Source organism: Telmatherina bonti, assembly GCF_933228915.1.
Source record: "Telmatherina bonti genome assembly, chromosome: 17".
Taxonomy (NCBI): domain Eukaryota; kingdom Metazoa; phylum Chordata; class Actinopteri; order Atheriniformes; family Telmatherinidae; genus Telmatherina; species Telmatherina bonti.
Genome location: NC_136615.1, coordinates 500,721 through 786,535, shown reverse-complemented (window position 1 = coordinate 786,535; position 285,815 = coordinate 500,721). Strand labels below are relative to the sequence as shown.

The window sequence follows — 285,815 nt, the reverse complement described above, 5'->3', positions numbered from 1 at the left end:
TCTGTGTCCTCTCCAGGAGATTCAATGTCCTCTCCAGGAGATTCCATGTCCTCTCCAGGAGATTCCGTGTCCTCTCCAGGAGATTCCATGTCCTCTCCAGGAGATTCCGTGTTCTCTCCAGGAGATTCCAAGAGATTCCATGTCCTCTCCAGGAGATTCCGTGTCCTCTCCAGGAAATTCCAGGAGATTCCATGTCCTCTCCAGGAGATTCCGTGTCCTCTCTAGGAGATTCCGTGTCCTCTTCAGGAGATTCCAGGAGATTCCATGTCCTCTCCAAGAGATTCCGTGTCCTCTCCAGGAGATTCCAGGAGATTCCATGTCCTCTCCAGGAGATTCTGTGTCCTCTCCAGGAGATTCCAGGAGATACCGTGTCCTCTCCAGGAGATTCCAGGAGATTCCATGTCCTCTCCAGGAGATTCCGTGTCCTCTCCAGGAAATTCCAGGAGATTCCATGTCCTCTCCAGGAGATTCCGTGTCCTCTCTAGGACATTCCGTGTCCTCTCCTGGAGATTCCATGTCCTCTCCAGGAGATTCCGTGTCCTCCCCAAGAGATTCCGTGTCCTCTCCAGGCGATTCCAGGAGATTCCATGTCCTCTCCAGGACATTCCGTGTCCTCTCCAGGAGATTCCAGGAGATTCCGTGTCCTCTCCAGGAGATTCCATGTCCTCTCCAGGAGATTCCGTGTCCTCTCCAGGAGATTCCAGGAGATTCTGTGTCCTCTCCAGGAGATTCAATGTCCTCTCCAGGAGATTCCGTGTCCTCTCGAGGAGATTCCAGGAGATTCCGTGTCCTCTCCAGGAGATTCCATGTCCTCTCCAGGAGATTCCGTGTCCTCTCCAAGAGATTCCAGGAGATTCTGTGTCCTCTCCAGGAGATTCCATGTCCTCTCCAGGAGATTCCATGTCCTCTCCAGGAGATTCCGTGTCCTCTCCAGGAGATTCCATGTCCTCTCCAGGAGATTCCGTGTTCTCTCCAGGAGATTCCAAGAGATTCCATGTCCTCTCCAGGAGATTCCGTGTCCTCTCCAGGAAATTCCAGGAGATTCCATGTCCTCTCCAGGAGATTCCGTGTCCTCTCTAGGACATTCCGTGTCCTCTCCTGGAGATTCCATGTCCTCTCCAGGAGATTCCATGTCCTCTCCAGGAGATTCCGTGTCCTCTCCAGGAGATTCCAGGAGATTCCGTGTCCTCTCCAGGAGATTCCGTGTCCTCTCCAGGAGATTCCAGGAGATTCCCTGTCCTCTCCAGGAGATTCCATGTCCTCTCCAAGAGATTCCGTGTCCTCTCCAGGAGATTCCAGGAGATTCCATGTCCTCTCCAGGAGATTCTGTGTCCTCTCCAGGAGATTCCAGGAGATACCGTGTCCTCTCCAGGAGATTCCAGGAGATTCCATGTCCTCTCCAGGAGATTCTGTGTCCTCTCCAGGAGATTCCAGGAGATACCGTGTCCTCTCCAGGAGATTCCAGGAGATTCCATGTCCTCTCCAGGAGATTCCGTGTCCTCTCCAGGAAATTCCAGGAGATTCCATGTCCTCTCCAGGAGATTCCGTGTCCTCTCTAGGACATTCCGTGTCCTCTCCTGGAGAGTCCATGTCCTCTCCAGGAGATTCCGTGTCCTCCCCAAGAGATTCCGTGTCCTCTCCAGGAGATTCCAGGAGATTCCATGTCCTCTCCAGGACATTCCGTGTCCTCTCCAGGAGATTACCTGTCCTCTCCAGGAGATTCCAGGAGATTCCATGTCCTCTCCAGGTGATTCCGTGTCCTCTCCAGGAGATTCCAGGAGATTCCATGTCCTCTCCAGGAGATTCCGTGTCCTCTCCAGGAGATTCGAGGAGATTCCATGTCCTCTCCAGGAGATTCCATGTCCCTGTCCAGGAGATTCCATGTCCTCTCTAGGAGATTCCAGGAGATTCCATGTCCTCTCCAGGAGATACTAGGAGATTCCATGTCCTCTCCAGGAGATTCCATGTCCTCTCCAGGAGATTCCGTGTCCTCTCCAGGAGATTCCAGGAGATTCCGTGTCCTCTCCAGGAGATTCCGTGTCCTCTCCAGGAGATTCAATGTCCTCTCCAGGAGAGTCCATGTCCTCTCCAGGAGATTCCGTGTCCTCTCCAGGAGATTCCGTGTCCTCTTCAGGAGATTCCAGGAGATTCCATGTCCTCTCCAGGACATTCCGTGTCCTCTCCAGGAGATTACCTGTCCTCTCCAGGAGATTCAATGTCCTCTCCAGGAGATTCCATGTCCTCTCCAGGAGATTCCGTGTCCTCCCCAGGAGATTCCGTGTCCTCTTCAGGAGATTCCAGGAGATTCCATGTCCTCTCCAGGACATTCCGTGTCCTCTCCAGGAGATTCCAGGAGATTCCATGTCCTCTCCAGGAGATTCCGTGTCCTCTCTAGGACATTCCGTGTCCTCTCCTGGAGAGTCCATGTCCTCTCCAGGAGATTCCGTGTCCTCCCCAAGAGATTCCGTGTCCTCTCCAGGAGATTCCAGGAGATTCCATGTCCTCTCCAGGACATTCCGTGTCCTCTCCAGGAGATTACCTGTCCTCTCCAGGAGATTCCAGGAGATTCCATGTCCTCTCCAGGTGATTCCGTGTCCTCTCCAGGAGATTCCAGGAGATTCCATGTCCTCTCCAGGAGATTCCGTGTCCTCTCCAGGAGATTCGAGGAGATTCCATGTCCTCTCCAGGAGATTCCATGTCCCTGTCCAGGAGATTCCATGTCCTCTCTAGGAGATTCCAGGAGATTCCATGTCCTCTCCAGGAGATACTAGGAGATTCCATGTCCTCTCCAGGAGATTCCATGTCCTCTCCAGGAGATTCCGTGTCCTCTCCAGGAGATTCCAGGAGATTCCGTGTCCTCTCCAGGAGATTCCGTGTCCTCTCCAGGAGATTCAATGTCCTCTCCAGGAGAGTCCATGTCCTCTCCAGGAGATTCCGTGTCCTCTCCAGGAGATTCCGTGTCCTCTTCAGGAGATTCCAGGAGATTCCATGTCCTCTCCAGGACATTCCGTGTCCTCTCCAGGAGATTACCTGTCCTCTCCAGGAGATTCAATGTCCTCTCCAGGAGATTCCATGTCCTCTCCAGGAGATTCCGTGTCCTCCCCAGGAGATTCCGTGTCCTCTTCAGGAGATTCCAGGAGATTCCATGTCCTCTCCAGGACATTCCGTGTCCTCTCCAGGAGATTACCTGTCCTCTCCAGGAGATTCCAGGAGATTCCATGTCCTCTCCAGGAGATTCCGTGTCCTCTCCAGGAGATTCGAGGAGATTCCATGTCCTCTCCAGGAGATTCCATGTCCTCTCCAGGAGATTCCATGTCCTCTCTAGGAGATTCCAGGAGATTCCATGTCCTCCCCAGGAGATACTAGGAGATTCCATGTCCTCTCCAGGAGATTCCATGTCCTCTCCAGAAGATTCCGTGTCCTCTCTAGAACATTCCGTGTCCTCTCCTGGAGATTCCGTGTCCTCTCCAGGAGATTCAATGTCCTCTCCGGGAGATTCTATGTCCTCTCCAGGAGATTCCGTGTCCTCTCCAGGAGATTCCAGGAGATTCCGTGTCCTCTCCAGGAGATTCCATGTCCTCTCCACGAGATTCTCTGTCCTCTCCAGGAGATTCCAGGAGATTCCATGTCCTCTCCAGGAGATTCCAGGAGATTCCATGTCCTCTCCAGGAGATTCCGTGTCCTCTCCAGGAGATTCCGTGTCCTCTCCAGGATATTCAATGTCCTCTCCAGGAAATTCCGTGTCCTCTCCAGGAGATTCCAGGAGATTCCATGTCCTCTCCAGGAGATTCCGTGTCCTCACCAGGAGATTCCAGGAGATTCCATGTCCTCTCCAGGAGATTCCATGTCCTCTCTAGGACATTCCGTGTCCTCTCCTGGAGATTCCATGTCCTCTCCAGGAGATTCCATGTCGTCTCCAGGAGATTCCGTGTCCTCTCCAGGAGATTCCAGGAAATTCTATATACTCTCCAGGAGATTCCGTGTCCTCTCCAGGAGATTTCAGGACATTCCATGTCCTCTCCAGGAGACTCCGTGTCTTCTCCAGGAGATTCCAGGAGATTCCGTGTCCTCTCCAGGAGATTCCAGGAAATTCTAAATACTCTCCAAGAGATTCCATGTCTTCTCCAGGAGATTCCAGGACATTCCATGTCCTCTCCAGGAGATTCTGTGTCCTCTCTTGGAGATTCCAGGACATTCCATGTCCTCTCCAGGAGATTCCGTGTCCTCTTCAGGAGATTCTGTGTCCTCTCCAGGAGATTCCAGGAGATTCCGTGTCCTCTCCAGGAGATTCCGTGTCCTCTCCAGGAGATTCCATGTCCTCTCCTGGAGATTCCATGTCCTCTCCAGGAGATTCCGTGTCCTCTCCAGGAGTTTCCAGGACGTTCCATGTCCTCTCCAGGAGATTCCGTGTACTCTCCAGGAGATTCCGTGTCCTCTCCAGGAGATTCCAGGACATTCCATGTCCTCTCCAGGAGATTCCGTGTCCTCTCCAGGAGATTCCAGGACATTCCCTGTCCTCTCCAGGAGATTCCGTGTCCTCTCCAGGAGATTCCGTGTCCTCTCCTGGAGATTCCATGTCCTCTCCAGGAGATTCCGTGTCCTCTCCAGGAGATTCCAGGACGTTCCATGTCCTCTCCAGGAGATTCCGTGTACTCTCCCGGAGATTCTGTGTCCTCTCCAGGAGATTCCGTGTACTCTCCAGGAGATTCTGTCCTCTCCAGGAGATTCCAGGAGATTCCATATCCTCTCCAGGAGATTCCGTGTCCTCTCCAGGAGATTCCAGGAGATTCCATGTCCTCTCCAGGAGATTCCAGGAGATTCCATGTCCTCTCCAGGAGATTCTGTGTCCTCTCCAGGAGATTCCAGGAGATTCCATGTCCTCTCCAGGAGATTCCGTGTCCTCTCCAGGAGATTCCATGTCCTCTCCAGGAGATTCCAGGAGATTCCATGTCCTCTCCAGGAGATTCCGTGTCCTCTCCAGGAGATTCCAGGAGATTCCGTGTCCTCTCCAGGAGATTCAATGTCCTCTCCAGGAGATTCCATGTCCTCTCCAGGAGATTCCGTGTCCTCTCCAGGATATTCCAGGAGATTCCGTGTCCTCTCCAGGAGATTCCATGTCCTCTCCAGGAGATTCCGTGTCCTCTCTAGAACATTCCGTGTCCTCTCCTGGAGATTCCGTGTCCTCTCCAGGAGATTCAATGTCCTCTCCAGGAGATTCCATGTCCTCTCCAGGAGATTACGTGTCCTCTCCAGGAGATTCCAGGAGATTCCGTGTCCTCTCCAGGAGATTCCATGTCCTCTCCAGGAGATTCTGTGTCCTCTCCAGGAGATTCCAGGAGATTCCATGTCCTCTCCAGGAGATTCCAGGAGATTCCATGTCCTCTCCAGGAGATTCCGTGTCCTCTCCAGGAGATTCCGTGTCCTCTCCAGGATATTCAATGTCCTCTCCAGGAAATTCCGTGTCCTCTCCAGGAGATTCCAGGAGATTCCATGTCCTCTCCAGGAGATTCCGTGTCCTCACCAGGAGATTCCAGGAGATTCCATGTCCTCTCCAGGAGATTCCATGTCCTCTCTAGGACATTCCGTGTCCTCTCCTGGAGATTCCATGTCCTCTCCAGGAGATTCCATGTCCTCTCCAGGAGATTCCGTGTCCTCTCCAGGAGATTCCAGGAAATTCTATATACTCTCCAGGAGATTCCGTGTCCTCTCCAGGAGATTCCAGGACATTCCATGTCCTCTCCAGGAGACTCCGTGTCCTCTCCAGGAGATTCCAGGAGATTCCGTGTCCTCTCCAGGAGATTCCAGGAAATTCTAAATACTCTCCAAGAGATTCCGTGTCTTCTCCAGGAGATTCCAGGACATTCCATGTCCTCTCCAGGAGATTCCGTGTCCTCTCTTGGAGATTCCAGGACATTCCATGTCCTCTCCAGGAGATTCCGTGTCCTCTCCAGGAGATTCTGTGTCCTCTCCAGGAGATTCCAGGAGATTCCGTGTCCTCTCCAGGAGATTCCGTGTCCTCTCCAGGAGATTCCATGTCCTCTCCTGGAGATTCCAGGAGATTCCGTGTCCTCTCCAGGAGATTCCGTGTCCTCTCCAGGAGATTCCATGTCCTCTCCTGGAGATTCCATGTCCTCTCCAGGAGATTCCGTGTCCTCTCCAGGAGATTCCAGGACGTTCCATGTCCTCTCCAGGAGATTCCGTGTACTCTCCAGGAGATTCCGTGTCCTCTCCAGGAGATTCCAGGACATTCCATGTCCTCTCCAGGAGATTCCGTGTCCTCTCCAGGAGATTCCAGGACATTCCCTGTCCTCTCCAGGAGATTCCATGTCCTCTCCTGGAGATTCCATGTCCTCTCCAGGAGATTCCGTGTACTCTCCCGGAGATTCTGTGTCCTCTCCAGGAGATTCCGTGTACTCTCCAGGAGATTCTGTGTCCTCTCCAGGAGATTCCATGTCCTCTCCAGGAGATTCCGTGTCCTCTCCAGGAGATTCCAGGAGATTCCATGTCCTCTCCAGGAGATTCCAGGAGATTCCATGTCCTCTCCAGGAGATTCTGTTTCCTCTCCAGGAGATTCCAGGAGATTCCATGTCCTCTCCAGGAGATTCCAGGAGATTCCATGTCCTCTCCAGAAGATTCCGTGTCCTCTCCAGGAGATTCCAGGAGATTCCGTGTCCTCTCCAGGAGATTCAATGTCCTCTCCAGGAGATTCCATGTCCTCTCCAGGAGATTCCGTGTCCTCTCCAGGAGATTCCAGGAGATTCCGTGTCCTCTCCAGGAGATTCCATGTCCTCTCCAGGAGATTCCGTGTTCTCTCCAGGAGATTCCAGCAGATTCCATGTCCTCTCCAGGAGATTCCGTGTCCTCTCCAGGAAATTCCAGGAGATTCCATGTCCTCTCCAGGAGATTCCGTGTCCTCTCTAGAACATTCCGTGTCCTCTCCTGGAGATTCCATGTCCTCTCCAGGAGATTCCGTGTCCTCCCCAGGAGATTCCATGTCCTCTCCAGGAGATTCCAGGAGATTCCATGTCCTCTTCAGGTGATTCCGTGTCCTCTCCAGGAGATTCCGTGTCTTCTCAGGGAGATTCCATGTCCTCTCCAGGAGATTCCGTGTCATCTCCAGGAGATTCGAGGAGATTCCATGTCCTCTCCAGGAGATTCCATGTCCTCTCTAGGAGATTCCAGGAGATTCCATGTCCTCTCCAGAAGATTCTGTGTCCTCTCCAGGAGATTCCAGGAGATTCCATGTCCTCTCCAGGAGATACTAGGAGATTCCATGTCCTCTCCAGGAGATTCCGTGTCCTCTCCAGGAGATTCCAGGAGATTCCGTGTCCTCTCCAGGAAATTCCGTGTCCTCTCCAGGAGATTCCATGTCCTCTCCTGGAGATTCCATGTCCTCTCCAGGAGATTCCGTGTCCTCTCCAGGAGATTCCAGGACGTTCCATGTCCTCTCCAGGAGATTCCGTGTACTCTCCAGGAGATTCCGTGTCCTGTCCAGGAGATTCCAGGACATTCCATGTCCTCTCCAGGAGATTCCGTGTCCTCTCCAGGAGATTCCAGGAGATTCCATGTCCTCTCCAGGAGATTCCGTGTCCTCTCCAGGAGATTCCGTGTCCTCTCCTGGAGATTCCATGTCCTCTCCAGGAGATTCCGTGTCCTCTCCAGGAGATTCCAGGACGTTCCATGTCCTCTCCAGGAGATTCCGTGTACTCTCCCGGAGATTCTGTGTCCTCTCCAGGAGATTCCGTGTACTCTCCAGGAGATTCTGTGTCCTCTCCAGGAGATTCCAGGAGATTCCATATCCTCTCCAGGAGATTCCGTGTCCTCTCCAGGAGATTCCAGGAGATTCCATGTCCTCTCCAGGAGATTCCAGGAGATTCCATGTCCTCTCCAGGAGATTCTGTGTCCTCTCCAGGAGATTCCAGGAGATTCCATGTCCTCTCCAGGAGATTCCAGGAGATTCCATGTCCTCTCCAGGAGATTCCGTGTCCTCTCCAGGAGATTCCAGGAGATTCCGTGTCCTCTCCAGGAGATTCAATGTCCTCTCCAGGAGATTCCATGTCCTCTCCAGGAGATTCCGTGTCCTCTCCAGGAGATTCCAGGAGATTCCGTGTCCTCTCCAGGAGATTCCATGTCCTCTCCAGGAGATTCCGTGTTCTCTCCAGGAGATTCCAGCAGATTCCATGTCCTCTCCAGGAGATTCCGTGTCCTCTCCAGGAAATTCCAGGAGATTCCATGTCCTCTCCAGGAGATTCCGTGTCCTCTCTAGAACATTCCGTGTCCTCTCCTGGAGATTCCATGTCCTCTCCAGGAGATTCCGTGTCCTCCCCAGGAGATTCCATGTCCTCTCCAGGAGATTCCAGGAGATTCCATGTCCTCTCCAGGTCATTCCGTGTCCTCTCCGGGAGATTACCTGTCCTCTCCAGGAGATTCCAGGAGATTCCATGTCCTCTTCAGGTGATTCCGTGTCCTCTCCAGGAGATTCCGTGTCTTCTCCAGGAGATTCCATGTCCTCTCCGGGAGATTCCGTGTCCTCTCCAGGAGATTCGAGGAGATTCCATGTCCTCTCCAGGAGATTCCATGTCCTCTCCAGGAGATTCCATGTCCTCTCTAGGAGATTCCAGGAGATTCCATGTCCTCTCCAGAAGATTCTGTGTCCTCTCCAGGAGATTCCAGGAGATTCCATGTCCTCTCCAGGAGATACTAGGAGATTCCATATCCTCTCCAGGAGATTCCATGTCCTCTCCAGGAGATTCCATGTCCTCTCCAGGAGATTCTAGGAGATTCCATGTCCTCTCCAGGAGATTCCAGGACATTCCATGTCCTCTCCAGGAGATTCTGTGTGCTCTCCAGGAGATTCACGGAGATTCCATGTCCTCTCCAGGAGATTCCAGGAGATTCCATGTCCTCTCCAGGAGATTCCATGTCCTCTCTAGGAGATTCCATGTCCTCTCCAGGAGATTCCAGGAGATTCCATGTCCTCTCCAGGAGATTCCAGGAGATTCCATGTCCTCTCCAGGAGATTCTGTGTCCTCTCCAGGAGATTCCAGGAGATTCCATGTCCTCTCCAGGAGATTCCATGTCCTCTCTAGGAGATTCCGTGTCCTCTCCAGGAGATTCCAGGAGATTCCATGTCCTCTCCAGGAGATTCCAGGAGATTCCATGTCCTCTCCAGGAGATTCCATGTCCTCTCTAGGAGATTCCATGTCCTCTCCAGGAGATTCCAGGAGATTCCATGTCCTCTCCAGGAGATTCCAGGAGATTCCATGTCCTCTCCAGGAGATTCTGTGTCCTCTCCAGGAGATTCCAGGAGATTCCATGTCCTCTCCAGGAGATTCCATGTCCTCTCTAGGAGATTCCATGTCCTCTCCAGGAGATTCCAGGAGATTCCATGTCCTCTCCAGGAGATTCCCTGTCCTCTCTAGGAGATTCCATGTCATCTCCAGGAGATTCCAGGAGATTCCATGTCCTCTCCAGGAGATTCCGTGTCCTCTCCAGGAGATTCCAGGAGATTCCATGTCCTCTCCAGGAGATTCCGTGTCCTCTCCAGGATATAACCTGTCCTCTCCAGGAGATTCCAGGAGATTCCATGTCCTCTCCAGGTGATTCCGTGTCTTCTCCAGGAGATTCCATGTCCTCTCCAGGAGATTCCGTGTCCTCTCCAGGAGATTCCATGTCCTCTCCAGGAGATTCCCGGAGATTCCATGTCCTCTCCAGGAGATTCCAGGAGATTCCATGTCCTCTCCAGGTGATTCCGTGTCCTCTCCAGGAGATTCCAGGAGATTCCATGTCCTCTCCAGGAGATTCCAGGAGATTCCATGTCCTCTCCAGGCGATTCCATGTCCTCTCCAGGAAATTTTGTGTCCTCTCCGGGAGATTCCATGTCCTCTCTGGGAGATTCCAGGAGATTCCGTGTCCTCTCCAGGAGATTCCGTGTCCTCTCCAGGAGATTCCCGGAGATTCCATGTCCTCTCAAGGAGATTCCAGGAGATTCCATGTCCTCTCCAGGAGATTCCGTGTCCTCTCCAGGAGATTCCAGGAGATTCCGTGTCCTCTCCAGGAGATTCCGTGTCCTCTCCAGGAGATTCCTTGTCCTCTCCAGGAGATTCCGTGTCCTCTCCAGGAGATTCCATGTCCTCTCCAGGAGATTCCAGGAGACTCCATGTCCTCTCCAGGAGATTCCGTGTCCTCTCCAGGAGATTCCAGGAGATTCCATGTCCTCTCCAGGAGATTCCGTGTCCTCTCCAGGAGATTCCAGGAGATTCCATGTCCTCTCCAGGACATTCCGTGTCCTCTCCAGGAGATTCCGTGTCCTCTCCAGGAGATTCCAGGAGATTCCATGTCCTCTCCAGGAGATTCCGTGTCCTCTCCAGGAAATTCCAGGAGATTCCATGTCCTCTCCAGGACATTCCGTGTCCTCTCCTGTAGATTCCATGTCCTCTCCAGGAGATTCCGTGTCCTCCCCAGGAGATTCCATGTCCTCTCCAGGAGATTCCGTGTCCTCTCCAGGAGATTCCAGGAGATTCAATGTCCTCTCCAGGAGATTCCATGTCCTCTCCAGGAGATTCCGTGTCCTCTCCAGGAGATTCCAGGAGATTCCGTGTCCTCTCCAGGAGATTCCATGTCCTCTCCAGGAGATTCCGTGTCCTCTCCAGGAGATTCCAGGAGATTCCATGTCCTCTCCAGGAGATTCCGTGTCCTCTCCAGGAAATTCCAGGAGATTCCATGTCCTCTCCAGGAGATTCCGTGTCCTCTCTAGGACATTCCGTGTCCTCTCCTGGAGATTCCATGTCCTCTCAAGGAGATTCCGTGTCCTCCCCAGGAGATTCCGTGTCCTCTCCAGGAGATTCCAGGAGATTCCATGTCCTCTCCAGGACATTCCGTGTCCTCTCCAGGAGATTACCTGTCCTCTCCAGGAGATTCCATGTCCTCTCCAGGTGATTCCGTGTCCTCTCCAGGAGATTCCAGGAGATTCCATGTCCTCTCCAGGAGATTCCATGTCCTCTCTAGGTGATTCCAGGAGATTCCATGTCCTCTCCAGGAGATACTAGGAGATTCCATGTCCTCTCCAGGAGATTCCATGTCCTCTCCAGGAGATTCCGTTTCCTCTCCAGGAGATTCAATGTCCTCTCCAGGAGATTCCATGTCCTCTCCAAGAGATTCCGTGTCCTCTCCAGGAGATTCCAGGAGATTCCATGTCCTCTCCAGGAGATTCTGTGTCCTCTCCAGGAGATTCCAGGAGATACCATGTCCTCTCCAGGAGATTCCAGGAGATTCCATGTCCTCTCCAGGAGATTCCGTGTCCTCTCCAGGAGATTCTAGGAGATTCCGTGTCCTCTCCAGGAGATTCAATGTCCTCTCCAGGAGATTCCATGTCCTCTCCAGGAGATTCCATGTCCTCTCCAGGAGATTCCGTGTCCTCTCCAGGAGATTCTAGGAGATTCCATGTCCTCTCCAGGAGATTCCATGTCCTCTCCAGGAGATACTAGGAGATTCCATTCCTCTCCAGGAGATTCCATGTCCTCTCCAGGAGATTCCGTGTCCTCTCCAGGAGATTCCAGGAGATTCCATATCCTCTCCAGGAGATTCCGTGTCCTCTCCAGGAGATTCCAGGAGATTCCATGTCCTCTCCAGGAGATTCCAGGAGATTCCATGTCCTCTCCAGGAGATTCTGTGTCCTCTCCAGGAGATTCCAGGAGATTCCATGTCCTCTCCAGGAGATTCCGTGTCCTCTCCAGGAGATTCCAGGAGATTCCATGTCCTCTCCAGGAGATTCCATGTCCTCTCTAGGTGATTCCAGGAGATTCCATGTCCTCTCCAGGAGATACTAGGAGATTCCATGTCCTCTCCAGGAGATTCCATGTCCTCTCCAGGAGATTCCGTTTCCTCTCCAGGAGATTCAATGTCCTCTCCAGGAGATTCCATGTCCTCTCCAAGAGATTCCGTGTCCTCTCCAGGAGATTCCAGGAGATTCCATGTCCTCTCCAGGAGATTCTGTGTCCTCTCCAGGAGATTCCAGGAGATACCATGTCCTCTCCAGGAGATTCCAGGAGATTCCATGTCCTCTCCAGGAGATTCCGTGTCCTCTCCAGGAGATTCTAGGAGATTCCGTGTCCTCTCCAGGAGATTCAATGTCCTCTCCAGGAGATTCCATGTCCTCTCCAGGAGATTCCATGTCCTCTCCAGGAGATTCCGTGTCCTCTCCAGGAGATTCTAGGAGATTCCATGTCCTCTCCAGGAGATTCCATGTCCTCTCCAGGAGATACTAGGAGATTCCATTCCTCTCCAGGAGATTCCATGTCCTCTCCAGGAGATTCCGTGTCCTCTCCAGGAGATTCCAGGAGATTCCATATCCTCTCCAGGAGATTCCGTGTCCTCTCCAGGAGATTCCAGGAGATTCCATGTCCTCTCCAGGAGATTCCAGGAGATTCCATGTCCTCTCCAGGAGATTCTGTGTCCTCTCCAGGAGATTCCAGGAGATTCCATGTCCTCTCCAGGAGATTCCGTGTCCTCTCCAGGAGATTCCATGTCCTCTCCAGGAGATTCCAGGAGATTCCATGTCCTCTCCAGGAGATTCCGTGTCCTCTCCAGGAGATTCCAGGAGATTCCGTGTCCTCTCCAGGAGATTCAATGTCCTCTCCAGGAGATTCCATGTCCTCTCCAGGAGATTCCGTGTCCTCTCCAGGATATTCCAGGAGATTCCGTGTCCTCTCCAGGAGATTCCATGTCCTCTCCAGGAGATTCCGTGTCCTCTCTAGAACATTCCGTGTCCTCTCCTGGAGATTCCGTGTCCTCTCCAGGAGATTCAATGTCCTCTCCAGGAGATTCCATGTCCTCTCCAGGAGATTCCGTGTCCTCTCCAGGAGATTCCAGGAGATTCCGTGTCCTCTCCAGGAGATTCCATGTCCTCTCCAGGAGATTCTGTGTCCTCTCCAGGAGATTCCAGGAGATTCCATGTCCTCTCCAGGAGATTCCAGGAGATTCCATGTCCTCTCCAGGAGATTCCGTGTCCTCTCCAGGAGATTCCGTGTCCTCTCCAGGATATTCAATGTCCTCTCCAGGAAATTCCGTGTCCTCTCCAGGAGATTCCAGGAGATTCCATGTCCTCTCCAGGAGATTCCGTGTCCTCACCAGGAGATTCCAGGAGATTCCATGTCCTCTCCAGGAGATTCCATGTCCTCTCTAGGACATTCCGTGTCCTCTCCTGGAGATTCCATGTCCTCTCCAGGAGATTCCATGTCCTCTCCAGGAGATTCCGTGTCCTCTCCAGGAGATTCCAGGAAATTCTATATACTCTCCAGGAGATTCCGTGTCCTCTCCAGGAGATTCCAGGACATTCCATGTCCTCTCCAGGAGACTCCGTGTCCTCTCCAGGAGATTCCAGGAGATTCCGTGTCCTCTCCAGGAGATTCCAGGAAATTCTAAATACTCTCCAAGAGATTCCGTGTCTTCTCCAGGAGATTCCAGGACATTCCATGTCCTCTCCAGGAGATTCCGTGTCCTCTCTTGGAGATTCCAGGACATTCCATGTCCTCTCCAGGAGATTCCGTGTCCTCTCCAGGAGATTCTGTGTCCTCTCCAGGAGATTCCAGGAGATTCCGTGTCCTCTCCAGGAGATTCCGTGTCCTCTCCAGGAGATTCCATGTCCTCTCCTGGAGATTCCATGTCCTCTCCAGGAGATTCCGTGTCCTCTCCAGGAGATTCCAGGACGTTCCATGTCCTCTCCAGGAGATTCCGTGTACTCTCCAGGAGATTCCGTGTCCTCTCCAGGAGATTCCAGGACATTCCATGTCCTCTCCAGGAGATTCCGTGTCCTCTCCAGGAGATTCCAGGACATTCCCTGTCCTCTCCAGGAGATTCCGTGTCCTCTCCAGGAGATTCCGTGTCCTCTCCTGGAGATTCCATGTCCTCTCCAGGAGATTCCGTGTCCTCTCCAGGAGATTCCAGGACGTTCCATGTCCTCTCCAGGAGATTCCGTGTACTCTCCCGGAGATTCTGTGTCCTCTCCAGGAGATTCCGTGTACTCTCCAGGAGATTCTGTGTCCTCTCCAGGAGATTCCAGGAGATTCCATATCCTCTCCAGGAGATTCCGTGTCCTCTCCAGGAGATTCCAGGTGATTCCATGTCCTCTCCAGGAGATTCCAGGAGATTCCATGTCCTCTCCAGGAGATTCTGTGTCCTCTCCAGGAGATTCCAGGAGATTCCATGTCCTCTCCAGGAGATTCCAGGAGATTCCATGTCCTCTCCAGGAGAATACAGGAGATTCCATGTCCTCTCCAGGAGATTCCGTGTCCTCTCCAGGAGATTCCAGGAGATTCCGTGTCCTCTCCAGGAGATTCAATGTCCTCTCCAGGAGATTCCATGTCCTCTCCAGGAGATTCCGTGTCCTCTCCAGGATATTCCAGGAGATTCCGTGTCCTCTCCAGGAGATTCCATGTCCTCTCCAGGAGATTCCGTGTCCTCTCTAGAACATTCCGTGTCCTCTCCTGGAGATTCCGTGTCCTCTCCAGGAGATTCAATGTCCTCTCCAGGAGATTCCATGTCCTCTCCAGGAGATTCCGTGTCCTCTCCAGGAGATTCCAGGAGATTCCGTGTCCTCTCCAGGAGATTCCATGTCCTCTCCAGGAGATTCTGTGTCCTCTCCAGGAGATTCCAGGAGATTCCATGTCCTCTCCAGGAGATTCCAGGAGATTCCATGTCCTCTCCAGGAGATTCCGTGTCCTCTCCAGGAGATTCCGTGTCCTCTCCAGGATATTCAATGTCCTCTCCAGGAAATTCCGTGTCCTCTCCAGGAGATTCCAGGAGATTCCATGTCCTCTCCAGGAGATTCCGTGTCCTCACCAGGAGATTCCAGGAGATTCCATGTCCTCTCCAGGAGATTCCATGTCCTCTCTAGGACATTCCGTGTCCTCTCCTGGAGATTCCATGTCCTCTCCAGGAGATTCCATGTCCTCTCCAGGAGATTCCGTGTCCTCTCCAGGAGATTCCAGGAAATTCTATATACTCTCCAGGAGATTCCGTGTCCTCTCCAGGAGATTCCAGGACATTCCATGTCCTCTCCAGGAGACTCCGTGTCCTCTCCAAGAGATTCCAGGAGATTCCGTGTCCTCTCCAGGAGATTCCAGGAAATTCTAAATACTCTCCAAGAGATTCCGTGTCTTCTCCAGGAGATTCCAGGACATTCCATGTCCTCTCCAGGAGATTCCGTGTCCTCTCTTGGAGATTCCAGGACATTCCATGTCCTCTCCAGGAGATTCCGTGTCCTCTCCAGGAGATTCTGTGTCCTCTCCAGGAGATTCCAGGAGATTCCGTGTCCTCTCCAGGAGATTCCGTGTCCTCTCCAGGAGATTCCATGTCCTCTCCTGGAGATTCCAGGAGATTCCGTGTCCTCTCCAGGAGATTCCGTGTCCTCTCCAGGAGATTCCATGTCCTCTCCTGGAGATTCCATGTCCTCTCCAGGAGATTCCGTGTCCTCTCCAGGAGATTCCAGGACGTTCCATGTCCTCTCCAGGAGATTCCGTGTACTCTCCAGGAGATTCCGTGTCCTCTCCAGGAGATTCCAGGACATTCCATGTCCTCTCCAGGAGATTCCGTGTCCTCTCCAGGAGATTCCAGGACATTCCATGTCCTCTCCAGGAGATTCCGTGTCCTCTCCAGGAGATTCCAGGACATTCCCTGTCCTCTCCAGGAGATTCCGTGTCCTCTCCAGGAGATTCCGTGTCCTCTCCTGGAGATTCCGTGTCCTCTCCAGGAGATTCCGTGTCCTCTCCTGGAGATTCCATGTCCTCTCCAGGAGATTCCGTGTACTCTCCCGGAGATTCTGTGTCCTCTCCAGGAGATTCCGTGTACTCTCCAGGAGATTCTGTGTCCTCTCCAGGAGATTCCATGTCCTCTCCAGGAGATTCCGTGTCCTCTCCAGGAGATTCCAGGAGATTCCATGTCCTCTCCAGGAGATTCCAGGAGATTCCATGTCCTCTCCAGGAGATTCTGTTTCCTCTCCAGGAGATTCCAGGAGATTCCATGTCCTCTCCAGGAGATTCCAGGAGATTCCATGTCCTCTCCAGAAGATTCCGTGTCCTCTCCAGGAGATTCCAGGAGATTCCGTGTCCTCTCCAGGAGATTCAATGTCCTCTCCAGGAGATTCCATGTCCTCTCCAGGAGATTCCGTGTCCTCTCCAGGAGATTCCAGGAGATTCCGTGTCCTCTCCAGGAGATTCCATGTCCTCTCCAGGAGATTCCGTGTTCTCTCCAGGAGATTCCAGCAGATTCCATGTCCTCTCCAGGAGATTCCGTGTCCTCTCCAGGAAATTCCAGGAGATTCCATGTCCTCTCCAGGAGATTCCGTGTCCTCTCTAGAACATTCCGTGTCCTCTCCTGGAGATTCCATGTCCTCTCCAGGAGATTCCGTGTCCTCCCCAGGAGATTCCATGTCCTCTCCAGGAGATTCCAGGAGATTCCATGTCCTCTTCAGGTGATTCCGTGTCCTCTCCAGGAGATTCCGTGTCTTCTCAGGGAGATTCCATGTCCTCTCCAGGAGATTCCGTGTCCTCTCCAGGAGATTCGAGGAGATTCCATGTCCTCTCCAGGAGATTCCATGTCCTCTCTAGGAGATTCCAGGAGATTCCATGTCCTCTCCAGAAGATTCTGTGTCCTCTCCAGGAGATTCCAGGAGATTCCATGTCCTCTCCAGGAGATACTAGGAGATTCCATGTCCTCTCCAGGAGATTCCGTGTCCTCTCCAGGAGATTCCAGGAGATTCCGTGTCCTCTCCAGGAAATTCCGTGTCCTCTCCAGGAGATTCCATGTCCTCTCCTGGAGATTCCATGTCCTCTCCAGGAGATTCCGTGTCCTCTCCAGGAGATTCCAGGACGTTCCATGTCCTCTCCAGGAGATTCCGTGTACTCTCCAGGAGATTCCGTGTCCTGTCCAGGAGATTCCAGGACATTCCATGTCCTCTCCAGGAGATTCCGTGTCCTCTCCAGGAGATTCCAGGAGATTCCATGTCCTCTCCAGGAGATTCCGTGTCCTCTCCAGGAGATTCCGTGTCCTCTCCTGGAGATTCCATGTCCTCTCCAGGAGATTCCGTGTCCTCTCCAGGAGATTCCAGGACGTTCCATGTCCTCTCCAGGAGATTCCGTGTACTCTCCCGGAGATTCTGTGTCCTCTCCAGGAGATTCCGTGTACTCTCCAGGAGATTCTGTGTCCTCTCCAGGAGATTCCAGGAGATTCCATGTCCTCTCCAGGAGATTCCGTGTCCTCTCCAGGAGATTCCAGGAGATTCCATGTCCTCTCCAGTAGATTCCAGGAGATTCCATGTCCTCTCCAGGAGATTCTGTGTCCTCTCCAGGAGATTCCAGGAGATTCCATGTCCTCTCCAGGAGATTCCAGGAGAGTCCATGTCCTCTCCAGGAGATTCCGTGTCCTCTCCAGGAGATTCCAGGAGATTCCGTGTCCTCTCCAGGAGATTCAATGTCCTCTCCAGGAGATTCCATGTCCTCTCCAGGAGATTCCGTGTCCTCTCCAGGAGATTCCAGGAGATTCCGTGTCCTCTCCAGGAGATTCCATGTCCTCTCCAGGAGATTCCGTGTTCTCTCCAGGAGATTCCAGCAGATTCCATGTCCTCTCCAGGAGATTCCGTGTCCTCTCCAGGAAATTCCAGGAGATTCCATGTCCTCTCCAGGAGATTCCGTGTCCTCTCTAGAACATTCCGTGTCCTCTCCTGGAGATTCCATGTCCTCTCCAGGAGATTCCGTGTCCTCCCCAGGAGATTCCATGTCCTCTCCAGGAGATTCCAGGAGATTCCATGTCCTCTCCAGGTCATTCCGTGTCCTCTCCGGGAGATTACCTGTCCTCTCCAGGAGATTCCAGGAGATTCCATGTCCTCTTCCGGTGATTCCGTGTCCTCTCCAGGAGATTCCGTGTCTTCTCCAGGAGATTCCATGTCCTCTCCGGGAGATTCCGTGTCCTCTCCAGGAGATTCGAGGAGATTCCATGTCCTCTCCAGGAGATTCCATGTCCTCTCCAGGAGATTCCATGTCCTCTCTAGGAGATTCCAGGAGATTCCATGTCCTCTCCAGAAGATTCTGTGTCCTCTCCAGGAGATTCCAGGAGATTCCATGTCCTCTCCAGGAGATACTAGGAGATTCCATATCCTCTCCAGGAGATTCCATGTCCTCTCCAGGAGATTCCATGTCCTCTCCAGGAGATTCTAGGAGATTCCATGTCCTCTCCAGGAGATTCCAGGACATTCCATGTCCTCTCCAGGAGATTCTGTGTGCTCTCCAGGAGATTCACGGAGATTCCATGTCCTCTCCAGGAGATTCCAGGAGATTCCATGTCCTCTCCAGGAGATTCCATGTCCTCTCTAGGAGATTCCATGTCCTCTCCAGGAGATTCCAGGAGATTCCATGTCCTCTCCAGGAGATTCCAGGAGATTCCATGTCCTCTCCAGGAGATTCTGTGTCCTCTCCAGGAGATTCCAGGAGATTCCATGTCCTCTCCAGGAGATTCCATGTCCTCTCTAGGAGATTCCATGTCCTCTCCAGGAGATTCCAGGAGATTCCATGTCCTCTCCAGGAGATTCCAGGAGATTCCATGTCCTCTCCAGGAGATTCCATGTCCTCTCTAGGAGATTCCATGTCATCTCCAGGAGATTCCAGGAGATTCCATGTCCTCTCCAGGAGATTCCGTGTCCTCTCCAGGAGATTCCAGGAGATTCCATGTCCTCTCCAGGAGATTCCGTGTCCTCTCCAGGATATAACCTGTCCTCTCCAGGAGATTCCAGGAGATTCCATGTCCTCTCCAGGTGATTCCGTGTCTTCTCCAGGAGATTCCATGTCCTCTCCAGGAGATTCCGTGTCCTCTCCAGGAGATTCCATGTCCTCTCCAGGAGATTCCCGGAGATTCCATGTCCTCTCCAGGAGATTCCAGGAGATTCCATGTCCTCTCCAGGTGATTCCGTGTCCTCTCCAGGAGATTCCAGGAGATTCCATGTCCTCTCCAGGAGATTCCAGGAGATTCCATGTCCTCTCCAGGCGATTCCATGTCCTCTCCAGGAAATTTTGTGTCCTCTCCGGGAGATTCCATGTCCTCTCTGGGAGATTCCAGGAGATTCCGTGTCCTCTCCAGGAGATTCCGTGTCCTCTCCAGGAGATTCCCGGAGATTCCATGTCCTCTCAAGGAGATTCCAGGAGATTCCATGTCCTCTCCAGGAGATTCCGTGTCCTCTCCAGGAGATTCCAGGAGATTCCATGTCCTCTCCAGGAGATTCCGTGTCCTCTCCAGGATATAACCTGTCCTCTCCAGGAGATTCCAGGAGATTCCATGTCCTCTCCAGGAGATTCCATGTCCTCTCTAGGAGATTCCATGTCATCTCCAGGAGATTCCAGGAGATTCCATGTCCTCTCCAGGAGATTCCGTGTCCTCTCCAGGAGATTCCAGGAGATTCCATGTCCTCTCCAGGAGATTCCGTGTCCTCTCCAGGATATAACCTGTCCTCTCCAGGAGATTCCAGGAGATTCCATGTCCTCTCCAGGTGATTCCGTGTCTTCTCCAGGAGATTCCATGTCCTCTCCAGGAGATTCCGTGTCCTCTCCAGGAGATTCCATGTCCTCTCCAGGAGATTCCCGGAGATTCCATGTCCTCTCCAGGAGATTCCAGGAGATTCCATGTCCTCTCCAGGTGATTCCGTGTCCTCTCCAGGAGATTCCAGGAGATTCCATGTCCTCTCCAGGAGATTCCAGGAGATTCCATGTCCTCTCCAGGCGATTCCATGTCCTCTCCAGGAAATTTTGTGTCCTCTCCGGGAGATTCCATGTCCTCTCTGGGAGATTCCAGGAGATTCCGTGTCCTCTCCAGGAGATTCCGTGTCCTCTCCAGGAGATTCCCGGAGATTCCATGTCCTCTCAAGGAGATTCCAGGAGATTCCATGTCCTCTCCAGGAGATTCCGTGTCCTCTCCAGGAGATTCCAGGAGATTCCGTGTCCTCTCCAGGAGATTCCGTGTCCTCTCCAGGAGATTCCTTGTCCTCTCCAGGAGATTCCGTGTCCTCTCCAGGAGATTCCATGTCCTCTCCAGGAGATTCCAGGAGACTCCATGTCCTCTCCAGGAGATTCCGTGTCCTCTCCAGGAGATTCCAGGAGATTCCATGTCCTCTCCAGGAGATTCCGTGTCCTCTCCAGGACATTCCAGGAGATTCCATGTCCTCTCCAGGACATTCCGTGTCCTCTCCTGTAGATTCCATGTCCTCTCCAGGAGATTCCGTGTCCTCCCCAGGAGATTCCATGTCCTCTCCAGGAGATTCCAGGAGATTCAATGTCCTCTCCAGGAGATTCCATGTCCTCTCCAGGAGATTCCGTGTCCTCTCCAGGAGATTCCAGGAGATTCCGTGTCCTCTCCAGGAGATTCCATGTCCTCTCCAGGAGATTCCGTGTCCTCTCCAGGAGATTCCAGGAGATTCCATGTCCTCTCCAGGAGATTCCGTGTCCTCTCCAGGAAATTCCAGGAGATTCCATGTCCTCTCCAGGACATTCCGTGTCCTCTCCTGTAGATTCCATGTCCTCTCCAGGAGATTCCGTGTCCTCCCCAGGAGATTCCATGTCCTCTCCAGGAGATTCCAGGAGATTCAATGTCCTCTCCAGGAGATTCCATGTCCTCTCCAGGAGATTCCGTGTCCTCTCCAGGAGATTCCAGGAGATTCCGTGTCCTCTCCAGGAGATTCCATGTCCTCTCCAGGAGATTCCGTGTCCTCTCCAGGAGATTCCAGGAGATTCCATGTCCTCTCCAGGAGATTCCGTGTCCTCTCCAGGAAATTCCAGGAGATTCCATGTCCTCTCCAGGAGATTCCGTGTCCTCTCTAGGACATTCCGTGTCCTCTCCTGGAGATTCCATGTCCTCTCAAGGAGATTCCGTGTCCTCCCCAGGAGATTCCGTGTCCTCTCCAGGAGATTCCAGGAGATTCCATGTCCTCTCCAGGACATTCCGTGTCCTCTCCAGGAGATTACCTGTCCTCTCCAGGAGATTCCATGTCCTCTCCAGGTGATTCCGTGTCCTCTCCAGGAGATTCCAGGAGATTCCATGTCCTCTCCAGGAGATTCGAGGAGATTCCATGTCCTCTCCAGGAGATTCCATGTCCTCTCTAGGTGATTCCAGGAGATTCCATGTCCTCTCCAGGAGATACTAGGAGATTCCATGTCCTCTCCAGGAGATTCCATGTCCTCTCCAGGAGATTCCGTTTCCTCTCCAGGAGATTCAATGTCCTCTCCAGGAGATTCCATGTCCTCTCCAAGAGATTCCGTGTCCTCTCCAGGAGATTCCAGGAGATTCCATGTCCTCTCCAGGAGATTCTGTGTCCTCTCCAGGAGATTCCAGGAGATACCATGTCCTCTCCAGGAGATTCCAGGAGATTCCATGTCCTCTCCAGGAGATTCCGTGTCCTCTCCAGGAGATTCCGTGTCCTCCCCAGGAGATTCCATGTCCTCTCCAGGAGATTCCAGGAGATTCAATGTCCTCTCCAGGAGATTCCATGTCCTCTCCAGGAGATTCCGTGTCCTCTCCAGGAGATTCCAGGAGATTCCGTGTCCTCTCCAGGAGATTCCATGTCCTCTCCAGGAGATTCCGTGTCCTCTCCAGGAGATTCCAGGAGAATCCATGTCCTCTCCAGGAGATTCCGTGTCCTCTCCAGGAAATTCCAGGAGATTCCATGTCCTCTCCAGGACATTCCGTGTCCTCTCCTGTAGATTCCATGTCCTCTCCAGGAGATTCCGTGTCCTCCCCAGGAGATTCCATGTCCTCTCCAGGAGATTCCAGGAGATTCAATGTCCTCTCCAGGAGATTCCATGTCCTCTCCAGGAGATTCCGTGTCCTCTCCAGGAGATTCCAGGAGATTCCATGTCCTCTCCAGGAGATTCCGTGTCCTCTCCAGGAAATTCCAGGAGATTCCATGTCCTCTCCAGGACATTCCGTGTCCTCTCCTGTAGATTCCATGTCCTCTCCAGGAGATTCCGTGTCCTCCCCAGGAGATTCCATGTCCTCTCCAGGAGATTCCAGGAGATTCAATGTCCTCTCCAGGAGATTCCATGTCCTCTCCAGGAGATTCCGTGTCCTCTCCAGGAGATTCCAGGAGATTCCGTGTCCTCTCCAGGAGATTCCATGTCCTCTCCAGGAGATTCCGTGTCCTCTCCAGGAGATTCCAGGAGATTCCGTGTCCTCTCCAGGAGATTCCATGTCCTCTCCAGGAGATTCCGTGTCCTCTCCAGGAGATTCCAGGAGATTCCATGTCCTCTCCAGGAGATTCCGTGTCCTCTCCAGGAAATTCCAGGAGATTCCATGTCCTCTCCAGGAGATTCCGTGTCCTCTCTAGGACATTCCGTGTCCTCTCCTGGAGATTCCATGTCCTCTCAAGGAGATTCCGTGTCCTCCCCAGGAGATTCCGTGTCCTCTCCAGGAGATTCCAGGAGATTCCATGTCCTCTCCAGGACATTCCGTGTCCTCTCCAGGAGATTACCTGTCCTCTCCAGGAGATTCCATGTCCTCTCCAGGTGATTCCGTGTCCTCTCCAGGAGATTCCAGGAGATTCCATGTCCTCTCCAGGAGATTCCGTGTCCTCTCCAGGAGATTCGAGGAGATTCCATGTCCTCTCCAGGAGATTCCATGTCCTCTCTAGGTGATTCCAGGAGATTCCATGTCCTCTCCAGGAGATACTAGGAGATTCCATGTCCTCTCCAGGAGATTCCATGTCCTCTCCAGGAGATTCCGTTTCCTCTCCAGGAGATTCAATGTCCTCTCCAGGAGATTCCATGTCCTCTCCAAGAGATTCCGTGTCCTCTCCAGGAGATTCCAGGAGATTCCATGTCCTCTCCAGGAGATTCTGTGTCCTCTCCAGGAGATTCCAGGAGATACCATGTCCTCTCCAGGAGATTCCAGGAGATTCCATGTCCTCTCCAGGAGATTCCGTGTCCTCTCCAGGAGATTCCAGGAGATTCCGTGTCCTCTCCAGGAGATTCAATGTCCTCTCCAGGAGATTCCATGTCCTCTCCAGGAGATTCCATGTCCTCTCCAGGAGATTCCGTGTCCTCTCCAGGAGATTCTAGGAGATTCCATGTCCTCTCCAGGAGATTCCATGTCCTCTCCAGGAGATACTAGGAGATTCCATGTCCTCTCCAGGAGATTCCATGTCCTCTCCAGGAGATTCCGTGTCCTCTCCAGGAGATTCCAGGAGATTCCGTGTCCTCTCCAGGAGATTCCGTGTCCTCTCCAGGAGATTCAATGTCCTCTCCAGGAGATTCCATGTCCTCTCCAAGAGATTCCGTGTCCTCTCCAGGAGATTCCAGGAGATTCCATGTCCTCTCCAGGAGATTCTGTGTCCTCTCCAGGAGATTCCAGGAGATTCCATGTCCTCTCCAGGAGATTCCAGGAGATTCCATGTACTCTCCAGGAGATTCCGTGTCCTCTCCAGGAGATTCCAGGAGATTCCGTGTCCTCTCCAGGAGTTTAATGTCCTCTCCAGGAGATTCCATGTCCTCTCCAGGAGAATCCGTGTCCTCTCCAGGAGATTCCAGGAGATTCCGTGTCCTCTCCAGGAGATTCCATGTCCTCTCCAGGAGATTCCGTGTTCTCTCCAGGAGATTCCAGCAGATTCCATGTCCTCTCCAGGAGATTCCGTGTCCTCTCCAGGAAATTCCAGGAGATTCCATGTCCTCTCCAGGAGATTCCGTGTCCTCTCTAGAACATTCCGTGTCCTCTCCTGGAGATTCCATGTCCTCTCCAGGAGATTCCGTGTCCTCCCCAGGAGATTCCAGGAGATTCCATGTCCTCTCCAGGACATTCCGTGTCCTCTCCAGGAGATTCCGTGTCCTCTCTAGAACATTCCGTGTCCTCTCCTGGAGATTCCATGTCCTCTCCAGGAGATTCCGTGTCCTCCCCAGGAGATTCCATGTCCTCTCCAGGAGATTCCAGGAGATTCCATGTCCTCTCCAGGACATTCCGTGTCCTCTCCAGGAGATTACCTGTCCTCTCCAGGAGATTCCAGGAGATTCCATGTCCTCTTCAGGTGATTCCGTGTCCTCTCCAGGAGATTCCGTGTCTTCTCCAGGAGATTCCATGTCCTCTCCAGGAGATTCCATGTCCTCTCTAGTAGATTCCAGGAGATTCCATGTCCTCTCCAGAAGATTCTGTGTCCTCTCCAGGAGATTCCAGGAGATTCCATGTCCTCTCCAGGAGATACTAGGAGATTCCATGTCCTCTCCAGGAGATTCCATGTCCTCTCTAGGAGATTCCAGGAGATTCCATGTCCTCTCCAGAAGATTCTGTGTCCTCTCCAGGAGATTCCAGGAGATTCCATGTCCTCTCCAGGAGATACTAGGAGATTCCATGTCCTCTCCAGGAGATTCCATGTCCTCTCCAGGAGATACCGTGTCCTCTCCAGGAGATTCTAGGAGATTCCATGTCCTCTCCAGGAGATTCCATGTCCTCTCCAGGAGATTCCAGGACATTCCATGTCCTCTCCAGGAGATTCTGTGTGCTCTCCAGGAGATTCCATGTCCTCTCTAGGAGATTCCAGGAGATTCCATGTCCTCTCCAGAAGATTCTGTGTCCTCTCCAGGAGATTCCAGGAGATTCCATGTCCTCTCCAGGAGATTCCATGTCCTCTCTAGGAGATTCCATGTCCTCTCAAGGAGACTCCAGGAGATTCCATGTCCTCTCCAGGAGATTCTGTGTCCTCTCCAGGAGATTCCAGGAGATTCCATGTCCTCTCCAGGAGATTCCATGTCCTCTCTAGGAGATTCCATGTCCTCTCCAGGAGATTCCAGGAGATTCCATGTCCTCTCCAGGAGATTCCAGGAGATTCCATGTCCTCTCCAGGAGATTCCATGTCCTCTCCAGGAGATTCCATGTCCTCTCCAGGAGATTCCAGGAGATTCCATGTCCTCTCCAGGAGATTCCGTGTCCTCTCCAGGAGATTCCAGGAGATTCCATGTCCTCTCCAGGAGATTCCGTGTCCTCTCCAGGAGATAACCTGTCCTCTCCAGGAGATTCCAGGAGATTCCATGTCCTCTCCAGGTGATTCCGTGTCTTCTCCAGGAGATTCCATGTCCTCTCCAGGAGATTCCGTGTCCTCTCCAGGAGATTCCATGTCCTCTCCAGGAGATTCCCGGAGATTCCATGTCCTCTCCAGGTGATTCCGTGTCTTCTCCAGGAGATTCCATGTCCTCTCCAGGAGATTCCGTGTCCTCTCCAGGAGATTCCATGTCCTCTCCAGGTGATTCCGTGTCCTCTCCAGGAGATTCCAGGAGATTCCATGTCCTCTCCAGGAGATTCCAGGAGATTCCATGTCCTCTGCAGGCGATTCCATGTCCTCTCCAGGAAATTTTGTGTCCTCTCCAGGAGATTCCATGTCCTCTCTGGGAGATTCCAGGAGATTCCGTGTCCTCTCCAGGAGATTCCGTGTCCTCTCCAGGAGATTCCCGGAGATTCCATGTCCTCTCCAGGAGATTCCAGGAGATTCCGTGTCCTCTCCAGGAGATTCCGTGTCCTCTCTAGGAGATTCCAGGAGATTCCATGTCCTCTCCAGAAGATTCTGTGTCCTCTCCAGGAGATTCCAGGAGATTCCATGTCCTCTCCAGGAGATACTAGGAGATTCCATGTCCTCTCCAGGAGATTCCATGTCCTCTCCAGGAGATACCGTGTCCTCTCCAGGAGATTCTAGGAGATTCCATGTCCTCTCCAGGAGATTCCATGTCCTCTCCAGGAGATTCCAGGACATTCCATGTCCTCTCCAGGAGATTCTGTGTGCTCTCCAGGAGATTCCATGTCCTCTCTAGGAGATTCCAGGAGATTCCATGTCCTCTCCAGAAGATTCTGTGTCCTCTCCAGGAGATTCCAGGAGATTCCATGTCCTCTCCAGGAGATTCCATGTCCTCTCTAGGAGATTCCATGTCCTCTCAAGGAGACTCCAGGAGATTCCATGTCCTCTCCAGGAGATTCTGTGTCCTCTCCAGGAGATTCCAGGAGATTCCATGTCCTCTCCAGGAGATTCCATGTCCTCTCTAGGAGATTCCATGTCCTCTCCAGGAGATTCCAGGAGATTCCATGTCCTCTCCAGGAGATTCCAGGAGATTCCATGTCCTCTCCAGGAGATTCCATGTCCTCTCCAGGAGATTCCATGTCCTCTCCAGGAGATTCCAGGAGATTCCATGTCCTCTCCAGGAGATTCCGTGTCCTCTCCAGGAGATTCCAGGAGATTCCATGTCCTCTCCAGGAGATTCCGTGTCCTCTCCAGGAGATAACCTGTCCTCTCCAGGAGATTCCAGGAGATTCCATGTCCTCTCCAGGTGATTCCGTGTCTTCTCCAGGAGATTCCATGTCCTCTCCAGGAGATTCCGTGTCCTCTCCAGGAGATTCCATGTCCTCTCCAGGAGATTCCCGGAGATTCCATGTCCTCTCCAGGTGATTCCGTGTCTTCTCCAGGAGATTCCATGTCCTCTCCAGGAGATTCCGTGTCCTCTCCAGGAGATTCCATGTCCTCTCCAGGTGATTCCGTGTCCTCTCCAGGAGATTCCAGGAGATTCCATGTCCTCTCCAGGAGATTCCAGGAGATTCCATGTCCTCTGCAGGCGATTCCATGTCCTCTCCAGGAAATTTTGTGTCCTCTCCAGGAGATTCCATGTCCTCTCTGGGAGATTCCAGGAGATTCCGTGTCCTCTCCAGGAGATTCCGTGTCCTCTCCAGGAGATTCCCGGAGATTCCATGTCCTCTCCAGGAGATTCCAGGAGATTCCGTGTCCTCTCCAGGAGATTCCGTGTCCTCTCCAGGAGATTCCATGTCCTCTCCAGGAGATTCCATGTCCTCTCCAGGAGATTCCGTGTCCTCTCCAGGAGATTCCATGTCCTCTCCAGGAGATTCCAGGAGACTCCATGTCCTCTCCAGGAGATTCCGTGTCCTCTCCAGGAGATTCCAGGAGATTCCATGTCCTCTCCAGGAGATTCCATGTCCTCTCCAGGAGATTCCAGGAGATTCCATGTCCTCTCCAGGCGATTCCATGTCCTCTCCAGGAAATTTTGTGTCCTCTCCAGGAGATTCCATGTCATCTCTGGGAGATTCCAGGAGATTCCGTGTCCTCTCCAGGAGATTCCGTGTCCTCTCCAGGAGATTCCCGGAGATTCCATGTCCTCTCAAGGAGATTCCAGGAGATTCCGTGTCCTCTCCAGGAGATTCCAGGAGAGTCCGTGTCCTCTCCAGGAGATTCCGTGTCCTCTCCAGGAGATTCCATGTCCTCTCCAGGAGATTCCATGTCCTCTCCAGGAGATTCCGTGTCCTCTCCAGGAGATTCCATGTCCTCTCCAGGAGATTCCAGGAGACTCCATGTCCTCTCCAGGAGATTCCGTGTCCTCTCCAGGAGATTCCAGGAGATTCCATGTCCTCTCCAGGAGATTCCGTGTGCTCTCCAGGAGATTCCAGGAGATTCCATGTCCTCTCCAGGACATTCCGTGTCCTCTCCTGGAGATTCCATGTCCTCTCCAGGAGATTCCGTGTCCTCCCCAGGAGATTCCATGTCCTCTCCAGGAGATTCCGTGTCCTCTCCAGGAGATTCCGTGTCCTCTCCAGGAGATTCCAGGAGATTCCGTGTCCTCTCCAGGAGATTCCATGTCCTCTCCAGGAGATTCCGTGTCCTCTCCAGGAGATTCCAGGAGATTCCATGTCCTCTCCAGGAGATTCCGTGTCCTCTCCAGGAAATTCCAGGAGATTCCATGTCCTCTCCAGGAGATTCCGTGTCCTCTCTAGGACATTCCGTGTCCTCTCCTGGAGATTCCATGTCCTCTCCAGGAGATTCCGTGTCCTCCCCAGGAGATTCCGTGTCCTCTCCAGGAGATTCCAGGAGATTCCATGTCCTCTCCAGGACATTCTGTGTCCTCTCCAGGAGATTACCTGTCCTCTCCAGGAGATTCCATGTCCTCTCCAGGTGATTCCGTGTCCTCTCCAGGAGATTCCAGGAGATTCCATGTCCTCTCCAGGTGATTCCGTGTCCTCTCCAGGAGATTCCAGGAGATTCCATGTCCTCTCCAGGAGATTCCGTGTCCTCTCCAGGAGATTCGAGGAGATTCCATGTCCTCTCCAGGAGATTCCATGTCCTCTCTAGGAGATTCCAGGAGATTCCATGTCCTCTCCAGGAGATACTAGGAGATTCCATGTCCTCTCCAGGAGATTCCATGTCCTCTCCAGGAGATTCCGTGTCCTCTCCAGGAGATTCCAGGAGATTCTGTGTCCTCTCCAGGAGATTCCGTGTCCTCTCCAGGAGATTCAGTGTCCTCTCCAGGAGATTCCATGTCCTCTCCAAGAGATTCCGTGTCCTCTCCAGGAGATTCCAGGAGATTCCATGTCCTCTCCAGGAGATTCTGTGTCCTCTCCAGGAGATTCCAGGAGATACCATGTCCTCTCCACGAGATTCCAGGAGATTCCATGTCCTCTCCAGGAGATTCCGTGTCCTCTCCAGGAGATTCCAGGAGATTCCGTGTCCTCTCCAGGAGATTCAATGTCCTCTCCAGGAGATTCCATGTCCTCTCCAGGAGATTCCATGTCCTCTCCAGGAGATTCCGTGTCCTCTCCAGGAGATTCTAGGAGATTCCATGTCCTCTCCAGGAGATTCCAGGAGATTCCATGTCCTCTCCAGGAGATTCCGTGTCCTCTCCAGGAGATTCCAGGAGATTCCATGTCCTCTCCAGGAGATTCCGTGTCCTCTCCAGGAGATAACCTGTCCTCTCCAGGAGATTCCAGGAGATTCCATGTCCTCTCCAGGTGATTCCGTGTCTTCTCCAGGAGATTCCATGTCCTCTCCAGGAGATTCCGTGTCCTCTCCAGGAGATTCCATGTCCTCTCCAGGAGATTCCCGGAGATTCCATGTCCTCTCCAGGTGATTCCGTGTCTTCTCCAGGAGATTCCATGTCCTCTCCAGGAGATTCCGTGTCCTCTCCAGGAGATTCCATGTCCTCTCCAGGTGATTCCGTGTCCTCTCCAGGAGATTCCAGGAGATTCCATGTCCTCTCCAGGAGATTCCCGGAGATTCCATGTCCTCTCAAGGAGATTCCAGGAGATTCCATGTCCTCTCCAGGAGATTCCGTGTCCTCTCCAGGAGATTCCAGGAGATTCCGTGTCCTCTCCAGGAGATTCCGTGTCCTCTCCAGGAGATTCCATGTCCTCTCCAGGAGATTCCGTGTCCTCTCCAGGAGATTCCATGTCCTCTCCAGGAGGTTCAAGGAGATTCCATGTCCTCTCCAGGAGATTCCGTGTCCTCTCCAGGAGATTCCAGGAGATTCCATGTCCTCTCCAGGAGATTCCGTGTCCTCTCCAGGAGATTCCATGTCCTCTCCAGGACATTCCGTGTCCTCTCCTGTAGATTCCATGTCCTCTCCAGGAGATTCCGTGTCCTCCCCAGGAGATTCCATGTCCTCTCCAGGAGATTCCAGGAGATTCAATGTCCTCTCCAGGAGATTCCATGTCCTCTCCAGGAGATTCCGTGTCCTCTCCAGGAGATTCCAGGAGATTCCATGTCCTCTCCAGGAGATTCCGTGTCCTCTCTAGGACATTCCGTGTCCTCTCCAGGAGATTCAATGTCCTCTCCAGGAGATTCCATGTCCTCTCCAAGAGATTCCGTGTCCTCTCCAGGAGATTCCAGGAGATTCCATGTCCTCTCCAGGAGATTCTGTGTCCTCTCCAGGAGATTCCAGGATATACCATGTCCTCTCCAGGAGATTCCAGGAGATTCCATGTCCTCTCCAGGAGATTCCGTGTCCTCTCCAGGAGATTCCAGGAGATTCCGTGTCCTCTCCAGGAGATTCAATGTCCTCTCCAGGAGATTCCATGTCCTCTCCAGGAGATTCCGTGTCCTCTCCAGGAGATTCTAGGAGATTCCATGTCCTCTCCAGGAGATTCCATGTCCTCTCCAGGAGATACTAGGAGATTCCATGTCCTCTCCAGGAGATTCCATGTCCTCTCCAGGAGATTCCGTGTCCTCTCCAGGAGATTCCAGGAGATTCCGTGTCCTCTCCAGGAGATTCCGTGTCCTCTCCAGGAGATTCAATGTCCTCTCCAGGAGATTCCATGTCCTCTCCAAGAGATTCCGTGTCCTCTCCAGGAGATTCCAGGAGATTCCATGTCCTCTCCAGGAGATTCTGTGTCCTCTCCAGGAGATTCCAGGAGATTCCATGTCCTTTCCAGGAGATTCCAGGAGATTCCATGTCCTCTCCAGGAGATTCCGTGTCCTCTCCAGGAGATTCCAGGAGATTCCGTGTCCTCTCCAGGAGATTCAATGTCCTCTCCAGGAGATTCCATGTCCTCTCCAGGAGATTCCGTGTCCTCTCCAGGAGATTCCAGGAGATTCCGTGTCCTCTCCAGGAGATTCCATGTCCTCTCCAGGAGATTCCGTGTTCTCTCCAGGAGATTCCAGCAGATTCCATGTCCTCTCCAGGAGATTCCGTGTCCTCTCCAGGAAATTCCAGGAGATTCCATGTCATCTCCAGGAGATTCCGTGTCCTCCCCAGGAGATTCCATGTCCTTTCCAGGAGATTCCAGGAGATTCCATGTCCTCTCCAGGAGATTCCATGTCCTCTCCAGGAGATTCCGTGTCCTCTCCAGGAGATTCCAGGAGATTCCATGTCCTCTCCAGGAGATTCCGTGTCCTCTCTAGGACATTCCGTGTCCTCTCCAGGAGATTCAATGTCCTCTCCAGGAGATTCCATGTCCTCTCCAAGAGATTCCGTGTCCTCTCCAGGAGATTCCAGGAGATTCCATGTCCTCTCCAGGAGATTCTGTGTCCTCTCCAGGAGATTCCAGGAGATACCATGTCCTCTCCAGGAGATTCCAGGAGATTCCATGTCCTCTCCAGGAGATTCCGTGTCCTCTCCAGGAGATTCCAGGAGATTCCGTGTCCTCTCCAGGAGATTCAATGTCCTCTCCAGGAGATTCCATGTCCTCTCCAGGAGATTCCATGTCCTCTCCAGGAGATTCCGTGTCCTCTCCAGGAGATTTTAGGAGATTCCATGTCCTCTCCAGGAGATTCCATGTCCTCTCCAGGAGATACTAGGAGATTCCATGTCCTCTCCAGCAGATTCCATGTCCTCTCCAGGAGATTCCGTGTCCTCTCCAAGAGATTCCGTGTCCTCTCCAGGAGATTCCGGGAGATTCCATGTCCTCTCCAGGAGATTCTGTGTCCTCTCCAGGAGATTCCAGGAGATTCCATGTCCTCTCCAGGAGATTCCAGGAGATTCCATGTCCTCTCCAGGAGATTCCGTGTCCTCTCCAGGAGATTCCAGGAGATTCCGTGTCCTCTCCAGGAGATTCAATGTCCTCTCCAGGAGATTCCATGTCCTCTCCAGGAGATTCCGTGTCCTCTCCAGGAGATTCCAGGAGATTCCGTGTCCTCTCCAGGAGATTCCATGTCCTCTCCAGGAGATTCCGTGTTCTCTCCAGGAGATTCCAGCAGATTCCATGTCCTCTCCAGGAGATTCCGTGTCCTCTCCAGGAAATTCCAGGAGATTCCATGTCCTCTCCAGGAGATTCCGTGTCCTCTCTAGAACATTCCGTGTCCTCTCCTGGAGATTCCATGTCCTCTCCAGGAGATTCCGTGTCCTCCCCAGGAGATTCCATGTCCTCTCCAGGAGATTCCAGGAGATTCCATGTCCTCTCCAGGAGATTCCGTGTCCTCTCTAGAACATTCCGTGTCCTCTCCTGGAGATTCCATGTCCTCTCCAGGAGATTCCGTGTCCTCCCCAGGAGATTCCGTGTCCTCTCCAGGAGATACCGTGTCCTCTCCAGGAGATTCAATGTCCTCTCCAGGAGATTCCATGTCCTCTCCAAGAGATTCCGTGTCCTCTCCAGGAGATTCCGGGAGATTCCATGTCCTCTCCAGGAGATTCTGTGTCCTCTCCAGGAGATTCCAGGAGATTCCATGTCCTCTCCAGGAGATTCCAGGAGATTCCATGTCCTCTCCAGGAGATTCCGTGTCCTCTCCAGGAGATTCCAGGAGATTCCGTGTCCTCTCCAGGAGATTCAATGTCCTCTCCAGGAGATTCCATGTCCTCTCCAGGAGATTCCGTGTCCTCTCCAGGAGATTCCAGGAGATTCCGTGTCCTCTCCAGGAGATTCCATGTCCTCTCCAGGAGATTCCGTGTTCTCTCCAGGAGATTCCAGCAGATTCCATGTCCTCTCCAGGAGATTCCGTGTCCTCTCCAGGAAATTCCAGGAGATTCCATGTCCTCTCCAGGAGATTCCGTGTCCTCTCTAGAACATTCCGTGTCCTCTCCTGGAGATTCCATGTCCTCTCCAGGAGATTCCGTGTCCTCCCCAGGAGATTCCATGTCCTCTCCAGGAGATTCCAGGAGATTCCATGTCCTCTCCAGGAGATTCCATGTCCTCTCCAGGAGATTCCAGGAGATTCCGTGTCCTCTCCAGGAGATTCCATGTCCTCTCCAGGAGATTCCGTGTTCTCTCCAGGAGATTCCAGCAGATTCCATGTCCTCTCCAGGAGATTCCGTGTCCTCTCCAGGAAATTCCAGGAGATTCCATGTCCTCTCCAGGAGATTCCGTGTCCTCTCTAGAACATTCCGTGTCCTCTCCTGGAGATTCCATGTCCTCTCCAGGAGATTCCGTGTCCTCCCCAGGAGATTCCATGTCCTCTCCAGGAGATTCCAGGAGATTCCATGTCCTCTCCAGGACATTCCGTGTCCTCTCCAGGAGATTACCTGTCCTCTCCAGGAGATTCCAGGAGATTCCATGTCCTCTTCAGGTGATTCCGTGTCCTCTCCAGGAGATTCCGTGTCTTCTCCAGGAGATTCCATGTCCTCTCCAGGAGATTCCGTGTCCTCTCCAGGATATTCGAGGAGATTCCATGTCCTCTCCAGGAGATTCCATGTCCTCTCCAGGAGATTCCGTGTCTTCTCCAGGAGATTCTAGGAGATTCCATGTCCTCTCCAGGAGATTCCATGTCCTCTCCAGGAGATTCCAGGACATTCCATGTCCTCTCCAGGAGATTCTGTGTGCTCTCCAGGAGATTCCAGGAGATTCCATGTCCTCTCCAGGAGATTCCAGGAGATTCCATGTCCTCTCCAGGAGATTCCATTTCCTCTCTAGGAGATTCCATGTCCTCTCCAGAAGATTCCAGGAGATTCCATGTCCTCTCCAGGAGATTCCAGGAGATTCCATGTCCTCTCCAGGAGATTCTGTGTCCTCTCCAGGAGATTCCAGGAGATTCCATGTCCTCTCCAGGAGATTCCATGTCCTCTCTAGGAGATTCCATGTCCTCTCCAGGAGATTCCAGGAGATTCCATGTCCTCTCCAGGAGATTCCAGGAGATTCCATGTCCTCTCCAGGAGATTCCATGTCCTCTCTAGGAGATTCCATGTCCTCTCCAGGAGATTCCAGGAGATTCCATGTCCTCTCCAGGAGATTCCGTGTCCTCTCCAGGAGATTCCAGGAGATTCCATGTCCTCTCCAGGAGATTCCGTGTCCTCTCCAGGAGATAACCTGTCCTCTCCAGGAGATTCCAGGAGATTCCATGTCCTCTCCAGGTGATTCCGTGTCATCTCCAGGAGATTCCATGTCCTCTCCAGGAGATTCCGTGTCCTCTCCACGAGATTCCATGTCCTCTCCAGGAGATTCCCGGAGATTCCATGTCCTCTCCAGGAGATTCCAGGAGATTCCATGTCCTCTCCAGGCGATTCCATGTCCTCTACAGGAAATTTTGTGTCATCTCCAGGAGATTCCATGTCCTCTCTGGGAGATTCCAGGAGATTCCGTGTCCTCTCCAGGAGATTCCGTGTCCTCTCCAGGAGATTCCCGGAGATTCCATGTCCTCTCAAGGAGATTCCAGGAGATTCCATGTCCTCTCCAGGAGATTCCGTGTCCTCTCCAGGAGATTCCAGGAGATTCCGTGTCCTCTCCAGGACATTCCGTGTCCTCTCCAGGAGATTCCATGTCCTCTCCAGGAGATTCCATGTCCTCTCCAGGAGATTCCGTGTCCTCTCCAGGTGATTCCATGTCCTCTCCAGGAGATTCCAGGAGATTCCATGTCCTCTCCAGGAGAGTCCGTGTCCTCTCCAGGAGATTCCAGGAGATTCCATGTCCTCTCCAGGAGATTCCGTGTCCTCTCCAGGAGATTCCAGGAGATTCCATGTCCTCTCCAGGACATTCCGTGTCCTCTCCTGTAGATTCCATGTCCTCTCCAGGAGATTCCGTGTCCTCCCCAGGAGATTCCATGTCCTCTCCAAGAGATTCCAGGAGATTCAATGTCCTCTCCAGGAGATTCCGTGTCCTCTCCAGGAGATTCCAGGAGATTTCGTGTCCTCTCCAGGAGATTCCATGTCCTCTCCAGGAGATTCCGTGTCCTCTCCAGGAGATTCCAGGAGATTCCATGTCCTCTCCAGGAGATTCCGTGTCCTCTCCAGGAAATTCCAGGAGATTCCATGTCCTCTCCAGGAGATTCCGTGTCCTCTCTAGGACATTCCGTGTCCTCTCCTGGAGATTCCATGTCCTCTCCAGGAGATTCCGTGTCCTCCCCAGGAGATTCCGTGTCCTCTCCAGGAGATTCCAGGAGATTCCATGTCCTCTCCAGGACATTCCGTGTCCTCTCCAGGAGATTACCTGTCCTCTCCAAGAGATTCCATGTCCTCTCCAGGTGATTCCGTGTCCTCTCCAGGAGATTCCAGGAGATTCCATGTCCTCTCCAGGAGATTCCGTGTCCTCTCCAGGAGATTCGAGGAGATTCCATGTCCTCTCCAGGAGATTCCATGTCCTCTCCAGGAGATTCCATGTCCTCTCTAGGAGATTCCAGGAGATTCCATGTCCTCTCCAGGAGATACTAGGAGATTCCATGTCCTCTCCAGGAGATTCCATGTCCTCTCCAGGAGATTCCGTGTCCTCTCCAGGAGATTCCAGGAGATTCCGTGTCCTCTCCAGGAGATTCCGTGTCTTCTCCAGGAGATTCAATGTCCTCTCCAGGAGATTCCATGTCCTCTCCAAGAGATTCCGTGTCCTCTCCAGGAGATTCCAGGAGATTCCATGTCCTCTCCAGGAGATTCTGTGTCCTCTCCAGGAGATTCCAGGAGATACCATGTCCTCTCCAGGAGATTCTAGGAGATTCCATGTCCTCTCCAGGAGATTCCGTGTCCTCTCCAGGAGATTCCAGGAGATTCCGTGTCATCTCCAGGAGAGTCAATGTCCTCTCCAGGAGATTCCATGTCCTCTCCAGGAGATTCCATGTCCTCTCCAGGAGATACTAGGAGATTCCATGTCCTCTCCAGGAGATTCCATGTCCTCTCCAGGAGATTCCAGGAGATTCCATGTCCTCTCCAGGAGATTCCAGGAGATTCCATGTCCTCTCCAGGACATTCCGTGTCCTCTCCAGGACATTACCTGTCCTCTCCAGGAGATTCCATGTCCTCTCCAGGTGATTCCGTGTGCTCTCCAGGAGATTCCAGGAGATTCCATGTCCTCTCCAGGAGATTCCGTGTCCTCTCCAGGAGATTCCAGGAGATTCCATGTCCTCTCCAGGACATTCCGTGTCCTCTCCAGGACATTACCTGTCCTCTCCAGGAGATTCCATGTCCTCTCCAGGTGATTCCGTGTCCTCTCCAGGAGATTCCAGGAGATTCCATGTCCTCTCCAGGAGATTCCGTGTCCTCTCCAGGAGATTCCAGGAGATTCCATGTCCTCTCCAGGAGACTCCGTGTCCTCTCCAGGAAATTCCAGGAGATTCCATGTCCTCTCCAGGAGATTCCGTGTCCTCTCTAGGACATTCCGTGTCCTCTCCTGGAGATTCCATGTCCTCTCCAGGAGATTCCGTGTCCTCCCCAGGAGATTCCGTGTCCTCTCCAGGAGATTCCAGGAGATTCCATGTCCTCTCCAGGACATTCCGTGTCCTCTCCAGGAGATTACCTGTCCTCTCCAGGAGATTCCAGGAGATTCCATGTCCTCTTCAGGTGATTCCGTGTCCTCTCCAGGAGATTCCGTGTCTTCTCCAGGAGATTCCATGTCCTCTCCAGGAGATTCCGTGTCCTCTCCAGGATATTCGAGGAGATTCCATGTCCTCTCCAGGAGATTCCATGTCCTCTCCAGGAGATTCCGTGTCCTCTCCAGGAGATTCTAGGAGATTCCATGTCCTCTCCAGGAGATTCCATGTCCTCTCCAGGAGATTCCAGGACATTCCATGTCCTCTCCAGGAGATTCTGTGTGCTCTCCAGGAGATTCCAGGAGATTCCATGTCCTCTCCAGGAGATTCCAGGAGATTCCATGTCCTCTCCAGGAGATTCCATGTCCTCTCTAGGAGATTCCATGTCCTCTCCAGGAGATTCCTGGAGATTCCATGTCCTCTCCAGGAGATTCCAGGAGATTCCATGTCCTCTCCAGGAGATTCTGTGTCCTCTCCAGGAGATTCCAGGAGATTCCATGTCCTCTCCAGGAGATTCCATGTCCTCTCTAGGAGATTCCATGTCCTCTCCAGGAGATTCCATGTCCTCTCCAGGAGATTCCAGGAGATTCCATGTCCTCTCCAGGAGATTCCATGTCCTCTCTAGGAGATTCCATGTCCTCTCCAGGAGATTCCAGGAGATTCCATGTCCTCTCCAGGAGATTCCGTGTCCTCTCCAGGAGATTCCAGGAGATTCCATGTCCTCTCCAGGAGATTCCGTGTCCTCTCCAGGAGATAACCTGTCCTCTCCAGGAGATTCCAGGAGATTCCATGTCCTCTCCAGGTGATTCCGTGTCATCTCCAGGAGATTCCATGTCCTCTCCAGGAGATTCCGTGTCCTCTCCACGAGATTCCATGTCCTCTCCAGGAGATTCCCGGAGATTCCATGTCCTCTCCAGGAGATTCCAGGAGATTCCATGTCCTCTCCAGGCGATTCCATGTCCTCTACAGGAAATTTTGTGTCATCTCCAGGAGATTCCATGTCCTCTCTGGGAGATTCCAGGAGATTCCGTGTCCTCTCCAGGAGATTCCGTGTCCTCTCCAGGAGATTCCCGGAGATTCCATGTCCTCTCAAGGAGATTCCAGGAGATTCCATGTCCTCTCCAGGAGATTCCGTGTCCTCTCCAGGAGATTCCAGGAGATTCCGTGTCCTCTCCAGGACATTCCGTGTCCTCTCCAGGAGATTCCATGTCCTCTCCAGGAGATTCCATGTCCTCTCCAGGAGATTCCGTGTCCTCTCCAGGTGATTCCATGTCCTCTCCAGGAGATTCCAGGAGATTCCATGTCCTCTCCAGGAGAGTCCGTGTCCTCTCCAGGAGATTCCAGGAGATTCCATGTCCTCTCCAGGAGATTCCGTGTCCTCTCCAGGAGATTCCAGGAGATTCCATGTCCTCTCCAGGACATTCCGTGTCCTCTCCTGTAGATTCCATGTCCTCTCCAGGAGATTCCGTGTCCTCCCCAGGAGATTCCATGTCCTCTCCAAGAGATTCCAGGAGATTCAATGTCCTCTCCAGGAGATTCCATGTCCTCTCCAGGAGATTCCGTGTCCTCTCCAGGAGATTCCAGGAGATTTCGTGTCCTCTCCAGGAGATTCCATGTCCTCTCCAGGAGATTCCGTGTCCTCTCCAGGAGATTCCAGGAGATTCCATGTCCTCTCCAGGAGATTCCGTGTCCTCTCCAGGAAATTCCAGGAGATTCCATGTCCTCTCCAGGAGATTCCGTGTCCTCTCTAGGACATTCCGTGTCCTCTCCTGGAGATTCCATGTCCTCTCCAGGAGATTCCTTGTCCTCCCCAGGAGATTCCGTGTCCTCTCCAGGAGATTCCAGGAGATTCCATGTCCTCTCCAGGACATTCCGTGTCCTCTCCAGGAGATTACCTGTCCTCTCCAGGAGATTCCATGTCCTCTCCAGGTGATTCCGTGTCCTCTCCAGGAGATTCCAGGAGATTCCATGTCCTCTCCAGGAGATTCCGTGTCCTCTCCAGGAGATTCGAGGAGATTCCATGTCCTCTCCAGGAGATTCCATGTCCTCTCCAGGAGATTCCATGTCCTCTCTAGGAGATTCCAGGAGATTCCATGTCCTCTCCAGGAGATACTAGGAGATTCCATGTCCTCTCCAGGAGATTCCATGTCCTCTCCAGGAGATTCCGTGTCCTCTCCAGGAGATTCCAGGAGATTCCGTGTCCTCTCCAGGAGATTCCGTGTCTTCTCCAGGAGATTCAATGTCCTCTCCAGGAGATTCCATGTCCTCTCCAAGAGAATCCGTGTCCTCTCCAGGAGATTCCAGGAGATTCCATCTCCTCTCCAGGAGATTCTGTGTCCTCTCCAGGAGATTCCAGGAGATACCATGTCCTCTCCAGGAGATTCTAGGAGATTCCATGTCCTCTCCAGGAGATTCCGTGTCCTCTCCAGGAGATTCCAGGAGATTTCGTGTCCTCTCCAGGAGATTCAATGTCCTCTCCAGGAGATTCCATGTCCTCTCCAGGAGATTCCATGTCCTCTCCAGGAGATACTAGGAGATTCCATGTCCTCTCCAGGAGATTCCATGTCCTCTCCAGGAGATTCCATGTCCTCTCCAGGAGATTCCAGGAGATTCCATGTCCTCTCCAGGAGATTCCAGGAGATTCCATGTCCTCTCCAGGACATTCCGTGTCCTCTCCAGGACATTACCTGTCCTCTCCAGGAGATTCCATGTCCTCTCCAGGTGATTCCGTGTGCTCTCCAGGAGATTCCAGGAGATTCCATGTCCTCTCCAGGAGATTCCGTGTCCTCTCCAGGAGATTCCAGGAGATTCCATGTCCTCTCCAGGAGACTCCGTGTCCTCTCCAGGAAATTCCAGGAGATTCCATGTCCTCTCCAGGACATTCCGTGTCCTCTCCAGGACATTACCTGTCCTCTCCAGGAGATTCCATGTCCTCTCCAGGTGATTCCGTGTCCTCTCCAGGAGATTCCAGGAGATTCCATGTCCTCTCCAGGAGATTCCGTGTCCTCTCCAGGAGATTCCAGGAGATTCCATGTCCTCTCCAGGAGACTCCATGTCCTCTCCAGGAAATTCCAGGAGATTCCATGTCCTCTCCAGGAGATTCCGTGTCCTCTCTAGGACATTCCGTGTCCTCTCCTGGAGATTCCATGTCCTCTCCAGGAGATTCCGTGTCCTCCCCAGGAGATTCCGTGTCCTCTCCAGGAGATTCCAGGAGATTCCATGTCCTCTCCAGGACATTCCGTGTCCTCTCCAGGAGATTACCTGTCCTCTCCAGGAGATTCCATGTCCTCTCCAGGTGATTCCGTGTCCTCTCCAGGAGATTCCAGGAGATTCCATGTCCTCTCCAGGAGATTCCGTGTCCTCTCCAGGAGATTCCAGGAGATTCCATGTCCTCTCCAGGACATTCCATGTTCTCTCCAGGAGATTCCATGTCCTCTCTAGGAGATTCCAGGAGATTCCATGTCCTCTCCAGGAGATACTAGGAGATTCCATGTCCTCTCCAGGAGATTCCATGTCCTCTCCAGGAGATTCCGTGTCCTCTCCAGGAGATTCCAGGAGATTCCGTGTCCTCTCCAGGAGATTCCGTGTCCTCTCCAGGAGATTCAATGTCCTCTCCGGGAGATTCCATGTCCTCTCCAAGAGATTCCGTGTCCTCTCCAGGAGATTCCAGGAGATTCCATGTCCTCTCCAGGAGATTCTGTGTCCTCTCCAGGAGATTCCAGGAGATACCATGTCCTCTCCAGGAGATACTAGGAGATTCCATGTCCTCTCCAGGAGATTCCATGTCCTCTCCAGGAGATTCCGTGTCCTCTCCAGGAGATTCCAGCAGATTCCGTGTCCTCTCCAGGAGATTCCGTGTCCTCTCCAGGAGATTCAATGTCCTCTCCAGGAGATTCCATGTCCTCTCCAAGAGATTCCGTGTCCTCTCCAGGAGATTCCAGGAGATTCCATGTCCTCTCCAGGAGATTCTGTGTCCTCTCCAGGAGATTCCAGGAGATTCCATGTCCTCTCCAGGAGATTCCGTGTCCTCTCCAGGAGATTCCAGGAGATTCCGTGTCCTCTCCAGGAGATTCAATGTCCTCTCCAGGAGATTCCATGTCCTCTCCAGGAGATTCCGTGTCCTCTCCAGGAGATTCCAGGAGATTCCGTGTCCTCTCCAGGAGATTCCATGTCCTCTCCAGGAGATTCCGTGTTCTCTCCAGGAGATTCCAGCAGATTCCATGTCCTCTCCAGGAGATTCCGTGTCCTCTCCAGGAAATTCCAGGAGATTCCATGTCCTCTCCAGGAGATTCCGTGTCCTCTCTGGAACATTCCGTGTCCTCTCCTGGAGATTCCATGTCCTCTCCAGGAGATTCCGTGTCCTCCCCAGGAGATTCCATGTCCTCTCCAGGAGATTCCAGGAGATTCCATGTCCTCTCCAGGACATTCCGTGTCCTCTCCAGGAGATTACCTGTCCTCTCCAGGAGATTCCAGGAGATTCCATGTCCTCTTCAGGTGATTCCGTGTCCTCTCCAGGAGATTCCGTGTCTTCTCCAGTAGATTCCATGTCCTCTCCAAGAGATTCCGTGTCCTCTCCAGGAGATTCGAGGAGATTCCATGTCCTCTCCAGGAGATTCCATGTCCTCTCCAGGAGATTCCAGGAGATTCCATGTCCACTCCAGAAGATTCTGTGTCCTCTCCAGGAGATTCCAGGAGATTCCATGTCCTCTCCAGGAGATACTAGGAGATTCCATGTCCTCTCCAGGAGATTCCATGTCATCTCTAGGAGATTCCAGGAGATTCCATGTCCTCTCCAGAAGAGTCTGTGTCCTCTCCAGGAGATTCCAGGAGATTCCATGTCCTCTCCAGGAGATACTAGGAGATACCGTGTCCTCTCCAGGAGATTCTAGGAGATTCCATGTCCTCTCCAGGAGATTCCATGTCCTCTCCATGAGATTCCAGGACATTCCATGTCCTCTCCTGGAGATTCTGTGTGCTCTCCAGGAGATTCCAGGAGATTCCATGTCCTCTCCAGGAGATTCCAGGAGATTCCATGTCCTCTCCAGGAGATTCCATGTCCTCTCTAGGAGATTCCATGTCCTCTCCAGGAGATTCCAGGAGATTCTGTGTCCTCTCCAGGAGATTCCAGGAGATTCCATGTCCTCTCCAGGAGATTCTGTGTCCTCTCCAGGAGATTCCAGGAGATTCCATGTCCTCTCCAGGAGATTCCATGTCCTCTCTAGGAGATTCCATGTCCTCTCCTGGAGATTCCAGGAGATTCCGTGTCCTCTCCAGGAGATTCCAGGAGATTCCATGTCCTCTCCAGGAGATTCCGTGTCCTCTCCAGGAGATAACCTGTCCTCTCCAGGAGATTCCAGGAGATTCCATGTCCTCTCCAGGTGATTCCGTGTCTTCTCCAGGAGATTCCATGTCCTCTCCAGGAGATTCCGTGTCCTCTCCAGGAGATTTCATGTCCTCTCCAGCAGATTCCCGGAGATTCCATGTCCTCTCCAGGAGATTCCAGGAGATTCCATGTCCTCTCCAGGTGATTTCGTGTCCTCTCCAGGAGATTCCAGGAGATTCCATGTCCTCTCCAGGAGATTCCAGGAGATTCCATGTCCTCTCCAGGCGATTCCGTGTCCTCTCCAGGAAATTTTGTGTCCTCTCCAGGAGATTCCATTTCCTCTCTGGGAGATTCCAGGAGATTCCGTGTCCTCTCCAGGAGATTCCGTGTCCTCTCCAGGAGATTCCCGGAGATTCCATGTCCTCTCAAGGAGATTCCAGGAGATTCCATGTCCTCTCCAGGAGATTCCGTGTCCTCTCCAGGAGATTCCATGTCCTCTCCAAGAGATTCCGTGTCCTCTCCAGGAGATTCCATGTCCTCTCCAGGAGGTTCAAGGAGATTCCATGTCCTCTCCAGGAGATTCCGTGTCCTCTCCAGGAGATTCCAGGAGATTCCATGTCCTCTCCAGGAGATTCCGTGTCCTCTCCAGGAGATTCCATGTCCTCTCCAGGACATTCCGTGTCCTCTCCTGTAGATTCCATGTCCTCTCCAGGAGATTCCGTGTCCTCCCCAGGAGATTCCATGTCCTCTCCAGGAGATTCCAGGAGATTCAATGTCCTCTCCAGGAGATTCCATGTCCTCTCCAGGAGATTCCGTGTCCTCTCCAGGAGATTCCAGGAGATTCCATGTCCTCTCCAGGAGATTCCGTGTCCTCTCTAGGACATTCCGTGTCCTCTCCAGGAGATTCAATGTCCTCTCCAGGAGATTCCATGTCCTCTCCAAGAGATTCCGTGTCCTCTCCAGGAGATTCCAGGAGATTCCATGTCCTCTCCAGGAGATTCTGTGTCCTCTCCAGGAGATTCCAGGAGATACCATGTCCTCTCCAGGAGATTCCAGGAGATTCCATGTCCTCTCCAGGAGATTCCGTGTCCTCTCCAGGAGATTCCAGGAGATTCCGTGTCCTCTCCAGGAGATTCAATGTCCTCTCCAGGAGATTCCATGTCCTCTCCAGGAGATTCCATGTCCTCTCCAGGAGATTCCGTGTCCTCTCCAGGAGATTCTAGGAGATTCCATGTCCTCTCCAGGAGATTCCATGTCCTCTCCAGGAGATACTAGGAGATTCCATGTCCTCTCCAGGAGATTCCATGTCCTCTCCAGGAGATTCCGTGTCCTCTCCAGGAGATTCCAGGAGATTCCGTGTCCTCTCCAGGAGATTCCGTGTCCTCTCCAGGAGATTCAATGTCCTCTCCAGGAGATTCCATGTCCTCTCCAAGAGATTCCGTGTCCTCTCCAGGAGATTCCAGGAGATTCCATGTCCTCTCCAGGAGATTCTGTGTCCTCTCCAGGAGATTCCAGGAGATTCCATGTCCTTTCCAGGAGATTCCAGGAGATTCCATGTCCTCTCCAGGAGATTCCGTGTCCTCTCCAGGAGATTCCAGGAGATTCCGTGTCCTCTCCAGGAGATTCAATGTCCTCTCCAGGAGATTCCATGTCCTCTCCAGGAGATTCCGTGTCCTCTCCAGGAGATTCCAGGAGATTCCGTGTCCTCTCCAGGAGATTCCATGTCCTCTCCAGGAGATTCCGTGTTCTCTCCAGGAGATTCCAGCAGATTCCATGTCCTCTCCAGGAGATTCCGTGTCCTCTCCAGGAAATTCCAGGAGATTCCATGTCATCTCCAGGAGATTCCGTGTCCTCCCCAGGAGATTCCATGTCCTCTCCAGGAGATTCCAGGAGATTCCATGTCCTCTCCAGGAGATTCTGTGTCCTCTCCAGGAGATTCCAGGAGATTCCATGTCCTCTCCAGGAGATTCCGTGTCCTCTCTAGGACATTCCGTGTCCTCTCCAGGAGATTCAATGTCCTCTCCAGGAGATTCCATGTCCTCTCCAAGAGATTCCGTGTCCTCTCCAGGAGATTCCAGGAGATTCCATGTCCTCTCCAGGAGATTCCATGTCCTCTCCAGGAGATTCCGTGTCCTCTCCAGGAGATTCCAGGAGATTCCGTGTCCTCTCCAGGAGATTCCATGTCCTCTCCAGGAGATTCCGTGTCCTCTCCAGGAGATTCCAGGAGATTCCGTGTCCTCTCCAGGAGATTCCGTGTCCTCTCCAGGAGATTCCATGTCCTCTCCAGGAGATTCCGTGTCCTCTCCAGGAGATTCCAGGAGATTCCGTGTCCTCTCCAGGAGATTCAATGTCCTCTCCAGGAGATTCCATGTCCTCTCCAGGAGATTCCAGGAGATTCCGTGTCCTCTCCAGGAGATTCCATGGCCTCTCCAGGAGATTCCGTGTTCTCTCCAGGAGATTCCAGCAGATTCCATGTCCTCTCCAGGAGATTCCGTGTCCTCTCCAGGAAATTCCAGGAGATTCCATGTCCTCTCCAGGAGATTCCGTGTCCTCTCTAGAACATTCCGTGTCCTCTCCTGGAGATTCCATGTCCTCTCCAGGAGATTCCGTGTCCTCCCCAGGAGATTCCATGTCCTCTCCAGGAGATTCCAGGAGATTCCATGTCCTCTCCAGGAGATTCCATGTCCTCTCCAGGAGATTCCAGGAGATTCCGTGTCCTCTCCAGGAGATTCCATGTCCTCTCCAGGAGATTCCGTGTTCTCTCCAGGAGATTCCAGCAGATTCCATGTCCTCTCCAGGAGATTCCGTGTCCTCTCCAGGAAATTCCAGGAGATTCCATGTCCTCTCCAGGAGATTCCGTGTCCTCTCTAGAACATTCCGTGTCCTCTCCTGGAGATTCCATGTCCTCTCCAGGAGATTCCGTGTCATCCCCAGGAGATTCCATGTCCTCTCCAGGAGATTCCAGGAGATTCCATGTCCTCTCCAGGACATTCCGTGTCCTCTCCAGGAGATTACCTGTCCTCTCCAGGAGATTCCAGGAGATTCCATGTCCTCTTCAGGTGATTCCGTGTCCTCTCCAGGAGATTCCGTGTCTTCTCCAGGAGATTCCATGTCCTCTCCAGGAGATTCCGTGTCCTCTCCAGGATATTCGAGGAGATTCCATGTCCTCTCCAGGAGATTCCATGTCCTCTCCAGGAGATTCCGTGTCCTCTCCAGGAGATTCTAGGAGATTCCATGTCCTCTCCAGGAGATTCCATGTCCTCTCCAGGAGATTCCAGGACATTCCATGTCCTCTCCAGGAGATTCTGTGTGCTCTCCAGGAGATTCCAGGAGATTCCATGTCCTCTCCAGGAGATTCCAGGAGATTCCATGTCCTCTCCAGGAGATTCCATGTCCTCTCTAGGAGATTCCATGTCCTCTCCAGGAGATTCCAGGAGATTCTGTGTCCTCTCCAGGAGATTCCAGGAGATTCCATGTCCTCTCCAGGAGATTCTGTGTCCTCTCCAGGAGATTCCAGGAGATTCCATGTCCTCTCCAGGAGATTCCATGTCCTCTCTAGGAGATTCCATGTCCTCTCCTGGAGATTCCAGGAGATTCCGTGTCCTCTCCAGGAGATTCCAGGAGATTCCATGTCCTCTCCAGGAGATTCCGTGTCCTCTCCAGGAGATAACCTGTCCTCTCCAGGAGATTCCAGGAGATTCCATGTCCTCTCCAGGTAATTCCGTGTCTTCTCCAGGAGATTCCATGTCCTCTCCAGGAGATTCCGTGTCCTCTCCAGGAGATTCCATGTCCTCTCCAGCAGATTCCCGGAGATTCCATGTCCTCTCCAGGAGATTCCAGGAGATTCCATGTCCTCTCCAGGTGATTTCGTGTCCTCTCCAGGAGATTCCAGGAGATTCCATGTCCTCTCCAGGAGATTCCAGGAGATTCCATGTCCTCTCCAGGCGATTCCATGTCCTCTCCAGGAAATTTTGTGTCCTCTCCAGGAGATTCCATTTCCTCTCTGGGAGATTCCAGGAGATTCCGTGTCCTCTCCAGGAGATTCCGTGTCCTCTCCAGGAGATTCCCGGAGATTCCATGTCCTCTCAAGGAGATTCCAGGAGATTCCATGTCCTCTCCAGGAGATTCCGTGTCCTCTCCAGGAGATTCCATGTCCTCTCCAGGAGATTCCGTGTCCTCTCCAGGAGATTCCATGTCCTCTCCAGGAGGTTCAAGGAGATTCCATGTCCTCTCCAGGAGATTCCGTGTCCTCTCCAGGAGATTCCAGGAGATTCCATGTCCTCTCCAGGAGATTCCGTGTCCTCTCCAGGAGATTCCATGTCCTCTCCAGGACATTCCGTGTCCTCTCCTGTAGATTCCATGTCCTCTCCAGGAGATTCCGTGTCCTCCCCAGGAGATTCCATGTCCTCTCCAGGAGATTCCAGGAGATTCAATGTCCTCTCCAGGAGATTCCATGTCCTCTCCAGGAGATTCCGTGTCCTCTCCAGGAGATTCCAGGAGATTCCATGTCCTCTCCAGGAGATTCCGTGTCCTCTCTAGGACATTCCGTGTCCTCTCCAGGAGATTCAATGTCCTCTCCAGGAGATTCCATGTCCTCTCCAAGAGATTCCGTGTCCTCTCCAGGAGATTCCAGGAGATTCCATGTCCTCTCCAGGAGATTCTGTGTCCTCTCCAGGAGATTCCAGGAGATACCATGTCCTCTCCAGGAGATTCCAGGAGATTCCATGTCCTCTCCAGGAGATTCCGTGTCCTCTCCAGGAGATTCCAGGAGATTCCGTGTCCTCTCCAGGAGATTCAATGTCCTCTCCAGGAGATTCCATGTCCTCTCCAGGAGATTCCGTGTCCTCTCCAGGAGATTCCAGGAGATTCCATGTCCTCTCCAGGAGATTCCATGTCCTCTCCAGGAGATACTAGGAGATTCCATGTCCTCTCCAGGAGATTCCATGTCCTCTCCAGGAGATTCCGTGTCCTCTCCAGGAGATTCCAGGAGATTCCGTGTCCTCTCCAGGAGATTCCGTGTCCTCTCCAGGAGATTCAATGTCCTCTCCAGGAGATTCCATGTCCTCTCCAAGAGATTCCGTGTCCTCTCCAGGAGATTCCAGGAGATTCCATGTCCTCTCCAGGAGATTCCGTGTCCTCTCCAGGAGATTCCAGGAGATTCCGTGTCCTCTCCAGGAGATTCCATGTCCTCTCCAGGAGATTCCGTGTTCTCTCCAGGAGATTCCAGCAGATTCCATGTCCTCTCCAGGAGATTCCGTGTCCTCTCCAGGAAATTCCAGGAGATTCCATGTCATCTCCAGGAGATTCCGTGTCCTCCCCAGGAGATTCCATGTCCTCTCCAGGAGATTCCAGGAGATTCCATGTCCTCTCCAGGAGATTCCATGTCCTCTCCAGGAGATTCCGTGTCCTCTCCAGGAGATTCCAGGAGATTCCATGTCCTCTCCAGGAGATTCCGTGTCCTCTCTAGGACATTCCGTGTCCTCTCCAGGAGATTCAATGTCCTCTCCAGGAGATTCCATGTCCTCTCCAAGAGATTCCGGGTCCTCTCCAGGAGATTCCAGGAGATTCCATGTCCTCTCCAGGAGATTCCATGTCCTCTCCAGGAGATTCCGTGTCCTCTCCAGGAGATTCCAGGAGATTCCGTGTCCTCTCCAGGAGATTCCATGTCCTCTCCAGGAGATTCCGTGTCCTCTCCAGGAGATTCCAGGAGATTCCGTGTCCTCTCCAGGAGATTCCGTGTCCTCTCCAGGAGATTCCATGTCCTCTCCAGGAGATTCCGTGTCCTCTCCAGGAGATTCCAGGAGATTCCGTGTCCTCTCCAGGAGATTCAATGTCCTCTCCAGGAGATTCCATGTCCTCTCCAGGAGATTCCGTGTCCTCTCCAGGAGATTCCAGGAGATTCCGTGTCCTCTCCAGGAGATTCCATGTCCTCTCCAGGAGATTCCGTGTTCTCTCCAGGAGATTCCAGCAGATTCCATGTCCTCTCCAGGAGATTCCGTGTCCTCTCCAGGAAATTCCAGGAGATTCCATGTCCTCTCCAGGAGATTCCGTGTCCTCTCTAGAACATTCCGTGTCCTCTCCTGGAGATTCCATGTCCTCTCCAGGAGATTCCGTGTCCTCCCCAGGAGATTCCATGTCCTCTCCAGGAGATTCCAGGAGATTCCATGTCCTCTCCAGGAGATTCCATGTCCTCTCCAGGAGATTCCAGGAGATTCCGTGTCCTCTCCAGGAGATTCCATGTCCTCTCCAGGAGATTCCGTGTTCTCTCCAGGAGATTCCAGCAGATTCCATGTCCTCTCCAGGAGATTCCGTGTCCTCTCCAGGAAATTCCAGGAGATTCCATGTCCTCTCCAGGAGATTCCGTGTCCTCTCTAGAACATTCCGTGTCCTCTCCTGGAGATTCCATGTCCTCTCCAGGAGATTCCGTGTCCTCCCCAGGAGATTCCATGTCCTCTCCAGGAGATTCCAGGAGATTCCATGTCCTCTCCAGGACATTCCGTGTCCTCTCCAGGAGATTACCTGTCCTCTCCAGGAGATTCCAGGAGATTCCATGTCCTCTTCAGGTGATTCCGTGTCCTCTCCAGGAGATTCCGTGTCTTCTCCAGGAGATTCCATGTCCTCTCCAGGAGATTCCGTGTCCTCTCCAGGATATTCGAGGAGATTCCATGTCCTCTCCAGGAGATTCCATGTCCTCTCCAGGAGATTCCGTGTCCTCTCCAGGAGATTCTAGGAGATTCCATGTCCTCTCCAGGAGATTCCATGTCCTCTCCAGGAGATTCCAGGACATTCCATGTCCTCTCCAGGAGATTCTGTGTGCTCTCCAGGAGATTCCAGGAGATTCCATGTCCTCTCCAGGAGATTCCAGGAGATTCCATGTCCTCTCCAGGAGATTCCATGTCCTCTCTAGGAGATTCCATGTCCTCTCCAGGAGATTCCAGGAGATTCCATGTCCTCTCCAGGAGATTCCAGGAGATTCCATGTCCTCTCCAGGAGATTCTGTGTCCTCTCCAGGAGATTCCAGGAGATTCCATGTCCTCTCCAGGAGATTCCATGTCCTCTCTAGGAGATTCCATGTCCTCTCCAGGAGATTCCAGGAGATTCCATGTCCTCTCCAGGAGATTCCAGGAGATTCCATGTCCTCTCCAGGAGATTCCATGTCCTCTCTAGGAGATTCCATGTCCTCTCCAGGAGATTCCAGGAGATTCCATTTCCTCTCCAGGAGATTCCGTGTCCTCTCCAGGAGATTCCAGGAGATTCCATGTCCTCTCCAGGAGATTCCGTGTCCTCTCCAGGAGATAACCTGTCCTCTCCAGGAGATTCCAGGAGATTCCATGTCCTCTCCAGGTGATTCCGTGTCATCTCCAGGAGATTCCATGTCCTCTCCAGGAGATTCCGTGTCCTCTCCACGAGATTCCATGTCCTCTCCAGGAGTTTCCCGGAGATTCCATGTCCTCTCCAGGAGATTCCAGGAGATTCCATGTCCTCTCCAGGCGATTCCATGTCCTCTACAGGAAATTTTGTGTCATCTCCAGGAGATTCCATGTCCTCTCCAGGCGATTCCATGTCCTCTACAGGAAATTTTGTGTCATCTCCAGGAGATTCCGTGTCCTCTCCAGGAGATTCCGTGTCCTCTCCAGGAGATTCCCGGATATTCCATGTCCTCTATAGGAGATTCCAGGAGATTCCATGTCCTCTCCAGGAGATTCCGTGTCCTCTCCAGGAGATTCCAGGAGATTCCGTGTCCTCTCCAGGACATTCCGTGTCCTCTCCAGGAGATTCCATGTCCTCTCCAGGAGATTCCATGTCCTCTCCAGGAGATTCCGTGTCCTCTCCAGGTGATTCCATGTCCTCTCCAGGAGATTCCAGGAGATTCCATGTCCTCTCCAGGAGATTCCGTGTCCTCTCCAGGAGATTCCAGGAGATTCCATGTCCTCTCCAGGAGATTCCGTGTCCTCTCCAGGAGATTCCAGGAGATTCCATGTCCTCTCCAGGACATTCCGTGTCCTCTCCTGTAGATTCCATGTCCTCTCCAGGAGATTCCGTGTCCTCCCCAGGAGATTCCATGTCCTCTCCAAGAGATTCCAGGAGATTCAATGTCCTCTCCAGGAGATTCCATGTCCTCTCCAGGAGATTCCGTGTCCTCTCCAGGAGATTCCAGGAGATTCCGTGTCCTCTCCAGGAGATTCCATGTCCTCTCCAGGAGATTCCGTGTCCTCTCCAGGAGATTCCAGGAGATTCCATGTCCTCTCCAGGAGATTCCGTGTCCTCTCCAGGAAATTCCAGGAGATTCCATGTCCTCTCCAGGAGATTCCGTGTCCTCTCCAGGAGATTCGAGGAGATTCCATGTCCTCTCCAGGAGATTCCATGTCCTCTCCAGGAGATTCCATGTCCTCTCTAGGAGATTCCAGGAGATTCCATGTTCTCTCCAGGAGATACTAGGAGATTCCATGTCCTCTCCAGGAGATTCCGTGTCCTCTCCAGGAGATTCCGTGTCCTCTCCAGGAGATTCCAGGAGATTCCGTGTCCTCTCCAGGAGATTCCGTGTCCTCTCCAGGAGATTCAATGTCCTCTCCAGGAGATTCCATGTCCTCTCCAAGAGATTCCGTGTCCTCTCCAGGAGATTCCAGGAGATTCCATGTCCTCTCCAGGAGATTCTGTGTCCTCTCCAGGAGATTCCAGGAGATACCATGTCCTCTCCAGGAGATTCCGTGTCCTCTCCAGGAGATTCCAGGAGATTCCGTGTCCTCTCCAGGAGATTCAATGTCCTCTCCAGGAGATTCCATGTCCTCTCCAGGAGATTCCATGTCCTCTCCAGGAGATTCCGTGTCCTCGCCAGGAGATTCTAGGAGATTCCATGTCCTCTCCAGGAGATTCCATGTCCTCTCCAGGAGATACTAGGAGATTCCATGTCCTCTCCAGGAGATTCCATGTCCTCTCCAGGAGATTCCGTGTCCTCTCCAGGAGATTCCAGGAGATTCCGTGTCCTCTCCAGGAGATTCCGTGTCCTCTCCAGGAGATTCAATGTCCTCTCCAGGAGATTCCATGTCCTCTCCAAGAGATTCCGTGTCCTCTCCAGGAGATTCCGGGAGATTCCATGTCCTCTCCAGGAGATTCTGTGTCCTCTCCAGGAGATTCCAGGAGATTCCATGTCCTCTCCAGGAGATTCCAGGAGATTCCATGTCCTCTCCAGGAGATTCCGTGTCCTCTCCAGGAGATTCCAGGAGATTCCGTGTCCTCTCCAGGAGATTCAATGTCCTCTCCAGGAGATTCCATGTCCTCTCCAGGAGATTCCGTGTCCTCTCCAGGAGATTCCAGGAGATTCCGTGTCCTCTCCAGGAGATTCCATGTCCTCTCCAGGAGATTCCGTGTTCTCTCCAGGAGATTCCAGCAGATTCCATGTCCTCTCCAGGAGATTCCGTGTCCTCTCCAGGAAATTCCAGGAGATTCCATGTCCTCTCCAGGAGATTCCGTGTCCTCTCTAGAACATTCCGTGTCCTCTCCTGGAGATTCCATGTCCTCTCCAGGAGAATCCGTGTCCTCCCCAGGAGATTCCATGTCCTCTCCAGGAGATTCCAGGAGATTCCATGTCCTCTCCAGGAGATTCCAGGAGATTCCGTGTCCTCTCCAGGAGATTCCATGTCCTCTCCAGGAGATTCCGTGTTCTCTCCAGGAGATTCCAGCAGATTCCATGTCCTCTCCAGGAGATTCCGTGTCCTCTCCAGGAAATTCCAGGAGATTCCATGTCCTCTCCAGGAGATTCCGTGTCCTCTCTAGAACATTCCGTGTCCTCTCCTGGAGATTCCATGTCCTCTCCAGGAGATTCCGTGTCCTCCCCAGGAGATTCCATGTCCTCTCCAGGAGATTCCAGGAGATTCCATGTCCTCTCCAGGACATTCCGTGTCCTCTCCAGGAGATTACCTGTCCTCTCCAGGAGATTCCAGGAGATTCCATGTCCTCTTCAGGTGATTCCGTGTCCTCTCCAGGAGATTCCGTGTCTTCTCCAGGAGATTCCATGTCCTCTCCAGGAGATTCCGTGTCCTCTCCAGGATATTCGAGGAGATTCCATGTCCTCTCCAGGAGATTCCATGTCCTCTCCAGGAGATTCCGTGTCCTCTCCAGGAGATTCTGGGAGATTCCATGTCCTCTCCAGGAGATTCCATGTCCTCTCCAGGAGATTCCAGGACATTCCATGTCCTCTCCAGGAGATTCTGTGTGCTCTCCAGGAGATTCCAGGAGATTCCATGTCCTCTCCAGGAGATTCCAGGAGATTCCATGTCCTCTCCAGGAGATTCCATGTCCTCTCTAGGAGATTCCATGTCCTCTCCAGGAGATTCCAGGAGATTCCATGTCCTCTCCAGGAGATTCCAGGAGATTCCATGTCCTCTCCAGGAGATTCTGTGTCCTCTCCAGGAGATTCCAGGAGATTCCATGTCCTCTCCAGGAGATTCCATGTCCTCTCTAGGAGATTCCATGTCCTCTCCAGGAGATTCCAGGAGATTCCATGTCCTCTCCAGGAGATTCCAGGAGATTCCATGTCCTCTCCAGGAGATTCCATGTCCTCTCTAGGAGATTCCATGTCCTCTCCAGGAGATTCCAGGAGATTCCATGTCCTCTCCAGGAGATTCCGTGTCCTCTCCAGGAGATTCCAGGAGATTCCATGTCCTCTCCAGGAGATTCCGTGTCCTCTCCAGGAGATAACCTGTCCTCTCCAGGAGATTCCAGGAGATTCCATGTCCTCTCCAGGTGATTCCGTGTCATCTCCAGGAGATTCCATGTCCTCTCCAGGAGATTCCGTGTCCTCTCCACGAGATTCCATGTCCTCTCCGGGAGATTCCCGGAGATTCCATGTCCTCTCCAGGAGATTCCAGGAGATTCCATGTCCTCTCCAGGCGATTCCATGTCCTCTACAGGAAATTTTGTGTCATCTCCAGGAGATTCCATGTCCTCTCTGGGAGATTCCAGGAGATTCCGTGTCCTCTCCAGGAGATTCCGTGTCCTCTCCAGGAGATTCCCGGAGATTCCATGTCCTCTCAAGGAGATTCCAGGAGATTCCATGTCCTCTCCAGGAGATTCCGTGTCCTCTCCAGGAGATTCCAGGAGATTCCGTGTCCTCTCCAGGACATTCCGTGTCCTCTCCAGGAGATTCCATGTCCTCTCCAGGAGATTCCATGTCCTCTCCAGGAGATTCCGTGTCCTCTCCAAGTGATTCCATGTCCTCTCCAGGAGATTCCAGGAGATTCCATGTCCTCTCCAGGAGATTCCGTGTCCTCTCCAGGAGATTCCAGGAGATTCCATGTCCTCTCCAGGAGATTCCGTGTCCTCTCCAGGAGATTCCAGGAGATTCAATGTCCTCTCCAGGACATTCCGTGTCCTCTCCTGTAGATTCCATGTCCTCTCCAGGAGATTCCGTGTCCTCCCCAGGAGATTCCATGTCCTCTCCAAGAGATTCCAGGAGATTCAATGTCCTCTCCAGGAGATTCCATGTCCTCTCCAGGAGATTCCGTGTCCTCTCCAGGAGATTCCAGGAGATTCCGTGTCCTCTCCAGGAGATTCCGTGTCCTCTCCAGGAGATTCCAGGAGATTCCATGTCCTCTCCAGGAGATTCCGTGTCCTCTCCAGGAAATTCCAGGAGATTCCATGTCCTCTCCAGGACATTCCGTGTCCTCTCTAGGACATTCCGTGTCCTCTCCTGGAGATTCCATGTCCTCTCCAGGAGATTCCGTGTCCTCCCCAGGAGATTCCGTGTCCTCTCCAGGAGATTCCATGTCCTCTCCAGGAGATTCCGTGTTCTCTCCAGGAGATTCCAGCAGATTCCATGTCCTCTCCAGGAGATTCCGTGTCCTCTCCAGGAAATTCCAGGAGATTCCATGTCCTCTCCAGGAGATTCCGTGTCCTCTCTAGAACATTCCGTGTCCTCTCCTGGAGATTCCATGTCCTCTCCAGGAGATTCCGTGTCCTCCCCAGGAGATTCCATGTCCTCTCCAGGAGATTCCAGGAGATTCCATGTCCTCTCCAGGACATTCCGTGTCCTCTCCAGGAGATTACCTGTCCTCTCCAGGAGATTCCAGGAGATTCCATGTCCTCTTCAGGTGATTCCGTGTCCTCTCCAGGAGATTCCGTGTCTTCTCCAGGAGATTCCATGTCCTCTCCAGGAGATTCCGTGTCCTCTCCAGGATATTCGAGGAGATTCCATGTCCTCTCCAGGAGATTCCATGTCCTCTCCAGGAGATTCCGTGTCCTCTCCAGGAGATTCTAGGAGATTCCATGTCCTCTCCAGGAGATTCCATGTCCTCTCCAGGAGATTCCAGGACATTCCATGTCCTCTCCAGGAGATTCTGTGTGCTCTCCAGGAGATTCCAGGAGATTCCATGTCCTCTCCAGGAGATTCCAGGAGATTCCATGTCCTCTCCAGGAGATTCCATGTCCTCTCTAGGAGATTCCATGTCCTCTCCAGGAGATTCCAGGAGATTCCATGTCCTCTCCAGGAGATTCCAGGAGATTCCATGTCCTCTCCAGGAGATTCTGTGTCCTCTCCAGGAGATTCCAGGAGATTCCATGTCCTCTCCAGGAGATTCCATGTCCTCTCTAGGAGATTCCATGTCCTCTCCAGGAGATTCCAGGAGATTCCATGTCCTCTCCAGGAGATTCCAGGAGATTCCATGTCCTCTCCAGGAGATTCCATGTCCTCTCTAGGAGATTCCATGTCCTCTCCAGGAGATTCCAGGAGATTCCATGTCCTCTCCAGGAGATTCCGTGTCCTCTCCAGGAGATTCCAGGAGATTCCATGTCCTCTCCAGGAGATTCCGTGTCCTCTCCAGGAGATAACCTGTCCTCTCCAGGAGATTCCAGGAGATTCCATGTCCTCTCCAGGTGATTCCGTGTCATCTCCAGGAGATTCCATGTCCTCTCCAGGAGATTCCGTGTCCTCTCCACGAGATTCCATGTCCTCTCCAGGAGATTCCCGGAGATTCCATGTCCTCTCCAGGAGATTCCAGGAGATTCCATGTCCTCTCCAGGCGATTCCATGTCCTCTACAGGAAATTTTGTGTCATCTCCAGGAGATTCCATGTCCTCTCTGGGAGATTCCAGGAGATTCCGTGTCCTCTCCAGGAGATTCCGTGTCCTCTCCAGGAGATTCCCGGAGATTCCATGTCCTCTCAAGGAGATTCCAGGAGATTCCATGTCCTCTCCAGGAGATTCCGTGTCCTCTCCAGGAGATTCCAGGAGATTCCGTGTCCTCTCCAGGACATTCCGTGTCCTCTCCAGGAGATTCCATGTCCTCTCCAGGAGATTCCATGTCCTCTCCAGGAGATTCCGTGTCCTCTCCAAGTGATTCCATGTCCTCTCCAGGAGATTCCAGGAGATTCCATGTCCTCTCCAGGAGATTCCGTGTCCTCTCCAGGAGATTCCAGGAGATTCCATGTCCTCTCCAGGAGATTCCGTGTCCTCTCCAGGAGATTCCAGGAGATTCAATGTCCTCTCCAGGACATTCCGTGTCCTCTCCTGTAGATTCCATGTCCTCTCCAGGAGATTCCGTGTCCTCCCCAGGAGATTCCATGTCCTCTCCAAGAGATTCCAGGAGATTCAATGTCCTCTCCAGGAGATTCCATGTCCTCTCCAGGAGATTCCGTGTCCTCTCCAGGAGATTCCAGGAGATTCCGTGTCCTCTCCAGGAGATTCCGTGTCCTCTCCAGGAGATTCCAGGAGATTCCATGTCCTCTCCAGGAGATTCCGTGTCCTCTCCAGGAAATTCCAGGAGATTCCATGTCCTCTCCAGGACATTCCGTGTCCTCTCTAGGACATTCCGTGTCCTCTCCTGGAGATTCCATGTCCTCTCCAGGAGATTCCGTGTCCTCCCCAGGAGATTCCGTGTCCTCTCCAGGAGATTCCAGGAGATTCCATGTCCTCTCCAGGACATTCCGTGTCCTCTCCAGGAGATTACCTGTCCTCTCCAGGAGATTCCATGTCCTCTCCAGGTGATTCCGTGTCCTCTCCAGGAGATTCCAGGAGATTCCATGTCCTCTCCAGGAGATTCCGTGTCCTCTCCAGGAGATTCCAGGAGATTCCGTGTCCTCTCCAGGAGATTCAATGTCCTCTCCAGGAGATTCCATGTCCTCTCCAGGAGATTCCGTGTCCTCTCCAGGAGATTCCAGGAGATTCCGTGTCCTCTCCAGGAGATTCCATGTCCTCTCCAGGAGATTCCGTGTTCTCTCCAGGAGATTCCAGCAGATTCCATGTCCTCTCCAGGAGATTCCGTGTCCTCTCCAGGAAATTCCAGGAGATTCCATGTCCTCTCCAGGAGATTCCGTGTCCTCTCTAGAACATTCCGTGTCCTCTCCTGGAGATTCCATGTCCTCTCCAGGAGAATCCGTGTCCTCCCCAGGAGATTCCATGTCCTCTCCAGGAGATTCCAGGAGATTCCATGTCCTCTCCAGGAGATTCCAGGAGATTCCGTGTCCTCTCCAGGAGATTCCATGTCCTCTCCAGGAGATTCCGTGTTCTCTCCAGGAGATTCCAGCAGATTCCATGTCCTCTCCAGGAGATTCCGTGTCCTCTCCAGGAAATTCCAGGAGATTCCATGTCCTCTCCAGGAGATTCCGTGTCCTCTCTAGAACATTCCGTGTCCTCTCCTGGAGATTCCATGTCCTCTCCAGGAGATTCCGTGTCCTCCCCAGGAGATTCCATGTCCTCTCCAGGAGATTCCAGGAGATTCCATGTCCTCTCCAGGACATTCCGTGTCCTCTCCAGGAGATTACCTGTCCTCTCCAGGAGATTCCAGGAGATTCCATGTCCTCTTCAGGTGATTCCGTGTCCTCTCCAGGAGATTCCGTGTCTTCTCCAGGAGATTCCATGTCCTCTCCAGGAGATTCCGTGTCCTCTCCAGGATATTCGAGGAGATTCCATGTCCTCTCCAGGAGATTCCATGTCCTCTCCAGGAGATTCCGTGTCCTCTCCAGGAGATTCTAGGAGATTCCATGTCCTCTCCAGGAGATTCCATGTCCTCTCCAGGAGATTCCAGGACATTCCATGTCCTCTCCAGGAGATTCTGTGTGCTCTCCAGGAGATTCCAGGAGATTCCATGTCCTCTCCAGGAGATTCCAGGAGATTCCATGTCCTCTCCAGGAGATTCCATGTCCTCTCTAGGAGATTCCATGTCCTCTCCAGGAGATTCCAGGAGATTCCATGTCCTCTCCAGGAGATTCCAGGAGATTCCATGTCCTCTCCAGGAGATTCTGTGTCCTCTCCAGGAGATTCCAGGAGATTCCATGTCCTCTCCAGGAGATTCCATGTCCTCTCTAGGAGATTCCATGTCCTCTCCAGGAGATTCCAGGAGATTCCATGTCCTCTCCAGGAGATTCCAGGAGATTCCATGTCCTCTCCAGGAGATTCCATGTCCTCTCTAGGAGATTCCATGTCCTCTCCAGGAGATTCCAGGAGATTCCATGTCCTCTCCAGGAGATTCCGTGTCCTCTCCAGGAGATTCCAGGAGATTCCATGTCCTCTCCAGGAGATTCCGTGTCCTCTCCAGGAGATAACCTGTCCTCTCCAGGAGATTCCAGGAGATTCCATGTCCTCTCCAGGTGATTCCGTGTCATCTCCAGGAGATTCCATGTCCTCTCGAGGAGATTCCGTGTCCTCTCCACGAGATTCCATGTCCTCTCCAGGAGATTCCCGGAGATTCCATGTCCTCTCCAGGAGATTCCAGGAGATTCCATGTCCTCTCCAGGCGATTCCATGTCCTCTACAGGAAATTTTGTGTCATCTCCAGGAGATTCCATGTCCTCTCTGGGAGATTCCAGGAGATTCCGTGTCCTCTCCAGGAGATTCCGTGTCCTCTCCAGGAGATTCCCGGAGATTCCATGTCCTCTCAAGGAGATTCCAGGAGATTCCATGTCCTCTCCAGGAGATTCCGTGTCCTCTCCAGGAGATTCCGTGTCCTCTCCAGGACATTCCGTGTCCTCTCCAGGAGATTCCATGTCCTCTCCAGGAGATTCCATGTCCTCTCCAGGAGATTCCGTGTCCTCTCCAGGTGATTCCATGTCCTCTCCAGGAGATTCCAGGAGATTCCATGTCCTCTCCAGGAGATTCCGTGTCCTCTCCAGGAGATTCCAGGAGATTCCATGTCCTCTCCAGGAGATTCCGTGTCCTCCCCAGGAGATTCCATGTCCTCTCCAGGAGATTCCAGGAGATTCCATGTCCTCTCCAGGAGATTCCATGTCCTCTCCAGGAGATTCCAGGAGATTCCGTGTCCTCTCCAGGAGATTCCATGTCCTCTCCAGGAGATTCCGTGTTCTCTCCAGGAGATTCCAGCAGATTCCATGTCCTCTCCAGGAGATTCCGTGTCCTCTCCAGGAAATTCCAGGAGATTCCATGTCCTCTCCAGGAGATTCCGTGTCCTCTCTAGCACATTCCGTGTCCTCTCCTGGAGATTCCATGTCCTCTCCAGGAGATTCCGTGTCCTCCCCAGGAGATTCCATGTCCTCTCCAGGAGATTCCAGGAGATTCCATGTCCTCTCCAGGACATTCCGTGTCCTCTCCAGGAGATTACCTGTCCTCTCCAGGAGATTCCAGGAGATTCCATGTCCTCTTCAGGTGATTCCGTGTCCTCTCCAGGAGATTCCGTGTCTTCTCCAGGAGATTCCATGTCCTCTCCAGGAGATTCCGTGTCCTCTCCAGGATATTCGAGGAGATTCCATGTCCTCTCCAGGAGATTCCATGTCCTCTCCAGGAGATTCCGTGTCCTCTCCAGGAGATTCTAGAAGATTCCATGTCCTCTCCAGGAGATTCCATGTCCTCTCCAGGAGATTCCAGGACATTCCATGTCCTCTCCAGGAGATTCTGTGTGCTCTCCAGGAGATTCCAGGAGATTCCATGTCCTCTCCAGGAGATTCCAGGAGATTCCATGTCCTCTCCAGGAGATTCCATGTCCTCTCTAGGAGATTCCATGTCCTCTCCAGGAGATTCCAGGAGATTCCATGTCCTCTCCAGGAGATTCCAGGAGATTCCATGTCCTCTCCAGGAGATTCTGTGTCCTCTCCAGGAGATTCCAGGAGATTCCATGTCCTCTCCAGGAGATTCCATGTCCTCTCTAGGAGATTCCATGTCCTCTCCAGGAGATTCCAGGAGATTCCATGTCCTCTCCAGGAGATTCCAGGAGATTCCATGTCGTCTCCAGGAGATTCCATGTCCTCTCTAGGAGATTCCATGTCCTCTCCAGGAGATTCCAGGAGATTCCATGTCCTCTCCAGGAGATTCCGTGTCCTCTCCAGGAGATTCCAGGAGATTCCATGTCCTCTCCAGGAGATTCCGTGTCCTCTCCAGGAGATAACCTGTCCTCTCCAGGAGATTCCAGGAGATTCCATGTCCTCTCCAGGTGATTCCGTGTCATCTCCAGGAGATTCCATGTCCTCTCCAGGAGATTCCGTGTCCTCTCCACGAGATTCCATGTCCTCTCCAGGAGATTCCCGGAGATTCCATGTCCTCTCCAGGAGATTCCAGGAGATTCCATGTCCTCTCCAGGCGATTCCATGTCCTCTACAGGAAATTTTGTGTCATCTCCAGGAGATTCCATGTCCTCTCTGGGAGATTCCAGGAGATTCCGTGTCCTCTCCAGGAGATTCCGTGTCCTCTCCAGGAGATTCCCGGAGATTCCATGTCCTCTCAAGGAGATTCCAGGAGATTCCATGTCCTCTCCAGGAGATTCCGTGTCCTCTCCAGGAGATTCCAGGAGATTCCGTGTCCTCTCCAGGAGATTCCATGTCCTCTCCAGGAGATTCCGTGTCCTCTCCAGGAGATTCCAGGAGATTCCATGTCCTCTCCAGGAGATTCCGTGTCCTCTCCAGGAAATTCCAGGAGATTCCATGTCCTCTCCAGGAGATTCCGTGTCCTCTCTAGGACATTCCGTGTCCTCTCCTGGAGATTCCATGTCCTCTCCAGGAGATTCCGTGTCCTCCCCAGGAGATTCCGTGTCCTCTCCAGGAGATTCCAGGAGATTCCATGTCCTCTCCAGGACATTCCGTGTCCTCTCCAGGAGATTACCTGTCCTCTCCAGGAGATTCCATGTCCTCTCCAGGTGATTCCGTGTCCTCTCCAGGAGATTCCAGGAGATTCCATGTCCTCTCCAGGAGATTCCGTGTCCTCTCCAGGAGATTCGAGGAGATTCCATGTCCTCTCCAGGAGATTCCATGTCCTCTCCAGGAGATTCCATGTCCTCTCTAGGAGATTCCAGGAGATTCCATGTCCTCTCCAGGAGATACTAGGAGATTCCATGTCCTCTCCAGGAGATTCCATGTCCTCTCCAGGAGATTCCGTGTCCTCTCCAGGAGATTCCAGGAGATTCCGTGTCCTCTCCAGGAGATTCCGTGTCCTCTCCAGGAGATTCAATGTCCTCTCCAGGAGATTCCATGTCCTCTCCAAGAGATTCCGTGTCCTCTCCAGGAGATTCCAGGAGATTCCATGTCCTCTCCAGGAGATTCTGTGTCCTCTCCAGGAGATTCCAGGAGATTCCATGTCCTCTCCAGGAGATTCTAGGAGATTCCATGTCCTCTCCAGGAGATTCCGTGTCCTCTCCAGGAGATTCCAGGAGATTCCGTGTCCTCTCCAGGAGATTCAATGTCCTCTCCAGGAGATTCCATGTCCTCTCCAGGAGATTCCATGTCCTCTCCAGGAGATTCCGTGTCCTCTCCAGGAGATTCTAGGAGATTCCATGTCCTCTCCAGGAGATTCCATGTCCTCTCCAGGAGATACTAGGAGATTCCATGTCCTCTCCAGGAGATTCCATGTCCTCTCCAGGAGATTCCATGTCCTCTCCAGGAGATTCCGTGTCCTCTCCAGGAGATTCCAGGAGATTCCGTGTCCTCTCCAGGAGATTCCGTGTCCTCTCCAGGAGATTCAATGTCTTCTCCAGGAGATTCCATGTCCTCTCCAAGAGATTCCGTGTCCTCTCCAGGAGATTCCAGGAGATTCCATGTCCTCTCCAGGAGATTCCGTGTCCTCTCCAGGAGATTCCTGGAGATTCCGTGTCCTCTCCAGGAGATTCAATGTCCTCTCCAGGAGATTCCATGTCCTCTCCAGGAGATTCCAGGAGATTCCGTGTCCTCTCCAGGAGATTCCAGGAAATTCTAAATACTCTCCAAGAGATTCCGTGTCCTCTCCAGGAGATTCCAGGAGATTCTGTGTCCTCTCCAGGAGATTCAATGTCCTCTCCAGGAGATTCCGTGTCCTCTCCAGGAGATTCCGTGTCCTCTCCAGGAGATTCCATGTCCTCTCCAGGAGATTCCGTGTCCTCTCCAGGAGATTCCAGGAGATTCCGTGTCCTCTCCAGGAGATTCAATGTCCTCTCCAGGAGATTCCATGTCCTCTCCAGGAGATTCCGTGTCCTCTCCAGGAGATTCCAGGAGATTCCGTGTCCTCTCCAGGAGATTCCATGTCCTCTCCAGGAGATTCCATGTCCTCTCCAGGAGATTCCGTGTCCTCTCTAGGACATTCCGTGTCCTCTCCTGGAGATTCCATGTCCTCACCAGGAGATTCCATGTCCCCTCCAGGAGATTCAGTGTCCTCTCCAGGAGATTCCCGGAGATTCCATGTCCTCTCCAGGAGATTCCAGGAGATTCCATGTCCTCTCCAGGAGATTCCGTGTCCTCTCCAGGAGATTCCATGTGCTCTCCAGGAGATTCCGTGTCCTCTCCAAGATATTCCATGTCCTCTCCAGGAGATTCCAGGAGATTCCATGTCCTTTCCAGGTGATTCTGTGTCCTCTCCAGAAGATTCCATGTCCTCTCCAGGAGATTCCAGGAGATTCCGTGTCCTCTCCAGGAGATTCCGTGTCTTCTCCAGGATATTCCATGTCCTCTCCAAGAGATTCCATGTCCTCTCCAGGAGATTCCAGGAGATTCCATGTCCTTTCCAGGTGATTCTGTGTCTTCTCCAGGATATTCCATGTCCTCTCCAGGAGATTCCATGTCCTCTCCAGGAGATTCCATGTCCTCTCCAGGAGATTCCGTGTCCTCTCCAGGAGATTCAATGTCCTCTCCAGGAGATTCCATGTCCTCTCCAGGAGATTCCATGTCCTCTCCAGGAGATTCCGTGTCCTCTCCAGGAGATTCTAGGAGATTCCATGTCCTCTCCAGGAGATTCCATGTCCTCTCCAGGAGATTCCAGGACATTCCATGTCCTCTCCAGGAGATTCTGTGTGCTCTCCAGGAGATTCCAGGAGATTCCATGTCCTCTCCAGGAGATTCCGTGTCTTCTCCAAGAGATTCCAGGAGATTCCGTGTCCTCTCCAGGAGATTCCGTGTCCTCTCCAGGAGATTCAATGTCCTCTCCAGGAGATTCCATGTCCTCTCCAAGAGATTCCGTGTCCTCTCCAGGAGATTCCAGGAGATTCCATGTCCTCTCCAGGAGATTCTGTGTCCTCTCCAGGAGATTCCAGGAGATTCCATGTCCTCTCCAGGAGATTCCAGGAGATTCCATTTCCTCTCCAGGAGATTCCGTGTCCTCTCCAGGAGATTCCGTGTCCTCTCCAGGAGATTCCGTGTCCTCTCCAGGAGATTCAATGTCCTCTCCAGGAGATTCCATGTCCTCTCCAAGAGATTCCGTGTCCTCTCCAGGAGATTCCAGGAGATTCCGTGTCCTCTCCAGGAGATTCTGTGTCCTCTCCAGGAGATTCCAGGAGATTCCATGTCCTCTCCAGGAGATTCCAGGAGATTCCATGTCCTCTCCAGGAGATTCCGTGTCCTCTTCAGGAGATTCCAGGAGATTCCGTGTCCTCTCCAGGAGATTCCATGTCCTCTCCAGGAAATTCCAAGATTCCATGTCTTCTCCAGGAGATTCCGTGTCCTCTCTAGGACATTCCGTGTCCTCTCCTGGAGATTCCATGTCCTCTCCAGGAGATTCCGTGTCCTCCCCAGGAGATTCCATGTCCTCTCCAGGAGATTCCATGTCCTCTCCAGGAGATTCCAGGAGATTCCATGTCCTCTCCAGGAGATTCCGTGTCCTCTCCAGGAGATAACCTGTCCTCTCCAGGAGATTCCAGGAGATTCCATGTCCTCTCCAGGTGATTCCGTGTCCTCTCCAGGAGATTCCGTGTCTTCTCCAGGAGATTCCATGTCCTCTCCAGGAGATTCCGTGTCCTCTCCAGGAGATTCCAGGAGATTCCATGTCCTCTCCAGGAGATTCGAGGAGATTCCATGTCCTCTCCAGGAGATTCCATGTCCTCTCTAGGAGATTCCAGGAGATTCCATGTCCTCTCCAGGAGATACTAGGAGATTCCATGTCCTCTCCAGGAGATTCCGTGTCCTCTCCAGGAGATTCCAGGAGATTCCGTGTCCTCTCCAGGAGATTCCGTGTCCTCTCCAGGAGATTCAATGTCTTCTCCAGGAGATTCCATGTCCTCTCCAAGAGATTCCGTGTCCTCTCCAGGAGATTCCAGGAGATTCCATGTCCTCTCCAGGAGATTCCGTGTCCTCTCCAGGAGATTCCAGGAGATTCCGTGTCCTCTCCAGGAGATTCAATGTCCTCTCCAGGAGATTCCATGTCCTCTCCAGGAGATTCCAGGAGATTCCGTGTCCTCTCCAGGAGATTCCAGGAAATTCTAAATACTCTCCAAGAGATTCCGTGTCCTCTCCAGGAGATTCCAGGAGATTCTGTGTCCTCTCCAGGAGATTCCGTGTCCTCTCCAGGAGATTCCGTGTCCTCTCCAGGAGATTCCATGTCCTCTCCAGGAGATTCCGTGTCCTCTCCAGGAGATTCCAGGAGATTCCGTGTCCTCTCCAGGAGATTCAATGTCCTCTCCAGGAGATTCCATGTCCTCTCCAGGAGATTCCGTGTCCTCTCCAGGAGATTCCAGGAGATTCCGTGTCCTCTCCAGGAGATTCCATGTCCTCTCCAGGAGATTCCGTGTCCTCTCCAGGAGATTCAATGTCCTCTCCAGGAGATTCCATGTCCTCTCCAGGAGATTCCAGGAGATTCCGTGTCCTCTCCAGGAGATTCAATGTCCTCTCCAGGAGATTCCATGTCCTCTCCAGGAGATTCCGTGCCCTCTCCAGGAGATTCCAGGAGATTCCGTGTCCTCTCCAGGAGATTCCATGTCCTCTCCAGGTGATTTTGTGTCCTCTCCAGGAGATTCCATGTCCTCTCCAGGAGATCCCAGGAGATTCCATGTCCTCTCCAGGAGATTCCGTGTCCACTCCAGGAGATTTCAGGAGATTCCATGTCCTCTCCAGGAGATTCCAGGAGATTCCATGTCCTCTCCATGAGATTCCGTGTCCTCCCCAGGAGATTCCATGTCCTCTCCAGGAGATTCCATGTCCTCTCCAGGAGATTCCGTGTTCTCTCCAGGAGATTCCAGGAGATTCCATGTCCTCTCCAGGAGATCCCAGGAGATTCCATGTCCTCTCCAGGAGATTCCGTGTCCTCTCTAGGACATTCCGTGTCCTCTCCTGGAGATTCCATGTCCTCACCAGGAGATTCCATGTCCTCTCCTGGAGATTCCATGTCCTCTCCAGGAGATTCCATGTCCTCTCCAGGAGATTCCGTGTCCTCTCTAGGACATTCCGTGTCCTCTCCTGGAGATTCCATGTCCTCACCAGGAGATTCCATGTCCCCTCCAGGAGATTCAGTGTCCTCTCCAGGAGATTCCCGGAGATTCCATGTCCTCTCCAGGAGATTCCAGGAGATTCCATGTCCTCTCCAGGAGATTCCGTGTCCTCTCCAGGAGATTCCATGTGCTCTCCAGGAGATTCCGTGTCCTCTCCAAGATATTCCATGTCCTCTCCAGGAGATTCCAGGAGATTCCATGTCCTTTCCAGGTGATTCTGTGTCCTCTCCAGAAGATTCCATGTCCTCTCCAGGAGATACCAGGAGATTCCGTGTCCTCTCCAGGAGATTCCGTGTCTTCTCCAGGATATTCCATGTCCTCTCCAAGAGATTCCATGTCCTCTCCAGGAGATTCCAGGAGATTCCATGTCCTTTCCAGGTGATTCTGTGTCTTCTCCAGGATATTCCATGTCCTCTCCAGGAGATTCCATGTCCTCTCCAGGAGATTCCATGTCCTCTCCAGGAGATTCCGTGTCCTCTCCAGGAGATTCAATGTCCTCTCCAGGAGATTCCATGTCCTCTCCAGGAGATTCCATGTCCTCTCCAGGAGATTCCGTGTCCTCTCCAGGAGATTCTAGGAGATTCCATGTCCTCTCCAGGAGATTCCATGTCCTCTCCATGAGATTCCAGGACATTCCATGTCCTCTCCAGGAGATTCTGTGTGCTCTCCCGGAGATTCCAGGAGATTCCATGTCCTCTCCAGGAGATTCCGTGTCTTCTCCAAGAGATTCCAGGAGATTCCGTGTCCTCTCCAGGAGATTCCGTGTCCTCTCCAGGAGATTCAATGTCCTCTCCAGGAGATTCCATGTCCTCTCCAAGAGATTCCGTGTCCTCTCCAGGAGATTCCAGGAGATTCCATGTCCTCTCCAGGAGATTCTGTGTCCTCTCCAGGAGATTCCAGGAGATTCCATGTCCTCTCCAGGAGATTCCAGGAGATTCCATGTCCTCTCCAGGAGATTCCGTGTCCTCTCCAGGAGATTCCGTGTCCTCTCCAGGAGATTCCGTGTCCTCTCCAGGAGATTCAATGTCCTCTCCAGGAGATTCCATGTCCTCTCCAAGAGATTCCGTGTCCTCTCCAGGAGATTCCAGGAGATTCCGTGTCCTCTCCAGGAGATTCTGTGTCCTCTCCAGGAGATTCCAGGAGATTCCATGTCCTCTCCAGGAGATTCCAGGAGATTCCATGTCCTCTCCAGGAGATTCCGTGTCCTCTTCAGGAGATTCCAGGAGATTCCGTGTCCTCTCCAGGAGATTCCATGTCCTCTCCAGGAAATTCCAAGAGATTCCATGTCTTCTCCAGGAGATTCCGTGTCCTCTCTAGGACATTCCGTGTCCTCTCCTGGAGATTCCATGTCCTCTCCAGGAGATTCCGTGTCCTCCCCAGGAGATTCCATGTCCTCTCCAGGAGATTCCATGTCCTCTCCAGGAGATTCCAGGAGATTCCATGTCCTCTCCAGGACATTCCGTGTCCTCTCCAGGAGATTACCTGTCCTCTCCAGGAGATTCCAGGAGATTCCATGTCCTCTCCAGGTGATTCCGTGTCCTCTCCAGGAGATTCCGTGTCTTCTCCAGGAGATTCCATGTCCTCTCCAGGAGATTCCGTGTCCTCTCCAGGAGATTCCAGGAGATTCCATGTCCTCTCCAGGAGATTCGAGGAGATTCCATGTCCTCTCCAGGAGATTCCATGTCCTCTCTTGGAGATTCCAGGAGATTCCATGTCCTCTCCAGGAGATACTAGGAGATTCCATGTCCTCTCCAGGAGATTCCGTGTCCTCTCCAGGAGATTCCAGGAGATTCCGTGTCCTCTCCAGGAGATTCCGTGTCCTCTCCAGGAGATTCAATGTCTTCTCCAGGAGATTCCATGTCCTCTCCAAGAGATTCCGTGTCCTCTCCAAGAGATTCCAGGAGATTCCATGTCCTCTCCAGGAGATTCCATGTCCTCTCCAGGAGATTCCAGGACATTCCATGTCCTCTCCAGGAGATTCTGTGTGCTCTCCAGGAGATTCCAGGAGATTCCATGTCCTCTCCAGGAGATTCCGTGTCTTCTCCAAGAGATTCCAGGAGATTCCGTGTCCTCTCCAGGAGATTCCGTGTCCTCTCCAGGAGATTCAATGTCCTCTCCAGGAGATTCCATGTCCTCTCCAAGAGATTCCGTGTCCTCTCCAGGAGATTCCAGGAGATTCCATGTCCTCTCCAGGAGATTCTGTGTCCTCTCCAGGAGATTCCAGGAGATTCCATGTCCTCTCCAGGAGATTCCAGGAGATTCCATTTCCTCTCCAGGAGATTCCGTGTCCTCTCCAGGAGATTCCGTGTCCTCTCCAGGAGATTCCGTGTCCTCTCCAGGAGATTCAATGTCCTCTCCAGGAGATTCCATGTCCTCTCCAAGAGATTCCGTGTCCTCTCCAGGAGATTCCAGGAGATTCCGTGTCCTCTCCAGGAGATTCTGTGTCCTCTCCAGGAGATTCCAGGAGATTCCATGTCCTCTCCAGGAGATTCCAGGAGATTCCATGTCCTCTCCAGGAGATTCCGTGTCCTCTTCAGGAGATTCCAGGAGATTCCGTGTCCTCTCCAGGAGATTCCATGTCCTCTCCAGGAAATTCCAAGATTCCATGTCTTCTCCAGGAGATTCCGTGTCCTCTCTAGGACATTCCGTGTCCTCTCCTGGAGATTCCATGTCCTCTCCAGGAGATTCCGTGTCCTCCCCAGGAGATTCCATGTCCTCTCCAGGAGATTCCATGTCCTCTCCAGGAGATTCCAGGAGATTCCATGTCCTCTCCAGGAGATTCCGTGTCCTCTCCAGGAGATAACCTGTCCTCTCCAGGAGATTCCAGGAGATTCCATGTCCTCTCCAGGTGATTCCGTGTCCTCTCCAGGAGATTCCGTGTCTTCTCCAGGAGATTCCATGTCCTCTCCAGGAGATTCCGTGTCCTCTCCAGGAGATTCCAGGAGATTCCATGTCCTCTCCAGGAGATTCGAGGAGATTCCATGTCCTCTCCAGGAGATTCCATGTCCTCTCTAGGAGATTCCAGGAGATTCCATGTCCTCTCCAGGAGATACTAGGAGATTCCATGTCCTCTCCAGGAGATTCCGTGTCCTCTCCAGGAGATTCCAGGAGATTCCGTGTCCTCTCCAGGAGATTCCGTGTCCTCTCCAGGAGATTCAATGTCTTCTCCAGGAGATTCCATGTCCTCTCCAAGAGATTCCGTGTCCTCTCCAGGAGATTCCAGGAGATTCCATGTCCTCTCCAGGAGATTCCGTGTCCTCTCCAGGAGATTCCAGGAGATTCCGTGTCCTCTCCAGGAGATTCAATGTCCTCTCCAGGAGATTCCATGTCCTCTCCAGGAGATTCCAGGAGATTCCGTGTCCTCTCCAGGAGATTCCAGGAAATTCTAAATACTCTCCAAGAGATTCCGTGTCCTCTCCAGGAGATTCCAGGAGATTCTGTGTCCTCTCCAGGAGATTCCGTGTCCTCTCCAGGAGATTCCGTGTCCTCTCCAGGAGATTCCATGTCCTCTCCAGGAGATTCCGTGTCCTCTCCAGGAGATTCCAGGAGATTCCGTGTCCTCTCCAGGAGATTCAATGTCCTCTCCAGGAGATTCCATGTCCTCTCCAGGAGATTCCGTGTCCTCTCCAGGAGATTCCAGGAGATTCCGTGTCCTCTCCAGGAGATTCCATGTCCTCTCCAGGAGATTCCGTGTCCTCTCCAGGAGATTCAATGTCCTCTCCAGGAGATTCCATGTCCTCTCCAGGAGATTCCAGGAGATTCCGTGTCCTCTCCAGGAGATTCAATGTCCTCTCCAGGAGATTCCATGTCCTCTCCAGGAGATTCCGTGCCCTCTCCAGGAGATTCCAGGAGATTCCGTGTCCTCTCCAGGAGATTCCATGTCCTCTCCAGGTGATTTTGTGTCCTCTCCAGGAGATTCCATGTCCTCTCCAGGAGATCCCAGGAGATTCCATGTCCTCTCCAGGAGATTCCGTGTCCACTCCAGGAGATTTCAGGAGATTCCATGTCCTCTCCAGGAGATTCCAGGAGATTCCATGTCCTCTCCATGAGATTCCGTGTCCTCCCCAGGAGATTCCATGTCCTCTCCAGGAGATTCCATGTCCTCTCCAGGAGATTCCGTGTTCTCTCCAGGAGATTCCAGGAGATTCCATGTCCTCTCCAGGAGATCCCAGGAGATTCCATGTCCTCTCCAGGAGATTCCGTGTCCTCTCTAGGACATTCCGTGTCCTCTCCTGGAGATTCCATGTCCTCACCAGGAGATTCCATGTCCTCTCCTGGAGATTCCATGTCCTCTCCAGGAGATTCCATGTCCTCTCCAGGAGATTCCGTGTCCTCTCTAGGACATTCCGTGTCCTCTCCTGGAGATTCCATGTCCTCACCAGGAGATTCCATGTCCCCTCCAGGAGATTCAGTGTCCTCTCCAGGAGATTCCCGGAGATTCCATGTCCTCTCCAGGAGATTCCAGGAGATTCCATGTCCTCTCCAGGAGATTCCGTGTCCTCTCCAGGAGATTCCATGTGCTCTCCAGGAGATTCCGTGTCCTCTCCAAGATATTCCATGTCCTCTCCAGGAGATTCCAGGAGATTCCATGTCCTTTCCAGGTGATTCTGTGTCCTCTCCAGAAGATTCCATGTCCTCTCCAGGAGATACCAGGAGATTCCGTGTCCTCTCCAGGAGATTCCGTGTCTTCTCCAGGATATTCCATGTCCTCTCCAAGAGATTCCATGTCCTCTCCAGGAGATTCCAGGAGATTCCATGTCCTTTCCAGGTGATTCTGTGTCTTCTCCAGGATATTCCATGTCCTCTCCAGGAGATTCCATGTCCTCTCCAGGAGATTCCATGTCCTCTCCAGGAGATTCCGTGTCCTCTCCAGGAGATTCAATGTCCTCTCCAGGAGATTCCATGTCCTCTCCAGGAGATTCCATGTCCTCTCCAGGAGATTCCGTGTCCTCTCCAGGAGATTCTAGGAGATTCCATGTCCTCTCCAGGAGATTCCATGTCCTCTCCATGAGATTCCAGGACATTCCATGTCCTCTCCAGGAGATTCTGTGTGCTCTCCCGGAGATTCCAGGAGATTCCATGTCCTCTCCAGGAGATTCCGTGTCTTCTCCAAGAGATTCCAGGAGATTCCGTGTCCTCTCCAGGAGATTCCGTGTCCTCTCCAGGAGATTCAATGTCCTCTCCAGGAGATTCCATGTCCTCTCCAAGAGATTCCGTGTCCTCTCCAGGAGATTCCAGGAGATTCCATGTCCTCTCCAGGAGATTCTGTGTCCTCTCCAGGAGATTCCAGGAGATTCCATGTCCTCTCCAGGAGATTCCAGGAGATTCCATGTCCTCTCCAGGAGATTCCGTGTCCTCTCCAGGAGATTCCGTGTCCTCTCCAGGAGATTCCGTGTCCTCTCCAGGAGATTCAATGTCCTCTCCAGGAGATTCCATGTCCTCTCCAAGAGATTCCGTGTCCTCTCCAGGAGATTCCAGGAGATTCCGTGTCCTCTCCAGGAGATTCTGTGTCCTCTCCAGGAGATTCCAGGAGATTCCATGTCCTCTCCAGGAGATTCCAGGAGATTCCATGTCCTCTCCAGGAGATTCCGTGTCCTCTTCAGGAGATTCCAGGAGATTCCGTGTCCTCTCCAGGAGATTCCATGTCCTCTCCAGGAAATTCCAAGAGATTCCATGTCTTCTCCAGGAGATTCCGTGTCCTCTCTAGGACATTCCGTGTCCTCTCCTGGAGATTCCATGTCCTCTCCAGGAGATTCCGTGTCCTCCCCAGGAGATTCCATGTCCTCTCCAGGAGATTCCATGTCCTCTCCAGGAGATTCCAGGAGATTCCATGTCCTCTCCAGGACATTCCGTGTCCTCTCCAGGAGATTACCTGTCCTCTCCAGGAGATTCCAGGAGATTCCATGTCCTCTCCAGGTGATTCCGTGTCCTCTCCAGGAGATTCCGTGTCTTCTCCAGGAGATTCCATGTCCTCTCCAGGAGATTCCGTGTCCTCTCCAGGAGATTCCAGGAGATTCCATGTCCTCTCCAGGAGATTCGAGGAGATTCCATGTCCTCTCCAGGAGATTCCATGTCCTCTCTTGGAGATTCCAGGAGATTCCATGTCCTCTCCAGGAGATACTAGGAGATTCCATGTCCTCTCCAGGAGATTCCGTGTCCTCTCCAGGAGATTCCAGGAGATTCCGTGTCCTCTCCAGGAGATTCCGTGTCCTCTCCAGGAGATTCAATGTCTTCTCCAGGAGATTCCATGTCCTCTCCAAGAGATTCCGTGTCCTCTCCAAGAGATTCCAGGAGATTCCATGTCCTCTCCAGGAGATTCCGTGTCCTCTCCAGGAGATTCCAGGAGATTCCGTGTCCTCTCCAGGAGATTCAATGTCCTCTCTAGGAGATTCCATGTCCTCTCCAGGAGATTCCAGGAGATTCCGTGTCCTCTCCAGGAGATTCCAGGAAATTCTAAATACTCTCCAAGAGATTCCGTGTCCTCTCCAGGAGATTCCAGGAGATTCTGTGTCCTCTCCAGGAGATTCAATGTCCTCTCCAGGAGATTCCGTGTCCTCTCCAGGAGATTCCGTGTCCTCTCCAGGAGATTCCATGTCCTCTCCAGGAGATTCCGTGTCCTCTCCAGGAGATTCCAGGAGATTCCGTGTCCTCTCCAGGAGATTCAATGTCCTCTCCAGGAGATTCCATGTCCTCTCCAGGAGATTCCGTGTCCTCTCCAGGAGATTCCAGGAGATTCCGTGTCCTCTCCAGGAGATTCCATGTCCTCTCCAGGAGATTCCGTGTCCTCTCCAGGAGATTCAATGTCCTCTCCAGGAGATTCCATGTCCTCTCCAGGAGATTCCAGGAGATTCCGTGTCCTCTCCAGGAGATTCAATGTCCTCTCCAGGAGATTCCATGTCCTCTCCAGGAGATTCCGTGCCCTCTCCAGGAGATTCCAGGAGATTCCGTGTCCTCTCCAGGAGATTCCGTGTCCTCTCCAGGAGATTCAATGTCCTCTCCAGGAGATTCCATGTCCTCTCCAGGAGATTCCGTGCCCTCTCCAGGAGATTCCGTGTCCTCTCCAGGAGATTCCGTGTCTTCTCCAGGAGATTCCATGTCCTCTCCAGGAGATTCCGTGTCCTCTCCAGGAGATTCCGTGTCCTCTCCAGGAGATTCCACGAGATTCAATGTCCTCTCCAGGAGATTCCGTGTCCTCTCCAGGAGATTCCAGGAGATTCCGTGTCCTCTCCAGGAGATTCCATGTCCTCTCCAGGAGATTCCGTGTCCTCTCCAGGAGATTCCAGGACGTTCCATGTCCTCTCCAGGAGATTCCGTGTACTCTCCAGGAGATTCTGTGTCCTCTCCAGGAGATTCCAGGAGATTCCATGTCCTCTCCAGGAGATTCCGTGTCCTCTCCAGGAGATTCCAGGAGATTCCATGTCCTCTCCAGGAGATTCCGTTTCCTCTCCAGGAGATTCCAGGAGATTCCATGTCCTCTCCAGGAGATTCCATGTCCTCTCCAGGAGATTCCGTTTCCTCTCCAGGAGATTCCCTGAGATTCCATGTCCTCTCCAGGAGATTCCAGGAGATTCCGTGTCCTCTCCAAGAGATTCAATGTCCTCTCCAGGAGATTCCATGTCCTCTCCAGGAGATTCCAGGAGATTCCGTGTCCTCTCCAGGAGATTCCAGGAAATTCTAAATACTCTCCAAGAGATTCCGTGTCCTCTCCAGGAGATTCCAGGAGATTCTGTGTCCTCTCCAGGAGATTCAATGTCCTCTCCAGGAGATTCCGTGTCCTCTCCAGGAGATTCCGTGTCCTCTCCAGGAGATTCCATGTCCTCTCCAGGAGATTCCGTGTCCTCTCCAGGAGATTCCAGGAGATTCCGTGTCCTCTCCAGGAGATTCAATGTCCTCTCCAGGAGATTCCATGTCCTCTCCAGGAGATTCCGTGTCCTCTCCAGGAGATTCCAGGAGATTCCGTGTCCTCTCCAGGAGATTCCATGTCCTCTCCAGGAGATTCCGTGTCCTCTCCAGGAGATTCAATGTCCTCTCCAGGAGATTCCATGTCCTCTCCAGGAGATTCCAGGAGATTCCGTGTCCTCTCCAGGAGATTCAATGTCCTCTCCAGGAGATTCCATGTCCTCTCCAGGAGATTCCGTGCCCTCTCCAGGAGATTCCAGGAGATTCCGTGTCCTCTCCAGGAGATTCCGTGTCCTCTCCAGGAGATTCAATGTCCTCTCCAGGAGATTCCATGTCCTCTCCAGGAGATTCCGTGCCCTCTCCAGGAGATTCCAGGAGATTCCGTGTCCTCTCCAGGAGATTCCGTGTCTTCTCCAGGAGATTCCATGTCCTCTCCAGGAGATTCCGTGTCCTCTCCAGGAGATTCCGTGTCCCCTCCAGGAGATTCCAGGAGATTCAATGTCCTCTCCAGGAGATTCCGTGTCCTCTCCAGGAGATTCCAGGAGATTCCGTGTCCTCTCCAGGAGATTCCATGTCCTCTCCAGGAGATTCCGTGTCCTCTCCAGGAGATTCCAGGACGTTCCATGTCCTCTCCAGGAGATTCCGTGTACTCTCCAGGAGATTCTGTGTCCTCTCCAGGAGATTCCAGGAGATTCCATGTCCTCTCCAGGAGATTCCGTGTCCTCTCCAGGAGATTCCAGGAGATTCCATGTCCTCTCCAGGAGATTAAAGGAGATTCCATGTCCTCTCCAGGAGATTCCGTTTCCTCTCCAGGAGATTCCCGGAGATTCCATGTCCTCTCCAGGAGATTCCATGTCCTCTCCAGGAGATTCCGTTTCCTCTCCAGGAGATTCCCTGAGATTCCATGTCCTCTCCAGGAGATTCCAGGAGATTCCATGTCCTCTCCAGGAGATTCCATGTCCTCTCCAGGAAATTCTGTGTCCTCTCCAGGAGATTCCATGTCCTCTCTGGGAGATTCCAGGAGATTCCATGTCCTCCCCCAGGAGATTCCGTGTCCTCTCCAGGAGATTCCGTGTCCTCTCCAGGAGATTCCCGGAGATTCCATGTCCTCTCCAGGAAATTCTGTGTCCTCTCCAGGAGATTCCATGTCCTCTCTGGGAGATTCCATGTCCTCCCCAGGAGATTCCGTGTCCTCTCCAGGAGATTCCGTGTCCTCTCCAGGAGATTCCCGGAGATTCCATGTCCTCTCCAGGAGATTCCAGGAGATTCCATGTCCTCTCTAGGACATTCCGTGTCCTCTCCAGGAGATTCCGTGTCCACTCCAGGAGATTTCAGGAGATTCCATGTCCTCTCCAGGAGATTCCGTGTCCTCTCCAGGAGATTCCAGGAGATTCCATGTCCTCTCCAGGAGAGTCCGTGTCCTCTCCAGGAGATTCCGTGTCCTCTCCAGGAGATTCCGTGTCCTCTCCAGGAGATTCAATGTCCTCTCCAGGAGATTCCATGTCCTCTCCAGGAGATTCCGTGTTCTCTCCAGGAGATTCCAGGAGATTCCATGTCCTCTCCAGGAGATTCCGTGTCCTCTCCAGGAGATTCCATGTCCTCTCCAGGAGATTCCATGTCCTCTCCAGGAGATTCCAGGAGATTCCATGTCCTCTCCAGGAGATTCCGTGTCCTCTCCAGGAGATTCCAATTCCTCTCCAGGAGATTCCGTGTCCTCTCCAGGAGATTCCAGGAGATTCCATGTCCTCTCCAGGAGATTCCGTGTCCTCTCCTGGAGATTCCATGTCCTCCCCAGGAGATTCCATGTCCTCTCCAGAAGATTCCAGGAGATTCCATGTCCTCTCCAGGAGATTCCGTGTCCTCTCCAGGAGATTACCTGTCCTCTCCAGGAGATTCCAGGAGATTCCATGTCCTCTCCAGGTGATTCCGTGTCCTCTCCAGGAGATTCCGTGTCTTGTCCAGGAGATTCCGTGTCCTCTCCAGGAGATTCCGTGTCCTCTCCAGGAGATTCCAGGAGATTCCATGTCCTCTCCAGGAGATTCCGTGTCCTCTCCAGGAGATTCCATGTCCTCTCCAGGAGATTCCATGTCCTCTCCAGGTGATTTTGTGTCCTCTCCAGGAGATTCCATGTCCTCTCCAGGAGATCCCAGGAGATTCCATGTCCTCTCCAGGAGATTCCGTGTCCTCTCCAGGAGATTCCGTGTCCACTCCAGGAGATTTCAGGAGATTCCATGTCCTCTCCAGGAGATTCCAGGAGATTCCATGTCCTCTCCATGAGATTCCGTGTCCTCCCCAGTAGATTCCATGTCCTCTCCAGGAGATTCCATGTCCTCTCCAGGAGATTCCGTGTTCTCTCCAGGAGATTCCAGGAGATTCCATGTCCTCTCCAGGAGATTCCGTGTCCTCTCCAGGAGATTCCATGACCTCTCCAGGAGATTCCATGTCCTCTCCAGGAGATTCCATGTCCTCTCCAGGAGATTCCAGGAGATTCCATGTCCTCTCCAGGAGATTCCGTGTCCTATCCAGGAGATTCCAGGAGATTCCATGTCCCCTCCAGGAGATTCCGTGTCCTCTCCAGGAGATTCCAGGAGATTCCATGTCCTCTCCAGGAGATTCCGTGTCCTCTCTAGGACATTCCGTGTCCTCTCCTGGAGATTCCATGTCCTCACCAGGAGATTCCATGTCCTCTCCTGGAGATTCCATGTCCTCTCCAGGAGATTCCATGTCCTCTCCAGGAGATTCCGTGTCCTCTCTAGGACATTCCGTGTCCTCTCCTGGAGATTCCATGTCCTCACCAGGAGATTCCGTGTCCCCTCCAGGAGATTCAGTGTCCTCTCCAGGAGATTCCCGGAGATTCCATGTCCTCTCCAGGAGATTCCAGGAGATTCCATGTCCTCTCCAGGAGATTCCGTGTCCTCTCCAGGAGATTCCATGACCTCTCCAGGAGATTCCATGTCCTCTCCAGGAGATTCCATGTCCTCTCCAGGAGATTCCAGGAGATTCCATGTCCTCTCCAGGAGATTCCGTGTCCTATCCAGGAGATTCCATGTCCCCTCCAGGAGATTCCGTGTCCTCTCCAGGAGATTCCAGGAGATTCCATGTCCTCTCCAGGAGATTCCGTGTCCTCTCTAGGACATTCCGTGTCCTCTCCTGGAGATTCCATGTCCTCACCAGGAGATTCCATGTCCTCTCCTGGAGATTCCATGTCCTCTCCAGGAGATTCCATGTCCTCTCCAGGAGATTCCGTGTCCTCTCTAGGACATTCCGTGTCCTCTCCTGGAGATTCCATGTCCTCACCAGGAGATTCCGTGTCCCCTCCAGGAGATTCAGTGTCCTCTCCAGGAGATTCCCGGAGATTCCATGTCCTCTCCAGGAGATTCCAGGAGATTCCATGTCCTCTCCAGGAGATTCCGTGTCCTCTCCAGGAGATTCCATGTGCTCTCCAGGAGATTCCGTGTCCTCTCCAAGAGATTCCATGTCCTCTCCAGGAGATTCCAGGAGATTCCATGTCCTCTCCAGGAGATTCCATGTCCTCTCTAGGAGATTCCAGGAGATTCCGTGTCCTCTCCAGGAGATTCCGTGTCTTCTCCAGGATATTCCATGTCCTCTCCAGGAGATTCCATGTCCTCTCCAGGAGATTCCGTGTCCTCTCCAGGAGATTCAATGTCCTCTCCACGAGATTCCATGTCCTTTCCACGAGATTCCATGTCCTCTCCAGGAGATTCCGTGTTCTCTCCAGGAGATTCCAGGAGATTCCATGTCCTCTCCAGGAGATTCCGTGTCCTCTCCAGGAGATTCAATGTCCTCTCCAGGAGATTCCATGTCCTCTCCAGGAAATTTCGTGTCCTCTCCAGGAGATTCCAGGAGATTCCGTGTCCTCTCCAGGAGATTCCATGTCCTCTCCAGGAGAGTCCAGGAGATTCCATGCCCTCTCCAGGAGATTCCATGTCCTCTCTAGGACATTCCGTGTCCTCTCCTGGAGATTCCATGTCCTCTCCAGGAGATTCCAGGAGATTCCATGTCCTCTCCAGGAGATTCTGTGTCCTCTCCAGGAGATTACCTGTCCTCTCCAGGAGATTCCATGTCCTCTCCAGGTGATTCCGTGTCCTCTCCAGGAGATTCCATGTCCTCTCCAGGAGATTCGAGGAGATTCCATGTCCTCTCCAGGAGATTCCATGTCCTCTCCAGGAGATTCCGTGTCCTCTCCAGGAGATTCGAGGAGATTCCATGTCCTCTCCAGGAGATTCGAGGAGATTCCATGTCCTCTCCAGGAGATTCCGTGTCCTCTCCAGGAGATTCCGTGTCCTCTCCAGGAGATTCGAGGAGATTCCATGTCCTCTCCAGGAGATTCCGTGTCCTCTCCAGGAGATTCCATGTCCTCTCCAGGAGATTCTGTGTCCTCTCCAGGAGATTCCATGTCCTCTCCAGGAGATTCTTTGTCCTCTCCAGGAGCTTGGCAGGAGGAAAGACATGGCAGCAGGACTACGACTGATGAATTGTGGGAAAGGAGGAGTTTCTCTTTTTGGCAAATGGAAGTTGGGAAAAGTCCAACAGGAAGGTGGAATACGTGGAAAACTGGGACTTATTGTTCAGCTTCAGTTTAAAAAAGTTGTTTCTTGAGTTTGAGACGAATTCTATAAAACGTCCACAAGACGCGACATCAGCATCAACACCAGACTCACCAACACCAGAATCATGTTGTCGCACAATATGTCCGATCAGACACACCTTCATGGAGAGAAGCTCCACATCTAGATAAACACCTGCATGGAGGGAAGCTCCACATCTGGATCTAATGATGAAATGAAGATGATGATGGTGATGATGAAGATGATGATGATGATGATGGTGATGATGATGATGATGGTGATGGTGATGGTGATGATGATGATGATGGTGATGATGATGATGATGGTGATGATGAAGATGATGATGATGATGGTGATGATGATGATGATGGTGATGATGATGGTGATGGTGATGATGATGATGATGATGATGATGATGGTGATGATGATGATGATGGTGATGGTGATGATGATGATGATGATGATGATGATGATGGTGATGATGATGACGGTGATGGTGATGATGTATTGATCTTGTCTCAGACAAACAGCCGTTTGGTTTAAACCTGAATAAAACAATATTTTCTGCTGTAAAACCAGTTTTTGCCTCATTGGCACATTGACGATGAGGAGTTGGTTGTTGGTCGTGTTGAAGAGTTGGTCGTGTCGAGGAGTTGGTCGTGTTGAAGAGTTGGTTGTGTCGAGGAGTTGGTCGTGTTGAAGAGTTGGTCGTGTTGAAAAGTTGGTCGTGTCGAGGAGTTGGTCGTGTTGAGGAGTTGGTTGTGTCGAGGAGTTGGTCGTGTTGAAGAGTTGGTTGTGTTGAAAAGTTGGTTGTGTTGAAGAGTTGGTCGTGTTGAAGAGTTGGTCGTGTCGAGGAGTTGGTCGTGTCGAGGAGTTGGTCGTGTTGAAGAGTTGGTCGTGTTGAAGAGTTGGTCGTGTCGAGGAGTTGGTCGTGTCGAGGAGTTGGTTGTGTCGAGGAGTTGGTCATGTTGAAGAGTTGGTCGTGTTGAAGAGTTGGTCGTGTCGAGGAGTTGGTCGTGTCGAGGAGTTGGTCGTGTCGAGGAGTTGGTCGTGTCGAGGAGTTGGTCGTGTTGAAGAGTTGGTCGTGTTGAAGAGTTGGTCGTGTTGAAGAGTTGGTCGTGTCGAGGAGTTGGTCGTGTCGAGGAGTTGGTCGTGTCGAAGAGTTGGTCGTGTCGAGGAGTTGGTCGTGTCGAGGAGTTGGTCGTGTTGAGGAGTTGGTTGTGTCGAGGAGTTGGTCGTGTTGAAGAGTTGGTTGTGTCGAGGAGTTGGGCGTGTTGAAGAGTTGGTCGTGTTGAAGAGTTGGTCGTGTTGAAGAGTTGGTCGTGTCGAGGAGTTGGTCGTGTTGAAGAGTTGGTTGTGTCGAGGAGTTGGTCGTGTTGAAGAGTTGGTCGTGTCGAGGAGTTGGTCGTGTTGAGGAGTTGGTTGTGTCGAGGAGTTGGTCGTGTTGAAGAGTTGGTTGTGTCGAGGAGTTGGTCGTGTTGAAGAGTTGGTCGTGTTGAAGAGTTGGTCGTGTTGAAGAGTTGGTCGTGTCGAGGAGTTGGTCGTGTTGAAGAGTTGGTTGTGTCGAGGAGTTGGTCGTGTTGAAGAGTTGGTCGTGTTGAAAAGTTGGTCGTGTCGAGGAGTTGGTCGTGTCGAGGAGTTGGTCGTGTTGAAGAGTTGGTTGTGTTGAAAAGTTGGTCGTGTTGAAGAGTTGGTCGTGTTGAAGAGTTGGTCGTGTCGAGGAGTTGGTCGTGTTGAGGAGTTGGTTGTGTCGAGGAGTTGGTCGTGTTGAAGAGTTGGTCGTGTTGAAGAGTTGGTCGTGTTGAAGAGTTGGTCGTGTTGAAGAGTTGGTCGTGTCGAGGAGTTGGTCGTGTCGAGGAGTTGGTCGTGTCGAAGAGTTGGTCGTGTTGAAGAGTTGGTCGTGTTGAAGAGTTGGTCGTGTCGAGGAGTTGGTCGTGTTGAGGAGTTGGTTGTGTCGAGGAGTTGGTCGTGTTGAAGAGTTGGTCGTGTTGAAGAGTTGGTCGTGTCGAGGAGTTGGTCGTGTCGAGGAGTTGGTCGTGTTGAAGAGTTGGTCGTGTTGAAGAGTTGGTCGTGTCGAGGAGTTGGTCGTGTCGAGGAGTTGGTCGTGTCGAGGAGTTGGTCGTGTCGAGGAGTTGGTCGTGTTGAAGAGTTGGTCGTGTTGAAGAGTTGGTCGTGTTGAAGAGTTGGTCGTGTCGAGGAGTTGGTCGTGTTGAAGAGTTGGTTGTGTCGAGGAGTTGGTCGTGTTGAAGAGTTGGTCGTGTCGAGGAGTTGGTCGTGTTGAGGAGTTGGTCGTGTTGAGGAGTTGGTTGTGTCGAGGAGTTGGTCGTGTTGAAGAGTTGGTTGTGTCGAGGAGTTGGGCGTGTTGAAGAGTTGGTCGTGTTGAAGAGTTGGTCGTGTTGAAGAGTTGGTCGTGTCGAGGAGTTGGTCGTGTTGAGGAGTTGGCTGTGTCGAGGAGTTGGTCGTGTTGAAGAGTTGGTCGTGTTGAAGAGTTGGTTGTGTCGAGGAGTTGGTCGTGTTGAAGAGTTGGTTGTGTCGAGGAGTTGGTCGTGTTGAAGAGTTGGTTGTGTCGAGGAGTTGGTCGTGTTGAAGAGTTGGTTGTGTTGAGGAGTTGGTCGTGTTGAAGAGTTGGTTGTGTCGAGGAGTTGGTCGTGTCGAGGAGTTGGTCGTGTTGAAGAGTTGGTCGTGTTGAAGAGTTGGTCGTGTTGAGGAGTTGGTTGTGTCGAGGAGTTGGTCGTGTTGAAGAGTTGGTCGTGTTGAAGAGTTGGTCGTGTTGAAGAGTTGGTCGTGTTGAAGAGTTGGTCGTGTTGAGGAGTTGGTTGTGTCGAGGTGGACTGATATGATGTGCCGTCTTCCTCTCGTATCCATCAACTGAAAAAGAAAACTTTATCACAGTAAACGTATTAAAATGGTTACGCCGTAAGGATGCGCTCTTCTTTAAGAAGTTCTTCACTTTTGAGGACAAAAATACTTGTCAGACGTTAAAACCTGCAGTTTGAAACCATGAAGATGTAAAATGGATGTTATTGCTGCTTGTTAGTAAATTAGGCCAAGTTCAGAAAGTTCCAGGTAAAATTCTGCATCTTTAATCAGAAGATCCAGCTGTTTAACTGGTTGTCATGACAACGAGCCGTTGGATATAATCATTCAGCGGTACGTCTGGGTTTATTACTTCCTGCAGCTTTTACATATGAAACTGTCAGATTAATTTCTTTGTGCTCTGAAGTGTCTCTGGTGTTATTCCTGTTATGTATTCAGATGTTCCACCTCCAATCCCTCTAACAAGTATCGATGGTTGTTGTTACATCTTAGATTAAATGTTTTCGACATGTAGACATGTTTTATCATTTGCAGTGTTTCAAATAAAGATTTATATGTTTTCAGACAGATTTGTCTATTTGCATTCATTATACTGGTTTATAGTTTAAATTGGTCAATAATTAGAAGTAATAAACAAATTGTTATTAAAGTATTTAAATATTATAATTCAATTGTAAAATTAAATGTAGCCTATTGAATGGTGTACAGTAGGAGAAAAGTGTAGAGCATTGTACAGTAAGAAGCATTTCTACAGCAGAGACACTGTATTTAAACTTTACAGTAGATTATCGCTCCTGTCAGGTTTAAATCGTGTCTCTGCTGGTATTAAAGATTAGATTGTCACGATGTTCCTGTAAAAACCTGATGAAATGTCCAACAGTCTAACAGCTATTTATATTATTGTTTACATACTTTCATTTACCTTGTTGTTTTATCTGCTTGTTAACTTTTGTATTTAAGAACATAAATAATAACATAACTATAATAATATCCCTGTTTGGGTTCACTGCAGGGTGTTGGGCTGCCCCCCCATGGGAACCCAGCTTCACTCATCAATGTGAAAACCACCTGATCCATTCAGGACTGTTGGCGTGGTGGTGGACCACCAGAAACCAACAGAAACAACTAGAAACCATCAGAAACCACCAGAAACCACCAGAAACCATCAGAAACCACCAGAAACCAACATAAACCATCAGAAACAACTAGAAACCATCAGAAACCACCAGAAACCACCAGAAACCATCAGAAACCACCAGAAACCATCAGAAACCAACATAAACCATCAGAAACAACTAGAAACCATCAGAAACCACCAGAAACCATCAGAAACAACTAGAAACCATCAGACACAACTAGAAACCATCAGAAACCACCAGAAACCACCAAAAACCACCAGAAACCATCAGAAACCACCAGAAACCATCAGAAACCAACAGAAACCACCAAAAACAACTAGAAACCATCAGAAACCACCAGGAACCACCAGAAACCAACAGAAACCATCAGAAACAACTAGAAACCATCAGAAACCACCAAAAACAACTAGAAACCATCAGAAACCACCAGGAACCACCAGAAACCAACAGAAACCATCAGAAACAACTAGAAACCATCAGAAACCACCAAAAACCACCAGAAACCAACAGAAACCCTGCGTAGCAACGATGCCTCCAGGTTCCGTACGGAGACCAGGAGAACCCTCCTGGTTCCGTGACCAGGAGAACCCTCCATGTTCCGTACGGAGACCAGGAGAACCCTCCAGGTTTCTACAGCAGCACGTCCCACGTCTGTTTCCTTCATAAATCAGGATCAACAGTAAATTTAACACGGTGAGGAAACATCTGGCCACGCCCACATGTTGGCTATAAAAGGTCAGGCCGACGCCCTGATTGTCATGTGACGGTTCCCTTCGGCTTCTCAAGCTTCCCTGTTTGTGACTCTGTTCCTCCTCCCTCTCCACCTGCAGCTGCACCTAATAAGAAGCACGCCTGTTCCTCATCAACACCATTATATAAGCAGTTCACTCCATCTTGGCAGTTACCAGATCGTCGTCGATCTTACCTCTGAGTTCCTAACTGTAGTCAGTTGTGAATAAATCCTTTCCCTTTTGACCGTTCGCAGCTTGAGTCCTCTTTTTTTTCTGAAGGAAACATGACAGAACGATCTGGTCCCCAATTGGACTCAGCTGATTTTTCCCATGGACCTCCGGATGTTTCAACCACCATCCTAGAAGCCATTCGCCTGCAAGGACACCGACTGGGACAACATGAACAAATCCTGCAAGATTTTGCCCAAACCCGTGATGAATTAACTTCTCAGGTATCACGTATGGCTTCCCAAGTGTCATTGCTCCTTAATCAGTTCCCTTCTGTAGCAGCTGGTGCCACTTCATTCCCTTCTACTGGAGCAGCAGCGCTTCAACCCTCCGTGGTTTCAGATATTCCTCTTCGGGACTCCTACGCACCGGATCCTGAACCATTCACGGGAGAGCTTTGCAAGTGTCGTGGATTTCTCCTTCAGTGTCGCCATGTCTTCATCCAGAAACCACTCACCTTCGATTGAGATAAGTCCAAGATCATATATACTGTGGGCTTGTTACGGGGCAGAGCATTGGACTGGGCACATGCAGAAGGAGCAAATGATCGTCTGCTGACACAAACCTATGATTCTTTTGAGGCCAATTTCAGACGAGTCTTTGACCATCCCGACTACGTGGGGTCTGCATCTGGCCGCCTGTTGGAGCTGACTCAGGGCCACAGGAGTGCTGCAGAGTATTCGATGGAATTTCGTACTCTTGCATCTGACTCAGGTTGGAATGATGCTGCTCTTGTGGGAGTTTTTGTGAAAGGCCTGAATGACTCTTTAAAGGATGAACTTGCCTGTAGGGATCAACCAGCTGACTTAAACTCCTTGATTTCCCTGGCAATCCGGATGGATAATCGGCTTCGAGAACGTCGTCGTGATCGTGGTTCCCAGCTCAGGACTCCCTCAGGCACAGTAACCTACTCTAGCCGTCCTCAACCCATGACTGCTAGTACTCCAGCCCCACCTCAGTTGTCTGATGAGCCTATGCAGTTGGGGAGAATGCGCCTTACACCTGAGGAGCGTCAGCAACGGATCAGGCTGGGTAGGTCTCTGTATTGTGGGGAGGCTGGTCACTTGATCGCCACATGTCCAATTCGGCCAGAAGAACAGGCTCGCCAGTGAGACTGGGGACGTTGGTGAGCCGGACTTCTCACAATCATTCACACCCCAGGCCGTTGTTTTCTGGCACATTGCACACCTCTCAGATTTCTTTTACACTCTCGGTCATGATCGATTCAGGTGCAGATGACAATTTTATTGATGCCACTTTAGCACAACAGCTACGGCTATGGTTGCTGCCACTAGAAACCCCTGTTATCGCCAACGCTTTAGATGGCAGGGTAATTGCTAACATTACGCACTCTACCGCTCCCATCACTTTAGTTGTGGCGGGCAATCATCGTGAGCAGATCTCGTTTAAAGTGATTAAATCACCCCAAACCCCTCTCCTATTGGAACACCCCTGGCTAAAGTTGCATAACCCTCAGATCGACTGGGCAAATAGTAAAATAACTACATGGAGTTCATTCTGTTTGTCCAATTGTTTGCGGTCTGCCATCCCAACCAACGCTGTTCCAGTGTCTGAACCTGACTCTCTGCCTGACCTATCCAATATCCCCGCTTGTTATCATGACCTCAGGGAGGTTTTCAGCAAGAGTAAAGCTCTGACTTTACCTCCTCACCGTCCTTATGACTGCTCCATTGACCTCCTTTTTAATGTTCCGTTGCCCAAAAGTCGGTTGTACAATCTTTCACGCCCTGAGAGGGAGGCGATGGAGCAGTACATTAAAGAGGCATTAGCCAATGGTCATATCCGTCCATCTACCTCTCCGGTAGCCGCTGGGTTTTTCTTCGTGGGGAAAAAAGATGGCACACAAAGACCATGCATCGATTTACAGAGGGTTGAATAACATCACCATTTGCAATAAATACCCACTTTCACTCATATCTTCCGCCCTTGAATCTTTACAGGGGGCAACCGTGTTCACCAAACTTGATCTCAGGATGTGTACAACCAAATACGGATTAAAGAGGGGAACGAGTGGAAGACCGGGTTTAACGCTCATCTTGGCCATTTTGAATACTTGGTTATGCCTTTTGGTCTCACCAACGCCCCCGCTGTTTTCCAAACTATGATCAATGACATTTTGAGGGACTATCTGTACCGTTTTGTTTTTGTTTATCTTGACGATATCCTCATCTTTTCTAAATCTTTGTCGGAACACAAGCACCATGTTTGTCTGGTTCTGCAACGCCTCCTTCAGAACCGGTTATTTGTTAAGGCAGAGAAATGCGAGTTTCACCTCAGTTCCATCCCATTCTTGGGTTTCATTCTTGGAGCAGGTAGATTGCAAACGGATCCAGACAAGATCAAAGCTATTGCTAACTGGCCTATCCCCACAACTCGCCATCAACTACTACGGTTCCTTGGGTTTGCAAACTTTTACCGTAAATTTATTCAGAATTTCAGTCAGGTTGCTCTCCCGCTTACACGGCTTACCTCATCTAAAGTTCCATTTTCCTGGTCTGATTCAGCACAGCAGGCTTTCGATACACTTAAACACAAATTCACATCTGCACCCACCCTAACCCAGCCTGATCCAGCTGAACCTTTTGTGGTTGAGGTGGATGCTTCCGACTCTGGGGTGGGGGCTGTTCTGTCACAGAAGTCTAACCTGGATCACAAGCTGCATCCCTGTGCCTTTTTCTCCCGTCGACTTAGTCCTTCTGAAAAGAACTACAGTATCGGAGACAAGGAACTGCTGGCTATGAAGCTGGCCCTAGAGGAATGGCGGCACTGGCTCGAGGGTGCCACTCACCCATTCATCATCTGGACTGATCACAAGAACCTAGCGTACTTACAAGATGCAAAGAGGTTGAACTCTCGTCAAGCTCGCTGGTCTTTGTTTTTCTCTCGCTTTAACTTCCATGTCTCCTACAGGCCTGGCTCTAAGAACTCCAAACCTGATGCTCTTTCTCGACAGTTTTCCAGTGACAATGAGTCTCTTGAACCAACACCCATCCTGCCCCCATCCTGTGTGATTGCCTGTGTGATGTGGGATATCGAATCTGTGGTGAGGGAAGCACAGAGAGCTGACCCTGACCCAGGACACGGGCCTGAGAGACGCCTCTATGTGCCATCAGCGGTCCGTTCTCAGGTTCTGCAGTGGGTCCACTCATCCCGTTTAGCATGCCACCCTGGCATAAAACGCACTCCATCTTCTTAAACGTCACTTCTGGTGGCCCAAGATGGATCATGATACACACGACTTTGTTTCAGCCTGCTCCGTCTGTGCCAGAGGTAAATCTGTCTCTCAGTCTCCTTCAGGGTTCCTGCGCCCACTTCCGGTTCCAACTCGCCCCTGGTCCCACATCGCCCTGGACTTTATTACTGGTCTGCCTCCTTCGGATGGGAACTGTCATCCTCACTATAGTTGACCGTTTTTCTAAGTCCGCTCACTTCATTCCCCTGTCCAAACTCCCATCAGCTTCTGAAACAGCAGACCTTCTGGTTCAACATGTCCTCCGTCTCCATGGTATACCCACTGATGTGGACCCCAATTCATTTCCCAGGTTTGGAAATCTTTCTGTCAAGCTATTGGAGCATCTGTCAGCTTATCATCTGGTTTTCATCCTCAGACCAACGGCCAAACAGAGCGGCTTAATCAGGAGTTGGAATCAGCTCTAAGGTGTGTAGCAGCCCAAAATCAGCACTCCTGGAGTCAGCAGCTTCCATGGGTGGAGTATGCCCACAACTCACAGGTCTCCACGGCACATGGTCATACCCCGTTTGAAGTGTCTCTTGGATACCAGCCCCCGCTCTTCCCGGCTGACGAAGTAGAACTGGCGGTACCATCGGTTGCTGCGCACATCAGGCGATGTCGTAAAGTTTGGCATGACACCAGGGAGGCCCTTCTCCGAACCTCGGATAGGAACAGACGCATTGCTGACTGTCGTCGGACCCCGGCCCCATCTTACAGTCCAGGTCAGTTGGTCTGGCTGTCTACCCGTCACATTCCCTTGAAGACAGAATCTCGGAAACTCTCTCCCAAGTTTATTGGTCCTTTCCCAGTCTCTACGATCATCAGCCCTGCTGCTGTCCGGCTAACCCTTCTTCCATGAGGGTCCATCCGGTTTTTCACGTCTCCCAGATTAAGCCTACGTCGTCTTGTCCTCTGAACCCTCCGGCCGATCCCCCGCCGCCCCCCCGGCTCATTGACGGCCATCCGGCCTTCACTGTTCGGCGCATCCTGGACGTCCGTCGCCGAGGTCGGGGTCTCCAGTACCTTGTGGATTGGGAGGGCTATGGACCTGAGGAGCGTTCCTGGGTCCCCCATGCTTACATCTTGGATACTGCCATGCTTCGGGAGTTTCATCGCCGTCGCTCTGTTGGGATGCCAGGGGGCAACCGCTGAGGGAGGGGGTCCTGTCATGTGACGGTTCCCTTCGGCTTCTCAAGCTTCCCTGTTTGTGACTCTGTTCCTCCTCCCTCTCCACCTGCAGCTGCACCTAATAAGAAGCACGCCTGTTCCTCATCAACACCATTATATAAGCAGTTCACTCCATCTTGGCAGTTACCAGATTGTCGTCGATCTTACCTCTGAGTTCCTAACTGTAGTCAGTTGTGAATAAATCCTTTCCCTTTTGACCGTTCGCAGCTTGAGTCCTCTTTTTTTTTCTGAAGGAAACATGACACTGATAAATATTAATCCATCTCATTTCCATGAAAGTTCTGCAGGAAAAAAGAGGAATTTTCTGGAAAATGAAGAAGAAATTCTAACAGATAAAGCTGTAAAATGTAAAAGTATTTTATCTGGTGGAGACGGGATGGACATCACCACCACCAGAAAGACAGAGGAGGTCAGCAGGGGACAGATGCTGTCAGCGTCTCATCAGACCACCGGACTTATCCAGAAAGGACAAATAAAGTGGTCAGACAATAAAATGTAGGGAGAAAGTGCATCTTGGTCCACAGGAGGAGGAAGGGGGGGGGAGCTACAGCAGCAGTTTGGTTCCAACATGATGGTTGGAGGTCGGGGACAACAGCGCTGGTCGCAGCTGAACGGGACACGTTACCATTTAGTAGCATGTTATGTAGCGTCTCCACTATCTGCAGACATCTGCAGCTGTACAACAGGTTTCCTCCTGGGCATGGAGGCACCTCCACCTGCCTCCATCTGCCCGATGGCCGCTACACCACGTCTGGCTGTGGAGAACATCGTTCTGTTCCTCTGCTCTGGGTTGGGAAAAGGAGCGGACCCGACCGGTCAGTCCCTTCCCTTTGGAAGGTGCCGGACTGGAGTCCAGAGTCTCCATGTTCCATGTCCACCAGCAGGGACAGATAAGCCACGTTGGGGAGCATTTTATATCCAACCATCACTTCATGTTCTGTATCTGCAGGTGGAGGAAACACCTGAGCAGCCTGATGATGGGCTGTTGTCATGGCGACCGCCTCCTTTTACCTGCAGGTCTTCATGTAGAGCTTTATTAGTACGGCAGCTTCTGTACGACTTATTAACTGTGTGATGTGGCTTTTCTAACATGTAGAACTGCTTGGTTTCAGAACATTTTACTGCTGGACGTTTTACGTGCTGGAGGAACTTTTTCTCTTCTTCTGCAGATGCTGTTAATGTCCAACATTCTGGGGGAAAGTTTACGTTTCATTTGGAACAAATGGCTCAGATTCCTTTTTATTTCTGCCTTTGGTGTCGCCGTTTCCCGTTTCTCCAGATGTTGTCGTACGCTGGGGTCAGAGTTGGCGTGGAGGTCGGGACGTTTTACCGCCAAGTCCTGCTTTTAGAAACCCCAGAAGTGGACGAGAACTGGTGTAAACCGGGTTTAATGCGACATCTTTAGACATGAGGCTTCTGGAGGTTTTGTTTGTTGTTTACAATCTGACTCAAATGTAAACAAACATCTGAAAGTTTTTAAAGGAAAAGGTTTGACAGAAACAGTTTATTAAAGGGTTCCTATGATGGTATGTGGAGTTTTCTGAGCTTTCTACAGTGTTACAGTGTTGAATCCTCATCAGACATGTGAACGACTGTTTTTTATCACCTAAACGCATGTTTGAGTTTGAGTTCCAGCACGCTCTCTGTTCGGTTTCCATGGCGACGAAAAACGTGTGGTTGTAGAGAGTTTTTTCTACGTGGAAATCCTTGTGACGTCCCGGGGGATAAGGTTGGGTGATTGGTTACCTTCTACTGGTTAACAAGGGCATGTACAAATACATCAGGCGGGTGGAAAACGTGGGATAAAGTTATTTCCAACGATGGCTGGTGAGTTTACCAAAGAGAGACATCCTGCTGCATTCGTTGCTGTGGGTTGCTGTTTTCCACTTCGTTTTCAGGCTCTGATTCAGGTTCCAACATGTAGGGCTGGATGCTATGTGTTGACATTGTAGTTTGTTTTTTTATTGAGTTCATATGAGCCTAATCCTTCTGTTTATGAGACGTTACAATGACGGTGAAAGCAGGTGCGGTGCGCGCTCCCGATGTAGTGCAGTGGCGGGAGGCGGGGCTTAATGCGGAAGAGTCTCAATCCACTCGTTTTGCCCACAGGCTGATCTGACCATAGACATCATATATACGTAGACACATAGACATCATATATACGTAGAAACATAGACATCATATATACGTAGACACATAGACATCATATAGACGTAGACACATAGACATCATATATACGTAGACACATAGACATCATATATACGTAGAAACAGACATCATATATACGTAGACACATAGACATCATATATACGTAGACACATAGACATCATATATACGTAGAAACATAGACATCATATATACGTAGACACATAGACATCATATATACATAGACACATAGACATCATATATACGTAGACACATAGACATCATATATACATAGACACATAGACATCATATATACGTAGACACATAGACATCATATATACGTAGACACATAGACATCATATATACGTAGAAACAGACATCATATAGACGTAGAAACATAGACATCATATAGACGTAGACACATAGACATCATATATACGTAGACACATAGACATCATATATACATAGAAACATAGACATCATATAGACGTAGACACATAGACATCATATATACGTAGAAACATAGACATCATATATACGTAGACACATAGACATCATATATACATAGAAACATAGACATCATATAGACGTAGACACATAGACATCATATATACGTAGAAACATAGACATCATATATACATAGAAACATAGACATCATATAGACGTAGACACATAGACATCATATATACGTAGAAACATAGACATCATATATACGTAGACACATAGACATCATATATACATAGACACATAGACATCATATATACATAGAAACATAGACATCATATAGACGTAGACACATAGACATCATATATACGTAGACGCCTCATTGAGCACTGGAGAGTGAACCAGCGCCGCCGCCATATTGGATGGGTCTCCGCTGTCGAGTTTTGCTGCAGCGTCAACGTAGTTTCCCCACAAAACTCTTTTGTGGAACAACGCATATATATATATATATATATATATATATATATATATATATATATATATATATATATATATATATATATATATATATATGTCTGAGACAAAATAGAGTCCCAGTGCTGTGGAAAACCTCCTGCCTTGTTCCAGTGCCTAAAAAAACACAACCAGCTGAACCAAGTGACTACAGACCAGTTGCCCTGACATCTCACATCCTGAAAGTCCTGGAGAGACTCTTACTGGCTCACCTCAACAAGCAAGTAAACACCTTTCAGGACCCATTCCAGTTTGCATATCGTAATGGACTTGGGGTTGAAGATGCCATCATATACCTGCTCCAGAGAGCACACTCTCATCTGGACCATTCAGGCAGCACTCTGAGGGTCATGTTCTTTCATTTCTCAGTGCTTTTAATACCATTCAGCCTGCTTTGTTATGTGAGAAGCTCCATAAATTCCAGGTGGATACCTCCACAACCACCTGGATCTATGACTACCTCACAAACAGACCCCAGTTTGTGAGACTGGAAGGTTGTGTGTCTGAGATGGAGGTCAGCAGCACTGGTGCACCACAAGGAACTGTACTCTGGCCATTCCTCTTCACTCTGTACACCTCAGACTTCCAGTACAACTCTGAGTCCTGTCATCTGCAGAAATACTCTGATGACTCTGCAGTTGTGGGGTGTATCAGGGATGGACAAGAAGCAGAGTACAGAGAACTGGTCAGTCAGTTTGTTAAATGGTGCGGTGACAATCATCTCATATTAAATAGCAGCAAAACAAAAGAGATGATTGTTGATTTCAGGAGGAAGAAGAATAAACAAAGCACTGTTTCCATCCTGGGAGAGGAGGTGGAGGTGGTGGAGGAATACAAGTATCTTGGAGTTCAGCTGGACAACAAACTGGACTGGAAATGCAACACTGACTACATCTACAAGAAAGGTCAGAGCAGACTGTACTTCTTAAGGAAGCTGAGATGGTTTAACGTCTGCACCAAGATGTTGCATATCTTCTAGAAGTATATATATATATATATATATATATATATATATATATATATATATATATATATATATATACGTATATATATACGTATATATATATATATATATATATATATATATATATATATATATATGATAATGTAATGTTACTTCTGAGTGCTATATTTTATTATTAAACCTACATAAAATGAAACATCCTGGGTCTAATGTCTTGCTGTTCTGTACACAGCAAAATTTGGATTGTCTTCATTAAATCTTACTCCAAGGTTTTTGGAAAGTTAGCAGCCCTTGTGTACCAGGAAATGTCCCTCAGCAGTCTAAACCTATCGTAGCATTACTAAGGGATAGTTAGATAGCTAGGGATCCCTAACTATTGGACTTATCAAAATATTTTAACTTAAAAGCACGTTGTTTTTTTAATGTTTTACAGTGATCTGTATCATAACAATATCTCTGCCCTTTGTAACAAACCAAACTGTGAGGAAAAACAGGTAAAAATCCGTGGAGTTCTTGTCGTGGTTGGACCTACACCTTACAAATAAATGCATTGGAGGCGCATGGAGACCCATCCAAGATGGCGGCGCGATGAGACGTCAGCTCCTATAGGCGGCGTGATACAATGCAGCGTCTACGTATATATGATGTCTATGTATATGATGTCTATGGATCTGACAGCCTACGGAGAGGGTCGGTCTGAAGTAAATAAAGCCATTTGTGACAATAACTCCATCAATCCCAGCCCTTCTGGTCTCAGAAAAAAAAATAGCTTGAAATGCACAGAATAGTTCCACTTTAAATGTTTGTTAATCTGGACAGATTTTTCGTTCAGTTTTCACTGTAAACAAACAAACAAACAAACAAACAAACAGCTGGCTCACGTGACCAACCAGGGGGAACAAATGTTTCCGGGAGGCGGAACTCCACTCTCCGCGCCTGTTTCCGGTCGGTCCCGTTTCCTCTGCGCACCCCCATGTGTTTTCTCTCCGGACCCGGTTCGGTGTTTGTTTGTTTGTTTGTTTGTTTGTTTGTCGGTAAACATGGCGGGAGGCGGCAGCTCCTTGTTCTCCGGGTTCCGGGTTCTGGGTCTCTACTCGAACCACGTACCGCACGCGCTCCGGTACCACCGGAAGCACCAGGAGTTCTACGTGGTGACGGCTGTGGGCAGATGCTTCCACACGTTCAACGTAAGATCATTTCTATCGATTATTGATCAGATGATGATCCCTGCAACGTCACCATGATCGATCAGCAGAGCACGCCTTGCTGTTCGATCAATGACGTCAGTAAAACACAGGAGCACGTGCTCATGCTGCTGAGACCGGAGGGTTCTGGTTCTGGTTCTGGATCAGTGTGGTTCTGGATCTGGATCCGGTTCTGGATCAGTGTGGTTCTGAATCAATGTGGTTCTGGATCTGGTTCTGGATCAGTGTGGTTCTGGTTCTGGATCTGGTTCTGGATCAGTGTGGTTCTGAATCAGTGTGGATCTGGATCTGGTTCTGGATCAGTGTGGTTCTGGTTCTGGATCTGGTTCTGGATCAGTGTGGTTCTGAATCAGTGTGGATCTGGATCTGGTTCTGGATCAGTGTGGTTCTGGTTCTGGATCGGATTCTGGATCAGTGTGGTTCTGTTTCTGGATCAGTGTGGTTCTGCTTCTGGATCAGTGTGGTTCTGCTTCTGGATCCGGTTCTGGATCAGTGTGGTTCCAGTTCTGGATCTGGTTCTGGATTAGTGTGGTTCTCGTTCTGGATCCGGTTCTGGATCAGTGTGGTTCTAGTTCTGGATCTGGTGCTGGATAAGTGTGGTTCTGGTTCTGGATCAGTGTAGCTCTGGTTCTGGATCTGGTTTTTGATCAGTGTGGTTCTGCTTCTGGATCCGGTTCTGGATCAGTGCAGTTCCAGTTCTGGATCTGGTTCTGGATGAGTGTGGTTCTCGTTCTGGATCCGGTTCTGGATCAGTGTGGCTCTGGTTCTGTATCAGTCTGGTTCTGGTTCTGGATCAGTGTGGTTCTTGTTCTGAATCAGTGTGGTTCTGGTTCTGAATCTGGTTCTGGATCTGATTCTGGATCAGTGTGGTTCTGGTTCTGGATTTGGTTCTGGATCAGTGTGGTTCTGGTTCTGGTTCTGGATCAGTGTGGTTCTGATTCTGGATCTGGTTTTGGATCAGTGTGGTTCTGGTTCTGGATCAGTGTGGTTCTGGATCAGTATGGCTCTGGTTCTGGATCAGTTTGGTTCTGGTTCTGGATCCGGTTCTGGATCAGTGTGGTTCTGGATCTGGTTCTGGATCAGTGTGGTTCTGATTCTGGATCTGGTTTTGGATTAGTGTGGTTCTGGTTCTGGATCAGTGTGGTTCTGGATCAGTATGGCTCTGGTTCTGGATCAGTTTGGTTCTGGTTCTGGATCCGGTTCTGGATCAGTGTGGTTTTGGTTCTGGATCAGTCTGGTTCTGGATCCGATTCTGGATCAGTCTGGTTCTGGATCAGTGTGGTTCTGGTTCTGAATCTGGTTCTGGATCTGATTCTGGATCAGTGTGGTTCTGGTTCTGGATTTGGTTCTGGATCAGTGTGGTTCTGGTTCTAGATCAGTGTGGTTCTGGTTCTGGATCAGTGTGGTTCTGGATTTGGTTCTGGATCAGTGTGGTTCTGGTTCTGGATCAGTGTGGTTCTGGTTCTGGATCCGGTTCTGGATCAGTGTGGTTCTGATTCTGGATCTGGTTTTGGATCAGTGTGGTTCTGGTTCTGGATCAGTGTAGCTCTGGTTCTGGATCTGGTTTTTGATCAGTGTGGTTCTGGTTCTGGATCCGGTTCTGGATCAGTGTGGCTCTGGTTCTGTATCAGTCTGGTTCTGGTTCTGGATCAGTGTGGTTCTGGTTCTGGATCTGGTTCTGGATCAGTGTGGTTCTGATTCTGGATCTGTTTTTGGATCAGTGTGGTTCTGGTTCTGGATCAGTGTGGTTCTGGATCAGTATGGCTCTGGTTCTGGATCAGTTTGGTTCTGGTTCTGGATCCGGTTCTGGATCAGTGTGGTTTTGGTTCTGGATCAGTGTGGTTTTGGTTCTGGATCAGTGTGGTTCTGGTTCTGGTTCAGTGTGGTTCTGGTTTTGGATTTGGTTCTGGATCAGTGTGGTTCTGGTTCTGGATCAGTGTGGTTCTGGATCTGATTCTGGATCAGTGTGGTTCTGGATCAGTGTGGTTCTGGATCTGGTTCTGGATCAGTGTGGTTCTGGTTCTGGATCCGGTTCTGGATCAGTGTGGTTCTGGATCAGTGTAGTTCTGGTTCTGGATCAGTGTGGTTCTGGATCTGATTCTGGATCAGTGTAGTTCTGGATCAGTATGGTTCTGGTTCTGGATCCGGTTCTGGATCAGTGTGGTTCTGGATCAGTGTAGTTCTGGTTCTGGATCAGTGTGGTTCTGGATCTGATTCTGGATCAGTGTAGTTCTGGTTCTGGATCAGTCTGATTCTGGATCAGTGTAGTTCTGGATCAGTATGGTTCTGGTTCTGGATCAGTCTGATTCTGGGTCAGTGTGGTTCTGGTTCTGGATCTGTGTGGTTCTGGTTCTGGATCTGGTTCTGGATCAGTGTGGTTCTGGTTCTGGATCCGGTTCTGGATCAATGTGGTTCTGGATCAGTGTGGTTCTGTATCAATGTGGTTTTGGTTCTGGATCAGTTTGGTTCTGGATCAGATTCTGGATCAGTTTGGTTCTGGCTCCGGTTCTGGATCAGTCTGGTCTGGATCCGGTTCTGGATCAGTCTGGTCTGGATCTGGTTCTGGATCAGTCTGGTCTGGATCTGGTTCTGGATCAGTCTGGTCTGGATCCGGTTCTGGATCAGTCTGGTCTGGATCTGGTTCTGGATCAGTCTGGTTCTGGATTGGGACCCAGTCCTTCCTGCAAAAGTAGCGAAACAACCAGAACCAGAAGTGGAGTTTGGATCTGAGGCGGTACTGCAGGATGCGGTCGGGTTCGCTCAGCCTGGCTGCCGGTTCTGATCAGGTGTGATGTCATGATGTTACTAATCGATGGGTTATTGATCCTACAGGTGAAGCGGTTGGGGATTGTCTCCATCAGTAAGTTTTTCCCTCTTTAATCTGGATCCGGTCAGACTGCGTTCTGATTGGCTACTGTGTAATGATGTGGTGTGGTTGCCTAGGTAACAGCCTGTCAGATGACATCACCTGTCTGGCAGGCGACAGGATGCTGGTGTTCGCCGCCGCCGGCCGGCTGATCTACGCCTTCGCCCGGAACAAAGAGGTCAGATTGTTTCATGTTCAACTTTTAAATTTAAATAAAGTTTTCAGATCTTTATTGACTCTGTTCCCTTGCCGTACAGGTGGTGATGCGTTACCATGGCCACAAACAGGAAGTGCGCCTGCTGCTTCCTCTGGGTGATCAGCTGATCTCCACAGACAGCGGCGGTGATGTCATCGTGTGGGACGTGCAGGGGGGCGGTGAGTGGGGGCGGCTGGGGTCCCCGTAGGGTCCACATTTACCCATAATGCTCTCTGCTTTCAGACGTGTACCTGCAGCTGAACTTTGACCCCAGCGCCTTCCAGCTGTCGGCCATGATGCATCCGAGCACCTACCTGAACAAGGTGCTGCTGGGAAGTTCCCAGGGTGCACTGCAGCTCTGGAACATCAAGACCAGGTGAGACTGTAACCATGGAAGCAGCTCCTGTCTGTTCACATCTGCATTTCCATGGAAACACAGATATCTGTGAAGATGATGATGTCATCTGAACAAACGTTTTGTCCACAGTAAACTGCTCTTCACGTTTCCTGGATGGTCAGAAGGAGTCACCGTTCTGGAGCAGGTCAGCCGTATCTTCTGATCAATACCACCACCACCACCACATCTACCGATCAATACCACCACCACATCTACCGATCAATACCACCACCACATCTACCGATCAATACCACCACCACATCTACCGATCAATACCACCACCACATCTACCGATCAATACCACCACCACATCCACCGATCAATACCACCACCACATCTACCGATCAATACCACCACCACATCCACCGATCAATACCACCACCACATTTACCGATCAATACCACCACCACATCTACCGATCAATACCACCACCACATCCACCGATCAATACCACCACCACATCTACCGATCAATACCACCACCACATCTACCGATCAATACCACCACCACATCTACCGATCAATACCACCACCACATCCACCGATCAATACCACCACCACATCCACCGATCAATACCACCACCACATCTACCGATCAATACCACCACCACATCTACCGATCAATACCACCACCACATCTACCGATCAATACCACCACCACATCCACCGATCAATACCACCACCACATTTACCGATCAATACCACCACCACATTTACCGATCAATACCACCACCACATCTACCGATCAATACCACCACCACATCCACCGATCAATACCACCACCACATCCACCGATCAATACCACCACCACATCTACCGATCAATACCACCACCACATCTACCGATCAATACCACCACCACATCTACCGATCAATACCACCACCACATCCACCGATCAATACCACCACCACATCCACCGATCAATACCACCACCACATCTACCGATCAATACCACCACCACATCCACCGATCAATACCACCACCACATCCACCGATCAATACCACCACCACATTTACCGATCAATACCACCACCACATTTACCGATCAATACCACCACCACATTTACCGATCAATACCACCACCACATCTACCGATCAATACCACCACCACATTTACCGATCAATACCACCACCACATCCACCGATCAATACCACCACCACATCCACCGATCAATACCACCACCACATCTACCGATCAATACCACCACCACATCTACCGATCAATACCACCACCACATCTACCGATCAATACCACCACCACATCCACCGATCAATACCACCACCACATCTACCGATCAATACCACCACCACATCTACCGATCAATACCACCACCACATCCACCGATCAATACCTCCACCGCTTCTTCAGGATGCGTGTGCTCCGATTTGCTTTATTTTAAATCTTTTTTTTTTTTAGATATTTAGCATTTTGTAAAAATAAATTCAGCCTTGTGATTGGATGAAAGTCCTTCAAACCCAATCCGGATTGGATGATGAAAAAATTCAGTTCAGTGATTGGTCGGTTTTTGCATAATGAGCTGAAAACAGCTTCAACGGGGGTTCGGAGTTCTGCACCGGTTTGCAGTGTCCGGTTCGTCTTGGTCCCGGTCTCCAGCGTCTTTCCTGCTAAATGTTTGAAATGCTGCTCCTCCCACACCGTTTGTCTCACTTCAACCATTCAAGTATCAAACTCTTCAGCCCATTCAGGAGATATGTTCTACGACTTTTGGTCTTTGGAACATTTAAACTTTTTAAGTTATTGAAGCTTTTGTCAATGTATTGAAATGCGTTCCTGTGATTGGACGAAACAGAATTCAGCTCAGCGATTGGTCCATTTTGTGCACCGGTACACAGGTACGCATACAAGGCACGGGTTGAAATGCAGCATTTAACATACAGCTCTGTTGTCGTTAGTCGGCTGTTGCTTGTGTGATGGCGTGCAGTTCTACAGGCTGCTCCACGTGAACTATTGGTCTCAGCTGTGCACTATAAAGTGGAAATGAAACATTGAAGCAAACTAACATTATTTACTGGACTCAGTCATAATCTCATCAATATTAATATTCCAAACGTGAAAAATATTAACTTTTACAAGAAAACCGTAGTTCAGTTTGATCTTTTGTAGTAAGAGTGCCGCCATCTTGCAGTACCGTAAACGCTGACGTCACGGGGTTGGTTGGTTTGGCGGTCCTGATGAGAGTCCCGTTGTGCCCATCAAATCAAGAAAGACAACAGAGTAAGCAATGGAGACTTGTGAACCAAAAGAGCAGAGGAGGCAGAAGGCGGGGCACTACTGCGTTGCTCCCGGGTGTAAAAATGAGTTTTACGGAGTTCGGGCGGGGGGCAAAACAGCTCATTTTTACAAACTTCCGCAGAAAAGAAGAACTGTGCTTCTGTGCTGGTTGGCAGCACTAAAGAGGAAGAACCCTCCGATTGGACTTCTTGTTTGGATTTGTTCAACAAGCTAATATAAATTTAACTTAAAGGGTTTTTAATCTTCAAACTTTATTGTAATTACAAAAGTACAGTTTTTGTACACTAAAAATGTTTAGACAGCAGGAAACAACTTCACACATAAGACGAACTCCTCATGTTATTGTTAGCTAACGCTATTGTTTAGCTTGTCATTAGCTAGCAGCGTTAGCCGGGAACAAAATAAATCTAGACGTTTTATTATCTAATTGCAAAAGGAAATATTGTTTGCATCTTTTCCATCATATTACTGTTTCGCTGCACCGTTTATTTTATTTGAGATTAAACCAGCAGTGATTACTAGCATTAGCTAGCTTTTCTAACAGTTAGCTGCTGTTAACCGGACGCTCCAGTGTCTCTGCTCGGACATCCTTCAGGGACAGCATGGCCACCGCCAACATCTCCACCTCCCGGCACAGTAGATCAAACGTGCGGACTTCAGTTATGCACGATTTACCGCGCAAGTCTAAGTCAGCCTCTTGGCAGCAGATCGACTCCACTATTGTGGGCATCGCAGAACAGCAGCCACACCTACACCAGGTGGTCGTACCGACCCGCTCCGCCCCATAGAGAAGCACCGGCTCCTCATCTTCCTCCTCCCTCCTCATCACTGCTCGACTCACCCGGCGTATCGGCTCAAAAGCGTAGGCAATGGGGTTATTATATTCACTCAGTTGTACCACTCTTATTAATCGTGTTACTGCTTTAGGTAGAATGGATTCATTCAGCTCGCAGCCAAAGAACCAACCAACCCCGTGACGTCAGCGTTTACGGTACTGCAAGATGGCGGCGCTCTTACTACAAAAGATAAAACTAAACTACGGTTTTCTTGTAAATGTTAATATTTGTCATGTTTGGAATATTATTATTGATGAGATTATGACTGGGTCTAATAAATAATGTTAGTTTGCTTCAATGTTTCATTTCCACTTTAAGCAGCAAAGGAATTTATTTGCAAATGTCCCAGTTAAATATGAAAGAGTTGTTCCAACAATGCTCCCTGCAACATTTCAACACTTTGATAAATCTTAAACAACTTAAAAAAAGTTTTTCACATTGAATAACAAAGTCTTTCACATCTTCACTGGACTTTAGTTCAACCTCACATGTTTTTGCAATCCCGCTAATTCCACCCTGCTGGAAGTGAAAAGGCATTCCCATCCCAATCTGAAAACATTTAAACACTTTTTCCAAGGAGCAACTAAGAGTACCAGTGGCGCAGTGAGCAAGCTAGTGTGCTTCTATATAGGAGGTCATGGGTTCGATCCCGCTGTGGGCAATTAGAGAAAATGTCACTTGTGCTTTTTTTTCAATTTCTTATACTTTTGCAACTTCATTTCAATCATTCAGCATAGTTTCATAAATGGGCATTCACAGTTGCTATTATTTCAATAATAGCTCTTTCTAGTTAATTATTGATCTTCGATCAGAGCCCGGCGGTGGATGTGGTTGGCGTCGGCACGGCAATGGGCCGCATCATCATTCACAACATCCGCTTGAATGAGACGCTGATGACCTTCCTGCAGGACTGGGGACCAATCAGCACGCTCGCTTTCAGGACAGGTAGTGGGCGGGGCCAGGGTCAAGTGACGTTCCTCCAGGTAGTGGGCGGAGCCAGGGTTCCCGCTGACGTTCTGTCCGCTCCTCAGATGGTCCTCCCATCATGGCGTCCGGCAGCCCGCAGGGCCACATTGCATTCTGGGATTTGGAACGCCGTCACCTTGTCGCCCAACGCCAACATGCTCACAGAACATCTGTTGCCGCGGCGACCTTCCTTCACGGAGAGCCGCTATTGGTCACCAACGGAGCGGATAACGCCATCAAGGTATTTCAAATCAAAGATACTTTATTTATCCCCGAGGGGAAATTCAAGGTTCAAGTCAGCTCATCCAAGGTTAGACATACAGACATTTGACAAGTTTACAGACCAGACTGATACTTTGGCCGTGCAGCCAGTTTTTTCACCGGCGTCGCCTTATACATGAGGTAAAGATGACATGAGGAAGGATGGGTGGGTGTTGAAAAAATAAAAAAGAAGTATCTCTAAACTTCACCTAAAGGGGAAGGATAAAGATGCAACAAAAAAAAAAAACACACCTCTAAGCATAAGTACAGGTTCAGACAATAGACAACACACAGTATGGGAGGGGTAAATGGTAAATGGACTTGTACTTCTATAGCACTTTTCTAGTTATGCAGACCACTCAAAGCGCTTTACACTACTTGTCACATTCACACACACTCACTCATCCAACACACTCATACCCCGATAGGCACATCAGGGGGCAGCTTGGGGTTCTGTGTCTTGCCCTAGGACACTTCAGCCTGTTAGGGGAAGCCTGGAATCAATCTCTCAACTTTCCAGTTGAAGGACAACTGTTCTTCCTCCTGAGCTACAGCCGCCCCACCGGGGGGTGGGGGGGTCGCCCAGACAGCCAGTGAGGTCGCAGCCATCCTAGCAGCGCGCCCATCCAACTCGCCGTCCGTGAGTGGAGGGAGGGCCGAGGTCCGGAGAAGGCGGTGAAAGCTAGAAGTGTGTGTCTGTAACAGTGTGTGTGTGTGTGTGTGTGTGTGTGCGTTCAGTGAGTGAGTCTGTGAACTTTCCCCAGTTCATCTGGGCCACCTGATGTAAACGCGGCCTTGAGAGCTGAGTTCAGTTTAAGTTCCACAGGCCTGAGAAAGGGAGGGGGGTTAGGAGGGGGCTGAGCGTCAGACAGCATTACATTCCAGGAGACGTGATAACCAGCCTGCCCAAGGCCAGTCAGGGACCCAGATCCAGATAACAGCTTTGTTTTGGGTCAAGCTAAGCTTCGTTTGGCTCAGCTTTGAGTCCTTAGTGGTCTCTGTCGGACTCCGAAACAGCCGAATCGGGTCAGTTTCCACCAAAACCGAGCAACCGCTTCTCCAAGATGTTTCCCACTAACGGTTGAGCTCCAGAACCAGGACCAGCTCCAGTCGCGGTCCAGTGCCGTCACGCATGAGTTCGAGTGCCAGTTGCTCGGCGTAGTCCATCACAGATCTTCCAAAATTTGCGAGACACCAGGAAACTGCACACACCAACCAGCAGAAACACAGTTATCATAAATACAATCGTGTAGAAATCCTCCACAGAAAGAAGCAGCAGACACATGACCTTCATCACGTATCCAGCAGCATGCAGTCCGTCGGGACCTGCGGGCTCCCCATAGCCCGTTCTTTTGGGAAAAAAGATTTTATAAGTTGCATTGAGAGACCAGCTGACCAGATCCATGATTTAAATTCAGAAGGAAATGGAGAAAGAGGCTCAGATAGATAGATGACAATACAAAGAAGCAGCAGGTCAGAGTGGGAACGGGAGGGAGAGAAAAAGCGGCCGTCCTCTCTGAGAACAGGCCCTGTAGGCCACAGCGGTGGGGGCGGAGCTATCTAACTCATCATGTCATCATGTCAGGTGTGGATATTTGACCAAGATGGCGGCGAGGCCAGACTGCTGCGGAGTCGCCAGGGACACAGTGCCCCGCCCATGACCATCTGTCATCATGGCAACGATGGAAAAAACATCCTGAGTGCTGGTAAAAGCCATTTCCGCTCTCATTGGTTGAGGTGTTGCCATGGAGACATGCAGTTCTTTTATCCCGTGCAGGTCAGGACGGGACACTACAGAGCTTCTCCACGCTCCACGAGCGCTTCAACAAGAATCTGGGTCACGGTGGGCATCTGGCGCCATGTTCCTCTGGTTGCTATGGTTACCGGATGCTTGCTGACCTCTGAGCTGTTTCAGGTTCCATCAACAAAAAGAAGGAGAAGAAGAAGAAGAAGGGGTTGATGTACGAGGAGCTGCGTCTTCCTGCCATCACAGCATTCTCCTCTGGTGGGAACTCCAGCACGCTCGCCGCCAACGCCATCAGAACATCCTGAGTAGCTCCGCCTCACGCCTGTTTCTGTTGATTGACAGCTGCCGCTCGTCAGTCCGACTGGGACAGCATCGTCGCTTGTCATCGCGGACGCCTAGCAACCACCACATGGAACTACCAGAGGTGCACCATGGGAGCATACCACCTGCAGCCGCCAGGTGTCGGGAGAGACGCCATTGCCACGGTAACAGCCTCTCATTCGCTGGTTCTGGAAGCTCCGCCCTCGCTGCTCTTTCACAATTTCCTTTTTCTGTTCCCAGGCTGTCAACATCACTTCCTGTGGAAACTTTGTTGTGATTGGTGCATCGTGCGGCCGCGTTGACGTCTACAACCTGCAGTCTGGCCTGCATCGTGGTTGCTATGGTGATGGCACCAAAGGTACATGGTTCACTTCCTCTGGCACTCCCAGGTCTGGACCGCAGGTCCGTCAGAACTGCGCTGTGACAGCCGAGTCAGGCCTGGAGCTACAGTAGAATCGTAAGATAAGTTTCCCAGTAAGGTCCAGCAGGCGGACTGGGATAGCGGCGCTGGGACGCCATGGGATTCCTCATCACGCCATTTTCTTCCCTTCTTATACTTTCCCTTTCTTTGCACACAGTCTCATAGCCGTCACCACGGGCGTCACCCACCTTATTTATCCATCCATTCATCCATCCATCTTCCATTCATTTATCTTCCATCCATTCCTCCATCCATCTTCTATACATCCATTCATCCATCCATCCATTCATCTTCCATCCATCCATTCATCCATCCTTCCATTCATCTTCCATCCATCCATTCATCTTCCATCCATCTTCCATTCATTTATCTTCCATCCATCTTCCATCCATCCATTCAGCCATCCCTCCATTCATCTTCCATCCATCCATCCATCCATTCATCTTCCATCCATCCATTCATCTTCCATCCATCCCTCCATCCATCTTCCATCCATTCATCCATCATCCATCCATCTATCTTCCATCCATCCTTTCATTCATCATCCATTCATCCATCTTCCATCCATCCATTCATCTTCCATCCATCCATCCATCTTCCATCGATCCATTTATCCATATTCCATTCATCCATCCATCCATCCATCATTCATCCATTTTCCATCCATCCATCCATCCTTTATCCATTCATCTATCCATCTTTCATCCATCCATCTGTCCATCCATTTCATTCATTCATCCATCCGTCTGTCCGTCCATCCATCCGTCCGTCCATCTGTCTCATTCATCCATCCGTCCATCCATCAATCCACCCACTGTCGCGTGTCCTTCCCCCCTGACCGTATATCCTCTGTACAGTGACTGTAGAAGTAGACACAGTGACAGACATCTCCTGAAATTTGCAGACTGTTCTTATCAGTGTGCTTTAGGAAAAACAAGTAGATCATGGACCAGTCTGTGAAACGGTGTGACCACTAGCTAAATATCCTATAAACTAAAGACATGGTCATCAACTTAAGGGGAAACATGTCTTCCAGTCACTATAAAAGGCTGACAGGTTGAACAGACGGAGTACTAGGAATACCTGGCCGCAGTGATTGATAGAAACCTAAATTTTGACATCGACACATCTTTGATCTGCAACAAAGGATTTATTTTCATGCAGACTAAATATTTTTCATGTAGAAAGGATTACAGCAGACCTCAATGTCAGATGTTTACGATCGACAAGTTTTACGGGAAGTAGAGTCCGTCTTGTCCAGCTCTGACCACCCCTTAGCAGAGGAACCGGTTCCTTCTGGGAGGCGTTACCGACATCCCAGATGCAATAGATTTAAATTCTCTTTTTTCCCCAGAGTAATTAATGTCAGTAATTCACTGTGAAAGTAATTTGTTTGCATTTTTGGAAAGTTTGATCTCACCTTTTATTGGTCTAAAACTGTTAAGGTAGTCTGTCTGCACTGCAAACCAGATTTCCCCTTGAGGGATAATAAAAGTGAACTGAACTCTTATCTCTCTCCCTTACATTCCCCCCGCCTATTTTACTTCAGCTCATAGTGGCGCCGTGCGAGGTGTTGCCACGGAAACTCTGAACCAGCTGACCATCACTGCTGGCGCCGATTCCCTGTTGAAGTTCTGGCGATTCAAAACAAGGAAACAGGAAGAAGAGCTGAGGCTAAGTGCAGCACCAGCTAGCATGAAGCTACACAGAGACAGGTAGGTAAAAGTTCGCATGAGGCCACGCAGAGACAGATAGGTAAAAGTTAGCATGAGGCTACGCAGAGACAGGTAGGTTAAAGTTAGCATGAAGCTATACAGAGACAGGTAGGTAAAAGTTTGCATGAGGCCACGCAGAGACAGGTAGGTTAAAGTTAGCATGAAGCTATACAGAGACAGGTAGGTAAAAGTTTGCATGAGGCCACGCAGAGACAGGTAGGTTAAAGTTAGCATGAAGCTACACAGAGACAGGTAGGTAAAAGTTAGCATGAAGCTACACAGAGACAGGTAGGTTAAAGTTAGCATGAAGCTACACAGAGACAGGTAGGTAAAAGTTAGCATGAGGCTACGCAGAGACAGGTAGGTTAAAGTTAGCATGAAGCTACGCAGTGACAGGTAGGTTATAGTTAGCATGAAGCTACGCAGAGACAGGTAGGTTAAAGTTAGCATGAAGCTACACAGAGACAGGTTGGTTAAAGTTAGCATGAGGCTACGCAGAGACAGGTTGGTAAAAGTTAGCATGAAGCTACACAGACAGGTTGGTAAAAGTTAGCATGAAGCTACGCAGAGACAGGTTGGTAAAAGTTAGCATGAAGCTACACAGACAGGTTGGTAAAAGTTAGCATGAAGCTACGCAGAGACAGGTTGGTAAAAGTTAGCCTGAGGCAATATACAGGAAGTTAACTGTTAGTATGAGGAAACAAATAGACTGGTAGCTAACAATTAGTATGATGCTGCAATGAGACAGGTCGCTAACATTAGCATGAAACAACACTGAGGTGTGTCGCTAACTGTTAGCATAAGACCATGAAGAGAAGATAGCAAGCTAACAGCATGAGGCTACATAAGGTGTCTGCAGAGGACTATCACTTACTTTGTTTTCTTTGTGTCTTGTTAGCGGAATGCTAGCTTTAGTGCTGGATGACTTCACTCTGGTGATTGTTGACATAGAAACCAGACGAGTTGTCAGGAAGTTTGCGGGTCACCATGGAAGCATCAATGATATGGTGAGTTGAAATAAAGTTAACAGGTTGGTAACCAGTCAGTAACCTGAAATTGGCAGATAATTTGAGGTTTTCTAACTATTTAGTTCATTCTATTGTTTTACAACTTTTTTCCATCTTGAGAGTGGCGTCGACTCAAATGCCCAGGCAGTCACCACCCAGTTCTTCTTCATCTTTCTTCCTCTTTAGGTTTCAGTGGGTTAAAGAGTGGAATGAGCATTTCTTTACCATTAGTCAGTAAGCAGGTGAAAAACCTTGAAATAGGAACACTAGAAATCTTAGAATCTGTTCACATCGTGATGAACGGCACTCAGACACATGCAATACAATTTAAAACTGCAACCCAGGAACAAACACATAAAGTTCATCGTTGGCTAATGGTTCATTGGCTTGTACAACATTTCTGTTGAAAGGTACAGCTTGTCCAGAGTGGGTCCTCCAGACCAGGGATCTCCAGTCCTGGTCCTTGAGAACCGGTGTCCTGCAGGTTTTCCAGGTGTCCCTGCTGCAACGCACCTGATTCAAATCATTGTGTATTTAGCAGACATGTGCGGAGCTTGTCTGAGTACGATGTGTTCCAGCAGGAACACTTGGAAACCGGACCCGATTCCGGTTCGGTTCTGGTCTGATCTGATTTACACGTTTTTCTTTCTGCTTCAGACCTTCAGCCCTGATGGTCGCTGGCTGGTTACCGTGGCGATGGACTGCACTATCCGTACCTGGGACCTCCCCTCTGGAAGGTAAGAATCTTACAGCATGTCATTGATTCAATTCAGCTTTATTTACACAGCAGCATTTCACAAAACAGTTATGTCAGGTCACTTTAACACACAGTGCAGGCATGATAGAAACCCCCATCAGGACCAGAACCATGTGGGAAATCTGAGGGTCTACCTCCATTCTGCTGTAGTACCTGTAGGAACTGGCAGTAAAGCTGTTCTTCAGGGACTATAAGGTTCTTGCTCTGAAGCTTTGCACTGGGGTGCCGAACAGAGTGCTTCTTCGACGTATTCACAGTATGCTGCAGGAAACACTGGAGGCTGATCCTTTCTTCTTCTCTTTAAGAGTAATGTGGGTGTGTTGGTAATGTGGGTGTTTTGGTAATGTGGGTGTGTTGGTGTGTTGGTAATGTGGGTGTTTTGGTAATGTGGGTGTGTTGGTGTGTTGGTAATGTGGGTGTGTGGTTCCCTGCCAGAAATAGAATAAACTTCACTCACTGTTAACAAACACAAACATCAACACAAAGCAAACAATGTCAGTCAGTACAGCTTGCAGTCGTGCCTCCATCTGCATCTGTAAATAAACATTGAACACTAAACACACCACAAAGCTCTCAGGTCGGTCAGGTTACCATCAGTAGGAACATAAAACGTTGCAGAACTAGCGCAAACTTTTAATGTGAAAGCCCACGTGGGCTACTTCCGGTAGGGTAAGCTTTGTAAAACTGCCAATAACCGTGACTTTTACCACATTTAGCATAGAGATAATTTTGTGTGACCTGGATGGAAACGTACGGTGTGCACGAGCTAGCATAGCTACTTAGCAGCGCAGAGCGAACTAACACGGTTTGTTATCCATGCAAAGAAGCTCAATTCTTATCTGAAGCGTCAGACAAACAGCGGCCACATCAAACAGAATCAAGATGCTCGTACAGCAGTACTACTCACGCACACCACCAGAACAAGAACTCCGGTCTCACACAACTGGAGTTCACCTCCCCATTTTCCTGTAATATCACTGATTAGACGGCAACCTGTAAGCTGGTTGTTACACAAAAAAACTCTCTTTGGAAGTCGAACGTTAACTTTATTTAACTCTCGCCATGTTCACCACATCTACACCGACACTCACTTCCGCTTTTATCTTCAGAATGAAATAGCAAGACCCCTTTCACAATAATACATATATGATAACAATGAAAAACGTACTAACCATAACACAGTTACTGTATTTTAAACTTAACAAACTCACCGTCTTTCACAGAACAAAACAATTATCTTTAAGAATGAGTTTTTTTTACACAATTAGTGGATTTCAAACTTAACACTGGTGACATCAACCTTTAAATTACCACGTATTAACAATCAAATAGAACTAGTTAAAGAACAATGGAGCACCACACTGGTGTCTTTGGGCCTTTTCCAAAGCCACCTCCAAATGTATGTAATACATTTTCTTATCAACAAAGGCCCCAAGATCTGTAATGTGGGAGTAGAATTGTCCACATCCTCACCAGACGGAAGTAAGGAGGAAGACCAGTCAGGCAACTGGCCGGGTGTAACTCTTCTCTTCACCTTCACATCTGCAGATCTGATGTGTCCGTCAGGGCCCGACTGAGTCGAGGTCACACTTCCAAACTCTGGGAAGTTGTGGTAAACCGGATTGCTGGCATCTGAGGACACATAACTTTCTACCTCAATAAGTACCATTGTAACGCTGTCTAGGTGGAAAAAAGAGTGGCTACACAAAATGGATATAGCAACTAAAAGTTCAGATAAAAAGCTGGATTTTATTTACAAAACTTTTCAAACTAAAGAAACAAGAAGAGACGACTTGAAACATCTTGTGACAGGAGCAAAATCTGTAACAAAAAAAAACTCAAATGCCAACCAAACGTTCTGCAACCACAGACCAAAAAACCCAGACAAAGACAAAGAAAAGAAAAAAACACAAAGAAAAGCCAAAGACTAATTTCTGTATCTACAGCTTTATGGCAGACGACGCCAAGCAGGAGATGGAAAACTGAGTCACCATCCGACACAGCTGCCCTGAAGGCAGGTGATTGAGATAGTTAAGTAGGAAGGTGTCCTTTTGTGTGGCCAATGGGGAAAGAGCCTGAGGTCATGTCCACCAATCCTGAGGCACGATGTATGGGTGGAGCAAAGGGATGGCAGCCAATCGTCTGTGGTCTCCGGACTCTATTTGCATAAAGGTCCTGCAGGCCAGCAGACTTTGGGCCGTAAAGATGTTCAACACTTCTTCGGCAACCGCTTGGGCTTCTATTGTGACAAAGAGGGCACTCTTCTGTTCGCAAACCCCTCTGAAGTGCGGTGGTGCTGGAAGCCAATCTTCTGTGGTGCCAAGAGTTCCTTTAATGCTGGAGAGATCTTAACAAAAGCCGGCCCGAGTTGCCTTTATCCTCTCTTGAAGTTTGTGCCTTGATGAGAGAACAGCTCAGCTGGAGTTCGTTTGTGGGTGATGAATGATGAGGGCCACTAGGAATGTATCCATAATAATGGAGGTCAGGAGATCCAGGCACACTGCCCTGGTGGTAAGGCAGTTGAAGATCATTCCCCATCTCGTCTCACCGGCACACCTTAACTTCAAAAGGCCCAAAGCGGTCCATCCCTGTGGAATAAAAAGTAGGTTTGAACAGGTGCAAGTGACTTGCTGGAAGATGTGGCATCTTCGGTACAGTCTGTTTGACCTTCTATTGCCGACAGTCAACACAACTGAATTGGTGCTGACGGACAACCTCGTAGGATCCAGAACCAACGCCAGAGCTCAAACAGCCGTTCTGGGCTGGGGTGGGCCAGTCGATTGTCAAACTCTTGAATCAGAAGCTTAGTTGCTGGGTGGTATTGATCTAGATGACTGGATGATGATGTTTGACTCCAGGTCCTCTGATTGTCAAAGACGTCCACCAACATGGATGAGCTCTCCCTTCTCAAACTGGCTGCTTCTAGGGACAGGTTTCCCTGCTTTCAGAAAACTGTGCTCCTTCTGAGCTGTCTGAAGGATCAACCACTCGGCTCAACGATAGCCTTTGGTAGTAGGAAGTCCATCAGTCAGCTGTAAGCTCCAGGAACTCCTTGCAGGCACTGATCCAGATCTGAAGCAGCTTGGCGCAAGGCAACTGCTGCGACCCCACATAAGGCTGACTTGCACAGCTCCAAAGCCTACTGTGTTCTATCATCTGAGGGGACTTCTGGTCATGTGTCTGGACTTTGCAGGAGATGTGAAGACCCCTGACTCCATTGGTTAGGCTTAATTAGCTCACTCAGCCTTTTCCCCTCGAGTTGCATCCTCAGCTAGGTTCTTTATGGAACCAGAATACCTCCAGAGATGTTCTTGGTAACCTCCTGGATCAGAGGCATCTGACAAAGACCTTGATTCGGCCCCCCGTGAGCTGGCACATTAACCCTTAAATTACCACACATTAACAACTAAGTAGAACCAATTGGAGATCAATGGACCACTACACTGGTGACTTTGGGTTTTTCGACAACCTCTGCAGTCTGAGTGACGTGATCTGACCGGACCATCTGAAACTCTGAGACGTCAACGCCGTTTTAAGAATCTTTTTTTTTCTGGACGCAGCAGGATGAAGATGAAACTGAATCTCCGGTTCTCATCGGAACAGTAACCTCCTTCTTCTTCTTCTTTCCTCAGTTTGGTTGATTGCTTCCTTGTTGCCATGGCACCCGTGGGCGTGTCCATGTCACCGACCGGAGACTTCCTGGCGACGGCTCACGTGGACAGTCTGGGCATTTACCTTTGGTCTGAACCAATCACAGAGCAGCCTGTCATTACTGCTGTGTGTTTGAGTCCCGTATCAGCCAGTCACAGTGCAGCTCTCCCTCCTCAGGACCAATCGGAGTCTTTGTGGCCCTGTGAGACTCCGCCCCCTGCCAGTTGACTACCAACCAGCCGAGGAGACGCTGCCTGGTGTCACCGTGGAGAACAGTGAACAGGAAGCGATGTCGGAGGAGGCAGATGACGTGTACTTGTCAGCTGAGCAGCTGGGGGTGGAGCTTGTGACGCTGTCCTTGCTGCCGGACTCTCGGTGGAAAAGTCTGCTGCACCTGGATGACATCAAGGTGAGCAGTCAGCTGACGGAGCGCGTAGCAGGAATGTTGATGTTATTGTTTTCATGTTGTTTCTTGTTGTTGGTTTAATGATGTTTACAGAGAAGGAACAAACCCACGGCACCGCCAGTGGCTCCGCCTACTGCTCCCTTCTTTCTGCCCACGGTTCCCGGCCTCACGCCTCAGTTCTCGTTGGCAACGGCAACAGATCAGGACAAACAGGTGAAGCCAATCAGAGCCCAGGCCCCGCCCCCTGGATGCTTTCTGAATGTGTAAATATGGTGGTGTTTCCCGTTTCAGTCCAAGGTTCGGTCATGGGGTTCTCTGTCCCAGAAGTCCCAGTTCAGTTCTGCTCTGGAATCGGGTCTTGTATCCGGATCATGTGAGTCCTGCTCTGAAAAACACGCGTTTGGTTTTGTCTGGATCTTATACCTGATCAATACCTCGCAGTTGATGTGCCGCTGCGTCTCCTGAAAGACTGTGGGCCGGCGGCGGTCTCCGTGGAGCTCAGCTGTCTGGCATCAGAGGGGGGTGGAGCCAACAGCCTGCTGCTCGCCTTCATCCAGATGATTGACAGCATGCTGCTGAGTGGGCGGGACTTCGACCTGGTTCATGGTTACCTGGCGCTCTTTCTGAAGGTCAGCCAATCAGAACACAGCCGTACGATTGACTGCGAAACGTCCTGTTTACCATCAGCTGTTTGTTTGTTTTCAGCTCCACCTCCACCAGGTGTCGCAGGATGCTGTTGCCATGGCAGCGCTGCTCCGCCTCTCGTCCACACTGGAAGCCGGGTGGGCGGAGCTACAGTCTTCTTTTAACCAATCACTGTGTCTGCTATCATACATAAAGAGTGCCCTGCTGTGACACACACACACACACTTCAGTGAATAAAGCCTCTGATTGGTCGCTGGGTGTCCGTCGTTCTGTAACTCTTCAGCTTCTTCTGATCAGCTGATCAAACTGAACGATGGCAGCATGGAGGCCAAAGCCCGGATGTCCGGACTGACCATGAATGCAGCGCGAGACAAACGACCACACAGTCGGCGCAGACGTAGCTGCCGATGGGAGCCCGCCGTGATGGACTGAGGCGTTGTGATTGCCATGGTTACAGTCAGTCGTGGCGTGATGGCGAGGAGAAAACGGCCAGCAGAAAGACTTAGGGACACATCCTGCCTCCTCCCGCAGGACTCCGGATTAAATCTATCCTCTCGATAAAACACCGCCGTTCTCACGCTCCAACCTAAGCCGTTGCCACGGCAATGGAGCAAACATCCCTGACAGCTGCTTCCGTTCCATCCTAAATGATGGAGAGTCAAGGAAAAGTCTCCCACGCGTCGAACCGGGTCCTCCTGACGTCTCCCGGTCCAGGTGCACGAACCGCAAGGAAAAGGCTTTGCTAACGTCACGTCCAGCTGGCCGTCCTTATACCAGCGGCGGGAAAAGTCTGAAGTGGAACTGTGTCCTCGGTCGCTTGCCTGCTGCTGGGTTTACAATCCGGTTGGCCGGGTCCAAGCTCCTTTAATCTCTTTTTTTCTTCAAGACGACGTCGTGTGAAAAGATTTTCTTTGAAAGAAGACTGAATTTTCTTTCATTTTATCCGAGGTTGGGTCTTCAGTCCAGGTTTGTCCAGCACCGATCCTTCAGTGTTGCCAGATGGGATTAACAGTTTCCAGCCCGATGATGGCTTTAAACCCCACCAGTCCAATAAAAACCAGCCCAAACCACCAAGTTGCCAGACACCAGTGGAAAACTGTCAAATATTTACACAGACAATAGAAAACATAAAGATCCTACCTGCATCAAATGGCTACAGATGAACGGTAGATAAATATTTTCTCACAAATTGAAACCAACGAAGAGCACAGTAACCCAAACACACCATTGCTATGCTTTAAGCGTCGCTCGGGATGCTAGCAGCTCTTTCCACGCGGTGCTGAAAACACCTGGGTCACAGCGCAGCTGAAGGATCTAATATTCCAAACACACAACCACAAAAAGTAGGTTGAATCATGAATGAATGGATCATTAACTGAGATTAATGAAAAATTAGTAAGTGGGATCATGATACATAAAAATCAGCTTAGCTATCCGCAGAATCGGCTTCAGTCTTTACAATAAGATGGGAACGTCACTGGAAGCCCGTCAGCTGGCGAATACATCCCTCTTCCCAACAGCTGGCGGGGAGGTTGGAACGTTTCTGCTCAGGCCACAGCGACACCCATGAGGCTGGAAAGAAGCTGTAATCCCACGCCATCTCTGGTGTCATCCTTTAGCAGCGTCGCCCAGGGAAACGCTCGCCGTGGCCAACACTGGTTTCCTCCAGCATCTTCAGATGCCTCGACCTCCAGCCAAAAGATGCCGGCTGACGCAACGTTTCTCCACTGGCTCTCCAAGGCGTCCACCGAACATGAGAGAAACTCAGCAGGCAAGTCTTTTACTCCTGGCCTATTGATTGTTGCATCACCACCTTCGGACTGAAAGGGTCCAGTTTGCAGAGTCTTTCCATGGATGCAGGATCTGATACTGTATCAGCACCTCTAACAAAATCAAAACAGCGTGCTGAAATGTTCTCCTTTTCTCCTGGCGCTAATGTAGCGGCTTCCAGCTGTTGGGATGAGGAACCCAGGTCCTGGTGCGACAGGCTGGATGACTGACGGCGAGACTGTCGCTGTTCACACTGGGCTTCACAACTCTCCTCAGTGTCAATATGTAGTCTGTCAAGTTCCCTAAAAACAGCCAGCGGATCTCCCGTTTCCAGCTGGAAATATCTATTCACAGTTTTAATGTCCATCAACTTGGTCTGGAGAAAGTTCATGTCCAAGCTGCTTGATTTGTCATGGTACATGTCATTGAAAGGTTGGTCTGCATCGCAGTGTTCTGCACTTGGTTCCAAACAAAAGTGCAGTTTGAGGGCGTCTTCCTGATCTACAATTCTTTTGGTCTAGTCTGAGACCATCCAGCGCGTTGAGCTCAGGATCTGAACCTCAGTCCACCGCCACCGTCATGAATAGCTTGGTAGTCACGGTTCCTCTGGCGTTTTGCTGAATGTGCAAACTAGTTGTAGGTTTCTCTCATCATATGTTCCAGACTGCTTGGAAGAAGTTGCATAGTTTTATTAGCAACAATATCCAGTGAGTGGCAAACACAGCGATGTACCTGCAAACTGGGCCGAGTGATTATTTCCAACCGTAACACTTCCACCATCTGTAGCGATCGGAACCATATGTTGTCTGTCCGGGCCACATCCATGCAGGAAAGACGTCTGATATTCCATGAGCATCAGCGCTGAAAAGCTCAACAAGCCCCACAGACAAACCTTCACTCATATGCAGAGGAGCTGACATGTCCGTGGATTCGTCCAGGTGGAGACTCACCAATATCTTCCTCCTCTCTGAAATGTGGTGCTAGAACAGATTTTAGGATGGCTGTGCACTTGGTCCTGTGCATCTGAAATGCCTCATCTCTTCTTGGTGTCATGGTTTCTACTCCTTATCCAGCTGGACTCTGCCTGATTGCTGATATTCCTCACCTGTTCTGGCCTCGGTACGACATTGTCTGTCTTTTCTAAAGCTACCACACCTTGTTCATGTCCCTGAGAGAAAACCTGGTCTGCCTGTCCCTGAACACCGTCTTCGCTGCGCCCTGATTGGTATGAACGGATCTCCTGATGCTGAACCCTGCCTGAATCTGATGCTGCCTCTTGCTTGCTCCTTGGATTTCTTCTGCTTGCTCGTGTCTTTTGGTGTGGACCCTGGACTGGTTTTGGATCTTAAGATTCTGCATTGTGAAGATTGTTTCCCTGCTCTGGAGGACGACTCTGAGGCTGCCTAATTCCCATCTCCTGCTAAACATTCATTTCTTGGCTACTCCAGTATTATCTCACCCCTGTTTTTGGTTCATCTCTGTTGTGTTCCAGACTTCCTGAAGATCAGACTAAGTGAGACCACCTTCAACACCATCATTATTTCAATAAATCTGTTTAAACTTCTTTGTTTGAGCTTTGGGTTCTGGCTTCCTACACTTCAACACGTAGAGTATATCTAAGTCCTCCACACCCAGACATCCAAACACCCAGACATCCAAACACCCAGACATCCATACACCCAGATATCCAAACACCCAGACATCCAAACACCCAGACATCCATACACCCAGACATCCATACACCCAGACATCCATACACCCAGACATCCAAACACCCAGACATCCATACACCCAGACATCCAAACACCCAGACATCCAAACACCCAGACATCCAAACACCCAGACATCCAAACACCCAGACATCCATACACCCAGACATCCATACACCCAGACATCCAAACACCCAGACATCCAAACACCCAGACATCCATACACCCAGACATCCAAACACCCAGACATCCAAACACCCAGATATCCAAACACCCAGACATCCATACACCCAGATATCCAAACACCCAGACATCCAAACACCCAGACATCCAAACACCCAGACATCCATACACCCAGACATCCAAACACCCAGACATCCATACACCCAGACATCCAAACACCCAGACATCCATACACCCAGACATCCAAACACCCAGACATCCAAACACCCAGACATCCAAACACCCAGACATCCATACACCCAGACATCCAAACATCCAAACACCCAGACATCCAAACACCCAGACATCCATACACCCAGACATCCAAACACCCAGACATCCAAACACCCAGACATCCATACACCCAGACATCCAAACACCCAGACATCCAAACACCCAGATATCCAAACACCCAGATATCCAAACACCCAGACATCCAAACACCCAGACATCCAAACACCCAGACATCCATACACCCAGACATCCAAACACCCAGACATCCATACACCCAGACATCCAAACACCCAGACATCCAAACAGAATGTATGGGTTGCAGAATTTCACCAGGAACCGGAACTGGATCATAGATCCAATCCTTCTGATCCAAACAGAACAGAAGGAATTAATCAGGAAACAGAACTTTTCCACCAGTTTCAGAAAACACAACAGTCAGATTCTTTTTTTTTTTTTTTTTTTTTTAAACAAAACTTTATTGAATCAAACAAAAATACAGATCATATATTCAGTATTGATAAAAATTTGTACAATAGGTCAAAACATATAAGACAAACAAGGTTACATTCAAATTAATTAGAGTTCAACTTGAAAAAATAAAGACATGAGAGGGTCCAATTTAATGTGACAGTGAAATGGAAAGTATAAATTATGAAGAGAAGGGATCTACACAATTAAACATTTTTTCATGAAAACTGAGAAACCTCATGTTCTTCATATTGTTATTGAGGAGTTTCAGAGATTTAAAAAGTGAGTTCATTTCTATTTGGAATAAGGGAAACAGCAGTTGTTGTTTGAGAAATCTTTGTTTATGAATAAAAATTTGGCTTGTAATATGAAATAGTTAACTACATGTTCAAGAGGTTTATTGTTGGGATTTTCATAATAGAAAATGATATCGATTAGTTTAAAGGAGTACACAAGGTTCAGGCCATCAAATAGGTGACTTTTGAGAACAGTTAAATAATATTTTGTTTTCTCGCAATCAAAAAGTAAATGTGTTACAGTTTCATTTTCTGCCTCACAAAAGGAGCATTTATTGGTTATATTAAAATATTTGGATATAACAACGTTAACTGGGTAAATATTAGAAGACCAGAAGTCTTTCTCCATGGCCTCGCCGAACTCCTCCCATGCCCGAGTTTTTGCCTCGGCGACAGCCGAAGCCGCATGCCGCTTAGCCCGCCGGTACCCATCAGCTGCCTCCAGAGTCCCACAGGCCAAGAAGGCCCGATAGGACTCCTTCTTCAGCTTGACGGCATCCCTCACTGCTGGTGTCCACCAACGAGTCCTGGGATTACCGCCACGACAGGCACCAACTACCTTACAGCCACAGCTCCGGCTGGCCGCCTCAGCAATAGAGGCACGGAACACAGCCCATTCGGACTCAATGTCCACCGCCTCACTCGGGACATGGTTGAAGCTCTGCTGAAGGTGGGAGTTGAAGTTCGCTCTGACGGGGGACTCAGCCAGACGTTCCTAGCAGACCCTCACAACACGTTTGGGCCTGCCAGATCTGACCCGCTTCCTCCCCCACCATCTGAGCCAACTCACCACCAGGTGGTGATCAGTTGACAGCTCCGCCCCCCTCTTCACCCGAGGGTCCAAGGCATGTGGCCGCAGGTCCGACGATACGACTACAAAATCGATCATCGAACTGCGGCCCAGGGAGTTCTGATGCCAGGTGTACATATGGACACTGTTGGAGAAATTATTATGGGTTTTGGTTTGTATTAAGTATTAGACATATATGCATTGATTTGCTGTGATCCTGCTGTGTTTTGTGTCAATGCACAAAGCTTTCTTTAAGTTATATGATCCTTGTCTGGAATGTGCAGACAAAGTCTGAGACAGGAAGAGTTTCCTGCAGGACATCTGTTTTTGTCAACTGCTTGGTTGACCAGTTGCTTAAGGTTAAAGGTCAGGAAGAGAATGATTGTTTTCTGTGGTCTGCCCAGCAACTAGGAGGAGTTAAGCATGGTTTATAATCGGGTGTTACTTCAGCATCTGCAGAGAGAGTTCTCTCTCCAAGCTCCAGCGTGTGCTTGTATTAGTTTATAATAAAATGTTCATTGTAAGAAGACAGTTGACTCTTAGATGTATTACAACTTCTCAAGACCAGAGTATTTTCCACCACAGTTTTTGGGGGCTCGTCTCGGGATCCTGCGTCAGTCCGCCCAGGTTGGGGATAGACGGGTTGGCCACCTGAATCCACAGATTCATCCTAAGAACCTCAATTAGAGAATTTCAGAGGACAGGACGTCTTTCTCCCACCCGTGGTCGACTACGCCAGGACTCCTTCTGAACCAGTGTGAAAAGACAATGGTGAGAAGTGTTATTCTAAATTTACATTAATTTTCAGACTCAAACTGGAGTCAAACATTACTAGAAATTTATCACAAATTAATAATCAATATCTTAATTAATAATCACAATATTTTTCTGTTTTGTGGTCAATTGTCTTCATTATTCTCATTGTGACAGGGATTCTCCTCCTCACCTCCTCATCGAAAGAATAACTCAAGGGATAAGAGAATAACTTAAGACGAGATCAGGTTGACGTCATAAATAAAATCCTGTGAGTTTAAGTCAAGTTTAGGTTAAAGTTTAAGTTAAAAATCGTGAGTAACAAGACCAAGTCGTAAGTGCTGTGAGCTAGACGTAGCAAGACCAGACCAGTAAATCTTGTGAGTTACAAGACCGAGACCAGTAAATTAGTCAGTAAGTCCTGTGAGCTCGAGAAGCAAGACCAGGCCAACCTTGAGTTAGAAAACTGAGAGGAAAGCCATCTTGAGTGAGGAGGAACAGAGAAGAAACTGTGTGGGCTGGTTTCTGGAGACATTGAGAATTTTGCCTGATAATTCTACAAAGGTGTGGGATTGACCCTCTGTGTACATCCGCTGCAAACAGAACTAGTTCCTTTGCAGTAGGAGGTTGATGTACAGCACCATTAAGAAGTTGAAATCTCTGTCTTCATGTGAGGGGAAACTGGGGTGGTTGTGTAAAATTTCCTGTGTTAAACTTGATTGGATTGATTGTGTGGAGAATTAAAACCACGTCTTGTGAAGCCACACCGGACTCTCGCAGGAGAGCCTAGAAGCTTGTGTGGGGGTAGACAAACGTGGGGGCACGACCCATTCACATGCATTCATCCAACTGTTGAAGTGAATTGTTTGTGTAAAATCTAATTTACTGCAGTAAGAGAAAAAAAACAAACAACAAAAAATGTATGAGAGAGGGAAGTGAGGAAAAGAGTGTGTTCATTAAAGGCCTTCTGCTCACTGAAGGAGATGATGTCATAGCATGTTAGGCAGAAACAAACATATAAATCCTGTGTAAAATAGCTGCTTGTGCTTTTCTTCCTAAAGCTTTTATAAGAGCATAAAAGCCACTCCCTGTATGAATGTGGAACCTTTTCCTAAGGAAAAGCAGTTCTTTATTATCACCTGAGAACATTTTAAAGAGCAACAACATATTAAGAATGAAAAATCAGAAATGTGAGAGATGTGATTTATAGTATTAGGAACTTATTATGTTAAATTACTGTACATTGTGTAGGCAATAAGCTTGGGTTTCTGTCTTTTCCCTTTCAGACATTCATAAGGTGATTTTTATTCCTTTACTACTGCAATTATAAATTTACACCTAGCATGTCTAAATAAATCTAGATAAACTGGAAATGAATAATGCAGCTGAAGGATGCTGAAAATAAGCATAATGTTAGGAAAAAAAGAAAATTCTTGACCTTAAAATAGGAATGGTGAACCAACGTAACTTTGCTAGAGTAAATTTCTCTTGCAATAAATTCACTTTAGCTAAATGTGAGCTAACGGCGAGAAGAGAAGTTCTCAGAACAAGTGTATCTTCTTAGCAAGATCATGTTCAGCTTTCCCAGGAGAGAATTGAGTTATGAATCCACTGACAATATAGTCTCACACACACAATTACAATGTAATATTCAAGTTACATGATGTTCACAGCACAGAACATGGTCCACATAATATGTTTGCCACAGGATTCAGAAGAAAACTATTATAATTATGAGGCTATGATCTTTATTTTCCCCTTACTGGAGAAGAAAATACACCACATGACCAAATGGTTCAGTCTCAAAAGCTCGTCTGCTGTATGGTGTTGGACACATTGCAGCGTTCCCTTCTAAACCCTTGTCAGCATGCAGCTTGGTCCACAGGGTCCTAAAATTGTCTATCCTGCCTGAGGGGATTCAGAGGAGGGGCTGGGGGAGAGTGAGTTCTTGATCCGGGTCACTGCAGAGTTCTGGGTGTCACACATGTGGTCAGTCAGGAGACTGGAGCAGAAACGGTCCCTACAACCTAAAGCATCATTCCACCTCCCTTCTGTGTCAGCTCTGAGTCCTGGAGCAGAACCTGATATGCAGATGTGGCTGCAGGGACCCGGCCGCTGCTGATGGCCTGGAGATCCCAGAACCAGAGGGTCTGGCAGAGCCCTGTTGGTTGTGACTGTGAACAGTGTGGATATGGCTCCTATGGTGGACATGTGAGCTGGATTTTCACCTTTGACCTCTGGAGGTGATGGATCCTCCTTGTCCTCAGACTGTGTTTCAGTTGTGGGATTTTCTGGAAGTAAAAGACTAACAATGTGGCCGGCAGGCAGCACAAGTCCCACCCCGACTACAGAGTCAGATGATGTTTTCTGGAATAAGCTGCACCCTGATTCTGTCAGAAAGACTGTTGGGTTCACTCAGTTCTCTGTGGAAAACCTGGATCTGCTTCCTGGAACTTTTGCCCACTCTCTGATCCTTTACATATTACTCTTAATTAATTACACATATGAACCTGATTTATCTACCAGGAAGCTTTGATGAACATGTGTCGGGCACTTCCTGGCATGAATTTCTGATTGTATGCTGATTGGAGGAGAGCATGGTGGCTGTGGCGCGTCTGACTCCTGAGCAGATCGAGTGATACGAGCTGAATGATTATCCACAAGACCAGGCCAAGGAATGAGGCCCTACAACCAAACATTTACTCACTGTTTCTGCTTAGCTTTATACCACATTTATGAGCATGTATAAAATTTTGCACTCCTGCAGACTTCTGCAACTGAACAATGTCACAGACATCTCTGCTCTGCTGCAGGGAAGCTGAACAGTTCATACAGACAAGTTAACTTCTGGCACGCTATGCTTTATAGGAAAATAAATAGATTTTTAAAAAAAAGTGATGAATACTAAGTTTTTAATGTTTGAGACAGAATAGATGTCAAGAGAAAACAAAAAAAAGAGAAAAAATAAGCCGCTATATGACATTAAATAAGAAGGTAGCTTTGTAATTTCCCGACTTCAGTGAATGCAACACAAGTACAACAATCTCCGTGTTTTATTTGCTGACAGCTGGTGTTTTATCCCTAATCAGAATTCATTATTTTGAATTAAAGCAGATATGCTCAGCGGTTAAAATACACATCAGATGATTTTTGTTTAAAGAGTAGAAGCAACTCTTGCGATGGCTGCCAGTAAACAGACCAGTCTCTTAGTTAACACGCTTAATAAGTAAACAAACAAGTCATTTAAGCCCTGTATGTCCTCAAAATAACATGAATATGAGGCAGATTATTTGTAACAGTATTGATACTTCCAAAGTTAAGCTAACTATGCTAAACCGTTAGCCTTGGCCTTTTCTGTTACACACGTTTGCATTAAAATCATAAAGGAAGACGTGCTGCTGTGAGTGTGTGCACGTACATGTGTGCGTCGTGTTGTTGTAGATGAAAACAGTTTTGCCATCAGTATTAGAAGTTTGGTTCTAAATGCTGCTTTAGTTCAAATGTACATAGAAAACAAACAGCTTTATTATGACCTGAAGGTCTCTGGCTGTTCAGTACCTGAAGTCCAGCTGTTAAAGATGGGTTTACATCTTGTTGCTTTATGCTTATGCTTATGTTTACAATATATTTGGAATAGAAAGCCAGTCTTATCATGATCTCAGTTTTGTGTGTGTTGCTCCTGAATGGGTCTGTTGGAGTCTGGGAGAGACAAACCAGAGTAAACCATGAGACTAAACTAGACTACATTACTGATTAAATCAACAGTTCTGAATGAGCTTTATTTAATATATGCAGAGATTCTTCAGTGTGGTTCTGCTTCTGTCATTTAGCAGACATGACATAAACAACACGAGCAGTAAATCAGAAAGGAAATTCCAGCATGGATAAGTGTTGGTCAGACTGCTGGGAGTCCAGTTTGACACATGTCCTGCTATGCAGTACTAGAGGATTTTTCTGGTTGTTGGTTAAGATGAGACTACCTGATAGGAACTTTGCAATAAGTAATTAAATGAATTTGGTTACTTTGAATGCTTACCTACCAGATAACTGAGTGGCCCTAACTGTTGCTTTGTATTGTTCATGTTTTACTCCATGACTGTTTAGCTGAAACTGACTATCCTCTGCACCCCCCAGGCCTGGCCCCTGACCGACCTCTAGTTGACCCTGACTTGATTTTCCTTTTGATACTGTTTGCTCTGACTGTGACGCGGTGGAGGCTGCAGCTCTCCCGTCTCAGTTCTCATTACTTGAGCTTACTCTTTAGCTGAAAACAAGTCCATGTTTTGGCGCTCTCTTATGAATGACTTTCTGGATGCCATTTTCCTGAATGTTTTCCTCCCACAGGTTGCAGACGGGGAAATTTCCTTCTGGCTCTCTTTTCAGGTCTTCCTTGGACCAAAAGTACTTTCTCTGGTTCTGATGTACATGCGCATGCGTAACATGGAAACATGGGCTTTTTTGTGATTCTTTTTGCAGGACCCTCACCCAAGTGGGCATGGTTCCTTCCAAGACTGCCTGTTCAGACACAGCTCTGTGTGAAAGTAATGTTTTAACATACTGTCCTAACCTCATAAGAACCCTTTTCAGGCATTTGCACACAGGTGAAAGCTGCCCTTCATGAATCAGCATCTACGCAGCTCTATTCACTTCAGCCTGGAGATTTTGTCCTGATAAGAAGCTTTAAACATCAGCGCTGGAACCAACATCGATGGTTTAGGCCATTTCAGGTTTTCCTGACGACCCAGACAGTGGTAAAGGTCGCAGAGTGAGCTGCATGGCACTACAGATTGCTTGAACCTCCTGAAGCTCTTCAGTCTGAAATTACAGAAGAATAACGCACCACCCAACAAAGGGCAGAATAATCCCTGTGGTTGCGTGGGTAAGTGAGATAGTCTACTCTCACGCCTGAAGACCAGCCTTCGCTCTCAAGCAAGATCAGTGAGAGGTGAAAGAAGCGCTCCACTGCGACTGTGACATGCCAAGTCCCACCAGAACGCCGACAGTGTCTTCACTACACCTCTGTCACCCCCTAAAAGAGGAATGATTTGTTTCCACTTTTCTTACATTTATCCTTAGACTGAGATTTTGAAGCTGAAGTGAATGGCTCCTCACTATTGTAATTTCTGAAAGATTCTTTTAAAACCTTATAGGCATGAGGCTCCTGATGTTTTGAGAATGTTGTCTTCTGTATGTATTTTTGCGTTCTGATAACAATTTCTCTTCTTATTGTTGGTCCTGTAGGACCAAGAGGAGGGAGAGTGTTGGAGAAATTATTATGGGTTTTGGTTTGTATTAAGTATTAGACATATATGCATTGATTTGCTGTGATCCTGCTGTGTTTTGTGTCAATGCACAAAGCTTTCTTTAAGTCATATGATCCTTGTCTGGAATGTGCAGACAAAGTCTGAGACAGGAAGAGTTTCCTGCAGGACATCTTTTTTTGTCAGCTGCTTGGTTGACCAGTTGTCTAAAGGTTAAAGGTAATAAAGTAATATAGTGAGTGATTGATGCTTAGTGAGCTCAGTTTAGCTTCGAAGGAGAGAATGATTGTTTTCTGTGGTCTGCCCAGCAACTAGGAGGAGTTAAGCATGGTTTATAATCGGGTGTTACTTCAGCATCTGCAGAGAGCGTTCTCTCTCCAAGCTCCAGCGTGTGCTTGTATTAGTTTATAATAAAATGTTCATTGTAAGAAGACAGTTGACTCTTAGATGTATTACAACTTCTCAAGACCAGAGTATTTTCCACCACAACACTCTTATGTTGGAACATGGTGTTCGTTATGCACAATCCATGACGAGCACAGAAGTCCAATAACAAAACACCATTTGGGTTCAGAGGGGGGGACCATGCCTCCCAATCACTCCCCTCCAGGTCTCACTGTCATTGCCCACGTGAGCATTGAAGTCCCCCAGCAGAACAATGGAGTCCCCAGAAGGAGCACCCTCCAGCACTCCCTCCAAGGACTCCAGAAAGGGTGGGTACTCTGAACTGCTGTTCGGTGCATAAGCACAGACAACAGTCAGGACCCGTCCCCCCACCCGGAGGCGGAGGGAAACTACCCTTTCATCCACCGGGGTAAACCCCAACGTGCAGGCACCAAGCTGGGGGCTGATGAGAATGCCCACACCTGCTCGGCGCCTCTCACCATGAGCAACTCCAGAGTGGAAGAAGGTCCAGCCCCTCTCGAGGGTTCTGGTTCCAGAGCCCAAGCCATGCGTCGAGGTGAGTCCAACTATATCTAGCCGGAACCGCTCAACCTCACGCACAAGCTCAGGCTCCTTCCCCACCAGAGAGGTGACGTTCCACGTCCCTAGAGCCAGCTTCTGCAGCCGGGGATCGGACCGCCAGGGTCCCCGCCCCTTGCTGCCGCCCAGCTCACATTGCACCCGACCCCTACGGCTCCTCCCGCAGATGGTGAGCCCACGGGAGGTGGGGCCCATGTAACCCTTTCAGGCTGAGCCCGACCGGGCCCCATGGGCGAAGTGCCGGCCACCAGACGCTCGCTCTCGTACCCCACCTCCAGGCCTGGCTCCAGAGGGGGGTCCCGGTAACCCGCGTCCGGGCAAGGGAACATTCATGCCCAGGTTGGTCGTCATCATAGGGGTCGATGAGCCGTGCTTGGTCTGGTCCCTCCCCTAGACACCTGTTTGCCATGGGTGACCCTACCAGGGGCATAAAGCCCCCGACAACATAGCTGCTAGGATCTTCGGGACGCACAAACCCCTCCACCATGATAAGGTGACGGCTCAGGGAGGGGATAAGGTGAATACCTAAGTACTTAACTGAATCTTTGATTGGAATATTTTCAAGCTGCAGTCAAATACTGGTAATAGTTCACATTTGGAAAGATTTAGATTAAGACCAGAAGCAGCAGAAAATACTTTTACCAGTTTAAGAGCCTGCGGTAATTGTGATTTGTTTTTTTAAAAATAAAGTGGTATCATCAGCCAGTTGAGCAATTTTAATATTCCTTTCAAAGAAAGAAATTCCTTCAATGCCAGATTCATTCAAGATGTATAGTGTAAATAATTCTGTGGCAAGCAAAAATAAAAAGGGAGAGATTTAAAAACCCTGTCTAACCCCACGTTTAACCATAAACCTTTGAGATGTGTTATAATTAATGATTATAGAACTGTTAATTCCTTTGTAAAGCATTTTAACTGAGTTAATAAAAGAGGTACCAAAACCAAACGATTTAAGAGTTTGTAATATGAATGAATGTTCTATGGTGTCAAAGGCTTTAGAAAAGTCAAGAAAGAGGATGAGAGCATTAGATTGCACAAAGTTGGAATAGTAGAGTATGTCAAGTAGCCGAATATTGTTTGTTATATGACGATTCTTCAGGAAGCCTGACTGTGTTTCTGAGATTATATCCTTTAAGCCTAATTTTAATTTATTTGCAAGAACTAGAGATAAAATTTTGTAGTCAATGGTCAAAAGGGTGATTGGACGCCAATTGTCAATTGTATGCACATCTTTTCCAGGTTTAGGAATAAGGGAGATTATTCCCTGTTTCATTGCTGTTGTCATTTCCTTTTCTTCTAGACAGGGTTTGTACAAACTAAAATGAGAATTTTTAATATAATCCCCAAAATGCTAATAGAATTCAACAGAGTCCATCTATACCTGGAGCTTTTCCTTTCTTCATTGACTGCAAAGCTTTTTCTATTTCATTTAAAGTAATATTAGAGTCACAAGTATTTTTATAATTGTCACAGATTGTAGGGATTTTATTTTCAAATTTACTAAAAAAGGAGTTACAGCTGTCTTGGTTAAAATTAGAAGAGTAGAGATCATCATAAAATTTAAAGATATGTTGAGATATTTTGGGGGGTCAGTACAGATTACTCCATCAATATGAAGAGATGACAAAGTTTTCCTCTGTGCGTTGTGTTTTTCTAATGAAAAGAAGTCATTTGAGTTTTTTTTGCCTTCCTCCAGCCATTTGGCTCTTGATCTAATAAAAGCGCCCTTAGCCAGTTCTATATGGTGCTTATCTATTTGTAGACTGATATCTTTTATTTCTAAATTTTGTTTTTCTGTAAGAATAGGGTTAGTCATTAGAATGTCCAATCTATGTATCAGATTTTCAATTTTTTCATTTCTTTGCGCTTTACTTTCTTTGGATCTTTTAATAGCAATACTTCTGGTTTTCTATTTGAAAAATTCCCATTTTTGTTTATACTGAGATCATCAAATATTTCATCAATAAGCTCTTTCACATTTATATTAAATTCTTGATCTTTTAATAGACAGTTATTAAATTTCCAATATCCTCTTAAGGAGGAGTTTTTGTGAGCATTAAGTTTGATTAAAACGTGTTTGTGATCAGAGAGTGGAGCTGTTGAATGAGAGATATCATGAACAAATTGTAAAGCTGAGGATGACATTAAAAACAAATCAATTCTAGACTTTAAGGTTCCATTGCTGTTAGACCAAGTGAAGTCAGCTATGTTAGGATGGAAAAAACGCCAGCTGTCAACCAAAGAATGATCTGAGCACAAGGATAAAAGCAAATTATTTTTTAAGGTATCTTGGGTTACTCTGGATGGAAAACCATCCAGGTTCACATCAAGACATTCATTAAAATCACCACCAAGAATAACATGAGACTCTTTGTATTTTTCATACAGATTTGTCATGTTATTGGCAACTAAAGAAAAAAGTGTTTTGTTAGAAGGATGAGAGTTATGACCATAAATATTACCTAAAATAAATATACAATTGTCTTGTTTTATAACCGTGAACAACCATCTACCTTCTCCTGACATACAAACTTCCTGTTAGGTTGACGTCAAGTGCGGAGAATTCACATGCGGACTCGGCTTGGAGTTTCAACAATAATTTATTTGCTTCCTTCTGATCTTTGATTCTTTCCCAGGTGGATGCGGAAAATAGGTTTAGTCGGCAGGCAGACAAGCGAGGAGGTAAACCTAGCGGATAGAGAGGCGGGCGGGCAGGCAGGCAGGCAGGCAGGCAGGCAGGCAAGCGGCAGGACAGCAATCGGGCAAACAGGCAGGATCTCTGACGGGGAAAAAACACACAGGTTATTGATCAGGACTACACACAGGGAAGAATCTTTCAGGCCGAGAGTTGTACCGCAGGACGTTCAACAATCTGGCGATGAACAGCAGGCCGGGCGGATCTTAAATAGTGCTGCAGCTGATTGCCAAGATGAAGATCAGGTGTTAGGATGCCAGACACGCCCACCAGGGAACAGGATCACAACACTTCCAGTACTTCTCCTTTAAATTTATGCAATCGGGTAGCTACCCTTGCTGAATGGTTCCTCCCATGGCTGAAATATATTGGTTTACCCCACTGGTTTGTCCAGAACTTGGCATCAAATTCATTAGAGTGGGTTTCTTGCAGCATTATAATGTCAACATCTTTTTGTTTGCAATATAAAGAAAGGGCTTTCCTCTTCATAATATCACAAATACCTCTCACATTTAAAGACAAAACACACAATGAACTAAAATTCATAACAGCAGATGTTAAACAGGAATATGGATAGAACTTGAGAACTCAACTACTAATGAAGCCAAGTGAAACAACCATATGGCAGTATGACAGTATAAAGAAAGGAAGGGAATTTTGGTTTTTGGGCTTCTTCCATATCATTCGCCATTTTAAATTTTATTTTTTAATTTTATTTTATTTTAATGTAATGGAGAAACATGAACTACAAAAATGAATATTTAAAGTTTTAACCAGGATAGAAACTTGGCATACCAAAAGGCAAGAATCGGTTATCAGTGTAGAACTGACACAATGTTAATTAAACTTATGTTGTATTTAGATGTGTTTCCATGTGAATACACATCTACACTTCAAGTAGAAAATACAGGCAGAGTAGGGCGGATTTCATCATATTAAGTGTTAATATGAGTTCATCCTTTTTTTTTTTCTTTCTTTTATCATTTCACACCAGAAAAGAGGATTTTTTTTCCATCTAACAGTCAGATTCCCAACATAGACATCATATACATAGACATCATATATACATAGACGCTGCATTGTATCATGCCGCCTATAGGAGCTGACGTCTCATCGCGCCGCCATCTTGGATGGGTCTCCATGCGCCTCCAATGCATTTATTTGTAAGGTGTAGGTCCAACCACGACAAGAACTCCACGGATTTTTACCTGTTTTTCCTCACAGTTTGGTTTGTTACAAAGGGCAGAGATATTGTTATGATACAGATCACTGTAAAACATTAAAAAACAACGTGCTTTTAAGTTAAAATATTTTGATAAGTCCAATAGTTAGGGATCACTAGCTATCTAACTTTGGGATAGGAGAGGACGCTTAGGATGCATCTCTGGTAGCCTTTGTTTTAAGCTGATCTGGAGCCAAACGAAGGGCAGACTGGGAGGACTGGGAGGACTGGGTGGACTAGAGGACTGGGTGGACTAGAGGACTATCCCTTAGTTATGCTGCGATAGGTTTAGACTGCTGAGGGACATTTCCTGGTACACAAGGGCTGCTAACATCCCCAAAAACCTTGGAGTAAGATTTAATGAAGACAATCCAAATTTTGCTGTATACAGAACAGCAAGACATTAGACCCAGGATGTTTCATTTTATGTAGGTTTAATAATAAAATATAGCACTCAGAAGTAACATTACATTATCATATATATATATATATATATATATATATATATATATATATATATATATATATATATATATATATATAATGAAATGAAATGAAAAGTACTTTATTAATCCCCAAAGGGAAATATTGTAGTATATAATAATAATAACTAGAGGAGGTCTTGTTCCGGAGGCTGCTGGCTGCTGGCAGGAATGATCTTCTGTATCTTTCAGTCTTACATCGGACCTGAAGAAGCCTCTCACTGAACACACTTTGTTGTTTCATCACTGTGTTGTGGAGAGGGTGTGAAGAATCCTCCATCATCTTCATCAGCTTGTGCAGCATTCTTCTTTGGACAATCAGCTCCAGCGGCTCCAGAGTTACTCCAAGCACAGAAGCAGCTTTCTGGATCAGTTTGTTGATTCTCTTCAAGTCTCTGGTTCTGATGCTACTACCCCAGCAGATGCTGCAAAGCTGACTGCACTCTCCACAACAGACTTCTAGAAGATATGCAACATCTTGGTGCAGACGTTAAACCATCTCAGCTTCCTTAAGAAGTACAGTCTGCTCTGACCTTTCTTGTAGATGTAGTCAGTGTTGCATTTCCAGTCCAGTTTGTTGTCCAGCTGAACTCCAAGATACTTGTATTCCTCCACCACCTCCACCTCCTCTCCCAGGATGGAAACAGTGCTTTGTTTATTCTTCTTCCTCCTGAAGTCAACAATCATCTCTTTTGTTTTGCTGCTATTTAATATGAGATGATTGTTACCGCACCATTTAACAAACTGACTGACCAGTTCTCTGTACTCTGCTTCTTGTCCATCCCTGATACACCCCACAACTGCAGAGTCATCAGAGTATTTCTGCAGATGACAGGACTCAGAGTTGTACTGGAAGTCTGAGGTGTACAGAGTGAAGAGGAATGGCCAGAGTACAGTTCCTTGTGGTGCACCAGTGCTGCTGACCTCCATCTCAGACACACAACCTTTCAGTCTCACAAACTGTGGTCTGTTTGTGAGGTAGTCATAGATCCAGGTGGTTGTGGAGGTATCCACCTGGAATTTATGGAGCTTCTCACATAACAAAGCAGGCTGAATGGTATTAAAAGCACTGAGAAATGAAAGAACATGACCCTCAGAGTGCTGCCTGAATGGTCCAGATGAGCGTGTGCTCTCTGGAGCAGGTATATGATGGCATCTTCAACCCCAAGTCCATTACGATATGCAAACTGGAATGGGTCCTGAAAGGTGTTTACTTGCTTGTTGAGGTGAGCCAGTAAGAGTCTCTCCAGGACTTTCATGATGTGAGATGTCAGGGCAACTGGTCTGTAGTCACTTGGTTCAGCTGGTTGTGTTTTTTTAGGCACTGGAACAAGGCAGGAGGTTTTCCACAGCACTGGGACTCTATTTTGTCTCAGACTGGTGTTGAAAAGTATATATATATATATATATATATATATATATATATATATATATATATATATATATATATATATATATATATATATACACATATATATATATATATATATATATATATATATATATATATATATATATATATATATATATATATATATATATATATATATATATATATGTATGCGTTGTTCCACAAAAGAGTTTTGTGGGGAAACTACGTTGACGCTGCAGCAAAACTCGACAGCGGAGACCCATCCAATATGGCGGCGGCGCTGGTTCACTCTCCAGTGCTCAATGAGGCGTCTACGTATATATGATGTCTATGCTCCCAACCTTTGTTTTTTGGAGGATATGACGTCACTAGAACGCTGAGTGAGCAAACTTAACCGGAAGCAAAACACACTGCAGTGCGCATGTGCGGCGGCTGCATACTGCGCTCGTGATCAGGAGCAGAAAACTTTATCAAAACTTTATTTATGTGTTTTTATTTCTTTAATTCAGCTAAACAAGTTACGTCACGGCTTCGTGAGGGAGAGGCAAAGTTCGGCGCGTGTCCGGCAGCTATTCATTCAACCCGGAAGTGAGGAAGAGGAGGCTGAAGTCAAACAGGTATTCCTGGAGCCTGGAAGGTTCTCTGGGTTCATGTCAGGGTTTCCTGCTCTATGCATAGACTACCAGGTCTACAGACTACATAGACTACCAGGTCTACAGACTACATAGACTACCAGGTCTACAGACTACATAGACTACCAGGTGTTCTACAGACTACATAGACTACCAGGTCTACAGACTACATAGACTACTAGGTGTTCTACAGACTACATAGACTACCAGGTGTTCTACAGACTACACAGACTACCAGGTGTTCTACAGACTACATAGACTACCAGGTCTACAGACTACATAGACTACTAGGTGTTCTACAGACTACATAGACTACCAGGTCTACAGACTACATAGACTACCAGGTCTACAGACTACATAGACTACCAGGTCTACAGACTACATAGACTACCAGGTGGTCTACAGACTACATAGACTACCAGGTCTACAGACTACATAGACTACCAGGTGGTCTACAGACTACATAGACTACCAGGTGGTCTACAGACTACATAGACTACCAGGTGGTCTACAGACTACATGGACTACCAGGTGGTCTACAGACTACATAGACTACCAGGTCTACAGACTACATAGACTACCAGGTCTACAGACTACATAGACTACCAGGTGTTCTACAGACTACATAGACTACCAGGTGTTCTACAGACTACATAGACTACCAGGTGGTCTACAGACTACATAGACTACCAGGTGGTCTACAGACTACATAGACTACCAGGTCTACAGACTACATAGACTACCAGGTCTACAGACTACATAGACTACCAGGTCTACAGACTACATAGACTACCAGGTGTTCTACAGACTACATAGACTACCAGGTGGTCTACAGACTACATAGACTACCAGGTGGTCTACAGACTACATAGACTACCAGGTGGTCTACAGACTACATAGACTACCAGGTCTACAGACTACATAGACTACCAGGTCTACAGAATACATTGACTACCAGGTGGTCTACAGACTACATAGACTACCAGGTGGTCTACAGACTGCATAGACTACCAGGTCTACAGACTGCATAGACTACCAGGTGGTCTACAGACTACATAGACTACCAGGTGGTCTACAGACTACATAGACTACCAGGTCTACAGACTACATAGACTACCAGGTCTACAGACTACATAGACTACCAGGTGGTCTACAGACTGCATAGACTACCAGGTCTACAGACTACATAGACTACCAGGTGGTCTACAGACTGCATAGACTACCAGGTGGTCTACAGACTGCATAGACTACCAGGTCTACAGACTACATAGACTACCAGGTCTACAGACTACATAGACTACCAGGTCTACAGGCTACATAGACTACCAGGTCTAAAGACTACATAGACTACCAGGTCTACAGACTACATAGACTACCAGGTGGTCTACAGACTACATAGACTACCAGGTCTAAAGACTACATAGACTACCAGGTGGTCTACAGACTACATAGACTACCAGGTCTACAGACTACATAGACTACCAGGTCTACAGACTACATAGACTACCAGGTGGTCTACAGACTATATAGACTACCAGGTCTACAGACTACATAGACTACCAGGTGGTCTACAGACTGCATAGACTACCAGGTCTACAGACTACATAGACTACCAGGTGGTCTACAGACTGCATAGACTACCAGGTGGTCTACAGACTACATAGACTACCAGGTCTACAGACTACATAGACTACCAGGTCTACAGACTACATAGACTACCAGGTCTACAGACTACATAGACTACCAGGTGGTCTACAGACTACATAGACTACCAGGTGGTCTACAGACTACATAGACTACCAGGTGGTCTACAGACTACATAGACTACCAGGTGGTCTACAGACTATATAGACTACCAGGTCTACAGACTACATAGACTACCAGGTGGTCTACAGACTGCATAGACTACCAGGTCTACAGACTACATAGACTACCAGGTGGTCTACAGACTGCATAGACTACCAGGTCTACAGACTACATAGACTACCAGGTCTACAGACTACATAGACTACCAGGTGGTCTACAGACTACATAGACTACCAGGTCTAAAGACTACATAGACTACCAGGTCTACAGACTACATAGACTACCAGGTCTACAGACTACATAGACTACCAGGTGGTCTACAGACTGCATAGACTACCAGGTCTACAGACTACATAGACTACCATGTGGTCTACAGACTACATAGACTACCATGTGGTCTACAGACTACATAGACTACCATGTGGTCTACAGACTACATAGACTACCAGGTCTACAGACTACATAGACTACCAGGTCTACAGATTACATAGACTACCAGGTCTACAGATTACATAGACTACCAGGTCTACAGACTACATAGACTACCAGGTGGTCTACAGACTACATAGACTACCAAGTCTACAGGCTACATAGACTACCAGGTGGTCTACAGACTACATAGACTACCAGGTGGTCTACAGACTACATAGACTACCAGGTGGTCTACAGACTACATAGACTACCAGGTGGTCTACAGACTACATAGACTACCAGGTGGTCTACAGACTACATAGACTACCAGGTGGTCTACAGACTACATAGACTACCAGGTGGTCTACAGACTACATAGACTACCAGGTCTACAGAATACATTGACTACCAGGTGGTCTACAGACTACATTGACTACCAGGTGGTCTACAGACTACATTGACTACCAGGTGGTCTACAGACTGCATAGACTACCAGGTCTACAGACTGCATAGACTACCAGGTCTACAGACTACATAGACTACCAGGTTTACAGACTACATAGACTACCAGGTCTACAGACTACATAAACTACCAGGTGGTCTACAGACTACATAGACTACCAGGTGGTCTACAGACTACATAGACTACCAGGTGGTCTACAGACTACATAGACTACCAGGTGGTCTACAGACTACATAGACTACCAGGTGGTCTACAGACTACATAGACTACCAGGTGGTCTACAGACTACATAAACTACCAGGTGGTCTACAGACTACATAGACTACCAGGTGGTCTACAGACTACATAGACTACCAGGTCTACAGAATACATTGACTACCAGGTGGTCTACAGACTACATTGACTACCAGGTGGTCTACAGACTACATTGACTACCAGGTGGTCTACAGACTACATAGACTACCAGGTGGTCTACAGACTGCATAGACTACCAGGTCTACAGACTGCATAGACTACCAGGTCTACAGACTACATAGACTACCAGGTTTACAGACTACATAGACTACCAGGTCTACAGACTACATAAACTACCAGGTGGTCTACAGACTACATAGACTACCAGGTGTTCTACAGACTACATAGACTACCAGGTGTTCTACAGACTACATAGACTACCAGGTGGTCTACAGACTGCATAGACTACCATGTGGTCTACAGACTACATAGACTACCATGTGGTCTACAGACTACATAGACTACCAGGTCTACAGACTACATAGACTACCAGGTGGTCTACAGACTACATAGACTACCAGGTCTACAGGCTACATAGACTACCAGGTGGTCTACAGACTACATAGACTACCAGGTGGTATACAGACTGCATAGACTACCAGGTCTACAGACTACATAGACTACCAGGTGGTCTACAGACTGCATAGACTACCAGGTCTACAGACTACATAGACTACCAGGTCTACAGACTACATAGACTACCAGGTGGTCTACAGACTACATAGACTACCAGGTCTACAGACTACATAGACTACCAGGTCTACAGACTACATAGACTACCAGGTGGTCTACAGACTACATAGACTACCAGGTGGTCTACAGACTATATAGACTACCAGGTCTACAGACTACATAGACTACCAGGTGGTCTACAGACTGCATAGACTACCAGGTCTACAGACTACATAGACTACCAGGTCTACAGACTACATAGACTACCAGGTCTACAGACTACATAGACTACCAGGTGGTCTACAGACTACATAGACTACCAGGTCTAAAGACTACATAGACTACCAGGTGGTCTACAGACTACATAGACTACCAGGTCTACAGGCTACATAGACTACCAGGTCTAAAGACTACATAGACTACCAGGTGGTCTACAGACTACATAGACTACCAGGTGGTCTACAGACTACATAGACTACCAGGTGGTCTACAGACTACATAGACTACCAGGTCTACAGACTACATAGACTACCAGGTCTACAGACTACATAGACTACCAGGTCTACAGACTACATAGACTACCAGGTCTACAGACTACATAGACTACCAGGTGTTCTACAGACTACATAGACTACCAGGTCTACAGACTACATAGACTACTAGGTGTTCTACAGACTACATAGACTACCAGGTCTACAGACTACATAGACTACCAGGTCTACAGACTACATAGACTACCAGGTCTACAGACTACATAGACTACCAGGTGGTCTACAGACTACATAGACTACCAGGTGGTCTACAGACTACATAGACTACCAGGTGGTCTACAGACTACATAGACTACCAGGTGGTCTACAGACTACATAGACTACCAGGTCTACAGACTACATAGACTACCAGGTGGTCTACAGACTACATAGACTACCAGGTGGTCTACAGACTACATAGACTACCAGGTCTACAGACTACATAGACTACCAGGTGGTCTACAGACTACATAGACTACCAGGTGGTCTACAGACTGCATAGACTACCAGGTGGTCTACAGACTGCATAGACTACCAGGTCTACAGACTACATAGACTACCAGGTCTACAGACTACATAGACTACCAGGTCTACAGACTACATAGACTACCAGGTCTACAGACTACATAGACTACCAGGTCTACAGACTACATAGACTACCAGGTGGTCTACAGACTACATAGACTACCAGGTGGTCTACAGACTACATAGACTACCAGGTGGTCTACAGACTACATAGACTACCAGGTCTACAGACTACATAGACTACCAGGTCTACAGACTACATAGACTACCAGGTGGTCTACAGACTACATAGACTACCAGGTCTACAGACTGCATAGACTACCAGGTCTACAGACTACATAGACTACCAGGTCTACAGACTACATAGACTACCAGGTCTACAGACTACATAAACTACCAGGTGGTCTACAGACTACATAGACTACCAGGTGTTCTACAGACTACATAGACTACCAGGTGTTCTACAGACTACATAGACTACCATGTGGTCTACAGACTACATAGACTACCATGTGGTCTACAGACTACATAGACTACCATGTGGTCTACAGACTACATAGACTACCATGTGGTCTACAGACTACATAGACTACCAGGTCTACAGACTACATAGACTACCAGGTCTACAGATTACATAGACTACCAGGTCTACAGATTACATAGACTACCAGGTCTACAGACTACATAGACTACCAGGTGGTCTACAGACTACATAGACTACCAAGTCTACAGGCTACATAGACTACCAGGTGGTCTACAGACTACATAGACTACCAGGTGGTCTACAGACTACATAGACTACCAGGTCTACAGACTACATAGACTACCAGGTCTACAGACTACATAGACTACCAGGTGGTCTACAGACTACATAGACTACCAGGTCTACAGACTACATAGACTACCAGGTCTACAGACTACATAGACTACCAGGTGGTCTACAGACTACATAGACTACCAGGTGGTCTACAGACTACATTGACTACCAGGTCTACAGACTACATAGACTACCAGGTGGTCTACAGACTGCATAGACTACCAGGTGGTCTACAGACTGCATAGACTACCAGGTCTACAGACTACATAGACTACCAGGTCTACAGACTACATAGACTACCAGGTCTACAGGCTACATAGACTACCAGGTCTAAAGACTACATAGACTACCAGGTGGTCTACAGACTACATAGACTACCAGGTGGTCTACAGACTACATAGACTACCAGGTCTAAAGACTACATAGACTACCAGGTGGTCTACAGACTACATAGACTACCAGGTCTACAGACTACATAGACTACCAGGTCTACAGACTACATAGACTACCAGGTGGTCTACAGACTATATAGACTACCAGGTCTACAGACTACATAGACTACCAGGTGGTCTACAGACTGCATAGACTACCAGGTCTACAGACTACATAGACTACCAGGTGGTCTACAGACTGCATAGACTACCAGGTCTACAGACTACATAGACTACCAGGTCTACAGACTACATAGACTACCAGGTCTACAGACTACATAGACTACCAGGTGGTCTACAGACTACATAGACTACCAGGTGGTCTACAGACTACATAGACTACCAGGTGGTCTACAGACTACATAGACTACCAGGTGGTCTACAGACTACATAGACTACCAGGTCTACAGACTACATAGACTACCAGGTGGTCTACAGACTATATAGACTACCAGGTCTACAGACTACATAGACTACCAGGTGGTCTACAGACTGCATAGACTACCAGGTCTACAGACTACATAGACTACCAGGTGGTCTACAGACTGCATAGACTACCAGGTCTACAGACTACATAGACTACCAGGTCTACAGACTACATAGACTACCAGGTGGTCTACAGACTACATAGACTACCAGGTCTAAAGACTACATAGACTACCAGGTCTACAGACTACATAGACTACCAGGTCTACAGACTACATAGACTACCAGGTGGTCTACAGACTGCATAGACTACCAGGTCTACAGACTGCATAGACTACCAGGTCTACAGACTACATAGACTACCAGGTCTACAGACTACATAGACTACCAGGTCTACAGGCTACATAGACTACCAGGTCTACAGACTGCATAGACTACTAGGTGGTCTACAGACTGCATAGACTACCAGGTCTACAGGCTACATAGACTACCAGGTCTACAGACTACATAGACTACCAGGTCTACAGACTACATAGACTACCAGGTCTACAGACTACATAGACTACCAGGTGGTCTACAGACTACATAGACTACCAGGTGGTCTACAGACTATATAGACTACCAGGTCTACAGACTACATAGACTACCAGGTGGTCTACAGACTGCATAGACTACCAGGTCTACAGACTACATAGACTACCAGGTCTACAGACTACATAGACTACCAGGTCTACAGACTACATAGACTACCAGGTGGTCTACAGACTACATAGACTACCAGGTGGTCTACAGACTACATAGACTACCAGGTCTACAGGCTACATAGACTACCAGGTCTACAGGCTACATAGACTACCAGGTCTAAAGACTACATAGACTACCAGGTCTACAGACTACATAGACTACCAGGTGGTCTACAGACTACATAGACTACCAGGTCTACAGACTACATAGACTACCAGGTCTACAGACTACATAGACTACCAGGTCTACAGACTACATAGACTACCACGTCTACAGACTACATAGACTACCAGGTCTAAAGACTACATAGACTACCAGGTCTAAAGACTACATAGACTACCAGGTCTAAAGACTACATAGACTACCAGGTGGTCTACAGACTACATAGACTACCAGGTGGTCTACAGACTACATAGACTACCAGGTCTACAGACTACATAGACTACCAGGTCTAAAGACTACATAGACTACCAGGTCTAAAGACTACATAGACTACCAGGTGGTCTACAGACTACATAGTCTACCAGGTGGTCTACAGACTACATAGACTACCAGGTGGTCTACAGACTACATAGACTACCAGGTCTACAGACTACATAGACTACCAGGTGGTCTACAGACTACATAGACTACCAGGTGGTCTACAGACTGCATAGACTACCAGGTGGTCTACAGACTGCATAGACTACCAGGTGGTCTACAGACTGCATAGACTACCAGGTCTACAGACTACATAGACTACCAGGTCTACAGACTACATAGACTACCAGGTGGTCCACAGACTACATAGACTACCAGGTGGTCTACAGACTACATAGACTACCAGGTGGTCTACAGACTACATAGACTACCAGGTCTACAGACTACATAGACTACCAGGTCTACAGACTACATAGACTACCAGGTGGTCTACAGACTATATAGACTACCAGGTCTACAGACTACATAGACTACCAGGTGGTCTACAGACTGCATAGACTACCAGGTCTACAGACTACATAGACTACCAGGTGGTCTACAGACTGCATAGACTACCAGGTCTACAGACTACATAGACTACCAGGTCTACAGACTACATAGACTACCAGGTGGTCTACAGACTACATAGACTACCAGGTCTAAAGACTACATAGACTACCAGGTCTACAGACTACATAGACTACCAGGTCTACAGACTACATAGACTACCAGGTGGTCTACAGACTGCATAGACTACCAGGTCTACAGACTACATAGACTACCAGGTCTACAGACTACATAGACTACCAGGTCTACAGACTACATAGACTACCAGGTCTACAGGCTACATAGACTACCAGGTCTACAGACTGCATAGACTACTAGGTGGTCTACAGACTGCATAGACTACCAGGTCTACAGGCTACATAGACTACCAGGTCTACAAACTACATAGACTACCAGGTCTACAGACTACATAGACTACCAGGTGGTCTACAGACTACATAGACTACCAGGTGGTCTACAGACTATATAGACTACCAGGTCTACAGACTACATAGACTACCAGGTGGTCTACAGACTGCATAGACTACCAGGTCTACAGACTACATAGACTACCAGGTCTACAGACTACATAGACTACCAGGTCTACAGACTACATAGACTACCAGGTGGTCTACAGACTACATAGACTACCAGGTGGTCTACAGACTACATAGACTACCAGGTCTACAGGCTACATAGACTACCAGGTCTACAGGCTACATAGACTACCAGGTCTAAAGACTACATAGACTACCAGGTCTACAGACTACATAGACTACCAGGTGGTCTACAGACTACATAGACTACCAGGTCTACAGACTACATAGACTACCAGGTCTACAGACTACATAGACTACCAGGTCTAAAGACTACATAGACTACCAGGTCTAAAGACTACATAGACTACCAGGTCTAAAGACTACATAGACTACCAGGTGGTCTACAGACTACATAGACTACCAGGTGGTCTACAGACTACATAGACTACCAGGTCTACAGACTACATAGACTACCAGGTCTACAGACTACATAGACTACCAGGTCTAAAGACTACATAGACTACCAGGTCTAAAGACTACATAGACTACCAGGTGGTCTACAGACTACATAGACTACCAGGTGGTCTACAGACTACATAGACTACCAGGTCTACAGACTACATAGACTACCAGGTGGTCTACAGACTACATAGACTACCAGGTGGTCTACAGACTGCATAGACTACCAGGTGGTCTACAGACTGCATAGACTACCAGGTCTACAGACTGCATAGACTACCAGGTCTACAGACTACATAGACTACCAGGTCTACAGACTACATAGACTACCAGGTCTACAGACTACATAGACTACCAGGTCTACAGACTACATAGACTACCAGGTGGTCTACAGACTACATAGACTACCAGGTGGTCTACAGACTGCATAGACTACCAGGTCTACAGACTACATAGACTACCAGGTCTACAGACTACATAGACTACCAGGTCTACAGACTACATAGACTACCAGGTGGTCTACAGACTACATAGACTACCAGGTGGTCTACAGACTACATAGACTACCAGGTCTACAGGCTACATAGACTACCAGGTCTAAAGACTACATAGACTACCAGGTCTACAGACTACATAGACTACCAGGTCTACAGACTACATAGACTACCAGGTCTACAGACTACATAGACTACCAGGTGGTCTACAGACTACATAGACTACCAGGTGGTCTACAGACTACATAGACTACCAGGTCTACAGACTACATAGACTACCAGGTGGTCTACAGACTACATAGACTACCAGGTGGTCTACAGACTACATAGACTACCAGGTGGTCTACAGACTGCATATACTACCAGGTCTACAGGCTACATAGACTACCAGGTCTACAGGCTACATAAACTACCAGGTGGTCTACAGACTACATAGACTACCAGGTCTACAGACTACATAGACTACCAGGTGGTCTACAGACTACATAGACTACCAGGTGGTCTACAGACTACATAGACTACCAGGTGGTCTACAGACTACATAGACTACCAGGTGGTCTACAGACTACATAGACTACCAGGTGGTCTACAGACTACATAGACTACCAGGTGGTCTACAGACTATATAGACTACCAGGTGGTCTACAGACTACATAGACTACCAGGTGGTCTACAGACTACATAGACTACCAGGTGGTCTACAGACTACATAGACTACCAGGTGGTCTACAGACTACATAGACTACCAGGTGGTCTACAGACTACATAGACTACCAGGTGTTCTACAGACTACATAGACTACCAGGTGTTCTACAGACTACATAGACTACCAGGTCTACAGACTACATAGACTACCAGGTGGTCTACAGACTACATAGACTACCATGTGGTCTACAGACTACATAGACTACCAGGTGGTCTACAGACTACATAGACTCCCAGGTCTACAGACTACATAGACTACCAGGTCTACAGACTACATAGACTACCAGGTCTACAGACTACATAGACTACCAGGTGGTCTACAGACTACATAGACTACCAGGTGGTCTACAGACTACATAGACTACCAGGTCTACAGACTACATAGACTACCAGGTGGTCTACAGACTACATAGACTACCAGGTCTAAAGACTACATAGACTACCAGGTCTACAGACTACATAGACTACCAGGTGGTCTACAGACTACATAGACTACCAGGTCTACAGACTACATAGACTACCAGGTCTACAGACTACATAGACTACCAGGTCTACAGACTACATAGACTACCAGGTCTACAGACTACATAGACTACCAGGTGGTCTACAGACTACATAGACTACCAGGTCTACAGACTACATAGACTACCAGGTCTACAGACTACATAGACTACCAGGTGGTCTACAGACTACATAGACTACCAGGTGGTCTACAGACTACATAGACTACCAGGTCTACAGACTACATAGACTACCAGGTCTACAGACTACATAGACTACCAGGTCTACAGACTACATAGACTACCAGGTGGTCTACAGACTACATAGACTACCAGGTCTACAGACTACATAGACTACCAGGTGGTCTACAGACTGCATAGACTACCAGGTGGTCTACAGACTGCATAGACTACCAGGTCTACAGACTACATAGACTACCAGGTCTACAGACTACATAGACTACCAGGTGGTCTACAGACTGCATAGACTACCAGTTGGTCTACAGACTGCATAGACTACCAGGTCTACAGACTACATAGACTACCAGGTGGTCTACAGACTGCATAGACTACCAGGTCTACAGACTACATAGACTACCAGGTGGTCTACAGACTACATAGACTACCAGGTGGTCTACAGACTACATAGACTACCAGGTCTACAGACTACATAGACTACCAGGTGTTCTACAGACTACATAGACTACCAGGTCTACAGACTACATAGACTACCAGGTCTACAGACTACATAGACTACCAGGTGGTCTACAGACTGCATAGACTACCAGGTGGTCTACAGACTGCATAGACTACCAGGTCTACAGACTACATAGACTACCGGGTCTACAGACTACATAGACTACCAGGTGGTCTACAGACTACATAGACTACCAGGTGGTCTACAGACATGGAGGACTGGGAGGAATGGGACAGGTCTTGACGCCACCATGATGCCAACAGACGTGATGGTTTGTTTTATGTGGGATGAAAATGGCTGCCCTGATGACATCACATGTTTTTGTGTGGCAGCGATGAAGAGGGGGCGTGTCCTCGCGGTGCTGGTGGGCGGGGTGTTCTGCGTGGCGGTGATCTCGCTGTACCGGATGCTGGAGCTAATCCAGTGGGCAGAACCTTGGCGGCGAAGCGACGCCCCTGCTGGACAGGTGCAGGAAGTGTGGTCTTTGTTTCCATGGCAACTGGATGTGTGGCGCGCGGATGTGATGCAGCCTCTTTTCCTCCAATCAGGATCTGTCCCGCCTCCAGCAGAAGATTGACAGGTTGGAGCTTCTCCTCCGGAGCAACAACCGCCTGGTGGCGACGCTGCAGGACTCCATGCTGCAGCACAACCTCCTGCACACCAGAAGGGGCGTGGCCAACAGCAGCTCAGACTCCGCCCCTCTCGGAGTGAGGACGATTCCTGGCTGCCTGGCGGCTGAAACGACCAACGATGGTGCCGGCGGCGTCCAGGTCAGACCTGAAGCAGAACGGCCTCTCCTGTCTACCTGATGACATCACAGTGAAGGTGTCTGTCTGTCTGTCAGATGCTGAACGTTTACGACCTCCTGACATTCGACAACCCCGACGGCGGCGCCTGGAAGCAAGGCTTTGACATCAGTTACCATGGCAACGAGTGGGTGGAGCAGCCGCTGGAGCTAATCCTGGTTCCACACTCGCACAACGACCCAGGTGGGGATCCACACATGCTCAGGTGTGTGTGTGTGTGTCAGGTGTGTGTGTGTGTGTCATGTGTGACGTGATGCTTGTTGCAGGATGGCTGAAGACTTTCGACGGATATTATCTCGACCAAACGCGTCACATCCTGAACAACATGGTGGTGAAGCTGAATGAGGACAACAGGTAACCCTGTTGTCCTGTGACCCTCCTGTTGTCCTGTCATCCTGTTGTCCTGTAATCCTGTTGTCCTGTAATCCTCCTGTTGTCCTGTAATCCTGTTGTCCTGTAATCCCCCTGTTGTCTTGTAATCCTCCTGTTGTCCTGTAATCCTCCTGTTGTCCTGTAATCCTCCTGTTGTCCTGTAATCCTGTTGTCCTGTAATCCTGTTGTCTTGTAATCCTCCTGTTGTCCTGTAATCCTCCTGTTGTCCTGTAATCCTGTTGTCCTGTAATCCTGTTGTCCTGTAATCCTGTTGTCTTGTAATCCTCCTGTTGTCCTGTAATCCTGTTGTCCTGTAATCCTGTTGTCTTGTAATCCTCCTGTTGTCCTGTAATCCTCCTGTTGTCCTGTAATCCTGTTGTCCTGTAATCCTGTTGTCCTGTAATCCTGTTGTCTTGTAATCCTCCTGTTGTCCTGTAATCCTCCTGTTGTCCTGTAATCCTGTTGTCCTGTAATCCTGTTGTCTTGTAATCCTCCTGTTGTCCTGTAATCCTCCTGTTGTCCTGTAATCCTGTTGTCCTGTAATCCTGTTGTCCTGTAATCCTGTTGTCTTGTAATCCTCCTGTTGTCCTGTAACCCTGTTGTCCTGTAATCCTCCTGTTGTCCTGTAATCCTGTTGTCCTGTAATCCGGTTGTCCTGTAATCCTCCTGTTGTCCTGTAATCCGGTTGTCCTGTAATCCTCCTGTTGTCCTGTAATCCTGTTGTCCTGTAATCCTCCTGTTGTCCTGTAATCCTCCTGTTGTCCTGTAATCCTGTTGTCCTGTAATCCTTTTGTCCTGTAATCCTCCTGTTGTCCTGTAATCCTGTTGTCCTGTCATCCTGTTGTCCTGTCATCCTGTTGTCCTGTAATCCTGTTGTCCTGTAATCCTCCTGTTGTCCTGTAATCCTGTTGTCCTGTAATCCTCCTGTTGTCCTGTAATCCTGTTGTCCTGTAATCCTCCTGTTGTCCTGTAATCCTGTTGTCCTGTAATCCTGTTGTCCTGTAATCCTCCTGTTGTCCTGTAATCCTGTTGTCCTGTAATCCTCCTGTTGTCCTGTAATCCTGTTGTCCTGTAATCCTCCTGTTGTCCTGTAATCCTCCTGTTGTCCTGTATTCCTCCTGTTGTCCTGTAATCCTGTTGTCCTGTAATCCTCCTGTTGTCCTGTAATCCTCCTGTTGTCCTGTAATCCTCCTGTTGTCCTGTAATCCTGTTGTCCTGTAATCCTCCTGTTGTCCTGTAATCCCCCTGTTGTCTTGTAATCCTCCTGTTGTCCTGTAATCCGGTTGTCCTGTAATCCGGTTGTCTTGTAATCCTCCTGTTGTCCTGTAATCCTGTTGTCCTGTAATCCTCCTGTTGTCCTGTAATCCTGTTGTCCTGTAATCCGGTTGTCCTGTAATCCTCCTGTTGTCCTGTAATCCGGTTGTCCTGTAATCCTCCTGTTGTCCTGTAATCCTGTTGTCCTGTAATCCTCCTGTTGTCCTGTAATCCTCCTGTTGTCCTGTAATCCTCCTGTTGTCCTGTAATCCTGTTGTCCTGTAATCCTTTTGTCCTGTAATCCTCCTGTTGTCCTGTAATCCTGTTGTCCTGTCATCCTGTTGTCCTGTCATCCTGTTGTCCTGTAATCCTGTTGTCCTGTAATCCTCCTGTTGTCCTGTAATCCTGTTGTCCTGTAATCCTCCTGTTGTCCTGTAATCCTGTTGTCCTGTAATCCTCCTGTTGTCCTGTAATCCTCCTGTTGTCCTGTAATCCTGTTGTCCTGTAATCCTGTTGTCCTGTAATCCTCCTGTTGTCCTGTAATCCTGTTGTCCTGTAATCCTCCTGTTGTCCTGTAATCCTGTTGTCCTGTAATCCTCCTGTTGTCCTGTATTCCTCCTGTTGTCCTGTAATCCTGTTGTCCTGTAATCCTCCTGTTGTCCTGTAATCCTCCTGTTGTCCTGTAATCCTCCTGTTGTCCTGTAATCCTCCTGTTGTCCTGTAATCCTCCTGTTGTCCTGTAATCATCCTGTTGTCCTGTAATCCCCCTGTTGTCTTGTAATCCTCCTGTTGTCTTGTAATCCCCCTGTTGTCTTGTAATCCTCCTGTTGTCTTGTAATCCCCCTGTTGTCTTGTAATCCCCCTGTTGTCTTGTAATCCTCCTGTTGTCCTGTAATCCTCCTGTTGTCCTGTAATCCTGTTGTCCTGTAATCCTGTTGTCTTGTAATCCTCCTGTTGTCCTGTAATCCGGTTGTCCTGTAATCCGGTTGTCCTGTAATCCTCCTGTTGTCCTGTAATTCTCCTGTTGTCCTGTAATCCTGTTGTCCTGTAATCCTGTTGTCCTGTGATCCTCCTGTTGTCCTGTAATCCTGTTGTCCTGTAATCCTCCTGTTGTCCTGTTGTCCTGTACTCCTGTTGTCCTGCAATCCTCCTGTTGTCCTGTAATCCTGTTGTCCTGTCATCCTGTTGTCCTGTAATCCTCCTGTTGTCCTGTTGTCCTGTACTCCTGTTGTCTTGTAATCCTCCTGTTGTCTTGTAATCATCCTGTTGTCCTGTAATCCTGTTGTCCTGTAATCCTGTTGTCCTGTAATCCTCCTGTTGTCCTGTAATCTTCCTGTTGTCCTGTAATCCTGTTGTCCTGTAATCCTGTTGTCCTGTAATCCTCCTGTTGTCCTGTAATCCTGTTGTCCTGTTGTCCTGTAATCCTGTTGTCCTGTTGTCCTGTTGTCCTGTAATCCTGTTGTCCTGTAATCCTGTTGTCCTGTAATCCTGTTGTCCTGTAATCCTGTTGTCCTTTAATCCTGTTGTCCTTTAATCCTGTTGTCCTGTAATCCTTTTGTCCTGTAATCCTGTTGTCCTGTAATCCTGTTGTCCTGTAATCCTGTTGTCCTGTAATCCTGTTGTCCTGTAATCCTCCTGTTGTCCTGTAATCCTGTTGTCCTGTAATCCTCCTGTTGTACTGTAATCCTGTTGTCCTTTAATCCTGTTGTACTGTAATCCTGTTGTCCTGTAATCCTGTTGTCCTGTAATCCTCCTGTTGTCCTGTAATCCTTTTGTCCTGTAATCCTGTTGTCCTGTAATCCTTTTGTCCTGTAATCCTGTTGTCCTGTAATCCTGTTGTACTGTAATCCTGTTGTCCTTTAATCCTGTTGTCCTGTAATCCTGTTGTCCTGTAATCCTGTTGTCCTGTAATCCTCCTGTTGTACTGTAATCCTGTTGTCCTTTAATCCTGTTGTACTGTAATCCTGTTGTCCTGTAATCCTGTTGTCCTGTAATCCTCCTGTTGTCCTGTAATCCTCCTGTTGTCCTGTAATCCTGTTGTCCTGTAATCCTTTTGTCCTGTAATCCTGTTGTCCTGTAATCCTGTTGTCCTGTAATCCTGTTGTACTGTAATCCTCCTGTTGTACTGTAATCCTCCTGTTGTCCTGTAATCCTGTTGTCCTATAATCCTCCTGTTGTCCTGTAATCCTGTTCTCCTGTAATCCTCCTGTTGTCCTGTAATCCTCCTGTTGTCCTTTAATCCTGTTGTCCTGTAATCCTGTTGTCTTGTAACCCTGTTGTCCTGTAATCCTCCTGTTGTCCTGTAATCCTTTTGTATTGTAATCCTGTTGTACTGTAATCCTGTTGTCCTGTAATCCTCCTGTTGTACTGTAATCCTGTTGTCCTGTAATCCTGTTGTCCTGTAATCCTCCTGTTGTCCTGTAATCCTGTTGTCCTATAATCCTTTTGTCCTGTAATCCTCCTGTTGTCCTGTAATCCTGTTGTCCTGTAATCCTGTTGTCCTTTAATCCTGTTGTCCTGTAATCCTCTTGTTGTCCTGTAATCCTGTTCTCCTGTAATCCTGTTGTCCTGTAATCCTGTTGTACTGTAATCCTGTTGTACTGTAATCCTGTTGTCCTGTAATCCTGTTGTACTGTAATCCTCCTGTTGTACTGTAATCCTCCTGTTGTCCTGTAATCCCCCTGTTGTACTGTAATCCTGTTGTCCTGTAATCCTGTTGTACTGTAATCCTGTTGTCCTTTAATCCTGTTGTCCTGTAATCCTCCTGTTGTCCTGTAATCCTCCTGTTGTCCTGTAATCCTGTTGTCCTGTAATCCTCCTGTTGTACTGTAATCCTGTTGTCCTGTAATCCTGTTGTCCTGTAATCCTCCTGTTGTCCTGTAATCCTCCTGTTGTCCTGTAATCCTGTTGTCCTGTAATCCTGTTGTCCTGTAATCCTCCTGTTGTCCTGTAATCCTCCTGTTGTCCTGTAATCCTGTTGTCTTGTAACCCTGTTGTCCTGTAATCCTCCTGTTGTCCTGTAATCCTTTTGTATTGTAATCCTGTTGTCCTGTAATCCTCCTGTTGTCCTGTAATCCTCCTGTTGTCCTGTAATCCTCCTGTTGTACTGTAATCCTGTTCTCCTGTAATCCTGTTGTACTGTAATCCTGTTGTCCTGTAATCCTGTTGTCCTGTAATCCTGTTGTCCTGTAATCCTCCTGTTGTCCTGTAATCCTGTTGTCCTGTAATCCTGTTGTCCTTTAATCCTGTTGTCCTGTAATCCTTTTGTCCTGTAATCCTGTTGTCCTGTAATCCTGTTGTCCTGTAATCCTCCTGTTCTCCTGTAATCCTGTTGTCCTGTAATCCTTTTGTCCTGTAATCCTGTTGTCCTGTAATCCTGTTGTCCTTTAATCCTGTTGTCCTGTAATCCTTTTGTCCTGTAATCCTGTTGTCCTGTAATCCTGTTGTCCTGTAATCCTTTTGTCCTGTAATCCTGTTGTACTGTAATCCTCCTATTGTACTGTAATCCTCCTGTTGTCCTGTAATCCTCCTGTTGTACTGTAATCCTGTTGTACTGTAATCCTGTTGTACTGTAATCCTGTTGTCCTGTAATCCTCCTGTTGTACTGTAATCCTGTTCTCCTGTAATCCTCCTGTTGTCCTGTAATCCTCCTGTTGCCCTGTAATCCTGTTGTCCTATAATCCTCCTGTTGTCCTGTAATGCTGTTGTCCTGTAATCCTGTTGTCCTGTAATCCTGTTCTCCTGTAATCCTCCTGTTGTCCTATAATCCTCCTGTTGTCCTGTAATCCTCCTGTTGTCCTGTAATCTTCATGTTGTCCTGTAATCCTGTTGTCCTGTAATCTTCCTGTTGTCCTGTAATCCTGTTGTCCTGTAATCCTGTTGTCCTGTAATCCTCCTGTTGTCCTGTAATCCTGTTGTCCTGTAATCCTGTTGTCCTGTAATCCTGTTGTCCTGTAATCTTCATGTTGTCCTGTAATCCTGTTGTCCTGTAATCCTGTTGTCCTGTAATCCTCCTGTTGTCCTGTAATCCTGTTGTCCTGTAATCCTCCTGTTGTCCTGTAATCCTCCTGTTGTCCTGTAATCCTCCTGTTGTCCTGTAATCCTGTTGTCCTGTAATCCTGTTGTCTTGTAACCCTGTTGTCCTGTAATCCTCCTGTTGTCCTGTAATCCTGTTGTCCTGTAATCCTGTTGTCCTGTAATCCTCCTGTTGTCCTGTAATCCTCCTGTTGTCCTGTAATCCTCCTGTTGTACTGTAATCCTGTTGTCCTGTAATCCTGTTGTCCTGTAATCCTGTTGTCCTGTAATCCTGTTGTCCTGTAATCCTCCTGTTGTCCTGTAATCCTGTTGTCCTGTAATCCTGTTGTCCTGTAATCCTCCTGTTGTCCTGTAATCTTCCTGTTGTCCTGTAATCCTGTTGTCCTGTAATCCGTCTCCTTTCTCTCTCCAGGAGGAAAATGATTTGGGCAGAAATCAGTTATTTCTCCAAATGGTGGAACGACATTGACAAGCAGAAGAGAGCGATGGTCAAACGGTAACCTTCATCACGTCCTCCTCTTCGTCATCTATCTGGTATCAATCATTCTGATCAGTCCGATCCGGGCGGTCCAGGTCGGATTTCAGTCTGATCTCTTTCCTCCACCACACTGCTGAAGGAACTCATGATCAATACCTTCTCTCTGATTGGTTAGGCTGGTGGAGGCGGGGCAACTGGAGCTGGTGACGGGCGGCTGGGTGATGGCGGATGAAGCCAACTCTCATTACTTCGCTCTGCTGGACCAGCTGATGGAGGGTCACCAGTGGCTGCAGACACACCTGGGTGGGTCTCCACCTGTCTGTCCTGTCCCGTCTCCACCTGTCTGTCCTGTCTCGTCTCCCCTTGTCTGTCCCGTCTCCACCTGTCTGTCTCGTCTCCACCTGTCTGTCCTGTCCCGTCTCCACCTGTCTGTCCTGTCTCGTCTCCCCTTGTCTGTCCCGTCTCCACCTGTCTGTCCCGTCTCCACCTGTCTGTCCCGTCTCCACCTGTCTGTCCTGTCCCGTCTCCACCTGTCTGTCCTGTCTCCACCTGTCTGTCTCGTCTCCACCTTTCTGTCTCGTCTCCACCTGTCTGTCTCGTCTCCACCTGTCTGTCCTGTCTCCACCTGTCTGTCCTGTCTCGTCTCCACCTGTCTGTCTCGTCTCCACCTGTATTTCCCGTCTCCACCTGTCTGTCTCGTCTCCACCTGTCTGTCCCGTCTCCACCTGTCTGTCCTGTCTCGTCTCCACCTGTCTGTCCTGTCCCGTCTCCACCTGTCTGTCTCGTCTCCACCTGTCTGTCCCGTCTCCACCTGTCTGTCCTGTCCCGTCTCCACCTGTCTGTCTCGTCTCCACCTGTCTGTCCCGTCTCCACCTTTCTGTCTCGTCTCCACCTGTCTGTCCCGTCTCCACCTGTCTGTCCCGTCTCCACCTGTCTGTCCTGTCCCGTCTCCACCTGTCTGTCCTGTCTCCACCTGTCTGTCTCGTCTCCACCTTTCTGTCTCGTCTCCACCTGTCTGTCTCGTCTCCACCTGTCTGTCCTGTCTCCACCTGTCTGTCCTGTCCCGTCTCCACCTGTCTGTCCCGTCTCCACCTGTCTGTCTCGTCTCCACCTGTCTGTCTCGTCTCCACCTGTCTGTCCTGTCTCATCTCCACCTGTCTGTCCTGTCTCCACCTGTCTGTCTCGTCTCCACCTGTCTGTCTCGTCTCCACCTGTCTGTCCTGTCTCGTCTCCACCTGTCTGTCCCGTCTCCACCTGTCTGTCTCGTCTCCACCTTTCTGTCTCGCCTCCACCTGTCTGTCTCGTCTCCACCTGTCTGTCCTGTCTCGTCTCCACCTGTCTGTCTCGTCTCCACCTGTATTTCCCGTCTCCACCTGTCTGTCTCGTCTCCACCTGTCTGTCCTGTCCCGTCTCCACCTGTCTGTCTCGTCTCCACCTGTCTGTCCCGTCTCCACCTGTCTGTCCTGTCCCGTCTCCACCTGTCTGTCTCGTCTCCACCTGTCTGTCCCGTCTCCACCTGTCTGTCTCGTCTCCACCTGTCTCTCTTTCCCGTCTCCACCTGTCTGTCTTTCCCGTCTCCACCTGTCTGTCTCGTCTCCACCTGTCTGTCCCGTCTCCACCTGTCTGTCCTGTCTCGTCTCCACCTGTCTGTCTCGTCTCCACCTGTCTGTCCCGTCTCCACCTGTCTGTCCTGTCTCGTCTCCACCTGTCTGTCTCGTCTCCACCTGTCTGTCTCGTCTCCACCTGTCTTTCCCGTCTCCACCTGTCTGTCCCGTCTCCACCTGTCTGTCTCGTCTCCACCTGTCTTTCCCGTCTCCACCTGTCTGTCCCGTCTCCACCTGTCTGTCTCGTCTCCACTTGTCTGTCCCGTCTCCACCTGTCTGTCCTGTCTCGTCTCCCCTTGTCTGTCTCGTCTCCACCTGTCTTTCCCGTCTCCACCTGTCTGTCCCGTCTCCACCTGTCTGTCCTGTCCCGTCTCCACCTGTCTGTCTCGTCTCCACCTGTCTGTCCCGTCTCCACCTGTCTGTCCTGTCCCGTCTCCACCTGTCTGTCCTGTCTCGTCTCCACCTGTCTGTCCTGTCTCGTCTCCACCTTTCTGTCTCGTCTCCACCTGTCTGTCTTTCCCGTCTCCACCTGTCTGTCTCGTCTCCACCTGTCTGTCCCGTCTCCACCTGTCTGTCCTGTCTCGTCTCCACCTGTCTGTCTCGTCTCCACCTGTCTTTCCCGTCTCCACCTGTCTGTCCTGTCTCGTCTCCACCTGTCTGTCTCGTTTCCACCTGTCTTTCCCTTTCCACCTGTCTGTCCCGTCTCCACCTTTCTGTCTCGTCTCCACCTGTCTTTCCTGTCTCCACCTGTCTGTCTCGTCTCCACCTGTCTGTCCCGTCTCCACCTGTCTGTCTCGTCTCCACCTGTCTGTCCCGTCTCCACCTGTCTGTCCTGTCTCGTCTCCCCTTGTCTGTCCCGTCTCCACCTGTCTGTCTTGTCTCCACCTGTCTGTCCCTTCTCCACCTGTCTGTCCTGTCCCGTCTCCACCTGTCTGTCTCGTCTCCACCTGTCTGTCCCGTCTCCACCTGTCTGTCCCGTCTCCACCTGTCTGTCCTGTCTCGTCTCCACCTGTCTGTCCTGTCTCGTCTCCACCTGTCTGTCTCGTCTCCACCTTTCTGTCTCGTCTCCACCTGTCTGTCTTTCCCGTCTCCACCTGTCTGTCTTTCCTGTCTCCACCTGTCTGTCCCGTCTCCACCTGTCGGTCTCGTCTCCACCTGTCTGTCCTGTCTCGTCTCCACCTGTCTGTCTCGTCTCCACCTGTCTGTCCCGTCTCCACCTGTCTGTCCTGTCTCGTCTCCACCTGTCTGTCTCGTCTCCACCTGTCTGTCCCGTCTCCACCTGTCTGTCCTGTCTCGTCTCCACCTGTCTGTCCCGTCTCCACCTGTCTGTCCTGTCTCGTCTCCACCTGTCTGTCTCGTTTCCACCTGTCTTTCCCTTTCCACCTGTCTGTCCTGTCTCCACCTGTCTTTCCCGTCTCCACCTGTCTGTCTCGTCTCCACCTGTCTGTCTCGTCTCCACCTGTCTGTCCCGTCTCCACCTGTCTGTCTCGTCTCCACCTGTCTGTCCCGTCTCCACCTGTCTGTCCTGTCTCGTCTCCACATGTCTGTCTCGTCTCCACCTGTCTGTCTCGTCTCCACCTGTCTCTCGTCTCCACCTGTCTGTCCCGTCTCCACCTGTCTGTCTCGTCTCCACCTGTCTGTCCTGTCTCGTCTCCACCTGTCTGTCTCGTCTCCACCTGTCTGTCCCGTCTCCAACTGTCTGTCCTGTCCCGTCTCCACCTGTCTGTCCTGTCTCGTCTCCACCTGTCTGTCCTGTCCCGTCTCCACCTGTCTGTCTCGTCTCCACCTGTCTGTCCCGTCTCCACCTGTCTGTCTCGTCTCCACCTGTCTGTCCTGTCTCGTCTCCACCTGTCTGTCCTGTCCCGTCTCCACCTGTCTGTCTCGTCTCCACCTGTCTGTCCTGTCTCGTCTCCACCTGTCTGTCCTGTCCCGTCTCCACCTGTCTCGTCTCCACCTGTCTGTCCCGTCTCCACCTGTCTGTCCTGTCTCGTCTCCACCTGTCTGTCCTGTCCCGTCTCCACCTGTCTGTCTCGTCTCCACCTGTCTGTCCCGTCTCCACCTGTCTGTCTCGTCTCCACCTGTCTGTCCTGTCTCGTCTCCACCTGTCTGTCCTGTCCCGTCTCCACCTGTCTGTCTCGTCTCCACCTGTCTGTCCTGTCTCGTCTCCACCTGTCTGTCCTGTCCCGTCTCCACCTGTCTCGTCTCCACCTGTCTGTCCCGTCTCCACCTGTCTGTCCTGTCTCGTCTCCACCTGTCTGTCTCGTCTCCACCTGTCTGTCCTGTCTCGTCTCCACCTGTCTGTCCCGTCTCCACCTGTCTGTCTCGTCTCCACCTGTCTTTCTCGTCTCCACCTGTCTGTCCCGTCTCCACCTGTCTGTCTCTTCTCCACCTGTCTCTCCCGTCTCCACCTGTCTGTCTCGTCTCCACCTTTCTGTCCCGTCTCCACCTGTCTGTCTCGTCTCCACCTGTCTGTCCCGTCTCCACCTGTCTGTCCTGTCTCGTCTCCACATGTCTGTCTCGTCTCCACCTTTCTGTCTCGTCTCCACCTGTCTCTCGTCTCCACCTGTCTGTCCCGTCTCCACCTGTCTGTCTCGTCTCCACCTGTCTCTCGTCTCCACCTGTCTGTCCCGTCTCCACCTGTCTTTCCTGTCTCCACCTGTCTGTCCCGTCTCCACCTGTCGGTCTCGTCTACACCTGTCTGTCCTGTCTCGTCTCCACCTGTCTGTCCTGTCTCGTCTCCACCTGTCTGTCTCGTCTCCACCTGTCTGTCCCGTCTCCAACTGTCTGTCCTGTCCCGTCTCCACCTGTCTGTCCTGTCTCGTCTCCACCTGTCTGTCCTGTCCCGTCTCCACCTGTCTGTCTCGTCTCCACCTGTCTGTCCCGTCTCCACCTGTCTGTCTCGTCTCCACCTGTCTGTCCTGTCCCGTCTCCACCTGTCTGTCTCGTCTCCACCTGTCTGTCCTGTCTCGTCTCCACCTGTCTGTCCTGTCCCGTCTCCACCTGTCTCGTCTCCACCTGTCTGTCCCGTCTCCACCTGTCTGTCCTGTCTCGTCTCCACCTGTCTGTCTCGTCTCCACCTGTCTGTCCTGTCTCGTCTCCACCTGTCTGTCCTGTCTCGTCTCCACCTGTCTGTCCCGTCTCCACCTGTCTGTCTCGTCTCCACCTGTCTGTCTCGTCTCCACCTGTCTCTCCCGTCTCCACCTGTCTGTCTCGTCTCCACCTTTCTGTCTCGTCTCCACCTGTCTGTCTCGTCTCCACCTGTCTGTCCTGTCTCCACCTGTCTGTCCCGTCTCCACCTGTCTGTCTCGTCTCCACCTTTCTGTCTCGTCTCCACCTGTCTGTCTCGTCTCCACCTGTCTGTCCTGTCTCGTCTCCACCTGTCTGTCTCGTCTCCACCTGTCTGTCCTGTCTCCACCTGTCTGTCTCGTCTCCACCTGTCTTTCCCGTCTCCACCTGTCTGTCCTGTCTCGTCTCCACCTGTCTGTCCTGTCCCGTCTCCACCTGTCTGTCTCGTCTCCACCTGTCTGTCCCGTCTCCACCTGTCTGTCCTGTCTCGTCTCCACCTGTCTGTCTCGTCTCCACCTGTCTGTCCCGTCTCCACCTGTCTGTCTCGTCTCCACCTTTCTGTCTCGTCTCCACTTGTATGTCTCGTCTCCACCTGTCTGTCCTGTCTCGTCTCCACCTGTCTTTCCCGTCTCCACCTGTCTGTCTCGTCTCCACCTGTCTGTCCCGTCTCCACCTGTCTGTCCTGTCTCGTCTCCACCTGTCTGTCTCGTCTCCACCTGTGTCCCGTCTCCACCTGTCTGTCCTGTCTCGTCTCCACCTGTCTTTCTCGTCTCCACCTGTCTGTCCCGTCTCCACCTGTCTGTCTCGTCTCCACCTGTCTGTCCCGTCTCCACCTTTCTGTCTCGTCTCCACCTTTCTGTCTCGTCTCCACCTGTCTGTCCCGTCTCCACCTGTCTGTCCCGTCTCCACCTGTCTTTCTCGTCTCCACCTGTCTGTCTCGTCTCCACCTGTCTGTCCCGTCTCCACCTGTCTGTCCTGTCTCGTCTCCACCTGTCTGTCTCGTCTCCACTTGTCTGTCCCGTCTCCACCTGTCTGTCTCGTCTCCACTTGTCTGTCCCGTCTCCACCTGTCTGTCCTGTCTCCACCTGTCTGTCTCGTCTCCACCTGTCTGTCCCGTCTCCACCTGTCTGTCCCGTCTCGTCTCCCCTTGTCTGTCTCGTCTCCACCTGTCTTTCCCGTCTCCACCTGTCTGTCTCGTCTCCACCTGTCTCATCTCCACCTGTCTGTCCCGTCTCCACCTGTCTGTCCTGTCCCGTCTCCACCTGTCTGTCCTGTCTCGTCTCCACCTGTCCTTCCTGTCCCGTCTCCACCTGTCTGTCTCGTCTCCACCTGTCTGTCCCGTCTCCACCGGTTTCTCGTCTCCACCTGTCTGTCCTTTCTCGTCTCCACCTGTCTGTCCTGTCCCGTCTCCACCTGTCTGTCTCGCCTCCACCTGTCTGTCCTGTCTCGTCTCCACCTGTCTGTCCTGTCCCGTCTCCACCTGTCTGTCTCATCTCCACCTGTCTGTCCCGTCTCCTCCTGTCTGTCCTGTCTCGTCACCACCTGTCTGTCTCGTCTCCACCTGTCTGTCTCGTCTCCACCTTTCTGTCCCGTCTCCACCTGTCTGTCTCGTCTCCACCTGTCTGTCTCGTCTCCACCTGTCTGTCCTGTCTCCACCTGTCTGTCTCGTCTCCACCTGTCTTTCCCATCTCCACCTGTCTGTCCTGTCTCGTCTCCACCTGTCTGTCTCGTCTCCACCTGTCTTTCTCGTCTCCACCTGTCTGTCTCGTCTCCACCTGTCTGTCCCGTCTCCACCTGTCTTTCCCGTCTCCACCTGTCTGTCTCGTCTCCACCTGTCTGTCTCGTCTCCACCTGTCTGTCCCGTCTCCACCTGTAGTCCTGTCTCGTCTCCACCTGTCTGTCCCGTCTCCACCTGTCTGTCTCGTCTCCACCTGTCTGTCCCGTCTCCACCTGTCTGTCCCGTCTCCACCTTTCTGTCTCGTCTCCACCTTTCTGTCTCGTCTCCACCTGTCTGTCTCGTCTCCACCTGTCTGTCCCGTCTCCACCTGTCTGTCCCGTCTCCACCTGTCTGTCCCGTCACCACCTGTCTGTCTCGTCTCCACCTGTCTGTCTCGTCTCCACCTTTCTTTCTCGTCTCCACCTGTCTGTCTCGTCTCCACCTGTCTTTCCCGTCTCCACCTGTCTGTCCTGTCTCCACCTGTCTGTCTCGTCTCCACCTGTCTGTCCCGTCTCCACCTGTCGGTCTCGTCTCCACCTGTCTGTCCTGTCTCGTCTCCACCTGTCTGTCTCGTCTCCACCTGTCTGTCCCGTCTCCACCTGTCTGTCCTGTCTCGTCTCCACCTGTCTGTCTCGTCTCCACCTGTCTGTCCCGTCTCCACCTGTCTGTCCTGTCTCGTCTCCATCTGTCTGTCCCGTCTCCACCTGTCTGTCCTGTCTCGTCTCCACCTGTCTGTCTCGTTTCCACCTGTCTTTCCCTTTCCACCTGTCTGTCCTGTCTCCACCTGTCTTTCCCGTCTCCACCTGTCTGTCTCGTCTCCACCTGTCTGTCTCGTCTCCACCTGTCTGTCCCGTCTCCACCTGTCTGTCTCGTCTCCACCTGTCTGTCCCGTCTCCACCTGTCTGTCCTGTCTCGTCTCCACATGTCTGTCTCGTCTCCACCTGTCTGTCTCGTCTCCACCTGTCTCTCGTCTCCACCTGTCTGTCTCGTCTCCACCTGTCTGTCCTGTCTCGTCTCCACCTGTCTGTCTCGTCTCCACCTGTCTGTCCCGTCTCCAACTGTCTGTCCTGTCCCGTCTCCACCTGTCTGTCCTGTCTCGTCTCCACCTGTCTGTCCTGTCCCGTCTCCACCTGTCTGTCTCGTCTCCACCTGTCTGTCCCGTCTCCACCTGTCTGTCTCGTCTCCACCTGTCTGTCCTGTCTCGTCTCCACCTGTCTGTCCTGTCCCGTCTCCACCTGTCTGTCTCGTCTCCACCTGTCTGTCCTGTCTCGTCTCCACCTGTCTGTCCTGTCCCGTCTCCACCTGTCTCGTCTCCACCTGTCTGTCCCGTCTCCACCTGTCTGTCCTGTCTCGTCTCCAACTGTCTTTCCTGTCCCGTCTCCACCTGTCTGTCTCGTCTCCACCTGTCTGTCCCGTCTCCACCTGTCTGTCTCGTCTCCACCTGTCTGTCCTGTCTCGTCTCCACCTGTCTGTCCTGTCCCGTCTCCACCTGTCTGTCTCGTCTCCACCTGTCTGTCCTGTCTCGTCTCCACCTGTCTGTCCTGTCCCGTCTCCACCTGTCTCGTCTCCACCTGTCTGTCCCGTCTCCACCTGTCTGTCCTGTCTCGTCTCCACCTGTCTGTCTCGTCTCCACCTGTCTGTCCTGTCTCGTCTCCACCTGTCTGTCCCGTCTCCACCTGTCTGTCTCGTCTCCACCTGTCTTTCTCGTCTCCACCTGTCTGTCCCGTCTCCACCTGTCTGTCTCGTCTCCACCTGTCTCTCCCGTCTCCACCTGTCTGTCTCGTCTCCACCTTTCTGTCCCGTCTCCACCTGTCTGTCTCGTCTCCACCTGTCTGTCCCGTCTCCACCTGTCTGTCCTGTCTCGTCTCCACATGTCTGTCTCGTCTCCACCTTTCTGTCTCGTCTCCACCTGTCTCTCGTCTCCACCTGTCTGTCCCGTCTCCACCTGTCTGTCTCGTCTCCACCTGTCTCTCGTCTCCACCTGTCTGTCCCGTCTCCACCTGTCTTTCCTGTCTCCACCTGTCTGTCCCGTCTCCACCTGTCGGTCTCGTCTACACCTGTCTGTCCTGTCTCGTCTCCACCTGTCTGTCCTGTCTCGTCTCCACCTGTCTGTCTCGTCTCCACCTGTCTGTCCCGTCTCCAACTGTCTGTCCTGTCCCGTCTCCACCTGTCTGTCCTGTCTCGTCTCCACCTGTCTGTCCTGTCCCGTCTCCACCTGTCTGTCTCGTCTCCACCTGTCTGTCCCGTCTCCACCTGTCTGTCTCGTCTCCACCTGTCTGTCCTGTCCCGTCTCCACCTGTCTGTCTCGTCTCCACCTGTCTGTCCTGTCTCGTCTCCACCTGTCTGTCCTGTCCCGTCTCCACCTGTCTCGTCTCCACCTGTCTGTCCCGTCTCCACCTGTCTGTCCTGTCTCGTCTCCACCTGTCTGTCTCGTCTCCACCTGTCTGTCCTGTCTCGTCTCCACCTGTCTGTCCTGTCTCGTCTCCACCTGTCTGTCCCGTCTCCACCTGTCTGTCTCGTCTCCACCTGTCTGTCCCGTCTCCACCTGTCTGTCTCGTCTCCACCTGTCTCTCCCGTCTCCACCTGTCTGTCTCGTCTCCACCTTTCTGTCTCGTCTCCACCTGTCTGTCTCGTCTCCACCTGTCTGTCCTGTCTCCACCTGTCTGTCCCGTCTCCACCTGTCTGCCTCGTCTCCACCTTTCTGTCTCGTCTCCACCTGTCTGTCTCGTCTCCACCTGTCTGTCCTGTCTCATCTCCACCTGTCTGTCTCGTCTCCACCTGTCTGTCCTGTCTCCACCTGTCTGTCTCGTCTCCACCTGTCTGTCCCGTCTCCACCTGTCTGTCCTGTCTCGTCTCCACCTGTCTGTCCTGTCCCGTCTCCACCTGTCTGTCCCGTCTCCACCTGTCTGTCCTGTCTCGTCTCCACCTGTCTGTCTCGTCTCCACCTGTCTGTCCCGTCTCCACCTGTCTGTCTCGTCTCCACCTTTCTGTCTCGTCTCCACTTGTATGTCTCGTCTCCACCTGTCTGTCCTGTCTCGTCTCCACCTGTCTTTCCCGTCTCCACCTGTCTGTCTCGTCTCCACCTGTCTGTCCCGTCTCCACCTGTCTGTCCTGTCTCGTCTCCACCTGTCTGTCTCGTCTCCACCTGTGTCCCGTCTCCACCTGTCTGTCCTGTCTCGTCTCCACCTGTCTTTCTCGTCTCCACCTGTCTGTCCCGTCTCCACCTGTCTGTCTCGTCTCCACCTGTCTGTCCCGTCTCCACCTTTCTGTCTCGTCTCCACCTTTCTGTCTCGTCTCCACCTGTCTGTCCCGTCTCCACCTGTCTGTCCCGTCTCCACCTGTCTTTCTCGTCTCCACCTGTCTGTCTCGTCTCCACCTGTCTGTCCCGTCTCCACCTGTCTGTCCTGTCTCGTCTCCACCTGTCTGTCTCGTCTCCACTTGTCTGTCCCGTCTCCACCTGTCTGTCTCGTCTCCACTTGTCTGTCCCGTCTCCACCTGTCTGTCCTGTCTCCACCTGTCTGTCTCGTCTCCACCTGTCTGTCCCGTCTCCACCTGTCTGTCCCGTCTCGTCTCCCCTTGTCTTTCTCGTCTCCACCTGTCTTTCCCGTCTCCACCTGTCTGTCTCGTCTCCACCTGTCTCATCTCCACCTGTCTGTCCCGTCTCCACCTGTCTGTCCTGTCCCGTCTCCACCTGTCTGTCCTGTCTTGTCTCCACCTGTCCTTCCTGTCCCGTCTCCACCTGTCTGTCTCGTCTCCACCTGTCTGTCCCGTCTCCACCGGTTTCTCGTCTCCACCTGTCTGTCCTTTCTCGTCTCCACCTGTCTGTCCTGTCCCGTCTCCACCTGTCTGTCTCGCCTCCACCTGTCTGTCCTGTCTCGTCTCCACCTGTCTGTCCTGTCCCGTCTCCACCTGTCTGTCTCATCTCCACCTGTCTGTCCCGTCTCCTCCTGTCTGTCCTGTCTCGTCACCACCTGTCTGTCTCGTCTCCACCTGTCTGTCTCGTCTCCACCTTTCTGTCCCGTCTCCACCTGTCTGTCTCGTCTCCACCTGTCTGTCTCGTCTCCACCTGTCTGTCCTGTCTCCACCTGTCTGTCTCGTCTCCACCTGTCTTTCCCATCTCCACCTGTCTGTCCTGTCTCGTCTCCACCTGTCTGTCTCGTCTCCACCTGTCTTTCTCGTCTCCACCTGTCTGTCTCGTCTCCACCTGTCTGTCCCGTCTCCACCTGTCTTTCCCGTCTCCACCTGTCTGTCTCGTCTCCACCTGTCTGTCTCGTCTCCACCTGTCTGTCCCGTCTCCACCTGTAGTCCTGTCTCGTCTCCACCTGTCTGTCCCGTCTCCACCTGTCTGTCTCGTCTCCACCTGTCTGTCCCGTCTCCACCTGTCTGTCCCGTCTCCACCTTTCTGTCTCGTCTCCACCTGTCTGTCTCGTCTCCACCTGTCTGTCCCGTCTCCACCTGTCTGTCCCGTCTCCACCTGTCTGTCTCGTCTCCACCTGTCTGTCTCGTCTCCACCTTTCTTTCTCGTCTCCACCTGTCTGTCTCGTCTCCACCTGTCTTTCCCGTCTCCACCTGTCTGTCCTGTCTCCACCTGTCTGTCTCGTCTCCACCTGTCTGTCCCGTCTCCACCTGTCTTTCCCGTCTCCACCTGTCTGTCTCGTCTCCACCTGTCTGTCTCGTCTCCACCTGTCTGTCCCGTCTCCACCTGTCTGTCCTGTCTCGTCTCCACCTGTCTGTCCCGTCTCCACCTGTCTGTCTCGTCTCCACCTGTCTGTCCTGTCTCGTCTCCACCTGTCTGTCCTGTCCCGTCTCCACCTGTCTTTCCCGTCTCCACCTGTCTGTCCTGTCTCGTCTCCACCTGTCTGTCTCGTCTCCACCTGTCTGTCTCGTCTCCACCTGTCTTTCTCGTCTCCACCTGTCTGTCTCGTCACCACCTGTCTGTCCCGTCTCCACCTGTCTGTCTCGTCTCCACCTTTCTGTCCCGTCTCCACCTGTCTGTCTCGTCTCCACCTGTTTGTCTCGTCTCCACCTGTCTTTCCCGTCTCCACCTGTCTGTCCTGTCTCCACCTGTCTGTCTCGTCTCCACCTGTCTGTCCCGTCTCCACCTGTCTTTCCCGTCTCCACCTGTCTGTCTCGTCTCCACCTGTCTGTCTCGTCTCCACCGGTCTGTCCCGTCTCCACCTGTCTGTCCTGTCTCGTCTCCACCTGTCTGTCCCGTCTCCACCTGTCTGTCCTGTCTCGTCTCCACCTGTCTGTCCTGTCCTGTCTCCACCTGTCTTTCCCGTCTCCACTTGTCTGTCCTGTCTCGTCTCCACCTGTCTGTCTCGTCTCCACCTGTTTGTCTCGTCTCCACCTGTCTTTCCCGTCTCCACCTGTCTGTCCTGTCTCCACCTGTCTGTCTCGTCTCCACCTGTCTGTCCCGTCTCCACCTGTCTTTCCCGTCTCCACCTGTCTGTCTCGTCTCCACCTTTCTGTCTCGTCTCCACCTTTCTGTCTCGTCTCCACCTGTCTGTCCCGTCTCCACCTGTCTGTCCCGTCTCCACCTGTCTTTCTCGTCTCCACCTGTCTGTCTCGTCTCCACCTGTCTGTCCCGTCTCCACCTGTCTGTCCTGTCTCGTCTCCACCTGTCTGTCTCGTCTCCACTTGTCTGTCCCGTCTCCACCTGTCTGTCTCGTCTCCACTTGTCTGTCCCGTCTCCACCTGTCTGTCCTGTCTCCACCTGTCTGTCTCGTCTCCACCTGTCTGTCCCGTCTCCACCTGTCTGTCCCGTCTCGTCTCCCCTTGTCTTTCTCGTCTCCACCTGTCTTTCCCGTCTCCACCTGTCTGTCTCGTCTCCACCTGTCTCATCTCCACCTGTCTGTCCCGTCTCCACCTGTCTGTCCTGTCCCGTCTCCACCTGTCTGTCCTGTCTTGTCTCCACCTGTCCTTCCTGTCCCGTCTCCACCTGTCTGTCTCGTCTCCACCTGTCTGTCCCGTCTCCACCGGTTTCTCGTCTCCACCTGTCTGTCCTTTCTCGTCTCCACCTGTCTGTCCTGTCCCGTCTCCACCTGTCTGTCTCGCCTCCACCTGTCTGTCCTGTCTCGTCTCCACCTGTCTGTCCTGTCCCGTCTCCACCTGTCTGTCTCATCTCCACCTGTCTGTCCCGTCTCCTCCTGTCTGTCCTGTCTCGTCACCACCTGTCTGTCTCGTCTCCACCTGTCTGTCTCGTCTCCACCTTTCTGTCCCGTCTCCACCTGTCTGTCTCGTCTCCACCTGTCTGTCTCGTCTCCACCTGTCTGTCCTGTCTCCACCTGTCTGTCTCGTCTCCACCTGTCTTTCCCATCTCCACCTGTCTGTCCTGTCTCGTCTCCACCTGTCTGTCTCGTCTCCACCTGTCTTTCTCGTCTCCACCTGTCTGTCTCGTCTCCACCTGTCTGTCCCGTCTCCACCTGTCTTTCCTGTCTCCACCTGTCTGTCTCGTCTCCACCTGTCTGTCTCGTCTCCACCTGTCTGTCCCGTCTCCACCTGTAGTCCTGTCTCGTCTCCACCTGTCTGTCCCGTCTCCACCTGTCTGTCTCGTCTCCACCTGTCTGTCCCGTCTCCACCTGTCTGTCCCGTCTCCACCTTTCTGTCTCGTCTCCACCTGTCTGTCTCGTCTCCACCTGTCTGTCCCGTCTCCACCTGTCTGTCCCGTCTCCACCTGTCTGTCTCGTCTCCACCTGTCTGTCTCGTCTCCACCTTTCTTTCTCGTCTCCACCTGTCTGTCTCGTCTCCACCTGTCTTTCCCGTCTCCACCTGTCTGTCCTGTCTCCACCTGTCTGTCTCGTCTCCACCTGTCTGTCCCGTCTCCACCTGTCTTTCCCGTCTCCACCTGTCTGTCTCGTCTCCACCTGTCTGTCTCGTCTCCACCTGTCTGTCCCGTCTCCACCTGTCTGTCCTGTCTCGTCTCCACCTGTCTGTCCCGTCTCCACCTGTCTGTCTCGTCTCCACCTGTCTGTCCTGTCTCGTCTCCACCTGTCTGTCCTGTCCCGTCTCCACCTGTCTTTCCCGTCTCCACCTGTCTGTCCTGTCTCGTCTCCACCTGTCTGTCTCGTCTCCACCTGTCTGTCTCGTCTCCACCTGTCTTTCTCGTCTCCACCTGTCTGTCTCGTCACCACCTGTCTGTCCCGTCTCCACCTGTCTGTCTCGTCTCCACCTTTCTGTCCCGTCTCCACCTGTCTGTCTCGTCTCCACCTGTTTGTCTCGTCTCCACCTGTCTTTCCCGTCTCCACCTGTCTGTCCTGTCTCCACCTGTCTGTCTCGTCTCCACCTGTCTGTCCCGTCTCCACCTGTCTTTCCCGTCTCCACCTGTCTGTCTCGTCTCCACCTGTCTGTCTCGTCTCCACCGGTCTGTCCCGTCTCCACCTGTCTGTCCTGTCTCGTCTCCACCTGTCTGTCCCGTCTCCACCTGTCTGTCCTGTCTCGTCTCCACCTGTCTGTCCTGTCCTGTCTCCACCTGTCTTTCCCGTCTCCACTTGTCTGTCCTGTCTCGTCTCCACCTGTCTGTCTCGTCTCCACCTGTCTTTCTCGTCTCCACCTGTCTGTCCCGTCTCCACCTGTCTGTCTCGTCTCCACCTGTCTTTCCCGTCTCCACCTTTCTGTCTCGTCTCCACCTGTCTGTCCCGTCTCCACCTGTCTGTCTCGTCTCCACCTTTCTGTCTCGTCTCCACCTGTCTGTCCCGTCTCCACTTGTCTGTCTCGTCTCCACCTGTCTGTCCCGTCTCCACCTTTCTGTCTCGTCTCCACCTGTCTTTTTTTCCCGTCTCCACCTGTCTGTCTTTCCCGTCTCCACTTGTCTGTCCCGTCTCCACCTGTCTGTCTCGTCTCCACCTGTCTGTCCCGTCTCCACCTGTCTGTCCTGTCTCATCTCCACCTGTCTTTCCCGTCTCCACCTGTCTGTCCCGTCTCCACCTGTCTTTCCCGTCTCCACCTGTCTGTCCTTTCTCCACCTGTCTGTCCCGTCTCCACCTGTCTGTCCCGTCTCCACCTGTCTGTCTCGTCTCCACCTGTCTGTCCCGTCTCCACCTGTCTGTCCTGTCTCGTCTCCACCTGTCTGTCCCGTCTCCACCTGTCTGTCCTGTCTCGTCTCCACCTGTCTGTCCTGTCTCGTCTCCACCTGTCTGTCTCGTCTCCACCTGTCTGTCCCGTCTCCACCTGTCTGTCTCGTCTCCACCTGTCTGTCTTTCCCGTCTCCACCTGTCTGTCCCGTCTCCACCTGTCGGTCTCGTCTCCACCTGTCGGTCTCGTCTCCACCTGTCTGTCCTGTCTCGTCTCCACCTGTCTGTCTCGTCTCCACCTGTCTTTCCCGTCTCCACCTGTCTGTCCTCTCTCCACCTGTCTGTCTCGTCTCCACCTGTCTGTCCCGTCTCCACCTGTCTTTCCCATCTCCACCTGTCTGTCTCGTCTCCACCTGTCTGTCCCGTCTCCACCTGTCTGTCTCGTCTCCACTTGTCTGTCCCGTCTCTACCTGTCTGTCCCGTCTCCACCTGTCTGTCCTGTCTCGCCTCCACCTGTCTGTCTCGTCTCCACCTGTCTGTCCTGTCTCGTCTCCACCTGTCTGTCCTGTCTCGTCTCCACCTGTCTGTCCTGTCTCGTCTCCACCTTTCTGTCCCGTCTCCACCTGTCCTGTCTCGTCTCCACCTGTCTGTCCTTTCTCGTCTCCACCTGTCTGTCCCGTCTCCACTTTTCTGTCTCGTCTCCACCTGTCTGTCCCGTCTCCACCTCTCTGTCTCGTCTCCACCTTTCTGTCCCGTGTCCACCTGTCTGTCCCGTCTCCACCTGTCTGTCTCGTCTCCACCTGTCTGTCTCGTCTCCACCTGTCTTTCTCGTCTCCACCTGTCTGTCCCGTCTCCACCTGTCTGTCTCGTCTCCACCTGTCTGTCCCGTCTCCACCTTTCTGTCTCGTCTCCACCTGTCATTCCCGTCTCCACCTTTCTGTCTCGTCTCCACCTTTCTGTCCCGTCTCCACCTGTCTGTCCCGTTTCCACCTGTCTGTCCCGTCTCCACCTGTCTGTCTCGTCTCCACCTGTCTGTCTCGTCTCCACCTGTCTGTCCCGTCTCCACCTGTAGTCCTGTCTCGTCTCCACCTGTCTGTCCCGTCTCCACCTGTCTGTCTCGTCTCCACCTGTCTGTCCCGTCTCCACCTGTCTGTCTCGTCTCCACCTGTCTTTCCCGTCTCCACCTGTCTGTCCTGTCTCCACCTGTCTGTCTCGTCTCCACCTGTCTTTCCCGTCTCCACCTGTCTGTCCCGTCTCCACCTGTCTGTCCCGTCTCCACCTGTCTTTCCCGTCTCCACCTGTCTTTCCCGTCTCCACCTGTCTGTCTCGTCTCCACCTGTCTGTCCCGTCTCCACCTGTCTGTCCTGTCTCGTCTCCACCTGTCTGTCCCGTCTCCACCTGTCTGTCTCGTCTCCACCTGTCTGTCCCGTCACCACCTGTCTGTCCTGTCTCGTCTCCACCTGTCTGTCCTGTCCCGTCTCCACCTGTCTTTCCCGTCTCCACCTGTCTGTCCTGTCTCGTCTCCACCTGTCTGTCTCGTCTCCACCTGTCTGTCTCGTCTCCACCTTTCTTTCTCGTCTCCACCTGTCTGTCTCGTCACCACCTGTCTGTCCCGTCTCCACCTGTCTGTCTCGTCTCCACCTTTCTGTCCCGTCTCCACCTGTCTGTCTCGTCTCCACCTGTTTGTCTCGTCTCCACCTGTCTTTCCCGTCTCCACCTGTCTGTCCTGTCTCCACCTGTCTGTCTCGTCTCCACCTGTCTGTCCCGTCTCCACCTTTCTGTCCTGTCTCGTCTCCACCTGTCTGTCCTGTCCTGTCTCCACCTGTCTTTCCCGTCTCCACTTGTCTGTCCTGTCTCGTCTCCACCTGTCTGTCTCGTCTCCACCTGTCTTTCTCGTCTCCACCTGTCTGTCCCGTCTCCACCTGTCTGTCTCGTCTCCACCTGTCTTTCCCGTCTCCACCTTTCTGTCTCGTCTCCACCTGTCTGTCCCGTCTCCACCTTTCTGTCTCGTCTCCACCTTTCTGTCTCGTCTCCACCTGTCTGTCCCGTCTCCACTTGTCTGTCTCGTCTCCACCTGTCTGTCCCGTCTCCACCTTTCTGTCTCGTCTCCACCTGTCTTTTTTTCCCGTCTCCACCTGTCTGTCTTTCCCGTCTCCACTTGTCTGTCCCGTCTCCACCTGTCTGTCTCGTCTCCACCTGTCTGTCCCGTCTCCACCTGTCTGTCCTGTCTCATCTCCACCTGTCTTTCCCGTCTCCACCTGTCTGTCCCGTCTCCACCTGTCTTTCCCGTCTCCACCTGTCTGTCCTTTCTCCACCTGTCTGTCCCGTCTCCACCTGTCTGTCCCGTCTCCACCTGTCTGTCTCGTCTCCACCTGTCTGTCCCGTCTCCACCTGTCTGTCCTGTCTCGTCTCCACCTGTCTGTCCCGTCTCCACCTGTCTGTCCTGTCTCGTCTCCACCTGTCTGTCCCGTCTCCACCTGTCTGTCTCGTCTCCACCTGTCTGTCTTTCCCGTCTCCACCTGTCTGTCTCGTCTCCACCTGTCTGTCTGTCTCGTCTCCACGTGTCTGTCCCGTCTCCACCTTTCTGTCTCGTCTCCACCTGTCTTTTTTTCCCGTCTCCACCTGTCTGTCCTTTCTCGTCTCCACCTGTCTGTCCCGTCTCCACTTTTCTGTCTCGTCTCCACCTGTCTGTCCCGTCTCCACCTCTCTGTCCCGTGTCCACCTTTCTGTCCCGTGTCCACCTGTCTGTCCCGTCTCCACCTGTCTTTCTCGTCTCCACCTGTCTGTCTCGTCTCCACCTGTCTTTCTCGTCTCCACCTGTCTGTCCCGTCTCCACCTGTCTGTCTCGTCTCCACCTGTCTGTCCCGTCTCCACCTTTCTGTCTCGTCTCCACCTGTCATTCCCGTCTCCACCTTTCTGTCTCGTCTCCACCTTTCTGTCCCGTCTCCACCTGTCTGTCCCGTTTCCACCTGTCTGTCCCGTCTCCACCTGTCTTTCTCGTCTCCACCTGTCTGTCTCGTCTCCACCTGTCTGTCTTTCCCGTCTCCACCTGTCTGTCTCGTCTCCACCTGTCTGTCTCGTCTCCACCTGTCTGTCCCGTCTCCACCTGTAGTCCTGTCTCGTCTCCACCTGTCTGTCCCGTCTCCACCTGTCTGTCTCGTCTCCACCTGTCTGTCCCGTCTCCACCTTTCTGTCTCGTCTCCACCTTTCTGTCTCGTCTCCACCTGTCTGTCTCGTCTCCACCTGTCTGTCCCGTCTCCACCTGTCTGTCCCGTCTCCACCTGTCTGTCCCGTCACCACCTGTCTGTCTCGTCTCCACCTGTCTGTCTCGTCTCCACCTTTCTTTCTCGTCTCCACCTGTCTGTCTCGTCTCCACCTGTCTTTCCCGTCTCCACCTGTCTGTCCTGTCTCCACCTGTCTGTCCCGTCTCCACCTGTCTTTCCCGTCTCCACCTGTCTGTCTCGTCTCCACCTGTCTGTCCCGTCTCCACCTGTCTGTCCTGTCTCGTCTCCACCTGTCTGTCCTGTCCCGTCTCCACCTGTCTGTCTCGTCTCCACCTGTCTGTCCTGTCTCGTCTCCACCTGTCTGTCCTGTCCCGTCTCCACCTTTCTCGTCTCCACCTGTCTGTCCCGTCTCCACCTGTCTGTCCTGTCTCGTCTCCACCTGTCTGTCTCGTCTCCACCTGTCTGTCCTGTCTCGTCTCCACCTGTCTGTCCCGTCTCCACCTGTCTGTCTCGTCTCCACCTGTCTTTCTCGTCTCCACCTGTCTGTCCCGTCTCCACCTGTCTGTCTCGTCTCCACCTGTCTCTCCCGTCTGCACCTGTCTGTCTCGTCTCCACCTTTCTGTCCCGTCTCCACCTGTCTGTCTCGTCTCCACCTGTCTGTCCCGTCTCCACCTGTCTGTCCTGTCTCGTCTCCACATGTCTGTCTCGTCTCCACCTTTCTGTCTCGTCTCCACCTGTCTCTCGTCTCCACCTGTCTGTCCCGTCTCCACCTGTCTGTCTCGTCTCCACCTGTCTGTCCCGTCTCCACCTGTCTGTCCTGTCTCGTCTCCACCTGTCTTTCTCGTCTCCACCTGTCTGTCTCGTCTCCACCTGTCTGTCCCGTCTCCAACTGTTTGTCCTGTCCCGTCTCCACCTGTCTGTCCTGTCTCGTCTCCACCTGTCTGTCCTGTCCCGTCTCCACCTGTCTGTCTCGTCTCCACCTGTCTGTCCCGTCTCCACCTGTCTGTCTCGTCTCCACCTGTCTGTCCTGTCTCGTCTCCACCTGTCTGTCCTGTCCCGTCTCCACCTGTCTGTCTCGTCTCCACCTGTCTGTCCTGTCTCGTCTCCACCTGTCTGTCCTGTCCCGTCTCCACCTGTCTCGTCTCCACCTGTCTGTCCCGTCTCCACCTGTCGGTCTCGTCTCCACCTGTCTGTCCCGTCTCCACCTGTCTGTCTCGTCTCCACCTGTCTTTCTCGTCTCCACCTGTCTGTCCCGTCTCCACCTGTCTGTCTCGTCTCCACCTGTCTCTCCCGTCTCCACCTGTCTGTCTCGTCTCCACCTTTCTGTCTCGTCTCCACCTGTCTGTCTCGTCTCCACCTGTCTGTCCCGTCTCCACCTGTCTGTCTCGTCTCCACCTTTCTGTCTCGTCTCCACCTGTCTGTCTCGTCTCCACCTGTCTGTCCTGTCTCATCTCCACCTGTCTGTCTCGTCTCCACCTGTCTGTCCTGTCTCCACCTGTCTGTCTCGTCTCCACCTGTCTGTCCCGTCTCCACCTGTCTGTCCTGTCTCGTCTCCACCTGTCTGTCCTGTCCCGTCTCCACCTGTCTGTCTCGTCTCCACCTGTCTGTCCCGTCTCCACCTGTCTGTCCTGTCTCGTCTCCACCTGTCTGTCTCGTCTCCACCTGTCTGTCCCGTCTCCACCTGTCTGTCTCGTCTCCACCTTTCTGTCTCGTCTCCACTTGTATGTCTCGTCTCCACCTGTCTGTCCTGTCTCGTCTCCACCTGTCTTTCCCGTCTCCACCTGTCTGTCTCGTCTCCACCTGTCTGTCCCGTCTCCACCTGTCTGTCCTGTCTCGTCTCCACCTTTCTGTCCTGTCCCGTCTCCACCTGTCTGTCCTGTCTCGTCTCCACCTGTCTGTCTCGTCTCCACCTGTGTCCCGTCTCCACCTGTCTGTCCTGTCTCGTCTCCACCTGTCTTTCTCGTCTCCACCTGTCTGTCCCGTCTCCACCTGTCTGTCTCGTCTCCACCTGTCTGTCCCGTCTCCACCTTTCTGTCTCGTCTCCACCTTTCTGTCCCGTCTCCACCTGTCTGTCCCGTCTCCACCTGTCTGTCCCGTCTCCACCTGTCTCGTCTCCACCTGTCTCTTTCTCGTCTCCACCTGTCTGTCTCGTCTCCACCTGTCTGTCCCGTCTCCACCTGTCTGTCCTGTCTCGTCTCCACCTGTCTGTCTCGTCTCCACTTGTCTGTCCCGTCTCCACCTGTCTGTCTCGTCTCCACTTGTCTGTCCCGTCTCCACCTGTCTGTCTCGTCTCCACCTGTCTGTCCCGTCTCCACCTGTCTGTCCTGTCTCGTCTCCCCTTTTCTGTCTCGTCTCCACCTGTCTTTCCCGTCTCCACCTGTCTGTCTCGTCTCCACCTGTCTCATCTCCACCTGTCTGTCCCGTCTCCACCTGTCTGTCCTGTCCCGTCTCCACCTGTCTGTCCTGTCTCGTCTCCACCTGTCCTTCCTGTCCCGTCTCCACCTGTCTGTCTCGTCTCCACCTGTCTGTCCCGTCTCCACCTGTCTGTCTCGTCTCCACCTGTCTGTCCTTTCTCGTCTCCACCTGTCTGTCCTGTCCCGTCTCCACCTGTCTGTCTCGCCTCCACCTGTCTGTCCTGTCTCGTCTCCACCTGTCTGTCCTGTCCCGTCTCCACCTGTCTGTCTCATCTCCACCTGTCTGTCCCGTCTCCTCCTGTCTGTCCTGTCTCGTCACCACCTGTCTGTCTCGTCTCCACCTGTCTGTCTCGTCTCCACCTTTCTGTCGCGTCTCCACCTGTCTGTCTCGTCTCCACCTGTCTGTCTCGTCTCCACCTGTCTGTCCTGTCTCCACCTGTCTGTCTCGTCTCCACCTGTCTTTCCCGTCTCCACCTGTCTGTCCTGTCTCGTCTCCACCTGTCTGTCTCGTCTCCACCTGTCTGTCTCGTCTCCACCTGTCTGTCCCGTCTCCACCTGTCTTTCCCGTCTCCACCTGTCTGTCTCGTCTCCACCTGTCTGTCTCGTCTCCACCTGTCTGTCCCGTCTCCACCTGTAGTCCTGTCTCGTCTCCACCTGTCTGTCCCGTCTCCACCTGTCTGTCTCGTCTCCACCTGTCTGTCCCGTCTCCACCTTTCTGTCTCGTCTCCACCTTTCTGTCTCGTCTCCACCTGTCTGTCTCGTCTCCACCTGTCTGTCCCGTCTCCACCTGTCTGTCCCGTCTCCACCTGTCTGTCCCGTCACCACCTGTCTATCTCGTCTCCACCTGTCTGTCTCGTCTCCACCTTTCTTTCTCGTCTCCACCTGTCTGTCTCGTCTCCACCTGTCTTTCCCGTCTCCACCTGTCTGTCCTGTCTCCACCTGTCTGTCTCGTCTCCACCTGTCTGTCCCGTCTCCACCTGTCTTTCCCGTCTCCACCATCTGTCTCGTCTCCACCTGTCTGTCCCGTCTCCACCTGTCTGTCCTGTCTCGTCTCCACCTGTCTGTCCCGTCTCCACCTGTCTGTCTCGTCTCCACCTGTCTGTCCCGTCACCACCTGTCTGTCCTGTCTCGTCTCCACCTGTCTGTCCTGTCCCGTCTCCACCTGTCTTTCCCGTCTCCACCTGTCTGTCCTGTCTCGTCTCCACCTGTCTGTCTCGTCTCCACCTGTCTTTCTCGTCTCCACCTGTCTGTCCCGTCTCCACCTTTCTGTCTCGTCTCCACCTTTCTGTCTCGTCTCCACCTGTCTGTCTCGTCTCCACCTGTCTGTCCCGTCTCCACCTGTCTGTCCCGTCTCCACCTGTCTGTCCCGTCACCACCTGTCTGTCTCGTCTCCACCTGTCTGTCTCGTCTCCACCTTTCTTTCTCGTCTCCACCTGTCTGTCTCGTCTCCACCTGTCTTTCCCGTCTCCACCTGTCTGTCCTGTCTCCACCTGTCTGTCTCGTCTCCACCTGTCTGTCCCGTCTCCACCTGTCTTTCCCGTCTCCACCTGTCTGTCTCGTCTCCACCTGTCTGTCTCGTCTCCACCTGTCTGTCCCGTCTCCACCTGTCTGTCCTGTCTCGTCTCCACCTGTCTGTCCCGTCTCCACCTGTCTGTCTCGTCTCCACCTGTCTGTCCCGTCACCACCTGTCTGTCCTGTCTCGTCTCCACCTGTCTGTCCTGTCCCGTCTCCACCTGTCTTTCCCGTCTCCACCTGTCTGTCCTGTCTCGTCTCCACCTGTCTGTCTCGTCTCCACCTGTCTTTCTCGTCTCCACCTGTCTGTCTCGTCACCACCTGTCTGTCCCGTCTCCACCTGTCTGTCTCGTCTCCACCTTTCTGTCCCGTCTCCACCTGTCTGTCCTGTCTCGTCTCCCCTTTTCTGTCTCGTCTCCACCTGTCTTTCCCGTCTCCACCTGTCTGTCTCGTCTCCACCTGTCTCATCTCCACCTGTCTGTCCCGTCTCCACCTGTCTGTCCTGTCCCGTCTCCACCTGTCTGTCCTGTCTCGTCTCCACCTGTCCTTCCTGTCCCGTCTCCACCTGTCTGTCTCGTCTCCACCTGTCTGTCCCGTCTCCACCTGTCTGTCTCGTCTCCACCTGTCTGTCCTTTCTCGTCTCCACCTGTCTGTCCTGTCCCGTCTCCACCTGTCTGTCTCGCCTCCACCTGTCTGTCCTGTCTCGTCTCCACCTGTCTGTCCTGTCCCGTCTCCACCTGTCTGTCTCATCTCCACCTGTCTGTCCCGTCTCCTCCTGTCTGTCCTGTCTCGTCACCACCTGTCTGTCTCGTCTCCACCTGTCTGTCTCGTCTCCACCTTTCTGTCGCGTCTCCACCTGTCTGTCTCGTCTCCACCTGTCTGTCTCGTCTCCACCTGTCTGTCCTGTCTCCACCTGTCTGTCTCGTCTCCACCTGTCTTTCCCGTCTCCACCTGTCTGTCCTGTCTCGTCTCCACCTGTCTGTCTCGTCTCCACCTGTCTGTCTCGTCTCCACCTGTCTGTCCCGTCTCCACCTGTCTTTCCCGTCTCCACCTGTCTGTCTCGTCTCCACCTGTCTGTCTCGTCTCCACCTGTCTGTCCCGTCTCCACCTGTAGTCCTGTCTCGTCTCCACCTGTCTGTCCCGTCTCCACCTGTCTGTCCTGTCTCGTCTCCCCTTGTCTGTCCCGTCTCCACCTGTCTTTCCCGTCTCCACCTGTCTGTCCTGTCTCGTCTCCACCTGTCTGTCTCGTCTCCACCTGTCTGTCTCGTCTCCACCTGTCTTTCTCGTCTCCACCTGTCTGTCTCGTCACCACCTGTCTGTCCCGTCTCCACCTGTCTGTCTCGTCTCCACCTTTCTGTCCCGTCTCCACCTGTCTGTCTCGTCTCCAACTGTTTGTCTCGTCTCCACCTGTCTTTCCCGTCTCCACCTGTCTGTCCTGTCTCCACCTGTCTGTCTCGTCTCCACCTGTCTGTCCCGTCTCCACCTGTCTTTCCCGTCTCCACCTTTCTGTCTCGTCTCCACCTGTCTGTCTCGTCTCCACCGGTCTGTCCCGTCTCCACCTGTCTGTCCTGTCTCGTCTCCACCTGTCTGTCCCGTCTCCACCTGTCTGTCCTGTCTCGTCTCCACCTGTCTGTCCTGTCCTGTCTCCACCTGTCTTTCCCGTCTCCACTTGTCTGTCCTGTCTCGTCTCCACCTGTCTGTCTCGTCTCCACCTGTCTTTCTCGTCTCCACCTGTCTGTCCCGTCTCCACCTGTCTGTCTCGTCTCCACCTGTCTTTCCCGTCTCCACCTTTCTGTCTCGTCTCCACCTGTCTGTCCCGTCTCCACCTTTCTGTCTCGTCTCCACCTTTCTGTCTCGTCTCCACCTGTCTGTCCCGTATCCACTTGTCTGTCTCGTCTCCACCTGTCTGTCCCGTCTCCACCTTTCTGTCTCGTCTCCACCTGTCTTTTTTTCCCGTCTCCACCTGTCTGTCTTTCCCGTCTCCACTTGTCTGTCCCGTCTCCACCTGTCTGTCTCGTCTCCACCTGTCTTTCTCGTCTCCACCTGTCTGTCCCGTCTCCACCTGTCTGTCTCGTCTCCACCTGTCTTTCCCGTCTCCACCTTTCTGTCTCGTCTCCACCTGTCTGTCCCGTCTCCACCTTTCTGTCTCGTCTCCACCTTTCTGTCTCGTCTCCACCTGTCTGTCCCGTCTCCACTTGTCTGTCTCGTCTCCACCTGTCTGTCCCGTCTCCACCTTTCTGTCTCGTCTCCACCTGTCTTTTTTTCCCGTCTCCACCTGTCTGTCTTTCCCGTCTCCACTTGTCTGTCCCGTCTCCACCTGTCTGTCTCGTCTCCACCTGTCTGTCCCGTCTCCACCTGTCTGTCCTGTCTCATCTCCACCTGTCTTTCCCGTCTCCACCTGTCTGTCCCGTCTCCACCTGTCTTTCCCGTCTCCACCTGTCTGTCCTTTCTCCACCTGTCTGTCCCGTCTCCACCTGTCTGTCTCGTCTCCACCTGTCTGTCCTGTCTCGTCTCCACCTGTCTGTCCCGTCTCCACCTGTCTGTCCTGTCTCGTCTCCACCTGTCTGTCCTGTCTCGTCTCCACCTGTCTGTCTCGTCTCCACCTGTCTGTCCCGTCTCCACCTGTCTGTCTCGTCTCCACCTGTCTGTCTTTCCCGTCTCCACCTGTCTGTCTCGTCTCCACCTGTCTGTCTCGTCTCCACCTGTCTGTCCCGTCTCCACCTGTAGTCCTGTCTCGTCTCCACCTGTCTGTCCCGTCTCCACCTGTCTGTCTCGTCTCCACCTGTCTGTCCCGTCTCCACCTGTCTGTCCCGTCTCCACCTTTCTGTCTCGTCTCCACCTTTCTGTCTCGTCTCCACCTGTCTGTCCCGTCTCCACCTGTCTGTCCCGTCTCCACCTGTCTGTCCCGTCTCCACCTGTCTGTCTCGTCTCCACCTTTCTTTCTCGTCTCCACCTGTCTGTCTCGTCTCCACCTGTCTTTCCCGTCTCCACCTGTCTGTCCTGTCTCCACCTGTCTGTCTCGTCTCCACCTGTCTGTCCCGTCTCCACCTGTCTTTCCCGTCTCCACCTGTCTGTCTCGTCTCCACCTGTCTGTCTCGTCTCCACCTGTCTGTCCCGTCTCCACCTGTCTGTCCTGTCTCGTCTCCACCTGTCTGTCCCGTCTCCACCTGTCTGTCTCGTCTCCACCTGTCTGTCCCGTCACCACCTGTCTGTCCTGTCTCGTCTCCACCTGTCTGTCCTGTCCCGTCTCCACCTGTCTTTCCCGTCTCCACCTGTCTGTCCTGTCTCGTCTCCACCTGTCTGTCTCGTCTCCACCTGTCTGTCTCGTCTCCACCTGTCTTTCTCGTCTCCACCTGTCTGTCCCGTCTCCACCTTTCTGTCTCGTCTCCACCTTTCTGTCTCGTCTCCACCTGTCTGTCTCGTCTCCACCTGTCTGTCCCGTCTCCACCTGTCTGTCCCGTCTCCACCTGTCTGTCCCGTCTCCACCTGTCTGTCTCGTCTCCACCTTTCTTTCTCGTCTCCACCTGTCTGTCTCGTCTCCACCTGTCTTTCCCGTCTCCACCTGTCTGTCCTGTCTCCACCTGTCTGTCTCGTCTCCACCTGTCTGTCCCGTCTCCACCTGTCTTTCCCGTCTCCACCTGTCTGTCTCGTCTCCACCTGTCTGTCTCGTCTCCACCTGTCTGTCCCGTCTCCACCTGTCTGTCCTGTCTCGTCTCCACCTGTCTGTCCCGTCTCCACCTGTCTGTCTCGTCTCCACCTGTCTGTCCCGTCACCACCTGTCTGTCCTGTCTCGTCTCCACCTGTCTGTCCTGTCCCGTCTCCACCTGTCTTTCCCGTCTCCACCTGTCTGTCCTGTCTCGTCTCCACCTGTCTGTCTCGTCTCCACCTGTCTGTCTCGTCTCCACCTGTCTTTCTCGTCTCCACCTGTCTGTCTCGTCACCACCTGTCTGTCCCGTCTCCACCTGTCTGTCTCGTCTCCACCTTTCTGTTCCGTCTCCACCTATCTGTCTCGTCTCCACCTGTTTGTCTCGTCTCCACCTGTCTTTCCCGTCTCCACCTGTCTGTCCTGTCTCCACCTGTCTGTCTCGTCTCCACCTGTCTGTCCCGTCTCCACCTGTCTTTCCCGTCTCCACCTGTCTGTCTCGTCTCCACCTGTCTGTCTCGTCTCCACCGGTCTGTCCCGTCTCCACCTGTCTGTCCTGTCTCGTCTCCACCTGTCTGTCCCGTCTCCACCTGTCTGTCCTGTCTCGTCTCCACCTGTCTGTCCTGTCCTGTCTCCACCTGTCTTTCCCGTCTCCACTTGTCTGTCCTGTCTCGTCTCCACCTGTCTTTCTCGTCTCCACCTGTCTTTCTCGTCTCCACCTGTCTGTCCCGTCTCCACCTGTCTGTCTCGTCTCCACCTGTCTTTCCCGTCTCCACCTTTCTGTCTCGTCTCCACCTGTCTGTCCCGTCTCCACCTTTCTGTCTCGTCTCCACCTTTCTGTCTCGTCTCCACCTGTCTGTCCCGTCTCCACTTGTCTGTCTCGTCTCCACCTGTCTGTCCCGTCTCCACTTGTCTGTCTCGTCTCCACCTTTCTGTCTCGTCTCCACCTGTCTTTTTTTCCCGTCTCCACCTGTCTGTCCCGTCTCCACCTGTCTGTCTCGTCTCCACCTGTCTGTCCCGTCTCCACCTGTCTGTCCTGTCTCATCTCCACCTGTCTTTCCCGTCTCCACCTGTCTGTCTCGTCTCCACCTGTCTTTCCCGTCTCCACCTGTCTGTCCTTTCTCCACCTGTCTGTCCCGTCTCCACCTGTCTGTCCCGTCTCCACCTGTCTGTCTCGTCTCCACCTGTCTGTCCCGTCTCCACCTGTCTGTCCTGTCTCGTCTCCACCTGTCTGTCCTGTCTCGTCTCCACCTGTCTGTCTCGTCTCCACCTGTCTGTCCCGTCTCCACCTGTCTGTCTCGTCTCCACCTGTCTGTCTTTCCCGTCTCCACCTGTCTGTCCCGTCTCCACCTGTCGGTCTCGTCTCCACCTGTCGGTCTCGTCTCCACCTGTCTGTCCTGTCTCGTCTCCACCTGTCTGTCTCGTCTCCACCTGTCTTTCCCGTCTCCACCTGTCTGTCCTCTCTCCACCTGTCTGTCTCGTCTCCACCTGTCTGTCCCGTCTCCACCTGTCTTTCCCATCTCCACCTGTCTGTCTCGTCTCCACCTGTCTGTCCCGTCTCCACCTGTCTGTCTCGTCTCCACTTGTCTGTCCCGTCTCTACCTGTCTGTCCCGTCTCCACCTGTCTGTCCTGTCTCGCCTCCACCTGTCTGTCTCGTCTCCACCTGTCTGTCCTGTCTCGTCTCCACCTCTCTGTCCTGTCTCGTCTCCACCTGTCTGTCCTGTCTCGTCTCCACCTTTCTGTCCCGTCTCCACCTGTCCTGTCTCGTCTCCACCTGTCTGTCCTTTCTCGTCTCCACCTGTCTGTCCCGTCTCCACTTTTCTGTCTCGTCTCCACCTGTCTGTCCCGTCTCCACCTCTCTGTCTCGTCTCCACCTTTCTGTCCCGTGTCCACCTGTCTGTCCCGTCTCCACCTGTCTGTCTCGTCTCCACCTGTCTGTCTCGTCTCCACCTGTCTTTCTCGTCTCCACCTGTCTGTCCCGTCTCCACCTGTCTGTCTCGTCTCCACCTGTCTGTCCCGTCTCCACCTTTCTGTCTCGTCTCCACCTGTCATTCCCGTCTCCACCTTTCTGTCTCGTCTCCACCTTTCTGTCCCGTCTCCACCTGTCTGTCCCGTTTCCACCTGTCTGTCCCGTCTCCACCTGTCTGTCTCGTCTCCACCTGTCTGTCTCGTCTCCACCTGTCTGTCCCGTCTCCACCTGTAGTCCTGTCTCGTCTCCACCTGTCTGTCCCGTCTCCACCTGTCTGTCTCGTCTCCACCTGTCTGTCCCGTCTCCACCTGTCTGTCTCGTCTCCACCTGTCTTTCCCGTCTCCACCTGTCTGTCCTGTCTCCACCTGTCTGTCTCGTCTCCACCTGTCTTTCCCGTCTCCACCTGTCTGTCCCGTCTCCACCTGTCTTTCCCGTCTCCACCTGTCTTTCCCGTCTCCACCTGTCTGTCTCGTCTCCACCTGTCTGTCCCGTCTCCACCTGTCTGTCCTGTCTCGTCTCCACCTGTCTGTCTCGTCTCCACCTGTCTGTCCCGTCACCACCTGTCTGTCCTGTCTCGTCTCCACCTGTCTGTCCTGTCCCGTCTCCACCTGTCTTTCCCGTCTCCACCTGTCTGTCCTGTCTCGTCTCCACCTGTCTGTCTCGTCTCCACCTGTCTGTCTCGTCTCCACCTTTCTTTCTCGTCTCCACCTGTCTGTCTCGTCACCACCTGTCTGTCCCGTCTCCACCTGTCTGTCTCGTCTCCACCTTTCTGTCCCGTCTCCACCTGTCTGTCTCGTCTCCACCTGTTTGTCTCGTCTCCACCTGTCTTTCCCGTCTCCACCTGTCTGTCCTGTCTCCACCTGTCTGTCTCGTCTCCACCTGTCTGTCCCGTCTCCACCTTTCTGTCCTGTCTCGTCTCCACCTGTCTGTCCTGTCCTGTCTCCACCTGTCTTTCCCGTCTCCACTTGTCTGTCCTGTCTCGTCTCCACCTGTCTGTCTCGTCTCCACCTGTCTTTCTCGTCTCCACCTGTCTGTCCCGTCTCCACCTGTCTGTCTCGTCTCCACCTGTCTTTCCCGTCTCCACCTTTCTGTCTCGTCTCCACCTGTCTGTCCCGTCTCCACCTTTCTGTCTCGTCTCCACCTTTCTGTCTCGTCTCCACCTGTCTGTCCCGTCTCCACTTGTCTGTCTCGTCTCCACCTGTCTGTCCCGTCTCCACCTTTCTGTCTCGTCTCCACCTGTCTTTTTTTCCCGTCTCCACCTGTCTGTCTTTCCCGTCTCCACTTGTCTGTCCCGTCTCCACCTGTCTGTCTCGTCTCCACCTGTCTGTCCCGTCTCCACCTGTCTGTCCTGTCTCATCTCCACCTGTCTTTCCCGTCTCCACCTGTCTGTCCCGTCTCCACCTGTCTTTCCCGTCTCCACCTGTCTGTCCTTTCTCCACCTGTCTGTCCCGTCTCCACCTGTCTGTCCCGTCTCCACCTGTCTGTCTCGTCTCCACCTGTCTGTCCCGTCTCCACCTGTCTGTCCTGTCTCGTCTCCACCTGTCTGTCCCGTCTCCACCTGTCTGTCCTGTCTCGTCTCCACCTGTCTGTCCCGTCTCCACCTGTCTGTCTCGTCTCCACCTGTCTGTCTTTCCCGTCTCCACCTGTCTGTCTCGTCTCCACCTGTCTGTCTTTCCCGTCTCCACCTGTCTGTCCCGTCTCCACCTGTCGGTCTCGTCTCCACCTGTCGGTCTCGTCTCCACCTGTCTGTCCTGTCTCGTCTCCACCTGTCTGTCCCGTCTCCACCTGTCTTTCCCATCTCCACCTGTCTGTCTCGTCTCCACCTGTCTGTCCCGTCTCCACCTGTCTGTCTCGTCTCCACTTGTCTGTCCCGTCTCTACCTGTCTGTCCCGTCTCCACCTGTCTGTCCTGTCTCGTCTCCACCTGTCTGTCCTGTCTCGTCTCCACCTGTCTGTCCTGTCTCGTCTCCACCTTTCTGTCCCGTCTCCACCTGTCCTGTCTCGTCTCCACCTGTCTGTCCTTTCTCGTCTCCACCTGTCTGTCCCGTCTCCACTTTTCTGTCTCGTCTCCACCTGTCTGTCCCGTCTCCACCTCTCTGTCTCGTCTCCACCTTTCTGTCCCGTGTCCACCTGTCTGTCCCGTCTCCACCTGTCTGTCTCGTCTCCACCTGTCTGTCTCGTCTCCACCTGTCTTTCTCGTCTCCACCTGTCTGTCCCGTCTCCACCTGTCTGTCTCGTCTCCACCTGTCTGTCCCGTCTCCACCTGTCTGTCTCGTCTCCACCTGTCTTTCCCGTCTCCACCTGTCTGTCCTGTCTCCACCTGTCTGTCTCGTCTCCACCTGTCTTTCCCGTCTCCACCTGTCTGTCCCGTCTCCACCTGTCTTTCCCGTCTCCACCTGTCTTTCCCGTCTCCACCTGTCTGTCTCGTCTCCACCTGTCTGTCCCGTCTCCACCTGTCTGTCCTGTCTCGTCTCCACCTGTCTGTCTCGTCTCCACCTGTCTGTCCCGTCACCACCTGTCTGTCCTGTCTCGTCTCCACCTGTCTGTCCTGTCCCGTCTCCACCTGTCTTTCCCGTCTCCACCTGTCTGTCCTGTCTCGTCTCCACCTGTCTGTCTCGTCTCCACCTGTCTGTCTCGTCTCCACCTTTCTTTCTCGTCTCCACCTGTCTGTCTCGTCACCACCTGTCTGTCCCGTCTCCACCTGTCTGTCTCGTCTCCACCTTTCTGTCCCGTCTCCACCTGTCTGTCTCGTCTCCACCTGTTTGTCTCGTCTCCACCTGTCTTTCCCGTCTCCACCTGTCTGTCCTGTCTCCACCTGTCTGTCTCGTCTCCACCTGTCTGTCCCGTCTCCACCTTTCTGTCCTGTCTCGTCTCCACCTGTCTGTCCTGTCCTGTCTCCACCTGTCTTTCCCGTCTCCACTTGTCTGTCCTGTCTCGTCTCCACCTGTCTGTCTCGTCTCCACCTGTCTTTCTCGTCTCCACCTGTCTGTCCCGTCTCCACCTGTCTGTCTCGTCTCCACCTGTCTTTCCCGTCTCCACCTTTCTGTCTCGTCTCCACCTGTCTGTCCCGTCTCCACCTTTCTGTCTCGTCTCCACCTTTCTGTCTCGTCTCCACCTGTCTGTCCCGTCTCCACTTGTCTGTCTCGTCTCCACCTGTCTGTCCCGTCTCCACCTTTCTGTCTCGTCTCCACCTGTCTTTTTTTCCCGTCTCCACCTGTCTGTCTTTCCCGTCTCCACTTGTCTGTCCCGTCTCCACCTGTCTGTCTCGTCTCCACCTGTCTGTCCCGTCTCCACCTGTCTGTCCTGTCTCATCTCCACCTGTCTTTCCCGTCTCCACCTGTCTGTCCCGTCTCCACCTGTCTTTCCCGTCTCCACCTGTCTGTCCCGTCTCCACCTGTCTGTCCCGTCTCCACCTGTCTGTCTCGTCTCCACCTGTCTGTCCCGTCTCCACCTGTCTGTCCTGTCTCGTCTCCACCTGTCTGTCCCGTCTCCACCTGTCTGTCCTGTCTCGTCTCCACCTGTCTGTCCCGTCTCCACCTGTCTGTCTCGTCTCCACCTGTCTGTCTTTCCCGTCTCCACCTGTCTGTCTCGTCTCCACCTGTCTGTCTTTCCCGTCTCCACCTGTCTGTCCCGTCTCCACCTGTCGGTCTCGTCTCCACCTGTCGGTCTCGTCTCCACCTGTCTGTCCTGTCTCGTCTCCACCTGTCTGTCCCGTCTCCACCTGTCTTTCCCATCTCCACCTGTCTGTCTCGTCTCCACCTGTCTGTCCCGTCTCCACCTGTCTGTCTCGTCTCCACTTGTCTGTCCCGTCTCTACCTGTCTGTCCCGTCTCCACCTGTCTGTCCTGTCTCGTCTCCACCTGTCTGTCCTGTCTCGTCTCCACCTGTCTGTCCTGTCTCGTCTCCACCTTTCTGTCCCGTCTCCACCTGTCCTGTCTCGTCTCCACCTGTCTGTCCTTTCTCGTCTCCACCTGTCTGTCCCGTCTCCACTTTTCTGTCTCGTCTCCACCTGTCTGTCCCGTCTCCACCTCTCTGTCTCGTCTCCACCTTTCTGTCCCGTGTCCACCTGTCTGTCCCGTCTCCACCTGTCTGTCTCGTCTCCACCTGTCTGTCTCGTCTCCACCTGTCTTTCTCGTCTCCACCTGTCTGTCCCGTCTCCACCTGTCTGTCTCGTCTCCACCTGTCTGTCCCGTCTCCACCTTTCTGTCTCGTCTCCACCTGTCATTCCCGTCTCCACCTTTCTGTCTCGTCTCCACCTTTCTGTCCCGTCTCCACCACTCTGTCCCGTCTCCACCTTTCTGTCTCGTCTCCACCTTTCTGTCTCGTCTCCACCTGTCTTTTTCGTCTCCACCTTTCTTTCTCGTCTCCACCTGTCTGTCTCGTCTCCACCTGTCTGTCCCGTCTCCACCTGTCTGTCCCGTCTCCACCTGTCTTTCTCGTCTCCACCTGTCTGTCTCGTCTCCACCTGTCTGTCTTTCCCGTCTCCACCTGTCTGTCTTTCCCGTCTCCACCTGTCTTTCTCGTCTCCACCTGTCTGTCTCGTCTCTACCTGTCTGTCTGTCCCGTCTCCACCTGTCGGTCTGTCCCGTCTCCACCTGTCGGTCTCGTCTCCACCTGTCTGTCTCGTCTTATCCCCACCCCGTCTCCACCCACAGTGATTATTATGACGACCTTCGTTTTGTAGGCATAAAGCCAAACAGCGGCTGGGCCGTGGACCCATTTGGCCACTCCCCCACCATGACCTACTTGCTGAAAGGGGCAGGACTAAGCAACATGGTCATCCAGAGAGTCCATTACGCTGTCAAGAAGCACTTCGCCCAACAACAGACGCTGGAATTTCTATGGCGACAGAGCTGGGGTGAGAGTGGGTGTGAGACATTGTGTTGTTGAGGCTCAGAGCAACCTTCAGGAAGGTCACCTGGTTTGACATCAAACTGTCCGGTCCCTGTACGACAGGTGTCAGAGCTTGGTCCACATTGCCGGTAGTAAGTCGGATTCGTTTCCGGTGAGGGTTGGACTCCGCCAAGGCTGCCCTTTATCACCGATTCTGTTCATAACTTATATGGACAGAATTTCTAGGCGCAGCCGAGATGTTGAGGGGATCCGACTTGGTGGCCTCAGGATTGGGTCTCTGCTTTTTGCAGATGACGTGGTCCTGTTGGCTTCATCTGGTCGTGATCTCCAGCTCTCGCTTGAGCGATTCGTGGCAGAGTGTGAAGCAGCTGGTCCTCAGCCGAAATAGGGTGGTTTGCCAGGAGGCATCTGGTCAGGATGCCTCCTGGACCTCCCTGGTGAGACTTGTCCCTCTGTTGGGGCGTGCCTGATGGATGGATGAACTCTCTCTACCAACCTTAAAATGGGAGCGTGTGAGACGGGCAGAGGGTGGAGTGTAAGTGATGGGGTAGATAGGGTGTGTTTAGGAAGGGAGTGTGTGTGTGTGTGTGTGTGTGTGTGTGTGTGTGTGGTTGGAGGTGAGGGGGGGTCTTGGTGCTTGAGGAGCGCAATTAGTGCCCTGGGGCGTGGCCTGGCTGTCGCTAACTGGCAGTCTGGGTGTCCTGGTTCTCCATTGGTGTGGGCTGGACCCTCTGCCTGCGGGGGGGGGGGGGGGGGGGGGGTTCTTTGGGCTCTTGGGGCCCTCGCTCTGTCTGCCCTGGGTGGAACGTTGCTTTGCCCATCCGAGTGCGCTAGGGCCTGTTCCCCTTGACTGTTGGGGACTCTGTCTGGGCCCCCCCTCTGCCACGTCCTTGGGTGGATGCATAGCTGGCTCTGGAGCGGGGTGGATGGGGTCTGTGCTTGGTGGTGGCTGCCGGTTGCCTGGGTCTTGGGGTCCTCCTGGCCTGCTTCCGCCTTTCTGTGGGCGGGGCCACATTGGCATGATCTCTCTTCTCTGAACACGTTCCACTCTGTATGTTCTGCATGTGACACAGTCACCGAGTCGCCTGCAGGTTCATTTACGAACAACGGCTGGTTTTATTCCTGTGTGTCTAATTTAGCTTGTTAGCTCTGGGTTTTCCTGATAGTTGATGGCTTCATCCTCCTGCAGGGGGAACATGACTCCAGTGTGAATAGGTGTATGGATGTGTGTACAAATATATACAGAATTTATATACATATATATATATATATATATATATATATAAAAGTGGGTGTGTATTTGTGCTTATATACATGCAAATGTATGAAGGTTGTTCTCTTTTTCAATCTTTCTTTTTCTCCTTCTCTCTTTCTCTCTCTCTTTTTCTCTCTACGAGGTGTATTTCTGTTTTCTCTTCTTCTTTATTCTTTTTATGTCCCTCTTCTGTCCTCTCCGGTCCGGTCCAGCAGTACAAACTTCGTAATACAAACAATTATGGAAAAAAATAGAAAAATAAAAATCAGAATCCAGAATATCAGGGGGAGCATTATGTCTATTAAAGCTCCTCTTGACAAAGTAAATTTTCCCAGCAGAACAGTATCCAGAAAATCCTTCTGCTGCTTAAATGCTGGACAAGACACAAAAAGAAAAAAAGTTCCGATAAATTTCTTTTGATTGACATGACTCCACCCCTTTCCTGTGCCTTAGACGACTCCTCTCATAGTGACATCACCTGTCACATGATGCCGTTCTATAGCTACGATGTGCCACACACCTGTGGTCCCAACCCGGCGGTTTGCTGTCAGTTTGACTTCCATCGCCTGCCAGGGGGGCGTGTCTTCTGCCCATGGAGGATCCCGCCCCAGCCAATCACAGAGCACAATATCAAGGAGAGGTGAGTTCTGGTTTCTGATCCATCAGTATGATCAGAAATCCTCGTTCTGGTTGGGCCCTGGTTCTCATTCTTTGGTGGTTCTGTCAGAGCTCTCCTCCTGTTGGACCAGTACCGGCAGAAGTCCCGACTCTTCCGAACTCCGGTCCTCCTCGTAACCCTTGGTGATGATTTCCGTTACGTGGAGTCCAGCGAGTGGGATGCTCAGTTCAACAACTACCAGAAACTCTTCGACTACTTCCAGCAGCATCCGGAGCTGCACATCAAGGTGAGCTGGGACTCCTACCAGGGGGCGGAGCTTACTGACAGCATGGGAACAACTTACTCCAGCATCGGAGCCAGCATCGGAGCAGCATCGGACAAGCATCGGAGCCAGCATCGGAGCCAGCATCGGAGCCAGCATCGGAGCAGCATCGGAGCCAGCATCGGAGCAGCATCGGAGCCAGCATCGGAGCAGCATCGGAGCCAGCATCGGAGCAGCATCGGAGCCAGCATCGGAGCCAGCATCGGACAAGCATCGGAGCCAGCATCGGAGCAGCATCGGAGCCAGCATCGGAGCAGCATCGGAGCCAGCATCGGACAAGCATCGGAGCAGCATCGGACCAGCATCGGACCAGCATCGGAGCCAGCATCGGAGCCAGCATCGGAGCAGCATCGGAGCCAGCATCGGAGCCAGCATCGGACCAGCATCGGAGCCAGCATCGGACAAGCATCGGACAAGCATCGGAGCCAGCATCGGAGCAGCATCGGAGCCAGCATCGGACCAGCATCGGAGCCAGCATCGGACCAGCATCGGACCAGCATCGGAGCAGCATCGGAGCCAGCATCGGAGCCAGCATCGGACCAGCATCAGACCAATATCGGACCAATATCGGAGCCAGCATCGGACCAGCATCGGAGCCAGCATCGGAGCCAGCATCGGAGCCAGCATCGGAGCCAGCATCGGACCAGCATCGGACCAATATCGGACCAGCATCGGAGCCAGCATCGGAGCCAGCATCGGAGCCAGCATCGGACCAGCATCAGACCAATATCGGACCAATATCGGAGCCAGCATCGGACCAGCATCGGAGCCAGCATCGGAGCCAGCATCGGAGCCAGCATCGGAGCCAGCATCGGACCAGCATCGGAGCCAGCATCGGAGCCAGCATCGGAGCCAGCATCGGACCAGCATCGGACCAGCATCGGAGCCAGCATCGGAGCCAGCATCGGAGCCAGCATCGGAGCAGCATCGGACAAGCATCGGAGCCAGCATCGGAGCCAGCATCGGAGCCAGCATCGGAGCAGCATCGGAGCCAGCATCGGAGCAGCATCGGAGCCAGCATCGGAGCAGCATCGGAGCCAGCATCGGAGCCAGCATCGGACAAGCATCGGAGCCAGCATCGGAGCAGCATCGGAGCCAGCATCGGAGCAGCATCGGAGCCAGCATCGGACAAGCATCGGAGCAGCATCGGACCAGCATCGGACCAGCATCGGAGCCAGCATCGGAGCCAGCATCGGAGCAGCATCGGAGCCAGCATCGGAGCCAGCATCGGACCAGCATCGGAGCCAGCATCGGACAAGCATCGGACAAGCATCGGAGCCAGCATCGGAGCAGCATCGGAGCCAGCATCGGACCAGCATCGGAGCCAGCATCGGACCAGCATCGGACCAGCATCGGAGCAGCATCGGAGCCAGCATCGGAGCAGCATCGGAGCCAGCATCGGAGCCAGCATCGGACCAGCATCGGACCAATATCGGACCAATATCGGAGCCAGCATCGGACCAGCATCGGAGCCAGCATCGGAGCCAGCATCGGAGCCAGCATCGGAGCAGCATCGGAGCCAGCATCGGAGCCAGCATCGGAGCCAGCATCGGACCAGCATCGGACCAATATCGGACCAATATCGGACCAGCATCGGAGCCAGCATCGGAGCCAGCATCGGAGCCAGCATCGGAGCCAGCATCGGACCAGCATCAGACCAATATCGGACCAATATCGGAGCCAGCATCGGACCAGCATCGGAGCCAGCATCGGAGCCAGCATCGGAGCCAGCATCGGAGCCAGCATCGGACCAGCATCGGAGCCAGCATCGGAGCCAGCATCGGAGCCAGCATCGGACCAATATCGGACCAGCATCGGACCAATATCGGACCAATATCGGACCAATATCGGAGCAGCATCGGAGCCAGCATCGGACCAGCATCGGAGCCAGCATCGGACCAGCATCGGAGCCAGCATCGGACCAGTATCGGACCAGTATCGGACCAATATCGGACCAATATCGGACCAGCATCGGACCAGCATCGGAGCCAGCATCGGAGCCAGCATATGACCAGCATCGGACCAATATCGGACCACTATCGGACCAGCATCGGACCAGCATCGGAGCCAGCATCGGAGCCAGCATCGGACCTGCATCGGACCAGTATCGGACCAATATCGGACCAGCATCGGAGCCAGCATATGACCAGCATCAGACCAGCATCGGACCAGCATCGAACCAGTCTAGTGCTGTTGGGTTTACATATTTGCCAGTTAAGCCAGATCATCTGTTCCAGGCGAGGTTCGGGACTTTGTCCGACTACTTCGCGGCTCTTCATCGCCGGTTGAGTGCATCTGGAACGACGCTACCGACGGTCCAAGGCGACTTCTTCACGTACGCCGACCGAGACGACCACTACTGGAGCGGATACTTCACGTCTCGGCCGTTCTACAAGCGACTCGACAGGACGCTGGAGTCTACGCTCAGGTCAGTCCTCGCTCAGGTGAGTCCACGCAGGTGATGTTTCGGCTCCTCCTCATGACTCTTCATGTTTTTCCTGCAGAGCGACTGAAATCCTCTTCAGCCTCACCCTAGCTGAAATGCGTCGTTTCCATGGTGATGGGCGCCTGGTTGCAGATTTTCCTGCACATGAACATTTCCAGCACCTGACTGCAGCAAGGCGTAGCCTGGGGCTGTTCCAGCATCACGACGCCGTCACCGGCACCGCTCGTGACCCGGTTGTGGTCGACTACGGAACCAAGTGTGTACCTTCAGTCAGACAGCACATTTTCTTGTTCCCGTTGGTGTAGAAATAACATCACACGATGCGTCAACAGAGGAACTACGATTACCATAGTAACGTCACAACTATAGTGTAGAATATGAACCAAAATACACACTTTAGCATTAGCCTGTTAGCACTATCAAGTTGTAGTGAGATTATCAGACTCTATACTAGCAGACCTAGAAGTTGTTTCCATGCTAGCATGAATCAGAAGCCTGAAGTCATTTCAGGCTCATTTGTTTTGATTTGCAGGTCCAGAAAGGCAGGAAATAATCAAGCATTTTTCACAAACCCCATTTTTCATTTTATATTGATCCTCTCAGATCTGTCAGAAACAGGATCAAAGAGAAAGTTCCGCCCTAAGCCCCACCTCCCCCACCTGTGGGCTGTGTCTGATTGGTCAACTCCAAGGAGTAGTTGTCAGGAGTGTGCTGTTTTCTTTGTAGAAACAAGACAGGAATGGTGAGCAACCCAAAGTAGTTACGCTGGAAATGATGTCACCACCAAACATGCAACCGTACGTGTTCGATCCCGGATCGGACCCCAAAAATGAGACTGGGTAAAGTAGTGACGTTGTTTGTTAGGCATTGGGAAGTAGCCAAACAGGTGTTCAGCATCGGAAGAGGGTTAAAGGGTTTGAGGCTGTAAAAACTAGCGATTGTTAGCATAAAAAGGTTGAATGCAGGAAAATACTAAGTTACTGTTTTATTTCTCTTTTCTACCTGTGAGACATTCCTGTTCAGTGTTAAATCACCTGTGAAGCTTCTTTGGCATGTTTTTGTCTGATATCTCCCTTCATGCTCTCTGTTGAAGGATGTTGGGCTACTGGCAGCAGTAACAGGTACCCACTCATTCAGTCTGATCCGTTAGCATTGTTCGCATCAGTGTCTGGTCTTTTTCCATCGAACATTCATTTTCCAACCCTTCCATGTAGTTCATGTGTTCTTGTTTCATCACGTTGTTACCATCTCAGCTGAATGAGTGCGCTAAATCTGAATATTTGTTTTACAGGCTGTTTCATGCCATATTGAACCTACGGCAGGTCCTGCAGAGCTCCGCTCACTGGCTCATCCTGTTGGACAAGAACCAGTACCACCATGACCAATCAAAACCCTTTTTACAAATGGTGAGCTAGGGCTTCATCTTGTGTTTATCTCAGAGGCTGTTTCTAAAAAGATGGGCGGAGCCTCCGTGACGTCACCCGTAGGTTTCTGAAGAGCTGAATTGAAGCTCGGTGGGCGGTTCCTACCATCACCATCTTGGCATCAAGTATGTCATCTATCCTGAAAAATACAAATATGGGTAAAGAGGTGAAGCTGAGAAGGGGGCTGTAAGCGTAATGGTGGATGATTGACATCTAACGAAGTCCGAGCTTCCTGTAGCTAAGAGCTAACAGAGCTAACCCGGAGATAACAGGAGCTAAATATGCCAAATTTCAAGATTAAATTTCTTTTAAACGTAGGAGTTAGAAAAATTTACTCCCCCCACAGTTGTCATGAAGGTAAACCTGACCTATTAAACCTAAAATGTTTTTGTAGCAGGCTGTAAACATGTTTATTCCTGCTGTAAGTATGTTTATTTCTGCTGTAAACATGTTTATTTCTGCTGTAAACATGTTTATTCCTGCTGTAAAGATGTTTATTTATGGTGTAAACATGTTTATTCCTGCTGTAAACATGTTTATTCCTGCTGTAAGCATGTTTATTTCTGCTGTAAACATGTTTATTCCTGCTGTAAACATGTTTATTCCTGCTGTAAACATGTTTATTTATGCTGTAAACATGTTTATTTCTGCTCTGAAGTTGATCTTTTTAACATGGGAGTCTATGGGGATTTGCTCTGTTTTGGAGCCCCTAGTGGATGAATAGGGAACTGCATGTTTTGGCGCATCTGCATAGGCTTCACTTTTAACCCCCAGAGGTTGCCGTTTGGTTTATCTTGAGTTTGTTGTCAGGTTTTACTAGGGTTTTAGATGTTGTGATTCAGGTTTGTACATGTTTCATGCAAGTTTTTTTATGTTGTGATTCTACTTGTAGTGATATGGGTTCTACGGATAATGAACCTTTTTCCATCCATCCATCTTCTGCCGGTTATCCGGGGTCGGGTCGCTGGGGCAGCAGCCTAAGCAGGGAAGCCCAGACTTCACTCTCCCCAGCCACATTTGCCAACTCTGTGGGGGGATCCCGAGGCGTTCCCAGGCCAGCCGAGAGATATAATCCCTCCAGCGTGTCCTGGGTCTTCCCCGGGGTCTCCTCCCAGAGGGACGTGCCTGGAACACCTCACCAGGGAGGTCCAGGAGGCATCCTGACCAGATGCCCGAGCCACCTCAACTGGCTCCTCTCGATGCGGAGGAGCAGCGGCTCTACTCTGATCTCCTCCCGGATGACCGAGCTCCTCACCCTATCTCTAAGGGAGAGCCCGGCCACCCTGCGGAGGAAACTCATTTCAGCCGCCTGTATACGAGATCTCCTTCTTTCGGTCACGACCCACAGCTCATGACCATAGGTGAGGGTAGGAACGTAGATCGACTGGTAAATCGAGAGCTTCGTCTTCTGGCTCAGCTCCTTCTTCACCACGACAGACCGGCGCAGAGTCCGCATTACTGCAGACGCCGCACCAATCCGTCTGTCCATCTCGCGCTCCATCCTTCCCTCACTCGAAAAGAAGACCCCGAGATATTTAAACTCCTCCACTTGAGGCAGGACCTGACTGTTACACAAATAAAAAACTCACTTTCGAAGTCGAGCGTTAACTTTATTTCACTGATGCCATCTTTACCACATCTACACCGACCCACTTCCTTCCGTCCACACCTTCAGCATAAAATAGGACTTCCACTCATTTCACAATAATACATATATCACAATGAAACGTGTACTAACCAAAACACAGTTACTGTATTTTAAACTTATCACTGACCCCCGACCTGGAGAGGGCAATCCACCCTATTCCGGCTGAGGACCATGGTCTCAGATTTGGAGGCGCTGATTCTCATCCCAGCCGCTTCACACTCGGTCGCAAATCGCTCAAGCGAGAGCTGGAGATCACGACCAGATGAAGCCAACAGGACCACGTCATCTGCAAAAAGCAGGGACCCAATCCTGAGGCCACCAAGTCGGATCCCCTCAACACCTTGGCTGCACCTAGAAATTCTGTCCATATAAGTTATGAACAGAATCGGTGATAAAGGGCAGCCTTGGCGGAGTCCAACCCTCACCGGAAACGGATCCGACTTACTACCGGCAATGCGGACCAAGCTCTGACACCTGTCGTACAGGGACCAGACAGCTCGTACAAGGGGATCCGGTACCCCATACTCCCGGAGTACCCCCCACAGGAGCCCCCGGGGGACACGGTCGAATGCCTTCTCCAGGTCCACAAAGCACATGTAGACTGGTTGGGCAAACTCCCATGCCCCCTCCAGGACCCCAAAGAGGGTATAGAGCTGGTCCACTGTTCCGCGACCAGGACGAAAACCACACTGCTCCTCCTCAATCCGAGATTCAACTATCCGGCGGACCCTCCTCTCCAGGACCCCTGAATAGACCTTACCAGGGAGGCTGAGGAGTGTGATTCCCCTGTAATTGGAACACACCCTCCGGTCCCCCTTCTTAAAAAGGGGGACCACCACCCCAGTCTGCCAATCCAGCGGTACTGCCCCTGATGTCCACGCGATGCTGCAGAGACGTGTCAGCCAGGACAGCCCCACAGCATCCAGAGCCTTAAGGAACTCCGGGCGGATCTCATCCACCCCCGGGGCCTTGCCGCCAAGGAGCTTTTTGACCACCTCAGCGACTTCAGCCCCAGAGATAGGAGAGTCCACCCCTGAGTCCACCAGCTCTGCTTCCTCATCGGAAGACGTGTTGGTAGGATTGAGGAGGTCTTCGAAGTATTCCCTCCACCGACCCACAACGTCCCGAGTTGAGGTCAGCAGCTCCCCATCTCCACTGTACACAGTATTGATGGAGCACTGCTTCCCCCCCCTGAGCCGCCGGATGGTGGACCAGAATCTCCTCGAAGCCGACCAGAATCTCCTCGAAGCCGTCCAGAAGTCTTTCTACATGCCGCTTAGCCTGTCGGTACCCATCAGCTGCCTCCAGAGTCCCACAGGCCAAGAAGGCCCGATAGGACTCCTTCTTCAGCTTGACGGCATCCCTCACTCCTGGTGTCCACCAACGAGTCCTGGGATTACCGCCACGACAAGCACCAACGACCTTGCAGCCACAGCTCCGGCTGGAAACTCAGGCTCCTTCCCCACCAGAGAGGTGACATTCCACGTCCCTAGAGCCAGTTTCTGCAGCCGGGGATCGGACCGACAGGGCCCCAACCTCTTGCCGCCGCCCAGCTAACATTGCACCCGACCCCTACGGCTCCTCCTGCAGATGGTGAGCCCGCAGGAAGAGGGGACAATGTAACCCTTCTGGGCTGAGCCCGACACCATACGCTAAGGCCCGGACACCATACGCTATCATACCCCACCCCCAGGCCTGGCTTCAGAAGGGGCCTTGGTGACCCGTGTCCAGGCAAGGGAACATGGTCGTCGTTATCATAGGGGTCTTTAAGCTGCACTTAGTCTGGTCCCTCCCCTATCAATCAATCAATCAATTAGTTTATTTATATAGGACTTTTCATACAAGAGTAGCACAAAGTGCTTTACAAGATAAAAAGCAAAAATAAAACAAGGTTAACAACCTGCCTTCACATACAAAAATATAGAATATAGCCAAAGTCTTACACGTATACTCACTTTTCACACACACTCACATAGATAAAACACATTAAAACACTCATCGAACCAATCTTAAGGATCCATATTGGCACTCACACATACAGAAAGGTTTATTGACAATCATAAAAGAAAAGAAAAATCTAAAAAGAGGCACGAATTAAAATCTTGATTAAAAAGATGGGTCTTGAGTTGACTTTTAAAAACCTCATTAGTATCCATCATCCTCAGGTCCTCAGACTGTTCTACTAATGTGGAGCATAAAAACAAAAAGAAGACTCACCGTGAATCTTTGTTAAAAGTTTTGTAATTTGTAAAAGTCGCCTATTAGAGGACCTGAGGAGCCTGGACGGTTCGAAGAACCTGAGGATGTCCAAGGCCGTTAGGAGTCTTAAAAACCAGTAGTAAGAGCTTAAAATCAATCCGAAACCGGACTGGAAGCCAAAGCAGAGACTTTAGGATGGGGGTAATGTGGGCTCTCCCTCTGGTCCCAGTAAACAGACCGGTCCCAGTAAACAGACCGGTCCCAGTAAACAGACCGGTCCCAGTAAGCAGACCGGTCCCAGTAAACAGACCGGTCCCAGTAAGCAGACCGGTCCCAGTAAACAGACCGGTCCCAGTAAGCAGACCGGTCCCAGTAAACAGACCGGTCCCAGTAAACAGACCGGTCCCAGTAAACAGACCGGTCCCAGTAAGCAGACCGGTCCCAGTAAACAGACCGGTCCCAGTAAGCAGACCGGTCCCAGTAAGCAGACCGGTCCCAGTAAGCAGACCGGTCCCGGTCCCAGTAAGCAGACCGGTCCCAGTAAACAGACCGGTCCCAGTAAGTAGACCGGTCCCAGTAAACAGACCGGTCCCAGTAAGCAGACCGGTCCCAGTAAACAGACCGGTCCCAGTAAGCAGACCGGTCCCAGTAAACAGACCGATCCCAGTAAACAGACCGGTCCCAGTAAGCAGACCGGTCCCAGTAAACAGACCGGTCCCAGTAAGCAGACCGGTCCCAGTAAACAGACCGATCCCAGTAAACAGACCGGTCCCAGTAAGCAGACCGGTCCCAGTAAACAGACCGGTCCCAGTAAACAGACCGGTCCCAGTAAGCAGACCGGTCCCAGTAAACAGACCGGTCCCAGTAAGCAGACCGGTCCCAGTAAACAGACCGATCCCAGTAAACAGACCGGTCCCAGTAAGCAGACCGGTCCCAGTAAGCAGACCGGTCCCAGTAAACAGACCGGTCCCAGTAAACAGACCGGTCCCAGTAAGCAGACCGGTCCCAGTAAGCAGACCGGTCCCAGTAAACAGACCGATCCCAGTAAACAGACCGGTCCCAGTAAACAGACCGGTCCCAGTAAGCAGACCGGTCCCAGTAAACAGACCGGTCCCAGTAAGCAGACCGGTCCCAGTAAACAGACCGATCCCAGTAAACAGACCGGTCCCAGTAAACAGACCGGTCCCAGTAAGCAGACCGGTCCCAGTAAGCAGACCGGTCCCAGTAAACAGACCGGTCCCAGTAAGCAGACCGGTCCCAGTAAACAGACCGATCCCAGTAAACAGACCGGTCCCAGTAAGCAGACCGGTCCCAGTAAACAGACCGATCCCAGTAAACAGACCGATCCCAGTAAACAGACCGGTCCCAGTAAGCAGACCGGTCCCAGTAAACAGACCGGTCCCAGTAAGCAGACCGGTCCCAGTAAACAGACCGATCCCAGTAAACAGACCGGTCCCAGTAAGCAGACCGGTCCCAGTAAGCAGACCGGTCCCAGTAAGCAGACCGGTCCCAGTAAACAGACCGGTCCCAGTAAACAGACCGGTCCATCCTGCAGTGATGAAGCCATGGATCAGATTCTCTGCATCGGCCTGAGAGAGAAACGGTGATAACTCTGGTGATAATTTTCAGATGATAGAAAGAAGTCTTTGTGACCTTCTTTATGTGGACGTTAAACCTGAGATCGGAGTCAAATATGACTCCGAGGTTTCTCACAGGGTCCATGGGGTTCTAATGCCAGAGTTCTAAGTTTGTCATTTAGTTTCTCCCTCTCTGCCTCAGAGCCCACAGCTAGAACCTCAGTCTGGGCCTGGTTTAGCTGGAGGAAGTTTGCTGCCATCCATGATTTGATTCTAAGATACACTTATATATAAAGATATAAGATAAGATATAAAGCTGCATATCGTCAGCATAGCTCTGAAGGTTTCTGCCGTGCCTTCTGATGACATCACCCAGAGGCAGCATGGAAATGTTAAAAAGCACAGGGCCCAGAATAGAGCCTTGTGGGACACCGTAGTTTCATTAATAAATGAACAGTCATCAATGTTTATGAAAACTCTCTATCACTTACATGGGATTTAAACCAGTTGAAAACATACCTTTGACCCGACCAGGGGCATAATGCTGATCCAGTGATCCAGGTTCTACGTGTAGTGATCCTGGTTTTACGTGTACTGATTCTGGTTCTGTGTGTGGTGATCCTGGTTCTACGTGTAGTGATCGAGGTTCTACGTGTAGTGATTCTGGTTCTACGTGTAGTGATTCTGGTTCTACGTGTAGTGATCCTGGTTCTGTGTGTAGTGATCCTGGTTCTACGTGTAGTGATTCTGGTTCTACGTGTAGTGATCCTGGTTCTGCGTGTAGTGACCAAAGTTCTACGTGTAGTGATCCAGGTTCTACGTGTAGTGATTCTGGTTCTACGTGTAGTGATTCTGGTTCTACGTGTAGTGATCCTGCTTCTATGTGTAGTGATTCTGGTTCTACGTGTAGTGATTCAGGTTCTACGTGTAGTGATTCAGGTTCTACGTGTAGTGATCGAGGTTCTACGTGTAGTGATTCTGGTTCTACGTGTATTGATCCTGGTTCTATGTGTAGTAATTCTGGTTCCACGTGTAGTGATCCAAGTTCTACATGTATTGATCGAGGTTCTACGTGTAGTGATCGAGGTTCTACGTGTAGTGATCGAGGTTCTACGTGTAGCAATCCAGGTTCTGCGTGTAGTCATCCTGGTTCTACGTGTAGTGATCCAGGTTCTACGTGTATGGATCGTGGTTCTACGTGTATTGATCCTGGTTCTACGTGTAGTGATTCTGGTTCTACGTGTAGTGATCCAGGTTCTACGTGTAGTGATCCAGGTTCTACGTGTAGTGATTCTGGTTCTACGTGTAGTTATCCAGATTCTACGTGTAATGATCCTGGTTTTACGTGTAGTGATTCTGGTTCTACGTGTAGTGATCGAGGTTCTACGTGTAGCAATCCAGGTTCTGCGTGTAGTCATCCTGGTTCTACGTGTAGTGATCCAGGTTCTACGTGTATGGATCGTGGTTCTACGTGTATTGATCCTGGTTCTACGTGTAGTGATTCTGGTTCTACGTGTAGTGATCCAGGTTCTACGTGTAGTGATCCAGGTTGTACGTGTAGTGATCCAGGTTCTACGTGTAGTGATTCTGGTTCTACGTGTAGTTATCCAGATTCTACGTGTAATGATCCTGGTTTTACGTGTAGTGATTCTGGTTCTACGTGTAGTGATTCTGGTTCTATGTGTAGTGGTTCTGGTTCTACGTGTAGTGATCCTGGTTCTATGTGTAGTGATCGAGGTTCTACGTGTAGTGATCCTGGTTCTATGTGTAATGATCCTGGTTCTACGTGTAGTGACTCTGGTTCTACGTGTAGTGACTCTGGTTCTACGTGTAGTGATCGAGGTTCTATGTGTAGTGATTTTGGTTCTACGTGTATTGATTCTGGTTCTGCGTGTAGTGATTCTGGTTCAATGTGTAGTGATCCTGGTTCTGTGTGTAGTGATCCTGGTTTTACGTGTAGTGATTCTGGTTCTACGTGTAGTGATTCTGGTTCTACGTGTAGTTATCCAGATTCTACCTGTAATGATCCTGATTTTACGTGTAGTGATTCTGGTTCTACGTGTAGTGATTCTGGTTCTACGTGTAGTGATCCTGGTTCTATGTGTAGTGATCCTGGTTCTACGTGTAGTGATCCAGGTTCTACGTGTAGTGATTCTGGTTCAATGTGTAGTGATCCAGGTTCTACGTGTAGTGATTCTGGTTCAATGTGTAGTGATCCAGTTTCTACGTGTAGTGATCCTGGTTTTACGTGTAGTGATTATGGTTCTACGTGTAGTGATCCTGGTTCAATGTGTAGTGATCCTGGTTCAATGTGTAGTGATCCAGGTTCTACGTGTAGTGATCCAGGTTCTACGTGTAGTGATCCTGGTTCTATGTGTAGTGATCCTGGTTCTATGTGTAGTGATCCTGGTTCTACTTGTAGTGATCCAGGTTCTACGTGTAGTGATCCTGGTTCTACGTGTAGTGATCCTGGTGTTACGTGTAGTGATTATGGTTCTACGTGTAGTGATCCTGGTTCTACGTGGAGTGATCCTGGTTCTACGTGGAGTGATTCTGGTTCTACGTGTAGTGATCCTGCTTCTACGTGTAGTGATCCTGCTTCTATGTGTATTGGTTCTGGTTCTACGTGTAGTGGTTCTGGTTCTACGTGTAGTTATCCAGGTTCTATGTGTAGTGATCCTGGTTTTACGTGTAGTGATCGAGGTTCTACGTGTAGGGATCCTGGTTCTACGTGTAGTAATCCTGGTTCTACGTGTAGTGATCGAGGTTCTACGTGTAGTGATCCTGGTTTTACGTGTAGTGATCGAGGTTTTACGTGTAGGGATCCTGGTTCTATGTGTAGTGATCCTGGTTTTACGTGTAGTGATCGAGGTTCTACGTGTAGTGATCCTGGTTTTACGTGTAGTGATCGAGGTTCTACGTGTAGTGATCCTGGTTTTACGTGTAGTGATCGAGGTTCTACGTGTAGTTATCCAGGTTCTATGTGTAGTGATCCTGGTTCTACGTGTAGTGATCCTGGTTCTACGTGTAGTGATCCAGGTTCTACGTGTAGTGATTCTAGTTCTACGTGTAGTGATCGATGTTCTACGTGTAGTGATTCTGGTTCTACGTGTCGTGATCCTGCATCTATGTGTAGTGATTCTGGTTCTGCATGTAGTTCTTCTAGTTCTATTTGTAGTGATCCAGGTTTTACGTGTAGTGATCCTGGTTTTACGTGTAGTGATCCTGGTTCTACGTGGAGTGATCCTGGTTCTATGTGTAGTGATTCTGGTTCTACGTGTAGTGATTCTGGTTCTATGTGTAGTGATTCTGGTTCTACGTGTAGTGATCGAGGTTCTACGTGTAGTGATCGAGGTTCTACGTGTAGTGATCCTGGTTCTACGTGTAGTGATCCTGGTTCTATGTGTAGTGATCCTGGTTCTACTTGTAGTGATTCTGGTTCTATGTGTAGTGATCGAAGTTCTACGTGTAGTGATCCTGGTTCTATGTGGAGTGATCGAGGTTCTACGTGTAGTGATTTTGGTTCTACGTGCATTGATTCTGGTTCTGCATGTAGTTATTCTGGTTCAATGTGTATTGATCCTGGTTCTATGTGTAGTGATCCTGGTTTTACGTGTAGTGATTCTGGTTCTACGTGTAGTTATCCAGATTCTACGTATAATGATCCTGATTTTACGTGTAGTGATTCTGGTTCTACGTGTAGTGATTCTGGTTCTACGTGTAGTGATCCTGGTTCTATGTGTAGTGATCCTGGTTCTACTTGTAGTGGTCCAGGTTCTGCGTGTAGTGATTATGGTTCAATGCGTAGTGATCCAGGTTCTACTTGTAGTGATCCAGGTTCTACGTGTAGTGATCCTGGTTCTACGTGTAGTGATCCTGGTTCTATGTGTAGTGATCCTGGTTCTACTTGTAGTGATTCTGGTTCTACGTGTAGTGATTGTGGTTCTACGTGTAGTGATCCTGGTTCTACGTGTAGTGATCCAGGTTCTACGTGTATGGATCGTGGTTCTACGTGTATTGATCCTGGTTCTACGTGTAGTGATTCTGGTTCTACGTGTAGTGATCCAGGTTCTACGTGTAGTGATCCAGGTTCTACGTGTAGTGATTCAGGTTCTACGTGTAGTGATCGAGGTTCTACGTGTAGTGATTCTGGTTCTACGTGTATTGATCCTGGTTCTATGTGTAGTAATTCTGGTTCCACGTGTAGTGATCCAAGTTCTACATGTATTGATCGAGGTTCTACGTGTAGTGATCGAGGTTCTACGTGTAGTGATCGAGGTTCTACGTGTAGCAATCCAGGTTCTGCGTGTAGTCATCCTGGTTCTACGTGTAGTGATCCAGGTTCTACGTGTATGGATCGTGGTTCTACGTGTATTGATCCTGGTTCTACGTGTAGTGATTCTGGTTCTACGTGTAGTGATCCAGGTTCTACGTGTAGTGATCCAGGTTCTACGTGTAGTGATTCTGGTTCTACGTGTAGTTATCCAGATTCTACGTGTAATGATCCTGGTTTTACGTGTAGTGATTCTGGTTCTACGTGTAGTGATCGAGGTTCTACGTGTAGCAATCCAGGTTCTGCGTGTAGTCATCCTGGTTCTACGTGTAGTGATCCAGGTTCTACGTGTATGGATCGTGGTTCTACGTGTATTGATCCTGGTTCTACGTGTAGTGATTCTGGTTCTACGTGTAGTGATCCAGGTTCTACGTGTAGTGATCCAGGTTGTACGTGTAGTGATCCAGGTTCTACGTGTAGTGATTCTGGTTCTACGTGTAGTTATCCAGATTCTACGTGTAATGATCCTGGTTTTACGTGTAGTGATTCTGGTTCTACGTGTAGTGATTCTGGTTCTATGTGTAGTGATCCTGGTTCTATGTGTAGTGATCCTGGTTTTACGTGTAGTGATTCTGGTTCTACGTGTAGTTATCCAGATTCTACGTATAATGATCCTGATTTTACGTGTAGTGATTCTGGTTCTACGTGTAGTGATTCTGGTTCTACGTGTAGTGATCCTGGTTCTATGTGTAGTGATCGAGGTTCTACGTGTAGTGATCCTGGTTCTATGTGTAATGATCCTGGTTCTACGTGTAGTGACTCTGGTTCTACGTGTAGTGATCGAGGTTCTATGTGTAGTGATTTTGGTTCTACGTGTATTGATTCTGGTTCTGCGTGTAGTAATTCTGGTTCTGTGTGTAGTGATCCTGGTTTTACGTGTAGTGATTCTGGTTCTACGTGTAGTGATTCTGGTTCTACGTGTAGTTATCCAGATTCTACCTGTAATGATCCTGATTTTACGTGTAGTGATTCTGGTTCTACGTGTAGTGATTCTGGTTCTACGTGTAGTGATCCTGGTTCTATGTGTAGTGATCCTGGTTCTACGTGTAGTGATCCAGGTTCTACGTGTAGTGATTCTGGTTCAATGTGTAGTGATCCAGGTTCTACGTGTAGTGATTCTGGTTCAATGTGTAGTGATCCAGTTTCTACGTGTAGTGACCCTGGTTTTACGTGTAGTGATTATGGTTCTACGTGTAGTGATCCTGGTTCAATGTGTAGTGATCCTGGTTCAATGTGTAGTGATCCAGGTTCTACGTGTAGTGATCCAGGTTCTACGTGTAGTGATCCTGGTTCTATGTGTAGTGATCCTGGTTCTATGTGTAGTGATCCTGGTTCTACTTGTAGTGATCCAGGTTCTACGTGTAGTGATCCTGGTTCTACGTGTAGTGATCCTGGTGTTACGTGTAGTGATTATGGTTCTACGTGTAGTGATCCTGGTTCTACGTGGAGTGATCCTGGTTTTACGTGGAGTGATTCTGGTTCTACGTGTAGTGATCCTGCTTCTACGTGTAGTGATCCTGCTTCTATGTGTATTGGTTCTGGTTCTACGTGTAGTGGTTCTGGTTCTAAGTGTAGTTATCCAGGTTCTATGTGTAGTGATCCTGGTTTTACGTGTAGTGATCGAGGTTCTACGTGTAGGGATCCTGGTTCTACGTGTAGTAATCCTGGTTCTACGTGTAGTGATCGAGGTTCTACGTGTAGTGATCCTGGTTTTACGTGTAGTGATCGAGGTTTTACGTGTAGGGATCCTGGTTCTATGTGTAGTGATCCTGGTTTTACGTGTAGTGATCGAGGTTCTACGTGTAGTGATCCAGGTTCTACGTGTAGTGATCGAGGTTTTACGTGTAGGGATCCTGGTTCTATGTGTAGTGATCCTGGTTTTACGTGTAGTGATCGAGGTTCTATGTGTAGTGATCCTGGTTTTACGTGTAGTGATCGAGGTTCTACGTGTAGTGATCCTGGTTTTACGTGTAGTGATCGAGGTTCTACGTGTAGTTATCCAGGTTCTATGTGTAGTGATCCTGGTTCTACGTGTAGTGATCCTGGTTCTACGTGTAGTGATCCAGGTTCTATGTGTAGTGATCCTGGTTCTACGTGTAGTGATCCTGGTTCTACGTGTAGTGATCCAGGTTCTACGTGTAGTGATTCTAGTTCTACGTGTAGTGATCGATGTTCTACGTGTAGTGATTCTGGTTCTACGTGTCGTGATCCTGCATCTATGTGTAGTGATTCTGGTTCTGCATGTAGTTCTTCTAGTTCTATTTGTAGTGATCCAGGTTTTACGTGTAGTGATCCTGGTTTTACGTGTAGTGATCCTGGTTCTACGTGGAGTGATCCTGGTTCTATGTGTAGTGATTCTGGTTCTACGTGTAGTGATTCTGGTTTTATGTGTAGTGATTCTGGTTCTACGTGTAGTGATCGAGGTTCTACGTGTAGTGATCGAGGTTCTACGTGTAGTGATCCTGGTTCTACGTGTAGTGATCCTGGTTCTATGTGTAGTGATCCTGGTTCTACTTGTAGTGATTCTGGTTCTATGTGTAGTGATCGAAGTTCTACGTGTAGTGATCCTGGTTCTATGTGGAGTGATCGAGGTTCTACGTGTAGTGATTTTGGTTCTACGTGCATTGATTCTGGTTCTGCATGTAGTTATTCTGGTTCAATGTGTATTGATCCTGGTTCTATGTGTAGTGATCCTGGTTTTACGTGTAGTGATTCTGGTTCTACGTGTAGTTATCCAGATTCTACGTATAATGATCCTGATTTTACGTGTAGTGATTCTGGTTCTACGTGTAGTGATTCTGGTTCTACGTGTAGTGATCCTGGTTCTATGTGTAGTGATCCTGGTTCTACTTGTAGTGGTCCAGGTTCTGCGTGTAGTGATTATGGTTCAATGCGTAGTGATCCAGGTTCTACTTGTAGTGATCCAGGTTCTACGTGTAGTGATCCTGGTTCTACGTGTAGTGATCCTGGTTCTATGTGTAGTGATCCTGGTTCTACTTGTAGTGATTCTGGTTCTACGTGTAGTGATTGTGGTTCTACGTGTAGTGATCCTGGTTCTACGTGTAGTGATCCAGGTTCTACGTGTATGGATCGTGGTTCTACGTGTATTGATCCTGGTTCTACGTGTAGTGATTCTGGTTCTACGTGTAGTGATCCAGGTTCTACGTGTAGTGATCCAGGTTCTACGTGTAGTGATCCAGGTTCTACGTGTAGTGATTCTGGTTCTACGTGTAGTTATCCAGATTCTACGTGTAATGATCCTGGTTTTACGTGTAGTGATTCTGGTTCTACGTGTAGTGATCGAGGTTCTACGTGTAGCAATCCAGGTTCTGCGTGTAGTCATCCTGGTTCTACGTGTAGTGATCCAGGTTCTACGTGTATGGATCGTGGTTCTACGTGTATTGATCCTGGTTCTACGTGTAGTGATTCTGGTTCTACGTGTAGTGATCCAGGTTCTACGTGTAGTGATCCAGGTTGTACGTGTAGTGATCCAGGTTCTACGTGTAGTGATTCTGGTTCTACGTGTAGTTATCCAGATTCTACGTGTAATGATCCTGGTTTTACGTGTAGTGATTCTGGTTCTACGTGTAGTGATTCTGGTTCTATGTGTAGTGGTTCTGGTTCTACGTGTAGTGATCCTGGTTCTATGTGTAGTGATCGAGGTTCTACGTGTAGTGATCCTGGTTCTATGTGTAATGATCCTGGTTCTACGTGTAGTGACTCTGGTTCTACGTGTAGTGATCGAGGTTCTATGTGTAGTGATTTTGGTTCTACGTGTATTGATTCTGGTTCTGCGTGTAGTGATTCTGGTTCAATGTGTAGTGATCCTGGTTCTGTGTGTAGTGATCCTGGTTTTACGTGTAGTGATTCTGGTTCTACGTGTAGTGATTCTGGTTCTACGTGTAGTTATCCAGATTCTACCTGTAATGATCCTGATTTTACGTGTAGTGATTCTGGTTCTACGTGTAGTGATTCTGGTTCTACGTGTAGTGATCCTGGTTCTATGTGTAGTGATCCTGGTTCTACGTGTAGTGATCCAGGTTCTACGTGTAGTGATTCTGGTTCAATGTGTAGTGATCCTAGTTCTACTTGTAGTGATCCAGGTTCTACGTGTAGTGATCCTGGTTCTATGTGTAGTGATCCTGGTTCTATGTGTAGTGATCCTGGTTCTACGTGTAGTGATTCTGGTTCTACGTGTAGTTATCCAGATTCTACCTGTAATGATCCTGATTTTACGTGTAGTGATTCTGGTTCTACGTGTAGTGATCCAGGTTCTACGTGTAGTGATCCAGGTTGTACGTGTAGTGATCCAGGTTCTACGTGTAGTGATTCTGGTTCTACGTGTAGTTATCCAGATTCTACGTGTAATGATCCTGGTTTTACGTGTAGTGATTCTGGTTCTACGTGTAGTGATTCTGGTTCTATGTGTAGTGGTTCTGGTTCTACGTGTAGTGATCCTGGTTCTATGTGTAGTGATCGAGGTTCTACGTGTAGTGATCCTGGTTCTATGTGTAATGATCCTGGTTCTACGTGTAGTGACTCTGGTTCTACGTGTAGTGATCGAGGTTCTATGTGTAGTGATTTTGGTTCTACGTGTATTGATTCTGGTTCTGCGTGTAGTGATTCTGGTTCAATGTGTAGTGATCCTGGTTCTGTGTGTAGTGATCCTGGTTTTACGTGTAGTGATTCTGGTTCTACGTGTAGTGATTCTGGTTCTACGTGTAGTTATCCAGATTCTACCTGTAATGATCCTGATTTTACGTGTAGTGATTCTGGTTCTACGTGTAGTGATTCTGGTTCTACGTGTAGTGATCCTGGTTCTATGTGTAGTGATCCTGGTTCTACGTGTAGTGATCCAGGTTCTACGTGTAGTGATTCTGGTTCAATGTGTAGTGATCCTAGTTCTACTTGTAGTGATCCAGGTTCTACGTGTAGTGATCCTGGTTCTATGTGTAGTGATCCTGGTTCTATGTGTAGTGATCCTGGTTCTACGTGTAGTGATTCTGGTTCTACGTGTAGTTATCCAGATTCTACCTGTAATGATCCTGATTTTACGTGTAGTGATTCTGGTTCTACGTGTAGTGATTCTGGTTCTACGTGTAGTGATCCTGGTTTTACGTGTAGTGATTATGGTTCTACGTGTAGTGATCCTGGTTCAATGTGTAGTGATCCTGGTTCAATGTGTAGTGATCCAGGTTCTACGTGTAGTGATCCAGGTTCTACGTGTAGTGATCCTGGTTCTATGTGTAGTGATCCTGGTTCTATGTGTAGTGATCCTGGTTCTATGTGTAGTGATCCTGGTTCTACGTGTAGTGATCCTGGTTCTACGTGTAGTGATTATGGTTCTACGTGTAGTGATCCTGGTTCTACGTGGAGTGATCCTGGTTCTACGTGTAGTGATCCTGGTTCTACGTGGAGTGATTCTGGTTCTACGTGTAGTGATCCTGCTTCTACGTGTAGTGATCCTGCTTCTATGTGTATTGGTTCTGGTTCTACGTGTAGTGGTTCTGGTTCTACGTGTAGTTATCCAGGTTCTATGTGTAGTGATCCTGGTTTTACGTGTAGTGATCGAGGTTCTACGTGTAGGGATCCTGGTTCTACGTGTAGTAATCCTGGTTCTACGTGTAGTGATCGAGGTTCTACGTGTAGTGATCCTGGTTTTACGTGTAGTGATCGAGGTTTTACGTGTAGGGATCCTGTTTCTATGTGTAGTGATTCTGGTTTTACGTGTAGTGATCGAGGTTCTACGTGTAGTGATCCTGGTTTTACGTGTAGTGATCGAGGTTCTACGTGTAGTTATCCAGGTTCTATGTGTAGTGATCCTGGTTCTACGTGTAGTGATCCTGGTTCTACGTGTAGTGATCCAGGTTCTACGTGTAGTGATTCTAGTTCTACGTGTAGTGATCGATGTTCTACGTGTAGTGATTCTGGTTCTACGTGTCGTGATCCTGCATCTATGTGTAGTGATTCTGGTTCTGCATGTAGTTCTTCTAGTTCTATTTGTAGTGATCCAGGTTTTACGTGTAGTGATCCTGGTTTTACGTGTAGTGATCCTGGTTCTACGTGGAGTGATCCTGGTTCTATGTGTAGTGATTCTGGTTCTACGTGTAGTGATTCTGGTTCTATGTGTAGTGATTCTGGTTCTACGTGTAGTGATCGAGGTTCTACGTGTAGTGATCGAGGTTCTACGTGTAGTGATCCTGGTTCTACGTGTAGTGATCCTGGTTCTATGTGTAGTGATCCTGGTTCTACTTGTAGTGATTCTGGTTCTATGTGTAGTGATCGAAGTTCTACGTGTAGTGATCCTGGTTCTATGTGGAGTGATCGAGGTTCTACGTGTAGTAATTTTGGTTCTACGTGCATTGATTCTGGTTCTGCATGTAGTTATTCTGGTTCAATGTGTAGTGATCCTGGTTCTATGTGTAGTGATCCTGGTTTTACGTGTAGTGATTCTGGTTCTACGTGTAGTTATCCAGATTCTACGTATAATGATCCTGATTTTACGTGTAGTGATTCTGGTTCTACGTGTAGTGATTCTGGTTCTACGTGTAGTGATCCTGGTTCTATGTGTAGTGATCCTGGTTCTACTTGTAGTGGTCCAGGTTCTGCGTGTAGTGATTATGGTTCAATGCGTAGTGATCCAGGTTCTACTTGTAGTGATCCAGGTTCTACGTGTAGTGATCCTGGTTCTACGTGTAGTGATCCTGGTTCTATGTGTAGTGATCCTGGTTCTACTTGTAGTGATTCTGGTTCTACGTGTAGTGATTGTGGTTCTACGTGTAGTGATCCTGGTTCTACGTGTAGTGATCCAGGTTCTACGTGTAGTGATCCTGGTTCTACGTGTAGTGATCCTGGTTTTACGTGTAGTGATCCTGGTTCTACGTGTAGTGATGGAGGTGCTACGTGTAGTGATTCTGGTTCTACGTGTAGTGATCCTGCTTCTATGTGTAGTGATTCTGGTTCTATGTGTATTGGTTCTGGTTCTACGTGTAGTGATCCTGGTTCTATGTGTAGTGATCGAGGTTCTACGTGTAGTGATCCTGGTTCTATGTGTAATGATCCTGGTTCTACGTGTAGTGACTCTGGTTCTACGTGTAGTGATCGAGGTTCTACGTGTAGTGATTTTGGTTCTACGTGTAGTGACTCTGGTTCTACGTGTAGTGATCGAGGTTCTACGTGTAGTGATTTTGGTTCTACGTGTATTGATTCTGGTTCTGCATGTAGTTATTCTGGTTCAGTGTGTAGTGATCCTGGTTCTATGTGTAGTGATCCTGGTTTTACGTGTAGTGATTCTGGTTCCACGTGTAGTTATCCAGATTCTACGTATAATGATCCTGATTTTACGTGTAGTGATCCTAGTTCTACTTGTAGTGATCCTGGTTTTACGTGTAGTGATCCTGGTTCTACGTGTGGTGATCTTGGTTCAATGTGTAGTGATCCAGGTTCTACTTGTAGTGATCCAGGTTCTACTTGTAGTGATCCAGGTTCTACGTGTAGTGATCCTGGTTCTACGTGTAGTGATCCTGGTTCTATGTGTAGTGATCCTGGTTCTACTTGTAGTGATTCTGGTTCTACGTGTAGTGATTCTGGTTCTACGTGTAGTGATCCTGGTTCTACGTGTAGTGATCCTGGTTTTACGTGTAGTGATTCTGGTTCTACGTGTAGTGATCCTGGTTCTACGTGTAGTGATTCTGGTTCTACGTGTAGTGATTCTGGTTCTACGTGTAGTGATCCAGGTTGTACGTGTAGTGATCCTGGTTTCAACGTGTAGTGATCGAAGTTCTAAGTGTAGTGATCCTGGTTCTATGTGGAGTGATCTAGGTTCTACGTGTAGTGATTCTGGTTCTACGTGTAGTGATCCTGCTTCTACGTGTAGTGATTCTGGTTCTACGTGTAGTGGTTCTGGTTCTACGTGTTGTGATCTTGGTTCTATGTGTTGTGATCCTGGTTCTACGTGTAGTGATTTTGGTTGTGCATGTAGTGATTCTGGTTCTATGTGTAGTTTTCCAGGTTCTACGTGTAGTGATCGAGGTTCTACGTTTAGCGATTCTGGTCCTACGTGTAGTGACCCAGGTTCTACATGTATTGATCCAGGTTCTACGTGTAGTGATCCAGGTTGTACGTGTAATGATCGAGGTTCTGCGTGTAGTGATTCTGGTTCAACGTGTAGTGATGGAAGTTCTACGTGTGGTGATCGAGGTTCTACGTGTAGTGATCGAGGTTCTATGTGTAGTGATTCTGGTTCTGCATGTAGTGACTTTGGTTCTAAGTGTAGTGATCCAGGTTCTACGTGTAGTGATTCTGGTTCTACGTGTAGTGATGGAAGTTCTACGTGTGGTGATCGAGGTTCTACGTGTAGTGATCGAGGTTCTATGTGTAGTGATTCTGGTTCTATGTGTAATGATCCTGGTTTTACGTGTAGTGATTCTGGTTCTGCATGTAGTGACTTTGGTTCTACTTGTAGTGATCCGGGTTCTACGTGTAGTGATCCAGGTTCTACGTGTAGTGATTCTGGTTCTACGTGTAGTGATCCTGGTTCTACTTGTAGTGATTCTGGTTCTACATGTAGTGATCCTGGTTCTACTTCTAGTGATTCTAGTTCTACGTGTAGTGATCCTGGTTCTATGTGTAACGATCCTGGTTTTACGTGTAGTGACTCTGGTTCTACGTGTAGTGATCCTGGTTCTACTTGTAGTGATTCTAGTTCTACGTGTAGTGATCCTGGTTCTACTTGTAGTGATTCTAGTTCTACGTGTAGTGATCCTGGTTCTACTTGTAGTGATTCTAGTTCTACGTGTAGTGATCCTAGTTCTATGTGTAATGATCCTGGTTTTACGTGTAGTGATTCTGGTTCTGCATGTAGTGATCCAGGTTCTACGTGTAGTGATTCTGGTTCTACGTGTAGTGATCGAGGTTCTACTTGTAGTGATTCTGGTTCTGCGTGTAGTGATCCTGGTTCTATGTGTAATGATCCTGGTTTTACGTGTAGTGATTCTGGTTCTGCATGTAGTGACTTTGGTGCTACGTGTAGTGATCCTGGTTCTACTTGTAGTGATTCTAGTTCTACGTGTAGTGATCCTGGTTCTATGTGTAATGATCCTGGTTTTACGTGTAGTGATTCTGGTTCTGCATGTAGTGATCCAGGTTCTACTTGTAGTGATTCTAGTTCTACGTGTAGTGATCCTGGTTCTACTTGTAGTGATTCTAGTTCTACGTGTAGTGATCCTGGTTCTATGTGTAATGATCCTGGTTTTACGTGTAGTGATTCTGGTTCTGCATGTAGTGATCCAGGTTCTACGTGTAGTGATTCTGGTTCTACGTGTAGTGATCGAGGTTCTACTTGTAGTGATTCTGGTTCTGCGTGTAGTGATCCTGGTTCTATGTGTAATGATCCTGGTTTTACGTGTAGTGATTCTTGTTCTGCATGTAGTGATCCAGGTTCTACGTGTAGTGATTCTGGTTCTACTTGTAGTGATTCTGGTTCTGCGTGTAGTGATCCTGGTTCTATGTGTAATGATCCTGGTTTTACGTGTAGTGATTCTGGTTCTGCATGTAGTGACTTTGGTGCTACGTGTAGTGATTCTGGTTCTACGTGTAGTGATCGAGGTTCTACTTGTAGTGATTCTGGTTCTGCGTGTAGTGATCCTGGTTCTATGTGTAATGATCCTGGTTTTACGTGTAGTGATTCTGGTTCTGCATGTAGTGATCCAGGTTCTACGTGTAGTGATTCTGGTTCTACTTGTAGTGATTCTGGTTCTGCGTGTAGTGATCCTGGTTCTATGTGTAATGATCCTGGTTTTACGTGTAGTGATTCTGGTTCTGCATGTAGTGACTTTGGTGCTACGTGTAGTGTTCCAGGTTCTACGTATAGTGATTCTTATGTAGTTTTGTTCCGGTTCTTAATTGTTTCAGGTGGACCTATTCGGCACTCTTCAATATCTTATGTTTTTGATGTGTTGATGGTTTTTCAGGATGAGGTGATATCGGCACATGATGCTCTTCCTCAAAAGACGCCGCTGATGCTCAGCGAGGAGCCGAGGTAAAGGAGCGGGGCATCATGTCTGACAACGAGAAGCTTGATGATATTGATTATTGACTCATGTTGCAGGTCATTGATCGTGTTTAATCCAACAGAGCAGCACCGCACCTCCGTCATCAGTGTTGTCGTCGACTCTCTGGATGCTCGTGTGGTTGACGGGGAAACTGGTCGACCAATGGCTTGTCAGATCTCTGCGGTGTGGTCAGAGCTGAGCCGAGTGTCTGCAAAGGCCTTCCAAGTAAATCCTTGATGTGACTGATGATCGCTATTGATCACAGCAGCTCGGTTTCAACATGTCTCTCTTTGCAGCTTTCCTTCATCGCGGAACTTCCTCCTCTGGCTCTGACTATATATCATGTGACCAAAGCGCCTAGTGGCTCCACCCCCCGCGCTCGCTACACCGTCCATCGCCATGGTAAACTGGTGAATGTGCAATCCAAACATTTCCAGGTGTCCCACCTTCAGGGACTTGAGGTCAACACATCACTGGTGCTTAGCAACAAGCACCTTCAGTTATGGAGCTCCACGGAAACCGGCCTGCTGCAGGTGACCTGAGCAGAAAAGTCCTTTTAAATCCAGGTTCAGATCATGTTAGATCCGGATTAATTTCAGATTCAGATCAGATTTAATCCAGATTCAGACAAAATTAAATCCAGATCAGATTAGATCTAGATTGAGATTCGATTAAATTCAGATTAGATTAGATGCAAATTCAAATCAGATTAAATCCAAGTTCAGATCATATTTGATCCAGATTAATTTCAGATTCAGATCAGATTAAATTCAAAACAGATTAGATCCAGATTCAGATCAGTTTAGATTCAGATCAGATTAGATCCAAATTAATTTCAGATTCAAATCAGATTACATCCCGATTCAGACCAGTTAAATTCTGGGTTAAATTTCAGTTATATCCAGAATAAAATCAGATCAAATTCCAATTTAATTTAGATTTAAATACGGATTAAATTCAAATCAAATTTCAATTAAATGCAGAAAATAAATTCAGATTAAATCCAGATTTAATCCATATAAGATTAATTGTAAATCTGGATTCACTCTGGTTGACTTTTTGAATGAGGTTTAGTGCTACTCCTAGAATAATTCCAGAAATAATTCAGAATATGCCAGATCAGAGTTGAATCCTGGGTACATTTCAGATCAATCTGGTTTGACGACTCATCTGAAGAATTTATTGTTTTGTGAAACCAGAAGCTCCGCCTCCAGTCCGGTGTTGTCCGCCAGGTCCAAATCCAGTTTGTTTGGTATGGAACCAGGACCAGAAGAAACCAGGACAAGAGTGGAGCCTACCTGTTTCTGCCAGGGGAGGAGGGGGGCCAGGTGAGACCGGGACCTTGGTTCAGTCTGATCTGCATTGGACCAGAACTTTCTCTCTCTTATGTGATTGTGAATGTCTCTCGCCCTCATGCAGCTCTACTCATTCTCTGAGCCCCCCCTGGTCCGGGTCTCCAGAGGTCCAGTCTTCTCTGACATCACTTCCTGTTTTCAGCATTTCACACACACAGTCCGACTCTTCCACTTGGACGGTACAGAGTTTGTCTTGTTTCTGGTTCAGTTGGGTTCTGGTGGACCCTGCCGCTGGTTTTGTTGGGTTCTGGTGGACCCTGCCGCTGGTTTTGTTGGGTTCTGGTGGACCCTGCCGCTGGTTTTGTTGGGTTCTGGTGGACCCTGCCGCTGGTTTTGTTGGGTTCTGGTGGACCCTGCCGCTGGTTTTGTTGGGTTCTGGTGGACCCTGCCGCTGGTTTTGTTGGGTTCTGGTGGAACCTGCCGCTGGTTTTGTTGGGTTCTGGTGGAACCTGCCGCTGGTTTTGTTGGGTTCTGGTGGAACCTGCCGCTGGTTTTGTTGGGTCCTGGTGGAACCGGCTGCTGGTTTTGTTGGGTCCTGGTGGAACCGGCCGCTGGTTTTGTTGGGTCCTGGTGGAACCGGCCGCTGGTTTTGTTGGGTCCTGGTGGAACCTGCCGCTGGTTTTGTTGGGTCCTGGTGGAACCGGCCGCTGGTTTTGTTGGGTCCTGGTGGAACCGGCCGCTGGTTTTGTTGGGTCCTGGTGGAACCGGCTGCTGGTTTTGTTGGGTCCTGGTGGAACCGGCTGCTGGTTTTGTTGGGTCCTGGTGGAACTGGCTGCTGGTTTTGTTGGGTCCTGGTGGAACCTGCCGCTGGTTTTGTTGGGTCCTGGTGGAACCGGCTGCTGGTTTTGTTGGGTCCTGGTGGAACTGGCTGCTGGTTTTGTTGGGTCCTGGTGGAACTGGCTGCTGGTTTTGTTAGGTACTGGTGGAACCTGTTGCTGGTCTTGTTGGGTCTTGGTGGAACCAGCTGCCGGTTTTGTGATGTTTATAGTAATCTGTTTGCCCCAGGGCATGCTGGGAAATCCCTGGAGATTTCCAACATGGTGGACATCAGGTCAGAGTCCAACCGCGAGCTCGTGATGAGACTCATCAGCAACGTTGCCAGTGGCAACCGTTTCTATAGTGACCTCAACGGTTTCCAGGTGAGTGGATGTATTTATTTTTCCATTGAACCGTTTATTTATGAAACCTGAGTTTAATGGATTGTTCTGGCGGCATGTTGATGGTTCTGCAGATGCAGCAGCGGCGTTCTCTGAAGAAGCTCCCCCTTCAGGCCAACTTCTACCCGATGACCTCTGCCTCCTTTCTGCAGGACGCGTCCAGTCGGCTGTCCCTGCTGTCGGCTCAGAGTCAAGCCGTGGCATCGCTGCGTCCAGGTCAGTCTCTTCTGATCGGATACTGTTTTACATGTTTCCTGATTATCAATATGAGAGAGTTGGTTAGTCCAGAGACTGGAACCAGGAACAGGATTTTGTCTTATGAAGGAAACCAGTTATATCACTATGGTTACTGTGTAAATAACAATGGTTACTGGAGTTAATTAACACGGCAAAAGACACAGAATGGCTGTTCTCCACAGCAGGTTATGTTCTAGATAAAAGGTCACTTCCTGACCAATCAGAACTCTTGGATAATGACCACCCAGTCTTACAACATCATCAGTGTGAACTAGAACATCCTCAGTGGGAATCAAATCGAATCAAATCAAATCAAAGATAATTTATTCATCCCCGAGGGGAAATTCAGAGTTCAAGCCACCTCGTCCAAGGTTAGACATACAGACATGTAACATTAATGACAAAAGAGTAATACAGGACCAAGCTTAAGCTTCGGCTATGCAGCCAGTTTACCGGCGCTGCCTTCCAATAGATAGAACAGATACATTAGGATCATAGGGGGTCGAGGGCAAAAAAGGTCATGTAACTCTGGGTCCAAAAATACAGTGAAAAAAAACTCATACACTGAAGCACAAACTAAAGACACACAAAGTCCAGGAAGGCGGTGAGTCATGTGGGAGGGGGCTGGGGGTGGATGAGGAGGGGGACAAAGCATCTATGAACAGGTCTTCTTCCGTTCTCAGAGGGGGTTTCCTCGGCCCAAGGCCGCTGGGAAGCCGAATCCAGATATGATTGTTTGGGTTCCAGGCGAGGAAAACAATTTGCCCTCGGCCTTGAGTCCATAGCAGGTCTCAGGCTGGCAGCTCCAGACAGCCGAATGGGGGGGGGGTCAATTTCCACCGATTCTAGCAGACATTTTCTCCATGTTGTTATCGATTAGCTCTGGGACCAGAGCAAGATGACCAGTGTGGACCAGACTGGTATCCTGGTTATGGTCGAGTCCGGTAAACGTAAGAGTCTGTGCACTGCTAGCTCGGCCTGTACCGTTGCAGAATTCTGGCAGCCTGCCAGTTGTTGCCAGAATCTCACGGGTCTGCACACTGACAGCATCAACCAAGCAAGAGGCGGGGCTAGGGCTGGGCGATGTGACCTTTTAGTAATATCCCGATATTTTTATGGCATGTCACGATATACGATATATATCTCGATATTTACCTCAGCCTTGAATGAATGCTTTGGTGCATACAATCACATCAGAGAGATGATTTTGTGTCTCCATTAAAACATAATTGTTCATACTGCATTAAGATATGCTGATTTTAAACATTCATGCCAAAAGGATGAAATTGTAACGAAGCAAACTGATCAAACCGTATTTATTGAACAGTTAAAGCAGCGGCAGAAACATGTCATTTTAAAACAAAATAAAGTGCCTTTGCATGATGTAATAAATGCAACGTATGAAAATAGGGGCTCTAGGGGGGACTTTTCAAATGATGAACTATTATAAGGCTTTGCTTTATGGATACGTTTTTGAGTTGTCGTGTATTTTTTTTAATCGCAGAGTTTAGCGTAGAAATCAGTCTTATAATCCAGGCAGAATGACCTCGTATCGTCTCCAATAAACGGCTTCAGACAGCTTTTAATTCAGGGTTTGATTCCCACTCCTTTCTGTACTTTCTAGAGACATGACGAGCTAGATAAATATGCTTGTGTCACACACAGTGGATGAGGTGAGTAAGTGACAGAGGCTGTGAATGTAATCAGATAGAATTAATTATTTCTGCGTGACGTGAAAAACGTTGTAATTTACGTCCCACTCTGTAATCCAGAGCGGGATCAGTGGCGGATTTGGCTGTTCATTGTGACTGTAGGTGGAGTGGTGCAGGTGTCCTCTCTGCTCCTCTGACTGGCTGCAGCTGCAGCCGGAGCGACTGAGTGCTTTAGGACGGGGAGAGACTCTCCTTCTGACAATAACTTTACAATATGCGCTTTAAAGTCAGTCGCCAAATGTCGTGGAATTTATCCGATGAGAAATAAATCTATTAATCAACTGTTTTCTGTTCAGATTTATTGATCATGTACAGATGTTGCGAGCGAGAGGTCTCGAGAGCTCTGCCCCTGCTCAGAGTGTTACAGCGTTCTTTAAACAACCTCTGCCTGGCAGCACTAGTCAAAACAACTGCTAGCTTGGAGATAACAACAGTTAAAGCTGAAGCAGGCCTTGAACAGAACACTTGGTTTTATGCATGAATCTACTAGAGCAAGCTTACTGAACTACTCTAACTATGCAGAATATAAAACTTATACTACATAAAAAGAAGCTTAATAAATGAGTAACATATTAAAACAGGATTCCACCACAATTCCCCCTTTTGATCCTCTCCAGGATCAACACAAAAGAACCACAATACACAAACACAACAGAGCAAGAAAAAAACAAAGACAAAAAAAAAACAAAAAAAACAAAAAAAAAACAACAAACCCATAAAACATCACTAACTACCCAGAGAGATACAGGAAACCAAAACATCAGAATGCTCACACCCGGCAGGGTTTGAAGAGCATTTATCATAAAACATCCTGTAAGGAAAAACAATCACACATCAGCGTCAGAATCAGAACCACCATCACTATCAAAACAGAAGGGGAAAGGATCAGAGGGAGAAAGATCCGAAGTAGGAAGTGGGTCATACACAAGCTGAGGAATGCGCTGACCTAAGGCAGCATCAACCAGCCTAAGCAGCAGAGCCCTGATACACGGGATGCAACAGCATACACACAAAAGCAGCAAAGCAGAGAATGATGCAACCGAAGCCAGAACTGATGCAGCGAAGGCCCGAAATCTTCCAAACCCATCAAACCAGCCATTCCCAAAGGGGGCATCAATACCAGAGAGCACAGCCATCTTACTACTAAGGGATCTAAGGCCATCCATAGCACGAGTGAGCTTCCCCATAGGAGCAGTATTGTTAGGAATGTACGTGCAACACTGTTCCCCAAACAGAGAGCAGACACCCCCTCGCTCAGCCAAGAGCATGTCCAACGCCATCCTATTCTGGAAAGCCATCAGGGAGGTCGCCTTGAGCTGTTCATGGACCGCTTGCAGGCCATCTCGAGTAAAATCAGCTAATCTCTGAATGTTAAAGTGAATGAAGTTTAATCGGTTTACATTTTTATTTACGGTACACAATAAACAAACAGCTGACTCAAAACCCGCAGCAACCTGGTTCACCAGCTTGTACTGATCAGGAACACCCCGAGGAACCCCAATAGCATCTATGTAAGTGGGATCATCTGAGTCATCAGGGAGAATAGAGCGCCTGGCCCGAGCAACAGGAGAAGGGGGGGCTGGAGGGAAACCTGGGAAGACAGTAGTAGGTAAGAGAAGGGTGACCGGAGCACAAACTCCAGCCCATCGGGCTGGCAGCACACTCCGAAGAACCGGACCACCACACCACCACCAAAGGTCGGCCCGAGCTACAGAAAAATGCACATTAACAGCATACACACCACCGCACCATCCCCGGTCCACAACCCCAACAAACCCAGAACCGGGAGAGGAGCTTGTGAAGCAAGTGAAATTCTGCCGAGCCACACCTGAGTCAAATAGGGGAGGGGACTGAGTGCGGGACGTAACAGGGAAAGGAACATCCCAGGAAATGCACCTCGGAGAGGGATTCGTGGAAGATAGCAAATCAACCATACAGGCGGAGTCAAAACCAGACGGAGGGATGATTACACGCAATACAGGTCTGGGCCCCAGGCAGACTACACAAGCAACCCCAACAGACACCCCTACCTGCTCAGCTAGCAACAACCAGTTATTACTCTGAGCAGATATGCCCGTCATCACCTCAAAGTAATCATCCACTTCCAGGTCACCATTACGCACATCCAGCACCTTACTCAGGGCAGACTTGGGACCCGGGAAAAGACCAACGATGGGAACGTCAGCAGAGGACGAAGACAAGATACGAGGTGGCGACACAACATCACTGCAAAGAGAAAAACCCACAAACGGGTCCCGGCGAGGGCCTGGAATATACACAAATAACCTCATGTGATAACAGGAGTTATTAAAAGTGTTACCCCGATACCGACTAGGAGGAGGATGCTGTAAAAGGGGTTCAGAGGTAGTGTTAAAAGTGAACACCAGTGTAGTCTTAGTAAGGTCCAACTTCAACACACGAGACCACCTGCGAGAATTTTCATTATCCATGTAGGAGGAAGGAGACTAGTTAGTCCCAGTATAGGAAAAAACGGACCCCCAAGGAGACGCAGAAGCGGAGTCAGACAAATACCATTGGTAACCAGTCCACTGATCACCGCGCTTCTCAAAGAACCGGAGAGAGGACAGAGGAACACACATAAGGCGCAGACGTCTCAAACATGGAGGAGGAAGAGCCCGAGCAGGGGCTCTGAAGAACGCCAATCGGGGTATAAGAGTAGATGGGCTTGCTTATCGGAATCCACCTAGACACCCGGCGACCACGGGATAAAGGAGACGCTGTAGGGAGAGGCAGAGGGGTGGTTGCCACAGTGAGGTTAACAAGAGGCAAAGCAGATTGATTAAAGAAGACAATAGGGAACACAATGATTACAGCAAAAATGACCAAGCAACACATTGAGCCTTTTAATGACCAGCCATGAACCCTGAATGGGTGCCAGGGTCGATTCCTCTCCATGATGCCGGGTGGGCGGAACTTGCGTTGGAGCTTGGCACGCTACTGTTGCAGGTGGACGCTAATTTCACTCCACACTGATATTGTTTGAGAACGGTGGCTGGTCTTCAGGTGTGAGAGTAGACTGTCTCACTACCCACGCTACCACAGGGATTATTCTGCCCTCTGCTGGGTGGTGCGTTACACTGCTGCGACAGAGGTAGCAGCAAGGCAAGGAGCAGAGTTCACCTTACACTGAGGATGTACAGAAGTGAAGGCCACAGGTCTTCAGATGTGAGAGTAGACTTTCTCACATCCAACACCACCACAGGGGATTATTCTGCCCCTATGTTGAGTGGGGTGACAACGCTGCTAGGGTGGACCAGAAGCAGCTAGAGGAGCCTCAGCGGGAGGAGGCACCTTCCTGCAATGAGTCGTGTGCACCCACGTGGCTCTCTCCCCCACCTTCACTGCAGTCTGAGTGATCAGGAGAACCTGGAAGGGCCCCTCCCAACGCCGTTGATTCCACCTCCGTCTCTTGAAGGTCTTAACCAGAACGAAGTCCCCAGGTCTAAACGAATGGAGCTGTCCCTCCGCGGGCAAAGGGAGGGATGCTGACACCTGTGAGCGGATTCCTGAAAGAGTTTTAGTCAGGTTAGCAAAATACGACAACATGTTGCTCTCACACAGAGCCGTATCAGGAGGCGGAGCCTTGGGTGGGCCCATCCCAACGTTCGGTGGAGCTGCAAACAGAATCTCAAAAGGACTGAGGTTAGATCTTTCCCTCCTACGCATGCGCATATACATCAGCACAATGGGAAGGGCCTTCGTCCAAGGGAGGCCTGATTCCGCACAGTACTTCGCCAGTTTGTTCTTCAGGGTCCCATTTTCCCTCTCAATTGCTCCCCCACTCGTCGGACTGTAGGAGCAGTGTTTCCTGACATCAATGCCTAGATGCAGGGAAATCTGAGACAGTGCCTCATTAGCAAAATGAGTTGCACAGTCACTGGACAGACGTCCAGGGAGACCCCAGCGAGGAATTATTTCAAACAGTAGGGCCCGCGCCACAGCAGATGCATCTGCCTTCGAAGTGGGAAAAGCCTCAACCCACTTAGACCACATGTCCACAACAACAAGACAATACCTCTTTCCTTCAGAGGGCGAGAGTTTAATGAAGTCCATCATTACATGTTCAAACGGCCCTGCAGGGGGTGGATGTGCCGCGCTGTGAGCGTCCCGTGCCTGCCTGCCCAGATTGTGGGAAGCACAAACCAAGCACGCCTGGCAGTACCGCCATCAGGCCCAAACCAGCCCGCATCAGAGCAGGTGGCACCCGCTTTCCTCCATAGACGCTTATCATCCTGCGAAGTCAGGGACTGCATCGCAGAGAGGGAGGACGGAACCTCTGAAGACACTGCAACAAGAGAAAAAGAAGACATCCGAGAGGACAGGGGGCCCCGAGCAGCAGCATCCGCCCATGCATTCCCTGTAGAAACGGGGTCTGAACCGTTAGTGTGAGCAGAGCACTTACATACAGCAATCTGTGAAGGAAGCAAAATAGCAGATAAAAGCCTGTCGATCAGAGCATGATAGAGCACAGGTTTACCGTCCGACCTGAGGAAACCACGGTGTTTCCAGAGCACCCCAAAATCATGCACAACCCCAAACGCGTAACGCGAGTCAGTCCACACGGTCACCGTCCTGTCCCGAGCCAGTGAGCAAGCGCGAGTGAGTGCCACGAGTTCAGCAGCCTGCGACGAGAAATGAGCCGGGAGAGCAGCAGCCTCCACGACATCAGTAGCGGAGCAAACGGCATACCCAGCATAAGTCAGAGTCCCGAGAAGCAGAGCCGTCAACATAAAAAACCAAGTCAGGACCCACCAGAGGCCGGTCAGAAAGGTCAGGCCTGGGGGTGCAAAGGATGGTCAGTTCAGCCACACAGTCATGGGGTGTGCCATCGTCAGGAGTGGGCAGGAGGGTGGCCGGATTGAGAACAGTGCAACGCTTCACAGTGACATTAGGGAGGCCCAAGAGGCTTGTGTGATACCTCAGGAACCGCGGAGCGGAGAAGGGCGAAGTTCTGTGCTCGGACAAGATCAGGTGGACTTCATGAGGGACCAGCAAGGTGAGATCAGAGTAACCAACTATGTCCCTTGAAGCAGCCAGAGCTCTGTCAGCTGCAGCCACTGCACGCAGACAGTGAGGCAAACCAGCAGCAACCGGATCCAGTTTACACGAGAAACAAGCAACTGGTCTCATAGAGCCACCGTGGTCCTGAAGGAGAACAGAAGTCATGCAACCTCCACGCTCACTCACGGTCTGGGTGAATGGCTTAGACGGATCAGGGAGCCCCAGCGTAGGAGACTGAAGGGCCGACTTCAGGGCCTCAAAGGCCGATGAGGCCTCCGGAGTCCACTGCAGCCTCGCTGACATGGGCAGGGAATGTGTCAGGGCACGAAGGGGTTTGGAGTACTCTGAAAAGTTAGGAACAAAGGCTCGGCAGTATGAACAGAGTCCTATGAACGAAAGGAGCTGCCTCACCGTCTCAGGCTTGGGAGCCTTTTGAATCGCTGTGAGATGTTTCGAAGAGAGACGCCTGCCCTGCCCAGAGACGCAGTGACCCAGAAACACAACCTCAGGTTGAGCAAACTGCATCTTCCTTTTGCTGACCTTGTGACCCTCCGCCGCCAAGTGGCAGAGCAGAGCCACAGTGTCAGCCACACATTGCTCCCTTGTCGGCGCACAAAGAAGCAAATCATCCATGTACTGGAGGAGGGCAGACCCCCCCGTCAAAACCAAAGAAGACAGAGAATCGGCCAGGGCTTGGTTATACACAGTGGGTGACTCACAATACCCCTGTGGCATCCGAGTGAAGGTGTAGCCCGGCCCGCAAACTGAAATGCAAACCAAAACTGAGATCCCTTGTCCACAGGAACGCTATAGAAGGCATTGCTCAGGTCGATCACCGTAAATCACTTGCGGAGGAACTGTAGACAAGATGGTATGAGGATTTGGCACCACCAGAGTGCGAGCATGCACTGCTGCATTTACGGCAGTAAGATCCTGGATAAAACGCCACTCCTCTGGTGCAGGGGGCTCACGGTACTTCCTAATCGGCAGAATGGGCGTGTTAACAGGAGAGTCATCACAAGGCACTACCACACCCGACTGCAGGAGTGAATGAAAAACCGGCCGTATGCCTGCAATTGCTTCAGGCCTCAGGGGATACTGAGCCCGGCGAGGGCGAAAGTGAGACTTAGGCGTGACCACCAACGGTTGACAGTTCTTTATGAGTCCAACATCATAGGGATGGGAAGCCCACACACAGTCAGGAACCGAACCCAATTCAGGGAACTGGCCATCCTGTGAAGGGGAAGAAACAAGAGAGGCAGTCAGAGAAGTATGGATGACGTGAAGCGATCTCAGAGCTGGAAGCTGGAGCTGACATGGGGTTTTGCAGACGTTCAAGGAAGGAGAAAACAAGACCGAACTGTCAGAAGTGGGCAGCCAATCTGATGCAGATAGACAGGCCCTCATCCAGGGCCCTAGGTCCTGCCAGTCATCCGATTTCCCAAGAGCTACATGAGGACTGCTATTCTGCACATCAAACAATTCCTGCTGGTCTGGAGTAAGCAGAATAGAGAGGGCACATCTCGTGGAGGACCAAAACAGATCTCTGGAGTGTACAGCATCTTCTATGCCTGCAAAGAAATGTTTTTCAAAGCCAAGGTCAGGAGCACAGGCCACGTGTGCAGCGCAATGAAGACGCTCTGCAGACATATACTGTGCAGCATGTGAAAGCCGCTCGCGTGCCATAGAACACAGCTGTTCAGACTGCTCTGAGTTTATCCACCACTGGTAGATAAACACGCCGCCTGAAGATACATGATTCACTAAGGAGTAGGCAGATTTAGAATTGGGATAGACCTCCACTCCAAGTGGGGTCGAACGAAGTTCAATACTCATAGCAATCATAAGATCCCGTCCCAGCAGATTAAATGGACAGCATTTAGAAAGCAAGAATGAATGTTTGAATGAGGGAGCACCATCTGAGGAGCAAGTAAGAGGAACAGTAAAGTTTTCCTTTACTTCCGAACCACTTGCACTCACAGAATAGAGATACCTCCCACTAAGGCTGGTGTTCGGCAGGTCAGATTGGCGAATCACTGAAAATGTTGCTCCAGAATCAACAATAAAACTGAGTTTCTTTGTTCCAACAGTCAACATCATTGTGGGCAGATTTAAAATACTCTCTTCAGTGGGTGTTTGCAGCAGTGTACGTGTTGGTGTGTGTGTTGGTGTGGGTGAGCACTTATCTGTGTGTTCTGGCGCCAGAGAAGGGCGGTCCTCAGTCGAACTCCCCTCCGAAGCTCCACCCTGCTTCACCTCTCAGTCTGCCAACTGGGGTCTGGCCGGTCCCCTAAGTCCTCCCCTTTCCCCATTGCGGAAGTAGCCACGTCTACGACCTCTCCCCCTGCGACGCCGAGATTTCAGGGGGCACTGCAGAGCCCAGTGGCCTGGTTGGAAGCAACAGTAACAAACGTCATCACGTTGTTGCATGTCAGGAAGTGGATAACGGGTTCCCACGTGTGAGAGGAGGTGGAGCTGCGTCTTGTGATGAGTGTCCTCCTTTTTCTGCTGGTCCTTAGCAGCTTTGTCATCCCGCCTGCGCTGCTGGTGTTTAGCATGGCGAACCACATCAGCCAGACGCACAGATGAATCAAAACAACCCACACGAGTCCTTGACCGCGTCAGCAAGCCGGGGGTCCATGTTGCTGAGAAACCGCTGCTTCAGAAGGCCCTCATAGGGGCCCATGCGAGCGTCGGGGTACCCCAGGGGTTTCTCTAAACCACTATGAGCATCAAAAATAATTTGCAAATGTTCCAGGAAGTCCTCCACGGCTTCACCTGGCTTCTGCGTGCAAAGACTGATCTTGGAAAGATCACTGGTAACTGGGAAAAAGTCTCTGACAGACTGCAGAAACCGAACAACCCACTCCCTGTAGTCAAGGTCTTGGTCCTGTGTGGACTCCTGGTTCCATGCAGGGGTCGCCGGCTGGAAATGCATGTTGAACAGGGGTCTCAGAGGAGAGAATTGGGAGGGGGTGAGGACGTTCATCATGCCTCGACCCAATTCACCAGAGGTGGGAGTGAAATCCCGGATAAACTCCTCCAACGCCTTGGCAAGAACATCTCCTCCCTTTTCAGGAGGCGGCAGGTGTTTTGCAGCCTTTATGATATCATCTGGAGTCCACACTCGGTAAACAAACATTGGAGCCCCATGTGGTCCCCCCCACCTGTACCATCGGCAGTTGGGGAACCTGAGCCATCTTCTGCTGTCTAGTATGGCTGGAAATAGGAGGATCAGACTGTGTGGAACTGATGGTGCACTGTGCACCAAAGGCCCCTGCAAGGTTGTCCTGTAGCGACGCCTGGTGGACTGGACTGAGTACCGGAAGTGGGGGAGTGGCAACACATGGCACAGCCTCGGGCGACGCCTGGTGGACTGGACTGAGTACTGGAGGTGATGGGGTGGCGACACGTGGCACAGCCTCGGGCGACGCCTGGTGTACTGGACTGAGTACTGGAGGTGATGGGGTGGCGACACGTGGCACGGCCTCGGGCGACGCCCGGTGTACTGGACTGAGTACCGGAAGTGGGGGAGTGGCAACACATGGCACAGCCTCGGGCGACGCCTGGTGGACTGGACTGAGTACTGGAGGTGATGGGGTGGCGACACGTGGCACGGCCTCGGGCGACGCCTGGTGTACTGGACTGAGTACTGGAGGTGATGGGGTGGCGACACGTGGCACGGCCTCGGGCGACGCCTGGTGTACTGGACTGAGTACTGGAGGTGATGGGGTGGCGACACGTGGCAAGGCCTCGGGCGACGCCTGGTGGACTGGACTGAGTACCGGAAGTGGGGGAGTGGCAACACGTGGCACAGCCTCGGGCGACGCCTGGTGGACTGGACTGAGTACCGGAGGTGATGGGGTGGCGACACGTGGCACGGCCTCGGGCGACGCCTGGTGGACTGGACTGAGTACCGGAGGTGATGGGGTGGCGACACGTGGCAAGGCCTCAGCCTCAGACGATGACGACTGCGCGCTGCTGTGGTGTGAGCTCGGTCCATCATCTTTTGTCTCCCGATAGTGCTGATCAGTTGGACAATAAGGCGGAAGGGCGGAGTCCAGAGAGTAGTCGACTGCAGATGCCCACATGGATGTCTGTAATGACGGATAAAGAGAAGCTGAGGTTCCTGGTTTAACATTAGGTTTCTTAGCAGGCCTCTCCTGTCCCTTATCACCATGTGCTACTCCAGACATAACTGTCTGGCTTTTCCTCTGGCCCTTACTTCCTCTCAATTCACACTCTTGTTCCCATTTCTTTAGACATTCATTCATTCTGTACATCATTTTCACATCTTCACTCTTAACCGTTTTTCTTTCCAACATCTTACAGCGTTCTTTTTCTAGTTCATCTCTCAACTTCTTTAACTGGTTCTTACTAAGCGATCCACCATCAGGAAACCCGAACTTTTCACACCACAAAACGAGAAATTCACAACATTCATTCCCATATTTCTTTTTCATCAACATCATAATAGGTGAATCTGGTTTAGGTTGCTCCTCCTTTCCCCCTATAGTCCCCATCGTCACCTAGTCTTATATTTCTGTTATGTCAGTCCTAAAAGTCTGCTCACAGGGCTTCGTTTAGTAACCTGATCTCGCACTCACAGGGCTTCTTTTTGGAACCTGATCTTGTATTTCTACTCACAGGGCTTCGTTTAGTAACCTGATTTCGCACTCACAGGGCTTCGTTTCGGAACCTGATCTCGTATTTCTACTCACAGGGCTTCTTTTTGGAACCTGATCTTGTATTTCTACTCACAGGGCTTCGTTTAGTAACCTGATTTCGCACTCACAGGGCTTCGTTTCGGAACCTGATCTCGTATTTCTACTCACAGGGCTTATTTTTGGAACCTGATCTTGTATTTCTACTCGCAGGGCTTCGTTTCGGAACCTGATCTCGTAGTACTACTCACAGGGCTTCGTTTCGGAACCTGATCTCGCACTCACAGGGCTTCGTTTCGGAACCTGATCTCATAGTACTACTCACAGGGCTTCTTTTTGGAACCTGATCTCACAGAGTCTATGTCTCTAAGTGTCTATTTGTCAAAGTCAGTCCTGGGGAAAAAGAGCGCAACCACCAGTATTATGAAAACAGTCGACAATTTCATAACAAATCTGTTTCAGTTTGATTAGCATTAAGAATCACTCAGTCTATAATATTATTTCAAAACCACTCTGAATTATAATTTGGAAAAATATACTTCTCACCAGATAAACCCACACGTGGGTTGAGATCCCTTAGTGATCGACCGAAACCGTTGACTGTGGCCCTCGTCACTCTCAAGGCCTATTCGAGGTTTGAGGATGAATCTGTTTGGATCCAGGTGGCCTGCCCCTCAGTCCGGTCCCAGAAGAAGCACATGGGATCCCACTTCTGACACCAAATTGTCGTGGAATTTATCAGAAGAGAAATAAATCTATTAATCAACTGTTTTCTGTTCAGATTTATTGATCATGTACAGATGTTGCGAGCAAGAGGTCTCGAGAGCTCTGCCCCTGCTCAGAGTGTTACAGCGTTCTTTAAACAACCTCTGCCTGGCAGCACTAGTCAAAACAACTGCTAGCTTGGAGATAACAACAGTTAAAGCTGAAGCAGGCCTTGAACAGAACACTTGGTTTTATGCATGAATCTACTAAAGCAAGCTTACTGAACTACTCTAACTATGCAGAATATAAAACTTATACTACATAAAAAGAAGCTTAATAAATGAGTAACATATTAAAACAGGATTCCACCACACCAAAACACCAGGAAAGTCTCCAATAACTCCTGTAAAAGTCGCTAGATTTGTCGCTAGTCGCTTTTCACAAGAAGTCGCCAGATTTAGCGAGAAAGTCGCCAGATTTAGTGAGAAAGTGGCTACACGCTGCCTCTCATGACGTAGCACGTAGCTCACGTTATGTACGTAACGAGGTGCGCTTGCTTTAACTCTCTGTGCAAAGCGGTGCAGAGTCGAGGAGGAGGGAGGAAACCCCGCCCACAGCTAAAAACACCTGCGTGACAACAGGATACTCCAATATGACGAATATAGGCATTTTCTATATCGCACAGGGGACTAGCCACGATATCTCCAGTATATTCGATATATCGCCCAGCCCTAGGTGGGGCTTGAGTAAACAATCAGGCCCACTGATGTTTGACGAGTCTCTCAGCCAATGAACTAAGAAGCAGCCGGACATCCACACTGGGTTTTGGGAGGATGAGTGGGACCAGTCCGGGTAACTGGTCTCACGGTGCAGTCGAGGACGTGCTGCACACATCACAGCAAGTCTGCACTCGTTGGCTAGTTTAATTTTTTCTGTCTGTGTGTGTGTTTATGATTAGATGTGTGTTTAGGATTAGGTGTGTGTGTGTTTAGGATTAGATGTGTGTTTAGGATTAGGTGTGTGTGTGTTTAGGATTAGGTGTGTGTGTGTGTGTTTAGGATTAGGTGTGTGTGTGTGTTTAGGATTAGGTGTGTGTGTGTGTGTTTAGGATTAGGTGTGTGTGTGTGTGTTTAGGATTAGGTGTGTGTGTGTGTGTGTTTAGGATTAGATGTGTGTGTGTTTAGGATTAGATGTGTGTGTGTGTGTTTAGGATTAGGTGTGTGTGTGTTTAGGATTAGATGTGTGTGTGTTTAGGATTAGGTGTGTGTGTGTGTTTAGGATTAGGTGTGTGTGTGTTTAGGATTAGGTGTGTGTGTGTTTAGGATTAGATGTGTGCGTGTGTGTGTGTGTTTAGGATTAGGTGTGTGTGTGTGTGTGCGTGTGTTTAGGATTAGGTGTGTGTGTGTGTTTAGGATTAGAGGTGTGTGTGTGTGCATGTGTTTAGGATTAGGTGTGTGTGTGTGTGTGTGCATGTGTTTAGGATTAGGTGTGTCTGTGTGTTTAGGATTAGGTGTGTGTGTGTGTGTTTAGGATTAGGTGTGTGTGTGTTTAGGATTAAATGTGTGTGTGTGTGTGTGTGTGTGTGTGTAGGATTAGGTGTGTGTGTGTTTAGGATTAGGTGTGTGTGTGTTAAGATTAGGTGTGTGTGTTTAGGATTAGGTGTGTGTGTGTGTTTATGATTAGAGGTGTGTGTGTTTATGATTAGGTGTGTGTGTGTGTGTTTAGGATCAGAGGTGTGTGTGTGCGTGTGTGTGTGTTTAGGATTAGGTGTGTGTGTGTTTAGGATTAGGTGTGTGTGTGTGTGTGTGTGTGTGTGTGTGTGTGTGTGTGTTTATGATTAGAGGTGTGTGTGTGTTTAGGATTAGGTGTGTGTGTGTGTTTAGGATTAGATGTGTGTGTGTGTGTGTTTAGGATTAGATGTGTGTGTGTGTGTGTTTAGGATTAGGTGTGTGTGTGTGTGTTTAGGATTAGGTGTGTGTGTGTGTGTTTAGGATTAGGTGTGTGTGTGTTTAGGATTAGGTGTGTGTGTGTGTTTAGGATTAGGTGTGTGTGTGTGTGTTTAGGATTAGGTGTGTGTGTGTGTGTTTATGATTAGGTGTGTGTGTGTTTAGGATTAGATGTGTGTGTGTGTGTGTTTAGGATTAGATGTGTGTGTGTTTAGGATTAGATGTGTGTGTGTGTGTGTTTAGGATTAGATGTGTGTGTTTAGGATTAGATGTGTGTGTGTGTGTTTAGGATTAGATGTGTGTGTGTTTAGGATTAGGTGTGTGTGTGTTTAGGATTAGATGTGTGTGTGTTTAGGATTAGATGTGTGCGTGTGTGTGTGTGTTTAGGATTAGGTGTGTGTGTGTGCGCGTGTGTTTAGGATTAGGTGTGTGTGTGTGTGTGTGTGTGTTTAGGATTAGAGGTGTGTGTGTGTGCATGTGTTTAGGATTAGGTGTGTGTGTGTGTGTGTGCATGTGTTTAGGATTAGGTGTGTCTGTGTGTTTAGGATTAGGTGTGTGTGTGTTTAGGATTAGGTGTGTCTGTGTGTTTAGGATTAGGTGTGTGTGTGTGTGTTTAGGATTAGGTGTGTGTGTGTTTAGGATTAGATGTGTGTGTGTGTGTGTGTAGGATTAGGTGTGTGTGTGTGTTTAGGATTAGATGTGTGTGTGTGTGTTTAGGATTAGGTGTGTGTGTGTTAAGATTAGGTGTGTGTGTTTATGATTAGGTGTGTGTGTGTGTTTAGGATCAGAGGTGTGTGTGTGTGTGTGTTTAGGATTAGGTGTGTGTGTGTTTAGGATTAGGTGTGTGTGTGTGTGTGTGTGTGTGTGTGTTTATGATTAGAGGTGTGTGTGTGTTTAGGATTAGGTGTGTGTGTGTGTTTAGGATTAGGTGTGTGTGTGTGTTTAGGATTAGATGTGTGTGTGTGTGTGTTTAGGATTAGATGTGTGTGTGTGTGTTTAGGATTAGATGTGTGTGTGTGTGTTTAGGATTAGAGGTGTGTGTGTGTTTAGGATTAGAGGTGTGTGTGTGTGTGTGTGTGTGTTTAGGATTAGAGGTGTGTGTGTGTGTGTTTAGGATTAGATGTGTGTGTGTGTGTGTTTAGGATTAGGTGTGTGTTTAGGATTAGGTGTGTGTATGTGTTTAGGATTAGGTGTGTGTTTAGGATTAGGTGTGTGTGTGTTTAGGATTAGGTGTGTGTGTGTTTAGGATTAGGTATGTGTGTGTGTTTATGATTAGAGGTGTGTGTGTGTTTAGGATCAGAGGAGTGTGTGTGCGTGTGTTTATGATTAGGTGTGTGTGTGTTTAGGATTAGGTGTGTGTGTGTTTAGGATTAGGTGTGTGTGTTTATGATTAGAGGTGTGTGTGTGTTTAGGATCAGAGGTGTGTGTGTGCGTGTGTTTAGGATCAGAGGTGTGTGTGTGTTTAGGATTAGGTGTGTGTGTGTGTGTTTAGGATTAGGTGTGTGTGTCTGTTTAGGATCAGAGGTGTGTGTGTGCGTGTGTTTATGATTAGGTGTGTGTGTGTTTAGGATTAGGTGTGTGTGTGTGTAGGATTAGATGTGTGTGTGTGTGTGTTTAGGATTAGGTGTGTTGTGTGTGTGTTTAGGATTAGGTGTGTGTGTGTCTGTGTTTAGGATTAGGTGTGTGTGTGTTTAGGATTAGGTGTGTGTGTGTTTAGGATTAGAGGTGTGTGTGTGTTTAGGATTAGAGGTGTGTGTGTTTAGGATTAGATGTGTGTGTTTAGGATTAGGTGTGTGTGTTTAGGATTAGGTGTGTGTTTAGGATTAGGTGTGTGTGTGTGTGTTTAGGATTAGGTTTGTGTGTGTGTGTTCAGGATTAGGTGTGTGTGTGTGTGTTTAGGATTAGGTGTGTGTGTGTGTGTGTGTGTTTAGGATTAGAGGTGTGTGTGTGTGTGTGTTTAGGATTAGGGGTGTGTGTGTGTGTGTGTGTTTAGGATTAGATGTGTGTGTTTAGGATTAGATGTGTGTGTTTAGGATTAGGTGTGTGTGTTTAGGATTAGGTTTGTGTGTGTGTGTTTAGGATTAGGTGTGTGTGTGTGTGTGTGTGTTTAGGATTAGGGGTGTGTGTGTGTGTGTGTGTGTTTAGGATTAGATGTGTGTGTTTAGGATTAGGTGTGTGTGTTTAGGATTAGGTGTGTGTGTGTGTGTGTTTAGGATTAGGTGTGTGTGTGTGTTTAGGATTAGGTGTGTGTGTGTGTGTGTTTAGGATTAGAGGTGTGTGTGTGTGTGTGTTTAGGATTAGAGGTGTGTGTGTGTGTTTAGGATTAGGTGTGTGTGTGTGTGTGTTTAGGATTAGGTGTGTGTGTGTGTGTGTTTAGGATTAGGTGTGTGTGTGTGTGTGTGTGTGTGTTTAGGATTAGGGGTGTGTGTGTTTAGGATTAGGGGTGTGTGTGTTTCGGATTAGAGGTGTGTGTGTGTGTGTTTAGGATTAGGTGTGTGTGTGTGTGTTTAGGATTAGGTGTGTGTGTGTGTGTTTAGGATTACGGATGTGTGTGTTTAGGATTAGGTGTGTGTGTGTTTAGGATTAGGGATGTGTGTGTTTAGGATCAGGTGTGTGTGTGTGTGTGTTTAGGATTAGGTGTGTGTGTGTGTGTTTAGGATTAGGGATGTGTGTGTTTAGGATCAGGTGTGTGTGTGTGTTTAGGATTAGGTGTGTGTGTGTGTTTAGGATTAGGGATGTGTGTGTTTAGGATCAGGTGTGTGTGTGTGTTTAGGATCAGGTGTGTGTGTGTGTGTTTAGTATTAGGGATGTGTGTGTTTAGGATCAGGTGTGTGTGTGTGTGTTTAGGATTAGGTGTGTGTGTGTGTGTGTTTAGGATTAGGGATGTGTGTGTTTAGGATCAGGTGTGTGTGTGTGTGTGTGTGTGTGTGTGTGTGTGTGTGTGTGTGTTTAGGATTAGGTGTGTGTGTGTGTGTTTAGGATTAGGGATGTGTGTGTTTAGGATCAGGTGTGTGTGTGTGTTTAGGATTAGGTGTGTGTGTGTGTTTAGGATTAGGGATGTGTGTGTTTAGGATTAGGTGTGTGTGTGTGTGTGTGTTTAGGATTAGGGATGTGTGTGTTTAGGATCAGGTGTGTGTGTGTGTGTGTTTAGGATTAGGTGTGTGTGTGTGTGTGTGTTTAGGATTAGGTGTGTGTGTGTGTTTAGGATTAGGGATGTGTGTGTTTAGGATTAGGTGTGTGTGTTTAGGATTAGGTGTGTGTGTTTAGGATTAGGTGTGTGTGTGTGTTTAGGATTAGGTGTGTGTGTGTGTGTGTGTTTAGGATTAGAGGTGTGTGTGTGTGTGTGTTTAGGATTAGGTGTGTGTGTGTGTGTGTGTGTGTGTGTGTGTGTGTTTAGGATTAGGGGTGTGTGTGTTTAGGATTAGGGGTGTGTGTGTTTCGGATTAGAGGTGTGTGTGTGTGTGTGTTTAGGATCAGGTGTGTGTGTGTGTGTTTAGTATTAGGGATGTGTGTGTTTAGGATCAGGTGTGTGTGTGTGTGTTTAGGATTAGGTGTGTGTGTGTGTGTGTTTAGGATTAGGGATGTGTGTGTTTAGGATCAGGTGTGTGTGTGTGTGTGTGTGTGTGTGTTTAGGATTAGGTGTGTGTGTGTGTGTTTAGGATTAGGGATGTGTGTGTTTAGGATCAGGTGTGTGTGTGTGTTTAGGATTAGGTGTGTGTGTGTGTTTAGGATTAGGGATGTGTGTGTTTAGGATTAGGTGTGTGTGTGTGTGTGTGTTTAGGATTAGGGATGTGTGTGTTTAGGATCAGGTGTGTGTGTGTGTGTGTTTAGGATTAGGTGTGTGTGTGTGTGTGTGTTTAGGATTAGGTGTGTGTGTGTGTTTAGGATTAGGGATGTGTGTGTTTAGGATTAGGTGTGTGTGTTTAGGATTAGGTGTGTGTGTTTAGGATTAGGTGTGTGTGTGTGTTTAGGATTAGGTGTGTGTGTGTGTGTGTTTAGGATTAGAGGTGTGTGTGTGTGTGTGTTTAGGATTAGGTGTGTGTGTGTGTGTGTGTGTGTGTGTGTGTGTGTGTGTTTAGGATTAGGGGTGTGTGTGTTTAGGATTAGGGGTGTGTGTGTTTCGGATTAGAGGTGTGTGTGTGTGTGTTTAGGATTAGGTGTGTGTGTGTGTGTTTAGGATTAGGTGTGTGTGTGTGTGTTTAGGATTACGGATGTGTGTGTTTAGGATTAGGTGTGTGTGTGTTTAGGATTAGGTGTGTGTGTGTGTGTTTAGGATTAGGGATGTGTGTGTTTAGGATCAGGTGTGTGTGTGTGTGTGTTTAGGATTAGGTGTGTGTGTGTGTGTTTAGGATTAGGGATGTGTGTGTTTAGGATCAGGTGTGTGTGTGTGTTTAGGATTAGGTGTGTGTGTGTGTTTAGGATTAGGGATGTGTGTGTTTAGGATCAGGTGTGTGTGTGTGTTTAGGATCAGGTGTGTGTGTGTGTGTTTAGGATTAGGGATGTGTGTGTTTAGGATCAGGTGTGTGTGTGTGTTTAGGATTAGGTGTGTGTGTGTGTGTGTTTAGGATTAGGGATGTGTGTGTTTAGGATCAGGTGTGTGTGTGTGTGTGTGTGTGTGTTTAGGATTAGGTGTGTGTGTGTGTGTTTAGGATTAGGGATGTGTGTGTTTAGGATCAGGTGTGTGTGTGTGTTTAGGATCAGGTGTGTGTGTGTGTGTTTAGGATTAGGGATGTGTGTGTTTAGGATCAGGTGTGTGTGTGTGTGTGTTTAGGATTAGGGGTGTGTGTGTGTGTGTGTTTAGGATTAGGTGTGTGTGTGTGTTTAGGATTAGGGATGTGTGTGTTTAGGATTAGGTGTGTGTGTGTGTGTGTGTGTGTGTTTAGGATTAGGTGTGTGTGTTTAGGATTAGGTGTGTGTGTGTGTGTGTGTGTGTGTGTGTGTTTAGGATTAGGTGTGTGTGTTTAAATGCTAAAAGCAATAAAGTTTGGCTTGTTTGTATTTAGGGTTGCAAATGGAAGGAAGGTTTCCAGAAACTTCCGGATGTTATTTAGTTGTGAATAGAAATGATTGAAATGAAAAGGCCTCGTGGCCACCACTGAATTCTCATCTTGATGAAGAAAATAACAAATCCTGGTCAGCTGCAACATCATGTGACCAAACATGGAGGAAGCAGGAACCGTTTCCTTGTCACCGCCCAGTCTGGGACAGGTGAATCAGGTGCAGGTGTGAGCGCAGGTGACCTCTGACCTCGCCTGTACAGGTGAGCTGGAGGTGGTTCTGGACCGGCGACTCCAGCAGGATGACAACCGCGGTCTGGGTCAGGGAGTCACCGACAACAAGCTGACAGCAAGTCTCTACAACCTGCTGCTGGAGGACAGAGGGGGCGTGGCCAAGGTATGGGCGTGGTCATTATATGAGGGGCGTGGTCAGTTTGAGTGGGGGTGGGGCATTGCGATCGTGACATCAGAGTAAAAAACAGTTCACTGTCACAGGAAGTGGGAGGAGCCTCAGTGGAACACCTGTCCATGCTCGCCCACCTGGCCTCGCTCTCTCTCTGCCACCCACCCATCTCCATGGTTGCCCCGAGCAACAGCGAGGTCCAGAAGTTGCGCCCCTTCCTGCCACTGGGATCATCCCTGCCGTGTGACGTCCACCTGCTGAACCTGAGGACGCTGGAGGACGCACAGGTGAGACACACCTGGGAGAGAGGTTCTGTGGACTGCTGCGTTCACTGAGCGTGGGATTTTCCTCTGACCAATCAGATTCATTCTGTAAACAATCCGCGTGTCAACAGGAAACAGGAAGCCCGGCGCAGGAAGTGGCCCTCCTCCTACACAGGAAGGGCTTTGATTGTAGCTCCGCCACCGAGCCGCTGCCGCTGTGCACGTGGAGTGTGCACGAGGAGGTAAGTGGAACACACACGTTACTTCTTCTGTGGTTTCCCCTGAGACAGACGTTGTCATGCTGGTGTGTTCCAGGTGAACTTAGACGACCTGTTCTCGCCGCTGCGGTTCCGTTCGGTCCGGCGGTCCGGTCTAACGCTGCTGCGGGACCACGACGAGCCCGAGTCAGACCACCGCCTCACGCGCCTCAGGCCCATGGACATCGCAGCGTTCCGCGTGGAGCTGGACTGAAAACCAGAGCAGCCAATCAGAATGCAGCTTGGAAATAAGCTGCTTCCTGTCAGCTGACAGGAAGCAGAAAGCCATTTAAGGTCGGGTAATTTAACAGGAAAAACACTGAAGCTAAATCTGTTGCTACGGCAACACGCAGGGACCAATCATATGCTTTGCTGGGTGGACGTTGGTGATTGTAACATTGCATTCCTGTTGTGTGTGACAATGATCAATCTGGTTTATTGATCCGTGTTTCTGTGAAAAGGGCATTCTGGGAAAACTTTCAATTTTATTTTAAAAATATTTTATCTTTTGGAAAAAGATCAGTTTTAATTTGAAATAAGTTATTTTAATTGAGATTGTGGTTTCTGTTGTTCAGGTGTGTACGCATGTGTCTCGTTTGTTCTGTTGGAATAAAAACTTTGAAATGAATCGGATGAACCGCATCAACCGAATGAACCGAATCCACCAGATCAACTGGATGAACTGCATGAACCGAATCAACCAGATGAACTGAATCAACCGATTGAACCAGATGAACCGGATCAAAACGATCAACCGGATTAATCGAATCAACAGATGAACCGGATCAACTGGATGAACCGAATCAACCAGATGAACTGGATCAACGGTATGAACCAGATGAACCGGATCAACCGGGTCAACCGGATCAACCAGATGAACCGCATGAACGAATCAACCACATGGACCAAATCAACCATATGAACCGAATCAACCGGATGAACCGCATGAACGAATCAACCACATGGACCAAATCAACCATATGAACCGAATCAACCGGATGAACTGCATGAACTGGATGAACTGGATGAACTGGATGAACTGCATGAACCGAATCAACCGGATCAACCGGATGAACTGACTCCCCTAAGGACAACAAAACCTGCAGCCTCCACTTCTCAGGGGGCGGAACTTTAGTGTGTGCCGGCAGCAGAGGGACATTTTAGCTTTGTTAGACCTCTAACCTCTCCGAGCCCGGTCTCCAGACTTGGAGTATGTTTAACGTCCTTTCTGGAAGGACACCTGGACATCAGTGTCGTCTTGTGCATTTGCTTTTTACATCTCTGAAGAAACAAACATGTTTACAGTTGATCGTTTGTTCTTGATCCACCTGGCTGGACCAGATCGTGGACCTGATCCACCTGGTTGGACCAGATCGTGGACCTGATCCACCTGGTGGGACCAGATCGTGGACCTGATCCACCTGGTGGGGCCAGCTCCCGACATGATCCACCTGACTGGACCAGATCGTGGACCTGATCCACCTGGTGGGACCAGATCGTGGACCTGATCCACCTGGTGGGACCAGATCGTGGACCTGATCCACCTGGTGGGGCCAGATCATGGACGTGATCTACCTGGTGGGGCCAGCTCCCGACATGATCCACCTGACTGGACCAGATCGTGGACCTGATCCACCTGGTGGGACCAGATCGTGGACCTGATCCACCTGGTGGGGCCAGATCATGGACGTGATCTACCTGGTGGGGCCAGATCATGGACGTGATCTACCTGGTGGGGCCAGCTCCCGACATGATCCACCTGACTGGACCAGATCGTGGACCTGATCCACCTGGTGGGGCCAGATCATGGACGTGATCTACCTGGTGGGGCCAGCTCCCGACATGATCCACCTGACTGGACCAGATCGTGGACCTGATCCACCTGGTGGGACCAGATCGTGGACCTGATCCACCTGGTGGGACCAGATCGTGGACCTGATCCACCTGGTGGGGCCAGATCATGGACGTGATCTACCTGGTGGGGCCAGCTCCCGACATGATCCACCTGACTGGACCAGATCGTGGACCTGATCCACCTGGTGGGACCAGATCGTGGACCTGATCCACCTGGTGGGGCCAGATCATGGACGTGATCTACCTGGTGGGGCCAGCTCCCAACATGATCCACCTGACTGGACCAGATCGTGGACCTGATCCACCTGACTGGACCAGATCGTGGACCTGATCCACCTGGTGGGGCCAGATCATGGACGTGATCTACCTGGTGGGGCCAGCTCCCGACATGATCCACCTGGTTGGACCAGATCGTGGACCTGATCCACCTGGTGGGACCAGATCGTGGACCTGATCCACCTGGTGGGACCAGATCGTGGACATGATCCACCTGGTGGGACCAGATCGTGGACCTGATCCACCTGGTGGGACCAGATCGTGGACCTGATCTACCTGGTGGGGCCAGATCATGGACCTGATTGACATTGTGGGACCAGATCATGGACCTGATCCACCTGGTGGGGCCAGATCGTGGACCAGGTGAGTTCTTGGTTGGATTTAGGAAACAAAGTTTTGCTGAATCTGATATCTAAAGTTCTGGATGAAAATATGGATTAATTTGAACGCAAACCACGTGACGGTCCCCGGTTCCGGCAGCAGATGGCGACATTTCCGGCGTGGAGGAACAGAAGAAGAAGAACGTGTCGGTCAGCTGGTTCCAGGTCCGGTCCAGAGTTTCTCCAGAACTCCTCTCGCGCATGCAGGTGTATTCATGTCTGCACAGGTGAGTCCGCGAGGAAAACCCGCAAATCTCTTCGCAGCTTTTAGCGTATTTCTGCGCGCAGAACAGCGGAGCACGCGGTTGAGGTGCGTGGAAGGTAGGTGAGAGTGCGCGTGCTGTGGAGGGACTGGAGCAAGGTTCAGACTGGTCGGAGTGGTGCACGGAGACTGGGAACCGGACCGGACCGAGCCGGACCAAGCCAGTGCCATTAAAGGTGGAAATGCGTAAATCCAATGGGGACCCTGTTAGTCTGGTGACGTCACGTCCTCGTGAAGAGCGCGTGACGTGACGTGATTATAAACTCTGACAGTTTTATAAACTGATCTAAAAATCTAATTAGTTCCTTAAACCGAGTTTTTCTTAAAGTTTATCATTAAGAAGTTGTACCGTAAAAGACTGATTTAACTCCTCCCACTTGTTAATTATTTACGACCGCAGGTATGCTAATGAGTCAAAACACTGATTTAGTTTCCTAGACAACCGATTCGGTTCTGATCCGAGTCAGAACATAAATTCTATTCATCCCGATCATCTGGCGCCGTGTCCCAGTTCAGGCTCTGTGTGAGGACTACATAGACTACCAGGTCTACTGACGACATAGACTACCAGGTCTACAGACTACCAGGTCTACAGACTACCAGGTCTACAGACTACATAGACTACCAGGTCTACTGACTACCAGGTCTACAGACTACATAGACTACCGGGTGGTCTACAGACTACATAGACTACCGGGTGGTCTACAGACTACATAGACTACCGGGTGGTCTACAGACTACATAGACTACCGGGTGGTCTACAGACTACATAGACTACCGGGTGGTCTACAGACTACATAGACTACCGGGTGGTCTACAGACCATATAGACGACCAGGTGTTCTACATCGTCTGCATATATCTGAGTTTGCTGCCAGTAAAATGAGACGGTCTATCAAGTGAACGAGAAATACCCATAGCGCTCCAGTTCTCCGTTGCTTAGCAACTGCATATGCCAAGTTTATCTAATCACACGTATGACCTCCTCCACCTTTACATGTGATCTCCAGGTTGACAGGTGAGCTTCTCTCCTCCAGGTAACCGTCTTGTACTTTGCTAAGAGCGCCGAGCTGACTGGACTGAGGGAGGAGGAGCTTGTTTCCGTGCCAACACCAATAAGCAGCAGGGACCTTTGGGCATTGTTGCTACGGCAACACCCGAGGTACAGAACCCCTCAGGGAGATGTACACGTTACTAGAGACTGGAGCAGAACTGGGTCAGAACCAGTGGTGACTAAGTGTGTGTGTGTGGGGGCTGGGGGCTGTGTGTGCGGGGGGCGAGGGCTGGGGTGGGGGATGACATCTGCCTGTAGAGCTAAGCCAGCTAGCTCCAGTCTACGACTAGCTAACTTGCTAACGAGGCAGCCATGCTAAAGCTAAGCTCGCAGTTAGCCGGTGTTCTGGCGGCTTGGCAGACCAGGTTTACGTTCATCTGCCGCTTTTGGTTTCTTTTCCAAAATCACAAACCAATGAGTCTAAAAAGACGTTACAGAAAACCTTTATGTCGGTAAACGGTCTGACGGTTCGTGGGCTTGGTTCCGACCCGTTCGATGCTACGCCTGCACTTAAAGCTAGGAGCTGCTATTCCGGTAGGTTCGCTAAACAGTCACCATGACGCTAAACGTAGTGATGTGTGGAAGGTCCAGTTGCATTTAGAAACCAGATCGGTTCCGAGGTAGACCGGATGGGTTCCGAGGTAGACCGGATGGGTTCCGAGGTTGACCAGATTGGGTCAGAGGTAAACCGGATGGGTTCCGAGGTTGACCAGATTGGGTCAGAGGTAGACCGGATGGGTTCCGAGGTTGACCCGATTGGGTTCAGAGGTAGACCGACTGGGTTCAGAGGTAGACCGGATGGGTTCAGAGGTAGACCAGACTGGGTTCAGAGGTAGACCAGACTGGGTTCAGAGGTAGACCCGATTGGGTCAGAGGTAGATCAGATTGGGTCAGAGGTAGACCAGACTGGGTTCAGAGGTAGACCGGATGGGTTCAGAGGTAGACCCGATTGGGTCAGAGGTAGATCAGATTGGGTCAGAGGTAGACCAGACTGGGTCAGAGGTAGACCCGATTGGGTCAGAGGTAGATCAGATTGGGTCAGAGGTAGACCAGACTGGGTCAGAGGTAGACCCGATTGGGTCAGAGGTAGATCAGATTGGGTCAGAGGTAGACCAGACTGGGTCAGAGGTAGACCCGATTGGGTCAGAGGTAGATCAGATTGGGTCAGAGGTAGACCAGACTGGGTCAGAGGTAGACCAGACTGGGTCAGAGGTAGACCGGATGGGTTCAGAGGTAGACCGGATGGGATCAGAGGTAGACCGGATGGGTTCAGAGGTAGACCGGATTGGATGAGAGGTAGACCGGATTGGATGAGAGGTAGACCGGATTGGGTCAGAGGTAGACCGGATTGGGTCAGAGGTAGACCGGATTGGGTCAGAGGTAGACCGGATGGGTTCAGAGGTAGACCGGATTGGGTCAGAGGTAGACCGGATTGGATCAGAGGTAGACCGGATTGGATCAGAGGTAGACCGGATGGGATCAGAGGTAGACCAGATGGGATCAGAGGTAGACCAGATGGGTTCAGAGGTAGACCGGATTGGGTCAGAGGTAGACCGGATTGGGTCAGAGGTAGACCGGATTGGATCAGAGGTAGACCGGATTGGGTCAGAGGTAGACCGGATTGGATCAGAGGTAGACCAGACTGGGTTCAGAGGTAGACCGGATTGGGTCAGAGGTAGACCAGCCTGGGTCAGAGGTAGACCAGCCTGGGTCAGAGGTAGACCGGATTGGGTCAGAGGTAGACCGGATTGGATCAGAGGTAGACCAGACTGGGTCAGAGGTAGACCGGATTGGGTCAGAGGTAGACCGGATTGGGTCAGAGGTAGACCGGATTGGGTCAGAGGTAGACCGGATTGGGTCAGAGGTAGACCGGATTGGATCAGAGGTAGACCAGACTGGGTCAGAGGTAGACCGGATTGGATCAGAGGTAGACCGGATTGGATCAGAGGTAGACCAGACTGGGTCAGAGGTAGACCGGATTGGATCAGAGGTAGACCAGATTGGGTCAGAGGTAGACCAGACTGGGTCAGAGGTAGACCAGACTGGGTCAGAGGTAGACCGGATTGGGTCAGAGGTAGACCGGATTGGGTCAGAGGTAGACCAGACTGGGTCAGAGGTAGACCAGACTGGGTCAGAGGTAGACCGGATTGGGTCAGAGGTAGACCAGACTGGATCAGAGGTAGACCGGATTGGGTCAGAGGTAGACCGGATTGGGTCAGAGGTAGACCGGATTGGATCAGAGGTAGACCGGATTGGATCAGAGGTAGACCAGATTGGGTCAGAGGTAGACCAGATTGGGTCAGAGGTAGACCAGATGGGATCAGAGGTAGACCGGATTGGGTCAGAGGTAGACCGGATTGGGTCAGAGGTAGACCGGATTGGGTCAGAGGTAGACCGGATTGGGTCAGAGGTAGACCAGACTGGGTCAGAGGTAGACCAGACTGGATCAGAGGTAGACCGGATTGGGTCAGAGGTAGACCAGACTGGATCAGAGGTAGACCAGACTGGATCAGAGGTAGACCAGACTGGGTCAGAGGTAGACCGGATTGGGTCAGAGGTAGACCGGATTGGGTCAGAGGTAGACCGGATTGGATCAGAGGTAGACCAGACTGGGTCAGAGGTAGACCAGACTGGATCAGAGGTAGACCAGACTGGGTCAGAGGTAGACCGGATTGGGTCAGAGGTAGACCGGATTGGGTCAGAGGTAGACCGGATGGGATCAGAGGTAGACCAGACTGGGTCAGAGGTAGACCAGACTGGGTCAGAGGTAGACCAGACTGGATCAGAGGTAGACCGGATTGGGTCAGAGGTAGACCGGATTGGATCAGAGGTAGACCAGACTGGGTCAGAGGTAGACCAGACTGGATCAGAGGTAGACCGGATTGGGTCAGAGGTAGACCGGATTGGATCAGAGGTAGACCGGACTGGATCAGAGGTAGACCGGACTGGATCAGAGGTAGACCGGACTGGATCAGAGGTAGACCGGACTGGGTCAGAGGTAGACCGGACTGGGTCAGAGGTAGACCGGATTGGGTCAGAGGTAGACCGGACTGGGTCAGAGGTAGACCGGATTGGGTCAGAGGTAGATCAGATTGGGACAGAGGTAGACCAGACTGGGTCAGAGGTAGACCGGACTGGGTCAGAGGTAGACCGGACTGGATCAGAGGTAGACCGGACTGGATCAGAGGTAGACCGGACTGGGTCAGAGGTAGACCGGACTGGGTCAGAGGTAGACCGGATTGGGTCAGAGGTAGATCAGATTGGGACAGAGGTAGATCAGACTGGATCAGAGGTAGACCGGATTGGGTCAGAGGTAGATCAGATTGGGACAGAGGTAGACCGGACTGGATCAGAGGTAGACCAGACTGGGTCAGAGGTAGACCGGACTGGGTCAGAGGTAGACCGGATTGGGTCAGAGGTAGATCAGATTGGGACAGAGGTAGATCAGACTGGATCAGAGGTAGACCGGATTGGGTCAGAGGTAGACCGGATTGGGTCAGAGGTAGACCGGATTGGGTCAGAGGTAGACCGGATTGGGTCAGACGTAGACCGGATTGGGTCAGACGTAGACCGGATTGGATCAGAGGGGCTGCTTGTTTAGTGGTGTCAGCTGCTGACCAGTAAAATGTGACCAGTTTCTGCTCCCAGTAAAACTAGTTGGTCTGGAACCCGGTGTGTGTGTCCAGACTGGCCGTCCTGCAGGGTCAGGTGGTGTTGGCGGTGCGTCAGCAGTACGTTGCCGTGGGCGACCAGGTGGTGACTCTGGCAGACGGAGACGAGGTTGCCGTGGTGCCGCCGCTCAGTGGAGGATAAATCCAGCGGTGAGGATCAATACAAACTAATTGTCTAAACCAATTGGACTGATCAATAACTGCTGTTGGTGTTTGATTCCAGAGATGTGGGAGGAGCCGAAGGACATCTTCAAGCTGAGCCGTGATTGGCTGTCCGTACAGGAAGTGGTGGACTCTGTCAGCAGCCCGTCCTGCGGAGCCGTCTCCGTCTTTATTGGTGGGTATCAATCAGCTTTCTGATCACTCTGATCCAGCAGGTTCTACTTCCCTCTGCAGGCGGGCCGGTCCAGAACCACTCACAGGTCCATGTGCTTTCTGTTATACTTGAGTCCAGAATCTGGTTCTGTTCATGGTTCTGGTTCTGGGACTATGGAGGATCAGGAAAGTGAAGAATTCAAACTCACTTACTTAACAGGGGTGTAATAGTGTGTGTGTGTGTGTGTGTGTGTGTGTGTGTGTGTGTGTGCGTGCGTGCGTGCGTGCGTGCGTGCGTGCGTGCGTGCGTGTAGGTACAACGCGGGAGGATGAGGTGGATGGCAGGAAGGTGATTGGTCTGGAGTACGAGGCATATGAGCCAATGGTCCGGTCCGAGTTTTCCCGGCTGGCGGCGGACCTGCGGACACGCTGGCCCACCGTGACCCATGTCTGTGTCCACCACCGGCTCGGGTCAGCTGCTAACGCTAACGTCACTTTTGACCCAAGACCGTATCAGAAAGATGGACGGAGCCTCCAGTGGTTAAAAGTGAAACCAAAAACCTGCAGTTCCCCCTTCATCCACTAGGGGCTCCTGAACAGAGCGAATCCCCATAGACTCCCATGTTAAAAAGACCAACTTCACAGCAGAAATAAACACGTTTACAGCAGAAATAAACACGTTTACAGCAGAAATAAACACGTTTACAGCAGGAATAAACATGTTTACAGCAGGAATAAACACGTTTACAGCAGAAATAAACACGTTTACAGCAGAAATAAACACGTTTACAGCAGAAATAAACACGTTTACAGCAGAAATAAACACGTTTACAGCAGAAATAAATACGTTTACAGCAGAAATAAACACGTTTACAGCAGGAATAAACACGTTTACAGCAGGAATAAACATGTTTACAGCAGAAATAAACACGTTTACAGCAGAAATAAACACGTTTACAGCAGGAATAAACACGTTTACAGCAGGAATAAACATGTTTACAGCAGAAATAAACACGTTTACAGCAGAAATAAACACGTTTACAGCAGAAATAAACACGTTTACAGCAGAAATAAACACGTTTACAGCAGAAATAAACATGTTTACAGCAGAAATAAATACGATTACAGGAGGAATAAACACGTTTACAGCTTGGTACAAAAATCCATTTTAGGTTTAATAGGTCAGGTTTACTTTCATGACAACTGTGGGGAGAGTGAATTTTTTTTCTAACTCGCCCGTTTAAAAGTAATTTAATCTCGAAGTTTGGCATATTTAGGGGCGTGTCCTTTTGATTGACAGGTACCCGATCTCCCGCTTCAAGTCAGAAGAACGTAGAAGAACCGCGGTTTTTAGCCGGTTAACAACGTGACTTAGCTTTAGCCCACTTACCTCCGTTAGCTGGTTAGCTCCTGTTATCTCCGGGTTAGCTCGGTTAGCTCTTAGCTACAGAAAGGTCAGAGTTCGCTCGATGTCAATCATCCACCATGACGCTCACAGCCCCCCTCTCAGCTCCACCTCTTTGCCCATATTTGTATTTTCCGGGCGAGACGACACGCATGCCCCTGCCAAGATGGTGATGGTAGGAACCGCCCACCGAGCTTCAATTCAGCTCTTCAGAAACCTACGGGTGACGTCACGGAGGCTCCGCCCATCTTTTTATGTACAGTATGTGGTATTTACATGAGACTTGCCTGACCGTCCCACTCCCCTTTCAGGTGGGTGAAGGTGGGTGAGGCTAGTGTTGTCATGGCGATCTCGTCGCCTCACCGCCAGGACGGCCAGCAGGCGGTCCAGTTCTGCATCACACAGTTGAAGGCCAGCGTCCCCATCTGGAAGAAGGTAGGAGGCCAGGACCGGTCTGGGAAGCGGGTCAGAAGCAGGTCTGGGAGGCGGGTCTGTACTCTGTGGAGAGACTGATTTGTGACTGTGATTGACAGGAAGTCTACAACACGCAGGAGGCGAGCTGGAAGAACAACTCTGAGTGTCCCTGGTCCGGTCCGGAAGTCCATAACAAACCTGCAAGCAGCACCACAGCAGACGGGTTGGAACCTCTGAGACAGGCCAGAAACTGTGAGATGGGTCAGAACATGTGAAACCAACTGGGGTTCTGGTCGGTTATTCATGTTGATCTTAACTGTTTTTGTCACGTGTTCCTGAACGCAACTCGACTGAACCCGAACCAGAACATTCTGGAGTGGTGGTGGTGATGGTGATGATGATGAAGATGAATGTCCCGCCTTGTAATAAAGTTTAAATAAAGATGATGAAGAAAAGTTCTTTAATCTCATCTTGACGTAATCGCATAGAAACGGCTCAGTTTCTGAGCAACAGCAGCTGACCCGGAACAGCCAATCACAGCGCTGATCTATGTCGTCACCCACCAGGTAGGATTCCACCGCGATTACCTGGCAGACACTTCCGGTTTGTCCGCCTCGCCTGCTGCGTTCAGGGCCCGCAGGAAAAATTTAGTGAATCTTATTTTGGTAAATGTTTGACTTTTATTGTGATGTATATCGTGTTTTATTCTCTTCAGTCCTCCGTGGAGATGCAGCTTCTCGGTTTCTACAAGCAAACCATAAAGAAACGTTTGACAGCTCAGTTTTCCTCACCTTTCATATGTCTGACTAAAACTATTTTAAGAGGCGTTCGGCATTACTAGTAAGGGGGGGGGGGGGGTGCAGTAAATGGGAAAATATCAGACTGTACAAAGAGACTATATACAGTTTATGGGAAATATGAGTAAATTTTACAATCATTAATTTTTTTGCTGAACTTTTGCGGCAGTTTTTAAAAGGAGCTTTTATTGTGAAGATTTACGGAGGCTCTCCTTCCGCCCTCTCCTCCCGGTCGGTCAGCTGACGGCTGGCGGTACGCTGACAGGCAACCATCCAGGACCAGCGCCGCCACACACACACCTTCAGGCGGACTCTGCCCGCTTGAGCCCCCGCCGCTGGAGCGCTCCAGTTCGGGACTGCTTCCGTCAGGTGGAGGCCGGATCGTCGGCCCAGACGAGTCGGACTCTTCTCCTGGCCTCGGGCCGGTCGGCTGGTCGCCCCCATCCCGGCCCTGTTGGACTCGAGGCGGCCCCCGCTGAGCGCCATGGCCCTGCTGGACCTCGCCTTGCAGGGCCTCGCCGTGTTCGGCTTCATCCTGTTCCTCGTGCTGTGGCTCATGCACCTCATGTCTATCATCTACGTGTGAGTGATCCGCAGCTAAGCTAAGCTAGCAGGCTAACGGCGGCTTCCTGTCTGCATCCCGGGGGGGGGGCTGTATCCTTCCTGCGGCGGGCCTCTGGGCGTGTAGCCGTTTATCGGTGTTCGGATCGGAAGTGTGTGAGAGAGACTGCCGGTCAGCCTCCATGTCTCGGAGGGTAGCCGGTTAGCTCCGGGTTAGCTGGTAGCCGGTTAGTTCCTGGTAAGCTCCGGGTTAGCTGGTAGCCGGTCAGCTCCTGGTTAGCTGGTAGCCGGTTAGCTCCTGGTCAGCTCCTGGTTAGCTGGTAGCCGGTCAGCTCCTGGTTAGCTGGTAGCCGGTTAGCTCCAGGTTAGCTGGTAGCCGGTTAGTTCCAGGTTAGCTGGTAGTAGGTCAGCTCCTGGTTAGCTGGTAGCAGGTTAGCTCCAGGTTAGCTGGTAGCAGGTCAGCTCCTGGTTAGCTGGTAGCCGGTTAGCTCCAGGTTAGCTGGTAGCAGGTCAGCTCCTGGTTAGCTGGTAGCCGGTTAGCTCCAGGTTAGCTGGTAGCAGGTCAGCTCCTGGTTAGCTGGTAGCCGGTTAGTTCCAGGTTAGCTGGTAGCAGGTCAGCTCCAGGTTAGCTGGTAGCCGGTTAGCTCCAGGTTAGCTGGTAGCAGGTCAGCTCCAGGTTAGCTGGTAGCCGGTTAGCTCCAGGTTAGCTGGTAGCAGGTCAGCTCCTGGTTAGCTGGTAGCCGGTTAGTTCCAGGTTAGCTGGTAGCAGGTCAGCTCCTGGTTAGCTGGTAGCCGGTTAGCTCCAGGTTAGCTGGTAGCAGGTCAGCTCCTGGTTAGCTGGTAGCCGGTTAGTTCCAGGTTAGCTGGTAGCTGGTAGCAGGTCAGCTCCAGGTTAGCTGGTAGCAGGTCAGCTCCTGGTTAGCTGGTAGCCGGTTAGCTCCTGGTCAGCTCCTGGTTAGCTGGTAGCAGGTCAGCTCCTGGTTAGCTGGTAGCCGGTTAGCTCCTGGTTAGCTGAGACAAGGCGGCTGCTAAAGACATTTTATGGGTTTAAGTCGGTTCCTGTTCTGGAGAACCTCCGTGAGAAGCTGAAGATGTTCTCTGGTTTCTCCGGATGCGGCTGCTCGGTTCCGCTGGTTTGAACTGGACTGGACTAGTTGTGGTGGGGTCTGTTGCTGGGAGACCTGGTCCTGGTTCTGATCCTGGTCGACTCCATAAGCTGAATCAGGTGCTTGGGACTGTTCCAGGATTTGCAGAAGTCTTTCCCAGATGGATGAAAGTCCGCTGACTGCCGGCTTCTGGTGGTTTCCATGGATACAAGACTGCTCGGGTGTAGGGGGGGTTATCCTGGACAGACTCCTGGAATGTCCCATGAGCCAGAGCACCAATCAGAATTCACTCTGTAATCATGTGACCACCCTGCGCTGTGATTGGCTGGCGGCTCAGACTGAAGTGGCCCTGATGTGGCGTTAGAACCTCGGCGTGGTTCTGGTGTTGCAGGGTTTTCTCCAGACCTAACTACATGTGAAACCAAATGGACCAGAACCGGACCCAAGTTCTGACCACTGACCCTGTTTACAGGCGACTCCACCTCCACAGGAAGAGGTCAGAGGTCAAGCAGCCGTTCGCTCAGCTGTCCGGAGTTTCTCTGCTGAAGCCGCTGAAGGGGGTCGACCCGAATCTGGTCTCCAACCTAGAGACCTTCTTCACCCTGGACTACCCCAAGGTGAGCCAACCAGAACCGACCCGACTAGAGCCGAACCTGGTCTCCAACCTAGAGACCTTCTTCACCCTGGACTACCCCAAGTTGCTCCGACCGGACGCCATCTTGTGATCTGTGTGTGTGTGTTTCAGTACGAGATCCTGTTGTGTGTCCAGGATCAGGACGACCCGGCTGTAGACGTCTGCAAGAAGCTGCTGGGAAAGTATCCCAATGTGGACGCCCGCCTGTTCATAGGTCTGTAAACGCATCGCTGTTTATCTGACTGACTGTAAACGCATCGCTGTTTATCTGACTGTAAACGCATCGCTGTTTATCTGACTGACTGTAAACGCATCGCTGTTTATCTGACTGACTGTAAACGCATCGCTGTTTATCTGACTGACTGTAAACGCATCGCTGTTTATCTGACTGACTGTAAACGCATCGCTGTTTATCTGACTGTAAACGCATCGCTGTTTATCTGACTGACTGTAAACGCATCGCTGTTTATCTGACTGTAAACGCATCGCTGTTTATCTGACTGTAAACGCATCGCTGTTTATCTGACTGACTGTAAACGCATCGCTGTTTATCTGACTGACTGTAAACGCATCGCTGTTTATCTGACTGACTGTAAACGCATCGCTGTTTATCTGACTGACTGTAAACGCATCGCTGTTTATCTGACTGACTGTAAACGCATCGCTGTTTCTCTGACTGACTGTAAACGCATCGCTGTTTATCTGTCTGTAAACGCATCGCTGTTTATCTGTCTGTAAACGCATCGCTGTTTATCTGTCTGTAAACGCATCGCTGTTTATCTGTCTGTAAACGCATCGTTGTTTATCTGACTGTAAACGCATCGTTGTTTATCTGTCTGTCTGTAAACGCATCGTTGTTTATCTGACTGTAAACGCATCGCTGTTTATCTGTCTGTAAACGCATCGTTGTTTATCTGACTGTAAACGCATCGCTGTTTATCTGACTGTAAACGCATCGTTGTTTATCTGTCTGTAAACGCATCGTTGTTTATCTGACTGTAAACGCATCGTTGTTTATCTGACTGTCTGTAAACGCATCGTTGTTTATCTGACTGTCTGTAAACGCATCGTTGTTTATCTGACTGTAAACGCATCGCTGTTTATCTGACTGTAAACGCATCGTTGTTTATCTGACTGTAAACGCATCGTTGTTTATCTGACTGTAAACGCATCGTTGTTTATCTGCCTGACTGTAAACGCATCGTTGTTTATCTGACTGTAAACGCATCGTTGTTTATCTGACTGTAAACGCATCGTTGTTTATCTGACTGTCTGTAAACGCATCGTTGTTTATCTGACTGACTGTAAACGCATCGTTGTTTATCTGACTGTAAACGCATCGTTGTTTATCTGACTGTAAACGCATCGTTGTTTATCTGACTGTAAACGCATCGTTGTTTATCTGACTGTAAACGCATCGTTGTTTGTCTGACTGTAAACGCATCGTTGTTTATCTGACTGTAAACGCATCGCTGTTTATCTGACTGTAAACGCATCGTTGTTTATCTGACTGTCTGTAAACGCATCGTTGTTTATCTGACTGTCTGTAAACGCATCGTTGTTTATCTGACTGTAAACGCATCGTTGTTTGTCTGACTGTAAACGCATCGTTGTTTATCTGACTGTAAACGCATCGCTGTTTATCTGACTGTAAACGCATCGTTGTTTATCTGACTGTCTGTAAACGCATCGTTGTTTATCTGACTGTCTGTAAACGCATCGTTGTTTATCTGACTGTAAACGCATCGTTGTTTGTCTGACTGTAAACGCATCGTTGTTTGTCTGACTGTAAACGCATCGTTGTTTATCTGACTGTAAACGCATCGTTGTTTATCTGACTGTAAACGCATCGTTGTTTGTCTGACTGTAAACGCATCGTTGTTTGTCTGACTGTAAACGCATCGTTGTTTGTCTGACTGTAAACGCATCGTTGTTTATCTGACTGTAAACGCATCGTTGTTTATCTGACTGTAAACGCATCGCTGTTTATCTGACTGACTGTAAACGCATCGTTGTTTATCTGACTGTAAACGCATCGCTGTTTATCTGACTGTCTGTAAACGCATCGTTGTTTATCTGACTGTAAACGCATCGTTGTTTATCTGACTGTAAACGCATCGCTGTTTATCTGACTGACTGTAAACGCATCGTTGTTTATCTGACTGTAAACGCATCGCTGTTTATCTGACTGACTGTAAACGCATCGCTGTTTATCTGACTGTAAACGCATCGTTGTTTATCTGACTGTCTGTAAACGCATCGTTGTTTATCTGACTGTAAACGCATCGTTGTTTATCTGACTGTAAACGCATCGTTGTTTATCTGACTGACTGTAAACGCATCGTTGTTTATCTGACTGTAAACGCATCGTTGTTTATCTGACTGTAAACGCATCGTTGTTTATCTGACTGTCTGTAAACGCATCGTTGTTTATCTGACTGTCTGTAAACGCATCGTTGTTTATCTGACTGTAAACGCATCGTTGTTTGTCTGACTGTAAACGCATCGTTGTTTGTCTGACTGTAAACGCATCGTTGTTTGTCTGACTGTAAACGCATCGTTGTTTGTCTGACTGTAAACGCATCGTTGTTTATCTGACTGTAAACGCATCGCTGTTTATCTGACTGTAAACGCATCGCTGTTTATCTGACTGTCTGTAAACGCATCGTTGTTTATCTGACTGTAAACGCATCGTTGTTTATCTGACTGTAAACGCATCGTTGTTTATCTGACTGTAAACGCATCGCTGTTTATCTGACTGACTGTAAACGCATCGTTGTTTATCTGACTGTAAACGCATCGCTGTTTATCTGACTGACTGTAAACGCATCGCTGTTTATCTGACTGTAAACGCATCGCTGTTTATCTGACTGTCTGTAAACGCATCGTTGTTTATCTGACTGTAAACGCATCGTTGTTTATCTGTCTGTAAACGCATCGCTGTTTATCTGACTGTAAACGCATCGTTGTTTATCTGACTGTCTGTAAACGCATCGCTGTTTATCTGACTGTAAACGCATCGTTGTTTATCTGACTGTAAACGCATCGCTGTTTATCTGACTGTAAACGCATCGCTGTTTATCTGACTGTAAACGCATCGTTGTTTATCTGACTGTAAACGCATCGTTGTTTATCTGACTGACTGTAAACGCATCGTTGTTTATCTGACTGACTGTAAACGCATCGTTGTTTATCTGACTGACTGTAAACGCATCGTTGTTTATCTGACTGTAAACGCATCGTTGTTTATCTGACTGTAAACGCATCGCTGTTTATCTGACTGACTGTAAACGCATCGCTGTTTATCTGACTGACTTTAAACGCATCGTTGTTTATCTGACTGTCTGTAAACGCATCGTTGTTTATCTGACTGACTGTAAACGCATCGTTGTTTATCTGACTGTAAACGCATCGTTGTTTATCTGACTGTAAACGCATCGTTGTTTATCTGACTGTCTGTAAACGCATCGTTGTTTATCTGACTGTCTGTAAACGCATCGTTGTTTATCTGACTGTAAACGCATCGCTGTTTATCTGACTGTCTGTAAACGCATCGTTGTTTATCTGACTGACTAAACGCATCGTTGTTTATCTGACTGACTGTAAACGCATCGTTGTTTATCTGACTGTCTGTAAACGCATCGTTGTTTATCTGACTGTAAACGCATCGTTGTTTATCTGACTGTAAACGCATCGTTGTTTATCTGACTGTCTGTAAACGCATCGTTGTTTATCTGACTGTCTGTAAACGCATCGTTGTTTATCTGACTGTAAACGCATCGTTGTTTATCTGACTGTAAACGCATCGTTGTTTATCTGACTGTCTGTAAACGCATCGTTGTTTATCTGACTGTAAACGCATCGTTGTTTATCTGACTGTAAACGCATCGTTGTTTATCTGACTGTCTGTAAACGCATCGCTGTTTATCTGACTGTCTGTAAACGCATCGTTGTTTATCTGACTGTCTGTAAACGCATCGTTGTTTATCTGACTGTCTGTAAACGCATCGTTGTTTATCTGACTGTCTGTAAACGCATCGTTGTTTATCTGTCTGTAAACGCATCGCTGTTTATCTGACTGTAAACGCATCGTTGTTTATCTGACTGACTGTAAACGCATCGTTGTTTATCTGACTGTAAACGCATCGTTGTTTATCTGACTGTAAATGCATCGTTGTTTATCTGACTGTAAACGCATCGTTGTTTATCTGACTGTAAACGCATCGTTGTTTATCTGACTGTAAACGCATCGTTGTTTATCTGACTGACTGTAAACGCATCGTTGTTTATCTGACTGTAAACGCATCGCTGTTTATCTGACTGTAAACGCATCGTTGTTTATCTGACTGTCTGTAAACGCATCGTTGTTTATCTGACTGACTGTAAACGCATCGTTGTTTATCTGACTGACTGTAAACGCATCGTTGTTTATCTGACTGTAAACGCATCGTTGTTTATCTGACTGACTGTAAACGCATCGTTGTTTATCTGACTGTCTGTAAACGCATCGCTGTTTATCTGACTGTCTGTAAACGCATCGTTGTTTATCTGACTGACTGTAAACGCATCGTTGTTTATCTGACTGTCTGTAAACGCATCGCTGTTTATCTGACTGACTGTAAACGCATCGCTGTTTATCTGACTGTAAACGCATCGCTGTTTATCTGACTGTAAACGCATCGTTGTTTATCTGACTGTAAACGCATTGTTGTTTATCTGACTGTAAACGCATTGTTTATCTGACTGACTGTAAACGCATTGTTGTTTATCTGACTGTAAACGCATCGCTGTTTATCTGACTGACTGTAAACGCATCGCTGTTTATCTGACTGTAAACGCATCGCTGTTTATCTGACTGTAAACGCATCGTTGTTTATCTGACTGTAAACGCATCGTTGTTTATCTGACTGTAAACGCATCGTTGTTTATCTGACTGTAAACGCATCGTTGTTTATCTGACTGTAAACGCATCGCTGTTTATCTGACTGTAAACGCATCGCTGTTTATCTGACTGTAAACGCATCGCTGTTTATCTGACTGTAAACGCATCGTTGTTTATCTGACTGTAAACGCATCGTTGTTTATCTGACTGTAAACGCATCGTTGTTTATCTGACTGTAAACGCATCGTTGTTTATCTGACTGTAAACGCATCGTTGTTTATCTGACTGACTGTAAACGCATCGTTGTTTATCTGACTGTAAACGCATCGTTGTTTATCTGACTGTAAACGCATCGTTGTTTGTCTGACTGTAAACGCATCGTTGTTTGTCTGACTGTAAACGCATCGTTGTTTGTCTGACTGTAAACGCATCGTTGTTTATCTGACTGACTGTAAACGCATCGCTGTTTATCTGACTGTAAACGCATCGTTGTTTATCTGACTGTAAACGCATCGTTGTTTATCTGACTGTAAACGCATCGTTGTTTATCTGACTGTAAACGCATCGCTGTTTATCTGACTGTAAACGCATCGTTGTTTGTCTGACTGACTGTAAACGCATCGTTGTTTATCTGACTGTAAACGCATCGTTGTTTATCTGACTGACTTTAAACGCATCGTTGTTTATCTGACTGTAAACGCATCGTTGTTTATCTGACTGTCTGTAAACGCATCTCTGTTTATCTGACTGACTGTAAACGCATCGTTGTTTATCTGACTGTCTGTAAACGCATCGTTGTTTATCTGACTGACTGTAAACGCATCGTTGTTTATCTGACTGTAAACGCATCGCTGTTTATCTGACTGTCTGTAAACGCATCGCTGTTTATCTGACTGTCTGTAAACGCATCGTTGTTTATCTGACTGACTTTAAACGCATCGTTGTTTATCTGACTGTAAACGCATCGCTGTTTATCTGACTGTAAACGCATCGTTGTTTATCTGACTGTAAACGCATCGTTGTTTATCTGACTGTAAACGCATCGTTGTTTGTCTGACTGTAAACGCATCGTTGTTTATCTGACTGTAAACGCATCGTTGTTTATCTGACTGTAAACGCATCGCTGTTTATCTGACTGACTGTAAACGCATCGTTGTTTATCTGTCTGTAAACGCATCGCTGTTTATCTGACTGACTGTAAACGCATCGTTGTTTATCTGACTGTAAACGCATCGTTGTTTATCTGACTGTCTGTAAACGCATCGTTGTTTATCTGTCTGTAAACGCATCGCTGTTTATCTGACTGACTGTAAACGCATCGTTGTTTATCTGTCTGTAAACGCATCGCTGTTTATCTGACTGACTGTAAACGCATCGCTGTTTATCTGACTGACTTTAAACGCATCGTTGTTTATCTGACTGTAAACGCATCGTTGTTTATCTGACTGTAAACGCATCGCTGTTTATCTGACTGACTGTAAACGCATCGTTTATCTGACTGTAAACGCATCGCTGTTTATCTGACTGACTGTAAACGCATCGTTGTTTATCTGACTGACTGTAAACGCATCGCTGTTTATCTGACTGTAAACGCATCGTTGTTTATCTGACTGTAAACGCATCGTTGTTTATCTGACTGTAAACGCATCGTTGTTTATCTGACTGTAAACGCATCGTTGTTTATCTGACTGTAAACGCATCGTTGTTTATCTGACTGTAAACGCATCGCTGTTTATCTGACTGTAAACGCATCGCTGTTTATCTGACTGTAAACGCATCGCTGTTTATCTGACTGTAAACGCATCGTTGTTTGTCTGACTGTAAACGCATCGTTGTTTGTCTGACTGTAAACGCATCGTTGTTTATCTGACTGTAAACGCATCGTTGTTTGTCTGACTGTAAACGCATCGTTGTTTATCTGACTGTAAACGCATCGTTGTTTATCTGACTGTAAACGCATCGTTGTTTATCTGACTGACTGTAAACGCATCGCTGTTTATCTGACTGTAAACGCATCGCTGTTTATCTGACTGTAAACGCATCGTTGTTTATCTGACTGTAAACGCATCGCTGTTTATCTGACTGACTGTAAACGCATCGCTGTTTATCTGACTGACTGTAAACGCATCGCTGTTTATCTGACTGTAAACGCATCGTTGTTTATCTGACTGTAAACGCATCGTTGTTTATCTGACTGTAAACGCATCGTTGTTTATCTGACTGTCTGTAAACGCATCGCTGTTTATCTGACTGTAAACGCATCGCTGTTTATCTGACTGTAAACGCATCGCTGTTTATCTGACTGTAAACGCATCGTTGTTTATCTGACTGTAAACGCATCGTTGTTTATCTGACTGTAAACGCATCGTTGTTTATCTGACTGTAAACGCATCGTTGTTTATCTGACTGTCTGTAAACGCATCGCTGTTTATCTGACTGACTGTAAACGCATCGTTGTTTATCTGACTGACTGTAAACGCATCGTTGTTTATCTGACTGTCTGTAAACGCATCGCTGTTTATCTGACTGTAAACGCATCGTTGTTTATCTGACTGTCTGTAAACGCATCGCTGTTTATCTGACTGTCTGTAAACGCATCGTTGTTTATCTGACTGACTTTAAACGCATCGTTGTTTATCTGACTGTAAACGCATCGCTGTTTATCTGACTGTAAACGCATCGTTGTTTATCTGACTGTAAACGCATCGCTGTTTATCTGACTGACTGTAAACGCATCGTTGTTTATCTGACTGTAAACGCATCGTTGTTTATCTGACTGTAAACGCATCGCTGTTTATCTGACTGTAAACGCATCGTTGTTTATCTGACTGTCTGTAAACGCATCGCTGTTTATCTGACTGTCTGTAAACGCAATTCTGTTTATCTGACTGTCTGTAAACGCATCGTTGTTTATCTGACTGACTGTAAACGCATCGTTGTTTATCTGACTGACTTTAAACGCATCGTTGTTTATCTGACTGACTTTAAACGCATCGTTGTTTATCTGACTGACTGTAAACGCATCGTTGTTTATCTGACTGTAAACGCATCGTTGTTTATCTGACTGTAAACGCATCGTTGTTTATCTGACTGTAAACGCATCGCTGTTTATCTGACTGTAAACGCATCGTTGTTTATCTGACTGTAAACGCATCGTTGTTTATCTGACTGACTGACTAAACGCATCGTTGTTTATCTGACTGTAAACGCATCGCTGTTTATCTGACTGACTGTAAACGCATCGTTGTTTATCTGACTGTAAACGCATCGCTGTTTATCTGACTGACTGTAAACGCATCGTTGTTTATCTGACTGTAAACGCATCGTTGTTTATCTGACTGTAAACGCATCGTTGTTTATCTGACTGACTGTAAACGCATCGCTGTTTATCTGACTGACTGTAAACGCATCGCTGTTTATCTGACTGTAAACGCATCGTTGTTTATCTGACTGTAAACGCATCGCTGTTTATCTGACTGACTTTAAACGCATCGTTGTTTATCTGACTGTAAACGCATCGTTGTTTATCTGACTGTAAACGCATCGTTGTTTATCTGACTGTAAACGCATCGTTGTTTATCTGACTGACTGTAAACGCATCGCTGTTTATCTGACTGACTGTAAACGCATCGCTGTTTATCTGACTGTAAACGCATCGCTGTTTATCTGACTGACTTTAAACGCATCGTTGTTTATCTGACTGTAAACGCATCGTTGTTTATCTGACTGTAAACGCATCGCTGTTTATCTGACTGTAAACGCATCGTTGTTTATCTGACTGTAAACGCATCGTTGTTTATCTGACTGTAAACGCATCGTTGTTTATCTGACTGTAAACGCATCGTTGTTTATCTGACTGTAAACGCATCGTTGTTTATCTGACTGTAAACGCATCGCTGTTTATCTGACTGTAAACGCATCGCTGTTTATCTGACTGTAAACGCATCGCTGTTTATCTGACTGTAAACGCATCGTTGTTTGTCTGACTGTAAACGCATCGTTGTTTGTCTGACTGTAAACGCATCGTTGTTTATCTGACTGTAAACGCATCGTTGTTTGTCTGACTGTAAACGCATCGTTGTTTATCTGACTGTAAACGCATCGTTGTTTATCTGACTGTAAACGCATCGTTGTTTATCTGACTGACTGTAAACGCATCGCTGTTTATCTGACTGTAAACGCATCGCTGTTTATCTGACTGTAAACGCATCGCTGTTTATCTGACTGACTGTAAACGCATCGCTGTTTATCTGACTGACTGTAAACGCATCGCTGTTTATCTGACTGACTGTAAACGCATCGTTGTTTATCTGACTGTAAACGCATCGCTGTTTATCTGACTGACTGTAAACGCATCGTTGTTTATCTGACTGTAAACGCATCGTTGTTTATCTGACTGTAAACGCATCGTTGTTTATCTGACTGACTGTAAACGCATCGCTGTTTATCTGACTGTAAACGCATCGTTGTTTATCTGACTGTAAACGCATCGTTGTTTATCTGACTGTAAACGCATCGCTGTTTATCTGACTGTAAACGCATCGCTGTTTATCTGACTGACTTTAAACGCATCGTTGTTTATCTGACTGTAAACGCATCGTTGTTTATCTGACTGTAAACGCATCGTTGTTTATCTGACTGACTGTAAACGCATCGCTGTTTATCTGACTGACTGTAAACGCATCGCTGTTTATCTGACTGTAAACGCATCGCTGTTTATCTGACTGACTTTAAACGCATCGTTGTTTATCTGACTGTAAACGCATCGTTGTTTATCTGACTGTAAACGCATCGTTGTTTATCTGACTGTCTGTAAACGCATCGCTGTTTATCTGACTGTAAACGCATCGTTGTTTATCTGACTGACTGTAAACGCATCGTTGTTTATCTGACTGTAAACGCATCGCTGTTTATCTGACTGACTGTAAACGCATCGTTGTTTATCTGACTGTAAACGCATCGCTGTTTATCTGACTGTCTGTAAACGCATCGTTGTTTATCTGACTGTAAACGCATCGTTGTTTATCTGACTGTAAACGCATCGTTGTTTATCTGACTGACTGTAAACGCATCGCTGTTTATCTGACTGTAAACGCATCGTTGTTTATCTGACTGACTGTAAACGCATCGTTGTTTATCTGACTGTAAACGCATCGCTGTTTATCTGACTGACTGTAAACGCATCGTTGTTTATCTGACTGTAAACGCATCGCTGTTTATCTGACTGTCTGTAAACGCATCGCTGTTTATCTGACTGTAAACGCATCGTTGTTTATCTGACTGTAAACGCATCGTTGTTTATCTGACTGTAAACGCATCGTTGTTTATCTGACTGACTGTAAACGCATCGCTGTTTATCTGACTGTAAACGCATCGTTGTTTATCTGACTGACTGTAAACGCATCGCTGTTTATCTGACTGTAAACGCATCGCTGTTTATCTGACTGTAAACGCATCGTTGTTTATCTGACTGACTGTAAACGCATCGCTGTTTATCTGACTGACTGTAAACGCATCGTTGTTTATCTGACTGTAAACGCATCGCTGTTTATCTGACTGTCTGTAAACGCATCGCTGTTTATCTGACTGTAAACGCATCGCTGTTTATCTGACTGTAAACGCATCGTTGTTCATCTGACTGACTGTAAACGCATTTTTGTTTATCTGACTGTAAACGCATCGTTGTTTATCTGACTGTAAACGCATCGTTGTTTATCTGACTGTAAACGCATCGCTGTTTATCTGACTGACTGTAAACGCATCGTTGTTTATCTGACTGTAAACGCATCGTTGTTTATCTGACTGTAAACGCATCGTTGTTTATCTGACTGACTGTAAACGCATCGTTGTTCATCTGACTGACTGTAAACGCATTTTTGTTTATCTGACTGTAAACGCATCGTTGTTTATCTGACTGTAAACGCATCGTTGTTTATCTGACTGTAAACGCATCGCTGTTTATCTGACTGACTGTAAACGCATCGTTGTTTATCTGACTGTAAACGCATCGCTGTTTATCTGACTGTAAACGCATCGTTGTTTATCTGACTGTAAACGCATCGTTGTTTATCTGACTGACTTTAAACGCATCGCTGTTTATCTGACTGACTGTAAACGCATTGTTGTTTATCTGACTGTAAACGCATCGTTGTTTATCTGACTGTAAACGCATCGTTGTTTATCTGACTGACTTTAAACGCATCGTTGTTTATCTGACTGACTTTAAACGCATCGTTGTTTATCTGACTGTAAACGCATCGCTGTTTATCTGACTGACTGTAAACGCATCGTTGTTTATCTGACTGTAAACGCATCTTTGTTTATCTGACTGACTGTAAACGCATCGCTGTTTATCTGACTGACTGTAAACGCATCGTTGTTTATCTGACTGTAAACGCATCGTTGTTTATCTGACTGTAAACGCATCGCTGTTTATCTGACTGTAAACGCATCGTTGTTTATCTGACTGTAAACGCATCGCTGTTTATCTGACTGTAAACGCATCGCTGTTTATCTGACTGTAAACGCATCGTTGTTTATCTGACTGTAAACGCATCGTTGTTTATCTGACTGTAAACGCATCGCTGTTTATCTGACTGTAAACGCATCGTTGTTTATCTGACTGACTTTAAACGCATCGTTGTTTATCTGACTGTCTGTAAACGCATCGTTGTTTATCTGACTGACTGTAAACGCATCGTTGTTTATCTGACTGTAAACGCATCGTTGTTTATCTGACTGTCTGTAAACGCATCGTTGTTTATCTGACTGTCTGTAAACGCATCGTTGTTTATCTGACTGTAAACGCATCGTTGTTTATCTGACTGTAAACGCATCGTTGTTTATCTGACTGACTTAACGCATCGTTGTTTATCTGACTGACTGTAAACGCATCGTTGTTTATCTGACTGTCTGTAAACGCATCGTTGTTTATCTGACTGTAAACGCATCGTTGTTTATCTGACTGTAAACGCATCGTTGTTTATCTGACTGACTGTAAACGCATCGTTGTTTATCTGACTGTCTGTAAACGCATCGTTGTTTATCTGACTTTAAACGCATCGTTGTTTATCTGACTGTAAACGCATCGCTGTTTATCTGACTGACTGTAAACGCATCGTTGTTTATCTGACTGACTGTAAACGCATCGTTGTTTATCTGACTGTAAACGCATCGTTGTTTATCTGACTGTAAACGCATCGTTGTTTGTCTGACTGTAAACGCATCGTTGTTTATCTGACTGTAAACGCATCGTTGTTTGTCTGACTGTAAACGCATCGTTGTTTGTCTGACTGTAAACGCATCGTTGTTTATCTGACTGTAAACGCATCGTTGTTTATCTGACTGTAAACGCATCGTTGTTTGTCTGACTGTAAACGCATCGTTGTTTGTCTGACTGTAAACGCATCGTTGTTTGTCTGACTGTAAACGCATCGTTGTTTATCTGACTGTAAACGCATCGCTTTTTATCTGACTGTAAACGCATCGTTGTTTATCTGACTGTAAACGCATCGTTGTTTATCTGACTGTAAACGCATCGCTGTTTATCTGACTGTAAACGCATCGTTGTTTATCTGACTGTAAACGCATCGCTGTTTATCTGACTGTAAACGCATCGTTGTTTGTCTGACTGTAAACGCATCGTTGTTTATCTGACTGTAAACGCATCGTTGTTTATCTGACTGTAAACGCATCGTTGTTTGTCTGACTGTAAACGCATCGTTGTTTATCTGACTGTAAACGCATCGCTTTTTATCTGACTGTAAACGCATCGTTGTTTGTCTGACTGTAAACGCATCGTTGTTTATCTGACTGTAAACGCATCGTTGTTTATCTGACTGTAAACGCATCGTTGTTTATCTGACTGTAAACGCATCGCTGTTTGTCTGACTGTAAACGCATCGTTGTTTATCTGACTGTAAACGCATCGTTGTTTATCTGACTGTAAACGCATCGTTGTTTGTCTGACTGTAAACGCATCGTTGTTTATCTGACTGTAAACGCATCGCTTTTTATCTGACTGTAAACGCATCGTTGTTTGTCTGACTGTAAACGCATCGTTGTTTATCTGACTGTAAACGCATCGTTGTTTATCTGACTGTAAACGCATCGTTGTTTATCTGACTGTAAACGCATCGCTGTTTATCTGACTGTAAACGCATCGCTGTTTATCTGACTGTAAACGCATCGTTGTTTATCTGACTGTAAACGCATCGTTGTTTGTCTGACTGTAAACGCATCGTTGTTTATCTGACTGTAAACGCATCGTTGTTTATCTGACTGTAAACGCATCGTTGTTTGTCTGACTGTAAACGCATCGTTGTTTGTCTGACTGTAAACGCATCGTTGTTTATCTGACTGTAAACGCATCGCTGTTTATCTGACTGTAAACGCATCGTTGTTTATCTGACTGTAAACGCATCGTTGTTTATCTGACTGTAAACTCATCGCTGTTTATCTGACTGACTGTAAACGCATCGTTGTTTATCTGACTGACTGTAAACGCATCGTTGTTTATCTGACTGTCTGTAAACGCATCGCTGTTTATCTGACTGTAAACGCATCGTTGTTTATCTGACTGTCTGTAAACGCATCGCTGTTTATCTGACTGTCTGTAAACGCATCGTTGTTTATCTGACTGACTTTAAACGCATCGTTGTTTATCTGACTGTAAACGCATCGCTGTTTATCTGACTGTAAACGCATCGTTGTTTATCTGACTGTAAACGCATCGTTGTTTATCTGACTGTAAACTCATCGCTGTTTATCTGACTGACTGTAAACGCATCGTTGTTTATCTGACTGTAAACGCATCGCTGTTTATCTGACTGTCTGTAAACGCATCGCTGTTTATCTGACTGTCTGTAAACGCATCGCTGTTTATCTGACTGTCTGTAAACGCATCGTTGTTTATCTGACTGACTGTAAACGCATCGTTGTTTATCTGACTGTAAACGCATCGTTGTTTATCTGACTGTCTGTAAACGCATCGTTGTTTATCTGACTGTCTGTAAACGCATCACTGTTTATCTGACTGACTGTAAACGCATCCTTTATCTGACTGACTGTAAACGCATCGTTGTTTATCTGACTGTAAACGCATCGTTTATCTGACTGACTGTAAACGCATCGTTGTTTATCTGACTGTAAACGCATCGTTGTTTATCTGACTGTAAACGCATCGTTGTTTATCTGACTGACTGTAAACGCATCGCTGTTTATCTGACTGACTGTAAACGCATCGCTGTTTATCTGACTGACTGTAAACGCATCGCTGTTTATCTGACTGACTGTAAACGCATCGCTGTTTATCTGACTGACTGTAAACGCATTGTTGTTTATCTGACTGTAAACGCATCGTTGTTTATCCGACTGTAAATGCATCGTCGTCTGTCTGACTCTCGGTAAACGTATCGTCATGATATTCAGGAGGGAAGAAGGTCGGCATCAACCCAAAAATCAACAACCTGATGCCCGGTTATGAAGGAGCAAAATACGGACTGGTGTGGATCTGTGACAGCGGCATCAAAGGTCAGAACCAGAACCAGAACCAGAATGTCATCCAGAAAGCTAAAGCTAACTAACTGTGTGTGTGTGCGGCAGTGAAACCAGACACCCTGACAGATCTGACCAATCAAATGACAGAGAAGGTGGGTCTTGTCCACGGGCTGCCGTACGTGGCCGACCGCCAAGGCTTCGCCGCCACGTTGGAGCAGGTATTGAAGTGGGCGGGGCCTGTTTGTGGTGGACTTGAGCCATGGCTTATTCCAGCTTCACCTGTCTGAAGGTATACTTCGGGACATCCCATCCCCGCTCCTACATCTCAGCCAACGTCACGGGGATTAAATGTGTAACGGGGATGTCATGTCTGATGAGGAAGGACGTGCTGGACCAGGCGGGTGGGCTAGTCGCCTTCGCCCAGTACATCGCTGAGGATTATTTCATGGCCAAGGCCATTGCTGACAGGTTAGCAACATCGTTTACCCCACTAGGTTCAGTGTGTTAGCTCCAACATGTTATCTTTAGCATATTTGCTGTATCACCATGGTTTTAGCCTGTTAGCTGCAACATGTTAGATTTGCCACCTTAGCTTCACGCCATGATTGTAATTTCACGAGCTTCAGTGTTAGCTCCAACATGTTACCTTTAGCACGTTTGTCATAGCACCACGGTTTTAGCCTGTTAGCTTCAACATGTTAGCTTTGCCAGCCTAGCTTCAGCGCCATGATTTTAATTTCACTAGCTTCAGTCATATTAGCTGTAGCATGCCTACTTTAGCAACATAGTATTAGCCTGTTGGCTTTTGCACAGTAGCTTTAGCTAGTTAGCTACATCATGTTAGCTTTAGCACCATGGTTGTAGCCTGCTAGCTTCTGCACATTAGCTTTAGAACCTGCTAGCTTGAGTGTGGTGCCTTTTTCCGGGTCAGTGATGTCCCTGTCTCCTCAGAGGCTGGAAGTTTTCCATGGCAACACAGGTGGCGCTGCAGAACTCCGGTTCCTACTCCATCGCACAGTTCCAGTCTCGTATGATCAGGTCAGCTTCCATCCTGTCACTTCTGATTGACTGATTCAAAAAAGCCCCCACAAACATCACTTGGGGGCGGAGCTTGCTTTAAATCTGCCAATGAGATGAGTCGTTTGAACTCTCCGTTTGTTTGTGAACAGCTGGTGGTGTAAATAAAGTTTGTGTTCAGGTGGACCAAGCTGCGGATCAACATGCTTCCTGGAACGGTCCTGGAGCCGGTGTCAGAGTGCTTCCTGGCGAGCCTCATCATTGGCTGGGCAGCCCATCATGTCTTCAGGTACAGCCAATCAGAGCAGGTGTGGACGGGGCTGTCCAGGTAAACCCGTTACGATATCAGAGAAAGAAACAGCTGATCTGAATGATGTCGATCAGAGCAGCAGATGAACCAATGAGCTTCCAGCTGCTCCCAGCGTCAGCAGTGGTGGTGAAGGACATGGGCACGTAGACAACGCCATGTAGGCGATGCCACGTGGCCACGTAGACGTTGCCTTGTAGATGTCGCCATGTGGCCATGAAGACGTCGCCACGTGGCCCTGTAGACGTCGCCACGTGGCCCTGTAGACGTCGCCACGTGGCCCTGTAGACGTCGCCATGTGGCCCTGTAGACGTCGCCATGTAGACGTCGCCACGTGGCCCTGTAGACGTGGCCATGTAGACGTCGCCATGTAGACGTCGCCACGTAGACGTCGCCACGTGGCCCTGTAGACGTCGCCACGTGGCCCTGTAGACGTCGCCACGTGGCCCTGTAGACGTCGCCCTGTAGACGTCGCCACGTGGCCCTGTAGACGTCGCCACGTGGCCCTGTAGACGTCGCCATGTAGACGTCGCCACGTGGCCCTGTAGACGTCGCCACGTGGCCACGTAGACGTTGACTTGTAGACGTCGCCACGTGGCCCTGTAGACGTTGACTTGTAGACGTCGCCACGTGGCCCTGTAGACGTCACCATGTAGACGTCACCATGTAGACGTCACCATGTAGACGTCGCCATGTAGACGTCGCCACGTGGCCACGTAGACGTTGACTTGTAGACGTCGCCACGTGGCCCTGTAGACGTCACCATGTAGACGTCACCATGTAGACGTCGCCACGTGGCCCTGTAGACGTCGCCATGTAGACGTCGCCACGTGGCCCTGTAGACGTCGCCACGTGGCCCTGTAGACGTCGCCACGTGGCCCTGTAGACGTCGCCATGTAGACGTGGCCACGTGACCCTGTAGACGTGGCCACGTGACCCTGTAGACGTCGCCACGTGACCCTGTAGACGTCGCCCTGTAGACGTCGCCACGTGGCCACGTAGACGTCGCCACGTGGCCACGTAGACGTCGCCATGTAGACGTCGCCACGTGGCCCTGTAGACGTCGCCACGTGGCCCTGTAGACGTCGCCACGTGGCCCTGTAGACGTCGCCATGTAGACGTCGCCACGTGGCCCTGTAGACGTCGCCATGTAGACGTCGCCACGTGGCCATGTAGACGTCGCCACGTGGCCCTGTAGACGTCGCCATGTAGACGTCGCCACGTGGCCATGTAGACGTCGCCATGTGGCCCTGTAGACGTCGCCATGTGGCCCTGTAGACGTCGCCATGTGGCCCTGTAGACGTGGCCATGTAGACGTCGCCACGTGGCCCTGTAGACGTCGCCATGTAGACGTCGCCACGTGGCCCTGTAGACGTCGCCATGTGGCCCTGTAGACGTCGCCCTGTAGACGTGGCCCTGTAGACGTGGCCACGTGGCCCTGTAGACGTGGCCACGTGGCCCTGTAGACGTCGCCACGTGGCCCTGTAGACGTCGCCACGTGGCCCTGTAGACGTCGCCATGTAGACGTCGCCACGTGGCCCTGTAGACGTCGCCATGTAGACGTCGCCACGTCGCCCTGTAGACGTCGCCACGTGGCCCTGTAGACGTCGCCACGTGGCCCTGTAGACGTCGCCATGTGGCCCTGTAGACGTCGCCCTGTAGACGTCGCCACGTGGCCATGTAGACGTCGCCATGTGGCCCTGTAGACGTCGCCATGTGGCCCTGTAGACGTCGCCCTGTAGACGTCGCCACGTGGCCCTGTAGACGTCGCCATGTAGACGTCGCCACGTGGCCCTGTAGACGTCGCCATGTAGACGTCGCCACGTGGCCCTGTAGACGTCGCCATGTAGACGTCGCCACGTGGCCCTGTAGACGTCGCCATGTAGACGTCGCCACGTGGCCCTGTAGACGTCGCCCTGTAGACGTCGCCACGTGGCCCTGTAGACGTCGCCCTGTAGACGTCGCCATGTGGCCCTGTAGACGTCGCCCTGTAGACGTGGCCATGTAGACGTCGCCACGTGGCCCTGTAGACGTCGCCATGTAGACGTCGCCACGTGGCCCTGTAGACGTCGCCCTGTAGACGTCGCCACGTGGCCCTGTAGACGTCGCCCTGTAGACGTCGCCACGTGGCCCTGTAGACGTCGCCCTGTAGACGTGGCCCTGTAGACGTGGCCACGTGGCCCTGTAGACGTGGCCACGTGGCCCTGTAGACGTGGCCACGTGGCCCTGTAGACGTGGCCACGTGGCCCTGTAGACGTCGCCTTGTAGACGTCGCCATGTAGACGTCGCCACGTGGCCCTGTAGACGTCGCCACGTGGCCCTGTAGACGTGGCCACGTGGCCCTGTAGACGTCGCCACGTGGCCCTGTAGACGTCGCCTTGTAGACGTCGCCATGTAGACGTCGCCATGTGGCCCTGTAGACGTCGCCATGTAGACGTCGCCACGTGGCCCTGTAGACGTCGCCATGTAGACGTCGCCACGTGGCCCTGTAGACGTCGCCATGTAGACGTCGCCATGTAGACGTCGCCATGTAGACGTCGCCATGTAGACGTCGCCCTGTAGACGTCGCCCTGTAGACGTCGCCCTGTAGACGTCGCCCTGTAGACATCGCCATGTAGACGTCGCCACGTAGACGTCGCCATGTGGCCCTGTAGACGTCGCCATGTGGCCCTGTAGACGTCGCCATGTGGCCACGTAGACGTTGCCTTGTAGATGTCGCCACGTGGCCCTGTAGACGTCGCCTTGTAGACGTCGCCATGTGGCCTTGTAGACGTCGCCATGTGGCCTTGTAGACGTCGCCATGTGGCCATGTAGACGTCGCCACGTGGCCCTGTAGACGTCTCCATGTAGACGTCGCCACGTGGCCCTGTAGACGTCGCCTTGTAGACGTCGCCATGTGGCCTTGTAGACGTCGCCATGTGGCCATGTAGACGTCGCCTTGTAGACGTCGCCATGTAGACGTCGCCACGTGGCCACGTAGACGTTGCCTTGTAGACGTCGCCATGTAGACGTCGCCACGTGGCCACGTAGCCACGTAGACGTTGACTTGTAGACGTCGCCACGTGGCCCTGTAGACGTCGCCATGTAGACGTCGCAATGTGGCCCTGTAGACGTCGCCCTGTAGACGTCGCCACGTGGCCCTGTAGACGTCGCCACGTGACCCTGTAGACGTCGCCATGTAGACGTCGCCACGTCGCCATGTAGACGTCGCCATGTAGACGTCGCCACGTAGACGTCGCCATGTGGCCCTGTAGACGTCGCCACGTCGCCATGTAGACGTCGCCATGTAGACGTCGCAATGTGGCCCTGTAGACGTCGCCATGTAGACGTCGCCCTGTAGACGTCGCCACGTGGCCCTGTAGACGTCGCCACGTGGCCCTGTAGACGTCGCCACGTGGCCCTGTAGACGTCGCCACGTGGCCACGTAGACGTTGACTTGTAGACGTCGCCATGTAGACGTCGCCATGTAGACGTCGCCACGTAGACGTCGCCACGTGGCCCTGTAGACGTCGCCACGTCGCCATGTAGACGTCGCCACGTGGCCACGTAGACGTTGACTTGTAGACGTCGCCACGTGGCCACGTAGACGTCGCCATGTAGACGTCGCCACGTGGCCACGTAGACGTCGCCATGTAGACGTCGCCACGTGGCCACGTAGACGTCGCCATGTAGACGTCGCCACGTGGCCACGTAGACGTTGACTTGTAGACGTCGCCACGTGGCCATGTAGACGTCGCCACGTGGCCCTGTAGACGTCGCCACGTGGCCCTGTAGACGTCGCCACGTGGCCCTGTAGACGTCGCCACGTCGCCCTGTAGACGTCGCCATGTAGACGTCGCCACGTGGCCCTGTAGACGTCGCCACGTGGCCCTGTAGACGTCGCCATGTAGACGTCGCCACGTGGCCCTGTAGACGTCGCCACGTGGCCCTGTAGACGTCGCCACGTGGCCCTGTAGACGTCGCCACGTGGCCCTGTAGACGTGGCCACGTGGCCCTGTAGACGTCGCCACGTGGCCCTGTAGACGTCGCCTTGTAGACGTCGCCATGTAGACGTCGCCATGTGGCCCTGTAGACGTCGCCATGTAGACGTCGCCACGTGGCCCTGTAGACGTCGCCATGTAGACGTCGCCACGTGGCCCTGTAGACGTCGCCATGTAGACGTCGCCCTGTAGACGTCGCCATGTAGACGTCGCCCTGTAGACGTCGCCCTGTAGACGTCGCCATGTAGACGTCGCCCTGTAGACGTCGCCCTGTAGACGTCGCCATGTAGACGTCGCCCTGTAGACGTCGCCCTGTAGACGTCGCCCTGTAGACGTCGCCATGTAGACGTCGCCATGTAGACGTCGCCACGTGGCCCTGTAGACGTCGCCACGTGGCCCTGTAGACGTCGCCTTGTAGACGTCGCCATGTGGCCCTGTAGACGTCGCCATGTCGCCCTGTAGACGTCGCCATGTGGCCACGTAGACATTGCCTTGTAGATGTCGCCACGTGGCCCTGTAGACGTCGCCTTGTAGACGTCGCCATGTGGCCTTGTAGACGTCGCCATGTGGCCTTGTAGACGTCGCCATGTGGCCATGTAGACGTCGCCACGTGGCCCTGTAGACGTCTCCATGTAGACGTCGCCACGTGGCCCTGTAGACGTCGCCTTGTAGACGTCGCCATGTGGCCTTGTAGACGTCGCCATGTGGCCATGTAGACGTCGCCTTGTAGACGTCGCCATGTGGCCTTGTAGACGTCGCCATGTGGCCATGTAGACGTCGCCTTGTAGATGTCACCATGTAGACGTCGCCATGTAGATGTCGCCATGTGGCCATGTAGACGTTGCCACGTGGCCCTGTAGACGTCGCCATGTAGACGTCGCCCTGTAGACGTCGCCCTGTAGACGTCGCCCTGTAGACGTCGCCATGTAGACGTCGCCACGTGGCCCTGTAGACGTCGCCCTGTAGACGTCGCCATGTGGCCCTGTAGACGTCGCCATGTGGCCACGTAGACGTTGCCTTGTAGATGTCGCCACGTGGCCCTGTAGACGTCGCCTTGTAGACGTCGCCATGTGGCCTTGTAGACGTCGCCATGTGGCCATGTAGACGTCGCCATGTGGCCATGTAGACGTCGCCACGTGGCCCTGTAGACGTCTCCATGTAGACGTCGCCACGTGGCCCTGTAGACGTCTCCATGTAGACGTCGCCACGTGGCCCTGTAGACGTCGCCTTGTAGACGTCGCCATGTGGCCTTGTAGACGTCGCCATGTGGCCATGTAGACGTCGCCTTGTAGACGTCGCCATGTGGCCTTGTAGACGTCGCCATGTGGCCATGTAGACGTCGCCTTGTAGACGTCGCCATGTAGACGTCGCCACGTGGCCACGTAGACGTTGACTTGTAGACGTCGCCACGTGGCCCTGTAGACGTCGCCATGTAGACGTCGCAATGTGGCCCTGTAGACGTCGCCATGTAGACGTCGCCCTGTAGACGTCGCCACGTGGCCCTGTAGACGTCGCCACGTGACCCTGTAGACGTCGCCATGTAGACGTCGCCATGTAGACGTCGCCATGTAGACGTCGCCATGTAGACGTCGCCACGTAGACGTCGCCACGTGGCCCTGTAGACGTCGCCACGTGGCCCTGTAGACGTCGCCACGTCGCCATGTACACGTCGCCATGTAGACGTCGCCACGTGGCCCTGTAGACGTCGCCACGTGGCCACGTAGACGTTGACTTGTAGACGTCGCCATGTAGACGTCGCCATGTAGACGTCGCCATGTAGACGTCGCCACGTAGACGTCGCCACGTGGCCCTGTAGACGTCGCCATGTAGACGTCGCCATGTAGACGTCGCCATGTAGACGTCGCCACGTGGCCACGTAGACGTTGACTTGTAGACGTCGCCACGTGGCCCTGTAGACGTTGACTTGTAGACGTCGCCACGTGGCCACGTAGACGTCGCCATGTAGACGTCGCCACGTGGCCACGTAGACATCGCCATGTAGACGTCGCCACGTGGCCACGTAGACGTCGCCATGTAGACGTCGCCATGTAGACGTCGCCACGTGGCCACGTAGACGTTGACTTGTAGACGTCGCCACGTGGCCCTGTAGACGTCACCATGTAGACGTCGCCACGTGGCCCTGTAGACGTCGCCATGTGGCCCTGTAGACGTCGCCACGTGGCCCTGTAGACGTCGCCACGTGGCCCTGTAGACGTCGCCTTGTAGACGTTGCCATGTAGACGTCGCCACGTGGCCCTGTAGACGTCGCCTTGTAGACGTCGCCATGTAGACGTCGCCATGTGGCCCTGTAGACGTCGCCATGTGGCCCTGTAGACGTCGCCACGTGGCCCTGTAGACGTCGCCACGTGGCCCTGTAGACGTCGCCTTGTAGACGTCGCCTTGTAGACGTCGCCATGTAGACGTCGCCATGTGGCCCTGTAGACGTCGCCATGTAGACGTCGCCACGTGGCCCTGTAGACGTCGCCATGTAGACGTCGCCACGTGGCCCTGTAGACGTCGCCACGTGGCCCTGTAGACGTCGCCCTGTAGACGTCGCCCTGTAGACGTCGCCACGTGGCCCTGTAGACGTCGCCATGTGGCCCTGTAGACGTCGCCCTGTAGACGTCGCCACGTGGCCATGTAGACGTCGCCATGTGGCCCTGTAGACGTCGCCATGTGGCCCTGTAGACGTCGCCCTGTAGACGTCGCCACGTGGCCCTGTAGACGTCGCCATGTAGACGTCGCCACGTGGCCCTGTAGACGTCGCCATGTAGACGTCGCCACGTGGCCCTGTAGACGTCGCCATGTAGACGTCGCCACGTGGCCCTGTAGACGTCGCCATGTAGACGTCGCCACGTGGCCCTGTAGACGTCGCCCTGTAGATGTCGCCACGTGGCCCTGTAGACGTCGCCCTGTAGACGTGGCCATGTAGACGTCGCCACGTGGCCCTGTAGACGTCGCCACGTGGCCCTGTAGACGTGGCCATGTAGACGTCGCCACGTGGCCCTGTAGACGTCGCCCTGTAGACGTGGCCCTGTAGACGTGGCCACGTGGCCCTGTAGACGTGGCCACGTGGCCCTGTAGACGTGGCCACGTGGCCCTGTAGACGTCGCCTTGTAGACGTCGCCATGTAGACGTCGCCACGTGGCCCTGTAGACGTCGCCACGTGGCCCTGTAGACGTCGCCACGTGGCCCTGTAGACGTCGCCATGTGGCCTTGTAGACGTCGCCATGTGGCCATGTAGACGTCTCCATGTAGACGTCGCCACGTGGCCCTGTAGACGTCTCCATGTAGACGTCGCCATGTGGCCTTGTAGACGTCGCCATGTGGCCTTGTAGACGTCGCCATGTGGCCATGTAGACGTCGCCTTGTAGACGTCGCCATGTGGCCTTGTAGACGTCGCCATGTGGCCATGTAGACGTCGCCTTGTAGATGTCGCCATGTGGCCATGTAGACGTCGCCACGTGGCCCTGTAGACGTCGCCATGTAGACGTCGCCACGTGGCCCTGTAGACGTCGCCATGTAGACGTCGCCCTGTAGACGTCGCCCTGTAGACGTCGCCCTGTAGACGTCGCCCTGTAGACGTCGCCCTGTAGACGTCGCCCTGTAGACGTCGCCCTGTAGACGTCGCCCTGTAGACGTCGCCATGTGGCCCTGTAGACGTCGCCATGTGGCCACGTAGACGTTGCCTTGTAGATGTCGCCACGTGGCCCTGTAGACGTCGCCTTGTAGACGTCGCCATGTGGCCTTGTAGACGTCGCCATGTGGCCATGTAGACGTCGCCATGTGGCCATGTAGACGTCGCCACGTGGCCCTGTAGACGTCTCCATGTAGACGTCGCCACGTGGCCCTGTAGACGTCTCCATGTAGACGTCGCCACGTGGCCCTGTAGACGTCGCCTTGTAGACGTCGCCATGCGGTCTTGTAGACGTCGCCATGTGGCCATGTAGACGTCGCCTTGTAGACGTCGCCATGTGGCCTTGTAGACGTCGCCATGTGGCCATGTAGACGTCGCCTTGTAGACGTCGCCATGTAGACGTCGCCACGTGGCCACGTAGACGTTGACTTGTAGACGTCGCCACGTGGCCCTGTAGACGTCGCCATGTAGACGTCGCAATGTGGCCCTGTAGACGTCGCCATGTAGACGTCGCCCTGTAGACGTCGCCACGTGGCCCTGTAGACGTCGCCACGTGACCCTGTAGACGTCGCCATGTAGACGTCGCCATGTAGACGTCGCCATGTAGACGTCGCCACGTAGACGTCGCCACGTGGCCCTGTAGACGTCGCCACGTGGCCCATTAGACGTCGCCACGTCGCCATGTACACGTCGCCATGTAGACGTCGCCACGTGGCCACGTAGACGTTGACTTGTAGACGTCGCCATGTAGACGTCGCCATGTAGACGTCGCCATGTAGACGTCGCCACGTAGACGTCGCCACGTGGCCCTGTAGACGTCGCCATGTAGACGTCGCCATGTAGACGTCGCCATGTAGACGTCGCCACGTGGCCACGTAGACGTTGACTTGTAGACGTCGCCACGTGGCCCTGTAGACGTTGACTTGTAGACGTCGCCACGTGGCCACGTAGACGTCGCCATGTAGACGTCGCCACGTGGCCACGTAGACATCGCCATGTAGACGTCGCCACGTGGCCACGTAGACGTCGCCATGTAGACGTCGCCATGTAGACGTCGCCACGTGGCCACGTAGACGTTGACTTGTAGACGTCGCCACGTGGCCCTGTAGACGTCACCATGTAGACGTCGCCACGTGGCCCTGTAGACGTCGCCATGTGGCCCTGTAGACGTCGCCACGTGGCCCTGTAGACGTCGCCACGTGGCCCTGTAGACGTCGCCTTGTAGACGTCGCCATGTAGACGTCGCCACGTGGCCCTGTAGACGTCGCCTTGTAGACGTCGCCATGTAGACGTCGCCATGTGGCCCTGTAGACGTCGCCATGTGGCCCTGTAGACGTCGCCACGTGGCCCTGTAGACGTCGCCACGTGGCCCTGTAGACGTCGCCCTGTAGACGTCGCCCTGTAGACGTCGCCACGTGGCCCTGTAGACGTCGCCCTGTAGACGTCGCCCTGTAGACGTCGCCACGTGGCCCTGTAGACGTCGCCATGTGGCCCTGTAGACGTCGCCCTGTAGACGTCGCCACGTGGCCATGTAGACGTCGCCATGTGGCCCTGTAGACGTCGCCATGTGGCCCTGTAGACGTCGCCCTGTAGACGTCGCCACGTGGCCCTGTAGACGTCGCCATGTAGACGTCGCCACGTGGCCCTGTAGACGTCGCCATGTAGACGTCGCCACGTGGCCCTGTAGACGTCGCCATGTAGACGTCGCCACGTGGCCCTGTAGACGTCGCCATGTAGACGTCGCCACGTGGCCCTGTAGACGTCGCCCTGTAGATGTCGCCACGTGGCCCTGTAGACGTCGCCCTGTAGACGTGGCCATGTAGACGTCGCCACGTGGCCCTGTAGACGTCGCCATGTAGACGTCGCCACGTGGCCCTGTAGACGTCGCCACGTGGCCCTGTAGACGTCGCCACGTAGACGTCGCCACGTGGCCCTGTAGACGTGGCCACGTGGCCCTGTAGACGTCGCCACGTGGCCCTGTAGACGTCGCCATGTGGCCCTGTAGACGTCGCCTTGTAGACGTCGCCATGTGGCCCTGTAGACGTCGCCATGTAGACGTCGCCACGTGGCCCTGTAGACGTCGCCATGTAGACGTCGCCACGTGGCCCTGTAGACGTCGCCATGTAGACGTCGCCATGTAGACGTCGCCCTGTAGACGTCGCCCTGTAGACGTCGCCCTGTAGACGTCGCCATGTAGACGTCGCCCTGTAGACGTCGCCATGTAGACGTCGCCATGTAGACGTCGCCACGTGGCCCTGTAGACGTCGCCTTGTAGACGTCGCCATGTGGCCCTGTAGACGTCGCCATGTGGCCCTGTAGACGTCGCCATGTGGCCACGTAGACGTTGCCTTGTAGATGTCGCCACGTGGCCCTGTAGACGTCGCCTTGTAGACGTCGCCATGTGGCCTTGTAGACGTCGCCATGTGGCCATGTAGACGTCGCCACGTGGCCCTGTAGACGCCTCCATGTAGACGTCGCCACGTGGCCCTGTAGACGTCGCCTTGTAGACGTCGCCATGTGGCCTTGTAGACGTCGCCATGTGGCCATGTAGACGTCGCCTTTTAGACGTCGCCATGTGGCCTTGTAGACGTCGCCATGTGGCCATGTAGACGTCGCCTTGTAGATGTCACCATGTAGACGTCGCCATGTAGATGTCGCCATGTGGCCATGTAGACGTCGCCACGTGGCCATGTAGACGTCGCCATGTAGACGTCGCCACGTGGCCCTGTAGACGTCGCCATGTAGACGTCGCCACGTAGACGTCGCCACGTGGCCCTGTAGACGTCGCCATGTAGACGTCGCCACGTGGCCCTGTAGACGTCGCCATGTAGACGTCGCCATGTAGACGTCGCCATGTAGACGTCGCCCTGTAGACGTCGCCCTGTAGACGTCGCCACGTGGCCCTGTAGACGTCGCCTTGTAGACGTCGCCATGTGGCCCTGTAGACGTCGCCATGTGGCCACGTAGACGTTGCCTTGTAGATGTCGCCACGTGGCCCTGTAGACGTCGCCTTGTAGACGTCGCCATGTGGCCTTGTAGACGTCGCCATGTGGCCATGTAGACGTCGCCACGTGGCCCTGTAGACGTCTCCATGTAGACGTCGCCACGTGGCCCTGTAGACGTCGCCTTGTAGACGTCGCCATGTGGCCATGTAGACGTCGCCTTGTAGACGTCGCCATGTGGCCTTGTAGACGTCGCCATGTGGCCATGTAGACGTCGCCTTGTAGACGTCGCCATGTAGACGTCGCCACGTGGCCCTGTAGACGTCGCCATGTGGCCATGTAGACGTCGCCTTGTAGACGTCGCCATGTAGACGTCGCCACGTGGCCCTGTAGACGTCGCCATGTAGACGTCGCCCTGTAGACGTCGCCACGTGGCCCTGTAGACGTCGCCACGTGGCCCTGTAGACGTCGCAATGTGGCCCTGTAGACGTCGCCTTGTAGACGTCGCCATGTAGACGTCGCCACGTGGCCACGTAGACGTTGACTTGTAGACGTCGCCATGTAGACGTCGCCATGTAGACGTCGCCATGTAGACGTCGCCATGTAGACGTCGCCATGTAGACGTCGCCACGTAGACGTCGCCACGTGGCCCTGTAGACGTCGCCATGTAGACGTCGCCACGTGGCCACGTAGACGTTGACTTGTAGACGTCGCCACGTGGCCCTGTAGACGTTGACTTGTAGACGTCGCCACGTGGCCACGTAGACGTCGCCATGTAGACGTGGCCACGTAGACGTCGCCATGTAGACGTGGCCACGTAGACATCGCCATGTAGACGTCGCCACGTGGCCACGTAGACGTCGCCATGTAGACGTCGCCACGTGGCCACGTAGACGTTGACTTGTAGACGTCGCCACGTGGCCCTGTAGACGTCACCATGTAGACGTCGCCATGTGGCCATGTAGACGTCGCCACGTGGCCCTGTAGACGTCGCCACGTGGCCCTGTAGACGTCGCCACGTGACCCTGTAGACGTCGCCACGTGGCCATGTAGACGTCGCCACGTGACCCTGTAGACGTCGCCACGTGGCCCTGTAGACGTCGCCACGTGACCCTGTAGACGTCGCCACGTGGCCCTGTAGACGTCGCCACGTGGCTCTGTAGACGTCGCCACGTAGACGTCGCCACGTGGCCCTGTAGACGTCGCCACGTAGACGTCGCCACGTGGCCATGTAGACGTCGCCACGTGGCCCTGTACACGTCGCCACGTAGACGTCGCCACGTGGCCATGTAGACGTCGCCACGTGGCCCTGTACACGTCGCCTTGTAGACGTCGCCACGTGGCCATGTAGACGTGGCCATGTAGACGTCGCCACGTGGCCATGTAGACGTCGCCACGTGGCCCTGTACACGTCGCCCTGTAGACGTCGCCACGTGGCCCTGTAGACGTGGCCATGTAGACGTGGCCATGTAGACGTGGCCATGTAGACGTCGCCACGTGGCCATGTAGACGTCGCCTTGTAGACGTCGCCACGTGGCCATGTAGACGTCGCCTTGTAGACGTCGCCACGTGGCCATGTAGACGTCGCCATGTAGACGTCGCCATGTAGACGTCGCCATGTAGACGTCGCCATGTAGACGTCGCCATGTAGACGTCGCCATGTAGACGTCGCCATGTAGACGTCGCCACGTGGCCATGTAGACGTCGCCATGTAGATGTCACCATGTAGACGTGGCCATGTAGACGTCGCCATGTAGATGTCACCATGTAGACGTCGCCATGTAGATGTCGCCATGTGGCCATGTAGACGTCGCCACGTGGCCATGTAGACGTCGCCATGTAGACGTCGCCATGTGGCCATGTAGACGTCGCCATGTAGACGTCGCCATGTGGCCATGTAGACGTCGCCATGTAGACGTCGCCATGTAGACGTCGCCATGTAGATGTCGCCATGTAGACGTCGCCATGTGGCCATGTAGACGTCGCCATGTAGACGTCGCCACGTGGCCATGTAGACGTCGCCACGTGGCCCTGTAGATGTCGCCATGTGGCCATGTAGACGTCGCCATGTAGACGTCGCCACGTCGCCATGTAGACGTCGCCATGTGGCCCTGTAGACGTTGCCATGTGGCCATGTAGACGTCGCCATGTAGACGTCGCCACGTCGCCTTGTAGACGTCGCCTTGTAGACGTCGCCATGTAGACGTCGCCATGTAGACGTCGCCATGTGGCCATGTAGACGTCGCCCTGTAGACGTCGTCACGTGGCCCTGTAGACGTCGCCACGTGGCCCTGTAGACGTCGCCATGTGGCCATGTAGACGTCGCCATGTAGACGTCGCCACGTGGCCATGTAGACGTCGCCATGTAGACGTCGCCACGTGGCCATGTAGACGTCGCCATGTAGATGTCACCATGTAGACGTGGCCATGTAGACGTCGCCATGTAGATGTCACCATGTAGACGTCGCCATGTAGATGTCGCCATGTGGCCATGTAGACGTCGCCACGTGGCCATGTAGACGTCGCCACGTGGCCATGTAGACGTCGCCACGTGGCCATGTAGACGTCGCCTTGTAGACGTCGCCACGTGGCCATGTAGACGTCGCCATGTAGACGTCGCCACGTGGCCATGTAGACTTCGCCATGTAGATGTCACCATGTAGACGTGGCCATGTAGACGTCGCCATGTAGATGTCACCATGTAGACGTCACCATGTAGACGTCGCCATGTAGATGTCGCCACGTGGCCCTGTAGATGTCGCCACGTGGCCATGTAGACGTCGCCACGTGGCCATGTAGACGTCGCCTTGTAGACGTCGCCACGTGGCCATGTAGACGTCGCCATGTAGACGTCGCCACGTGGCCATGTAGACGTCGCCATGTAGATGTCACCATGTAGACGTGGCCATGTAGACGTCGCCATGTAGATGTCACCATGTAGACGTCGCCATGTAGATGTCGCCATGTGGCCATGTAGACGTCGCCACGTGGCCATGTAGACGTCGCCATGTAGACGTCGCCATGTGGCCATGTAGACGTCGCCATGTAGACGTCGCCATGTGGCCATGTAGACGTCGCCATGTAGACGTCGCCATGTAGACGTCGCCATGTGGCCATGTAGACGTCGCCATGTAGACGTCGCCACGTGGCCATGTAGACGTCGCCACGTGGCCCTGTAGATGTCGCCACGTGGCCATGTAGACGTCGCCATGTAGACGTCGCCATGTAGACGTCGCCATGTAGACGTCGCCATGTAGACGTCGCCATGTGGCCATGTAGACGTCGCCCTGCAGACGTCGCCACGTGGCCCTGTAGACGTCGCCACGTGGCCCTGTAGACGTCGCCATGTGGCCATGTAGACGTCGCCATGTAGACGTGGCCCTGTAGATGTCGCCACGTGGCCCTGTAGATGTCGCCACGTGGCCATGTAGACGTCGCCACGTGGCCCTGTAGACGTCGCCACGTGGCCATGTAGACGTCGCCATGTAGACGTCGCCACGTGGCCATGTAGACGTCGCCATGTAGACGTCGCCACGTGGCCATGTAGACGTCGCCATGTAGACGTCGCCACGTGGCCATGTAGACGTCGCCATGTAGACGTCGCCACGTGGCCATGTAGACGTCGCCAGGTAGACGTCGCCACGTGGCCATGTAGACGTCGCCATGTAGACGTCGCCATGTGGCCCTGTAGACGTCGCCATGTGGCCCTGTACACGTCGCCTTGTAGACGTCGCCACGTGGCCACGTAGACGTTGCCTTGTAGATGTCGCCATGTGGCCCTGTAGACGTCGCCATGGAGACGGCATTTGACTTGCTCTGTGTTCCAGGTGGGACATGATGGTGTTCTTTATGTGTCACTGTTTGGCCTGGTTTATCGCCGACTACGTCCAGCTGACCGGAGTCCAGGTCTGTACCCGCCATCTTCCTCACCTTCCCCTGTGAATGAAAAGCTGACTGATGACATCACACGCAGGGTGGTCCGCCGAGCTTCTCCAAGCTGGACTTCGCCGTGGGCTGGTTCATCAGGGAGTCCATGGCTGTGCAGATCTTCCTGTCGGCTCTGTGGGACCCGACCATCAGCTGGAGGACCGGCCGGTACCGGCTGCGCTGCGGCGGCACCGCCGAGGAGATCCTGGATGTCTAGTTACCATGGCAACTGGCCACACAGAAGAGGAGAGGCAGTTTGTTTTTTTATGCAAACAGAAAAGTGTGTGTGTGTTTTTATTTATGTTCCTTTTGGTGCTAAAAATAAACAATAGCAGAACGAGCCAATGAGAACACACGAACGATAAAAAAGTGATGCGTCACGCAAAAAAAAGCAGGAGCAAAATCAACCTATCAGAACATGGCAACAGGAATTATGGCGCCTGGTTGGCCAGTTTTCCTTTGTTGCGGGCAGGAAGTTAACAAGCTCCGCCTACATCTCACCCGATCGACGAGGAGACTCCGTCTTCCTCTCCCCACAGATCCGCCTCCATCTGTGGGTGACATGATCGATAAGTGAGCTGATCCATTGGCTCACATGAAGTCCTGGATCAGGTCTGGGTGGTTTGGGTCCAGCGGGTCAGAATCGACCCGCCTCAGCCTGTTGTAAATATGTGCAGCTTTAACATGGAAATGTGACTACATGGATCTGATTCGGGACGGGTTCCATGAACCGGATCAGGTCTGTAGGGTTTCTTCCACGCCGGTTTGGAGAACTTCCCAGTTCTGATCCAGCGTCGGGTTTGAACCGGGAAACGAGGCGAAGAGGCGCGTCGAGGTCAACGACCAGCAAAGTATTCTGAAGTGAAAAAGGTCAAAACATTTCGGTAAAACCAAAAAACAAAAGTCTTAGTCAGAACACTGAGTGTGTATGAGCGAGCATGTGTGTGTGCACGTGTAGCCTAGCTGTTAGCCGTTAGCACTTTGTTGGGGGTTGGGGGGGTTGGTGATGACATCATCAGGCATGTCGGATGAAACCTCACCTCGTCCAATCAGATCAGTAGGGTTATTTTATTTGTGTTTTTTATTTTTTTAAAATATTTGTTGTGGTGAAACGACCAATCACAGATGAGAACTGTCTCAACAGGAACAATAAAGTTTTATTTTGAAACTAGCCTTGTTTGCTCTGTGATTGGCCGGGAGCGCAGACAGATAACAGCAATTGATTGGTTGATTTGTTGATTCATGCTCCAACTTCCTGTCACACTTTCAGAATAAAGTTAAAGCCCCGCCTCATGTCCTAGCATGCACTGCGCCACATGAGAACGCTTTTACATGCCGCAGGATGAACACCCTGATGAGCATACTTGTAGCAGAAATAAAACCAGTCATGGTCTAGACCCAGAACCCGGTTCGGGAAGTTTCAACCTGCCAAGACAAAGTTCTGGATGCTGTAGAGCAGGAAGCCACAATTCCCAGTGATCCTGAAGGCAACATCATGGATTGTTTGGACAGGAAGTGATGTCATAACGACTTGATTTAAAGTAAAAGCCGATCAATGGTTCTGAGCTGTGATGGTTTGATTGATTAGAGCCGATCAAAGAGAAAATTAATATTCCATTTCTGAATCCGGGGCGACGTTCAGGACAAATAACAGCCAATCAGCTTTCATTAATCACCGTCTGACAAACAGGAACTCCAATCACAGGTCTCCCACGTAGGTGGGCGGGGCTTCTTGAGCATTGCATGTTGAGTAGAAAATCGTGTTTCCACTTAAAAAAAAAAAAAACAAACGCGCACAAAAGTTCAGATAAATGAAGAAAATTCCAGAAATAAAGCACTGAAGACCGTTGGAGACGCCGCCACCAAACGGAGGATGTTTCAACTGAAAATACAGCTACTCAGATATGTCTCCATGGCAACTAAAAGAACCCTCAAGCATCAGTCTGGACTCCATTACCCACAATGCCTTGTTGCTCAGTCTCCTCTGGAATGTGCTGCCTAACCTGTAACCATGGCAACAAGTCCTGGCACTCACATCGGGCAGTTGCTAGGCACAGAAAAACAGTCGGAGCTGTCCTATTGGTTCGTCCCTGCCAGGGGCAGCTCTGATTGGCTGCCGAGGTCAGACGGTGGACTTGGAGAAGGAGACGCGGAGGTGCTGGCTGTGGTCCAGCGGGTGGTCGTGCAGACTGGTCAGAGCTTCGATGGCCTCTTCCGCCGACCCCAGCTGCATCAGAGCCATCTTCCTGTCCTTCCTGTGACATCAGAGGAATGACATCATCAGTTCGTGTGACGTCAAAGCTGCGTTTTTCCGTTTCAGAGCAGCAGGTCCAAACCTGGCCGGTCCCGTCTCCGAGCTGGTTCTGGTCCTTGCAGAAAAACGAGGGTTGAAGGTTCCTGGAACTTACTGGAAAAACTTGAAGGCTTTGACTGAGAATCCTCTGCAGGAGGACAAGTCCTTCAACACGTCCTTGCCGACCGCGGCGCTGGGAGACAAGGACAGACATGAGGACCTGGTTAATCTTGTCACTCGGTAACAGGAGGCACTTAAAGAAGATTTCTGTGTGTAGAATGTGTAACATTATTAAATAACGTGTCACTTCAGCTGCGTAACAGGGAGGAGGAGTGGTGTGACTTAAAAAAAAATCCTCTCACCCACCCCCCGCATCTCCCCAGGGTAGGGCGGGTGGCTGTTCATCTGTCCAGCTCAGGTTCTCCACCAGAGTCCTGGGAGGCTCCTCTTCAGTATCTCAGCTGTTCCTAGGACTGATCTCTTCTGGACGGAGATGTCTGATGTTCCACCAGGTATCAGTTGGAGCCACTTCTCCAGTGGGGGGGGGACACGGCCCCCAGTGCTCCCATCACTATGGGTACCACTGTTACTTTCACCCTCCAGGCCTTCTCCAGGTCTTCCTTGAGGCCTTGGTACTTCTCCAGTTTCTCCTTTTTCCTGATATTTCCATCATTGGGGATGGATCCATGGATCACTACGGCTTTCCTCTGCTGCTTATCCATGATCACTTTGTCCGCTTGGTTGGCCACCACCATTTTATCTGTCTGGATCTGGAAGTCCCAGAGGATCTTAGTCCTCTCATTCTCCACCACCTTGGGGGGAGTTTCCCACTGGGACTAAGGGGTCTCCAGTCCATATTCTGCACAGATGTTCCTGTACACTATGCTGGGATCCTCTCTGGTCTGGTAGATCTGGGATCCTGCCTGGTCCGGTAGATCTGGGATCCTGTCTGGTCTGGTAGATCTGGGATCCTGTCTGGTCTGGTAGATCTGGGATCCTGCCTGGTCTGGTAGACCCTCTCCAGCCATTGACAGGACTTGTTTATATCGGCCACTTCGGTGATCTGCCGGTGGTACATCCCATGCAGAGGCCTTTCCTCCCATGATGGTTCTTCCATCTGGTGTTCCTCCAGACTCCATTGTCTGAGACATTCACTAAGTGCTTCATCCCTCGGTGCCCTCTTCCTGATGTATTTCTGGAGCTTGGATGTTTCATCTTGGATAGTGGCCTTGATGCTCACCAGTCCCCGGCCCCCTTCTTTCTGCTTAGTGTCTAGTCGCTGGACACTGGACTTGGAGTGGAACCCTCCATGCATGGTGAGCAGCTTCCCTGTTCTGACATCCGTGGTCTGAGCTTCCTCCTTTGGCCAGCTTATTATCCCAGCAGGGTATCGGATCACTGGCAGGGCGTAGCTGTTAACTGCCTGGATCTTGTTCTTGCCATTGAGCTGACTTCTCAGTACTTGCCTCAGTCGCTGCAGGTATGTAGCTGTGGCAGCTTTCCTTATGACTTCTTCATGGTTACCATTCGCCTGTGGTATGCCCAGGTACTTGTAGCTTTCCTCCACATCTGTTATCCTGCCCTCTGGGAGTGCAATGCCCTCCGTATGGATTACCTTCCCTGTCTTTGTTATCATCCGCCCACATTTCTCCAGTCTGAATGACATTCCGATGTCCCTGCTGTAGATCCTGGTGGTGTGGATCAGTGAGTGGATGTCCCGCTCACTCTTAGCGTACAGCTTGATGTCATCCATGTACAGGAGGTGGCTGATGGTGGTTCCATTCCTGGGTCGGTGTCCATTGTCAGTCTTGTTGATTAGTTGGCTGAGGGGGTTCAGGCCTCTACAGAACAGCAGCGGGGACAGGTCATCTCCTTTATATGTGTGGCATTGAGTTGAAGGCTTTCCGGGAGTAAATCAAATCAAATCAAAGATACTTTATTCATCCCCGAGGGGAAATTAAAGGTTCAAGTCAGCTCATCCAAGGTTAGACATACAGACATTTGACAAGTTTACAGAACGAACTGATACTTCGGCCCTGCAGCCAGTTTTTTAACCGGCACTGCCTTAAAATGTGGAAATGATGACATGAGGAAGGATGGGTGGGTGCTGAACATAAAGAAGTATCTCTACACTTCACCTGAAGGGGGAAGGATAAAGATGCAACAACAACAACAAAAAAAAAAAACACACCTCTGAGCATAAGCACAGGTTCAGACAATAGACAGCACACAGTATGGGAGGGGGTGGGGGGGGTCGCCCAGACAGCCAGTGAGGTCGCAGCCATCCTAGCAGCACGCCCATCCAACTCGCCGTCCGTGAGTGGAGGGAGGGCCGAGGTCCGGAGAAGGCGGTGAAAGCTAGAAGTGTGTGTCTGTAACAGTGTGTGTGTGTGTGTGTGTGTGTGTGTGTGCGTTCAGTGAGTGAGTCTGTGAACTTTCCCCAGTTCATCTGGGCCACCTGATGTAAACGCGGCCTTGAGAGCTGAGTTCAGTTTAAGTTCCACAGGCCTGAGAAAGGGAGGGGGGTTAGGAGGGGGCTGAGCGTCAGACAGCATTACATTCCAGGAGACGTGATAACCAGCCTGCCCAAGGCCAGTCAGGGAGCCAGATCCAGATAACAGCTTTGTTTTGGGTCAAGCTAAGCTTCATTTGGCTCAGCTTTGAGTCCTTAGTGGTCTCTGTCGGACTCCGAAACAGCCAAATCGGGTCAGTTTCCACCAAAACCGAGCAACCGCTTCTCCAAGATGTTTCCCACTTACGGTTGAGCTCCAGAACCAGGACCAGCTCCAGTCGCGGTCCAGTGCCGTCACGCATGAGTTCGAGTGCCAGTCGGCGTAGTCCATCACAGATCTTCCAAAATTTGCGAGACACCAGGAAACTGCACACACCAACCAGCAGAAACACAGTTATCATAAATACAATCGTGTAGAAATCCTCCACAGAAAGAAGCAGCAGACACATGACCTTCATCACGTATCCAGCAGCATGCAGTCCGTCGGGACCTGCGGGCTCCCCATAGCCCGTTCTTTTGGGAAAAAAGATTTTATAAGTTGCATTGAGAGACCAGCTGACCAGATCCATGATTTAAATTCAGAAGGAAATGGAGAAAGAGGCTCAGATAGATAGATGACAATACAAAGAAGCAGCAGGTCAGAGTGGGAACGGGAGGGAGAGAAAAAGCGGCCGTCCTCTCCGAGAGCAGGAAGAAGAAGAAGGCGGTGCACAGGTTTGTCTGTCTGGTTTTGCAGTCTCAGACGACTGTTCTGTCAACCAGCAGCTGATGTTTGGCTCCTCTGGTTCCTCTGCCAATGCCTTTCTGTGTCTCTGCCATGTATTGATCCATGTGCCCACTTACCTTAGCCGCTATGATGCCTGACAGGAGCTTCCATGTTGTGGAGAGGCAGGTTATTGGCCGGTAGTTGGATGGGACAGATCCCTTGTGGGGGTCTTTCAGTATCAGGACTGTTCATCCCTTGCTCAGCCATTCAGGATGAGTCCCATCCCTCAGGAGTTGGTTCATTTGTGCTGCCAGGCATTCATGGAGTGAAGTCAGCCTCTTTAGCCAGTAGGCATGGATCATATCAGGGCCAGGCACTGACCAGTTCTTCATACCTGAGAGTCTATGCTGGATATCTGCCACCATGATGGTAACTGGGTCTTGTTCAGGGAGGGAGCTGTGGTCTGCTCTGAGGTCTTTAAACCACCGTGCTTCACTGTTATGTGATGCCTCCTTCCAAATGCATTTCCAGTATTGTTCTGTCTCCGGCCTTGGTGGGTCAGCTTGTGTGGTATTATCCTGCCACTGGGAGTACACTTTAGCTGGTTAGTTGAGAAGATCCAGTTTGTTCTTCTGGCCTCAACTTCTCTTGTGTATCTCTTCAGTCTCACAGCCAATGGTTGGAGCCTTTGGTTGGCAGTTTCCAGGGCCTCAGGTATGGACATCTGGCTGTACCTCTCTGGAACCCTCTTCATGGTTGTGCCCTTCTGGAGTTCTTACAGTTGACTAACTTCCCTTCGAGTTGCCTTGATCTTGGTTTCTATCATCCTCTTCCATCCTTCTTGCCCTTGATGTTATGTCAGCCAATCTTCTCCAGGATCACTGTTGCTGTATATCAGCTCATTGGTTTCAGTCATGGTTGCGGTAGGGACTGTACTTATTGCTGCATTCACCTCAGTTAGAAGGCTTTATGGCGGTTTATCACTAATTCTTCCCAGTGGGTGCCGGGGGTGCCTCACTCTCATCTTAGTTATGATGCTGTCTCTGAGGCTGATTATTCCCTCACTTATCTCTTTCTCTGGGGCTTGGTACCCAGTTTCTTTTTTTTTTGTAATTTTCATTTTTATTCAACATTTTTTGTTAAAGAAGACACACACAAAAAAAAGGAAGAGCACCAGTGAAAGGGAAATATAAAGAGTGTATTCTACAATACAGTAAATTGCTATGTAAAGTCTGACCTTATGGGTTTCACATATTCAGTCCATTTTGACCAGATGTTGTAAAAAGAGTCTCTCTGGAATCTAAGGGTGAATGACAGTTTTTCCATAATGTAAATTTCTTGTGTAATGTTGATCCATTCTTCAATAGTTGGGGGGTCCGGTTTAAGCCATTTCCTGGTTATGACTTTCTTACTTGCAGCAAGGAGAATCCAAAGCAGCTTCTTATCCTTATTTCTCCACTCTGTTACATTTACGTTAGCCAAGTATACATTTTCAAAATTACAAACCATTTTAGAACCAAATACATTGTTAATGTGTTCGCATACCTGTTTTATACTGTTTTAAGACCAGTATGGTCTTAAAACAGTACAGTCCCAGAAAATATGGTAATGGTTGGCCCCTGAACATCCACAGAGTCTCCAGCATGAATCTCCGCAACCTTGGTGTCTTTTTTGAATAGGTGTGATAAAGAACCTGATCGTATTCTTCCAGCAGAATTCTCGCCATGTGTTGGATCCAGTAGAACACCATTGTAATTTACAAATTTTTTCCCAATTTTCATTTGAAATCTGGACATTGCTTTCTCTTTCCCATCTCATCTTTATATATTCAGTGTTGGTTTGTTTAAATTTTTGGATGGCTTTATATATCTTGGATATTAAATTATTTTGTGAAATTGATTTAATTAATGTTAGGAAGGTATGTAAGAAACCCAATTCACTTTTCTCAAATGTTGCCTTTATATTAATATCAAAATTATGTCTAATTTGTAAGTATCTATAAAAATCTTCTTGACCTAATCCATGTTTTTTCTGTAAAGACTCAAAACTCATGAATGCCCCCTTCTGGATGAAGGAGTAATAGGTAGTGAGCCCTTTTGAGATCCAACTTTTAAATCTTTTGTCTAACGTGTTTGGATTGAAATCTGAATCGTAAGCGCACCATTTTAAGATTTTGGATATTTCTTCTAACCTACAAATTTGCATGATACCATTCCAAGATTTTAGTAGAGACTCATACATATAATCCTCTGTAATGTTAACATTATTTTGCAGTTTTTTGTCAGCCAATAGGGCTAGAATGGGTATACCCCTTATAACTCTCCCCTCCACATCTTTCCATCCTGCAGAGTAGGTGGGTGAACACAAACAGATTAAAGGCCTAAGCTGGGCGGCATAATAATATTCCTTTAGGCAGGGGAGCCCCATTCCTCCCTTTGCGTCCATTAATTGCAATGTTTGATACTTAATCCTGCCTTTTTTATTTTGCCAAATAAATTTTGCGAGCATTCTATCCCATTCCCCAAAGTGTTTTTGGGTTAAATGAATGGGAAGACATCGAAAGAGGTACAGGAAACGGGGAAGGATATTCATTCTAATTGAATCTACCCGAGAATATAGATTCAAAAAGGGAATATCATTCCATCTTTGTAAATCTGATTTTATCTTTGAAATCAAAGGATTATAATTGGCTTCAAACAATTTAGATGGATCCTCTGTCAATACAACCCCTAAGTATTTAATGTCTTTTGTTTCCCATTTCCATTTGTATGCCTTTATGATACTTGTAGGTGGATTATAATTTAGTTTTAGTATTTGAGTTTTGGAAATATTGATTTTATAGCCCGAATAAGAGCCATATTCATCTAGCATTTTCATTAATTTGGGAAGTGATTGGGTAGGGTCCGTCAAAAATATCAGTAAATCATCAGCAAATAGAGCCAATTTTTGTTCACCTGATTCTAAGGCAACCCCGCTGATTTCTGTGTTTTGTCTCATCCACTGAGCTAAAGGTTCAATGAACAGACTGAACAACAAGGCCGAAGCACCACAGCCCTGGCGAGTTCCTCTTTCTAGATTAATTGATTCAGATAAATCCCCATTTATTTTAATCCTGGCCGTAGGTTTGTTGTACAATGCAGAGAATACTTCAATCAGGTTTGCATGAAAACCAAATGCGGCCATTACTTTATATAAAAATTCCCAACGTACTGAATCAAACACTTTTTCTGCGTCTAAACTCAGTATGAGGGTTTCTAAATTGTGCTGTCTGGCCTGTTTCATGATCAACAGTGCTTTTCTAATATTGTCTTGCGTCTGACGTTGTCTAATAAAACCTGTCTGGTCTTTGTTAATGAGCTCTGGTACTATTATTTCAAGGCGCTTACATAATATAGAAGTAAATAATTTGTAGTCAATGTTAAGTACAGGGCCCCTCACGGGGCGGTAATTTCCGCAGTCCAGTTTGTCCTTATTCTCTTTGGGTATAACAGAAATAATCGCCTCTCTCCAAGAAGGAGGGATAATTTTCTTTTCGAGTACATAGTTAAATGTTTTTACTAATGTTGGTGTTAACCGATCTTGCATAATCTTATACCATTCTGAATTAAAACCATCCACCCCCGGGGCCTTTCCGTTTTTTAATCTTTTAATTGCTGACAGAATTTCTTCTTTGGTTATTTCGGATGTCAATTTCTTGTTCTGGTTGTTTGTAACTTTAGGTAAATTTAATGAAGCTAAAAACAAATCAATTTCATTTACACTTCTTAAGTGAGGTTGAGAATATAATTTGTGATAATATTCTTCAAAACATTGTTTAATTTTTTCTAGACTGGTCTCTATTTGATTTGTTATTGGGTGTTTGATTTTATAAATTGTTCTTTCTGCTTGTTGCTTCCTTAATCTATATGATAACAGTTTTTTTTTGTTTTTTGTTTTTTTTTGTCTTGTCCAGCATTTAGGCAGCAGAATGATGGTCTGGATGTTCTGCTGAGCAAATTTTCTCTGCCAAGGGAAGCTTTATAGATATAATGATCCCCTTGACTTTCTGAATTTTTATTTTATTTCTATGTTTATTTTGTATTGTTGTTTGAATTGTAGAGTTTGTACTGCTGGACCAGAGAGGACAGACGAAAGACAGAAAGAGAAAGGAGAAGAAATACCTCATAAGAAAAGGGAAAGAGATAAAGGGAGAGAAAAAAACAACTAAAAAATAACCCAAAAACAAAAAGAAAGAAAACAACCTACAGATGTATACATACACACATACAGGCACACACATACATATACACACACACATACACACGCATACATACACATACATATACACACACACCTCTATGCACACACACACACACACACATACACACGTACAAACATATACGCACTTGCCAGTATTAACACATATACATACACATACAAGCCAACTTTAGATCATAGTAACTAAACTATGAATGTAAAAAGTTAAATATAAATGAGAAACAAACAGAAATGAGAAAACCAGCTGCTGTTAGTGAATAAACCTGCAGACGACTCGGTGACTGTGTCACATGCAGAACATGCAGAGTGGAACGTGTTCAGAGAAGATCATGCCAGTGTGACCCCTCCCACACAAAGGCATGAGGCACGCCAGGAGGACCCCCGAGACCCAGACCATTGGCAGCCACCCCCAGGCGCAGACCCCAACCGCCCCACCCCGGAGCCAGCCATGCACCGACCCAGGAGGAGGCAGAGGGGGGTCCCAGCCAGAGTCCCCCGCAGTCAGGGGGAACAGGCCCCAGCAGGCCCGGACCAGCGAGGACCGGCCCCGCCGGGCACCGGCCCCCCAGGGCAGACAGAGCGCGGGCCCCACGGCCCCAAGAGCCCAGAAGCAACCCCCCACCCCCGCAGGCAGAGGGCCCAGCCCACACCGACGGAGGGCCAGGATCCCCAGACCGCCACCGAGCGGCAGCCAGGCCGCACCCCAGTGGACCAGCAGCGCTCCCCGAGCACCAAGACCCTCCACGCACCCACGCACACACACACACACGCACACACATACGCACACACATGTGCACACACACACACCCCCACCCACACACACACACCCACACACACACACACACATACGCACACACCTACCCCCACCCACACGCATCCACACTTCCTCCTTAAACACACCCTATACCCCCATTCTCTTACACACGCTCAAACTCACACTCTCCTACCCACACACCCCCTCACACACACATCCCTGCTCCCTCTATAATCACCCATTCTTCCATACACACACACCCCACTCTACACACACACACACACACCTCCCTACACCCCTCTATCCACATTCACAGTCCTCATTGTACACCCACCCCATCACTTCCCTGTACCACCAACATAACCCCACATACACACCCCCACCCATCTGCATACACCCCCCCTCCCCCCTATCCCAGCGGCCATCCACTTTCCTAAATTCTTTCACCCTGATCCCCCCCCCCCCCCTCTACCCTAACATTCAGTCACCACTTCATCCATTGGCTCATGCACGCCCTCACCTTTCTTTCCCAATGTGTCCCCTGTGAGATACCCCCGGGGGAGCAGGGGATAGGGGGGCCCCGATCAGGGCCCCACAACTACCCCCCACCCCTGTCAATGCCCCCCCACCACTCCACACATGCAGCCGATCCAGCACCACCCAGGGCCAGCAGCAGTCCCACCCCCGCCAGGCCAGCCCAGACCCAGGCCCCCTGAACAGCACCACTCCCCCGCCCAACCCCCCCGGCACAGCCCCAGAAATAGGGGCGTGGCAGGACCCCATTGTCACCCCCTCCCTCCCAGCTTATGAATGATTGTGAAGTGTGTGTTGTTTGCTATTAAAATTGGGAAGAAGTAACCACATCATGTTGGGAGCGGGACCACCAAAGCAGCCCCGCCCACCGCACACTGCATGGCCCCCCCCCCCCCAAAACATGTCCATGTGTTGTCAGTGTGTGTTTTTTGTGTTATGTTGACTAAGTGTAATTAAAACTGGGAGGTGAACCGATGCTGGGTGCAGCGATGGAGACCACCTTGATGGCCTCTCTCACCATCCAGATCAACGTGTCCACCTCCCAACGCCCTGCCTGTGTGTGGTGGAAGAAGGGAAGGAGGGGGGTCCGGGGATTTAGGTCCCGAGGGAAGCGCCCCTCCCTCAAGAAGATGAGCCACCTGCGGCACGAGGCACGTCCCCCATTCCCGGGGCCCCCGAAGGCCAGGACAGGCCAAGGGCAGCTGCCCCAACAACCAGGGCCCTCAGCAACCCCAATAAAGGAGCCGCCACCGGCCCCAGAAGGCACCAACGAACCACATGCAGAAGTGGGGGGGGGGGGGGGGGGGCAAAGAAGAGGAGGGGCGGGAGAAGGAGAGACAGACCAAGGGCCCACCGCCCCCACACCCCTAGGAGACGCCCCCACCCAGAGACACGTTGCATTCCCTTCTCCTTTACACACCAACACATTCACACCCCCTCACCATCAGCCTGGTGTACACACACATCTACACACACACACACACCTACACACACACACATACATCTATACACACACACACCCATTCTAACAGATACACGGCCAAAAGTTTAGTCCACTCCCCCCCCCTGCCCATCACAAAACACCCCTTCTCATTCTACCTACCCTAGAACAAACCACCACAACTCCCCACTTCTCTCACTGAAGTCCTCCCCCCTTCATAATCATGACCCTTCACCCCCCTATACACCTACATACACATGCACCCCCCCACTCCCCCCTACACACGGGCCACTACCCCCCATACACATGCATCTCAATACTCCTCTATATACACACCCCTATCTCCCATGCATTTAACACCAGATTATCCACACACAAGGCCTTACCCCTTCCCACACACACACACACACACACACACACCCACTCCCTCATCCACACCCCCAACACCCCACACAATCATGTACTATCACACTCCCCTAAACCCCAACCCCCACACCCCCACACATACATGCCTCAACACACTCCCACATACACACACCCCTACCCCCCATACATTCATGTACCACTACACTCCTCCATACACACCCCATACACACACAGGCACCCCCCCATCCTCAACTATCTTGGGCCCGGGTCCCTCTGCCGGCCACCCGTCACGGAGCCAATACCTGCCGATCCAGCCCCCGCCAGCGACCTCGCCCCCCCCGCCGCAAGGCAACTCCAACCATTGATCAACCCAAGGCCTCCCGCCAGGTCTGGAAACCTAGCCCCCCCAGTAATGAAGCAGCCAAGATCCCCGTCCAGGGGTCCACCCCAGACCCACAGCCACCTGAGCCACCCAGCCACTCCCCAGCCCCGAGCAGGATGAGGTCACACTCTCCCCCCTACACTAAGTGATGGAGCTGATCACAGGAGACCAGAGAGAGTGAAATCCAACTGACTGATCCTTTGAGGAGGCAGACATCATTTCCATGCTGATGTAATCTAATAACAGATTTCTAAACTGCTGGATACACAGATTCTGTTTGCTTTTCCAGTTCACAAGGATAGTTTTCTTTGCGATGCACAGGCTGCTGAGGATTGGTTTTGCTAAATTAAACCCTGTTATTTTCACCTAAGTGACTCAAGAGGCCCAGTTTGGGGTTTGCAGGGATTTTACATTTAAACCAGTCTGACAGATCTTTACATACCTGGAGCCAGAATCTCTGGACAGGTGGGCAAGACCATAAGGCATGGTAGTAGCTGTCAATCATGTTGTCAGTACAGTGTGAACAGATATGTGAGTGTAACAGACCCATCTTGAACATCCTGTGTCCTGTATAATGAGTTCTGTGTAGAATTTTGAATTGTATTAATTGCATGCTTGAATTCTTAGTCATTTTGAATGTGTTTGAGCAGATTTGTGACCATTCATTTTGATTGAAGTTACTGGATAAGTCTGCTTCCCATTTAGAAGTTGGGAGAGAGATGGAATCTTCTAGCTTCAATGGTAATCTGTATATTTTGGATAGTAGCTTCGGGGCCTTAAGATTTAGGAATTCTGCAACCCTTATAGGTAACTGTAAGTTTAGTTGATCAGTGGTGTATTTCTTACTTATAATAGATTTAAGTTGGTGGTATTCTAAGAATTTGGTGCTGCTGAATTCATACCGTGAAGAAATTGCATCAAATGGCAGAAAGTTTCCATTTTCTATTATATGTTCTAACTGCTTTACTCCTTTATTCTTCCACCGAGGGAAGTTTATCATCTTTCTGTTTTGCAGGAAGTCAGGATTGTTCCAGATGGGTGTGAGCTTACATGGAATAAGCGCAGACTTGGTTACTTTCAGGAATTCCCACCAAGCCGTTAAACTGGAGCTGATGTTAATGCTTTTAAAACACTTATATGACTTGACAGTTGAGCTGATGAATGGTAAATCAGAGATGACTAAATCCTCACACAATGCTTGCTCAACATCCAGCCATGACTCATCCAAAGAACTTGGATTAAGCCACTTGGAGATGCATTGCAGCCTATTACATAAGAAATATTGGTTAAAATTTGGCAGGTCCAACCCACCTCTGTCTTTGGTCTGTTGTAAAGTTTTTAGACTAATGCGGGATGGCTTGTTTTTCCAGAGAAATCTGGATATGTGGGAGTCTAGTGATTTAAACCAAGTGGAGGATGTTCTGATGGGAACCATTGAGAAAAGGTAATTAACTCTTGGTAGAACCGTCATTTTAACGGTGGAAACCCTCCCCATAAGTGATATGGGCAAGCGGTTCCACCTTGAGAGGTCATCCTCTACGGTTTTTATTAGCTGATCATGATTTAACTTTATTAATTCGGTTAGTCTGGGAGAGATTATTATACCTAAATAACTAATATTTCCTGACTGTATAGTGGTGTTAGATATGTTTTTAAAGTCACAGTTAATGGGCATTGCTGTAGTCTTTAACCAGTTAATAGAATAGTCTGATATTGAAGAGAATGTATTAATTAGTGTGATTGTTTGAGAAAGTGTTGTTTGTGAGTTGTGAAGGAAAAGTAAAACGTCATCTGCGTAAAGACTAATTTTATGTTCAATATTTTTAGCTTGAATTCCTTTGATTTCTGGGTTTTGTCTTATGGCAGCTGCCAGGGGTTCGATAAAAATGGCAAAGAGTGATGGAGAAAGTGGGCAGCCCTGTCTGGTGCCTCTCTGGAAGCAGAAGTTTGGAGAAGTTTTGTCATTAGTCTTCACACATAGATTAGGTTTGCTGTATAATATTTTTATCCAGTCAATAAATGATGACCCAAACCCAAATTCTTTTAAAGTTGCAAATAAAAGTTTCCAGTTTACACGGTCAAATGCTTTTTCTGCATCTAAAGAAATAACTGTGGACTTCAGATTGTGTAGAGTTAAATAATCTATTATGTTAATTAATCTGCGCATGTTAGTGTAGGAACGTCTACCTTTTATAAAGCCTGTTTGATCAGGGTGAATAATGGAAGGAGTTATTTTCTCTATCCTTCTGGCTAGAGCTTTGCTGATTATTTTGAGATCTACGTTTATTAATGAAATTGGACGATAACTGGATGGGAGTGTAGGGTCCTTTCCTGGTTTTAATAGGACTGAAATATTCGCCAAGTTCATATTGGAGGGTATTTTTTGCTTTTCCTTTATTTCTAATACCATGCTGTAAAAGGTTGGAGCCAGTGTGGTCCAGAATTCTTTGTAGAATTCAGCTGGATAACCATCTGGACCCGGTGCTTTATTATTTGGCATACGATGGAGAGCTTCATGGAGCTCATGAACTGAAATAGGTGAATCTAGAGCCATTTTATTTTCCTGATTTATTTTAGGAAGATTGATGCTGCTAAGAAATTGGTTAATATTCTCATCTGTTGGATTTATTTGTGATGAATATAATGCTTTGTAAAATTCTTTGAAAGTATTGTTTATCATGTCAGGATCATGGCTGATATTTCCTTCTGAATCTTTTATAGAGGAAATTGTTGTTTTCTCCTTATTTGCCTTTAGTTGGTTAGCCAGGAACTTTCCAGATT

The 285,815-nt window shown here is 50.2% G+C and overlaps 4 protein-coding genes across 6 annotated transcripts; all 4 read left to right on the top strand.

The window, feature by feature from the left end:
* Positions 1 to 90,721: 90,721 nt before the first annotated feature.
* wdr36 (WD repeat domain 36) lies at positions 90,722 to 109,664 on the top strand. Its single transcript, XM_079257191.1, has 22 exons — positions 90,722 to 90,949; positions 93,800 to 93,827; positions 93,911 to 94,011; positions 94,091 to 94,208; positions 94,273 to 94,405; positions 94,517 to 94,571; positions 98,328 to 98,460; positions 98,547 to 98,722; positions 100,328 to 100,448; positions 100,520 to 100,585; positions 100,658 to 100,747; positions 100,832 to 100,974; positions 101,051 to 101,168; positions 102,781 to 102,946; positions 103,845 to 103,953; positions 104,611 to 104,690; positions 108,343 to 108,450; positions 108,539 to 108,770; positions 108,861 to 108,980; positions 109,059 to 109,140; positions 109,209 to 109,396; positions 109,473 to 109,664. Exons 1-22 carry the CDS (start codon positions 90,803 to 90,805, stop codon positions 109,620 to 109,622), a joined length of 2,664 nt encoding a protein of 887 aa, XP_079113317.1. The 5' UTR covers positions 90,722 to 90,802; the 3' UTR covers positions 109,623 to 109,664.
* An 18,431-nt stretch (positions 109,665 to 128,095) lies between these two features.
* On the top strand, positions 128,096 to 228,543 carry man2a1 (mannosidase, alpha, class 2A, member 1). Of its 2 annotated transcripts, XM_079256742.1 has the most exons (24): positions 128,096 to 128,287; positions 140,153 to 140,286; positions 140,369 to 140,590; positions 140,665 to 140,809; positions 140,893 to 140,980; positions 146,700 to 146,783; positions 146,941 to 147,068; positions 178,610 to 178,783; positions 180,488 to 180,674; positions 180,762 to 180,939; positions 183,213 to 183,403; positions 183,480 to 183,677; positions 184,713 to 184,827; positions 204,574 to 204,641; positions 204,711 to 204,879; positions 204,951 to 205,187; positions 205,854 to 205,982; positions 206,074 to 206,188; positions 207,015 to 207,148; positions 207,241 to 207,382; positions 226,713 to 226,846; positions 226,945 to 227,139; positions 227,247 to 227,357; positions 227,431 to 228,543. In XM_079256742.1, the coding sequence occupies exons 2-24, from the start codon at positions 140,155 to 140,157 to the stop codon at positions 227,584 to 227,586; spliced, it is 3,432 nt and encodes a 1,143-aa protein (XP_079112868.1). In that variant the 5' UTR covers positions 128,096 to 128,287; positions 140,153 to 140,154; the 3' UTR covers positions 227,587 to 228,543. The 2 variants fall into 2 exon arrangements, with proteins under 2 accessions (XP_079112868.1, XP_079112869.1); XM_079256743.1 differs by lacking the exon at positions 227,431 to 228,543 and having other exon boundaries at positions 226,932 to 227,139.
* Positions 228,544 to 229,757: 1,214 nt separating this feature from the next.
* LOC306768673 (molybdopterin synthase catalytic subunit) lies at positions 229,758 to 237,616 on the top strand. 2 transcript variants are annotated; one of them, XR_013771662.1, is made up of 6 exons: positions 229,758 to 229,865; positions 229,986 to 230,109; positions 231,181 to 231,305; positions 234,884 to 235,018; positions 235,092 to 235,205; positions 235,498 to 235,521. XR_013771662.1 is itself a non-coding variant. In XM_079257088.1 (6 exons), the coding sequence occupies exons 3-6, from the start codon at positions 235,094 to 235,096 to the stop codon at positions 237,275 to 237,277; spliced, it is 549 nt and encodes a 182-aa protein (XP_079113214.1). In that variant the 5' UTR covers positions 231,193 to 231,305; positions 234,846 to 235,018; positions 235,092 to 235,093; the 3' UTR covers positions 237,278 to 237,616. The 2 variants fall into 2 exon arrangements, 1 of the variants encoding a protein (XP_079113214.1); XM_079257088.1 differs by lacking the exons at positions 229,758 to 229,865; positions 229,986 to 230,109 and adding exons at positions 236,900 to 237,023; positions 237,122 to 237,616 and having other exon boundaries at positions 231,193 to 231,305; positions 234,846 to 235,018; positions 235,498 to 235,654.
* Positions 237,617 to 238,044: 428 nt separating this feature from the next.
* ugcg (UDP-glucose ceramide glucosyltransferase) lies at positions 238,045 to 271,432 on the top strand. The gene is made up of 10 exons (XM_079256133.1): positions 238,045 to 238,381; positions 239,939 to 240,083; positions 240,212 to 240,314; positions 254,412 to 254,513; positions 254,586 to 254,698; positions 254,770 to 254,948; positions 255,432 to 255,518; positions 255,679 to 255,786; positions 270,191 to 270,269; positions 270,337 to 271,432. The coding sequence occupies exons 1-10, from the start codon at positions 238,284 to 238,286 to the stop codon at positions 270,505 to 270,507; spliced, it is 1,185 nt and encodes a 394-aa protein (XP_079112259.1). The 5' UTR covers positions 238,045 to 238,283; the 3' UTR covers positions 270,508 to 271,432.
* Positions 271,433 to 285,815: the final 14,383 nt, after the last annotated feature.

What these genes read in the sequence shown, in the direction of transcription:
- wdr36 (XM_079257191.1), top strand. Translation starts at nt 90,803, where the DNA reads ATGGCGGGAGGCGGCAGCTCCTTGTTCTCCGGGTTCCGGGTTCTGGGT. An exon ending in GAGCGGATAACGCCATCAAG is followed by an intron (nt 98,723 to 100,327) that starts GTATTTCAAATC and finishes TCATCATGTCAG; the next exon opens with GTGTGGATATTTGACCAAGA. An exon ending in CAACAGATCAGGACAAACAG is followed by an intron (nt 108,981 to 109,058) that starts GTGAAGCCAATC and finishes TTCCCGTTTCAG; the next exon opens with TCCAAGGTTCGGTCATGGGG.
- man2a1 (XM_079256742.1), top strand. Translation starts at nt 140,155, where the DNA reads ATGAAGAGGGGGCGTGTCCTCGCGGTGCTGGTGGGCGGGGTGTTCTGC. An exon ending in AAGAGAGCGATGGTCAAACG is followed by an intron (nt 146,784 to 146,940) that starts GTAACCTTCATC and finishes CTGATTGGTTAG; the next exon opens with GCTGGTGGAGGCGGGGCAAC. An exon ending in ACGCTGGAGTCTACGCTCAG is followed by an intron (nt 183,404 to 183,479) that starts GTCAGTCCTCGC and finishes TTTTTCCTGCAG; the next exon opens with AGCGACTGAAATCCTCTTCA.
- LOC306768673 (XM_079257088.1), top strand. Translation starts at nt 235,094, where the DNA reads ATGTGGGAGGAGCCGAAGGACATCTTCAAGCTGAGCCGTGATTGGCTG. An exon ending in TGTGTCCACCACCGGCTCGG is followed by an intron (nt 235,655 to 236,899) that starts GTCAGCTGCTAA and finishes CTCCCCTTTCAG; the next exon opens with GTGGGTGAAGGTGGGTGAGG. An exon ending in GCGTCCCCATCTGGAAGAAG is followed by an intron (nt 237,024 to 237,121) that starts GTAGGAGGCCAG and finishes TGTGATTGACAG; the next exon opens with GAAGTCTACAACACGCAGGA.
- ugcg (XM_079256133.1), top strand. Translation starts at nt 238,284, where the DNA reads ATGGCCCTGCTGGACCTCGCCTTGCAGGGCCTCGCCGTGTTCGGCTTC. An exon ending in GGACGCCCGCCTGTTCATAG is followed by an intron (nt 240,315 to 254,411) that starts GTCTGTAAACGC and finishes CATGATATTCAG; the next exon opens with GAGGGAAGAAGGTCGGCATC. An exon ending in TTCCAGTCTCGTATGATCAG is followed by an intron (nt 255,519 to 255,678) that starts GTCAGCTTCCAT and finishes GTTTGTGTTCAG; the next exon opens with GTGGACCAAGCTGCGGATCA.